General features: G+C 49.6%; 2 protein-coding genes and 2 long non-coding RNA genes across 8 annotated transcripts; 1 reads left to right on the top strand and 3 right to left on the bottom strand.

The window, feature by feature from the left end:
* Positions 1–14,462: 14,462 nt before the first annotated feature.
* Positions 14,463–20,001, bottom strand: LOC133256977 (uncharacterized). The gene is made up of 2 exons (XR_009739358.1): positions 19,716–20,001; positions 14,463–19,010 (listed from the first exon to the last, which is right to left on the bottom strand). It is a non-coding gene; the product is annotated as an uncharacterized LOC133256977 (long non-coding RNA).
* Positions 20,002–20,017: 16 nt separating this feature from the next.
* Positions 20,018–27,508, bottom strand: LOC133256976 (uncharacterized). The gene is made up of 3 exons (XR_009739357.1): positions 27,197–27,508; positions 21,511–21,615; positions 20,018–21,115 (listed from the first exon to the last, which is right to left on the bottom strand). It is a non-coding gene; the product is annotated as an uncharacterized LOC133256976 (long non-coding RNA).
* Positions 27,509–73,748: 46,240 nt separating this feature from the next.
* Positions 73,749–83,437, bottom strand: MCFD2 (multiple coagulation factor deficiency 2, ER cargo receptor complex subunit). Of its 3 annotated transcripts, none has more exons than XM_061432288.1 (4): positions 83,273–83,437; positions 77,698–77,858; positions 76,591–76,750; positions 73,749–75,248 (listed from the first exon to the last, which is right to left on the bottom strand). In XM_061432288.1, the coding sequence occupies exons 1-4, from the start codon at positions 83,420–83,422 to the stop codon at positions 75,120–75,122; spliced, it is 600 nt and encodes a 199-aa protein (XP_061288272.1). In that variant the 5' UTR covers positions 83,423–83,437; the 3' UTR covers positions 73,749–75,119. The 3 variants fall into 3 exon arrangements, with proteins under 3 accessions (XP_061288272.1, XP_061288271.1, XP_061288273.1); XM_061432287.1 differs by having other exon boundaries at positions 83,201–83,437; XM_061432289.1 differs by lacking the exon at positions 77,698–77,858 and having other exon boundaries at positions 83,273–83,369.
* A 35,794-nt stretch (positions 83,438–119,231) lies between these two features.
* On the top strand, positions 119,232–242,578 carry TTC7A (tetratricopeptide repeat domain 7A). Of its 3 annotated transcripts, none has more exons than XM_061432275.1 (20): positions 119,232–119,920; positions 129,959–130,122; positions 138,039–138,207; positions 152,030–152,160; positions 154,377–154,492; positions 168,101–168,179; positions 168,993–169,150; positions 169,758–169,821; positions 179,517–179,654; positions 181,197–181,280; positions 185,449–185,553; positions 194,737–194,854; positions 196,503–196,560; positions 197,702–197,774; positions 200,399–200,559; positions 214,995–215,111; positions 218,412–218,509; positions 222,332–222,466; positions 229,251–229,453; positions 240,388–242,578. In XM_061432275.1, the coding sequence occupies exons 1-20, from the start codon at positions 119,737–119,739 to the stop codon at positions 240,607–240,609; spliced, it is 2,577 nt and encodes an 858-aa protein (XP_061288259.1). In that variant the 5' UTR covers positions 119,232–119,736; the 3' UTR covers positions 240,610–242,578. The 3 variants fall into 3 exon arrangements, with proteins under 3 accessions (XP_061288259.1, XP_061288260.1, XP_061288261.1); XM_061432276.1 differs by lacking the exon at positions 119,232–119,920 and adding an exon at positions 139,696–139,753 and having other exon boundaries at positions 130,031–130,122; XM_061432277.1 differs by lacking the exons at positions 119,232–119,920; positions 129,959–130,122; positions 152,030–152,160; positions 154,377–154,492 and having other exon boundaries at positions 138,118–138,207.
* The last annotated feature ends 1,215 nt before the right edge of the window (positions 242,579–243,793 follow it).

Below are 243,793 nucleotides of genomic sequence, written 5' to 3' on the forward strand. Positions count from 1 at the left end.
CCCATTGTCACCCTCTGACCATGTCTCTGGCCCTCCATGGCCCTCCCCTCCGCATTCATTGCTCCCCTCTGCATGGGCTGTCATCCACTTCGTAGCAATCTCATGAAAATAAAAAAGAAAAAGGAAAGAAAAGGCACCAGTCGGTTTTCTTCAGTGCAATGGAGCCCTTGTGGCCTTTGGATTCGGCTCCAGGGCCACCTCCCTGCTGCAGTTTGCCCTTCCTTCCTCCTGGACAGTCTCTGCTGGGGGACCCTCCTTGTGCACCAGCCAGAGATGCCAGCTCTATTATATCTCCCACTCTTCTACAGGCCAGAGCAGTGACTCGTCAGCCATGACACATGCCCTGAAGGCACAGCCAAGCATGGGGACAGAAGAGGAACCCACAGGGGCCAGGACACGCTTCCAAGTTCCAAGTGGAGTTGGGTGTTCACTATGGACTGAGTGTATGTGCTCCCTTGAAATCCACATGTGGAAGCCCTAATCCCCAGGGCCCCAGTATTTGGAGGTGGGGCTTTGGGGAGGTTAGTAGGTTTGCTGCTGCTGCTGCTAAATCGCTTCAGTCGTATCCGACTCTGTGCGACCCCATAGACGGCAGCCCACCAGGCTCCCCCATCCCTGGGATTCTCCAGGCAAGAACACTGGAGTGGGTTGCCATTTCCTTCTCCAATGCATGAAAGTGAAAAGTGAAAGTGAAGTCGCTCAGTCGTGTCTGACTCTTAGCGAAACCCATGGACTGCAGCCTACCAGGCTCCTCCATCCATGGGATTTTCCAGGCAAGAGTACTGGAGTGGGGTGCATTGCCTTCTCCGGTTAGTAGGTTTAAGTGGAGTCATATGGGTGGGCCCTTACAAGAAGGGGATGGGATTATGCCCTTACAAAAAGAGGAAGAGAGGCCAGAGCTCTTTCTCTCTGCCATGTGAGGATGCAGTGAGAAGGTGGCCATCTGCAAGCCAGGAAGAGAGCCGTCCCCAAGAATGGAACCAGCCAGCATCTGGCTCTTGGACTTCACAGCTTCCAGAACTCTGAGGAATAAATGTCTGTTGCCCCAGTCCCTGGTATTTTGCTATGGCAGCCAGAGCTAAGACACTGCTCTATCCTGTCAAGCCCTCTGTGGGAAAGCAACAGCCCTACCAGAACCAAAGCCACCCCCACCCCCATCACTCTCTACCCTCGCCTCAGCTGTGTGGCCTCTGATTTCTGCCACAGGCGCTCCCTTAGGGATGTGACAAGACCCCTGATCCCAGGCTGGGCCTGCCTGAGGCCTGGCCTCCAACCCAGGAGCCTGGAAACCTCACTGGCTTGACTGCAGTGGGCATGGGAGGCCCATGACTGGCCCCTGGGTCAGCACGGGGTATTGACCCACTCTGCTCCTTGTGTGGGGCAGAGAGAAGGGAACAGACCCTAGGGCAGTGCAGGGCCATTCTCCATCACTCTCTTGCATCCTGGGAGCATCTGTGTGCCTTGTCTGTGCCCTACCAGAGGCTCCTGTTCTCCTGCCTGCCCACATGTCCCCCCTCACCACCCACATCCCCCACCTACACAAGGGCATCACACATGGGCAGCTGCCTGGAGGGTGGAGTGCAAACCCCTCCCATTCCCCATCCAACTGGCCCCATGTCATGATGACAGCAGCTGCTTTTTGAACATTAAACTGTCCAGGAACCTACAGTTTACAGAGGGCTTCCTCCTGCTGCGTTTCACTGATTCCTCACAACAAGGTTCACTCTGTACATAAATTAAAGAGGAGGAAACCAAGGATCCGGGAGTTGAGTGACCCCACACTGGTTACACAGTCAACTAAGGGTTAACTCCTTGCTCCTAGGGCTGGGACTCAACTAGCTAGCCTCCTGACTCAAAGTCACTTTTGGCCAAGACAACTCTGTTAACCCATAGGGACACCTATTACGGCGTCTCTGTTAATCCATAGGGACGCCTGCCTTTGGGCCTTTGTTTGGTCATTTACTTGCTGGAACCGCTCTTACCCGTGCTTTCTGATCATTTAAATCATACTCACCTCTCACAGCTCAGCTCCTGCCCAGCTTCACCTGAAAATCTTCCATTGCCTTCATGGAACAAGACTTGTTGGAGCCCCATGTTGCACTTGTAATCAGCACCATGGAGTTTAATAAGTGTGGAAAGCCTGCTACTTGTCTCTCAACATTCATTTTCCCCTTCTTCAGTAATGGAACCTCTGAATTTTAGCAGGGCACATGGCTGCCTTGATGGAAACCTGTATTTCCCACTTTTCATGTGATTAGACGTAGTCAGATTCTAGCCAGTTTATAAGCAGAGTGTCATTTACAACTTTTAAGAAGTATTCATAAAAGGAGAGATTCCCTTTTTCTTACTTCCTTTCCTATGTCCTGCCAGCTGGAATGTGAACACGATGGCTGGAGCTTAAGCAGCTGTTTTGGGCCATAAGGTGGATGCCATATTTGAGGATGGCAAAGCAACATGACCAAAGGAACCTGAGACGCTGATGATCATGGAGATTTACTACAATCCCTGGGCTGTTTACTTTCACATTTTGTTTATCTGCAGGGTTAGTTAACTTCCATCTTGTTTGTTGATATTCAGTCACTAAGTCATGTCCAACTCTTTGCGACCCTGTGGACTGCAGCCCACCAGGCTTCCCTGTCCTTCACTATCTCCCAGAGTTTGCTCAAACTCAAGTCCATTAAGTTGGTGATGCCATCCAACCATTTCATCCTCTGTCACCCCCTTCTCCTCCTGCCCTCAATCTTTCCCAGTATCAGGGTCTTTCCATTGAGTCAGCTTTTTACATCAGGTGGCCAAAGTATTGGAGTTTCAGCTTCAGCATCAGTCTTTCCAATGAATATTCAGGGTTGATTTCCTTTAGGATTGACTGGTTTGATCTCCTTGCTGCCCAAGGTACTCTCAAGAGTCTTCTCCAACATCACCATTTGAAAGCATTTTGGGTGTTCTATTACTTTAGCCAAACACAATCCTACGTGGTACAAAACTACCACCAACAAGTAAGTTCTTATTGAGCACAGGACAAGATAGGATTTTTTAATAAGATAACATCTCTATATTTATGTAGTTTGGCCATGCTGTGGAGCATGCAGAATATTAGTTCCCAGAACAGGGATTGAACTGATGCTCCCTGCATTGGGAACATGCAGTCTTAACCACTGGACCACCAGGGAATTCCCAAGGCAGGATTTTTTAAAGCTGTTTTTCCGTTTAATTTTCACAACCACCTTAAAGCTGGGTGTACTGGGAGGGACTTGGGGCAGGAGGAGAAGGGGACAACAGAGGATGAGATGGCTGGATGGCATCACTGACTCAATGGACGTGAGTCTGAGTGAACTCCGGGAGTTGGTGATGGACAGGGAGGCCTGGTGTGCTGCGATTCATGGGGTCGCAAAGAGTCGGACAAGACTGAGCAACTGAACTGAACTGAATACTAATTAATTAATCTCTCAAATGAGTTTTGTTCATCCTACATCATCTGTTGGTTCTTACTGCATACCAGACACTGGGCAAGCATTGAGGCTTCAGTATGAGCAAGACAAATGACTTTTCTTCAATGTAATGACAGTCTAGTGGTGGAAACATACAAGTAAATGAAAATAACAAAGCAATGTGATGATGATAATACTGTATGACCATTTTAAGATGTCATCATTTGTAAGACACACTGTACCATCAAAAAAAGTAATACTGCCATTAAACTGAGACAGGTCACCTTAATAATTGTCGCACGTGACATATGAACCAGTCACACCAACCTCCCATGACTTTGAAATTTTTATTAGCTATGTCAAGGATTTCATAACATCCCCAGCTGTAAGTTGCCTTGCTTCAAATGTGACAGGCCATCTTTTCAGATGTCATTAACAAAATATAACATAGATTTATCTATTTGTATCTGCCTTTCCTGTCTCATTAAGCACTTGGTTTTTGGCTTTGGAAGAAGCACAGAATGGTGATTCCTCTGATGATGAATATAGGTTTCATTAATATCAAATTTATGTCCTGCTACTCTGTTACATGTCTTCATATTTAACAACTCTTTGCTCCTTTGCTACAGCTTCATTCTTGAAGGCAGTTTGAATGGCAGTTAAATTCAAGAAATAAAATTTTAAGAATGCACATAACTCTACTGAAGAGTGATAGCCAAATTTATGCTCATGCAAGAAGTGCCAACACCGTGGGACTGCCACCCAAGAAACAGTGATTATAAAATGCTCTTTTTTTGGCCATTTCACACCACTTGAAGGATCTCAGTTCCCCAACCAGGGATTGAACCCAGTGAAAGCCCAGAATCCTAACCACTAGGCAACCAGGGAACTCCCCATAAGATGTTTTTGATTTTAAGTACAGCTCCATCTCAGAGATGCAGGGGGGAAATGTACATCCTCCAGGGGCCAGGGGAGTGAGGAATGGGGAATGACTGCTTAATACATATGGGGTTCCCTTTGGGGTGATGAAGATGTTCTAGAAATAAATCATATGAAGGCTGCACACACAGTGAATGGACTAAATGCCATTGGATTGGTACATTTTTACACAACTAATGTGGTAAGTTTTAGTTATGTGTATTTTTGCTTTCTTTTTAGCCGCGAAGTCCTGTCTGACTCTTTTGTCACCCTATGGACTGTAACCCACCAGACTCCTCTGTCCATGGAATTTCTCCGGCAAGAATACTAGAGTGGGTTGCCATTTCCTTTTCCAGGGGATCTTCCAGACCTAGGTATGGAACCTGCATCTCCTGCATTGGCAGGCGGATTCTTTACTGCTGAGCCACAAGGGAAGCCCCCTGTGTATTTTACCACAATAAAAAAGTATGTATTAGATTTGATGAAAATGGTAGCTTTTTTTTAACTGCATTCCAAGCACTGTTCTAAGGACATTACATCTATAAGCAAATACGATCCCAGCAACAATCCTCTACCACAGTTAATGATAATCACTGACACCGATTGACCACCAGCCATCAGCAACTCAATCAGGGCCTTACAGGCACCAGATCACTTATCCTTCATAGCAACCCTATAAAGTTCAGTCACTTCTGCCATAATGTTTGTTTTGAAAATACGAATCTGTTCCCTGAAGACTGGGATATGAGGGAACAGTGTGAGCGTAATGCAAGTTTCAGTTTTGCTCATGTGTGATTTTGTCCGTGGGAAACACTAGGTCCAGGGTTGGCAACCATGGCCCTCTGGCCAGTGGCCTGTTTTTGTAAATAAAGCTTTATTGGACCCACAACATTCATCTGATTTATGTCTGGTCTATGGCTGCCTCCACACCACAATGGCTGAGTTAGATCATTGCAACAGAGACCATATGGCATTGCAAAGCTGAAAGTATTTATTATCTGGCCTTTTAAGAACAGTTTGCTGAGCCCTATGTTCCGTGACCCCAGAGAACTGCACCCAGCTGAACCAAGCCACAGAGAAAAAGCACACCAGTTCTCCAACAGGAAAGATGGTCAGTAACCAGACAGCTGCAATGCAAGGCCTGAGGGGATACACAAAGGAGGGTCACCAGGACTGAGAGTCACCGGAAAGGCTTCTCCTAGTTGCCGAACCCCCCTAAATGCCAGGCTTAAATTCCAGAGTCAGGAAGGGGTCAGAGGCCCCGTGGCAGGAAAGTCTCCAGAATCCTTTGGATCCTTTGGATCCTTTGGATCTGCCCATCCATAAGCGAATACGATCCCAGCAACAATCCTCTACCACAGCTAATGATAATCACTGACACCGATTGACCACAGACCATCAACAACTCACAGTCAGGGCCTTACAGGCACCAGTTCACTTATCCTTCATAGCAGCCCTGTGAAGTTCAGTCACTTCTGCCATAACGTTTGTTTTGAAAATATGAATCTGTTCCCTAAAGACTGGGATATGAGGGCTGCATTTCCCTGTGGCCTGCCCCTGAATGGAGGGCACTAGCCATCACTCTGGGCCCTGGTTGATGCCCTGACCGAGCCCCTTTCCTTCCCTCCCGCCCTCCCCCCACCACCAGCCTTCCTCAGAGTCGGCTCCACATTCCAGCAGAGAGCAGCCTGTTGGCAGATGAGACCATTTGAATTTGGAGAACAAGAGCATTCCAACATCTCCTGGCTGCCTTGACCCGCAGCCAGGCTCTAATTCCCCCAGACGTGGTAAGCCCCTTTTCTCCATCATTTGTTGCTTCATTTTAGAAACAACAGGAACTGAGACCAAAGAGAAAGATTGCTACTGGAAGGGACGAGAAATGAGTGCGCAAGTCCCTCATGGTCTTCACTTTCTGCTATTCAGCCAAGCTCAGCAAGTGAGAAGCATCCTGAGCAGCAGCGGAGGGTCCGTGGGCTCTGTGGAGGAGGCGTGGCACTTAGGGGACACCCCTCAGAACCACATGACGAAACGCGCAGCAGACGCAGGACCCGAGCTATGGAGTCAGGAGGACCTGGGTCCACGTCTTCCCTCTGCCACCTACTTTGTGATCTTAGGCAAGTCACTTGATCTCTCTGAACCTCAGTTCCCTATCCGTGGGATGAGCACCCAGGGTCTGCTTCCTGGTTCCCGAGGATTAGGTGAGATGACCCTTGCCTGCCAGGGAACCCTGGGAACCACCCTTCCTTTCCTCTCCTGCTTTCAATGGATCTGTTACACTGAGCAGACGTGACTCAGAGCTGAAATTACAAGGCACCTTTATTTTTGCTTTTATTTGATGGGAGAAGTTCTGTCCTGTGACCCTTCTGTTCATTTTTAGATAGTAAAGACTCACAAAATGCAGTTTTAATTATTAATAAGATACTTAGAATGTCCGGTCCCATGAAATTGCCCATGAATTTAATTCCGAATTACAGTTCCCTTCCCTTGGCTATCTGCCAGCCATCTGAATAGGGGACTGGCTTCCTCTTTCTCCTTCTTCTCTATCTCTTTGGCTATTATTTCGGACTTCACTGGAGATGGGCAGGGAGACAAACGAGGAGAGGAAAGGGGCCGGTAGGGCTCCGCAGTTCTGATGGTGTCAGCATTAGTTCTCTGGGCAGCCTCATTAAACAGAGCCTCACAGGAGCCCACGTGAACCCTGTATTTGTTTCCTTGGGCTGCATAACAAATTACTGCAAACCAGGTAGCTTAAAACAATAGGAATTTATTCTCTCACAGTATTGAAGGTTAGAATTCCGAAATCAGGTAACAGCAGCTCCCTTCTAAGGCTCTAGGCAAGAATCCTTCCTTGTTTCTTCCCAGTTTCTGTCAGTCACCAGAACTCCTTGGCTTGTGACAGCAACTCTCCGATCTCTGCCTTCATCAGCTGTGGCCCTCTCCCTTGACCCCTGTGTCCTTGAGTCTCTGTGACTCTCAGATTTAGGGCCTGCCCTACTCCATCATGACTTTGTCTTAAGTTGATTTATCTCCAAAGACCCTGTTTCTAAATATGGTCTCACACACACACAAAAGAAGAAATAAATAATAAAGAAGAAAGAAATCCAGTGTCCCATGGGATACATCCACACATTCTTTCTCCCAGAAGACTCAGCCACTTTAGGTTAACCTCAACTCAGCCCCCTCTCCTTCAGCTCCTTCACTGAGCAGCCCTGGCCCTTCAGGTTTCAGAGGGCAGTCAGGCATCAGTTCCCCTGCCCCAACATGTGGGGATCCCATCCTCACCTCCCCAAGAAGCTCTGACAAAGCCCTCCTATTGGTTGATCTGAGAGGCAGGAACCTTCCAGTCCTTTTCCTTGAAAGAGGAGGAGCATAACGTTCAGTCAACAAATTCTTTTCGCCAAATTCTCCTCGTTCATCTCCAAGAACCTCTCAACCACAAGAAGAACTGTAAGATTTGCAAAGTTTATAAAATATCTCTTTTTAATTTGCATTTTGCTGCGGTGACTCTGGGAACTGATGCCTGTCATCTTCAGAACTCAGCAGACACTTCCATCCTAACATCCCCTCTCACCCCTCTTCAGGATCCAGGAATTGGAGACCAGACAGCCCTTCACAGATGGCCTCTGCGATTGCCAGCCAGGCCTTCTCCAGGAGAGGGCTTTAGGCTTGGCCCCCAGCCAGGGCCTGCCTGCTCTGGGGCCACCCATCCTGTTAGCAGAACCCTAACAGTGTGGAGGAAAAGAAGGCCAGTGCACCTGGCACATTCCACTTCCTCCATCTGTAACCTTATACGGACTATTTGCTTCGTTGACCTGCATTTTCTTCACCGTAAAATAGAGAGAAAAAAAAAAAATAATGCAGCCAGGGTTGAGAACCATCGCTAGCCTCTCAAACCTTGGGAGGTGTGATATGGCTTCGTTGGGTTTTTTGTTTGTTTTTTAAATTACTAAAAGAGAAAGCAACTTTATTTTTAAATGCCAAGCTGCCAGGGTGGGGTGATGGTGTCAAATTTCCACACCACCTTTGCCTGCCTCCAGCCACTGCCTCAACATTCTCGCAGCTGCTCCAGTAAAGCCACGCTCTGGCTCAAAATGTTTCTTTGCCTTTCTGGAAAGTTCTGTTCTCAGGAAACTCCCTCCTGAGGGAGGGCATCTTGCTCTCAGTGCTTTGCTGTGCTGTCCCAGCGTCATGCAGTTTTGCTCAGGTTTCACTATGTAACAAAGAATTTTTCAGAAGGACTGGAGTAGTCCTTCCCTAGGAGGCCACGGCTGCAGCAGAGGACAAGTGGAAAGGGCGCTGGATTTGGGAACCAGGTTCCCCCAACCAAGTTCCGACACTGCCACTAACTAGCTCCTCCTTTTGAGGCTCAACTTCCACTTCTGTGAAATGGGCGTGGCCCCAGGGACAACCCCCCCCCCCGCCCCGCCCCCAAGTCCATCCCCGCTCTGGCCCTCTGAGACATCAGAAGTTGCTTCAAGCTGAATACAGCTGGGCCGGAGTGCAGCCACCTCCGGGCCCTGCTTCCTGGGGCCTCCGCCAAACCCCGGGCTTCCTGCCTGGTGAGCCGCGGGCACAAGGGGCCTTCACAGAGTCTCCGTGTGGTTTTCCTGGGGAGCGGGGTGAGGAGGCGGGAGCCTCGCAGAGCTAACACAAGGCTTCCTCTGTGTCCCAAGCGAGGGAGGGTGGACTGAGCGGCCCAAGGGGACTCTACCTTGCCTCTGGATTTTTCCGTGGACTTTTTCGGTACCTTCTGTTTGATCATCAAAGAACCCTGCAGCAGTGGAGACTAATGAGGACGATTAGTTTCATTTCACATCTGAGGAAGCTGAGGTGCAGTGAGGCGAAGTGATGCGGGAGGATACAGTGCATCAGAGCAGTCAAGAGTATCAGTTGTGCTACCACTTGACCTTTCTAAGCCTCGGTTTTCTCACCCAAGAAAGTAAATACTCTTAAATGCTCTGGCAGGCCTGCCTGTGCTGTGTGGTGTGGGAGGCTTGGGGGTCACCTCCGGGCACAAAGTGGGACCCAGAAGCCAAGTCATTGCGAAGGCAGGACCCAGAGATCTGCGATGGGCCACGTAGTGTTCTAGAACTTTCGCAACTTCATCTCCTATCACCCTCACAACTGCCCTGTCAGTCAGGCACACTTTGCCCTGCTTGGCAGAGAGGGGAGGCTGAGGGTCCACACACACAGCCAGGTGTCAGACTCAGGTTCCTATTCTTGCTTTTCCACTGCCCTGTGCTGCCCCTTTGGAGGAGGGTTTAGCTCAAGAGGCAAGTGCTGATTCTGTGTTGAGTGCTCCCTCCTCCAGACAGATGGCCCCAGGCAGAGGCCCCAGGAAACCAGGGAAGGAAACCCTCGAGTTTGAGAAACTTGTGCTTTGAGATTATCCCCTTTTTTCAGACCAGCAGGAGTTTTTACAGAGAAATTTTACAGGGATTAAACAGCTACATACTTAAAAAAAATTAATTTATTTATTTTAATTGGAGGCTAATTACTGTGCAATATTGTGGTGCTTTTCGCCATAAAGAAAGTAGAAGAGAAACATTCAGCAAACCTCTGGAGGGAGAATGTCTTTTTTAAACCTGGAATCATCGATGAAATCACAAATGAAAGATTAGCAGGTTTGACTACAGAGAAATTACATTTTCTGCATTTAACAAAAAGACTGAAAAGGGGCATATGGGAAGAAGTACTGACAACAAATAGGGGAGATAAAAGATTATTGTCTCTTTTTATTTATTTATACTCTGCCTCCTTCCTAAAAAGTCTTGAGGAGGAAATATTTCAAAAAGAGTACATGCAAAATGATAGTTTAAAAATAAGCACAGGGCTGGACTTCTCTGATGAACCAGTTAAGAATCTGTCATCCAATGCAGGGGACATGAGTCTGATCCCTTAGTTCCCGTAATGGAACTAAGATTCTGTCACGGGGCGACTCAGCCTATATGTTACAACTAAGATCTGATGCAGCCAAGAAAAAATAAAGAAAGGGCCTTATATACAAATACCCAAGGAGCATAAAGAAGCAATTTACATAAAGCAAATTATGACTATAGTAAATGTGTTTATAGAAAAATGTCCAACCCAGCTAATCACCAAAGGAACACAAAGTTACATAGAAAAAAATCTCAACTAACACCCGGTACTCATGCAGAGATAACAATTACGCTTTATAATTCGTAAGGGAAATATGGTGGCAGATGCTCAGAACTATAAACATATTTGTTTTCTTCAACAAAGTAATCTTACTATTGGAGATTTATGCTAAAGATTCTAAAATATGGAAAACAGTACATGAAGGTATTCACTGCAGCATCAAAAACACACTCAAAAGAGCTGAAAATTGAAAATGACCTAAATGTCTTAAAGCAGAGAAGTGCTTAACTAAAGCCTGACCTATCCAATAAAATATAATGCAGCTTTTATCAAAGTTCACAGAGGCTTATGGTAAAAAAAAAAATGCCTACAACAAAATGTTAAGTTTAAAAAGCAGGCTATAGAATCATAGCATTCACAATATATAATTCATGGTATGAGTATTTCTATGTATGCATACAGATATGAGACCAATAGGTCTGCCCTCAACATGTTTCAGGGCTTGGGGCATGGGGTACAAATGGAGACCACATGCCAAATGCCGAAATATTAAACTATTATTTTTAAAATATGTATGCATTTAATAATTTAGTGTAATATTAAATTAAATGTATTAAATTAATAATTAGGCATTTAAATTACAATAAATTAAATATAACAATATTAAAGTGTTACTTATTACATATAAAATTATTAAATAATTCATGCCGACAAATTGTCAAATAGTCTATTTTGTGATAAATTAAGATGCCTGTGGTAATCCCTAAAAGCAACCCTTAAGAAAATAATTCAACAGATAACAGTTTTGAAAACAAAGAAATTAAAATGGTATGCTATAAGAATATTTACACAAAAGAAGGCAGTAAATGAGACACAGGAACAAAACAGACATGAGACATATCAAAAGCAAACAGCAAAATAGTAGATGTAAATTCAATCATATCAATAATTATTATTATGGACTGAAAATTTGTCTCTCCCAAAATTCATATGTTGGAGCCCTAATCCCAATGGGTAAGGTATTTGGAGGTAATTAGGTTTTAAAAAGATCATGAGTATGGGGCTCCCATGATGGGATTCAGTTCAGTTCAGTTCAGTACAGTCGCTCAGTCATGTCCGACTCTTTGCGACCTCATGAATCGCAGCACGCCAGGCCTCCCTGTCCATCACCAACTCCCAGAGTTCACTCACACTCACGTCCATCGAGTCAGTGATGCCATCCAGCCATCTCATCCTCTGTCGTCCCCTTCTCCTCCTGCCCCCAATCCCTCCCGGCATCAGAGTCTTTTCCAATGTGTCAACTCTTCTCATGAGGTGGCCAAAGTACTGGAGTTTCAGCTTTAGCATCATTCCTTCCAAAGAAATCCCAGGGCTGATCTCCTTCAGTAAGGACTGGTTGGCTCTCCTTGCAGTCCAAGGGACTCTCAAGAGTTTTCCAACATCACAGTTCAAAAGCATCAATTCTTCGGTGCTCAGCCTTCTTCACAGTCCAACTTTCACATCCATACATGACCACAGGAAAAACCATAGCCTTGACTAGACAGACCTTTGTTGGCATAGTAATGTCTCTGCTTTTGAATATGCTGTCTAGGTTGGTCATAACTTTCCTTCTAAGAAGTAAGTGTTTTTTAATTTCATGGCTGCAGTCACCATCTGCAGTGATTTTGGAGCCCAGAAAAATAAAAGTCTGATACTGTTTCCACTGTTTCCCCATCTATTTCCCATGAAGTGATGGGACCAGATGCCATGATCTTCATTTTCTGAATGTTGAGCTTTAAGCCAACTTTTTCCCTCTCCACTTTCACTTTCATCAAGAGGCTTTTGAGTTCCTCTTCACTTTCTGCCGTAAGGGTGGTGTCATCTGCATATCTGAGGTTATTGATGTTTCTCCCAGCAATCTTGATTCCAGCTTGTGCTTCTTCCAGTCCAGCGTTTCTCATGATGTACTCTGCATATAAGTTAAATAAACAGGGTGACAATATACAGCCTTGACGTACTCCTTTTCCTATTTGGAACCAGTCTGTTGTTCCATGTCCAGTTCTAACTGTTGCTTCCTGACCTGCATACAGATTTCTCAAGAGGCAGGTCAGGTGGTCTGGTATGCTCATCTCTTTCATAATTTTCCACAGTTTATTGTGATCCACACAGGCAAAGGCTTTGGCATAGTCAATAAAGCAGAAATAGATGTTTTTCTGGAACTCTCTTGTTTTTTTGATGATCCAGCGGATGTTGGCAATTTGATATCTGGTTCCTCTGCCTTTTCTAAAACCAGCTTGAACATCAGGAAGTTCACGGTTCACATATTGCTGAAGCCTGGCTTGGAGAATTTTGAGCATTACTTTACTAGCGTGTGAGATGAGTGCAATTGTGTGGTAGTTTGAGCATTCTTTGGCATTGCCTTTCTTTGGGATTGGAATGAAAACTGACCTTTTCCAGTCCTGTGGCCACTGCTGAGTTTTCCAAATTTGCTGGCCTATTGAGTGCAGCACTTTCACAGCATCATCTTTCGGGATTTGAAACAGCTCAACTGGAATTCCATCACCTCCACTAGCTTTGTTCGTAGTGATGCTTTCTAAGGCTCACTTGACTTCACATTCCAGGATGTCTGGCTCTAGGTCAATGATCACATCATCGTGATTATCTGAGTCATGAAGATCTTTTTTGTACAGTTCTTCTGTGTATTCTTGCCACCTCTTCTTAATATCTTCTGCTTCTGTTAGGTCCATACCATTTCTGTCCTTTATCGAGCCCATCTTTGCATGAAATGTTCCCTTGGTATCTCTAATTTTTTTGAAGAGATCTCTAGTCTTTCCCATTCTGTTGTTTTCCTCTATTTCTTTGCATTGATCGCTGAAGAAGGCTTTCTTATCTCTCCTTGCTATTCTTTGGAACTCTGCATTCAGATGCTTGTATCTTTCCTTTTCTCCTTTGCTTTTCGCTTCTCTTCTTTTCACAACTATTTGTAAGGCCTCCCCAGACAGCCATTTTGCTTTTTTGCATTTCTTTTCCATGGGGATGGTCTTGATCCCTGTCTCCTGTATAATGTCACGAACCTCATTCCATAGTTCATCAGGCACTCTATCAATCAGATCTAGGCCCTTAAATCTATCTCTCACTTCCACTGTATAATCATAAGGGATTTGATTTAGGTCATACCTGAATGGTCTAGTGGTTTTCCCTACTTTCTTCAATTTAAGTGGGATTAGTGTCCTTATAAAAAGAGCAAGAGAGAACAGTCACTCTGCCACATGAGGAGGCAGGAAGAAGGCAGATGCCTACACGCCAAGAAGAGCGCGTTCACCAGGAACTGAATCTGTCAGCACCTGGAGCTTGGACTTCCTAGGCTCCTCAGCTATGAGAAATACCTATGTGTTGTTTAAGCCACCCAGTCTATGGTATTTGGTTATAGAAGCCCGAACTGGGACTTCCCTGGTGGTCGAGTGGTTGAGAATCCACCTTCCAATGCAGGGAACGTAGGCTCAATCCCGGATGGGAAACTAAGATCCCACATGCCTTGGAGCAACAAAGCCAGGCGCTGCAACTAGAGGAGCTCAAGTGCCTCAGTGAAGACCCAGAACAGCCCCCCAAAAAAGAAGCTGGAGCTAGAGACAGATACATTGAATCATAGCAGTGTTATTCATAATAGCTGCAAACTAAAGACGCAGAACAGAGACCCCCCCCAAAAGAAGCCAGAGCTAAGACAATTACATTGAATCATAGCAGTGTTATTCATAATAGCTGCAAACTAAAGACCCAGAACAGAGACCCCTCCAAAAGAAGCCAGAGCTAAGACAATTACATTGAATCATAGCAGTGTTATTCACAATAGCTGCAAACTAAAGACCCAGAACAGACCCCGCCAAAAAAGAAACCAGAGCTAAGACAATTACATTGAATCATAGCAGTGTTATTCATAATAGTTCCAAACTAAAAATAACTCAAATGTTCATCAACTAATGAATAGATAACAATGGAATACTAGTCAGCAACGAAAAAGTAATGAGCTACTGACACAAGTTATAACATGGGTAAACCTCAAAATTTTATGCTAAGTGAAAGAAGCCATACATAAAAGAACACGTATTGTATGATTCCACTTATACCAACATATCCAAACAGGCAAATCTTTTGGCTAGCTGGAACTGGTAGTTTAACAGCAATTAACTGGAAATGGCCCAATAGCTTTCTAGAGGGTGACAGACATGTTCTAACACTAAATTAGATGATGGTTATAGTGATGCACAACTCTGTAAATTTACTAAAAATCACTGGATTGTGAGCTTAAAAATGGTGCAATTTGTGGTATATAAATCATACCTCAATAAAATTATTTTTGTAATATGCTAAAAAATTTTTAACTGTGCTGCAAATGATACCACTGAGAAAATGAAAAGACTACCCACAGAATAAGATAAAATATGCAGAAAGCATATCTCTGATAAAGGGCTTGTATCCAGAATACATAAAGAACTCTTGCAATTTAATAATAAAAAGATAAAAAGCCCAACATAAAAATGGGCAAAGGATCAAAACAGATATTTCTTCAGAGAAGATATGCAAGTAGACGATGAATACATGAAAAGATGCCCAGCATCATTAGGCATTCAGTTCAGTTCAGTTCAGTTCAGTCGCTCAGTCGTGTCCGACTCTTTCCAACCCCATGAATCGCAGCACACCAGGCCTCCCTGTCCATCACCAACTCCTGGAGTTGACTCAAACTCACGTCCATCGAGTCGGTGATGCCATCCAGCCATCTCATCCTCTGTCATCCTCTTCTCCTCTTGCCTCCAATCCCTCCCAGCATCAGAGTCTTTTCCAATGAGTCAACTCTTCTCATGAGGTGGCCAAAGTACTGGAGTTTCAGCTTTAGCATCATTCCTTCCAAAGAAATCCCAGGGCTGATCTCCTTCAGAATGGATTGGTTGCATCTCCTTGCAGTCCAAGGGACTCTCAAGAGTCTTCTCCAACACGGTAAATGCAAATCAAAACCACAAAACCCAATGATATATATACATGGCTGAATGCCTTTGCTGTTCACCTGAAACCATCACAACATTGCTAACCAGCTATACCCCAATACGAAATAAAAAGTTTAAAATAAAAACAAATAAAAGCACAAAACCAGATGAGATACCCACTAGGAAGGGCATAATAAAAAAAATGGATAAATGAGTGTTAGCAAGGGTGTAGAATCCTCAAATATAGCTGGAGGGAATGTAAAATGGTGCAGTCACTCTAGAACGGGGGTCCTCAACCTCCTGACTGTGGATTGGTACAGCTGGAGGTGAGCGGCCGGCAGGCAAGCAAGTGAAGCTTCATCTGCCACTCCCCATCACTCCCCATCGCTTGCATTACTGCCCGAACCATTGGTTGCATTGTCTTCCATGAAACTGGTTCTTGGTGCCAAAAAGGTCAGGGGCCGCTGCTTTAGAAAACAGTTTGTCAGTTCCTCGAATTGTGAACATGAAGTTTCCTTATGTCCCAGAAATTCCATCCAGGATAATGCTCAAGAGAAATGAAAACATATGTCTAATAAAAATATCATAATTACAGTATTTGTTACAGCCCCAAAAAGGAAACGACCCAAATGTCCTTCAATGGCTAAATGAATAAATTAAATGTGCTATACCCATATATTGTATTCATCAATAAAAAACAAGGAAGCACTGATATATGCTGCATCATGGATGAATCTTGAAAGTATTATGCTAAGTGCAAAGAGCTGGTCACCAAGGACGAAATACTGATCAGACAAATCTTTAGAGAGAGAATGTAGCCCTAGTGGTTGCCTAGGACTGGGAGGAAGGGCGTGGTTTGGAGGAAAATGGGGAATGAATACTAATAGGAACGGTGTTTCTATTGAGGGTGACAAAAATGTTCTAAAATTGACTGTGGTGATGGTTACAGAATTTTGTGGACATACTGAAAATTGCTGAATTGTACACTTTAAATGGGTGAACTATATGGCATATGAATTATATCTCAGTAAAGGTGTAAAAGCAAAACAACAGTGTACGCTGCTGTTGCCAATATCACCGCTATGTTCCCAGAATCCTCACATCGTTGTTTTCTTGATGTCTTCTCAGTTCTTCCCAGAATGGCCCTTTGGCCCTTTCTGCAGCCCTCCCATCGTGTATTGGAAGGATCAGTGGGCAGAGGGTCAGTAGACAGGTGCGAGGCCCAGTCCTAGGAGCCTGGCTTGGGTAGCTCGCAGATCCTCTTTGGGGTCCAGTCTCCATGACGTTCCTTTCTGATTTGTTTTCTCATTCATTCAACAGGTATGTTTCACTCATTCATCAGCACAAACGCTGAGAGCTCACTGTGTCCTGGTACAAGTCTAGGTGCCAGGGGTACCGCTGTGACTGGGACAGAATGGCTGCCCTCCTGGAGCAGGTGGGACGAGGAAGTGCAAACAACATTACTGCTCTACGTGCACTGCAGAAAGCATGCGTGGCTGACTCCCTGTGGCTTCCAGGTGGTAAAGAATCCACCTGCCAATGCAGGAGACACCAGTTAGATTCCTGGGTCAGGAAGAACCCCTGGGAGAGGAAATGGCAACCCACTCCAGTATTCTTGCCAGAAAACCCCATGGACCAAGGAGCCTGCTGGGCTACAGTCCATGGGGTCACAAAGATTTGGACACGACTGAGCAACTGAACACTTAGCACTGGCTCCTTGAGGTCAGAAACATGCCCGGCTTTTCCTCCTGCTAAGGCTCATACAGGGAGGCACCTGTAGATCATGAATACACTTGGTACTTAAACTGGATAATTCCTTGAGTAAATCCTTACAAATAATGCTGTGACATTCGATTCCCAAAGGAGTATTCCTGTAGTAGAAGGGAAGAGACCTTAAGTCACCTACTCATTCATTCATTCATACATACATACAAGAGCTTTGAGCATCTTATAGTAGTTAAATCATTTTGTCTGCCAGTGATAGAAACCTAATTTAAACTGTCTTAAGCATAGAAAGGAATTTGTCGGCTAAAATAACTAAAAAGGTACAAGTGTCGCTTGATCCAGGTGTGCACACGGCATCAAGAACACCTCTCAAGCCCGTCTTCCTCTGACGGGCTCCATTCCTGAGTGAGTGCTCCTTTGGTGGAGGTAAAGTGGCTGTAGATTGGCCCAGAATCTCATCTTCCAGTTCAATACTGCATGAACAGTGAGCTCTTCCTCCCCTAATTTCCCTTTCTTAGGCTCCCTCTGCCCTTTCCCTCCAAAGTCCTGCCTGGGCTTCTGTTGAATTGAGTTCAGCCTTGAACTCATCACTGCAGTCAGAGAATGAAATGAGCTAATTCCTAATTCACAGGGCCTGGGCATTTGCCATGGGTGGGAGCAGTCAGCCCTGTTCCAGAAACAGCAGAAACTGGAGAACAGATGCTTCATAAACAAACAAAAATAACCCATGTCCCCACACACTTCGATACCAGGCCCATCAACTACTGTCTTACTTATAATTGTCTTACTTATATTACTGTCTTACTTCTATCTGTCATGCATACAGGACATGAGAGAAAGATGACAGGGGTTTAGAGAAGATGCAGCGGCAATTCAGAAAGTGGGGGATTATCTTCCCATATGGGGAACCAAGGATCACCTCATGGAAGAGGTAGCATGTGAACTTGACTTGGAAGGATGAGTGGAGTTTTTCATATGTATCCATGAGAAGGGGCACTCCAGGCTGGGAGAACTGTGTGACCTAAGGCTTGGGGAAAGTCGGTGATTCAGTGTAGCCAGAACACAGGCCCAGGAAGAGGTGATGTAGCCTCGGAAGGAGGAGGTGGAAACAGGGATCAGATCTTAGGGGCCTCGGGTACCAGGGTAAAGAGCTCAGATGAGAGTCTAGGGAAAACAGGAAACCACTGAAGCCTGTGACCATGGCAGGGATATCACCTGGGACATTAATCTGCTCAGATCCCTTAAAAGAAGGAAAACACAAAGAGCAACCAGTTAAGAGACTGCAGGCATGGTTTAAGCAAAAAGTAAGAGAATCTGAAAATCCCTGGCACCTCCAACCCAGCGTGTCCAAGACAGAAGCAGAAGCCAGCCAGCTTGGCTTCCCCATGCCCCTTCTCTACCCAGGTGTTCTGCCTTAATGAATGGCATCATCATCCCCACGTGTCATCCAGGACTCCCCCCTTCAGTGAACTCATCCACGAAGCCAGTCCATTTTCCCTCCTAAATGTTTCTTGAATGTACTTGTCTTGTTCCTCTGCACCACCTTACTCCTCAGGCCGCCATCATTTGTTGCTTGGATGGCTCCAACGGCCTCTTCACTGACCTCCCAGCCTCCAGCCTTATCCCTTTTCAACTTTTGGTTCAGCAACCAGTCATCGGTTTAAATTACAGCAGCTGGGGGCTCCCTGAGGACCAACCCCCTTCAGGATGTGGTTTCCAGCCTCATGTCTTCTGCACCCCCTAGCCATTCTGAGCTGTATTCGACTCACCCAGTGGAGCTGATCTCGTTCCCCTCTGGACATGCGCAGGCTGCTTCCTCTGCTCTCCCCCACACTAATCTCCCACCTCCTTTGTTCCTGGTGTAGGAGCCGGAGGGCTGTTCCTGGTGGGAATGTGTTTGGGAGGTTGGGAGACAAGAGACAAGAGTGGGTGGAGAGCTGTAAGTTCCCTGTGGAGGACGTGTTCCTTGTCTGCCTGGTCCTTGCCTTCTCCTAGGAAAAGCAGCGCCCGCACCCCTGCGTTTTGTAAACTGCTCCCAACACTCACCGGTGTGGTCCAATGGGAGCTGCCATTTTACATGATCTTGCCTCCCTGTCATAGGGATTCATTGTGAGGTGGGTGACTAACTGACCTGGTCGTGTCCCTCTCCAGAAGTTTTCTAACTGGAGCTATGGGGAAGCGGCCTCTGTCCTTTTCAGCTGCGAGACTGAAAAGCTAGATTGTGGAGCTCCAAGCTGCCAGGTGTCCTGCCTTGTGGCAAAAGGTAACATTCAGAGAGAAATGAAAAAGACAGGCCAAGGGAGCAGTTCTGACCAGGTTCTGGCCACTTTTAAGATCCAGGGTGGTCGTTAACTTGACATCTCATAGAACAGTGCTTCCCAGGCTCTCAGTGGCAGTCAGATTTTTTTTTTTTTGGCCCAATCTTACTGTAAATCATAACTTTGGTTAAACACAATACAAAACTTAACAAAAAAAAATCCTGCACACATTTTTAAAGCCTCAGTTTCTACTGTTATATTCAACTAACATTAATTTGTTGATTTGCTATAAAAATCTGTCAACACCTGATCCCAGTTTCTGCACTCACCTTGTCATGGACTGTATCAAGCAGCCAGTCTGTGGCCCACACTTTGAGGAGCCCTGCTCCAGAGAACACTATCCACCCGTGCTGGCCCCAGCTCTGCATTCCTGCCAGTAGCAAGGGGGAAACAAAGAAGTGTAGGGCAAAAAAAATGTTTTTAAAGGAATGCAGTCCAAGGGGGAGGAGAGGTCAGGGAGGGAAGGACTAGGAGTTTGGAATTAGCAGATGTAAACTAGTATATGGAGAAGGCACTGGCGACCCACTCCAGGGTTCTTGCCTGGAGAATCCCAGGGACGGGGAGCCTGGTGGGCTGCCGTCTATGGGGTCGCACAGAGTCGGACACGACTGACATGACTTAGCAGCAGCAGCAAACTAGTATATATAGGATGGATAAACAACAAAGTCCTACTGTTTAGCACAGGAAACCATATTCTATATCCTGTGATACCCATAATGGAAAAGATATACAAAAGAGTTATGTATGTAAATATACATACATATATATCTTGTACAACAGAATCATTTTGCTATACAGCAGAAATTAACACATTATAAATAAACTGTACTTCAATTAAAAAAAAAAAAGTAATGCCAAAGTTTCACACATCCCTTTCATTCCATTCCACTGGTGAAAAATGTGGTCACACTTAGTGGCAAAGAAGACCAGGAAAGATGGTTCTTAGTTGGGTGGACTTGTGCCGTTACTAAAAAGTTCCATTACTAAAAAGATAAAGGGCATGACGGTTATGGGAGACCACAGCTTCTGCCACACACTCCTAAGAGTCACCAGGAGTCTGCCCTCAGGGGCTGACTCTATGCTTGGGGGTGTGGGAGGCTTGGCTACATAGGGACTGTATTTCAGGTATCTGCCATTCTCTGCAGTGAACTACCCCAAATTTAGTGGCTTAAAATGACAAGCATTTTCCTGGCTCATGATTTTGCTGGTCAACAATGTGGCTGGGTTCATTGGGAGCCCTGCCGGTGGTATTGCCTGGGGTCTCTCACACAGCTGCAGTCATCTGGTGGTCTGATTCGGGCTGGATAGGCTCAGATGTCTTCACACACGCAACTAGCAGTTGTCAATCTTCAGGCTGGGATGCTTTGGTTTTCCATGTGGGCTCTTCAGGAGATGAGCTCAGGCTCGCTCACATCCTCGTTTCCACTCCAACCACAACAGAGAGAGGGAAAACCTCACACAAAGGAGGGTTTCAAGCCTCTGCTTGCATCACATTTGCGAATGGCCCACTGGCCAAAACAGGGCACGTCTCCAAGCTGGGATTCCAGGAGAGGAGAGAGGACATCACTTCTTGATGAGAAGAGCAGTGATGTGACATCACTAAGGAGCATGGGAGGGATGTTTCATCACATCATCACAAAGAGCCTTCCATGGGAACCTCAGCTTCCACCTACAGGAAGAGGAATGTCCACCATTGTTCAGGCTCTTGTCGGGTCCCAAGGGAAAATAATCCCGCCAGTGCCCCAGGGAAAGAGTTCTCTTTTTCAGGCTTCACCCTGCATCTGAAAGGCTGCCAGGAACCAAAGCAGTCCCCAGAAGCAGAAGGTCTTCCTCTGTCTCTCCGCTGAGCTGCAAGGTCTCCCTCATGGCACATCTTCCCCCTCTGTGTCTGTTCCATCCTCCTCTCTGCTAATTGCTTTATTTCTCTTTACTTCTGGCACCTGCTCCCTCACAATTTCTGCTGGCCCCAGGCATCAACCTATGGCACCCTTTCACCTTCTGGCCCAGCTGTTAACCAGCTCAACCTCTCCATGTTTCCCCTGTTCCAATTCCAGAAAGTATCACCTTGATTAGCTGGCTCCCATCCTCAATCTGGACCACACTGAGGTGGGCAAGTCAGCCTATGGATTGGCTGTCTGGAGCTCAGGTGCCCACGTCTCATCCAATCACCTGGGGAAGAGGGGAAGCACTACTGTAGGTCAATCTGTGAATCTGAAAAAAAGATACAGCTGTGTCCTAATCATCAGAACCTGTGAATGTGACTATTTGGGGAAAAAAAGGTCTTTGTATTAATAGATATGGTTGAGATAAAATTATCCTGGATTATTCAAACGGGTCCTAAATTTAAAAACATGTCCTTCCAAGAGATGTGTAGAGAGGAGGCTGTGGGAAGATGGAGGGGGAGGCTGGTATCATGCGGCCACAGCCAAGAAATAGCTGGCAGCACCAGAAGCTAGAGGACCCAAGAACTGTCCCTACGGCACCTGGAGGGAGTGCGGCCCTGATGACACTTTCATTTCAGAACTTGAGCCTCCACAACTAAATGAATTTGTTATTGCAAGCCACCAAGTTTGTGGTAATTTGTTACAGCAGTCTAAGAAACTAATACAAGCATATTGCTCAAAATATAGGTCCCGGGCAGCAGAGCCCCTTGGCAAGACACTTTTCCTGTGCTGACATAAAGGCCACATAAGCATACACCTCATTCCCCGCCTGTCAGGAAGCATTTAACAGGAGGCTTCCTGTGTGCTGTTTTGGATCTGTCAGGAATTCTCTGTTCATTATTAATTCCTGAATATTCGGGAATTAAGAGGAGAGGCAAGCCTCTCCCAGGGGCTGAGGAATCCAGGCATTTCCTTCGTTAGTTTTTCTATACAGTGATAAGTACCCTCTTCCTTCTTATGAACCATATGGTAAAAGTGATTATTTACAACCCTCTCTTTCATGTGGATGACCTCATGTTTCCTTGATAACTTGTAAGTTTTGATTTTATCTCTGCTGAAAATAGCTATCTTGTAAGACAGTATAAATACCTACACAATGTTGAATAAAACACCTTTGCTCCATCAGAGCTTTGGTCCCCGTGTCTTTCTTTCTATTTCTTTCTCTCTCTTTCTCTCTGTCAGGCTATTTCTTTGGAGCACAGAGGCTCTCTGAGTCCACTTTCCTGCCTGGGCTTCTAAGACCCTCTCAAGAAGGCACTGTGCGCCTTCATCCCATCAAGAGGGCGCCTGAGGCCTCCATGAACAGATCAAGCCCTGTGTCAGGGGCTTTACTGGCTTTCTGTGTAAACCAAGGAATGTCAGCCTCTTTCTCTCTCCTTTACTTTCTTATCGATCGACTCTGGACCACCAGGTTCCAGTCCATTAAAGGACCTCAACATCCAACCAGGGAGTGGACCCTTGCACCTTTTTCTTCTAAGACCTGAGACCTGCAAGCCAAGACAACTTGCACCCCAGTGTCCTACTATTCAGCATCAACACAAGATGCTTTCAAGAGGCCTCAAGACTAGAAAGATGTGATATATAACATCTCTTGAGTCTCCTGCATTCACAGACAGTTCTTCACCACTGCACCAACTGGGAAGCCCAACAGAAAACTATTCAGTCATAAAAAAATGAAAGTGAAAGCCATTCAGGCGTGTCCAGCTCTTTGCAACCCGATGGACTATACAGTCCATGAAATCTCCAGGCCAGAATACTGGAGTGAGTAGCCATTCCCTTCTCCAGGGGATCTTCCCAACCAAGGGATCAAACTCAGGTTTTCCGCATTGCAGGCATATTCTTTATCGTCTGAGCCATCAAGGAAGCCCAAGAATACAGGAGTGGGTAGCCTATCCCTTCTCCCCAGGATCTTTCTGACCCAGGAATCGAATTGGGGTCTCCTGAATTGCAGGCAGATTCTTTATCATCTACCACGGAAGCCCACTCAATCATAAGAAAGAATGAAATCTTGCCATTTGTGACAACATGGATGGATCTATAGGGTATTATGCTAAGTGAAATAAATCAGAGAAAGACAAATATCATATGATTTCACTTATATGTGAAATCTGAAAAACAAGCCAAATGAACAAATATAATGAAACAAAAACAGATTCACAGATACAGAGAACAAACAGGTGGTCGCCAAAGGGGAGAAAGAGTAGGGGAATGAGTGAAGTAGAGAGGGAGATTAAGAGGCACAAGCTTCCAATTACAAATAAATGAGTCATGGGGATGAAATATACAACAGGGGGATATAGTCAATGATATTGTAATATCTTTCTATGATGACAGATGGTAACTAGATTTATCATCATGATCATTTTGTTATGTATAGAAATGCTGAATTACTATAATGTGCACCTGGAGTTAACATAGTATTGTAAGTCAACTTTACTTGAATTAAAATTTTTTTCCCTTTCCCTCCAAAAAAAAAAAAAAAAGGTATAAGTTAAGATCAAGATGGAACAGTATTTTAAGAGAATTCATGATAAGGTCATGGAAAGAGTTCCCTTTGGTTGTCTGTCTCCAAAGGACACAGAGTCCTGAGCATCCTTTCAGAGGCGGAGGGAAGAATCCAGGGGAGCAGGAGAGGAGACAGGAAGAGTCATGTCCTAATAATGCCAAGCGCATCATATCTCTGTTCACCCAGATTAACAAATCAGAGCATCACAGAAGGTTAAGGTTTTGCTTTTAGCCAACTCACTTAACAGATGAAGAAGCAGAGGACACAGGAAGGAGTGGCTTCCCCAGGGTCCCCTACAGCTGTTTGCTCTAGACATCCAATCCCCTTCTCTCCCCATGAGTCCAGGACTTCATAATGTGCCCTTGGCAAAGACAACTATTTTTTAACTGCCTTTATTCATGTCTCTACATGTTGTAAAATGCCTCTAGGACTTTTCTATTCTTGTGCCCTTTCCCCGCTTCCCTGGACACAGTGGCTCATGAACACCTTGTCCCTGCCAAGTGCGGCCGAGGAAATAGGAGCGGCCACTTGGCCGAGCGGACAGGAAAGCATGCGCTGAAAGGGTGCTGGTCCTCTAGCCTGGCCAGGACTGCAGCACCTCCACACAACTCCACGTTCCTCGGCCGCCAGCTGAGAGCCCTGGGGTCTACAGTTTCCCACCTTCCTTGCAAGCACAGTTCTCAGTAAGTTCCTGGCAATAGAGTCACTAATACAAGATTTCCTAGACCAAAGACAGGAGAGTCCACCTTCTATGAATTGGCCCGGACAGGCGTGAGGTTGACTGTGGCCTCCAGGCAAGCTCCCGGAAGCTGTCCACAGCACTGCTGCAGGTGGCTTGGGTGATCTCTGCAGACCTGGCACTTCCCAGTTTTATGGGGTCTGACGGCTTCCCTGACCTTCCCTCACCCAGCCCTCTCCCCTAAATCCCAGAATACACAGGTTTTTAAATCCTGACTGGCACAGGTAATGAAGCTATGTAAAATGATGTGTGTGTCGTGTCAGGGTGGGGGGAATCCCTCTGGAATGTAAAAGTTTTCTCCTAGAAAGTGAAATTTGTTTTTTTAATATATAAAGTGACAAAATGGCCCTTAGGTTTGTTTTTGTTAGTTTGGTAGGAGCCTTCTCAGGTGTGTGACCTTGAAACCACTAGATTAACATCAAAACTCTCCTTTGAGACTTCTTCCAGACAGAAGAATCCCTCTGCCTCGCCTTCATCCATCCTGAGATCCAAGAGAATCATGGTCAAAAGGGCCAGCTCCAGGGAGAGTCTTCTTTCCCTCCAGGACTGCTGACACACAGGAAAAAGCCAGAAGCCACGAAGAAGTCTAGAGCATTCTCTTTGAATATGGCCATTCCATTTTATAAGAGCAAGGAGCAAAACAAGTTTACATTACCTGATTTGTATGAACAATCAGAACAGAAGTTAATCAAGTACAAATAATCTTTGAAGACACATTGCAGTTGATATTTTGGGGAAATCATAGTATTTGCTACCTTTTATTGACACTTTTCTATGTACTGCCTGAAGCTGTTTTATAGATTATCCTCTTTAATCTTCCCAACAATGCCATAGTGAGGATAGCATTCTCCCAGGTTCATAGCCTGAGGCTCAAAGCCACCTGACTATTGAGCCATCCTCTTTCCAAGGAGTCATTTGGCTTCTTTTACTACAAAGGAGGAAGGAAGAAATAAGGAGAAAAGAAAAAGGCAACAGGAAGAAGAAATCAGAGAGAGAAAGACAAAGGGAGAAGTGAGGGGGGACATCTGTAAGCAGAAAGTGGGGAGAGGAGAAGGCCCAGGGATTATGTGAAGGTAGAGAAACTCACCTCCTCACCACTTCTACTCAGACCAGGGGTTCAGAATGTTACCCTTGTTCTTGTCTGTACCGATTAGCCAAGCTATTCAACTGCTCCTTATTCTCAGGCTTTCTGAACCTCCAAGGTGAATAGTAAAAGCCACAACAATCCTCTCAATATGATATCTTACTCCAGAGTATAGATTCAATCATGCCGGGCAGCAGCCCCAGCCCCTAGACTAATGGGGAAAGGGTATTAGGTTTGCCCTTGTGCCATGGGGCAGCTGGTGAAGACTGTCTAGGATACTCTCAGTCTCTCCTTCCAGACCCTTCTGTAAGCACCCTCAATCTCACCCTGGCCAAGGTCTCCCTCTCTGTACGTGGAAGGCCAGGCCAGGGCTGGGAAGCCGAAAGCCGGTCCATATCCCCTGAGATCTTAGATTCTCAGAGGTCCCATGAGCCAATCCTTCCATTTTATGAATGAGGAAATGGAGGGCCAGAGAGGTGAGGGCAGAGGCCCGAGGCCACACCATCAGCACACTGCTAAGGGCCCCAACCCTTCCTTCTGGCAGCTGTGCATCTCCCAGGGCCCCAGCGCCCAGAGAAAGCCTCACATGTGATCACAATTACCGTGGGCTTGGCTGGAGCCCAGCCACACCGTGAGCACATCCAGGCCTGGTAGCCGGCCAAGTTTCCATCTCAGTAGAAAAATGAATAGGGTCAAGGGATACATGTTAATCCCAAACACACGAGTGGGAAGGAGTGGGGTGAGGGGGAGAGGCCAGCCAGATTTCTCTGGCAATATCAGTCCACCAATAGCTCCTGAGATCCCCCTTCCCCCTCCACCCCAGGAAGCAGAGCGGCCCCTGGCCAACAGACAAAAAACAGGCTGTGTGCTCGCCCGTTGGGCATTGTGGTTCCAGAGCCATCTTGAGATTGTGGTTATAAACCTGCTGGCTCCTAAGCCCAAGATGGAACTCAGCTGGTGAGACTTGGCCGTGGGCCCCATAGCAGTCACCCCTCCTCCATAGTCTCCTTTCTTGCACTAAGCATTTTCCACAGCCTTTGTGTTTCTATCTTTTCTTCAGCATCACCATCCCCCTGCCATGGATAAGGAAACTGAGGCAAGGACGATGGCCTGAGGCCGGGTAGCCGGAGGAGCTGGGATGGGCCAGTCTGGCCCATAGCCTCCCTCCTGATGCTCCTGAGCTACCTGGGGCAGCCTGGGCTGTGTCTAGGACTCTCATGCTTTTCCCTGCCACCTGCACAGCATGCCCAGCATCTGAAGACTTACTTCATGAGATGTCAGCTTCATCTGCCCCACACCTGCTGCGTGGTCCTGCTGGGGCCCCAAATCCCACCCGAGCTGCCAACTCTTGCCACCTCTCATGGTGACATCTCACATCCCTGAGGCTGCTACACTGTTTCTGCAGCCCTCGAGACAAAAGTTCCTTCTTCCCTCCCAGACTTGAAGCAGTTGTGAGCGGCACACCACTCCCAGCTTACCTCAACTCCCAGAATACCCATCTGCAAGCTGTGCTTGGTTCTGGCTGCAGAGAAGGCAGGGCATTTGAGTTTTTGATGTGTGGTATATGTGCATCTACCCTCTGGGGGGCTTATAACAGGTTCAGTATGTATTAGGAGAGCCACCACTCTCTGCCCTGGGCACAAAAGAGTTAACACTTCGCTGGAACTCTTTTGCTGGAATTTTGTCTGACTCTTTGTGACCCCATGAACTCTAGCCCGCCAGGCTTCTCTCTCCATGGAATTTTCCAGGCAAGAATACTGGAGTGGATTGCCATTTCCTCCCTAGGGGATCTTTTCAACCCAAGGATCTGTATCTCTTGCATCTCCTGCATTGGCAGGTGGATTCTCTACCCCTGTACCACTGGGAAGCCCAGAACTCTACTGATACCCTGTGACATGTTAAAGAAAACCCTGTGCAGAACAGCAGACATCAGTTAAATATCAACTGTCTGGTGGGGAAGAGCTGTGGCCCCCGAAGGGTACATTGGACTTTTTAGATTATTGATGCCTCTGAGGGGGTACTAGTCCCCAGAGAATGAGGTCTGCCCCAGATAAATGTGCTTATTTACACTGATTTCTAGACTGGCCGAGGACAGCTCAGGGCCTGCAGCCAGGCCTATGAGCAAAGGGGCGAGCAGGCTCCAGAGTGCAACTTTTTTGCCGACTGGGGGATTTATGGGCGTCCTGGACGGGCCACGTAGCCTAGTTTTGAGGCCAGCGGCTGGGCCAAGAGGTTGGCCAAGGTTTTCTGAGTCTCTGTAAGCGGTTGGGCTCTTAGGGAATACGCTTCTGATGCTGTGGGGCAGGGGCCAGGGATAGTTACCTGGTCTCCCGTCTCCTCCAGAGGCAAGACCTCAGCAGGGGCATTTCTCCTGATGAGGCAGGGGCGGGAGCCACGAGGGTGGGATAGGGAGATGGAGCAGGGGAAATGAAGAATTATTCTCAAAAGGCCAGCTCTCTCTTCTTTCTGCTTTCCAAAAGCCCCAGTGATCACTTTGTGTTTAAGCCAATCTTGCTTTCTCAAAGAAATGAAGAAAGAAAAAGATGTTTTTTCCAGGTCTGATTATAAGAATCATAAGACTAGAAAGATATGGAGGAAACATCAGTCTCCCTGTTCTGCCTCCACCAGGTACCAAGCAAAGCCCACAGGAAGGCGCTGAACTGTGAATAACTTGCTGGGGGTGCAGGGAGCTCCATCAGCAGCTCCTGGGCCCCCAGTGTCAAGACACCCCATCCCATTCTACTCATACCCCCATTGCTGGAGTTAAAGTCCATTTGTTCCTTTCAACTGTCGAGAACTGGACAATGACTAGGAGACTAGGAGCTGGTGATTTGGGTCCTTCAAGGCTCTGAGAGAAAGCAGGTGGGGGAGGGGGGTCTCTGTCACCCCAGGGCAACTAGTTTTTAAAATCTGTGCATCCCATGAAAGGGCAAACCCCAGATCCAGGGCTGCCCCAGTAGGACCGCTGTCTGAACAGCGCAGCCAGGGGGTCAACATCCTAAACAGATGGAGTCAGTCTTCTGGTCTCGCTCTGCCCAAGAAAAACAGAGTGGGTGTCCCTTGATTTCCTGTTTGAAAATGTGCTGGTTGGGGGGTGGGTAGTCGAGGGACAAAGAAAACATCTCATCTCTCCTTAATCTATCAAAACTATGAATCTCGACTTCCCCAAGGTGAGGTAGAGGTGGGTTTATGGGGTCCAGGGAGTGGGAATCTGGCAGCAGTGGCTGAGCTTGGATGGCTCCTGCAAGGCTGACAAGCTTTGAGCTCTGAAACCAGGCCCCAGGGGACCCCCATCACCTCACAGCAAACCTCTCCTTGCTCCCACAGCTGCTCACAGCCCACGCCACTCAAGATGACACTTTCTAAACACTGGAGGGAAAGATAAGAAGCAGATGGGAGAAGAAGCCTGAGAGCTGGAGAAGACCCCAGGAGGAAAGTAGGCTCCCTGCTAAGAAAGGCGGAGGCACCAGACCCCAGCACAGGGGCCTGGATGGCCAGAATGCAACTCTTACCCTGGCTCTGACAGCACGCTGAGTCTGTCCCACACAGTGGCGGGAGCCAGAGCCCTTGGCCTGGCCAGTACTTCTCTGGTCATAACTTGTGCTCCTGTGAGCAGCCTGAGCACAGGCACTGACCCCATGCCCACCCTGTGCCCCAGGAGCTCGTGCAGAGCTGCCCAGAAAGGGAGATGGGAGAGTTAACTTCCCACCAGCGTGGGTTTACAAAGCACAGCTCCCTCTGTGTCACATTCCGGGACCAGGTCTGGCTCGAGGCCTTGTGGCACTCAGGACACACCTGGAGAGAGAATGACTTGCTGTATTACTCCACCTGGAGGGAACTGGCATTTCAGCTAGGACAAATTCCCCAGGGATGACAATTCAGGGCCAGAAGAGGGATGCCCAGGTGTCCCTTACAGCAGACATACAGGGGCTTGGTTAAGTGCAGGTGGTCTGTGTGGGGGAATCTGGGTGACCTGAGCTCTTGACCCACCTGGGGAGTTTTTAGGAAAGTCATGCAACAGTAACAGCAATAGGAATAATGATGGGTGCTGTGGTGCAGAGGTGAGGGGGCGCTTCTGGTGGGTTCCAGAGAGGAGTTTCAAGGTCACTCTGGTCCCTCCTTGAAGCCTTCAGAATAACTGGAGCACTCCAGCCTGCTGCCTGCAACCAAAGAACCCTGGGAAATGGGCTGTTTGGGGGTGAGGGCTGGCAGCTCGTTGACTCCTTACCCCCTTGAACTCTCACTTCCAATCGCATAGCACACTCTTTAAGGGAGAGTTGCATACCTCACACATCCCATGGGTGATCTTTGGTTCCTCTCCTGCCCAGACAGGGTGAAATAGAGCCTTGGGCTGCTACCCAGCTCAGCTCACTGCTGTCTCAGGGCAGAAACCTTGGGAGGAATCCCAGCTCCAGCCAAGGAAAACAAGAGTCTGGCCTGGCTAAGCCAGGTGGCTTCTTTCTCCCCACCTTCTGTCCCCCGACTGCCACCCTCTGGAGCCAGTGGGCTGTTTGGATAACCCCAGGACCCCTCTCCACACTGGCTGCAGCCAGGTGTTCAGGCAGCATTCCAGAGCCGTGGCCAGGCTGTGGGCCGCCGCCTTTGAAAGAGTGAGACGTGTGAGGCTCTGGCTCCTGGGAGAGAGACCCCTTCAACCGGCCTGCCTTCTGCCTGCTTGGCCTTCCCTGAGCAGGAACCCCTTTTGCGGAGGGGTGATTGTCCTCCAAGGAGGAGTTCACCTCCACCCTCACTCCCGACCAGGAGCAGCACAGAGTTCCCATTCTACAAATGAAGAAACTCTCTGATCTCTCCTGTCATCCCCTCCAAGCCCCTCCACACTCCACCAGGCCTCACCTCATGCTGAAATGCTGACTCGCCTGTTGGGCTCTGTGAAAAAAAGACCTTCCCACCTTTGTGGCTTCTGGTTCCAAAGTTTCACCAACTTTCTGTTCTTCGGATAAAGAACCCCAGGGTCTCACACGGTGTTTCCTTCCCTCTGGAACACTGCTGTTCAATAGAAATAAGATGCAAGCCACAGATGAGAGTTGCATCTGTATTAATATTGTCGAATAGCCACTTTTTTTAAAAAAAGAAAAATACATTCATGTTAATGATACATTTTATTTAACCCAATATATTTATATCAACACAAATGAATATTATCATTTCAACTTTTAATCAACAGAAAAACATTATCGATGTGCCCTTTTACATTCTTTTTCTCATGTTAAGTATATTCGTTTCCTGGGGCAGCTATAAAAAACTACCACAAGCAGGGTGGCTTAACATAATAGAAATTTATTCTCTCACAATTCTGGAGGTTGGAAGTTTAAAATCAAGGGGTCAGTGGGAAGCCCAGTGGTTGACTCCATGCTTCCGCTGTAAGGGGCACAGGAACTAAGATCCTACATGCCGTGCGGTGAGGCAGAGACAAAAATTAAGTAAATAAAATAAAGGTGCAGCAGGGCCACGCTCCCTCTGAAGGCTCCAGGAAGAGTCCTTCCTTATTCCGTGGCTTCTGTTGGTTAGTCCTTGGTATGAGGCTGCCTCCCTTCAGGCCTGCTGCCCTCAACACACTGCCTTCTTTCTTTCTGTGTCTGGATTTTCATGCGGTCTTACAAGGGTACCAGCCACTCAACTTTGGGTCCACTTTAATCCAGTTAAATCTCATTTTAAATTAACCAGTTACATCTGCAAAGATTCTATTTCAATAACGCCACATTTTGAGGTTCCAGGTGGGCATGAACTTTAGGTTGCACCATCCAATCCAGTGCAATGTTGGATTCAACTTTATCTGGCCAGTGAAGTCCATGCCCCCTTCCCCATCTGATTTTTGACTCCTAAGTAGTCACTGTTGTCTATTCTGTTGTCTTTGTCCCTTTGTTTTCACTTTGGTGATGCTTGGGGCAGGACCCCAGGTAAAAAGAAACAGGAAGGGGACTTTCATGGCAGTCCAGTGGTTAAGGCTTCACCTTCCCATGCAGGGGTGCAGGCTCAATCCCAGGTGCGGGGACCCGGGATCCCATGTGCCTCATGGCCAAAAAACCAAAGCATAAAACAAGCAATACTGTAACAAATTCAATAGAGACTTTAAAAATGTTCCACACCAAAAAGAAAGCAAAAAAGATACAGAGATTAATTTTAATTAACTTTAATCCAATATATCCAAAATATTGTCATTTCAACATCTAATATAGAAAATGCTCAAAGAGATATATTCTTTTTCTCATACTAAGTCTTCAAAATCCCATCTGTGTATGACGCTTACAGCACATCTCAAACTAGACAAGTCTCATGTCAAGTGCTCCACAGCCACAGGGGGCTAGTGGACAGGGTGGCTTAAGAAATTATTAAAAAAAAAAAAAAAAAAAGTGAGGCCTATGGTGATGCAGGGGACTCCACTGAGGAGGTCTAGGGGTTCCAGAAGTGGAATTTCCTTGATGGCTTCACCACCTCCAGGATCTCCTGATTATCTTTCATCTGTGTCTCCTGACGAATCTCTAAAGTTAATTCAGAGTTACTGCCAGTCTCTTAAAGCTGCAAATAACCTCTCTCTTTCTCATACACTCACCACACACACACACACACACACACACTCATCCACATATCTTGGGAGGCTTCCAATTGCCTTTTGCTATGCATGGACCTCACAAAAAGTGACTCAACCTTACATAAGAATCTGAGGGGGCCCAGGAATGTGACTCACCGCCTTGAAATTTCCAGTGGGTTACACATGTCTTCTTAGATGATTTTTTTTAATGTATCTTTCAGAGAAGGCAATGGCAACCCACTCCAGTACTCTTGTCTGGAAAATCCCATGGACAGAGGAGCTTGTCAAAATGAAAAAAATTGTTGTGGGAGGCAGATTGGGGTGAGAATCCCACCTGGGGGCAGGAAAGCCTGGTTATGATGGATGGGAGGGTTCTAGGGCTGAGGACAAGGCCCTTTCCGTGTCAGGCCTCAGAAGGTTCTGAGGATAAAGGAGGTCGCTTCCTCTTAGGACCACAGGGCATTTCAAGATACCTTGTGTTACAATCACCTCAAATAGCAAGAATCGGCCTTGGAGTCTCCGGGAAGGACTGATTTGGAAAGATTTCACCAACCTCAGTGTCACTGCTAAAAAAAGCTGCAGAGCACTGCAGGTCACGGATTCCCAGCTCTGGCCATGAAATTCCTATGTCCAATCATACCCCAGACCAACTCAGTCACATTCTGTGGAGATGGGGCCCAGGCATCTGTATTTTCTGTAGGTTTCCAGATGATTGCAACATGTAGCCAATAAGAAGACCCTGCCAATGGGCGGGCCTGAGACCCTTTTACACCTGGTGGATAACTCCAGTCCTTGATGCCTTGTTGTTTAGTTGCTAAGTCATCTCTGACTCTTGCAACCCCATGGACTATAACCTGCCAGGCTCCTCCATGGGAGGAGGGATTTCCTGGGATTTCCCAGGCAAGAATGCTGGAGTGGGTTGCCATTTCCTTCTCTAGGGGATCTTCCCGACCCAGGGATCAAACCCAAGTCTCTTGCGCTGGCAGGTGGATTCTTTACCACTGAGTCACCAGGGAAGCCCCACGAAGCCTTAATGCAGAAGGGGAATTGTTAGTTTACAGTTGGTGGCGGAGTTCCCCAGAGAACGAGTGCTTCTGTTGGCAAGGACCAGGATATGTCCTCGAGTGTGGAACGTGAAGCCCCCAGGGAATGGCCCGCTTGGGCTGAAAGTGTGGATGGGTACTACAGAATTGCATCATGAAAAAGAAATAACAGGAATCTGAGAGTTGGGGCTGGCATCTGGAAGGGAAGGGCACTGCCAAGGAGAACGTTCAGGTATCCAACAGGTATCTGCGTGAAGCAATGGCCAGGAGTCTTAGAAGAGTGTGACAGGGACTTCCCTGGCAGTCTAGTGGCTAGGACTCCACACTTGCACTGCAGGGAGCACAGGTTCCATCCTTGGTGAGGGAACTAAGATCTCACATGCCGTGCAGCACCGCTGCCCCTGCCCCAGAAAAAAAGTACATGACATTCTGTTTAAGGCATTTGTGGGTCATGGCATGAAGTACCTCACTTTCCATCTTCATGCCCTTAGTGAGTGACAGGGCAGAGTATTCCAATGCTGAGGAAACAGGACAGCTGCACCTGGCTGGCTCCCGCCCCCCCACAGACATTCTCAGAGCTGCCGGGAGCACTGTTGGGTCTGCCGCCATACCTGGTATATAAGGCAGGGGCCCGGCAGGAAACAGATGGCGTGCCCAAAACGGATCATGTGAGAGAGTTGAATGAAGGGACTATTTACAGAGGTGTGGGCAGCCTTGTGTGTGTGAAAACAGTGGAGCTGGTACCAGCCCAGCACCATTAACTCTACGAGGCCTGAAGGGACAGGAACAGAACAGGCTGCCTGACGAGAGTTGTGGGCTTCTGTTTGAGGGGCACAGACAGCTCTCAGTGACCCCACAGGGAGGGAGTCAAGGGAAAGACATTATGGGCTGAATTGTGTCCCCCACCCCAAATTCCTGTTGAAGCCCTAACCCGCAGAGTCTCAGAATGTGACTGTACTTGGAGCTAGAGCCTTCACAGCACTGATTAAGTTTAGATGAAGCCATTAGGATGGGCCCTCATCCAAGCTGCCTGGAAACCTTGTGAGAAGTGGAAGTTTGGACAATGTGACACCAGGAACAGGAGTGCAGAGAGGAAAGACGGAGAGAGAAGACAGAGGAAAGACGGAGAGAGAAGACAGCGGAAAGGCAAGCCAAGGAAAGAGGCCTCAGAAGAAACCCAACCCCTGACACCTTGATCTTGCACTTCTAGCCTTCAGAGCTGGCAGAAATATATTTATGTTGTTTAAGCCACTCAGCCCATGGTACTCTGTTATGGCAGTCCTAGCAAAGGAACATAGATGAATGCCCCAACTTTACCCTCCTCCCTCTTTAGGGAGCTCTGGCTGGTGCCCCCCACACATTGGCCAAACCCAACCAAAAGACAGAGGGCATGAGAGCAAGTATGCACAGTCCACATGGGTCAGACCCCAGGGAGGAGAAGGTGGAGCCTGGACCAGGAGCCGCAGACAGAGGATGTCCGTCTATCTGGGAGGGGTGCTGATCCAATTTAATGTATCAAAGGACCAGGCTGGTGTGGTAGGACACAGGACGGTGTGGTGAAAGCAAGCCACCACTCAGACCAAGACTGGAAGAAAATAGAAAAACATGATGGTGTTTGGCAAGATGGTGGCTAATTTTTTTTTCAAAATTTCCTTTACTCATATAGTTAGGTTGTTTTCCAATAAAAACAGACAATCCAGAGGAGATTTTTCAGGAAAAAAAACAGCTTGAACTTAAGAGTCTTTAAAAAAAAAAAAAATCCATTCAGCCAGTCTGTCTTTTGATTGGAACATTTAGTGCAATTACATTTTAGAAAATTATTGATAGGTTTGTACTTATTGGGGCTTCCCTGGTAGCTCAAATGGTAAAGATTCTGGATCCCCTGGAGAAGGAAACAGCAACCCACTCCAGTATTTTTGCCTGGAGAATCTCATGGAAAGAGAAGCCTGGTGGGTTACAGTCCATGGGGTCGCAAAGAACCAACAGGACTGAGTGACTAACATTTTTACTTTTTTTCATGTACTTATTGCCATTTTGATGATTGTTTTCTGGTAGTTTTTGTAGGGTTTTGTTGTTGTTGTTGTTACTTCTTTTATTGCTCTCTTGTTATCTGATGACTATTTTCAGTATTTTGTTGGGATTCCCTCCTCTTTTTGTATGTGTATCTATTACAGGTTGTCTTGTGGTTACCATGAGGTTCATATTAAACAATATATATGTGATTACTTTAAGTTGATGATCTCTTAAGTTCCACCCCATTCTAGAAATCTTACATTTTTCCTCTCCCACCCCTACTTTTAATGTTTTTGATATCATATTTTATATCTTTTATGTGTCCCTTAACCTCTTATTATAGATGATTTTACTACTTTTGTCTTTTAACCTTTCTACTAGCTTTAGAAGTGTTTACTGTATATTTGTTTTCTCCTTTCATAATTTTCCTATTTAAAGTTGTGGATTTTTCTTTTCCACTTAGAAAAACCCCTTTAATATCTCATATAAGGCTGATTTAATGATGCTAAACTCTTGTAGCTTTTGTTTGTCTGTAAGACTCTCTACTGTCCTTCAATGCTGAACAGTCTCATAAATATTTGGCTGGGCAGATAGCTGTTGGTGGGCAGGGATACAGTGGATGAGGGCAGGTAACTCCCTTGAAATATTACAATCACCATTGGAAGTAAGGTGTCCAGGTGTCCTGTGCACGAGAGCACCCTTCTTGCATATGACAAGTGATTCCCTAACCCTGGACTCCATCTCAACATGGGGCAAACCCAGGACACAACTCAGAGAGGAGCTGCCCTAAATGCCCCTCACTTGTGCCCCCAGAGTTCCTGGGGAGCTGCCATTCTAGACTCAGCCTGGTGCCCCCACCTTTGGTCTCTGAGCACCAGGCGTGCCTCCCTACTGGCTTCCAGCTGCCCTCCCCAGCCCTTCTCTCTCTCATGCTGATGCCCTCAGGCCAGTGCTTACCAGCCTGGCCCCTGCCCACCCCTTCCCCTGCTCAGCCTTTGGCCCCACAATCTGAGTTTTCCAGATTAGGAGGTGCAGATTGTTCTCATGGGTTCTCCTCCAGGGACCTCGGGCTGGGCCAGGTGGAGGGGTTCTCAGAATGTATGTGTCTTTCTTACACAGAGCTGACATGTGTTCAGCTATTCCCCAAGCCTCCTTAACTTATCGGAATCAATAAGAGGAAACCAATACCACAGGACCACCTACCTCACCAAGTCAATGTGAGGGCTGCATGACAATCAAGACCGGGGTTCAGAATACATGGCATATAGACGTGTCCAACAATGGGGAGATTACAGCCAGATGCAAAATCTAAAAGAGAATGACACCACAGGGACCAAGCAACCCAGCTACGGGACCCTCCAACCTGGGGAAGAGAACACACTTGGCTTTTTTGGTGAAACAAGAAGTGGTAAAAACCCGTTAGCAGAAAACCTAACTCAAAGCGGCTTAAGCAACCTTACATAACAAGAAATCACAAGGTAGGCTGGCTCCAGCAAGAGTCAATTAGCAGTTCAGTGACATCACCAAGGACCCAGGTTCTTTCCAGCTTTCTGCCTGGCTATTCTTGGTGCTGTTGTCAGCCTTGGGCTGGAAAGTAGATGGTTAGAGTGGTTCCAGGCACAATATCCAGAAGTGTAAGAGAGATGTCTTTGGAGAATGAGAAATCTTCTTCTGAAGCATTCCAAATAGACTTTCTCCTTGTATCTCATTGGCCAGAATTGGGTCACATGTCCAGCCCTCACAGGCAAGAGGAATGGAACCATCGCGATTGGCTTGAACCAATCAGGACCCAACACATAAAACTAAAGATAGGCCCAGCTGGGCTGAGGCATATGGCCGGCTGGGGGAAAGTGGATGCTTGAATTAAGTCAGGTTCTATTACTGAGGAAGATGCTACACTCCAGCTGAGGCCAATTCCAGGAGTTGGCACCTAGCAGGCGCCAAATACTTAGAGTCATTTCCCTTTAAGCATCTTGCCGAAGGGCACAGAGCTATAAGTAGCCTGGCCGGAACTCAAATCCGCAGAGAGTAGAACAAAAGGGCTAAAGATAAGCCGAACTGATTCACAGTTGTCCCCCAGGACAGCCCCTATGAGGAAAAGCCTCCTTCTCTGGAGAACTGGCTATTTCGTCATCCTGCAAGTGAGGGCAACAGTAATGGCTTTGTGGAGCAGGGGTCCCCCTCCATTCCATGATGACCCCATGCATCCCACCTCTGCCAACATCCAGCCAGCCTAGCTCTCACACCACAGCTGCATTTTTCCACCTCTTCTGTACAAAATAACTCCCCAAAGTCTGACAGTTTTTCCTCTGTCTGTGTTTGATTTATGGCTACAATTACAAGCTTTCCTTCACACGGCCCGCATGCCAGCAGAGATCTTCTGCAAGTCAGCAGCGCTGCCATCCCAGCTCCTGGCTCTCATCCCCAGCATAAGTGCTGCAGATGACCCTTCCCTCCATATCCTGAGTCCCAGACCCTACTCCCCACCCCACACCCCACCCCCAGATGCATGGGTTTGGGCTGCATCAGAGTTGGGCAACAAGTTAGGTGATCTTTTTTAACAGAGACCCTGAAAGACAAGAAAGGCTGCTCTCCCCACTCAGCACCCACCTGGCAGGGCTCAGAGAGCATTGTCTGCAGTCAAGGGGGTGGACTACCTCCCTAATGAGATCTGTACCATATGTTGCAGGGGGTTCCCATCCTGAAGAACAAAAAAGCCTCCAGGCCATGTTTGGTTAGTACCCCAGCTTCACTTCTGGCCCTTTTTGATGCCTCTTCCTAAAGTAACCACTCTGGAGTCCAGGTCTCTGGTTCGAATCCTGGCTCTGCTTCGTCAACAAATTACTTACCTCTCTGTACCCCAAGTTCCTTCTGTAAAATGGGAATAAGGATAGTACCTACCCCATAGAGCTATTCTTGGATTAAATAGAATTAGGTTTTGCATGTAGTAAGTGTTCTCTCAATGTTCATTTTTATCATCATCATTATGCATGTCTAGTTTCTAATCCAGAGTGACTCTTGGGTACCACTCACTGAGCATATGCTGCCAGGCACCCTGCAGTTGTGTGGGATCCCAGTCACCTTGGAAGACAGCATCCCCGTCCTGCAGATGCCCAAACCCAGGCCCGAGGAGCTAGGAACTTGTCCAAGTTCTCACAGTCAGAAGTGGGAAAGGGGAGATTGCATCCCAGATCTGGCTGGGTCCACTTTTTCACTCCACCAACTGTCTTGCCACCCTATTTTATCTGAGCAATGGTTTTGGAGGACTTTGGGGCAACTGGAGAAACCTGAGAGGGACGCTGCACAGTGAGGACACAATGCCAACAATCCCAGGGCTCACCAGGCATCCTGGGACTCCTGAGAAAAGAAGGTGGGGTCTATAGAACCCTCACCACCTCCCATGTCTGTGGCTTTTGTTGTCTGGCACCTGATGCTCCACAGGGATTCTGGGGAACTTGGTAGAAGGAGAACAACCTCTGGGTCACTGCAGGGAAGCAGGCTGTGGAGTAAAACTCCAAGCATGTCAGGGCAGGGAGGTGCGGGTGTGGCCCTCAGCCTGGAGAGGAAAAAAGTTCTCTGTGTCCCTTCCCACCACACTTTTGGGCCAACTGGGGGATATAGATGGGGTCTGTAGGCTAGCAGGCGGGGTCACTGAGCAGTAGGGTGTGGCCCCTTGCAGGCCAAGCCAGCGCAGCACCCAGCAGGTGGGGGCTGAGTCCAGAGTCTCCCCACTTGTTACAAGTAGCCGCAGGCAGCAATTCTCCCCCATCCCAAGTCTGCTTCATCCAGACAAGGTGAGCCTGAGTCTGATGCCAGGAAGGCCACCTGGGCCATGCAGCCTACATGTTACAATTGCTGCTTCTGGGCTGGCCTCTGCTTCCCTGACAGCTAGCTGTGGCCTTGCCGGGGTAGGGAGGCCCTTTGGTCCAGGTTCTGGGCCCTGATTCTGAGAGAAGAGGTGGTTCTGCACTGGTTCCTAGGTTTAGGGTCAAGGCTCCAGCCAGCAACAAAGTGCCCTAGAAATGGTGAAGGGCAGGGAAGCCTGGAGCGCTGCGGTCCTTGGGTTGCAAAGCGTCAAACACTACTTAGTGACTGAAAAAATTTGCTTGACCTTTTCCTCTGAGGGCTGGGAGGGGTGGGAGAGATTTGAATCCTTCTGGGTCCTCTGACCTGATATCCATCCTATGGCCACCTCAGTCTCACTGTGACATTGAGAGTGGGTGGTGGCAGCTATACTAGAAAAAGGAAAGAAGAAAGAAAAAGGAAGAAGGTTTATGTCCTTGAGCCTGTGGAGATAGCAGATCGTGTCTTTGGCCCCTGGGAGTTTACACACAAAAAGCCCATACAATTCCTTGACACGTGACTTCCCAACCCCTGGCCCCAGCCGCAAACCCAATGGCATTTTAATTTAGCAAGGGAGACAAGTGCAAGAAAAATGGAGACACTGGGGTGAGAGGCTAGGCTATGGGGACATGGAGAGCAGCGGTGACAGAGAGTTGGCGCGGGCACATGCGTCCCTAGCCCTGTGGCACTAACAAAGCACCTGGCCTTGGATCAGGCCTTTCCTGTCCTGTGACACAAGCTCCTATGACACCAAGGCAGCTCTGACAAACCGCCCTGTGTCACTCAGGAGTCAGAGCAGGTTTCAGGACTTTAGGGTGAGGATGTGACAGCCAAGGCCAAGGTCCAACCTTGGTGGGGGTCTGCGGATCCTCAGGAGCAAGGTTGCAGGTTTGGAGGCAAAGGCTGAACCTGCAGTAATGGGTGACTGTGCAGGGTGGGTGGGGCGGTCGCGGCTCTGGAGGGAAGGCCTCTGGGAACACAGCATTCTCAGGAAACAGCAGTTCCTGTTGTAAATCCTGGCTCGTCGCCTCCAACAGACTTCCTGCCTCTGAGCTGCCTGGCCCTGGTGCTGGCACCTTCCCAGCATAGAGCAGGAGCGAGGACTGGCCCCCGTGAAGACCTTCTGAGTGGGCACTTGCCACAGGACCCCCATCCTGACTCCCTTGGGAATCTGTTCCTGCTGTGCCGGGGTACTCAGGGCTACTCCTGGGGAGGCAGGGTCACAGCCCCCAAACTGGAACTTCAGGGGCTGCATTCTCATCCCAGTTGATGTGCTGGGGAGGGCACACCACTTCTCTGAGCTTCGGTTTCCTTGTTGATAAACAAGAACGCTGGATCTCAGAGCCCCTTTCAACTTCACGGTTCTGTTGTTTTTATTCAGTTGCTCAGTCATGTCCGACTCTTTGTGACCCCATGGACTGCAGCACACCACGCTTCCCTGTCCCTCACCATCTCCTGGAGTTTGCTCACATTCATGTCCACTGAGTCAATGATGCCATCCAACCATCTTGTCCCCCGTCACCCCTTTCTCCTTCTGTTCTAGATTCCTCTTTTGGAACCGGTGGTGCCGCATGAATAACTTGCCATGTATTCCTATGTTGGTTTATGTTTGGGTGTCCTCAAAGCTCCCATGGTAAGAAAGGCAGCCTTTCTGTCTCAGCATGTCACATCTTCTTGGGGGAGAGGCCTCTCTGCCTTGATAACAGGGGCCGAAACTCTTTCTGCCTCTGAATTCTAATTCAACTCAACAAACGCTGGCTGGGCCATGCCATGTGCCTGACTCTGGGCTGGGCATCATTGAGCTCAAGGACCTTCTCTCCAGGAGTTCTTAGTCAAGGAGGGGAGACAGGCAATAAAACCTCCCTGAGATAAGGGTAAGAGAGTGGCTCAGGGAAGGAAAAAAATGGCTCGGTCAGGGAAGTCAGGGAGAGTTTCACAGTGGAGAAGCTTCCTAAACTGGGTCTTGAAGGGTGAACAGGAGTCCAGTAAACTGAAGCACAGGCAGAGGGAATAGAATGTGCAGAGGCACGGGGGTGTGAAGGAGAGCCACAGGCGAGAAGTGCGAGAGATGAAAGGGCTGACAGTAAAGGGGAGAGAAACACCAGGGACGAGGCTGAGGCCGTAGGAGGGCAAAACAAGAAGGCCTAGTGAGCGGGCAGCCTAAGGGAACAGAGCTTCATCCTGAGGGCCATCGGAAGCCATAGAAGGGTTTAGGCAGGTGACGTGAAGATCTGTTTCTCAGACAAAACCTCTATAATGTGGAGAGCAGGGCTTTCCTGATAGCTCAGCTGGTGAAGAATCCACCTGCAATGCAGGAGACCTGGGTTCGATCGATCCCTGGGTTGGGAAGATCCCCTGGAGAAGGTAAAGGTTACCCACTCCGGTATTCTGGCCTAGAGAATTCCATGGACTGTATAGCCCATGGGGTCGCAAAGAGTCGGACACGACTGAGCAACTTTCACTTTTCTTCATGGAGAGCAGATCAGGGGAGACCGTGGATATGAGAGCAAGTGGAGGTGGGAAGGCTACTGGGAGCTATTGCAGGAGCCCAGGAAGAAGCAAGGAGGACTGGACACAGCCTGGTAGGTGTGGAACCAGCAGTCAGCCAGGAGACAGAGGCAGCAGGAGCGGACGCCTGCACAACCGGTTGGGAGAAAGAAGGTCCCCAAGGTACCAGCAACCAGTCAGATGTGCTTCGTGTTATGGGCAGGCATGATTTCTGCATACCCAGAGAAGCTGTTCTCAAAGGAAACACACCTGGGTTCCCCGCCACCTTCTCTGACCACACAGTTCACACCTTGTGCTCTCCTAGGGGGAGAGCCTGTGACCCCAGCCTACCCAACCCAACTTAAAACAGCTTTCTGGGTCTCAAACAGCTTCCTGCCTTCTTCTGTCTCGTGGCCAGGAGTTCTGGTTCCCCTGACAAGGGGCAGAAATTCGAGGAGCTGGGGAGAGATCAAGGGATCCACTCACAGTCCCACCAGTCCAGCAACTGCCAGTCCCAGGGCTCCTCCACACCCGAGCCCTCCCCTTAGACCTGTGCTTCTCAATGGGGACAATTTGTCAAGTCCTGAGACATTTAGGGCTGTAGGGACAGGAGATGCAACTGGCATCTAATGGGTAGAAGGCGGGTATGCTGCTGTACCTCCTGAAATGCACAGGGTGAGCTTTACCACAAAGAATTATCCAGCCTCCAAAGTCAACAGTGCTAAGGCTGAGAAACCCTGCTTCAGATGGGGTGCCAGGGTGCCCCAGCCCACAGAAGCCAGCAGGAGCCCAGATGCTTGAGCAGGGCTCCCAGGAAGGTGTCCCAGTGATAAGGACAATCCCGCCAAGAGCAAAAGCTGGCATCTGTGTTCCCAGGGCCCTGATGCGGCTCAAGGGGCAACCGGCCCCAGGTCCCCCAGGGGTAGAGGCACGGCCAGGCCTGGAACCCACCTCTTGGGCCTCCTCGGCCAAGTCCCAGAAGACCCCCTGAGTCCTCTCTGATGTTCAGTACCTGCCTGAGTTTGAGGGGCTCCTCCCCACCACCAGCACCCCCACTCCAGTGGGCTAGGGGAATTTGTTTTCTTCTTTGGAGCTTACAGCATGTTCAGCTGTCTCTGATACTGTGGGCCACAGGGACCTGAGTGAGCACGGGTCAGGTGCAGCCCAGAGTCCATCTCCACTGGCCAGGTTCAGAGTGTTTTGGCAACTCGCTCAAAACACACACACACACACACACAAGGAAAGCAGGGCTGTCTCCAGGACACGTGTCTGCCCCACTGTGGCTCACTTTTATTTGTTTATAGCCCAAACTGGCCTGCCTTTGCTGTTGGTTTAGTCTAACCCCATCCTAACTTTGACCCCCGACCCCGACCCTGGGGACCCTGAGGCCCCTCTGCCCGGCTGGCTTCTCCGGTCCTGAGCCCGGGATGCAGATCCTAGAGCCCCCAGGGTGCCCGTCCTGAGTCTGGCAGAATCTGCTACACATTAGGCCACTTGAAGAGGATGCCATCAGACCAGCTGGGGTTGGAGAACAGGCCCCAGAGAGCAAGCAGCAGGACCGTCAGGCTTGGAGTCCAGCGGTGCCCCTTCTGCCCTGGGACCTCAGGCAAGTTCCTTCACCTCTCTGTGCCTGCCTTCAAGTCTGTAAAAGGGGATCGGATAGCAGGGCTGTGATGAGAACGCCCAGCTGCAAAGTACTTAGAGTGGGGCCAAGCGCTAGATAACAGGAAGAGCTCTTATGATTAACACGTGCCTTGATGCTCCTCTATGAAGCATGAACACTAGAGTCCTGGCCTTTGGTCCACCGGTGGACGGGGGTCAACATGGGGGTGAAGCCCAGCCCCCTTTCTGACCAGATCCAAGATCAGCCTCCCCCGCTCACCTCCCAGGGCACTGACCAGGTAAGAAAAGGGAGGGGGCAGTTTTTCCAGCAGAGGCTGTTGTATTCCTTCTTCTTTGATGGGTACTACCCTGAGGAAGAGTCAAACAGCTCTTTGCTGTAAATGCACTGTTCATTGGTGGGGGTAGGAGGTGGGGCTGGGACAGTAAAGCCTGGCTCTTATGTCTGGTCCACAGAGAGACTGTGGGCCTCATTTCCGGAGCCTGGATCCCCCTCCCTGTTCTTCAGGCCAACCCCTCTCCGCATGCCAGCCCCACCTCCCCACTCACCACATCCACAGCCCCCAAGACATTTGTGAGCCTCTCTCTGGGCAGAGGGGGAGGGACACCCCCCACCGCCCCCTCTGAGGTTGAGGAGGTCAGACTTCATCCTGCTCCAGGTTTTCATGATCTCTGTTTCTTTTCTGTCTGTCCTTGTCTATTGAAATGTACATGTTTCTACACAAGTTCAGTCTTCTGCCACAGTCCTCATGAGTCAATACACAAGATTTCTACCCTCCATACCGTAACTTTGTTCTATTGCTTCCTACCCTAGGACACAATACTGGGACCCCTTCCATCAACTTCACCCCAGAAGACAAGGTACATTTTCTTCTTCCCAATTCCCAAGCTTCCTCTCCATCCTCTCCCTCCCCTCCCCAACCCCAGCACAACAGTCCCACTGCCTTTTTTTATCATTCCTCACTTCTGCCCTGTGGTTCTGTTTCCTCTCCCAAGCTGGCCCTACAGGAGACTGCCTGTTTCCGGGGTGAAGGAATGGTCCAGTCTTTAGAACACCCTTATAGCTTTGATAAACCTAGACAGCATATTAAAAAGCAGAGACATCACTTTGTTGACAAAGGTTTGTAGCTCTGATTTTTCCAGTAGTCACGTACAGATGGGAGAGTTGGTCCATAAAGAAGGCTGAGTGCTGAAGAATTGATGCTTTCGAACTGTGGTGCTGGAGAAGACTCTTGAGAGTCCCTTGGACTACAAGGAGATCAAACCAGTCAATCCTAAAGAAATCAACCCTGCATATTCACTGGAAGGACCGATGCTGAAGCTGAAGCTCCAGTATTTTGGCCACCTGATATGAAGAACTGACTCACTGGAAAAGACCTGATGCTGAGAAAGGTTGAGAGCAAAAGGAGAAGGGGATGGCAGAGGATGAGATGGTTAGATAGCATCACTGACTCAATAGACATGAGTTTGAGCAAACTTCAAGAGATAGCAGAGGACAAAGGAGCCTAGTGTGCTATACAGTCCATGGGGTGGCAGAGTCGTACACGACTGAGTGACTGAACAGTGATAGCACAGCCTTGACATCTGGCCAACCAATCTGTGACCAATCACCCTCATCAAGAGGCTTTTTAGTTCCTCTTCACTTTCTGCCACTAGAGTAGTGTCATCTGCATATCTGAGGTTGTTGATATTTCTCCTGGCAATCTTGATTCCAACTTGTGCTTCATCCAGCCCAGCATTTCACTTGATGTACTCTGCATAGAAGTTAAATAAGCAGGGTGACAATATATAGCCTTGACGTACTCCTTTCTCAATTTGGAACCAGTCTGTTGTTCCATGTCCAGTTCTAACTGTTGCTTCTTGTCCTGCATACAAGTTTCTCAGGAGGCAGGTAAGGTGGTCTAGTAAACCCATCTCTTTAAGAATTTTTCAGTTTGTTGTGATCTGCACAAAGACGTTAGCATAGGCAACAAATTTATTTTTATTTATTTCTTTGACTGTTCCGGGTCTTGGTTGCAGCCCATGGGATATTAGATCTTTATTGCGGCATGCAAGACCCTTTAGTTGAGGCTTGCAAACTCTTAGCTGCAGCGTGTGGGATATAGTTCCCTGACCAGGGATCGAACCCAGGTCCCCTGCTCTGGGAGCTTGGAGTCTTAGCCACTGGACCACCAGGGAAGTCCCCCTGGTCTTTTAAATGATCTATAATTAATAATATTGCTTTTGTTATTTAGCATTTTCTCATCAAAGGATTCATTTATCCCTTGTAATCATCTGACAAATAAGGCCACGTTTAAGGCCTCTCATGAGTGGCCCCAGTGGGATTAACAGAAACCTTGGATTCCTCTGCCCAATTCAGGTTCCCGTTGCCAATGTTAATTACTTGTTATGAAGGATGGGAACAGGAAGGGGAGAAATTCCATCTTCTTTCTTAGACCAGGGATGCCCTGAAAGCATTGCCTATGGCTGTCTCAAAGGTAAAGCCCCCTTCTCCTCCAATCTGGGACATTCCCAAGCTACTGACCAACGGATCTGAATATCTGGTTGCCCAGAACTGTGGAAGCCTGCTCTAGAATGCAGTGACATCTTCTCTTAACTGAAGCCTGGCCCCCACATGGCAGCCTTTCTGTATACCTCCACCCTATGATGAGAATTTAAAACCGCCCTTCCCTAGGCACACTGCATGGGACCTTTGGCTCCTGGCTGAATGTCTGGCCTCTTGCATTCCCCCACCCTCACTTCATTACCCTAGAACATGGCAGAGCCACAGTGAATGCCTGATAAAAATACTGGCAGCAGAGGAAGGAATCGGCTTCTCTGGCACAGTGTTCTCAGGAGTAGCTGAAGGGAATCAAGCTGCCAGCAGGGATCAGAGCAGCCTCTCCCCTCAGTCTCCAGCCCTGAGCGCAGGGCCAGATGAGGAGGAAGGAGGGGGGAGCCAGAGGGGATTAAAGGTGATGACAGGGGATCAAGGTGGTGGGAGGAAATGACCCCAAAGGTCCAAAGCCCACTCTGACTTTTCAGCGGGGAATTTCTTCTGCTCCCCCCACCATTCCTCACTCCAACCTCACTTTGCACAATCGATGGATTCCTGAGAAGATGCCAGGAAATGATTTTTTGGGGAAATCATACCCTATTCTGAATGCCCAGTGGGGAATGCAGTGTTGAAATACATCTTCCGTAAATCCTTTTGTAATGTAACACCCTCTCCCGTCACCCCTATTGCCCAGAGTTTCTCTTGGATGCTCCCCCACTTCCTACACTAACGAGCCCCCCCGCCTCCAGGATCACCTGGTTTGGAGGTAGAGGCCAGGCTAGGGGGACTGTCCATCTCAGAGGACAGAAAGGACAGCTAATGAGATGTCCGCCCCGTGCCGGCAGGACCTTAGCCCTGCAGTGCTGTGAGTCACAAGCGATGAGTCACCCGGCATTGTTTGTACGGATGAGCCTTGAAGGGATCAGTCAGACTGCGGGGAAGTGGACTTTTCTCGTCTCCCTTTGGGCTCATGGGTTTGTGTGTGTGTGCCTGTGTGTGCATCTGTGTGTGTGCACATGGGGCAGCACGTACACAGAAAATCACTATTTCCTAACACATCTGGGGTAAAAATGACTATCCTTCAGTCACAAGCCTGTGTCTTAAGATAACAGGGTCAAGGCTTTACAACATTAGCTTCTGGAACCATCCCTTAGGGGTGCTGTACGGAACTACTCTCCCAGCTCCCCCAAGCAGGGCTCCCCTTTCTCCTCTGGGTCACCCCCTCCCCTCTTACCAGTCACTGAGCTCCTTAAGGGCAACAGCTGTGGCTCATTCATCTTTGTTCACCTGGCGGAGTGCATTGCATACAATCAATTCAGTTCAGTTGCTCATTGTCCGACTCTTTTCGACCCCATGGACTGCAGTAGACCAGGCCTCCCTGTCCATCACCAACTCCTAGAGCCTACTCAAACTCATGTCCATTGAGTCGCTGATGCCATCCAACCATCTCATCCTCTGTCATCCCCTTCTCCTCCACCTTCTATCTTTACCAGCATCAGGGTCTTTTCAAATGAATCAGTTCTTCACATCAGGTGGCCAAAGTATTGAAGTTTCAGCTTCAGCATCAGTTGCACACAATGGATGCTCCCTGAGTACTTTTAGGCCAATGTCCCAAGGCCAGTGCTGACCTTGTTCCCGGCTGTTCCCTACACAGTTAATGAGCAGAGCCTCTCCTGCCTCTGTGGAAGCCTGAGTTCCCCTTAGCGGACAGGGCTGAGAGCAGTGGGTTTCCACATGCCTCCCCGTCCCAGTTGGGAAAACCAAGACAAGAGGTGTGTGTTTTATGATCCGGGAAGCATTCTAAATAAGACAAATCCTGCAAGCAGAATTTGTTTCTGAATTGATTGGGGTGTGTTTGGCTACTAACACCGCCCCCTAGAGTTGGCCTTGGAGAATTCAGTTTAAGGAATAGCTGCTGCTGCTGCTGCTGCTAAGTAGGGCATCTTAAACCAACGATGACATGGGTCTCTTGGATAACAGGCAGATACTTTACCATCTGAGCCACCAAGGAAGCCCCAAACCAAGGATAAGAGCCTTAGAAATCACCCAAAACATTTTCTATACAAATGTCGGTACAAGTTTTTTACAAATAAGAAATCAAACTGTACATTCACTCTTTTTTTTTTCATTCAACAATATATTGCATTCTTTTGTGTTAGTAAACTTAGACTTAAAACTTCATTCATTACTGATAGTGCTTCCATTGTAAGGACATGTCAGGGTTAGATGCATGTGCTTTGTTGTTTGACAGTTAGCTTATTTGTCACTTTAACACGGAAAAGAAACTAAGAAAGAACACTGTTATACACACGTCTTGAGTGATCATCTCCATCAGATGGTTATTGACAGTAGCGTTGCTAGACTACGGGGTAGGCATTGGGGTTTTCAAGTGTCTTTAGGCATGTCACCTACTTCTCCCCAAGGAAAAACTGTACCAATCAAACCCTCTCTCCAGCAGCCATGAGAGTGTACATTCCCTCAGGCCTCACTGACATTGGGTCCTATGAGCCTGCAAATGATTTTCAAAGAATCAATCAATCATAAGTAAATGTTTGCCTCCTGTGCTTGGAATACGCTTCACAGGCGATGATCCAAACTCCCTGGGGAGGGACTGACATGACTAAACCCCGTGCCAACCATGAGACACATTTGCTGTCATTTAATCCCATGAGGTAGATACTATTGTTCCCATCTTACAGATGAGCAAGTAAGGGTTCAGAGAAGTTGAGTGACTTATCCAAGGTCACACAACTGGGAAATGGACAGAATTAGGCTTTGACCTCAGGTCTGAGAACAAGGCCCATGACCTCTCTCTGGATGGCTCCTGGTGACACAAAATAATTTGGCCTTAATCCACACCTTCCAGCCACACTGTAGCCACATCAGTCTGCTTCAAAGGGTGTCCCCCCTGTGTTAGCATGGCCACTGCTAGATGGTGGAATCAGAAGTGATTTTTTTTTAATTGCTTATCTGTACTTTCTATCACAGCAATGTTTTACTTATTTACTAAAGAAACAGAAGGAAGGTTTAATTTTTTTAAAAAATCACTGGAGAAAAGAGAGTCCCATCCAGCAGTGTTTCCCAATGTTCCTCGAAACACACCACACACACATACACGCTATGATAACCTGTCTGTAGGTAGGAAGGAGCAGAGCATCTCAAAAACATCCATTACCTTCCAAGGCCATGAAGGAAGACTGGGGCCAAGCTCACACACAGTCAATTCTCCTACAACAGGCCACTGGCCCTTGAGGATGTCCCAGAGCTACTGCTGGCCTCTTTCTCCCCCAGGGTCCTGACTTCCCTTGACTCCGGCCAGCTGTCTCTGGCATAGACCCCCAACCAGCCAGCCTCTAGGGAAACTGCTGGAACCAAACGACTCTAGCGGCTGCAGTTAAATGATCAGACCTTCCAAAATAAGCAAAGGAAAGCTGAGGGAGTCAGGACTGCCAGCATCAATGAAGGAGTCAGCTGAGGGCAGCAGAAGGGTGGGGTAGGGTGGGGGTGGAGGCAGAGCCTGGGAACATATCGCTCAGGGGACCCAGGGGGCAACAGGGGTTGGTCTAAGAAAACGGTGGAAACTGGGAGACAGGGTGGAGGGTTGGGGCAGGGACTTCCCCCACTATATCCACATCCATATGCATCTATCAGAATGCATGCTGGTTTGGGATTTCTGCAATATATTTAAAGTTTAGAGGACATATAGTATACTTTGGATGGATGGAAGGGTCAATGATTGGGTGGATGGATGGAGAACTGGCTAAACAAAACAAAGAATGCATACATTGATGGATAACTAATAAATAGGCTTGGTTCCTTTGGAGGTCAATAATACCAAGATGAATCAAGAGTTGTAAAAATGCTCTCATTGAGTCCCTAATCCCAATTCTCGTGAATTCACTAAGGAAATAATTCAGAGCAGAAAATTTCTCTGGCCCCAAAAGGCTGTAGTAGCATTGCTTCTAACACAGCAACACCAGAATGGCCTAAATGAGAGACGATCTGGGGCTAATGAGTAAATTACAGTAGAATGTTGTATTGTGCAGTCATTCAAATGATAACCAGAATGACAGTGTTAAATAAGGAAACCTTATTTCTGAAATAATATTAGGTAATAAAAGGAATTTAAAATGTGTAAGTCTGTAGAACTCTGTTACAAATTGGTGGAAAGGTATTTAATGGAAAGAACATTATAGGCTCCAACATTGGAAGATCCATGTTAAGGCCCACTTGCATCTCAGACATGGTGCTTCATACCTTTAGCCTCACTTCCCACAACCCTGAAGTGGCGATGATGCACACATCATTTCCTTGTTGGGAGGCCTGCATTAGCGATTACATGAGGGTGCTTTGTAAGCTCTACAGTACAAGTGACACACTAGTCACTTTCTGGATTGAAATTAGAAGGAAGAGAAACAAATACAGTGATGGGGTTAGAACTGGTATTCAGAGACATGCAAATTAAAACAAAAATACAATATTTCACCTACATCAGATTAGCCAAACAAAGAAACAAAAAGCACACACAGAATGTCCTCAAGTCTCAAGTAAATTGAACCTGAACCCCAGCTTGGGCTACCCACCTTGACCAGGCAGTGCTGGGTCATAGAAGTACAAAGTGGAACCATGGAGGGGCAACCAAAGACAGAGGGCTCGCTCCCTGGAAAAAAAAAACCAGTCAGTTCAGATTCACTGAGCTCGGCATACCTGCAGGGTCTCGCTGCCTTCATGGATTTAGAGTGATAGCAAATACGTACATAGTGCTTGCACTGGCCCAGTAACTTTACAAGTGCTTTCTTATGTGTTAATTAATCTTTGTAACAGTCCACTGGGGGCTTTCGTGGTGGCTCAGTGGTAAAGAATTCACCTGAGAGCGCAGGAGATGCAGGTTTGATCCCTGGGTTGGAAAGATCCTGGAGGAGGAAATGGCAACCCACTCCAGTATCCTTGCCTGGAAAATCCCATGGACAGAGGAGCCCAGCAGGCTATAGTCCATAGGGTCACAAAGAGTTGGATACCGCTTAGAGACTAAATAACAACAGCCTATTGAAACAGGTACTATTATCCACATTTTGGGGGAGTTTAGCTGGGCCCAAGACCACCCACTGGTGACCAGGAAAACCAGGATTAGGAACCCTCGCCACCTCTCACATACTCTCCCCAACAGGCCTACTTCAATCTCCTGAGATCACCAGCCTAACAGCTGAAGCCATAAGGCAGGCAACTCTGGCTCCACTGCACCACTCTGGCCGGAGGACAAACCAGCTGGTCAGTCAGCAGTTGGCCATTTTTCGCGGAGAGTAGGTACCTTTGGTGCACTGGAGCAGAGGACCGAGCCTGGAGGAAGCCCAGATCGTCACACCCCGTCCGTCCTCTTCCCAGGTACCCTGTGTCTCCACCACCAGTCCTTGGATTTCTCAGTGCAGTACCCTGACCCTGGGGAGGGAGCTCCCGATGCCAGGTTTTCTCCCTCCTACCGACGGGATGGACATGAGTTAGAGCAAGCTCCGGGAGTTGGTGAAGGACAGGGAGGCCTGGCATGCTTCAGTTCACGGGGTCGCGAAGAGTCTGACACAACTGAGCGGCTGAACTGAGACTGCACTCCCAGGAGAAGCCTCCAGGGGGCGCCCTCATCCCCCAAGTCCAGAGGGCCTAGGGTGCAGAGTCAGCGCTGGGCACCAAGCCTGGGGTGATGGTTGGAACACAGGAACTAGCTCTGTAACCTAGAGAAATAGCTTGGCTGCTCCTAGCCTGTCTACTCATGTGTCAGGAGGAAGAATGATAGCTATTTTGTTCCCGGGTCTACTTACCACATCGGGTTGCAGGGGCGGAGTAATGGAGGCCCTTGTGCCTGCCACTGGGTTTTCCCTTGTGGCTCAGCTGGTAAAGAACCCGCCTGCAATGAGAGAGACCTGGGTTCGATCCCTGGGTTGGGAAGATCCTCTGGAGAAGGGAACAGCTGCCCAGTCAGTATTCTGGCCTGGGGAATCCATGGACTGTATAGTCCATGGGGTGGCAAAGAGTCGCAAGGGACCGAGCGACTTTGACTTTCTTTCTCTTTTCAGCCTGCAGCTAGGCGGCTCCCGTCTCAGGGAGGAGCCCTGCATCTGGGCCCTAGGCAGAGAAGAGGACAGGGCTTCTTGTCAGGGAAAGGGAACGGGCCTAAAGTCCCCCCAACAGGCTGATCGCTGGCCTGGACTCCAGCTGTTTGGAATTCAGTTCACAGGTATTTCTCAGCTCCCGCTGCAAGTAAACCGGTGTTGGTGTGTTTGGGGCCCTGTGGGGAGAGGGAGGGAAGAGGCAAATGGAAGCAGCATTCAGGTGGCTTAAATGAACCATCGCCCGCTAGGCACCAGGGTTTCGTGTTCACTGCCTCCTTTAACCCTCACAGTCACCCCCGAGAAATAAACACGCTCACCTCCTTCTTACAGAGGAGGAAGCAGGAGCCGTTGCAGATTTCCCCGCCTCGACCCCCACCCCGCACGCCCCCTCCGCAGGACAGTCTGAGTGAACTGAGGGACTGGACACCGGAAAAGAAGCTCTCCAGGGGCTCTCCAGGGGCTCAGGTCCCGGCTGAGTCACCTGCCTGGACGTCCGTTTCATATGGCCTCTCTGTTACTCACTAACCGAGAACATGACTTAATTCCCCATGGGCGATCCCACCAGGCACATAAAGAAATGCGTGATGACTGTGACACAGAAGCTAAAAGCCTCAATTACCCTTCGTGACAGGAACATGGGACTTTTTTATGAAGAGAGAAATTTTTGCCTCGTAAATTGCACGTGTGAGGGGTCAGCCCGCGCTGCTGGTGACCCTGTTACATCCTTCACAGCCAGAGGCAGCCTCACAGATGGCAGGGATCACCCCAGCCTCACCCCTGCTTATTAAGCCCCAGATTAGTGGTTTGAGAGAGCCCTGAGGGGTCAGAGCGGGGGCCGGGGTTAGGCCAGGAGAGGCAGCCAGAATGTAGGAATATTCCCGGCTCTCATCCTGGCTCTGCTTACGGGTATCAGTTGTAGCGGGTGGGCAAAGGAGAGGATCTTTAAAAGGCTTTCTTGACACTCCCACCCCCAGAAATTCTGATGTAATGGGTCCAGCGTGGAGCCTGGGTACTGGGAGCTTTAATAGTGGCTCAGGTAATTCTGAAGTACAGCCAAATGGAGAGCTAAATAGACCTTACTCCACCCTGCCAAGTGATGAATTGAACAGAAAGTTATTAGCAAGTGCGGGCTGGTGCTGGGGGCGGGGGCGGGGGGACCAGGAATAAAACACAGTTTCTTTACATGGAGCCCTATTTCTGACTCCCCATATCTCATGGGCAACAAGGACCCTGTGAGGAGGCCTGGGTGCAGGATGTGGTCCCTTGGGGAGAAGCAAGCCCAAGCTTGAGGTGAGCCCAGAAGATGATCTGATCTGTTTGGGAGCTCCCACCAATGCACACAGCCACTGCTCCCCTCCCAAAGCTGTCATTCCCATGGGCGTTCACCCCTTCATCTCTGCTGTCTTGCTCCCCTGACCTTCACCAGGTGTCCTGAATGCCCCACACCCAGCTGCCTGAGGATCCCCTTTCACTCCACTTACAAACGTTTGCTGACTGCCTCGGGCTCCTACTGAGCACCAGGACTACCAGAGGCAGTGGCCTGGTGGAAACAGGGACATGGAGGGCTACTTCAAGGACATAGGGATTCTTATCCCCAACAGCTGGAATCCGTCCATTTGATGCGCTACCGCAGGGGGCGCAAGCGGAGGTTCAGAAGATTCTCTAACAACTTGTGGTTCTCCGCAGGGAGGTTCCCTAGCTTTCCACTTACTCTTATGTATTAAAAAAAAAAAAAAAAAGCCCCGTCTTCTATTGTAAAAAGCCAGTTCACTTGAATATCAAAGCCCCAAACTCTCACCCAGTTTTGCTCTCTCCCCTTCCCTTAGCCCAGAGGTGGCTTGGGGGTCTCGGGGTTCGTGCTGACATTATGGCGGAGACTCTGTGTGCTGTTTAGGGGCTTTCCAGGGCGGGGGTGGAGTTCCTTGGACTGGACAATATCTCCTCCCAAAGTTGAAACAACAGCAGAAGCCCTGTCTAACAAGGCTGTGTACTTGCCCGATATTAAAACTTCTGTGTGTTGTTGATTTATTTTTTTACTTTTTAAAATTTGTTTCTTTTTTAATTGAAGTGTAGTTGATTTACAATGTTGTATTAATTTCTGCTACAGAGCAAAGTGATTCAGTTATACATATAAATATATATACATTTTTCCATTGTGGTTTATTGAAGCTATTGTTTGTTTTTTAATGAAGACAGTTAAGAATATGAATTTTCTTAATTTTGTACATTATCATTGATTGCTCCCCCACTCTTCAATAATAAATAAAAGTATTATATGTCCATTGCACAGTTTCTACCCAGAAAAGCACTCATTCATTCATTCAACAAATATTTAGCCATTGGCTCCCATATCACTAAAATAGCTTTTGCCACTGTGGACACATCAAGAAATATATTAGCATGGATCCTGCATTCAGAGAACTGACTGTTCACCCAGAACTCAGAAACTAATAATTATGATGCAGCCTGCTGCAGAAAGATAAAAAACACATCACCCTTCATCTCAAAGACCAGAGATTTCCAGAGTTCACATCTCATTTTGTGACTTTCTAGTACCGATATTATTATTGTTACACTCAACACTACATTGAGAATATTTCCCCCGTATCAACAAATATTTTCTACAAAGTGATTTTAGTATTTCAAGATGTGAAGGAATCATGAACATCTTACTCATGGAATCTTTAAAGCTGAAAATCTTTATTCTGTGGGTGTGTGAAGTGGGTTAAAAATCAGGAAATGGTTAGAAGAGTGAATTGTAGAGGCATTTCCTTCCTAATGGCACACACATTTTGGGAAAGGAAGGGAAGAAAAGTTAAAACACTGTGTTGGCCAAGCACATCACATGCGAGATTTAGCCCCAGCCCCTAAGAAGCCACTCCCTTCGTTGAGCCACAGATGAGGGCTCAGAGACCCAGCGGGCTGTGTGCCTGGGGGGTGGGCCTGGGGGGACATGATCAGACCAGCTGATGGTCACTGTCATGTCACACCATGTCTACAGGGTTCTGCCTTCTCCCTCTGGATTCCTGAATTTTGTTAACAACTGCTTCTATCTTCTCAGCAAAGCCCAAGGTTGAGGCAACAAATGTTGCAAGCAAACTTTTTCCCTTTCTAAGGGAAGACATTGTGCTCCTTGGAGCCGCAGGGCTGGGCCCTTGAACACCTTCAGAACATGAAGGCTTAACTTGGCTGAAATTCCCTTTCCTCAACCGTAGCCAAACTGCTGCTGAATTTCAACTTTATTTAAACTTTGGAAAGGTCTGGTGCATGTCTTTAGTTGGGAGAGGTTTTTTCCTGCCTTTTAATCAGCTCATAAGTCAATAAGCAGCTCAGGCCATAAAGTTCATACTTGCAGAAACCAAAGACTAAATCGCCATCCGAATTCACACCCAGGGCGGACAGCCTCAGCTTTCAAGAATTTAGTGTTTGTCTTGGAGAAAACCAAGAGCCTGACTGCAACCAAGGGAAAAAGAAAGGCTGCCTCAGCCCCAAGCTCGGCTTCCCCTGCAAACACCGGAGGGAAGGTAATAGTAGAACCACAGCATGGTTGAGAAACTGTCCAGGGGAACATCTGAGCAGATTTGTTCGTTTGAAAGTTCTGAGATGGTCTGGTCTTGCATTGATCACCCCTCCATATGTTTGAGGAACTGAATTCACTAAATCATCTGCTCTTTGTGACTCTGCTTGGTCATCGTTCCCAAGTGAGAGCCCTTGCGGGTGTTTGAAGCTTTCCAACTAAATTTTAAGCTTTGGGCAGGAAACTTGTGGGGCTTGGGAGTTTAGTTTGTTTTCACCACCACCCACCTACCTGCTCACCCACGACTCTTTTTCACACAGGCTCTGTTGTGATGAGATGGGGAAGAAACAAAGTACATCAAAAGTTGTGGTTCCTGCTTCACTTACTGGCTGACACGGAATAAGTCACTTCTCTGGGGCTTGATTTCCTCATCTGAAGAGTGAGGGGAGCAGTGTCTGCCCTGGGAGGTTGTGCCACATTAAATACAGGTGATTAAACTGTAAAAGGTCATATAAAGTTGCTTACTATTTATCCTTACTGTTGGGCTTCCCTGGTAGTTCTGACAGTAAAGAATCTGCCTGCAATGTGGGAGACCCAGGTTTGATCCCTGGGTCAGGAAGACTCCCCTGGAGAAGGGAATGGCAATCCACTCCAGTATTCTTGCCTGGAGAATTTCATGAACAGAGGAGCCTGGCGGGCTACAATCCATGGGGTCACAAAGAGTCAGACACAACTGAATGATAACACACACACATCCTTGCTGTTAAATGCTAGTTACCCACGTGGAGATTTAAACTGTCTCATGAAGGACGTTCATTTCATTTCATTCTCTCCTTACTATTGGGTTGGCTAAAAAGTGTGTTCAGGTTTTTCTGTAACATCTTGCAGAAAAACCCAAATGAACTTTTTGGCTGACCCAATATGTGTCCAACACGCTTCTGGGGGAGAGCAGAGGGCAATTACTAATAGCTCCAGAAAGAATAAAGCTGCTAGGCCAGAGTGGAAACGATGCTCAGTTGTGGATGTGTCTGTTGGTGAAAATAATGTCTGATGCTGTAAAGAACAATATTGCATAGGAACCTGGAGATAGCAGAAGACAAGGGAAGCTTGGTATGCTGCAGTTCATGGGATCACAAAGAGTTGGACGTGACTTAGTGACTGAAGAGCCACGATATGTTCCCAAGGAGAAAACATTATAGGAAACTTCTGGAGCAAAAGAATAAACTGCAAATTGATGGAGCCTGGCCCTGGGCTTGATGCTTTCTCATGAACTCATTTATTCCCTCCACAACCCCATGAGGTGAGAAATATAATTATCCCCATTCGGATGGAAAGACAGACTCACTCAGAGTGGTTTTCCATTACCTCCTTACTGAAGGTCACCCAGCTTAGAAGTTACAAAGTGTGCTGGTAAACTGACTCTCTGAAGGGGAAAAAACGTCTGGTGTATTGGCCCATTGCTCTGGGTTAAGTGCTTCCTCCTTGGCTGTATTCACACTAACTGGCAGTCGCCTGGCACTTGCCTGGCAGTCGAGTGGCAGCGTCAGCACACTCCTGGATGAGCAGCATCTGGAAGCAAACTCGGGTTTCTTGGCGAAGATCCTTTCCTGGGCCCAGAGCTCAGACCCTCTCCTCCTGCAAAGAATCATCTGGCACTAGGGAGGGACCAGGACTGGCTAAGCCACCTGGTGCTCCACCCCACATCTACCCAACCAGATCCCCCCAGGGCAGGACCTGAGGGCTTCATTCTAAACACGGACTTGTACGTGCACTGGAGTCTGGGTACTGCCCAGCCCTCGTCCGCCAAGAAGGTGATGAGTCCAGTCACCCAAAGGCCCCTCCCACTCCTGTCCCCCAAAGGCAGCCGGGGAGCTGACACATCGGAAGAGAGAAAAAGACAGCAACCTGTGTCACCTGTGGCTCAGACAGTAAAGAATCTGCCTGCAACCTATGGACGCCTTATCTTTGACAAAGGAGGCAAGAATATACAATGGAGAAAAGACAATCTCTTTAACAAGTGGTGCTGGGAAAACTGGTCAACCACTTGTAAAAGAATGAAACTAGAACACTTTCTAATACCATACACAAAATAAACTCAAAATGGATTAAAGATCTAAATGTAAGACCAGAAACTATAAAACTCCTAGAGGAAAACATAGGCAAAACACTCTCTGACGTAAATCATAGCAGGATCCTCTATGACCCACCTCCCAGAGTAATGGAAATAAAAGCAAAAATAAACTAATGGGACCTAATTAAACTTAAAAGCTTCTGCGCAACAAAGGAAACTATAAGCAAGGTGAAAAGACAGCCTTCAGAATGGGAGAAAATAAGAGCAAATGAAGCAACTGACAAAGAATTAATCTCAAAAATACACAAGCAACTCCTGCAGCTCAATTCCAGAAAAATAAGCAGCCCAATCAAAAAATGGGCCAAAGAACTAAACAGACATTTCTCCAAAGAAGACAGATAGATGGCTAACAAACACATGAAAAGATGCTCAACATCACTCATTATCAGAGAAATGCAAATCAAAACCACAATGAGGTACCATTTCATGCCAGTCAGAATGGCTGTGATCCAAAAGTCTACAAACAATAAATGCTGGAGAGGGTGTGGAGAAAAGGGAACCCTCTTACACTGTCGGTGGGAATGCAAACTAGTACAGCCACTCTGGAGAACAGTGTGGAGACGCCTTAAAAAACTGGAAATAGAACTGTCATATAACCCAGCAATCCCACTGCTGGGCATACACATGGAGGAAACCAGAACTGAAAGAGACACGTGTACCCCAATATTCATCGCAGCGCTGTTTCCAATAGCCAGGACATGGAAGCAACCTAAATGTCCATCCAATGGATGAATGGATGAGACAGCTGTGGTACATATACACAATGGAGTATTACTCAGCCATTAAAAAGAATGCATTTGAATTAGTTCTAAAGAGGTGGATGAAACTGGAGCCTATTATACAGAGCAAAGTAAGTCAGAAATAAAAACACCAATACAGTATATTAACACATATACATGGAATTTAGAAAGATGATAACAATGACCCTATATGTGAGACAGTGAAAGAGACACAGATGTAAAGAACAGACTTTTGGACTCTGTGGGAGAAGGTGAGGGTGGAATGATTTGAGAGAATAGCATTGAAACATGTATGTTATCATATGTGAAATAGATCGCCAGTCCAGGTTAGATGCATGAGACAGGGTGCTCAGGGTTGGTGTATGGGATGACCCTGAGGGATGGGATGGGGAGGGAGGTGGGAGGGAGGTTCAGGATGGGGAACACATGTACACCCATGGCTGATTCATGTGAATGTATGGCACAAACCACCACAATATTATAAAGTAATTCAGTTCAGTTCAGTTCAGTTGCTCAGTCGTGTCCAACTCTTTGCGACCCCATGGTCGCCAGGCCTCCCTGTCCATCACCAACTCCCGGAGTTCACTCAAACTCATGTCCATCGAGTTGGTGATGCCATCTGGCCATCTCATCCTCTGTTGTCCCCTTCTCCTCCTTCCCCCAATCCCTCCCAGCATCAGAGTCTTTTCCAATGGGTCAACTCTTCGCATGAGGTGGCCAAAGTACTGGAGTTTCAGCTTTAGCATCAGTCCTTCCAAATAACACCCAGGACTGATCTCCTTTAGAATGGACTGGTTGGATCTCCTTGCAGTCCAAGGGACTCTCAAGAGTCTTCTCCAACACCACAGTTCAAAAGCATCAATTCTTCGGCACTCAGCTTTATTCACAGTCCAACTCTTACATCCATACATGACTACTGGAAAAACCGTAGCCTTGACTAGATGGACCTTTGTTGGCAAAGTAATGTCTCTGCTTTTGAATATGCTATCTAGGTTGGTCATAACTTTCTTTCCAAGGAGTAAGCATCTTTTAATTTCACGGCTGCAATCACCATCTGCAGTGATTTTGGAGCCCCCCAAAATAGTAATTAGCCTTCAATTAAAAAAAAAAAAAAGAATATGCCTGCAATGCAGGAGACCTGGGTTTGATCCCTGGGTTGGGAAGATCCCCACTCCAGTATTCTTGTCTGGAGAATTCCATGGACAGAGGAGCCTGGTGGGCTGCAGCCTATGGGACTGCAAAGAATTGAGCACAACTGAGTGACTAAAACTTTTATTTCTGTGTCACCTGTACTGAGATTCTGGTTCTGGGTGTCCATTAGGGGCTGGATCATGGTGGTGAGCTGGTGGCTCTGTCTCTATGATTATTGCTGTTTTTCACCAACTCTAAGATGTAGTCACACCATTATTTCATTTTAATTTACCAACAAAGAAAGTAGCATAGCTTAACGTATTGTAGTAGCACGGTGTGTGTGTGCTCAGTTGTGTCTGACTCTTTGCAACCCCATGAACTGGAGCCCACCAGACTCCTCTGTCCATGGAATTTTCCAGGCAAGAATACTGAAGTGGGTTGCCATTCCCTTCTCCAGGAGATCTCCCCAACCTAGTGTTGAACTGGAGTCTTTTGTGTCTCCTGCATCGGCAGGTGGATTCTTTACCCTTGCGACACCTGGGGAAAAGTGTCACCAAATTCAAAGATGTGAACATACAAAAAAGTACATTTTAGAATCCAGGCAGTATATGTGGGTGTATACACATTTGTAGGGTCTCACTCTATGTTCTCAGAGATCCATCAGGTTTGGTTGACTGCATCCATGCCTAGGAGCACATTGATCTATACTATTTATCCATCAGTTATCAATGAATGCTACAGGCACTGACACAGTTTCCACAACAAGCCTATGAGACGGGCACTAGATCACCCACACCTTCAGAGGACTGAGGCTCTGAGAGGCCACCCAACCCCAGAATCCTAACCCCATTCAATCCTGGCTCTTGAGAGATGTTGAAAAACGCTCTCTGAATTGATGTGTAGAGCCCTGTTCCTCCAGGCTTGACCACAGATAAACCAGTTTGAATTCTCTATGGTGCTTGTGTTGCTAAAGGATGAATAACACTTCTAAAAGCAAAGTTTTCTCACCCCTGTAGGGCTTTCGGCTTTCTTAGACTTCTTGAAGAGAAGTGTGGCTTTGGAGACGTTTGAGGAGCTTGCTGGAATCAAAGCTTAGGGATTAAGGCTAGGATGTCAACTCCAGTGTGTAGGGCCATGACGGAGCTCCCACATGCCCATCTCTCCCTCAGGGCTTGGCTCTTTCAACCTACCTCATTTTCCAAATCCAAGTTGTTGTTCAGTCACTAAGTCGTGTCCTACTCTTTGCGACCCCATGGACTACAGCACACCAGGCACTCCAGGCCTCCCTTTCCCAGGTCAATCCGCATCAATTCCCATGCCTCCCCACCCCCGTCCCCACACTGTGGTAACCTCTTGGTGGCCTTGCTCGCCTAGAGAGCAATATTGATGGGAGTCAGGGGGGAAATCCCTTTTCTCTGTGGCCAAACTGCTATAGGGTAGAGATTTTTCAGAAGGCATTTGTGTTAGGAAAAGAAATCCCAGTAACACAAAGGTTGATTACACCTGGACTTCATACACTGCTTTGGCTTCCCTTGTGGCTCAGTTGGTAAAGAATTCGCCTGCAATGAGGGAGACCTGGGTTCGATCCATGGGTTAGGAAGATCCCCTGGAAAAGGGATAGGTTCCCACTTCAGTATTCTGGCCTGGAGAATTCCATGGACTGTATAGCCCATGGGGTCACAAAGAGTCGGACACGACTGGGCGACTTTCACTTTCACTTTGGCCCACTGAGAGTTCACTGAGTCCACAGTAGCACTGCTGCCTCTACCCATCCAGGTCTTCACTTCCATTGTTTGGGGAAAGGCTAATAATGCCTTTCCCCAAAGTAGTTCAATGTGAGCAATTTTTCAAGGTCATATTCATTTTTGAATGGTTTGTTGTTGTCATTTTGTGTGTGTGTGTGCTGGAAGAAGGGTTCTGGCGGCCGTTTGATGCAGGCGGGTTTGAAGAGGAGTCAGCTTTTCCTTTTGCCCTTGTAAATAATCGTGCGGAAGGGAAGGCACCTCCAATTAAAAAGACCCTGGGGTTTGGCTCTGCCCGCACAGGAATACACGGAGGTATCTGATGTCAGCCAGCCTGGCTCTTAAATTTGAAGATTAAAAGGCTTTTGTTCCACCTTGAAGCAAACAAAGCTGCCGACCCTACAAGGAAATGTTCTGTTTTCCTGTCAAGTTCAGTGACCCAAACACCATCTGCTGTTTAAGATTTCTCACCAAACCCAATTCACGTGTGAAGAATTCACACATGGCATGTGTGATTCAGGGTTAGCCTGAGGTCTACTTCTTACTAAGATAATCAATTATATGTTCTTTAATGTTTTTATTTATTTAATTAAATAATGGCAATGTGACAGAGTCCTTTGTATAGAGAACATTTCATATAGACCATCATCCTTTAATCCCATCCTGATTACTGACTTCGTGTCTGCATGCCACCTTTGAGACTTTGTCCACATACGTATTTTAGCTTTGCTGCATTCAGAGTCTGTTGTAATTTATATTTTCCAAGTGGAGTGAACAGCTCAGTGAGAGCAGTACTGCTCAGACCAGCACCAGTTCCCACTGCAACTCTAAACCATCCTCCCAAGGACCACAGCTACTTTTTCCTTTCATTCTCAGGATGTGACCATACATCTGTGACAGGGACAGTGTACCCTGTAAATGAAGCATAGCTGTAAGTCTAACACACAGTAGGTGCCCAGAAAATGCTGGGAGGAGCTGAATTCTCCATTCAGACCAGTCAGATCATTTTGCACTGAACTTAGACTGTCTACCTACTTACCCACAGTCTTCCACTTTTCCCCACTGCCTTGCCACTGGAGGAGCAAAATAATGCAGAGATGACTCTGTCTGGGAAATCCGCATGGGTTGGGGAAGGGACTTGGATTTTCCAAAAGAGAAATAGAACGGACTCAAAAAATAAATAGCCCTTGGATAGGATATGAAGTCTGGGAAAGGAGATTCTGTGGGATGCTGCTGCCATCTAGTGGTGCAAATGCAAATGACAAATTTTATATCAGACCTGAGGGGATCCATAAAAACAACCTGCCTGCAATGCAGGAGACCTAGAATCCATCCCTGGGTTTGGAAGGTCCCCTGGAGGAGGACATGGCGACCCACTCCAGTATTCTTGTCTGGAGAATCTCCATGGACAGAGGAGCCTGGCGGTCCATGGGGTTGCAAAGAGTCAGACAAGACTGAGCGACTAAGCACAGCACAGATAACAAAAATCTCAGAATCTTAAGATACAGACATTCAACAAGTCATCACAGGCAGAGTCAACACATGCTGATTAAGTGGTCCTTCCTGGCCTAGCCTCTGCTGTGCATTCAAGTCTGGGTGGCGGTCCAGCAGGTAAGAGAAGACAGACTCAGGTCCACTGAATATAGGACCCTGCCAAGACAACACCAATTAGGAGAGGAGCAGACCTGGGTGGGGGGAAGGCAGGTAGAGGAGTGATGGGGCTTGGAATCTTACTGTAATACACATCTATTTTGCATTTAAAAATACATTATTTCTAAGGTTATAAATAATTTATTACGTGTTACAGACTAGATATTCTCTAGGGCAAGGGTTCTAAACCTCAGGCCCACCAACTGTCGTCCCTAGATATTCTTCAGAGGTTCCATGAACTTGGGCAGGGAAAAAAGGACATCTTTATTTTCAGGAAACTTAAGCTGGAATTTAGCATTTTCTTCAATTATGAATTAGGCATCAAACGTGGTGGTATTAGCAGAAACGGTGACTTCATCATTCACAGAAAGTTTTTAAATATTTTCCTATCATTTGTAGTCATTGCAAATGTCTCAAATGACTTACTTATCATGACTTTGAAATTGCAGTGATTGTTGTAAGTGCTGGTAGATGTTACTGATGTGAATTAAGAAGCATTTATATTATTAAATGGCTCACCTCTTAAAATGTTTTGGAACCTGTATTTCAATGTAATTGACTTCTTTGAAATCTTTTGTCTTTTACACATTTGAAGACGTTATTCTGTAAAGGGACCCATGGTGCACAAGAGGTCAAGGCGTGCTGTTCTAGAGGCTCAGGCGCGGGACTGGTGACCACGGGCTGGACTAGTCAGAGCAGGGATGAAGGTCTTCTTTGCACTTCATTAAAAGGGGCCTCACAGAGAGGTTTCAATACAAGCCTTTCCTGCAGAAGCAGAGCCAGGCTTTGCTAAAATGTAAATATGGGAGGGTCTCTATGATTTCTTCTGTGTCCAGTCCATCAAATGGTCCCTTTGGAAAGAATTTGAGACGATAACTTGATCCTAAAGGAAGAATGGTTTAAATCATTTTCATTTTGGGAGCATTTTCATTATATGTGACTTAAAGCCTCTATGAAAACAGAGGATTGACTGACTAGTGATGGAACTGGATTGGTATGGCAGACTGGGTCAGCCTGCTCTTGAGTTACCTTGTTCCCAAGGCCTTGTCTGTGTGCATTGGCAAGATTCTCTTGGTCATAAACAATATAGAAACCAAGTTGGCCAGAGTTAGAAAAAAAGGCAATTCAGTGGAGGCCATTGGAATCCAAGTGAGAATGGAACCGCCCTTCTCAGAGCTCAGCCCTCCTCGCAAGAGGTGTCTGGGGACCGTCTCTCTAGAGCAGTTTCTCCAATTTAAATGAGCATATGAATCACGGGATCTGTTAAAGAGCAGATTCCAACTCAGTTGATCTGGGATGGGCATTTATAAACACCCCCACCCTGGGTGATGCTGCTGGTCCGTGGACCACACATTGAGTAGCAAGGGTCCCACACACCTGCCTCCACCACCGCGCCCGCCTGCTGATTGTCCCTCGGTCCAAAACATCAAATCCCCGGAATAGAAAAGGCATTGGCCTGAATTGAGCGGGTATCCAGGCCTATCTCTGAAACTATGGTCAGTATAGCCTTACAGCATGGGTATGTCCGCCTTCAAGGAGGGGAGGAATGAGCTATTGGCTGGAGGTCCCGCCCTGAGGCAGAGGGAAGTCTTGTAGCCCTATGACTTCACTGTCTGCTCCTTGCCTGCTCCATCTACACCATCTTCTTCCCACCCAGTGACTTTCTCCAACAACCCAAGGACAGTTTAATGAGGTTGTTGTTCATGGGCTCCCATAGCCCACAAGAATGGGTACTTTCAAAACCCTCAACCCTTCAGATATGGTCACTCTACTCCCAAAATCACACCCCACAGAGCTCATAGAATTTAGCTTATGAATGCCAGAGTCCGCCCTGTGGATGGCCACCTAGTATTTCCCACGCTGCAATTCCCCCGTATCTCTGGAGCTCAAGGTCTCTCCCTGAAATCTAGATGTGGACACCCGCTGGGTCTCTCCTCTCAGGCTCACCCGCCACATCCACACCTGCCCCCATTCCAGTCCTCTTTGGCTATATCCACAGCCAGGGGCAAGGGACACTCAACCTCTTCTGCCCTGTAGGACTCCAGCCCTCAGGCAAGCCCCACGTACTTCCCTCCACAGAGACTCAGTGACTTCCTCACCTTCCTCTCCCCTCCCTGGGCCTCTTAGCCTTGGCAGGAGTGATGTGTGTGTCCTTCCCCAGCCACCCAGCGGGAAGCAATTAGAAATTCATGGACCCAAAATGCCCAGCGCAATGTTTCTGGCAGAGCAAATCGAATTCTCTGAAAGCCTCTGAAAGAAGGCTCTAATTGTGAGGACTGCCAGTACAGCCCCCGGGGCACTAACACCGAGCAACGGGCCTCTTCTAACCCTGGCTCAGAGGGCCCACATTTTAAATTGCCACGGTGGGGTTGAAAAGACTACATTTTTCAACACTTTTTTTTTTACCTTTTTTTTGAGTCTATTTTCTATTTTCCTTCCTGCTGTTCTGTTTCCTTCCTTTATTGTTGCCTTTGTGTTCAAAGAACTCCCTGTAGCCATTCTTTTAGAGTAGATCTGCTGGTGAAAAAGTCCCTTTATTTTCCGTTGTCTGAGAATATCTTGGTTTCCCTGCGAGGATATTCTCGCTAGATACAGGATTCTGGATTGAGGGATCTTTTTTGATGCTTAAAAACTGTGCCAGTTCCTTCTGGTTTCCATGGTTTCTGATGAGAACGGGCTGTTATTCAAGTTGTTTTTCCCTTATAGGTAAGGTTTTGTTTCTGTCCCCATACCTTTGAGATTTTTTTCTTTGCCTTTAGATCTCAGAAGTTTGACTGTGATAAGTCTCAGTATAGATTTCTTTGCACTTACTATTCTCTTTGGGGGTTTTCGCACTCTGGGAAATTTCATTAGCCAGACAGTAGGTTGACCAGCAATTTTTAAAATTTTCATTTTATGTTGGAATATAGTCGATTGGGCTTCCCAGGGGGGCATTAGTGGTAAAGAATCTGCCTGCCAATGCAGGAGACACAAGAGATGTGAGTTCGATCCCTGCATCGGGACGATCCCCTGGAGTAGAGAGTGGCAAACCACTCCAGCATTCTTTTCTAGGAAACTCTATGGACAGAGAAGCCTGGCGGGCTACAGTCCATGGGGCTGCAAAGAGTCAGACAGGACTTAGCAACTGAGCAGTGCTCTCTGTTATACAGTAGGTTCTTGTTGGTTATCTATATTAAATACAGCATTGTGGACATGTCAATCCTAAACTCCCAATCTATCCCTGCCCGCATCCTCCCCAGCACCCCCCAACCCGGTAACCATAAGTTTGTTTGCTAAGTCTGTTTTGGTTTTATAAACACGTTCACTTGTGTCAATTTTTAAAATCATCTTATTTATGTATTATCGGCTGTGCTGGGTCTCCACTGCCCTGCAGGGTTTTCAGACGGCGTCGGCTCCTGGCCCCCTCGGGCGACACCGACAGGGTCGCAGCGGCCGTGGTCGGCGCAGAAGGCGCGCGACGGGCCGAGTGGGACCCTCCGAGAGCGCCGCGCCCTGTGGTCCTGCACGTTCCCAGATCCTGGCTTTCAGGTCGCCCCCCCTTCCACCCCCACCGTCGTCTCCTGCTCCAGTGGAGCAGGGACTACTCTCCAGCTGCAGCGCGTGGGCTTCTCATTGTGGTGGCTTCTCTTGTTGCAGGTCGTGGGGTCTAGGCACTCGGGCTTCAGTAGTTGTGACTCCTGGGTTCTAGAGCACAGGCTCAATAGTTATGGCACACAGGCTTAGCTGCTCCATGGCACGTGAGATCTTCCTGGACTAGGGATCAAACTCCTGTCTCCTGCATCGGCAGGCAGACTCTTTATCATTGAACCACCAGGGAAGACCCCATTTGTGTCTTTGTCTTTTTTTGGATTCCATGTATAAGCAATATCATATGATATTTGTCTTTCTCTGTCTGACTTCACTTAGTATGATCATCTCCAAGTCCATTCATGTCGCTGCAAATGGCATTATTTCATTCTTTTCGATGGCTGAATAATAATTCCATTTTATATGTGCACCACGTCTTCTTTATCCATTCATCTATCCATTCTTCTTTGTTACTTCTATTTCTTTGCAGAGACTTGTTTTTTTGTGTGCTTGTTTGTGATTGTTGAACTATTCTTTTTATCACAACTGGTTTAAAATCTTCATCAGATAGTTCTAACCCATCTAATTCTCTAACAGTTTATACTGATATCTAACAGAGAGCATCTGTTACTTCAGTATCAGCATCTTTTTTCCTTCAGTTGGATGTCTTCCTGGTTCTTAGCATGATGAAGGATTTTTCAATTGACACCTGGACATTTTCTGGTTATGTAATGAGACTGGATCTTATTTAAACCTCATTATCTGGTTTTCTATGACATCAGTCTAGCAGGGAGCAGGTAGGGTTCTGTCTTATCACTAACAATCGGAGGGAGAAGCCCAGAATCTCCACTAGTCCCGTGTTGATAAGCAAAGCCAGGAACCCCTCACTGCTGCCGGGTGGGATGGGAGCTTGGGAACTGTGTGGTCCCCACTGACACTGCAGTGCAGGTGACCTGTTATCACCGTCTTTTTGTCTTTTTCGTGTGCGCTCAGTTGTGTCCAATCCTTTGCGCCCTGCGGACTGTAGCCTGCCAGGTTCCTCTGGAGTAGGTTGCCATTTTCTTCTCCAAGGGATCTTCCCCACTCAGGGATTGAGCCCGCATCTTCTGTGTCTCCCGCTTTGGCAGGTGGATTCGTTTACCACTGAGCCCCCTGGGAAGCCCTTGTCACTGCGCAGTGGTGAAATCCTAACCCTCTGTTGGGCCTCCTCTGATCCATCCAGCAGGAAGTGGGAGTGAACCCAGGTGGAGGTAGAATTTCAGGCCTCGGTACTGCCTAGCAGGTAGGAGGAATGAAAGTCTGAGCGCTTGGCCTCCTCGGGCAGGAAGGAGGAGGGGCCCCTCATCATAGCCTGGCAAGGGAGAAAGTCTGGGCCTCGCTCGGCCTCTGCTGGACGGGCCAGTTTTCCCCAGTGTCTGGCAGGAGCAGAGCAGTCATTGTCTGAATGTTTTCTGCCTTGTTAGGCTGCTCTTGTCTTCATCCTTGGCTAGAGACAGCAGGTTTTCAAGGGGGCCTTTTTTGTCTGTGCCTTTTGGCATTTCCGGATTGCTGGCTTCATTAGCTCCAGGTCTGGGATACATGAGGTTAAAAAAATGAAAACAGATAAGGGAACTCACCACCATATTGTTGCTCAGGCCCCAGGGCCCCTGGCCAGCCTGTCTTCTCTCCACCTTCAGAGTCTTCCTATGTCTGTTTTGTGTATAACGTCCCAGGGTTTTGTTGTGCTTAGAGGAACAGGGAGAAGCATGTCTGCTTGCTCTTCCCAGAAGCAAAAGTCCTGTAGTTTTTTTTTTAACATCCCAAAAGTTCAGATATAATGTTCATGGTTTCTGCAACGAATTCCCTGTTGAAATGCTAGTTATTTGGTTCAGTCCTTGATAAAATGGATTCCCTCTTGTGGTAGAAATGTGATTTAGCTTTTGTTTTATTGGAGATGCTACTCAAGAATATTTTTCTGTTCACCTCAGCACCTTCTAGGGAAACATGGTCAGTGACAAAAAGCCTTTTTCAGGGTGGGTGGTAGGGCAGGGTGAGGTAAATAAAGAAAAGCCTCTTTTTTCTTTTTTTCTTCTCCAGGAGGTACTCAACCCTAGATAGTGGAACAGAGAGGTTACATAGTAAACACACAATAAATATCCAATAAGTAAATGAACAAATGGTATCATTTGCATATAGCATTGGTGTAGATTGTACTATTTTGAGCAAAATGTAAGAAGCACTGATGTTTGGTCACTCTATACTTAGGGAAACTTGTTGGGATATACTATGGGTCTAGCTAAAGGAAATGGGCTCTTTATATACAATAGAGATGAGTATTAATTAGTCTGACTTTTCTGGACCACAATTTAGCAGTGCCTATCAAGACTTAAAATTATTCAGCCCTCGGTAACTCTATTTCCTCAAGAAATAATAGTAAAGATAGACACGGTTTTAGGCACAAAGAGAGAAATCACAATGAAAATTTAACACCAATGATAAGAACATTCTCACATGTTATCTAGTTCCTCAGTGGACAAATGGATCGACATCATGGTCTATCTGTTCAACAGAATAACCTGCAGCTGTTGAAAATGAAGTTTACAAGGACTACATCAGAGGACAGGAACATGTCTTTGATAAAAACACACACAAATTGTATATATACCATGATTAAAACAATGTTAAAAAAAAAAACAGAAAAAAAAGACTATGTGGAAATACATCATTATATATAATATAACTCTGTTGAATGAGTCCGTTTTTTTCCTTTCTTTACTACTCTGGATTTTCATATTATGATGATGATGATGCTCTTCACTCACACTGAAGAGGCCTTATTTAGGCTCTTATTTTAAATTTTTATTTATTTACTTTTATTTTTGTTTTATTATTTATTAATTTTTATTTGATTATATTTATTTTTGGCTGTGCTGGGGCTTCACTGCTGCAAGGGCTTTTCTCTAGTTGTGGCAATCGGAGGCTATTCTCTAGTTGCGGTGCATGGGCTTCTCATTGTGGTGGCTTCTCTAGAGCACACAGGGGCTCTAGAGCACAAGCTCAGTGGTTGTGGCACACGGGCTTAGCTCCTCCACGGCATGTGGGATCTTTCCTAATCAGGGATCGATCCCATGTCTCCTGCTTTGGCAGGCATATTCTTTACCACTGAGCCACCATGGAAGCCCTCATATTATTACTTTTTTAACGACTTTATTTATTTATTTTTGGCTCTACTGGGTCTTTGTTGCTGCTCGGGCTTTCCCCCCGTGGCGATTAGTGGCTACTCTAGTTGCGGTGCTTGGCTTTCTCATTGTGGTGGCTTCTCTTGTTTTAGAGCACGGGCTCTAGGGTGCACGGGCTTCAGAAGCTGTGGCACTTGGGCCCAGTACTTGCGGCTCCCAGGCTCTGGAGCACAGGCTCAATAGCTGTGGTGCCCAGGCTTAGTTGCCCTGTGGCACGTGAGATCTTCCTGGATCAGGGATCGAACCTATGTCTTCTGCATTGGCAGGTGGATTCTTTACCACTGAGCCACCAGGGAAGCCCTTCATATTATTTTTAATAAAAATGTAGTATATTCTTCAAATGAAATCCCAGCATTTTGTTCCTATAGCACCAAGAGGGAGAGAGTAAGCTGTGGTTGTGTACATAGTCAAGCACAAAGTAGGAAAATAAAGCTGACACATTAATACATTTTAAAACACATTATTGTGAACATCAATTACATTTGACATGCAAACACCCCTGAGTTCCCCAGCTGCAGGCTCTTCCTCTCAGAGCATCCCATGGACTCTCCCCACCCGATTTTTGTCCTCAATTCAATTCTCTGGTGCCCTCCAAGTCCTGACCATGGACTGGAGTGTTGTCAACCTTCCTGTAAGCCCTCTGTCTCGTTTCTCTAGTCTTTCTCTTGTGTGTGCTTGACATATTTCCATTCTCTCCTCCCGGCTGTGGGACTCAGTTATTTACTTCGGTAGGCAGATCTTTCCTCTTTTTCAGGCCACTGCTCCCAGGGGCCTCTGTCAGTCTCCCAGCAGCAAGGCAAACACTTGTGGTACTTAGAGAACGCCTCAGACTGGAGGAAGTCACCCCACTGAAGATCCAGATGTTGAGAAGGGTAAATTGATTCAAAGAGCCCTACTGTGTGCCCTCGTACAGCTGCAGACATTTTTCCTAAATGGTGTCAGACTGGACCATGTTCGACCATGATTATTTACTCCTGAGAAGTGAGTGTGAGTGATTCCAGGCAGTCTGGGTCCGAGCTGGATGAGGAGAGACTGACAGAAAGAGAACAGCACACGGCTTCCCCTCATGCTGATGATGGAGGCCCAGGTGGGAACAGGCAGGAAGCTGGGCCTTCAAGTATAGTATTTATCTGTCTCAGCAGCCCCTGAGGCCGGGCCCTGGATGGTGAGGAGTGAGGAGATTTCCTTGAAAGAATGGACTATTTCACTACTAACCATCCTAGGGCAGGACACGCTGAGCTTCCCACCTCCCTTTTCTAAAAATTGTACCCTGATTTACTTTGCAGAAATGCCTCCTCATCACCATCAGTCATTTTATGCTACTGGGGCTCCAGACCCTCCCCAGAAATGCAGCTATAGCCGAGGCCTGAGCCCATCAGTCTGTGTGGCATGGCCTTGGCCTCAGTGATGGGTTCAGGGCTCAGAATATTAATAGTTCTGACTGACACAAAGTGCTCCCTCTCTGCAGGCTCCGTTCTTAGGCTTTTGCAAATGTTATCTGTGTTTCCTCAGTCACTCCACATGACAGCCTCGTGAGGTGAATCTCATTCCTATTGTAAGATGAGGAAACTGAGGTACAGAGGCACTAAGTAACAAGCCCAAGTGACACAGCTCTGCTCAGTTCAGTCACTCATTCATGTCCGACTCTTTGCGACCCCATGGACCACAGGACACCAGGCCTCCCTGTCCATCACCAACTCCTGGAGTTTACTCAAATTCATGTTCATTGAGTCAGTGATGCCACCCAACCATCTCATCCTCTGCCATCCCCTTCTCCTCCTGCCTTCAATCTTTCCCAGCATCAAGGTCTTTTCAAATGAGCCAGTTCTTCACATCAGGTGGCCAAAGTATTGGAGTTTCAGCTTCAACATCAGTCCTTCCAATGAACACTCAGGACTGATCTCCTTTAGAATGGACTGATTGGATCTCTTTGCAGTCCAAGGGACTCTCGTCTTCTCCAACACCACAGTTCAAAAGCATCAGTTCTTCAGCACTCAGCTTTCTTCACATTCCAACTCTCACATCCATACATGACTACTGGAAAAACCATCGCCTTGACTAGATGGACCTTTGTTGGCAAAGTAATGTCTCTGCTTTTGAATATGCTATCTAGGTTGGTCATAACTTTCCTTCCAAGGAGTAAGTGTCTTTTAATTTCATGGCTGCAATCACCATCTGCAGTGATTTTGGAGTCCAGAAAAATAAAGTCAGCCACTGTTTGTTTCCCCATCCATTTGCCATGAAGTGATGGGACCAGTCCATCCTAAAGGAGATCAGACCTGGGTGTTCATTGGAGGAACTGATGCTGAAGCTGAAACTCCAAAACTTTGTCCACCTTATGCGAAGAGTTGACTCATTGGAAAAGACCCTGATGCTAGGAGGGATTGGGGGCAGGAGGAGAAGAGGACGACAGAGGATGAGATGGCTGGATGGCATCACTGACTCGATGGACGTGACTCTGAGTGAACTCCGGGAGTTGGTGATGGACAGGGAGGCCTGGCGTGCTGCGATTCATGGGTCACTAAGAGTTGGACACGACTGAGCAACTGAACTGAACTGAAGGGGGATTAACTGAGGACCAGTGAAATCACTGGGAGGCCAGGTGAGTAGAAAACTCCTTTGGTCTGATTTCTATTTCCACGCTTTTGTGTCCTTCACCATTGCATTCAGTATGACCCTTCATTTCTTCCCTGAGAATTCATTCACTCACTCACTCACTCATTCATTCAGCACTTTGATTGAGGAATCTAATCAGCAGAGAAGAGAGAGTTTCCTGGTCTAGTGGTTAGGATTCAGTGCTTTCACTGCTGTGGCCCAGGTCCAGTCTCTGGTTGGGAAACAGACCCCACAAGCTGCACAGTGGGCCAAAATCTTTTAAAAATTAAAAAATTCCGGTTAAAAAAAAAAAGCAGCAGAAAAGACATTTGATGCCCGCCCCTAAGGAGCCATCCACTTCTTCCCAGCCTCTCGAGACCCTACTCTTCAGTGAGACGGGGCCCAGATACTTCGGCCAGGCTAAGGAACAGGGAGGGGACTGACCATGTGTGGCTCATACCCTGTGCCGGCCATCTGCTTGATGTTTTATATATATTTTCTCTCACTTTGTTAATACTTTTAACCACTCTGTGGGTAAATTTCACTATGTTTTTAGATGAGAAATTTAGAGAACTTTAAGAGCATAGCAGGCCTGGGGTTTCAACTCAGCTCTGCCTGAGTTCAAAGCTTGTGGTGTTATAAGGTGGCCTCTCAGGTGTATTTGTCTCCATTTTAGAGATAAAGAAATTAAGGAGCAGAGATGTTCCTTACACAATCTGAAAAACCGAGGCGGGCTGAGACAGCCAACACCTCACGTAGGGGAAAGGAGATAAAGGGGCCATGATGGGGAAGTGTGGGCCAGGCAGTGGCGTGGGGGTGGGGGGGTGGGGGGACGGTGCTATAAGGAAAGCCAGGCTAACCATAAAGGCCAGTGTGGAATAATTTCAAAGTGCAGCCCACTGGGAAGGAGGGAAGAGGTGTCTGTCTGGTCTGTTTAACTGGGTGACTCTACCTTGCAGGAATCTGTCTCTTCGTCTCCAGCTGCCTCACTTCCTAGCTGCCAACAATACAAGGTTCTTTCAACCGTGGGTCTGCTCACTAGATCCATCCAGAAGGGCAGCTTTGGATGAAGTGGGGCAAGACCCAGGGGTCTCGGGCAGGGGATGGGAGTCAGGGAGGCAATGGTAACTTCTTCCTTTGCTCTCCTTTCAACTGGCAGAACAGTGTCATTTCCAAAAATCCAGGGGCGACTATGCTTCCTGCTTGGTCCAAGGGTGCTTACAATAATGCTATCTAATTTAAATTTTCCAGCTAAGAAAAAACAGTCAGTGAGACTCAAGGAGAAAACATTGTATTTTCCTAGACAATGCCGTCATAATCTGAACTGGGCCAGAGAAGGACAGTCCAAAAAGTGTTTTCATGCAGAAGGAAAAAATGCCTACAGAAGGACAGTTACTGTGAATCCTAGACCTACCCCTGCAGAAAGGAACAAGGTAGTGCCAGGGAGGGTCCCAGCCCACGGGATGGGTCCCACCTGTAAACGTGGGCATTAAACCAACCAATCCTTTGGGTGGTAGGAGAAGAAGCCTATGTGCACAAAATCAACTGCCCTTGCATTTCATCAGTTTTATTGGTCATATATCCAGAATTCATTATATAAATCTTTCAAAATTACCAGTTATTACAAGAATAGTTTACAATTCAGCTCTGATTGCACAAATACTTGACACAGGAAACCATTTTTACAAATACTTATTTTTCTTATAAGAATACTTTAGTACAGAAAATAAGTCTATATATCTTACAGCAAATTTTATGCAGTTTTTTTTTAACCCATTCAACCATCATTTCAGGTTTCCTATCACAGCATATCCATCACATTCCATAAGCCAACTTATAATCTGCAGCCACTTCTGATTTTCAGTTACAATTGAGATTCACACTTTTAAGAGTTTTTAGGCTTCTTTTTCTGCTGATCTGAAAGAATTCACGTATTCAGGCAGAAGAGGTAATTTAAACAACATTCCTTCTAGATCTCATGTGTATCAGGTTAATCACCTGCTTGGTGAAGAATCTTTCCACTTTTCACTTAGGCTAGACTGGCTGGTAGCTCACCTCTGCTGTATCAAGCAGAAGGGATAAAGTCCTTACATTCTTAAGAGTTTCTAAACTGCAAAAACAAAACCCTAGAAACAAGAGTTAAATACAAATACCTAGAAAGCTAAAATGTTTGCTAATGAGAAGTAGAGAACACTTTTAGAATTGAGGTCTCTCCTTGGTTGAAGAAGACATAAAAGATAGTGTAAGGATGTGGCAGTAGTATTATGAAATATTGAAAAACTGAAAAAGGTGAATCACTTAGGTCAGTGGTGTGGTGTTCCCAAAGTCCCAGGAGATACAGAATCTTAGACTCTGGCTAGCTCAACTATTTGACATTCTTCTGATCTGTGGCTTTGAATAGCCTAATAAATACTCCCTTGACCAGAACAAGTAATCACTTAGGCCAGGGGAACTTTACAGAATACTGACCACGTTCCTCTGAAGAGACAGGACAGCCCCAGGGGAAACATTTGGCATTCATTTCATTCCTTCAGTTACTGAAAAGTGTGTCCAGTTAGCAAAAGCTTGTCTTACTTTTCAGGTAGCATGAATTAAAACCAAGAGCCTAGCAGCATTCTCCATCCAAGTTCCTGAGTGCTCAGCTGTGATCATCCAATATCCTTAAAAGGATTTTTTTTATCAAGCCCTTGTCCAATAAGATATTTAAGAGTACTTGGGGACTACAGTAGGTCCCATTCCTCTGCTTTTTTATTTCTCTTGATTTCTCTTTCTCACCCCAGTGTAACAAGTTGCTACAGGTTTTTACCAAAATACCAAAGCGGTATTTTGGAAATGAGTTATTTTGCATTACGGAAAGTGTCCGATCACATTATAATGGGTCAGATTTGCATTTAACTGGGAGATGGCCACATCGGGTCTACTGCAGGGATTTTGCAAATTCGGCATAGTCGATGTATCCATCATTGTTCTTGTCATCGTCTCTCAAAACACCATCTATTAAGTTGATCAGCTCATCTTCGTTCATTGGTGCCTGCTCACTTCCCTCCTACAAGGTACAAATCACACCAAGATGAGCTGCATCTTTTACTGAAAGCGCCTGGTTAATGTCCAAAATAAAATGTCCATAGACTCCTTCAAATGTAGTACTTCTACTTCTTGGAAATCCACAAGCCACATGTTAGATCCAGAGTCAATTCACAACAACCCAATTAAAAAATGATATTTGGCAGTTAAAAGGACGATGCAATCAAAGTAGGCCCTTGCTGATTTGTTTTAAAAAATACTTTTCATTCTTTTTTCATTACCAAAGTCATACATGTTCATTGTAGAAAGCTGGGTCTGGCTTAGAGAACTCAGAGTCTCACAGATTCCAGGACCCACAAATCTATCCTAAAGAAAAGCTCACAGCCCAGGCCCTCCCACAGGTCAGCTCTGCTAAAGTGGTGAGAGCCCACACTAGACATCTCAGGGTCAGGACAAGAGGAAGAAGGCATTGCCGACCAGCAGACCCCATTACAGTCTCTGAGGTGAAGGCACTTCTGCTCCAGAAGCAGGTGTGGCAGGGCTCACGCTGCCAAGGGCTGAGCTAATGCTGCTCCTATCTGTGGCCAATCCGTCTTCTGTCACCTCTCCCATGTCCCGACCCTTTCCTCTCCTGCCCACCACCATCCTCGCCTGCCAGGGCAGCTGGACCTCGATTCCTCTCCCAAAGCCAGTCTTTGCTAGCATCCATCAGTCTGCCTCCCACAGCAAACACTGCATTAGTCATGCTTGCCTCCTGTGCAAAGCCGCTGGTGCTCCCTGCTACCTTCAGAGCAAACACAGCCCGGCTCGGCTGGCAGCCGGTGTGAGCACACGCCCCTCCCCAACTTTGCCTCTCCTCCTCTCTTGAGATTACAGTGTGGTCAAGTGGAACAGACATTAGATCTGGAGGCATAAGATCTGAGTTTCAGTTTCCTCACCTCTCAAATTAGAGATAATAACAAGGACATGACCATCATACTGTATTACCCAAACCCTTATCATCAAATCCCTTGATCCCTTGGACCAGACAGGCCATTCTTCCCAAATGATATAACCTCTCCCCAGTTCCGCCTTTTGAATGTGGTCTGCCTTTCAGCTAGTTCTCAGACCCTGGCACATGGTGGAAATGCCAGTGGCACTTGCTAAAGATCCAAGGCAGGCTCTGGGGCTTCTGCCTCGGCTGGTCACCCTTTGTGAGAAGGCCCTCTGAACAGGAAAAAAGGCAGAGCAGAAGGTGAGCAGAAAGAGGAGAAGCAGTAACAGTGCTGCACAAGGACAGGGGAAGCCATCAGGAGCAGGGGCTGAGTCACCAGAGGGAGGCCCCTCCAAGATGCTGCCCCCCCCGGGGCCACTGCCCGACCTACCTCCTTGTGAACGTGAGTGATGGCCGTGGAGAGTTCTAGGCCGTCAAGCAGATTATTGCCATCATAATCATGCATTTTGAAATAATGGAGCTGCAGCTCTTGTGGGGACATCTCCGCCTCTGGTTTGTTGATGACACCTTCGAGATGCTCCATGATATGCCTAAAGACCAACAGTGAAGCTCAGACCACTTGGCAGCGATGCTGGGCTGGGATCCTGCTGAAATCTTAAAGACTCTGAAAAGTTCAAGATCTTCAAGTACACCCATCACAGAAAAACTAACAGAAACAGTGGCAGACCACTCTCCAAGAAGATAGACATAGGCAAGGCCATGAAAGGAGTAGGGAAAAATCAGTTCATCTGTTACGCTGGCAAGATTATGGGTGCTTTTTCCTTTTTATTATTAGAATATGGTTATAACATTTGGGGGGGTGTGTGCATGTTCAGTCGTATTCGACTCTTTGCGACCCCTTGGACTGTAGCCCGTCAGGCTCCTCTGTCCATGGAATTTTCTGGCAAGAATATTAAAGTGGGCTGCCATTTCCTACTCCAGGGGATCTTCCAGACCTTGGGACTAAACTCATGTCTCTTAGGTCTTCTTCAATGGCAGGCAGGTTCTTTACCTAACATTGTTGGGGGAGCTATTAATTTTTTTTTTTTTCTTAAAGCAATTTAAGGATAATAGAGCAGGAACTGTAGGCAGGAATGTGTGAGGCTAACTGGCCCAGGGTAAAAGTTCCAACAAATGATGCAATGTTTGAACATGCCAAGAAAAAAGAAAAAGATCTTGTCATAAGCAAGAAACCTTAGCTCTATTTTGGACTCTGCCACTACTGCTGGTGTCTGTGTCTGTCTGCCTGTCTGTGCTGAGAGAGAGACAGAATGAACTCAGGAAAGCCATTCATCCTTTTTGAGTCTCATCTGTGATCTGATGGCAAAAGAAGAACACCTGGACTTACAGGCGGCTACAAGGAATAAACACCATGCTTGGAAAAATGTCAAGGGGTTGTACAAATAGTAGAAGGCAAAGGGGACAGCGTGTGCCCTTGCAGCTGGCTGCAGCTGCAGACGGGGAGGCCCCTGGACCACAGCCCTGGCTGAATACGTACTCTTGGTCATGCACTGTGTTCTTATCCAGGCCCATGCTGCCGTGATGGGAGGAGCTGGCCCCGGGCTCCTCGGCCCTGGCACCCGGGGCACAAAAGGCCCAGAGCAAGCCACACAGGAAGGGGATTCTGAGCAGTCGCAGAGATCTCATGGTCACCGGTACCTGGGAGGTGGGGAACAAGAAGGTGAAGACAAGAACACCAGAACTGAGGTTCTTTCAAGACTTGACACAGCACACTCCTGGGAACTGGGTGAAGGAGCAGGGCTGGGGAAGAGAGCTGGCCAGCTCTGCCACCAGACTGCAGGATGACCTCGGGCTCTCCAAGTCCCCATCACTCAAATGGGCTGGCAGGTCCATGACCTTTCCTGAAGCCCCTTCAGAATGCCAAGCAGCTCAATGAGAGTTTACCGGGATCTGGAGAGCACTCCTGCCTACGAGCAGCTTACAGTCTGGTGAGAGAAATTCTTCCTGCCAAGAGCACTAATCAAGGCAGAAAGTGAGGTGTACTAAAGAAAGAGGAAACCCTCTGAGAGTTCAGAGGACGAAGTGTCCTTCGGGCTAGAGAAAGCCAGAGGTTAACAGACATGGGGACATTTCAGCAGGTCCAGATAGAGGGGTGTGCAGTGGGCGTGCAGGAACTGAAGGACGAATGGACGGTGTGAGTAGAAGGGTAGGTGCAGTCAAGGGGGAGAGAAACTCCAAGTGGGTGAGAGGGACTTGAGCTTAGAGGGTATGAAGTGGATGGAACAGTGGGCAACAGGCTGCAGAGGCTGACCAGGCCATGCTGGAGGCAGCTCTGCATGCTAGGCCAAGAGGCTGACATTGCCTGGGGATGGATGGGAGCCACTGAGGGAGATGAGAGCAGAGATGGTTTCAGAACGGCTCATCTGGCAGTGCAATGGGGAAGGTATTAGGCAGAGTGAGACCAGAGATAGGGGTTGAGGGAAACAGTGGGTAGGTTAGATCAAGGCCCACGGCAGTGGGCATTATCCCCTGCCTCGTCCACCTCCCAGGGCTGTGAGGGAGGCAAGCAATTGAGCCACAAGAAAGAGCACCAGGGAGGAGAGCTCCATAGGGATTAGGTTCCATCTAGTACTTCCGGGGTTTGGCTGGACTTGGAGTCCTGGTCAACAAGGAGAAACAGCTGGCTACACAGCAAGCTCCCCGAGGACAGGAGTGCCTTGTTCCCACCTGTACCCCACCAACACTCAGGCCGCCCTGCTGCTGCTGCTAAGTCGCTTCAGTCATGTCCAACTCTGTGCGACCCCATAGACGGCAGCCCACCAGGCTCCCCCGTCCCTGGGATTCTCCAGGCAAGAACACTGGAGTGGGTTGCCATTTCCTTCTCCTGCTATTCAGCTGAAAGTCCTGATCCTTCCAGGGCTTATAGACTGACCTCTATAAAAAAAAGAAGTTGAAGGACAGCCAAGAGACCTCTACTCAGAGGTGTTCTGGCCCCTTTCACCTACCCCAAGAGGCTCTGGAGGGCAGGACCCTAGGAAAAAGCCATCCCCACAATGTTTAGGAAAATTTCCCAGACCCGCTTTGCTGGATATCAGCAGTATACCCTCCCTTAAGGAGACAATGGTCCCTGGGATATATAACTTCTAGGTGTAAAAAGAAGCATTGAGTCTTGCAAATGAATAGGGACATCAAAATGCAATTGTCATATTTCATAACAGAAAAAGATGTTCAATATACACCAAGTGAAAAAGAGCAGGCTACAAAAGTCTGTAAAGAATAATTCATTTTGGGGAAATTCCCTGGTGGTCCAGTGGTTAAGACTCGGTGCTTTCACTGCTGTGGCTCTGAGTTCAGTCCCTGGTTGGGGAACTAAGATCCCACAAGCCACGTGGTACAGCCAAAAAAAAAAAAAAATTCACTTTTGTAAAAAACAAAACAATGTATGTATATTTCTCATACACAGAACAAAGACTAAAAACTACTAAGAGAGATTACTTTCTGAATTATGAGATTAGGAGTGACTTTTATTTTTCTTCTCTTTACTTTTCCATTGCTTCTAAAATTTTTACTAAAAACATGTGTTTTCTTTACAAATATATATTTAATGCAATTCATCCCATAATTTTGTTCCAGTTCTATATGGATGGAATAAAAAGGGGGATTCTGGTTGAGTCTCATCTCTAGAAAATAATTCAGGAACAGCCAGAAACTACATCCCAATTTTACCAAATAGAAGTGTCCAGACACTGATGAGGCCACTGTCCTTCTACCTGGTACCTGAAAACAAGGTATCAGGTTACTCTCCGCAAAGACTGCCCCAACCAGAGAAGAATAGCTTGTTCTGACAACACACTGCAGAGTTCTGGGACAGGAGGGACCAGAGGGGTAAGCCTTTAAGATTCATAATGCATTAGATGTCTCTTTCTCCAGCAAGCCTTATTCAATTCCAAGTCTGGCTTAGACGCTCTTCCCATATGCTCCTAAGTGCTTCCCTTCAGGAGGGTCCTGTCTGTTGCTGACAACAGCTGTGCATGCACCTGTGAACGCGTCTGAGGACCTCTCAGTATCCTCTGTTGGACTGGGCTCTGTGAGGCTGGGGGCTGGATTCCCGTTCGCAGCACTGGGCACAGTTCCTGCACAGAGGCTGGAGGTTCTCAGCCTTCGTGCCATGGTCCTTGGGAGCTGGGGAGTTATCATCCTCACCCATACACTGCCAGGTCTGATGTCAACATAACTGAGGATGAAATTCGGTTCGGGCGCTATCTATCAGATAGTAGAGCTCAGTGATCAACAGACCCCTGGCACCATCTCCTAGAACCATGTGGTTGGATACTTAGTATATCAGGAATGGGTGGGGTGAGGGGGAGAGGTTCTATTGGAATAAGGCCAAAAAGCAACCAAGTGCTTGGTAATATAGTAACTTTGAGTCCAAATTATCCCCTCTTCAAAGGAGACCAGATAAAGGCCAAGAACCATACATTTGGGGCTCACCCCATTCTGGCTTGCTGTGCCAGGTTTCCAACCTTGAGACCACAACAAAAGCCAAATCTGCAAACACAGAAGAGAAACTCCCCCTAGCAAGTGCTACAAAAAGAACAGGGAATCTGACTGCCACCTGACAAACCATACTGCTCACACTGAAAAGGAAATATTAGCAGCCCCTTCCGCCGAAAGAACAAGTTGCATCACCCACACTCCAACTATTTAGCTCAAGGCCATAAGCAAAGAGCTTGGCAGATAAGCCCCAGGAGTTCCTGGGTTCACTGGCCTTTCAGAAAGTGTAAAGGCTAAAATCCAGAGGAGGAGAGATTTCTGAATTTGAGACATCCTTCACAGGCGTTCTGGGGAGAAGCGCTAGACCACTGACGGCGGCCGGCTCCCACCAGGCCTTGACTGTAACAGGGCTTTCCTCCTGGCTCCAGCAGCCTCTCCCAGTCCTAGGGCGTTTGTTCGCATTCGCTCCACCTGTCCATCTGCCCTCTTCCTTCCAGGCCCAGTTCAAATGTCATCTCTGTGCTCTCTCAGCCAAAGCCAGCTGTTCCCTCCTCTGACCTCAGTCTGCGGTCTCTCACACTCACTTGGCCTTAACATATGGTCACATACTGTTCTCCTTTTATTTTTCTCTTTCCCTCTCTCTATGAAGACGGGGAAGCTATTTTCTCTGTCTCTCCTTTACTCCTTTAGTGAATTTGTAACAAAATACTGAGCTCACCTGGAACAGCATGCCTTCACTCTGTATCAGGGCCCTGGGCCCTGGAACTCAGGTGTGTTGTTTCCTATCACAGAGGATCTGACCTAAGCTAGAAACATAACTTCCCTTGGGAGTCCTCCCAGCAGTGGTTTGGCCTGGCCCACTCTCATTGTGTCCTTAGTCTTATCAGCACCAAAAAGTTTGGAGTCAGCCTTCCTCCCATCAGTTGTAGGCAACTTTTCTCTCATGCTACCGCCCTCAGTTAAGAATCAAACTCAAAGTAGCCACACATCCTGTACCCTGAGTTGATGCCAAAGAAAAACTCTGACTGGTACTTCCCCATTTAAAACTGCCATGGTCCTGGACTGAAAGTAAGGAAAGAACCAAGTTCCTAGAAAAAGAAACCTCTACATGGGCTGGGCGTTGACAACTGATTCTGGAGAAGCAGGCAGTTAATAACTTGATCTATTTGTTCATTTGGGAGGGAGCTAGCATGCTTCATTTATACATTTAACTAAACTGTTTCCTGGGTTTCCCTGATGGCTCAGCAGTAAAGAATCTGCCTGCAATGCAGGAGATGTGGGGTTCAACCCCTGGCTTGGGAAGATCCCTGGAGAAGGAAATGGCAACCCACTCCAGTATTCTTGCCTGGGAAATCCCATGGACAGAGAAGCCTGGCAGGCTACAGTTCATGGGATTGCAAAAGAGTTGGATGTGACTAAACTACAACAACAACTTCGCTAAACAGCTTGGTGCTGCACAAGGTTCTGAGGACAGGTATGTCTGAGAATAGGATAATCTGTGTGACAAGAACCAGACAGGCTCCTGTCACACAGATTACAGCCCAGTGGAAAAGACCAGTAAATGGATAGCTGTAGGGCATGGCAATAGCCGGAACCCCTACCTGGGTTAATATATGAAGGATGATTTTTTTTTTTTTCAATTAAAGAATAGCACTTCAGGTAGAGCGAACTTACTGTAACAAACACCTAAGCCTAGAAGGAACGTGGTCCAATCTGGGTACTAAAAAGGGTTCAACATGGTTGAAGACAGTATAGTGGAGACGGATGAGTTAGTAAAGTAAAGAAGACCGGTCACCAAGGGCATTGAAAGCGATGTTCAAGAGCTTGTAAGAGCAATAGGGATCCACAGAAGGAAGACCAGGGGATGGGGGCAGGGTTCTGGTGACCGTGATCAGATTTCGGTTTTAAGGCCATCACTCTGGCTTGCCAACATATAACAAAGCACAGAGGACGGAGAAGGGGCACAGGGGAGAGATGATGGTGGCCTGAACTTGCTAGAGCAGAGGAACTGGGCGTGGAGAAGTCGGCGTATCCAAGGGAGATTTGTGATGGATTCGATGTGGATGGGTAAAGCGTGCAGGAGCTGAGAATGACGTGCAAGACTCTGCTTGGGCATCTGGATGGATGGCGGTGCCATGCCCACACAAGGGATACAAGAGAGGAATACAGGCTTCCCCGCCTCCCTGTTTCCCTGGCATAGCCTGGCCAAGCTCGGCCCCCGTCAGTGTTTACTGTCTCTCCCAGAGAGAGACGGGGTACCAGGGGCAGACGGACAGCAACGACTCGGCCCGCGCGCAGGTCCACCGCAGGTCCTCCAAGAGCGCGGAGATCGACCCCGGCCGGCCCATCAGGCTTTAAAGCCCCTACGGCATATGCCCCGGGAGGGAGGCTCTGCTCCTAGTCGGCCAGCTTCCCGGGGAGGCTCGGGGTCCGAGCCCCCACCCAGGCCGCGCTTGCCGTCCAAACCTAGCCAGAAGCCCTGAGAGCCCCCGAAGGAACGCCAGGATCCCGCCCCTCTGCAGACTCCTGAATGCCGCCCCACGGACCTCCTCCTCCAAGGTCGGGTCACAGGGATCACAGGCCGCAGCCGGATCGCGGGAGGCCCCCGGTTCACTCACCCTCGCTGCCACCAGCTGCCACCAGTTTTTCCCCAGACGCGAAGCCCTCCAACATGAGCCTCGCCAGCTCCCGTCTTCAGTACGTTTGTCCTCCGCTCCGCCCCCGGCCTGGCCCGCTGTGCGCACGCGCGTCCCTTTCTGCCCGCCCATTGGCGCCGCGGGCCCCGCCTCTGACCAGTGCGGGATCCGGGCCGCTGGGGTGATTCCACGTGTAACGGCCTCAGGCCCAGGAAGGACTGGGCGGAGGCATTTCTTCTGTCTACCTTCTATAGGGCGACACTCGGTTGGATCCTGGGTTGGACCACCTGAATCCCCAAGACCGTAGGGGCTAGGCAAGCCCGGAAGCCCCCAGGATTGTAGTAGAACGAGGACTTTGGATGGCGGATGCAACTGGCCCGCAAACTGGCTTTCAGCTCCACCACCAGCTCCACCTCTACAGGTTCCTGGGTTTCTCTGACTGCAAGTTAGGAAAAAATATAATAGCGTGAAGAAAAAAATTGTTGCCTGCCATTCCAGTTCTGTCAGGATCAAGCCATTAGCCCCTGCAGTTGCTCACCAACCGTGGGCCCTGGGACCAATTTTAGGATGGAGAAAAACAGGAAACGTAATATACTTCGGGTATACTTAGATAGATTAAGATAAATCTCTAAGGAAAAAATTCAGATAACCCTAGGAAATACAGAACTGCTGTGGGCTCAGCCAGGGATTGAAGATGATGCAGGGACTTAGTTGAGAGAATCATGTTGGGAGTCTGCAAACTGGGAGAATCAAGCACCCAGGCTTCCTATCTTTTTATGGGTTGGCAGAATGAAGAAAGAAACATGGATGGTGAACATATTGTCTAGCATCAAGTACCACTTTCTAGTTTTAATAGCTCAGAAAATTATTTCCACCCTTCTCTGACCATTGTGACAGGAGAGCAGGCTCTTAGTTGCTCAGTCATGTCCATCTCTGTGACCCCATGGACTGTAGCCAGCCAGGCTCCTCTGCCCATGCGATTCTCCAGACAAGAATACTGGAGTAGGTTGCCATTCCCTTCTCCAGGGTGTCTTCCTGACCCAGAGATTGAACCCAGGTTTCCCACTTTAGAAGCAGATTCTTTACCATCTGAGGATAGAGGACACCCTATTAATCCCAGACTCCTCCTCCTTTCCTTACTCTGAAGTTTGAGTTAGTTTGATCTAGTTCATTTTTCAGCTCTCCCTCTGCTCTCCATCCATTCGTCCATCTGATGGTTTACTCATTCATTCAGTAACACTTCTTGAGTACCTCCTAGGTACTAGGCTCTGTGCTAGGAGTTAACCCAAGAAATGAATACAAACAAGAAATGGTCTCCTTCAACAAGTTCAGTGTCTGATAGATGGATAAAGCATTTCTCATTCTATTTATCCAACACTTCCACTTTTTCTGTGGATCTTATCCTGTGTCATCTCTCTCTTGAATCACCAATCACTCCCCCTCTAATAGACCATCCCCAGGATCATTTCATCTTGCTGTGGTTTCTTGTCCACTGCATTACTGAAACTGCAGTCTGCATGCAAATTCAGTGGTGCCTTTTCCTTTTCTTTGTTTTTACTCTCCATCTCAGTACTATTTCTCACAGTCACTCATTCCTACTTTGAAACACCTTCTTTTGTTTTTTGATGCCATGTACTTGGTCCTCCTCCTGTCTCACTGGCTGTTCTTTCTTGGGTTCTTTTCACTGACTTCTCACCTACTTCTCAACCTATAAATATCGGGGTGCTTAGGGTTCTATCCTTAGTCCCCTTCTTTGTCGACCTATCCACTCTGCTTATGTGATTTCATCTAATCATGTGGTCTTAGGTGCCATTTACAAGCAGATGACTCCAAAAAAAAGACTTCAAACAGTGACCTCAGCCTATAAGTCCTGACTCCTCAAAATAACTGCCTACTTGCCATCTCCACAGAAGTGTCTAACTAGGATCCCAAACTTAACTTGGCCCACTGAAATATTTTCACCCCCAAACATGTACCTCTCTGTTTTTCCCAGTTTAGCAAATGTCACTGCCATCCATTTAGTTATTCAAGCCAGATTCTAGGAGCTACATTCCCCCTTGCCCCCAGCTTTACTGAGGTATAACTAACACCCAGGAAACCATCATCCGCTACTTAAACTACTGTGAGAACTTCCTTATTGACCTCCCTTGCCCCATTTTAGTCCATGAGACATTTGTTTAAGCCATTTATAGAGGAGTGTTCTAGAACTTGTAGCTGAACCCATTCCTAACAGGCAAATAACTTGTTACTAGAAGTAGAACACAAAAACCAATAATAAAATGTGGGATTGGCTAACTGAAGTAATAAGGTAGCCAGTGGTGAAGCCTCTCTATTCCATATTGGAAAGTTGGTGACCAACATGTTAAGTAGTAAAGAGTTGAACTGCTGTCACTTGCTAGACAGCTGTCACTTGGAAAAAACCCACACGCTAACCAAAGTTGTATTATTGGAAATCTCAGGAACAATCCAGAACACTTGAGAGCGTTGCCTTTTTTTCTTCCTTTTTAAAGTAGCTTTCAGCAAAGTCCTTCAAGAGAGTGGCAAATCCAGATTAGAACGGATTTGAAAGCAGAGGTTAAAGAAAATAAGGCCTTGGTGAGAGAGGAGGACTTGATGAGGTACAGCTCACAGCCTAAAGTAGCTGAGTCGCACAATTTGGAGCCTTGCTGGGTTGAAATAAACAATTTTCTTTGAATATCCAAGTTGAAGTCAGAACAAATGGAGACAGGGAAGAGGCAGCTTTATCAGGAGATAAGATAGAGGCCCACGGGAGCAAAGATGGACCACAGGTGGGGGCCACAGGTGGCTTCTCTACCTGCTTTGTTTTGAATCACCTCCACTGCGACTGAGCACACAGGCCAGCTCCTGTAAGACTTAAGTATTCCTGTACTTGGTCTTGCTTGTTTTCCAAAAAGAAACATTTGAGGTATACCCAAGGAACTAACAAAAGAGAACAGAGGTGAGAATCAGACCTCATTTTATCTTTTTATATTGCTTTCATTTTTAAAAAGTCAAATATACTACCTATTGGGGGGAGTGGAATATAGTCTTTCATTAGAAAACCATTTGAAGACTCTTTAGATAAGTTATGTGATTGTGATTACTCATGCATAAACTTGACCAGAAGCCTAACAAATGATGGATGGAGTCATATATCCCTAAAATCTTCAGCCTGGTCAACAGTGGTCGTCCCTGTTAACAAGGGAGGGGCTGCCAGATCCCCTACAAGAACCTGATACGTGGTCACGGAAGACACCCCTTGTTTCTGTCCAGCAGGACTGGACGGGATGTGGCTTACTGACTGGGGTATAATCTTATGTTTTTTATTCTCTTTTTTTCTGGAAAGAAAGGAGTTTTATTATTTCTTCACATTGTGCATTGACTGTGTTTCCCTGTATTTTGATTTGGTTTTCTTCTTTAGAGCTTATTGATGCATGGTTGTTCAGAAAAAAACACACTCCTGTTTTCCTTTACTCACACACACAATACTTCTGACAGCAGACGTGTGGGGTGTTCTCCCCACACTAAGCAATTTTCTGCAACACCAGCTGAGTGTTCTACAATGCAATTCAATTATGACACTAACTGAAGTTAGTACAGTGCCCACAGGTAAAGGACTCAGCTGCATAAGACTGCTGCCCACTTCCAATTCCAAGCTCAGTAAGTAGGTCCCCAGGTTAACCATGACTTCTGTTGGACTCGGCTACAAATTGAACGTTCCCATGACTCCCGCCTGAGATTTTATCATCTGCTAGAACAGCTCACAGAACTCAGGGGAACATTTACTTGCATTTCCCAGTTTATTTTATAGTACAGGTTACCACAAAAGGTACAGATGAACAGTTAGATGAAGAAATGTATAGAGTGAGGTCTGGAAAGGCACGAAGCACTGGAGCCCCGTCTCTTTGGAGTTGCAGTACCCCACCCTGCAGACATGTGGATATACTCACCAACCCAGAAGCTGTTCAAACCCTGTACCACTGAGATTTTTATGAAGGCTTCCCCATACAGGCATAATCAATGATTAACTCAATCTCCAGTCCTTTCCCTTTCTTGGAGGTTAGTGAGTGGAACTAAAAGCTCTACCTGTCTAATTATGGTCTTTTGGTGATCAGACCCATCCTGAAGCCATCCAGGGGCCCACCAAGGGTCACCACATTAGAACAAAGGACACTCCAATCACCAAGGAAATTCCAAGGGATTTAAAAATCATCATGAACCAGGGTCAAAGGCCAAATATTAGAACAAAGATGCTCCTAGTGCTCCTGTCACTTATGAAATTACAATGGAATTACAGCTCTGTGCCAGGAACCAAGGGTATGTTTTTTTTCTATTATTTCACAATAGTACACACAAAAGTACACATACTGAAAAACATACAGCTGAATAAACTTTCAGGAATTGAATGCCCCCATATAACCAGCACCCAGATCAAGAAGCAGAACATTACCAGCATCCTAGGAGACCTACCTGTGCTCCTGTCCAAGCACCACCCTCTCCTGAAAGGCAATTGGTATCCTGGCTTTTGCTAACACCACAGAGTGGCTTTTACTTGTTTTTGTTTTTTCTATAAATGGAACCCACAGTACATACTCTTTTGTCTCTGGCTTCTTTTACACTGCATTGTTTTGAGATCTGTACATAGTGTGTGCATCTAGAACATTCACCCTCATTTCTGTATGCTGCTCCCTTTTCCCTTCTATCATCAGTGGACATCTGGGTGGTTTCCAGTTTCAGGTGGTTATAAATTATGCTGCTTCAAACTTTGTACAACACATGTTTTCTTGCACACCTGCTCATGTCTGTGTCAGGTATTCACCCGGCTCAGAGTGAATGCAGGTGTTCAGTTGTATGAGATAGTGCCAAAAATCTTTCAAAGTGGCTGCGTCAATCTAGACCAGCAAGAGGATAAGGTGTTCTATTGGTCCCCGTTCTCTCCAGTACTTGGTACATCCCATCTTTCTCATTTTAGCAGGCAATGAACTTGTCTTGGCTTAAATCATCCAACCATGAGAAGCCACACCTGAACCTCAAAGAGGGTCCTACAGAGTACACAGAGAACCTGGACTCTATGTGGTAGGCAGGAGCTGGCTGAGACTCCTGCCTAGGATTATCTCCTGTATGGAGTGAGTGCCCCACCCCCCACCCCCCAGGTTAAATATGTATGTGGGAAAGTGAGGGTGTGCGTAGGTTTTAAGTAACCCAAGAGATACACCAGGCCAACACTGGTTAGAGTGGGTGGTAGCCCAGTTTCCATTTTCAACACCCTTCTCTCTTGTCTATCTCTACAATAAAGGCTAAAATACATTAAACACTCACTTCCCCATCTTTTTTTGCAGTTAGATGACCAGGGAACACAGTTCTTGGCAATGAGACATAAGGGGAACTTGGGAAATCTTTTGCTTTTCTAATAAAAGAGACAAATGCAGACCTCTCCCCTTCCTCCAGTTGTGAATGGGGATGTACAGCCTCAACCATGGAGGGAAGTGGGAGAGGATTTAGAAAGACTACCCCAGTGCTGTGGGGCCACTGAACCAACACCAGCAGCTGCTTACTTCCAGATATCCTCTTATGAGCAGAGGACTCCTATTTGTTTAAGCCGCTCTAAGACAGTTATTTGCAGTCCAAAGCATTCCCAAGTGACACAGAGGCCAAGCAAGATGTGGACTCAGATGGGAATTGGATTTGTCTATGTGAGGTCACTGCAGGCTCAGAGACCAGTTTATGTGGAATTCTGGACAGCAGCCGATGTACAGTGGGTGGTGAGTGCCTGGCAGGTAAGACTGCGTACAGCAAGTGTGGGCAAGCCTTTTAAGTTTGCCTGTGAGGGAAAGGAAAGTAACTGGAGGACACAGGATCCAGAAGGGTTGTCTTTAAGGTGGAGGACCTTGTGCATGTCGAAATCATTTTGAGAAGGAGCCCAGCAAAGACAATATTGAAAACAGCAGAGTGGAAAAAACTGAAAGAATAAGGTTATTGAGGAGGCAGGAGAGAATGGATATAAAGCTCAGATGAGTGTGAGCCTGAAATTTGGGCATGCCGAATTGCTTTTGTTGTCCAACTCTTGGCGACCTCATGGACTGTAGCCCACCAGGCTCCTCTGTCCATTGGATTCTCCAGGCAAGAATACTGGAATGAGTTGCCATTTCTTCCTCCAGGGGATCTTCCTAACCCAGGGATTGAACCTGCATGCATTGCAGGCAGATTCTTGACTGCTTGAGCCACCAGGGAAGCCCACTAGTTCTGGGAGTGCTGTGACTGGGGGAAGGGCAGGCAGCTGGGTCAAAGTTTGAAATCATTATTGTGAAACTGGGACAGCAAGCTGCCTAGAAGAGATAGAAGACTTTCCTGCCTGACTTGAAAGCTCAGTTGGAGTTAGGGATCATTCATTTAGAATGGTAGTCTGCCTAATTATTTAATTACATACAATGGTTAATGTACACTGTGTGAATTTTAATAAAAATTTTTTTTTGCATTTAAGTTACACATGGATGTAGCTAGAAAAAAAATTAGAACAGAAAGTTGTCTGATAAAAAACCAAGTTCCTCTCTCTCAATCACCACATCTTCCCATCTTGCATGCTGCTGTTTGTGACCACACCAGGGTTGAGTGGGGGGCTGGACTGGAGAAGAGTAAGCGGGATAAGGAAGTTCTTACTTAATGGGCACAGTAAGTCAGCTCTTCCTCCCTCCCTCCATCTGATTGATGTTTAATGCTGAGTGCTTTCTTGTGGCTCCCCTGGTGGACCCTTCACTGAAGGTCCCCGGACAAGAGGACAGCACTCTCTTTTGGAAGACTTGGGTTTCTCTGGTGGCAGATGGTAAGGAATCTGCTACAATGCAGGAGACCTGGGTTCAATCCCTGAAGAAAGGAATGGCTGGCTACCCACTCCAGTATTCTTGCCTGGAGCATTCCATGGACAAAGGAGCCTGGTGGGTTACAGTGCATAGAGTCACAGAGTCGGACATGAATGAGTGACTAGGATTTTCACTTCCACTTTTTTTCTGGCCCTGTCTCAAAATCTTGTTTTCCCTGGTAGTCCAACAGGCACTATTTTGGGCAGAATCCCTTTAAAAATGTTCCCAATCTAGTTCAAGAGCTCATGACTTAGGTTGGGTTTGAGAGGAGACCAGGGTAGAGTCCCCACTTTCCCTTGGGTATTTTCCAGGAGACAACAATCCCCAGGGGGCCCAGTATGGAACCTGAACAATGGAGAAGCGATACTGAGAGTGATGTCTAGAAAGATGGGCCTGAGAGCATCCTCAAGCCCTCAGTCCCTTGAGCCCCAGCATGGTTCAGCCAAGGGAGGCAAGAATTCCAAAGTCCTCCAAGAAGGCTAGTGTGAGAGCAAAACACACGAAATGAGACCTGGTCACTGTTGTTGTTCAGCTGCTTAGTCATGTCTGACTCTCTGTGAGCCCATGGACTGCAGCATGCCAGGCTTCCCTGTCCTTCACCAACTCCTGGAGCTTGCTCAAACTCATGTTCATCAGGTCGGTGATGCCATCCAACCATCTCATCCTCTGTCATCCCCTTCTTCTACTGCCTTCAGTCTTCCCCAGCATCAGGGTCTTTTCTAATGAGTTGGCTCTTTGCACCAGGTGGCTAAAGTATTGGAGCTTCAGCTTCAGCATCAGTCCTTCCAATGAATATTCAGGACTGATTTCCTTTAGGATTGACTGGTTTGATCTCCTTGTAGTCTAAGGAACTCTCAAGTGTCTTCTCCAACACCACAGCTCAAAACTATCAATTCTTTGGTGCTCAGCCTTCTTTATGGTCCAATTCTCACATCCATACATGACTCCTGGAAAAACCACAGCTTTGACTAGACGGACCTTTGTTGGTAAAGTAATGTCTCTGCTTTTGAATACGCTTTCTAGGTTTATCATAGCTCTTCTTCCAAGGAGCAAGCGTCTTTTTATTTCATGGCTACAGTCACCATCTGCAGTGATTTTGGAGACCAAGAAAATAAAGTCTGTCACTATTTCCATTGTTTCCCCATGTATTGGCCATGAAGTGATGGAACCGGATGCCATGATCTTAGTTTTATGAATGTTGAGTTTTATGTCAGCTTTTTCACTCTCCTCTTTCACCTTCATCAAGAGGCTCTTCAGTTCCTCTTCCCTTTCTGCCATAAGAGTGGTGTCATCTGCATATCTGAGGTTATTGATATTTCTCCCAGCAATCTTGATTCCAGCTTGTGCTTCATCCAGACTGGCATTTTGCATGATGTACTCTGAATATAAATTAAATAAGCAGGGTGACAAGCAGCCTTGACATACTCCTTTCCCAATTTGGAACCAGTCCATGGTCCCATGTCCAGTTCTAACTGTTGCTTCTTGACCTGCATACAGGTTTCTCAGGAGGCATGTAAGGTGGTCTGGTATTCCCATCTCTTTAAGAATTTTCCACAATTCTAAGAATTTTCCTCATCCCCTGACCTGGTCACTGGGATGAGGAAAATACAAATAGACACATCTGACAGTGAGCGGCCATGGCAGGATTTTGGACATTAGTGGCACATACAGAAAACAGGGGCCTCTCCTGTCCTGGGCCTATTTGCTTCCAGAGTTACTCTTCACTCTTCCCCTCTTGTGTTCTGCATCACAAGGGGACTGACCACAGTGCGTTGGTGATTTTTTAAACTAATTTAAAAAATTCTCCATTTGTTCATAATGACCCACTCCTGTTCGTGCAGGGCATGAGTACTAGAGGGTACATACAGCTCTTCTAAGGGTGTCTGGGCACAGGTAGTTGCAGAGATTATTTTCCAGCCTGCCTGTTTTCCTATGCACTCCACTAAAATCGGCCTGCTTAACAAGGACCTGCCTTGGAACATCATGCCATTTGTCCCTCTCACAATCATGTTCCCTCCCCACTTTAAACTATGGAATCCCATGCTGAATCTTACTAAGACGCACTGTCCCAGGGTAGAAAAACCTCAAGATAACCACAGAGGGGGAAATCTAAAATACTGATGTCAGTAAAATCCGCTTAATCAAGACAGTGAGGTGGGGCTTTTCTCCATCTCTTACTCAATATTTCTGAAAAGGCAAAGCATGCTGCTAAAAGTTGGAATTCTGGCTTCTGTTGGGGGATGTTCTTTTTCAGATATACTATAAACTGGGGTGTTGGGAATGATACCTATCTGTATTTAATGGCCTCACTTCTTCCATCCCTGACTGTTATCAAAGAACACATAACTCCTGATGAAAATTCCCAGGACTATTGATTTCTGAAACTTCTAAATATATATACTTTCCTCGTAATAAGTCAAATGCATTAGCATTTTTTAGCATCCGTTCTGTCTCCCTCTTCTCCCCACCATCATATTATTCTTGTTTGGAATTTTTGATGTTAGTTATTTTGGATAAACATTGTCTCTTTTAGTCTTAGCTTTAAAAGAGTTTTTTTAAACAGCAATAAATGTATCAAAATATTTGATCACCCTGACATCCCATATATCTTGAAGGTTCTCCTGGATTTGTTTTTCTTACATGAACACTTCTTTTAAAGGTGTTTTGATTGTGGATTTTTGTGTGTTAAACTTCGGAGGCTCTGTATGCTTGAAAACGTTCTTAATACTCTCTCTCACTGAAATGAGAATTTGGCTGTACTGTATAAAACTTCAGATTCAGAGCTCTTTTCTTTCAGTTTCTAAAGAAAGAAATAAATACATTATCATAAGAAAAGCTATACAATCATCTAAAAAGATGGGGTGGGGAAGGACGGTGTTTGCCAGAAGTTAAAATACATTCATAATAAAAATGTTCTCCAAACTAAGAACAGAAAAGTTGTTTCTCAACCTTGATAAAGGGCATGTATTAAAAACCCACAGTTAATGTTCATGTAGTAGAAGACTGAATACGTTTTCCCTAACATCAGGAACAAAGCAAGGATGTCCACCTTCAACACTTCTATTGACCATTATGGTAGAGCTTCAAGTCACTGCAAAAAAAAAATATACAAAAGCCACAGAGATTGGAAAGCAAAAAGGAAAATGGTCTTTACTCACAGTTAACATAATCGTGAGAAGGCAATGGCACCCCACTCCAGTACTCTTGCCTGGAGAATCCCATGGACGGAGGAGCCTCATGGGCTGCAGTCCATGGGGTCACTAAGAATCGGACACGACTGAGCGACTTCACTTTCACTTTTCACTTTCATGCATCAGAGAAGGAAATGGCAACCCACTCCAGTGTTCTTGGCTGGAGAATCCCAGGGATGGGACAGCCTGGTGGGTGCCATCTATAGGGTCGCACAGAGTTGGACACAACTAAAGCGACTTAGCAGCAGCAACATAATCGTGCACACAGAAAATCCTTCTAAAGAATCTACAAAAGAGCTACTAGAACTCTTAAATAAGTTTAGCAAGGCCACAGGCTATAGGTCAATATAAAATATCAATGATATTTTTACATATCAGCAATGAACATATGGAAAGTTTAAAAAATATCATTACAGGAGACTTTCCTGATGGTCCAGAGTCTAAGACTCTGCACTCCCAATGCAGGAGGCTCAGGTTTGATCCCTGGTTAGGGAACTAGATCCCGTATGCTGCAGCTAAGGCCTGGCATAGCCAAATAAATAAATATTTTACAAAAACACTCAAAACATTACAATAGCACCCCAAAACACAAAATACTTAGGGATAAGTCTAATTATTTTAAACATGCTTTAAAAAAATTATTAATTTTTAATTGGAAGATAATTGCTTTACAATATTGTGTCAGTTTCTGTCAAACGTCAACATCAGTCAGCCATAGGTATACATAAGTTCCCTTGCTCTTGAACCTCCCTCCCACCTCCCACCTCTTAAACATACTTTTTTAACAGTCTTGAAACTGAGGGCAGTCATCAGTTAGAATCCTTGAACTATAACTTGCTTAATAATAACTTGCAACCCACCTTCACTAATCAAGCTTGCTTTAATTGTTCTTGCAAATTGCATACCCACCAAGATTCTCCATAGCTTGGACAATAAATCACAAGATTTCTCTAACCACGCTTTAGAGAAAAATCTCTGACATATGGGTCGCTATACTAATGGTTGCTTAAGTTGTTTTTCAGGAACATGGGGATAGTCTTGCCCAATTCAAACTGGTCAAGATGACTGACCATTCAGCCGTGCGAGTTTCCAATAGATGTCAGAGGGACAAAAACCCCACCCTTAGGACATGCTAATGCTGCCATTTTCTGAGCATGTGTCCCATGAAGAAGCATGTAATGCAAATAACCTGCACACAACACTGATTACTTCCACCTTTTTCTTATCTTCAACCCCCTTTCCCCATGCCTCAGACCACCCTGCTTCTTTATCCCATAAATATCCCAAGCCTCTCATCTTTACAGAGGTGGATCTGAGACTTGTTCTCCCATCTCGCTTGGCTGTCTCATGAAAAAACTCTTTCTCTGCTGCAAACTTGCACCTCTCAGTGCTTGGCTTGTTGCGGAATGGGGCACATGGACTTCATTTGGTAATAATCTGGTAATTCTATTATCTAAAGTTATTGTGGCCTAGTCCTGCTTCTGTGTTTATTTTTTTGACCCTGTGAAAGCATAAAAAGTGAAGTCACTCAGTCATGTCTGACTCTTTGCGACCCCGTGGACTGTAGCCCACCAGGCTCCTCTGTCCATGGGATTCTCCAGGCAAGAATACTGGAGTGGGTTGCCATTTCCTTCTTCAGGGGATCTTCCCTACCCAGGGATCGAACATGGGTCTCCTGCATTGCAGGCAGATGCTTTACCTTCTGAGCCACCAGGGAAGCCCTAACTTATGAAAGCATAACTCAGAGACATTTAGTTATCTGCGTGCCAAATGATATACTTACTTGTTTTAAGGAGGACAGTCACTAGGCTGTTGTCAACAAAAAGGGCTTTATGAGATAAGAAAAAACTAAAGACACTCTAGGCACAGTAAGTTTTTGCATTCTTTCGGTTTGACATTTGGGTGCTGCTGGTACTGCTGCTGCTAAGTCACTTCAGTCATGTCTGACTCTGTGTGACCCCATAGATGGCAGCCCACCAGGCTCCCCCGTCCCTGGGATTCTCCAGGCAAGAACACTAGAGTGGGTTGCCATTTCCTTCTCCAATGCATGAAAGTGAAAAGTGAAAGTGAAGTCGCTCAGTCGTGTCCGACCCTCAGCAACCCCATGGACTGCAGCCTTCCAGGCTCCTCCGTCCATGGGATTTTCCAGGCAAAAGTACTGGAGTGGGGTGCCATTGTCTTCTCCGGACATTTGGGTAGGGGGAGGCTAATTGATTAGCTGTCATCTAGCAGAGCCTAGTCTGTGAAGTGTGCTCTTGAACAGGCTGGTTAGGATAAATAAAGAAACAATTTTAGCCCCTGTCAGATTCCTATGATGACTTGGAGATTTTAACTGTGGGAATATTCATGCCAGGCTGAGGCTACTGTATTAGGCAAGGTCCATGTCACTTTCCTCCTCAGAATTTCTCAACTCTCAGTCATGGTGATTATTTCCTCCTGCATTTTGCAATTTTAGGTAATGGGCTCATCTGATCACAATAAACCGTATGCAGGTCAGGAAGCAACAGTTAGAACTGGACATGGAACAACAGACTGGTTCCAAATAGGAAAAGGAGTACGTCAAGGCTGTATATTGTCACCCTGCTTATTTAACTTCTATGCAGAGTACATCATGAGAAACGCTGGACTGGAAGAAGCACAAGCTGGAATCAAGATTGCCGGGAGAAATATCAATAACCTCAGATATGCAGATGACACCATCCTTATGGCGGAAAGGGAAGAGGAACTAAAAAGCCTCTTGATGAAAGTGAAAGAGGAGAGTGAAAAAGTTGGCTTAAAGCTCAACATTCAGAAAATGAAGATCAAGGCATCTGGTCCCATCACTTCATGGGAAGTAGATGGGGAAACAGTGGAAACAGTGTCAGACTTTATTTTTCTGGGCTCCAAAATCACTGCAGATGGTGATTGCAGCCATGAAATTAAAAGAAGGTTACTCCTTGGAAGGAAAGTTATGACCAACCTAGATAGCATATTGAAAAGCAGAGACATTACTAAGCCAACAAAGGTCCGTCTTGTCAAGGCTATGGTTTTTCCAGTGGTCATGTATGGATGTGAGAGTTGGACTGTGAAGAAGGCTGAGCGCCGAAGAATTGATGGTTTTAAACTGTGGTGTTGGAGAAAACTCTTGAGAGTCCCTTGGACTGCAAGGAGATCCAACCTAGTCCATTCTGAAGGAGATCAGCACTGGGATTTCTTTGGAAGGAATGATGCTAAAGCTGAAACTCCAGTACTTTGGCCACCTCATGCGAAGAGTTGACTCATTGGAAAAGACTCTGATGCTGGGAGGGATTGGGGGCAGGAGGAGAAAGGGACGACAGAGGATGAGATGGCTGGATGGCATCACTGACTTGATGGACATGAGTCTGAGTGAATTCCGGGAGTTGGTGATGGACAGGGAGGCCTGGCGTGCTGCGATTCATGGGGTCGCAGAGAGTCGGACACGACTGAGCGACTGAACTGAACTGAACTGTCTATAGCAATCCTGTATAGTTCACTGGAGCATATATTCCTTTCAAAGAGATTTTATATTTGCTTTTCTCTGCTTGGTATCCACTTTTAAGTTAATTTTTCAACTTGTAGGCCCCTGCTTTCTATAGGGAGTACAAAATTGAAACCTAGAACTGAGTAAAGGCAGACTATCATTTTAAATTCTCAGTTCAGTTCAGTTTTCGCTCAGTCATGTCCAACTCTTTGCGACCCCCATGAATTGCAACATGCCAGGCCTCCCTGTCCATCACCAACTCCTGAAGCCTACCCAAACTCCTGTCCATTGAGTCGGCGATTCCATCCAACCATCTCATCCTCTGTCATCCCCTTCTTCTACCCTCAATCTTTCCCAGCATCAGGGTCTTTTCAAATGAGTCAGCTCTTCGCATCAGGTGGCCAAAGTATTAGAGTTTCAGCTTCAACATCAGTCCTTCCAATGAACACCCAGGACTGATCTCCTTTAGGATGGACTGGTTGGATCTCCTTGCAGTCCAACGGACTCTCAAGAGTCTTCTCCAACACCACAGTTCAAAAGCATCAATTTTTCAGCACTCAGTTTTCTTTATAGTCCAACTCTCACATCCATACATGACCACTGGACAAACCATTGCCTTGACTAGATGGACCTTTGTTGGCAGAGTAATGTCTCTGCTTTTTAATATGCTGTTTAGGTTGGTCATAACTTTCCTTCCAAGGAGTAACCTTCTTTTAATTTCATGGCTGCAATCACCATCTGTAGTGATTTTGGAGCCCCCCAAAAATAAAATCAGCCACTGTTTCCACTGTTTCCCCATCTATTTCCCATGAAATGATGGGACCAGATGCCATGATCTTCGTTTTCTGAATGTTGAGCTTTAAGCCAATGTTTTCACTCTCCTCTTTCACTTTCATCAAGAGGGTCTTTAGTTCTTCTTCACTTTCCACCATAAGAGTGGTGTCATCTGCATATCTGAGGTTATTGATATCTCTCCCCGCAATCTTGACTCCAGCTTGTGCTTCTTCCAGCCCAGCATTTCTCATGATGTACTCTGCATAGAAGTTAAATAAGCAGGGTGACAATATACAGCCTTGACGTACTCCTTTTCCTATTTGGAACCAGTCTGTTGTTCTATGTCCAGTTCTAACTGTTGCTTCCTGACCTGAGTACAGGCTTCTCAAGAGGCAGGTCAGGCGGTTAAATTCTCAAGGGAAGGTGTTTGTTTTTTTTTTTTTAAAAACCAAATAAAGAGGTTATAACAGGACATTCTCTATTTCCTCATGCATTTCTGCAGTTTCATTTCTGGTACATACTTTCACCACAGGTATAGCCCTTCAGAGTTCTAACTTTACATGAAGGCATCAGGTCTACCTCTTTATTCTTGTTAATCCTAGGTCTTTCTCCCATTGCTCTGCATCCATTAAAACTCAAAGTCCAGTAACCCCCCAGGGAAGCCTCTGCCTCAGCTCATCCAAAATTCCTGCATCCCCCCTCCCCCCACAATTTAACTCCCTCTTAATCTTGGGACCATCAAGAATGTTCCCTACTTTCTTGTGAGCTTAGCTATCCAATTAACAGAAAGCTTAATTTATTTTACAAGCATCTTAACATGTTTTGGAAGAAACAGAACTGAATACATTTATGGAACATATTCACATTCATGAAGAAAAATATATTCTAGAATAATTGAATATAAATGTTTTAAATTAGAATATGTGACAGTAATATTTTAAAGAGTATCCTGAATAACAAATACTCCTTGTGGTATTCATAAAAAAACCTTAGTATTCATTGGGTATTTTCAAGAGTGCTTTTACATTTTTGATAAATCACACATTGACAAATTGGGAGTAGCTTGGACATTGAACTAACTGATCCTTCCATGAACTGACCTTTTGGGATCTGAGCTGCTTCCATTTAGCTTTCAGTACTTCTTTTAAAGTACAGGTTAGTTCAGTACACTGCTTTTTTTTTTTTTTTTGGTAAAATGTTGACACATGCCTTCTCAGAATAAATTAACTTGACTATATCAACTGACTTACTTGGTGGATAAAGGTAATTCATAAACCAGTTCCTATGCTGATTTTTCTTTTGCCTTCCCTCCCAGATTCCCACTGTTATGATTTAATCTCCTCTAAGCAACATTAGGGCTTCCTAGGTTGCTCTGTGGGTAAAGAATCCACTTGCAATGCAGGAGACCCAGGTTTGATCCCTGGGTCGGGAAGATCCCCTAGAGGAGGATGGCAACCCACTTAAGTATCCTTGCCTGGAGAATCTCCTGGACAGAGGAGAGTGGCAGGCTACAGTCCATGGGGTCAAAAAGAGTAGGAAGTGACTGAGCACGTACACAAGCAACATTAATGATTATTTTCTCCACCCAAAATCTCACACAGTTTTAATAACAATAAATGAAGGGATGGATGAGCGAATGAATCAATTAATCCATTTTTTTTCTATCTACTTACTGTTTTTTCTCTTCCAGTTTTATTGAGATATAATTGACATAGAGCACTGTAGAAGTTTAAGGTGTACAGCATATTAGACTTATATACACCATGAAATGATTCTCACAATAACGTTAGAGCATACATCTTCTCATAGAGATGCAAAATTAAAGAAATTTTAAAAATGCTTTTTTCTTGTGATGAGAACTCTTAACAACTTGTCACATACACAGCAGTTGTATATCACACTGTACATTACATGCCCAGTGCTTATTTATCTTATAACTGGAAGTTTGTAGCTTTTGATAAGCCTTCTAAATTTTACTTTTTACAGTGACACTTGTTGACCTATACCTGAAATTCTGATTATTATAAATATACTGAAGAATGTAATGATAGAAATAGGGAAAAGAAGGAAGAGGCAAGATAAACATTTTAAAATGTTTTAAACTGAGTATTATACTTCTTTTTAAAAAATACATTGCAGGAATTGAATATTGAAAGCAAAAAGAGCTAAACTGTAGGACACAGACAATATTAAAACTGACTTCAGAGATGAATGAAAGGGAATTATAAAACCCAGGTTGGAAGGGAAGGCTTCATGGAACAGGTGCAAATTGAGGTGAAGAACCTGGGTATTGAGTCAGGAAACAAGGATTCTTACAAGCCATTAGGTAAACAAACCCAATAAACTAAAGGTTATAGCCTGACTAGTCACATTATAAAAGTCCTTTCATATAGAGGGCATTTTCTACGATGATCATTTCTGCCTTTCTAATAATATTTAATTTTACAAAATTCTAATTGATTTGTTACTTTCCAGCATCGAAGTTACTGCATGAACAAAGGTAGTTCATCATTTTGAAGAGTTTTCCCAGGCATAGCATTTACTCCAGGAATTAGCTCAAACCCTCTGCTTAGTTATCAACTGGTTCATTATTCTTTGTAAGTAATTAAAATAAGTGTTCTCAGGATCAACAGTACACTCAGACCACCCTTGACACGGATAAAAGGAATGTGCTAAAGCTAAACGGACTTCTTCGTTGGTTGTTGTTATTGTTGTTATTTAGTTGCCTAGTTGTGTCCAATTCTTTGGGACCCCATGGACTGCAGCATGCCAGGCCACTCTGCTCCTGTCCCTTTATTGGTTGGGGCAGGGGGATATTAATTAACGGTATTTTATTTTCATAAAGTAGATAATCGCAGACTTTCATTTGATCACTAGCTCCTCTTTCCCTCTAGACATCCCTTAAAGTCCTAGGCTGTGGCTCTGCACATAGACCTCAGAATCAGGGTCCCAAACAATGGCTGAGAGGAGGTTTGGCAAGGGCTCTGGTGGTGTCTTTGAACTTGAACAAGGCCCTTGGCCCAGGTCATGGTCATCCACGTGGTCCTCCTTTGGCCCTGGCCCGGGCAGGAAGGGCCTCCCTCGGCTGTGAGGCCACTGAGGAAAGGACTTCTTTTGACAGAACATTCTTTTCAGAAAAGGGTAAAGGTATGAATCTTTCTGACCATTCTAGAAGAATGTCAGGTTTTACGGGCTGCCTTGCATCCAAAGAACCATACAGAAAGTTTATATGAACCTGTCTGTATTGATTGATGGCTTACTGTCTGGAGGTAGAGTGAGTGAAGAGGAGGTGAAAGCAGGTCCATTTTACATGCCATCCTTTGGGTTTACTACCAGAATTGCCAAGAGGATTTTAATAAACTTTCTCCCATCCAGTCTTAAGGAGAGAGTTCATTGTAAAATGCTACGGTGTACTGTCTTATATTTTGTGGAAGGTCTTTATAAACTTGTCCCATATCTGCTCAGAATGTCTCAAGAATGCTCACATACCTTTATCTTTTTAAGCAAAATCTTTCCTCTGGTGTTCTGAGTGGCTTGGGGAGGCCAACCCAGAGTCTCCCAGAGGTATCAATTATGTACACCTGCGACCTGTGTGATGGATGGAGACAGTTCAGTTTAGTTCACTCAGTCATGTCTGTTTCTTTGTGACCCCATGGACTGCAGCATGCCAGGCTTCTCTGTCCATCACCAACTCCCGGAGCTTGCTCAAACTCATGTTCATCTAGTAGGTGATGCCATCCAACCATCTCATCCTCTGTCATCCCCTTTTCCTCCAGCCTTCAGTCTTCCCTAGCATCAGGGTCTTTCCTAATGAGTTGGCTCTTTGAATCAGGTGGCCAAAGTATTGGAGCTTCAGCTTCAGCATCAGTCCTTCCAATGAATATTCAGGACTGATTTCTTTTAGGATTGACTGGTTTGATCTCCTTGCAGTCTAAGGGACTCTTGAGTCTTCTCCAGTACCACAATTCAAAAGCATCAATTCTCCAGTGCTCAGCTCTCTTTATGGAGAAGGCAATGGCAAACCACTCCAGTAATCTTGCCTGGAAAATCCCATGGGCAGAGGAGCCTGGTAGGCTGCAGTCCATGGGGTCACGAAGAGTCGGACACAACTGAGTGATTTCACTTTCACTTTTCACTTTCATGCATTGGAGAAGGAAATGGCAACCCACTCCAGTGTTCTTGCCTGGAGAATCCCAGGGACAGTGGAGCCTGGTGGGCTGCCGTCCATGGGGTTGCACAGAGTGGGACATGACTGAAGCAATTTAGCAGCAGCAGCAGCAACAGCTCTTTTTATGGTCCAACTCTGACATCCAATACATGACTACTGGAAAAACCATAGCTTTGACTAGATGGACCTTTGTTGACAAAGTAATGTCTCTGCTTTTTAATATGCTGTCTAGTTCAGTCATAGCTCTTCTTCCAAGAACAAGCGTCTTTTAATTTCATGGCTACAGTCACCATCTGCAGTGATTTTGGAGAAGAAAATTAAGTCTGTCACTGTTTCCATTGTTTCCCCATGTATTTGCCATGAGGTGATGGGACTGGATGCCATGATCTTAGTTTTTTGAATGTTGAGTTCTAAGCCAGCTTTTTCATACTCCTCTTTCACTTTGATCAAGAGGCTCTTTAGTTCTTCCTGACTTTCTGCCATAAGGGTGGTGTCATCTGCATATCTGAGGTTATTGATATTTCTCCCTGTAAACTTGATTCCAGCTTGTGCTTCATCCAGCCCAGGATTTAGCATCATGTACTCTTCATATAAATTAAATAAGCAGGGTGACAATATACAGCCTTGACATACTCCTTTCCCAATTTAGAACCAGTCCATTGTTCCATGTCCATTTCTAACTTTTGTTTCTTGACCTGCATACAGGTTTCTCAGGAGGCATGTAAGGTGGTCTGGTATTCCCATTTCTTTAAGAATTTTCCACAGTTTGTTGTGATCCACACAGTCAAAGTCTTTGGCATAGTCAATAAAGCAGAATTAGATGTTTTTTTCTGGAATTCTCTTGCTTTTTCTATGATCAAATGGATGTTGGCAATTTGATTTCTGGTTCCTCTGGCTTTTCTAAATCCAGCTTGAACATCTGGAAGTTCTCAATTCACATACTGTTGAAGCCTAGCTTGGAGAATTTTGAGCGTTACTTTGCTAGTGTGTGAAATGAGTGCATTTGTGCGGTACTTTGAACATTCTTTGGCATTGCCTTTCTTTGGGATTGGAATGAAAACTGACCTTTTCCAGTCCTGTGGCCACTGCTGAGTTTTCCAAATTTGCTGGCACTGAGCAGACGACCCACAAACTGGAGAACAATTATACCAAAGAAGTTCTCGCACTGTTACAAAAGTTCTAGGACCCACAATAGGTTTCCCAACCAGGGGATCCAGCAAAGGGACTGAGAAGCCCCAAGGAATTTGACTTTGGAGGCCAGTGGGATTTGATTACAGAACTTCCACAGGACTGGGGTAACTTGGAGGGCACAAACAAAACCTTGTCCACAGCAGGACCCAGGAGAAAGGAGCACTGACCCCACAAGAGACTGAGTCAGACTTGCCTGTGAGTGTCCTGGAGTCTCTGGCGGAGGCGTGGGTTGACGGTGGCCTGCCATGGGGTCAGGGCAGTGAATATAACAGTGCCGGCATAAACCCTCCTGAAGGAGGTTGCCCCTACCATAGTTTGGCCTCAGGCCAAACAACAGGGAGGGAATACAACCCCACCCATCAACAGAAAATTGGATCCCACATTCAGTCCCTCCCATCAGGAAGCTTTCACAAGCCTCTTATCGTTATCCATCAGAAAGCAGGCAGAATGAAAACCACAATCACAGAAAACTAGCCAAACTGGATCACGTGGACCACAGCCTTGTCTAACTCAATGAAACTATGAGCCATGCAGTGTAGGGCCACCCAAGACGGATGGGTCATGGTGGAGAGCTCTGACAAAGCGTGGTCCACTGGAGAAGGGAATGGCAAACCACTTCATTCTTCTTTGAGAACCCCCTGAACAGTATGAAAAGGCAAAAGGATGGGGACACATCTATGGAAATACTAGGGATATACAAGGAAGTGTGGTCTGGAGCAGAGCTGAAATCACTGCAGTCTTCCAGCAGCCTGGAGGGCAGAGGATTCTGGCTCTCAAAGTCCGGAAGGATGGCTGCAGCTCCAAGGCTGGAGCCCCAGAGGCAGGAGGTGGCCAGCAGCGCCTCCTGGGAGAGTTGCCTGGGTTACAGGGAATAGCTTCTCTACTCAGAATATCTTCTCCCTGCAGATTCAGCTGGGCTTGGACTTGCCCAGGGCTCAATTCATTATCTCCTTATATTTACAACTTTCCACAGTTTACAGGCAAATTCTTTCTGAGTTTCTTAGCTGAAATCCTTGGGAAAAAGAATCTAGTTGAGGCCATCTTTTTGTGCCAAGTCATCATTACAGCTGATTGGTCCATGGGTGATCTGGCTTCCCTTGAAGCAAGAGTCTCCACTTTGGTCTTGGGGTTACTCATATCTAAACAGACAATGTTCCTTGCCATGGAATGACCTGCTGAGGCACATTTTGGGGCTATGAATGAGTGGGGCAGATTCTCATAGAAGGGAGGAGGGTGACTGATCAAGCCTGAAGCAGCCTGGATGGTAGTCTCTCAAAAGTCCTCTGGGGAAGTATCTCCTTCAGCCTTTATTCCTGTCAGGGCCCACATACATGCCAGGACCTGTGGAAGAAACAGGCGTCTCACAGCCCACTCTAAAACCCACTTGTTTTAGTTTGGATCCTTTCAAAACTGAGCCTGGAGCAAAACTTACTAAGATGTTATTGGGAGATCAAAACAAACACTTAGGCGAAGAAAGCATACTGCCCTAATAACTAGCAAGTGTCATATCCTAATGCAAAATTTCCTCAACCTTACTACAAATCAAAGAAAGGCTTTGTCAACTACAAATTGGCACTTACCAAGAGCATTGCCAATGACTGAACAACAAGGCATTAGCCATCTGCCTCTACTGAGATTGAACCCCATGCTGCTATAGCTGGTGACCTTCAACAACCCCTGAGGAAGTTCAGGATGGAGAGAGGCACTATGCTCCAGGGAATCTGGTGGGTTAGATAGTTGGATGTTTTTAGGAACAGATTTTATGATCTCAATCCTTGCATCTCCTCATATCTAGAGAAGCACTAAACCCCTTCATGGTGACATCAGACCCTCATGACTAACAGAAAACCTTTTGTAAATTGAGTGCTTCATGGTATTGAACTCCTCCTTCACCCCAACTTTATATACTGACTTTCCCCCACTGCCACTTTGGAGCAGGCTCTCAGAGCTATCTGAGATGCTGCCTCCTGGGCTGCAGTCCTCATTTTGCCCCAAATAAAACTTAACTCACAACTCTCAAGTTGTACATCTTTTTTAGTCGACAGCTTAATTCTTAATTTTGGCCTCTTACACTGGCAAAAATGTAAATATCCATTGTTAGGAGGGTACAGAAAAAGTGTATGAGAGGGTATACTCTCGTACACAATGGAAATGCTCACTCAAAGCCCTAAAAAGGTGTGGAAAATGAAGTATTTCCTGCTATATCAGTGGGCAAGAAATGTCATAGCTATCACAATTCCAGCCCTCCAAATGTGAATTTCTGAGCCATGCCAACAAGAGGAACTCCCTACAAGAGGAACTTAAGGATGTTACAGTCATCAGTGGTTATAGCTCTCTGGTGTGACCTAAGGGAATTCATGAAGAGAAGAATATATCTGTAAAAATGCAGGGTACTGGTCCTAGATAGGCGAGATGCAGGTGAAAGGAATGACTTCAATATCCCAGATTATTGCATCTTCCCATACAGGCAAGGACCCTAAATTTCTTAACCTGATACCTAGTTTTCCTTACTTAACAATAACCTTTGATGTTCAGGCTGCCTGCCCGCTTTGTTGCAAACTTGTATATAGCCTGACTCCCTCTCCTGCCTCTGGGAAGCAGTTCCTCAGGGCTACTGAGATGCTGTCTCCCAGGAAGTCCTAAACACTCCCACCAAATAAAGCATTTCTTGGCTTTCAGGTTGTGACTAATTTTTTAGTCGACAGGTGCATATGGTCCAACTCATTTTTTTCATTTGTAGTGGTGTGGGTGTGTTAGTCGCTCAGTCGTGTCCGACTCTTTGTGACCCCACGAACTGTAGCCCGTCAGGCTCCTCTATCCATGGGATTCTCCAGGCAAGAATACTAGAGTGGATTGCCATTCCCTTCTCCAGAGGATCTTCCTGACCCAAGGATTGAACCCAGGTCACCTGCATTGCAGGCAGATTCTTTACCATCTGAGCTACAGGGAAGATCTCATTTGTAGTAGGGATTTGAAAATTTACCTAATACTCCCTTAGTGTGAAACACAAATGCAGCCCTTTGGTTTTATATAACTGATCTCATTTCCTCTAAAGCAACTATCTTGGTGGAAAGTGAGAGAAAACTAAATTTGTCCACTCCACTAAATCACAGTTTAATTAAATAATGTAACCTGTCCATTTAGACCCTCAGTCTATCCAGGTAACTTCTCAGTATCTCAGCTTTTCTCTCTTCTCCTATTCTACTCCAAGATAGTTTTAGGTATATAGGAGATGGGAGGGCCTACATATCCTTATGGTGGTAGGGAAAAGGCTCTTCGGAGTTCATGTATGTTACAATCCCATTTTAGTTATTAACAAAAAGGGCAAGTGTGTTAAAGAAAAAAAAGTCTGGAAAGGTATACTGAAAAGTCCTATCTTTGAATTGTCTCTGGGAGGTGGGATTGCCCTGGGCCACTACACTCTTTTACATTTATGCATTAGTTCAATTTTATAAGAAGCATGCATTAATTTTATAATCAGAAAAAAAGAATAATGATGTTTTAATTCCAGTAAAAGCAAAGAAGTACAACAAAGGATGTTAAGTTGGAAATTTTTATTGATGTGCTAAGATATGATAGTTACTGATTGTTAAAATAAAGTGTGAAAAGTGAAAGTGAAAGTGAAGTTGCTCAGTCCTGTTCTACTCTTTAGGACCCCATGGACTGTAGCCTACCAGGCTCCTCCGTCCATGGAATTTTCCAGGCAAGAATACTGGAGTGGGTTGCCATTTCCTTCTCCAGGAGATCTTCCCGACCCAGGGACTGAACCCGGGTCTCCTGCATTGTAGGCAGACGCTTTACCATCTGAGCCACCAGGGAAGATGTTAGTAAGGTGTGAGTGGTCCACAAAAATGCAGATCTTCAAAGGAAATTTTCAAAATCTGGTTACCTGTCTCTTGATCTCTCACCTAGGGAATCCTTCACTCAGAGAGAAAATAAGAAGAGTCAGAAGGGAAGGTTTCAGGGGGGAGGTTTTGGGGTAGGATTTCTTTGGGAAAATCTAAGGAGTCACCTACTCCCTCGCCTCAAGTCTAGTGAGAGAGGTCTCAAGGGGACTGACCACTGTGGGAGTTTGACATGGCCTCTGTCACAGGGCACATACTCTGGTCAGGTCCTGGCTAGCTCTGGAAAGTTAAGCAGCCTTGGCAAAAAGTGGATCTGGGCATGAACTGCTCTACATTCTGAGTGCAGATCAAAGGAGATTAGAATCCTGGGGACCAGATGAGGAAGAGGGAGAGGCAAGGTCCACCCCCGGTGAAGCCTGACCAAGAGGGTGACCTATGAGGAAAAAAGAAACTTAGTGCTTAGGGACCAGGAGGCAGATGCTAAGGCATAGGCTGTGGGAAGTAGAGGAACAGGAGGAGAGGGAGCTGGGTCTGAGAAACCCAGCATGGGAGTCTCCCAGGACCCCATGAAAGCCCCTAGGAGTCAGGTTTAAACATCTGCCAGGGACCTATGGATCCCTAGGTGTAGAACCTATGAAGCCCTTCTACCAGCAACCTTCCTATCCCCCTTCCCTCTGTTCCTTTTCCCACTTCAACCTTAAAGGTCAGAAGCAGCAGCAAGATGAGGAGGAAGAGAGTAAGAAAGAGAAGAAACTGAACACAGCCCTCCCTGAGGCTGCAGACTACCCACCTGCCATTGGCCCTAGCTTTGGGGAAGTGAGAGAGAAATCTTATCTTTGAATGAGGATTTAAATACTAAGTAATAAGTCTTCATTTGTGACCCTTGGACTTTTAACTAAGGGTGCTCAGAAAAATTTATAAGCTTGACAGGATTTTTACACATGGCCAGGAAAAGACCATCCTAAACCCTCACAAAAGCCATGGAAGGAAGGGATGGACTTGGAGGCTCTTACGCTAAGTGAACTAAGACAGAGAAAGACGAATACTGTATGACATCACTTATATGTGAAAGTACAAAATACAACAAACTGGTAAATCAAAGAAGCAGCAGACTTACAGATACAGAGAAGAAACTAGTGGTTACCAGTGGGGAGAGGGAAGGAGGGAGGAGCAAGACAGAGGTAGGGGATTAAGAGGTATAAACTTCTATGTATTATGTATAACAAGCTACAAGGATATATAGTGCAATATTTTATATATTATAATTTTATTTCCAATATTTTATAATAACCATAAAGGGAACATAACCTTAAAAAACTGTGAGTCACTATGTTTTATACCTGAAACATAAAATATTATATATCAACTATACCTCAATTTTTTAAAAGGCAATGGAAGACAAAAATAAAGTAGCTTTGATGAATACAACCCACAAGTTCTGTTTGTTCAGCATACTGGTTATAAAAGATTCTTTTCTTAGAAACCACTCTGCCTTGAGTTCCTAGATATACTGAAACAGTGCCATTCAGATGTCAGCAAGAGCCCCTCATTCTTTGGAGGTCTGGGTAATTCCATAGCTTGGAAACATTTGAGCTTGTCCAATAATTTCTCTTCATTCCTAGAATTTACTCACCTGAGGTGCCTCTTATTTCTTTGTCTGTTTTGCCTTCTGCTCTTTTATCAGCCTGGATGCAGAAATAGCATCTCTTAGCATTCCCTCTGTAGAAGAATCTCCTCACACAAAGAGTTGTTGTGAGTAGTGGAGACTTAACTGAAGTTTTTCCATCTCTTCAAAGGGGAAGTATTTGATGGTCAAGGAGGTTTCTTTAGGTAAAGTTCAGTTGAGTTCCACAACATTTATGGAGTGACTGCTGTTACCAGGTACTGTGATAAGCGCTGGATACACAGAGTAAGTGATAGTCTCTATCCTCAAGATACTTGGAGTCTAGCTGGAGAGAGAATGTAAGAAACACAGCAAATGCCAGGCGAGCCCATGTTGCCATGGCAACACAGTGGGAGAGGGGAGTACACAGTCTGATTGAGGATGGGGGGAGTCCAGGAAGATTTCCCTCTGTGATAAAACAGAAGAGTAACACAGTAGCAGATTGGAAAGAGAATCAAATAAAAATTTGAGAACAGAGAAATATAATAGGTGTTTAAAAAGTCAAGGGTTGGGTTTAACCACAGTTTGGATACATGAGAAGAAAGAATCAATGAATCAGAAAACTTGGTAGAGGAAAGTACCTAGGATGAAGAAGAGACAACAAGGCAGAAAACACAAAAGCAAACACAAGAGACACACAATACAGAGAGAAGGTCTTATTTATATCTAGTTGGTATAAGTCTACTTGGAGCTGAGAATGAGCAGGGACAATTTTGAAGATAATTTAGAATTTTCCAGAACTGATGAAAGATATCAAGCTCAGAATCAAGAAAAGCAAAAAACCCCAAGAAAAGTTAGTAAAAGAAATCTATTCTTGGCACATTAAATCTTCAAAAAACAAAACAAAAAATTAAAGATAAGCAGAGGAGAAAAAAAGATTATTTCCAAAGAAGCAACAGTTAGAGAGGTTGCTCAACAGCAACAATGGAAACCAGAGAACAATGAACTGCCTTCTAAGTGCTAAAAGAAAACCGCTAGTCCAAAATTCTACATCCAGCTAAAAGGTCCTTTAAGAATAAACATGAGCAGACATTTTTAGACAAATAAAAACTGAGTGCTTTACCCACTAGCAGAAATACTGTATTAACTTTCTACTTTTGCATAACAAGTTACTATAACCTTAGCAGCTTAAAACAACATCCACTTATTATCTCACAGTTTTGTTGATGAGAAGTCCAGGCAAGGATCAAATAGGTTCTCTACTCAAAATATCACATGGCTGAAATCAAAGTGTTGGCCAAGGCTAGGGTCTCATCTGAGGTTCAAGGTATTCTACCCGGACCATGTAGTTGAAAGCAGAAAGGAGGTCTAAAAAAAGCCTAAGATTTGAAAGTATACAAATCATATTTTCTGATACAATGCAATTACACTAGGAAAAAATTCAAAAAGCTCTATATTTATTTGGATATTAAGAAGTGTTTTTAAATAACACATAGGTTAAATGAGGTATCACAAAGAAAATTAGAATAATATTCATGGGTACAGCTGATAAAGGGAAATTTATAGTCTTAAATGCATATATTAGAAAATAACAAAGGTTAAAATTAATGAGCTAAGATTCTATTTCAAAAAGTTATTTTCTAGTCTAGAAAATAAAATATTGGATTGTACTATTACTCCCAAAGATTTACTGCCTATCTCTGGGCATTGGCATCAAGTTTAGCTGTATTTTCTGCACCAGTCAATGAAATGTTTACAGAAGTGTGATATGTCACACCTAGGCAGAAGTTTTCCATACAGTTTACCATACTGTCTCTCTTCCCTATGTCCTAAGGGTTGTCAATGCTCTAGACAGTGACTGTTCTGATAGCTTGAGTCACACAGCGAAAACAATGTGGAAAAGAATCCAGCCAATCTGGATGGAACAGGCAGCATGAACGAGAAATAAACTATGTTGGTTGAAAGTCCTGAGATTTTTGAGTGATTGTTTATTAATGCAGCCTGGCTTCCCTGGTGGCTAAAGAATGATGGTAAAGGACACTTGGGTTTGATCCTCGGGTTGGGGAGATCCCCCTGGAGAAGGAAATGGCAACTCATTCCAGTATTCTTGCCTCAGAAATCCCACAGACAGAAGAGCCTGGCAGGTTACAGTCCGTGGGGTTGCAAAAGTGTTGGACATGACTTAGTGACTATACAACAACGGCTGGTGGGTAGGGCTAGCTTCTCGCCCCAGGATGGCAGCACCTGGGCAGGGAATCAGGACAAGGCAGGCTGGGAGGAAGCACGGACCACCCCTCTTGGGAGGGGACCACCACTGCAGTCCTACGGGATGACACAAAATCTACCAAAAAGAAGCAGGAGTCACCTGGGAGACCAGGGAACAGAACGGCTGGGGATGACGGGAAAGAGGTATGTGCATGGAGGGAGGTGCTGGGATCTAGATCATGAAGTGGGTGGGTGGGGACGGGAGACACCCAGAGCCCTCATCTCCCAGGCACGGGAAAACTTTAGATTTCTAGGATTCTAAAAATAACGTAACAGAGGGGAGGGGGAATTACATGAAAGTAGTCAAAAAGTATAAGTTTTCAGTTATAATATAAATAAGTACTAGGGATGTAATGTAATGGCGGACTACAGTCCTCGGGGTCCCAAAAGAGTCGGACACGACTGAGCGACTCAGCAACAGCAAGGGATGTAATGTACAACATGATACAGACAGTTAACACTGCTGTATGCTACATATGAAAGTTGTTGAGAGGAAACCCTAAGAATTATGAAAAGGAAAAAATATTTTTTTCTTTTTCTTTTATATCTCTATGAGATGATGGATGTTCATTAAACTTTGATGTATATAAGTCAAATCATGATGCTATATGCTTTAACTTTATACAGTGTTGTATTTCAGTTATATCTCAATAAAACTGGAAAACAGAATTAAAAAAACATAATTACTAAGTGCCTAACATGCACACATACAAGAATTCATGGTTTTGAAACTTGCCTTTCTATGGTCTCTTTCCCTTACCTAATGATCACCCCTTAGATTTTATGGCAGCTATAAAGGGAAAGACTGACCATGCAAGTCAGCCTCTGGCAGAATTCATGTCAACATTCTAGAAGGGCTGGTTGGGCTGGCCAATTCACAGCACTGATAATTAAGACACGAGTTACATTACGGACTAGAAACGCTATGAGCCAATAATTATGGTAATATGTAAAAGTTGGATTCTGTATATGAGGATTTGGGCTACAACTACAGAAAATTGGGAAGGCAGTTGTCGTTCTGTTCTACATCACATACCCTGAGATCTGGGTGGATGAAGGGACTGTTGACTCAAATTCAGTATTTTTAGGGTTCCTGTTGGGAACCCCAGATGGTAAATACAATAGTATGAAAGAAGAGGCTGGAGTAACAGATGGGAGGACATCTCCTCCCCAGGCCATCTTTCCCTCTAGATGACCTAATGACTCATGGGCACTGTGACAGCCAGTATAAATAGCAATGGATTTTATGCGGGCTTCAAGGGGATGTTGGAATAATCACACAAAACACATCTTTGAGTCAGTGCATAGAAAGAACTAAACATTCTGACAGCTTACTGTTGACACTGACTTGACTTTTCTGTTGCAGGAAACTCTTGCCCGGGATAATAAAAGTTGTAAATATCATTTTTTTTTTTTTTTTGCAGACATTTCAAGAAGAAAAACATATAAAGGAACTTTGCAATTTTTTAAATAGTTTGTATCCAATCACTCTCTAAGACTGAAATCCATGCCTCAAAACCCTCCCGTTGCCCTGCTCAATAATCGTCAACTATTGCATCATGATTCTTGCCAATTCCCAATCAAGCCCCCTCACTAGAAGAGCTGCCTTCAAGTAGACCCCAACACTTCATAAATCCCAACTCTGCCTCCTCATTCTAGATGCTGCTATGCTTCTGCAGAGCTGTGTTCTCCCTTCCTGTGATGAGAACAAATTTGGCTTTGCATTATCACAGAGCTCTTTTGAGGGTACTTTCAGGGAGCCACCATTCAACTATCAAAGCCCACCAAGATCGAATGGAGACTCCCTTCACCACTGGAGCAAAAAACCCTTGATTCAAAAACAATGTGCTCCTCTCAGGCCCTCAAGCCCCTCAGGTGCCTTCCAGACATCACTAGTGAGGGATGTAAGGCTTGCCCTGCGCCCGAGTTCCGATTTCTTAAGTCTCTTTTTTATTGAGCTCCCCAAGTGCTGAGTCTATTTTGTCTCCTATCAATTAGGAACCCTTTTTAGGAATCCTTTGATTACCAGACCATATGTAAAAGTTTTTTTCTCCTCGGTGGATATCTACCTTATCACTAATCAGCCAACTATTTGTCTATATCCACCCTGGTCATTTATTGTAAACTAAAAGAATAAAGTTTATGTTGAAGAAGACAAGTGTGGGTCCCAATAAGTCCATCCCTAAGCCAGCCCAGGGAAAAATTTTGTCTCAGGACACTGATCAACACCTTATGAGAACTTTCTTCAGACTCGTTTTGTCTGTGAGTTTGGATCAACAGAGCTCTCCACACATCCTTCACCTGCTGAGAGCTGTAAATTCATCAGCGCTGCAACTGGATAAGGTCGAGCTGTGAGGTCGAGGGCCCCAAGCTACAGGATGCGCAAGCAACTCTCCACTGACATTCCCAGGCTGTCATGGGGGTTCGCTTAGTGTAAACCTCAGTCCATGTCCTCCTTGGGCCCAACTTCCGCTTCTTACTGGTATTTATGCTATTGCCCAAATTTGTGCACTTATCTTTCTAAGTAGCATCATGTCACCAAGGATGCTTCAGAATTACAGTGACCACTACAAGAACTCTGGACGTGAACAAAGTTATCCACTTGATAAGTGTCTTTGAAGGAAAAGGGAACACAGTTGAAACATCCAATGGTCTTTTTTTTTTATTAGGAAGAATCCAAAAAAAATTGGATTCTAAAATCACCTCCTTAATAGATTCCTTGGCCAAAGCAAAAGAAAAATCTGAACAACTTAAAATCATCTGTCTTTTAGATCTCCCACAAATCACAACTCAAACACACTATTCCTCTTCCTCTATCCTACATTCTTCCACCTCCTACTGCCCCATCTCTCCCTCTGACCCACTCTTCTTCCCTCCTAGCCCACCAGATACCCCAAACCTGTGTGCATGTGTGCTAAGTCACTTCAGTTGCATCCAATTCTTCATGACCTATGGACTGTAGGACCTATGAATCTGTCCATGGGATTCTCTAGGCAAGACTTCTGGAGTGGGTTGCCATGCCCTCCTTCAGGGGATTTTTCTGACCCAGGGATCAAACCTACATTATGTTGCCTGCATTGGCAGGTGGGTTCTTTACCACTAGCACTGCCATGGAAGTCCAACCCTATCCTTACTTATCTCTTCAAGGTAAACCTTCTTCAGCACAGAGAAAACTGTTAATAGTGAATTTTAAGCTCTGGTTCCATTCTTAGCTGAAAGCCATTGTCAAAGACTTTCCAAGGCCTAGACAAGATAAGGAGAACAGTGAAGAGAAATTCAGATTAGTTTGAGGTACATATAATCCAGGGTGACCAGATATATACCAATTAGTTCATATGTTGCAAAAAGTTCAGTGAAAAGGTCAGAACCTCCAATGATGACTTAAAAGACTGTGACTTGAACAGGAAACGGAAGGGACTTAGAAACACCACAGATGTGGGTCAAGGTCTTTTGGAAACTATTCTCTGTCTTTTCTGTGAATTCAGTTCTTCAAGCCAAAAAAAGAGAAGTCTGATGGAGACTTTAGGGATAGGTTCTTTAAAACATAGTGGCAGGGTTCAGTAGTAAATCTTGAAGCAGATGGGACCCTGGCTCCCCCTCTCATCTTTTTGTAAATTGCCTCAAAGCAGAAATAGGGGATTTAATACGCAAGCAAAAAGTAGGGTGGGAAATAGGCCCATGCCAGATCGCCAAAACCTTGGAAGAGCTCTATTTAAAAGAGCCCTAGAACTAACAGACTAAAGGGAAAAGAAATAAAAAAAATTATCAGTGAAGGTGTTCAGTTTCCCATTCTACCTGCAAACCCAAAAGGAAACACTTGTCTAGAAACTAAAAGACAATCTTACAATTTTGACTGATATCATCACAATAACAGCAATCTTAAATCTGAGCACTATTATATAGATCTTCCTCAACTTATAAAGAGGTTATATTCCAATAAACCCATCGTAAGTTGAAAATATCATTAAGTCAAAAATGCATTTTGTAAACCTTCCATTATAGCCTTGCTGCCCTTAAACATGCTCAGAATTTACACTAGACTATGGTTTGGCAAAATTATCTAACACAAAGCCTATTTTATAATAAAGTATTGAGTATCTTTTATAACTTACTGAATACTGAAAATGAAAAACAGAATGGTTGTCCAGGTATAGAGTGGTTGTAAGGGTATTGGTTGTGTCCCCTTGTGATTACGTGGCTGCTGGGAGCTGCCACTTGCTGCCTGCCCAGCATCACTAGTGAGGATCTTACTGCATTTTGCTAGACTGGTAAAAAGATCAAAATTCAAAATTTGAAGTATGGATTCCACCAAATGAATATCACTTTCCTACCGTCTTAAAGGTGGAAGAAGTTGCATCATCATAAGCCAGGGACCTGCTGGAACAACCCTCTCCTTGGATTCAACAAACTATGTGGTCAGGAATCTATCTGATAATTCTCACACCTTCCCTAGGCCCCAGCACTTAACCATCACCCTGTACTTTTAACCAAGGAATGTTCTTTTCTCCTTTGTGACATTATACTCATTAACTTAACAGCAAGGGATTTACTGTGTGAATGGAATTGCCACATTAAATGCTCTCTTGATGGCCTCTTCCTTTCAGTCCCCGAGGACCTCCCTGTTCATAATGAGGTCCTGGCTAATGTGAATATTGATTTACCAGTACTTTTGGTGGTAAATCAAACATAGACTGCAGTTCTCTTGTGGGCAAATAATTCCACTTACATTCTACTGGAACTAAATGCATGGTGTTCAGTTCAGATTGACCCACCTAAACCTCTATGCAAATTTGCCCAACAGCCTTTAAAACAAGGCACTAAGGAAGGAATAAAACTAATAATCAAAGGCCACAAAGAGAAAGGTGTTTTCATACTTCATCCCAGTCTTTGTAACACTCCTATTTCCCCAGTCAAAAAACCCAGTGGGCAAGAGCATAGATTCACTTATTAATAGTTCCCTGGGGCCATAAATATTAATGTCACTCTCCACTTCCCTTTAGGAGCAAACTCAAATACTGTTTCATCCTCAAGGTCTGAGGAGACTGGGCATGTGTTGCACAACTGTGGAACGCTGTTGTGCTTTCCTTGGTGTGCCTTTAAGTTAAAAGTGAATACCTATCTTCTCCAAGTAAAATCAACATACCTGGACTGGTATGCCTCAGCTTCTGAGGTGCCCTCCTACTTTTCACAAATCCTCAACCAGGACCTCTGGAGCTTTAATTCGCCCTGTGATCCTATTCTTAGCCGATATGCAGATAATCTTTCTTGTTCCAAAGATGAGGCTGGCTCTGAGGCTGATGCATCTGTTTACTCTTTTAGCTCGGAGAGGGCATATGGGTTCCAGAGAGACATTAACAATTTGTTAAAGGACAGTGCACAACCTAAGATAGGATTTATCCCATGAAGTAAATCTCTTACTCCAGACAATCAGCTGTGCAAAAGCTTCCCAGCCAACTAAGAGATAATTATGAGGATTCTTGAGATGAATCCTCATAACGGCATCACCAACTCAATGGACATGAGTTTGAGTGAGCTCTGGAAGTTGGTGATGGACAGGGAAGCCTGGCATGCTGCAGTCCATGGGGTTGCAGAGTTGGACACGACTGAGTGACTGAATTGAACTGAGTCTCACTGGCCACTGTGGGCTGTGTGTTTCCAAGTTTTCTTATGCTCCCACACCATTATTTGACTTACCCAAGTTCCTGGTAACCAAGTCTTTTCTCTGAGAACAAACATAAACTAATTTTTTTAGTTCGAGTGAACTGTTCAAAACCCTCTTACTTTGGGCCTAGTGTGTGTTAGTCTCTCAGTTGTGTCCAACTCTCTGTGGGTAGCTATTCGCTTCTCTAGGTGAATCTTCCCAACCCAGGGATCAAACCCGGGTCCCTGGCACTGCAGGCAGAATCTTTACCATCCGTGCTATAAGGGAAGCCCAACTGTAAGTCAGTAAGCGATCTCACCGAGACCTTAACTTCATGAGAATAAACACCAGTAGCTTAGCTTCTCTGATGATCCAGTGGCAAGAACTTCCCACTTTGTTCAGGGGCAGCAGCTAAAGGAACAGTCTCCCACTGGCTTGGCTTTAAGAGTCTCCTTTAAACCAGATCGTCCCCTGTGGGGTACCATCTTTGTTGCTCCCTGAAAATACACATTCCTCATTAAGTCGATTTACCTCCTGCGAACTTCCTTTCCTTCTCTGAGATGCTGCACAGATTGTCTAGGCAGTACTCTCCCTCTCTGGGAAGCAATGAACTCAGCTTCCTTCACCTGATCAGCAAGTTATTTTGGCAGCATTTCTGAGCTGGCAATGACAGCATTCTTTATCAGAATGTGTCTTAAGCTCTCATCTGGGAGATCCCAGATTATTAAAAATTAATTAAAAACAACCTCTACACTTGTATTTGCCACTGATTTTGTCAAACATTACTGATTGGATCATGGTTGTTCTTTGTTCTTGTTCCTACAGCCTCTTACTCCCATGAAAGACAGTGGTGACTAGTGGGCTGGGGTCTTGACTTTTCTGGAAAACAGCTCTAAGGGGGTCTAGCATGTGTTCGTGTTCGTTTTCAACATCCTGCTATGTTCCTCCTGCCAGTGCCCCAGGTCCACACAAATATCGGTGCTCCTGTCAAAGAACATGTTAGTTGCTTAGTCGTGTCTGACCCCATGGACTGCAGCCTGCCAGACACCTCTGTCCATGGGATTCTCCAGGCAAGAATACTGGAGTGGGTTGCCATGCCCTCCTCCAGGGGAATCTTCCCGACCTAGGGACTGAACCCAGGTCTCCTGCATCAAAGACAGATTCTTTACCATCTGAGCTACCAAGAAAGCCCAAATAACAGTTTGACCCCAACAGGATCTGAACACGCAATCAACAGGCAGCAATACTGCCTCAGATAGTTCCCTGGAGTCCAGCAACCTGGGGGCAGGCTTAGCAAAGGATTGGAGAGAGAAGAGGGAGGAGAGGTTTTCCTTATTTTGTTAGGATTCCTCTTATCAGCTCTGCTTTTCTTTGGCTGCCTTAGGGCTGACTCTGGGGAATGCCAGACTGGGGCAAATCACAGGGTGTCCTCAGGCCGCCTCCATCCAAAGGACACACACAGCTCTCTCCAAGTGACATCCGGTTCTGGTGACCAGCAAGGGCAGCCAAAGGGTAACCAAAAGGAGTCTGTGTAAACTGAGTAAACTGCCAAAGCCACCCCCATCTCCCTTCATCTATCTCCTTGTCTCTAGGAGCTCAGGTCAGACCCTAGGGCAGCAGCCAAGGTGAGGAATTCTGCCTCCCAAGCAAGGAATGGAGCTGCATTTGGAACCTGGAGAAGAGGACATCTAGGGCTTCCCTGGTGGCTCAGATGGTGAAGAAACTGCCTGCAGTACAGGAGACCTGGGTTCAATCCCTGGGTCGGGAAGATCCCCCGGAGAAGGGAATGGCTACCTACCCCAGTATTCTTGCGTGGAATTCCATGGACAGAGCAGTCTGGTGGGCTACAGTCCATGGGGTCTCAAAGAGTCGGACAGGACGGACCCACTAACACTGAAGAGGATTACGGCGGGGGCGGGGGCGCAGGGAGGCTGCCTTCAACAGACGCCCCCTTGTGGCTGCAGAGACAAAGGCCCAGCAGCCTGAGCTCCACTTCACAAAAGCTTCCCGTAGGTTACAGTTGTCCAGAAGCACGAAGTAGTGAGTCTCCTGACACTGAAGGTGGTCAAGCTCACTCCCAGGGTTACGTATCAGGCAGGGGCTGCGGAAGAAGGTGTGCACCTTCTAGCTCTTAGGGGTCTATACTCAAAAGCTTGCTCTAACTCTCCGGTCTTCTGGAATCTTCGGTCTGTACCATGCACTGTCACTTAAATAACCCTGTTTTGTCGCTTTGGTCTTGCGTGATGGCCTCCATCCCCACCCTGGGCTGTACCCGGAAGCGGGGCCACCATAAACGGGTCTCAAAGGGTTGTAGGTCTGCCTCCCCCGCCTGCCTTGTAATCCTTTGAACTTCTTAGTACCCACAGCACAGGGCTAAGTCCTGCTAAGAGCTCGGTACAGCTTTGATCAAAGTAGTCTTTATACACTAGAATTAAGAAATAAGTAAATACCAAGTTGGAGAAACGGCTTAAAACGTCTAAGAAATCAAGGGCAACAGGATTCTGCAGAGGAAAAAAGGCCTGCCAGCTGGGGTGGGGAGAGACAGGTTGGAAAGAGGAACTCCACTCTGAGGCAAGAACGTACAAATCTTTCGCAGGGGAGGCATCCCGAGAGTCGCGGGCCTCGGAACGAGCGGGTTCTCCAGAGCGCCCCGGGGTTGGCGCGCAAGACTCGCGCGGCCCAGCAGGGCGGGAACCGGGCGACAGCCGGTGGCTTCCCGGGGAGGCTCCTTCTCCGAGTTGGGAGCTACCGGCCGGCGGGCCTCTCCCCGGATTTGTGACGTGCCGGGGCAGCGGTGGTGACGGGGCCACCACACAAAGCAGGGTCGTCGGGGCGGGGGTCTCCCAGGCCAAGAGCCCCAATGGGATGGGGAGGGGGTGGGGAGCGAGGCGCCCCCGGGCGCCGGGGCTCCGCGCGGTATTAAAGTGAGCGCCGAGTCTGCAGTGGCGGCGGCGGCGCGGGGGTGGCGCCGGTGCGGCCGCGAGCGCCTAGCGCGCGCCTGGCTGCTGTGGCCGCGTTGGCGGCCCGCGCGCCTGGCTCGCCGAGGCCGCGCCACGCCCCCACGGGGGTGGAGCTGCGGCCGGGGGCGGGTCCGCTGCTGGCGGCGCCCGGGCCCGGGGCGGGGGTTGTGGCAGCAGCTGCAGCAGCGGCGGCGGCAACGGCGCCAGGAGCTGTTGCTGCAGAGGCGGAGGCTGCTCCTGGACGCGTCCGACTCGCGCAGCCGGAGTCCCAGCCCGGAGGTGCCGGGCGGTGCGCTGGGTGCTGCGGCTGCTGCCCGCCCTCCGCTGCCAGGGCCCCCGCTGCCACCCGGGCCCCGGCCGCAGCTCGCGCCCCCGTCAACCCCGCCCGCGTGTGTGCCCCAGCCGGGACGCCGCCCCCGGCCGGGTCTCCACTTCTCGGCCGCACCTCCCATGACTGCGCCCGCTCGAAGATGGCTGCGAAGGGCGCGTACGGCTCCCACCTGAAGATGGAGAGCGAGCTGGAGCGCTGCCGCGCCGAGGGCCACTGGGACCGCATGCCCGAGCTGGTTCGGCAGATGCAGGCGCTAGTCGTGCTGGGCGGCGGAGGCGGCCGGCGAGGCAGCCCGAGCGCCGGGTTCACCTCTCTGGACACCGGTGAGTAAGGGAAGGGGCCGGTTCACGAGCGCGGAGCGCGCGAAAGGCGCCGCCTCCTCCAGGAAGCGGGCCCCGACTGCCTGGGGCGGGAGGTGGCTGCTTTCGGTATTACTCGTCCTGCGTTGCTGATGTTAGGAACAGCCAGGGTACTTAGGAAGATTCTTCTGCCCCAGGAGAAACACGTGCAAGGTGTTTTGGGGAAGAGAAACGGGTTTTGCTGTCTGCCGTTTCCGATCTTGTGGGCTACTCCGACTTCTGTGAAATGGTGGTACCAACACATATCAGCTCAGGGCGTGGGCTGGACCCCTGCGCCACCCCTCCAACCCCCATTCCGGTTCCTAAACTCTGTCAGGTGAAGACTATCTGTCTCTCTTTGCCCTCCCCTTCTTCCCCCGTCAAATTGACAGCGGAGCTCTGTGCACAGCCAGTACGGTTGCGGGCTTGACGAGCGCCAAGGTGGAGTGGTGAAGTGGGAAAGAGGGCTGGTTAAGCCTTAGTTTCCTCTTCTATGTTCTGCTTCAGGACGCCTCTAGTCCTGCAGTCGGTGACTTTAGCAGTAGGGCTGGTTTGGCTGGGCTGGGCTCTTGTGCCGAGGCGGGAAAGCAGCCTGATGTGGCGGTGGGGAGCACCCCGCCCCAGTCTCCAACCTCAAATTCTGTTCCTCGTACCTTCAGCTCAGCCCGGCGAGCCCTGCCTAAGCCCTCTCTGTGCTAAACCAACTTTAGAGCCTTTGTGGAAGGAGGCAGGCAGTAAATCAATACAGATATAAAGTTTTAAGGACTGCCCAGCCCGTGGAAGGCTCTGTAAGGAGACAGAATGATAATATCAGTAATAAGTAACTTGCTCACTCACTGTGTGCCAGTGTCTAAGCCCTGTAATCAACTCGTTAATTTCTCCAACAACCCCATGAAGCAGGTACTCTTGTTTGCCTTTTTCAGACAAGGAAACTGAGGCACAGATTACTTAAGCAACTTATCATCCAGCCAATAAGTGGTGGAACCAGGTTTTGAACCCAGGTTTCTTTTTTTTATATATATAATTTATTTATTGGCTGTGCAGGGTTTTCGCTGCTGCCTGTGGGTTTTCTCTAGCTGTGGAGAGCTGGGGCTGCTCTCTAGTTGGAATACACCGGCTTATTGCAGTGGCTTCGCTGGTCGTGGAGGAGGCTCTGGGCACAAGGGCTTCAGTAGTTGCAGCTCCTGGGCTCTAGAGCACTGGCTCAGTAGCTGTGGTTCATCGGTTTTGTTGCTCTGCGGCGTGTGGAATCTTCCCGGACCAGGCATGGAACCTGTGTCCCCTGCATTGGCAGGTGGATTCTTATCCACTGTGCTGCCAGGGAAGTTCCTGAACCCAGATTTCTGAGTACATCCTTTTAACTACTTGCACCATTACCTCTCAAGGATGTATTACACAAAAACTGAGCTTGAAGACCTGACGAAAATGGATGGGAAGCAGAGGGGTGATCAGAGGGCAATTGTGTGCGAGATTGTGGAACTCAGAGACAGGGGAGGTTTCAGGAAACAGCAGAACCGATGCTGGCCTCTAATTGGTGTTGGGAAAGGCAGAGTATTGTTTCCTGGTGAGGAGGAAGGATGGATGGACACCGAGGGAGCTAGATGCCAGGGATGGACAGTTGGTCTGAGACTCTCAGGTAGGTCTGAATGTGGCAGTGAGTTGCATTGGCCAGAGCTAAAGATGCATGTGGGAGAAACTGATGGGAAGGATTGATAAATTTTAGGTTCCGTCTCTCCCCTGTGTGGGGTGATGTGGTAGGGTGGGGCTGGTGAGGGTGGAAGGGAAACTGACCCATGCCAGGGCATTGGGGCCTGGACAGTGCGTGGGAATCTGAGTGAGGTTGGCAGCACCTCAGAGAAACATGCTGGGCCCACGAAACGAACCAGGGCCTCCTGGAGGCTCCACAGGGCTGTGCTTCCTAAGCTGGTCTTCAGACATCTCAAGGAGGTTGACTAATTAAGTCATTGGTATTGCAGGACAAAAGAGTTTGGGGAATCCCCAAAGCTAAGACATTAGGCTTAATAGATTCAATATGGTTAAACTGATGTTTTAAAACTGTAGGACTTCTCAGAGCCTTTCATGTGCTCACCTGTCGGTGATATTCAAGCCCAGGTTAGAGTATAAACACACATTTCTCAAACTTACTTTGACCATATGCTGTGAAGCATTATTGGGAAGCACTGGCATGGCATAGTTATAAATGGTATGTGTAGTTATAAAGTGCTTCTTCTATTTGAACAATCTTTTTTTGTAAACAGCCCAGTGGGGAAGGCAGGAATGATTGTCCCCACTTGAGACACCAAGGCCCAGAAAGGTCACATAATGAGTAGTATGTGGCAGAGAATGTGTACCCAAACATGAGTCTCACCCACCAAGTCTACCAGGGACAGTGTGAAGCCTGGCTGGGCTTCACGGTGAGTACTGGCCAGCCCAAAGAGGGAGGCTGCGGGCACTGGGGTCTTTACTGCCAATTTTGAGGTTTGGTTCTATAAGTTATTTTCTCCCACTGTTAAATCTAGATACACTTATTCCAAAATGCACACACGCACATGTACACACAGACACACACAAGGAAGGAAAACAAGTGATTTCCAAAGCCCACGTGTAGGGCATTTTTGGATTGTCTGCTACTTTGGTTGTTTCTCCACTGAGTTCCTTATCACTGGAAGGACTGGCAGCCTATTTTTTTGAGGTGGTGTTGGCACTGACCACCCCCCACTGCAACCCAAGGGGGAGATTCTTAAAAGTCCCACCTGGTCGATTAGATTGTTACAGTCAAGGACCAGAAGCGTCAACATAATGACATAATTTGGGAGAAGGGAGGAAGCTGAACCCCGGCTGAACCCTGCTTTACAGACTGAGGCCCCACTGTATCTGTGGGGTTTCCTCCAGAAGCAAAGAATAGCTCCCAGGGCCTGGGTTTCACTCCAGGCAGCAGGAGGGGAAGACCCAGCTGGAGGGGGGGGGCCTCTTTCTGGTCAGAGATGAAGGAGTGAAGGATCAGGAAATGCTCCCCCAAAGGGGGCCCTTATACCCCTCCTTTCTTGTTTGGGGAGATTGCTCCCCACCACCTGCCCAGGGGGAAAGGGGTTGTTACTGTTTGTGCATTTTCTTTCAAACATATCCGGTTTAGATTTGGTCAGGATGCAGCAGGGGAACCCCAGAGTGTGGCTAACTGTAATGGGGTTTGTTCATGTAGAAACAAAGGATCCCATCCAAGTGGTTAAAAAAAAGAAAAAAAACCTTTATTATGAAAAATTTTTTAAACATCAAAAAAGTAGAAAAATGAATCTCATGTATCCATCAACCAGTGTCAGTAATCACAAACCCATGAATAGTCTTGTTTGAGCTATACCCTGGCCCATTTATCCCCCACATTGTGATTTCAGTATTTATTTATTAAACAAGAACTCTTTTGAAAAATAAAACTCCCATATTATTATTGCAGCCCCCCTTCATCTAATGCTTAACTTTACAGTTCATTTGCTAGAATCAGGATCCAAATAAGGCCACACATTGCATTTGGTTAATGGATTGATCTAAGACACTTTATTATGAAAATTTCAAACATACAAATTTGAAAGAATTTTGCAGTAGACACCTATATTGTCGCCGCCTAAATTCTGATATTCTTTTACTATACTGTCTTTAATCACTTCTGCCACACTGTCCATTCAGCTCAAGTCTCTTAATCTGTAGTTATCCCCCTTTTAAATTAGTGATTAAAAAACCTGGCGATTGTTCTGAGCTTTTTTTTTCAGCTGAAGCCAGAGGGAGTGTGTTTGAGGCAGGTGGCCTGTCACGAGTTTTGCCCTCTTCCTCCTCTTGCTGTGGTTGGAAGGTCCCACCCTTTGCAGTTCTGTGAAGTGAGCAGTTGCAGAGACCAATGTGTCCCCTTTTGACCAGGAGGGAAGGGGCTGATCTGAGCACCTGGCCCGCTGGCTGGACCCAGCTTTCCTGACTGAACTGAGAAGTGAAGAGAAGGGCGCTGTGCCCTGAAAGTATGGGTTCTGGGGAGGAGGGTGGTATCCTTAAAGTGGGTCCCTATGACCTGTTACCCATTGAGAGGCCTGGAGAGGGGCAAGAATGGAAAGGAAGTTGGCCCCAGAGGCCTCCAAAACAAGGTGGGAAGACTGGGGGGCCACTAAGTAGGGGCTTCCTTTGCGCCTCTGCTAAGGCAGAGGGCTAGGCTGGGCCGCCAGAATCAAGAGCCAGGCTGTCAGAGTCTGTGGCACTGTCTGTGAGAAAGGCCTTTCTAATGCCCTGGGAAGGGAGAAGCTGGAACACTTAACCCGACCCAGGATAGGGAGTAAATGTCAGACACTAAAATGATAAAGAGCAATTTGTTTTACCTTTGGAGAAGGATAGGAAAGCCTCGATCTACCTCTGTCCTTATTTAACAACTGAAAACCTAGAATAGTCTTCAGTTCCATAGACTGACCACTTGAGGACAGTGGGATGGAAAATGTGGAGCAGGGAGGAGAGTTGGACAAGGAAGAAAAGAAAGTAAATTCCCAACATCCACTTTGAGTGTCTGCTAAGTGGAAAAACAGAGACTGAGTGGGGAGTGAAGAGGGAGGGCAAAGGGTTCTGGAGAAGGCCCCGGAGTGTTAATTTACAAAATAGTCTGTAACTCACAAATGTGTAACGGTGAGAACTGTTCTTATTCCTGACCTTGGAATTAGCTTTTAACCTACTGTCTACAGCTCCTTAGACTGTTCTTCATTTCCAGACTATCAGAGGCTCTGCTCTGCATGGGATGTGGGGAAGACACACTGTTCTTTGGTTGCATTACGTTATGGTGGGTTGTGACCATAACAGTATTGCATCTCCATTGTCACCTATAAAATGAGTATAATTTCTACCTTTCAGAGTTGTGCAGATTAAATGATACTAAATGATAAAGTACCTGATCCTCAGTACGTGCGTGCGTGCTTAGTTGTGTCTGACTCTTTGCGACCCCATGGACTGTAACCCATCAGGCTCCTCTGTCCATGGAATTTTCCAGGCAAGAATACTGGAGTGGGTTGCCATGCCCTCCTCCAGGGGATGTTCCTGACTACGGATCGAACCCGCATCTCCTGGATTGAACCCGCATCTCCTGCATCTCCTTCACTGGCATTCTTTACTGCTGAGCCACCAGGTATTCAGTGAGCCCTCAGCAAACATCAGCCCTCCTTTGGCAGTAAAAGGCACTCTTGTGTTTTAGAGTAGTGCTTCTCAAGCTATCTGTGGTGAAGGCTCAGTTTTATGTTCTGGATTTTGGGTTTTGTGTGTTTTTTTAGATTCTCAATCTATTGTGCTCTGATACTTTCTTAAAATACATAAACTGATACCCACTCACCCCCAGTTTTTTAGTATTTGATTCAGCAATTGTTCTGTCACATGATTATCAGTGTTTCTAAACATACGTTATAAATTTCTGCACTCACCTGCAGGACTGGGTCACAAACATGCACAGACCTGCCCCAGCCCATGGACCACATTTTGAGCAGAATGTGTTCCGAGGACAGTTCCGTTATTTTGAAGAGAGGTAATCACTGCAGACTCATCTCACATGCTAGTAAAGTAATGCTCAAAATTCTCCAAGCCAGGCTTCAGCAATACATGAACCGTGAACTTCCTAATGTTCAAGCTGGTTTTAAAAAAGGCAGAGGAACCAGAGGTCAAATTGCCAACATCTGCTGGATCATGGAAAAAGCAAGAGAGTTCCAGAAAAACATCCATTTCTGCTTTATTGACTATGCCAAAGCCTTTGACTGTGGGGATCACAAGAAACTGGAAAATTGTGAAAGAGATGGGAATACCAGACCACCTGACCTGCCTCTTGAGAAATCTGTATGCAGGTCAGGAAGCAACAGTTAGAACTGGACATGGAACAACAGACTGGTTCCAAATAGGAAAAGGAGTACGTCAAGGCTGTATATTATCACCCTGCTTATTTAACTTATATGTAGAGTACATCATGAGAAACACTGGACTGGAAGAAGCACTAGGTGGAATCAAGATTGCCAGGAGAAATATCAGTAACCTCAGATATGCAGATGACACCGCCCTTATGGCAGAAAGTGAAGAGGAACTCAAAAGCCTCTTGATGAAGGTGAAAGTGGAGAGTGAAAAAGTTGGCTTAAAGCTCAACATTCAGAAAACGAAGATCATGGCATCTGGTCCCATCACTTCATGGGAAATAGATGGAGAAACAGTGGAAACAGTGTCAGACTTTATTTTTTTTGGCTCCAAAATCACTGCAGATGGTGACTGCAGCCATGAAATTAAAAGACGCTTACTCCTTGGAAGGAAAGTTATGACGAACCTAGATAGCATATTAAAAAGCAGAGACATTACTTTGCCAACAAAGGTCCGTCTAGTCAAGGCTATGGTTTGTCCTGTGGTTATGCATGGATGTGAGAGTTGGACTGTGAAGAAGGCTGAGCACCAAAGAATTGATGCTTTTGAACTGTGGTGTTGGAGAAGACTCTTGAGAGTCCCTTGGACTGCAAGGAGAGCCAACCAGTCCATTCTGAAGGAGATTAGCCCTGGGATTTCTTTGGAGGGAATGATGCTGAAGCCGACACTCCAGTACTTTGGCCACCTCATGCAAAGAGTTGACTCATTGGAAAAGACTCTGATGCTGGGAGGGATTGGGGGCAGGAGGAGAAGGGGACGACAGAGGATGAGATGGCTGGATGACATCACTGACTCGATGGACATGAGTCTGAGTGAACTCCGGGAGTTGGTGATGGACAGGGAGGCCTGGCGTGCTGCGATTCATGGGGTCGCAAAGAGTCGGACACGACTGAGTGACTGAACTGAACTGAATCACTGCAGATGGTGATTGCAGCCATGAAATTAAAAGACGCTTACTCCTTGGAAGGAAAGTTATGACCAACCTAGATAGCATATTAAAAAGCAGAGACATTACTTTGCCAACAAAGGTCCGTCTAGTCAAGGCTATGGTTTTTCCAGTAGTCATGTATGGATGTGAGAGTTGGACTGTGAAGAAAGCTGAGAGCCGAAGAATTGATGGTTTTGAACTGTGGTGTTGGAGAAGACTCTTGAGAGTCCCTTAGACTGCAAGGAGAGCCAACCAGTCCATTCTGAAGGAGATCAGTCCTGGGTGTTCTTTGGAAGGGATGATGCTAAAGCTGAAACTCCAGTACTTTGGCCACCTCATGCGAAGAGTTGTCTCATTGGAAAAGACTCTGATGCTGGGAGGGATTGGGGGCAGGAGGAGAAGAGAATGAGATGGCTGGATGGCATCACCGACTCGATGGACGTGAGTTTGAGTGAACTCCTGGAGCTGGTGATGGACAGGGAGGCCTGGCGTGCTGCGATTCGTGGGGTCGCAAAGAGTCGGACACGACTGAGCAACTGAAATGAACTGATGGGCCCTGGAGAGTATTTCAAGATTGAGGTTTGCCTGGAAGGAATTGGTTTCTTGTGGCATGAAAGGAAAGGAGCCAGGGAGCTCAAGGGAGCTCTGGGCTGGGCAGTTGAGTGGCTGAGGTGGGATTGGTGGTCCAGCGGCTGGGCTGCAGACCTGGGGGGCGGGGTGGAGGGGGCGGAAGCTGTGTGCGCAGGCGCACCTGGCCGCAGAGGGGCGGGACCAGCGCAGGAGGCGGAGCCTGGGGAGGGTTTCGGTTCCCAGGGAAGTGGGTGTATGCTCAGTCCGTCAGTCTTCTCCAGGTCTTTGCGACCCCATGGACTGTATAGCCCTCCAGGCTCCTGTGTCCATGTAATTCTCCAGGCAAGAACGCTGGGGTGGGTTGCTGTTTCCTCCCTGGGAAGCAGCCAGTTCCTAACTCTGCCTCAAGTTTTACACATTAGAAGGGGACAGCAACTTGCCCGGTGGCCGACAGCTCAGAAAAGCTGCTTAGGCACCTACTTCTAAGCAGCTCACTTCCCTTCCTGCCTGAAGATTTTGGAAACGTAGGATATTTCCCTTTATTCTTGAGTTGATTTAAATTTTATTTTTGACTGGATAATATATTCACATGGGTCAGTCTTCCAAAGGTAACCAAAAGAGTGAAAAGCCTCCCTCCATTTCTGCCCCTTCCCCATAAAGCAGCAGAGTTAGCAGATGTTTATGTCATTCTTTTGTGTGTTTTCATGCATAAATGCACAGTGGCCCACTGTGTGTGCTCCACTTTCTGATCAGTGTATCTTGAAGTTCATTTCATGACAACCCATACAGAACTTCCTAATTTCTTTATATGGTAGTACGGCGTCCCTTTTAATGAATGTATCATGCTTTATTTAATCAGACTCCTCTTTATGGACATAAAAGTTGTCTCTAGTTTTCTGCTATTATAAACAACATTGCAGGAATGGCCTTATATGTCAGTTGTTTTACACATGTTTGAGGATGTCTGTAGCCATGGGATTGCTGAGTCAATGGAATGTGCAAGGAATAATTTTATCATATGTCACCAAATTGTACTTTATAGCGGTTCCACCAACTTTTGCCCCACCAGCAATGGATGATAGTTTGAGCCATCATTTTTGCCCATTTCATCCAAATGTTAATTTTAGAAACCATGAGGTCAGTAGCAAAGAATGGGCTTGTAGGCTATGGCGTACTCAGAGGGCACACACCCTGTTATAGTTTTCTTGGATCTGGACTTCCCGGGTACTCCCTGTAGGGCATCTCCCTTACAGAGAAAGACTCTTACTCAGGGACAGGCAATTGTATACCCATGGCTTTGAGTTGTGAGCAAATTGCAGTGGTCCTGAGAGTAAGGAGTGAGTGGCGTTCTGAGTAGGTCTGAGAATGCCATCCTGGCAGCAGGAAGAGCTCTAGAGGAAGTGGGACTGAGCTCACCTTCCTGGAGGCATTTTGGATCCGCATGGAAGTCCCGAAGCCCCATGGCTTCCCCGTGGGGGAGTGGAAAAGATCTGTTTTGCTCAGCAGCTAATATTTATTGGGTGCCTGTATTCAGTGGTCCTTGCTCTGTTCGAGGGGACTGGGCCATGAGCCAGTCACACCGAGCACAGCCACCTGAGGCTATCCCTAAATCACCGTCAACCTCAAACCCTGCACCCTGAGCACCCGGATCCCACTTCACCCAGGTTGCCCCTGCTGTAAGTAGCAGGAATGTGGTGGCCCCAAGACTGGAGTTTTCAGTGCCGTTGGGGGGATGGCAAATTAAACCAAGCAGTATAAAATCACTAGCCAAGTAGTGAGGTCTATAGATGAGCTAACGTATGTGAGAGAACTCCAGAAAGTGCCAAGGATTGAAGATGTTCAAGGATTTGCCTTGCTACACCGGTAAATCTGCTTCCTGCCTTAACTCCGCTTGGCTGTTAGATTATCCCAGTCCCGTGCCATATTCAGCCACTTCAGGTGTCTCCGACTCTTTGTGACACCATGGACTGTAACCCACCAGGCTCCTCTGTCCATGGGATTTTTCAGTCAAGAATACTGGAGTGGGTTGCTATGCCCGCCTCCAGGGGATCTTCCTGACCCAGTGATACAACCCACATCTCCTACATCTCCTGCATTGCAGGAGGATTCCTTACTGCTGAGCCCCAGAGGAAGCCCAGGTTATCCCAGGGTCATGTTCAAATACCGTAAAAACAGAAAACCAATTCTGGTTACATGGAAGTTAGGAGCACTAAACTCCTAAAATGTGTAAGCCACCATGCTTATTTTTCCTCTTCAGTTGTTTGGGAAACGTTCCTTCTTGGCGTGAGAACTTATCACTGTGGAGCACAGATATGGTTTTGTCATTTTAAATTCTGAAATCCCGGAATTTGTTCCAAGTCCTGGGAACTCCACCTCAACCGCTACACTGCAGAAATTAAACCAAAGCGGGCAGTTTGTGCTGTGACCGTGGTAGAATGTCTGTGTTTTCTCTTCAAAGGCTGGTTAAAGTTTGTGGAATCTGTGTCTTTATTTTCTTAGACCTGGACCATTCATGTGCCTGGGGCGGGAGTGCTTGGGAGCGTACAGTCTTCACACTCGCCCTGTTGAGGGGACTGCTGCCCTCACTTACCAACTCTGACTCCTGCCCTGCTTTCCAGATGACTTGGGGAAATTGCTCCTGGCCGAGGCCCTCCTAGAGCAGTGTTTGAAGGGGAACCACGCCACAATAAAAGACTCCATCCCTCTGCTGGAGAAGAATGAGCCGAAGATGAATGAAGCCAGAAACCACCTGAGCAGCATCCTTAACCACGGGAAGCTGCCGGTAAGCGGTTCTGCCCTCTACCCAGCAAGCCTGGGGCTGCCTCTCCTCTCTCCTCCCTCCTGTCTGCTGTCCAGCCTTGCTGGGGTCATTTGGTTGCTGGAGAAGCATGAATCTCTTAAGGGTCAACCTTGCGCCATTCAGTACAGTAGCCACTAGCCACAGGGCTCATCCAAATTGAGACGTGCTGTGAGTGTAAAACACACACTGAATTTTGAAGACAGTACAAAACGCGGAATATAAAAGATCATTAATTCTTTATGTTGATTACATATTCAGATGATAATATTTTGAATGTGTTACATAAAACATTATTAAAATTAATTTCACCTCTTTTACCTTTTTTAATGTGACTAAAATTTCTACTAGAAAAACCTAAATTACACTTGTGGCCCAAGTTGTATGTTTCTATTACACAGTGTTTGGTTGACCTAGTTTGTCCCTGATCATTTGGCCTCTTCCAGGGTCTCAGGGAAATAAAACCTAGTAAGCCTACTATCTAGTTGGAAACAGGCAAATATGCTGTTGTCTAGCAATGGAAGCACTCTATAACATGGCAGTCCAGTTTGAGTCCACGTGCATTTATTGAGCATCTACTGAATGCAAGGCATTGAAGAGTGATATAGAGGGAGGTACAGTCTCAGCTTTCTTTAGGCCTTTACTGCTCAAAGCATGGTCCACCCACCTGCAGTGTGGGTATTATCTGGGAGCTGTTAAGAATGCAAAATCTGGGACGTCTCTGGTGATCCAGTGGCTGACTCTGCACCCCCAATGCAGGGGCCCAAGTTTGATCCCTGGTCGGGGAACTAGATCCCACATGCCACAACTAAGAGTTTGCATGCTGAAATTAAAGATTCCGCATGCTGCAATGAAGATCCAAAATAATCACATAAACAAACATAAATATAAGGGAAAAAATACAAAATCCGATTCAGAATCTGCATTTAAGAAAGCTCCCTCGGTGATTCTCATGCACTTTCTTTAAGTTTGAGACTGTTCTCAATTCCAGTGTATACTGAGTTGTAATAGAAGTATTGGTATGTCATTAGAGACCCAAAGAGGAAGTAATTTTTCAAGAGATATTCCAAAGTAGTATATTTCCTGACTTAAATATTTACCTCAGGGAGGCTGCAGGGCTACTGAGAAGATAGTCCTATTAAACACTTGTCCAAGGTGGACTGTGATGCATGCCACTGGAGTAGCTTATGAGGGGAGGCAAGTCTTAGGGGGACAGTCCCTGTGGTGAGCTGGGGCAGTCAGACTCAGGCTGATGGCAGTTCTGAAATTGGACCCATTTAGGGGCTGGACCTTAAAAGGGGTCAGGATATGGACTTACACAGATAGAACAGTGCATTCTAAGCTACGGAAGCAATGTATGATCCAAAAGTTCCTCTTAGAAGGGTTTCCTTAAAGTATGTCAATTAGCAGGAGCATCAGGGGATGGCTTTAATTAGGTATAAAGGGACATCGTGACCAGAGAGTTGGGAGTGAAATACCAGGCCAGGAAGTGGGTGTGTTTTTGGTAAGCTGTGTGGGGAGACTGTCCTGGGAGTTTAAGGTTACTGCCTTCAGACTCCTTGACAGGGATTATTGTAGTCCTGGGAGGTTTTGTGCTGGATTAAAATAGCTGCTTGACCCTGAGCCTGTCCCCTGATCTTCCAGGCCTTCTAGTTTCTCATCTGCCCATCAAAATGGCTGAACTTGACTGGTAGGTCTCAAGTTTTTCCCATCAAGACCCTTTAAATTTTTTTCTTTCCGGTAGACTTTTTAATTATATATTAAAAAGAATTTTTTTTTAATAAAAATGACTCGGGCTTATTGGAAAAAAAGGTTCACTAAAATAAAAAACTAGTTTGAATAATAATAAGTCCTTGTTTCCACTCCAACCCCCGTGCTCACTCCCATCCCGAGCTGAGCTCTGGTCATCACTTGCTGTGAGTTCCATATGCCTTCTCTATGTTAACAATCACATGTACACATGTATGGAGCTTTCTTTTCTTCTTAGCGTTATAAGGTTCTTGTCAAGTTGCTCTTTTGCACCAAAAACTCACTTGATGCTATCTCCGTGCCAATATCTCATTCTTTGTATTTGCCGAATGGTATCCACATGTATTATTGTGAAAGCTGCTTTATCTACCATATCAAATTTATTCAATACAGATTTTACCATGCTAATAACCAGAGACAAAGATAGGCGCTGCTAACATTGAGAAATTCACTGTTATATGGACCAAGGCTAAAAACTCCATGTTAATCAGGCAAAATAAAATATTAAAAGTAGTTTGTGGGATTCTCTATCTTACCCCAAAGGCAAAGGTGTGACTGGGGTGTGATATTTCTTGGCAGCAGATGAAATCTCAGGTGGCTTCCCATGCATTCTGAGGCGTTCTCCTGGGGTGAGGAGGAGACGTGGGTCCCGGAGCACCTCCTCAGGGTAGTTTGGAAACTTCTGCCCTCAGTCACCTCCAAGATCCTGTACAGCTTCGTGCTTTGGAGGCTGGTGAAAATGAGCCATTTGTCTTGACTTCGGTGTCCAGTGAGTGCCAGGTTTTGCCCCATCTCACTGGTGCCTCACAGTAACCTTCTGCAGTGGTATTTACTGTTATTCCCATTTTCCAGATGAGGAAACTGAGACCTAGGAGAGGTGAGTCACTTCGCCAAGGACCACAGCGTAGTTCTTGAACACAGCCTGTCTGACCCTGCTCCCACATTCCCATGTTCTCTGCCGTTTCTCAGTGTTGTGTACTGAGTGCTGGAGTAGAAATTAAATAATGACTGAGAAACTGGGACCAGGAGCTGACTGTGGCTCAGATCATGAACTCCTTATTACCAAATTCAGACTTAAATTGAAGAAAGTAGGGAAAACCACTAGACCATTCAGGTATGACTTAAATCTCTTATGATTATACAGTGGAAGTGAGAAATAGATTTAAGGGCCTAGATCTGGTAGATAGAGTGCCTGATGAACTATGGACCGAGGTTCATGACATTGTACAGGAGACAGGGATCAAGACCATCCCCATGGAAAAGAATGCAAAAAAGCAAAATGGCTGTCTGGGGAGGCCTTACAAATAGCTGTGAAAAGAAGAGAAGCGAAAAGCAAAGGAGAAAAGGAAAAATATAAGCATCTGAATGCAGAGTTCCAAAGAATAGCAAAAAGAGATAAGAAAGCCTTCCTCAGCGATTAGTGCAAAGAAATAGAGGAAAACAACAGAATGGGAGAATGGGAAAGACTAGAGATCTCTTCAAGAAAATTAGAGATACCAAGGGAAGGTTTCATGCAAAGATGGGCTCGATAAAGGACAGAAATGGTATGGACCTAACAGAAGCAGAAGATATCAAGAAGAGGTGGCAAGAATACACAGAAGAACTGTACAAAAAAGATCTTCACAACCCAGATAATCACGATGATGTGATCACTCACCTAGAGCCAGACATCCTGGAATGTGAAGTCAAGTGGGCCTTAGAAAGCATCACTACGAACAAAGCTAGTGGAGGTGATGGAATTCCAGTTGTGCTGTTTCAAATCCTGAAAGATGGTGCTGTGAAAGTGCTGCACTCAATAGGCCAGCAAATTTGGAAAACTCAGCAGTGGCCACAGGACTGGAGAAGGTCAGTTTTCATTCCAATCCCAAAGAAAGGCAATGCCAAAGAATGCTCAAACTACCACACAATTGCACTCATCTCACACGCTAGTAAAGTAATGCTCAAAATTCTCCAAGCCAGGCTTCAGCAATATGTGAACCGTGAACTTCCTGATGTTCAAGCTGGTTTTAGAAAAGGCAGAAGAACCAGAGATCAAATTGCCAACATCCGCTGGATCATGGAAAAAGCAAGAGAGTTCCAGAAAAACATCCATTTCTGCTTTATTGACTATGCCAAAGCCTTTGACTGTGTGGATCACAAGAAACTGGAAAATTGTGAAAGAGATGGGAATACCAGACCACCTGACCTGCCTCTTGAGAAATGTGTATGCAGGTCAGGAAGCAACAGTTAGAACTGGACATGGAACAACAGACTGGTTCCAAATAGGAAAAGGAGTACGTCAAGGCTGTATGTTGTCACCCTACTTATTTAACTTATATGCAGAGGACATCATGAGAAACGCTGGACTGGAAGAAGCACAAGCTGGAATCAAGATTGCCAGGAGAAATATCAATAACCTCAGATATGCAGATGACACCACCCTTATGGCAGAAAGTGAAGAGAAAGCCTCTTGATGAAAGTGAAAGTGGAGAGTGAAAAAGTTGGCTTAAAGCTCAACATTCAGAAAACGAAGATCATGGCATCTGGTCCCATCACTTCATGGGAAATAGATGGAGAAACAGTGGAAACAGTGTCAGACTTTATTTTTTTTTTGGCTCCAAAATCACTGCAGATGGTGATTGCAGCCATGAAATTAAAAGACGCTTACTCCTTGGAAGGAAAGTTATGACCAACCTAGATAGCATATTCAAAAGCAGAGACATTACTTTGCCAACAAAGGTCCATCTAGTCAAGGCTGTGGTTTTTCCTGTGGTTATGTATGGATGTGAGAGTTGGACTGTGAAGGCTGAGTGCCGAAGAATTGATGCTTTTGAACTGTGGTGTTGGAGAAGACTCTTGAGAGTCCCTTGGACTGCAAGGAGATCCAACCAGTCCATTCTGAAGGAGATCAGCCCTGGGATTTCTTTGGAAGGAATGATGCTAAAGCTGAAACTCCAGTATTTTGGCCACTTCACGCAAAGAGTTGACTCATTGGAAAAGACTCTGATGCTGGGAGGGATTGGGGGCAGGAGGAGAAGGGGACAACAGAGGATGAGATGGCTGGATGGCATCACTGACTCAATGAACATGAGTCTGAGTGAACTCCGGGAGTTGGTGATGGACAGGGAGGCCTGGCGTGCTGCTATTCATGGTGTCACAGAGTCGGACAGGACTGGGCGACTGAACTGAACTGAACTGAGAAACTGGGACTAATGTGGGTGGCTATGTTGCGGCTCCTGCTGTTAGAGATCTCATTTGGCATCTGTGAAGTATTTCCTCACCTCTTCTTCTTACCTGAGTGTACACATGAGGTCACTCTTCCCTGTTTATTGACAGACAGTGAGGCACAAAAAGGCTCGGTGACAGCCCTGATCTGTCCAGTCGAAGGACTGTCCCCCAGACCCAGTGGCTTCTTGCAGAGCATCCTTCCACGGGGCTGAGGCTCTGTGGTTCCCACACTGTTGAATTGACAAGCCAGGTTCAAATTCAAAGGCATGGGTCCCAAAGAGCATAGCCAACTTTTAATTCTGCCAGGAAAGGACATTCACAAAGCCCCCAAGCACAACAGCAGAACCATTCCATTTTCTGTTACTATCGGTGCATAAAAGAACAAACATCTTAACATCAAAACACAAGACAGATATGCTTAAGAATTATGCCCTTCTTAATTCTTAAGAATTAAAGGCAGCTTTTTAACTAGCATGACTTTAACTTTATAAAACATTCACCGCATCGTCCTTAATTTTCCACCAGCTTGGGGGAAGCTCTGTTGTAAACTGTTATTGGTTCACCAGGAACCACTCCAAGCTACACCGTGTCATCTCGCCCTGAAGCATGTCCTGAGCTTAGCTGCCCTTTTCCTTCTTTACAGGAGAACAGAATAATAATAATAATTACTCATGGCCTGTGTTTATGTAGCTCCTTTCTAGAGAGAAGTTCAAAGCTCTTTTCTGGACTTCGTCTGCTTATGCTCTTGGCTTCGCTGTGACGGGAGGTGATGGGTGGCTGTTATTATCTTGCCCTCAGCAATGGGGAAATCCAGGACAGAGCAGGGAGGAAATGCGCCTCCAGAAGGTGTGTGATCTGTGGCCCTGACCCAGGGCAGAGGTGACCTATTGGGGGAGACTAGCAAATCCCCTTGAAAAATTCAGCCTTTGAGCAGGTCTGTAGTTAGCAGGTCAGGCATGCAGGGAGCCCAGTGGGTCTGCTTGGTGGAGACATTGTGGGAGGTCAGCAGAAGGGAGCTCTCTGGTAGCCAGGGAGGCTTCTAGGAGGAGATGGGCCTGAGCAAGGCCCTGAAGAAGAGTGGAGGATCTGCATAGACTGAGGGGAAGGGAAGACTGTTACAGATGGGGCTTGTGTGAGCAGCAGCAACGGAAGAACGTGTATTGGACCAGTGAGGGAGGGGATTGGGGCTTTGCCGTGTTCCACTTCCCTCTGTTGGCTTCTGAGAAGGCAGTAGGTGGTGAGGAGTGGTGGGTGCTTCCCCTGGGGCCGTGAGTACCCGAGACTCTGATCTCCCTACAGGGGGTCAAGGGCAACACCTTCCTGTTGGTGACAGAGGCCGGGAGTGGGGACCAGGACTGCATCTCCCCGGAGCTTCGTGGACAGAACTGGTGCTCTGTGGGGGGGGGGGGGGGGTGCCCAGAGCCTGGCCAAAGGGGTGGTGGGCTGGCTGAGCACAGACATGGAGACGGAGGGCTACCAACAATGGCCTCAGAAGGTGGAAGATTTTAGAATAGTCTGGGCCCACGTCCAAGGCCAGGACTCTCAAGCAGGGCTGACCAGACCTGCTCGGGTCCTGAGGGAGTTCCCAGGAGTGCTCATATGGGGCGGAGATCTGAGTGTAAGCAGTACTTGATCAAGTAGGGGAAAGAAAACAGGCTTGTGTGCAGGCACTGGATTCTGATAAGATAAGGGCGGTGGCCTCACAGGCCTTCACTCTCCTGTCTTCTGGCCACGTTTGTGGCTGTGGCCGTCTCCCTGCAGGGGTCCTGCTGCTGTGGGTGAGGGTTTCAGCTTCAGGCCCCTCACCTGCAGGACTCTTTCCAAGACCTTTCACCTGGTTAAATATACATATATGCATCTATCTATCTATCTGTGTAGATGGGGCTTTCCAGGTAGCACTTGTGGTGAAGAACCCACCTGCCAGTGCAGGAGATGTAAAAGATGCAGGTTCGATCCCTGGGTTGGGAAGACCCCCTGGAGGAGGGCATGGCAATCCACTCCAGTATTCTTGCCTGGAGAATCCCCATGGACAGAGGAGCCTGGAGGGCTACACTTCATAGGGTCACAAAGAGTCAGACACGACTGAAGTGACTTAGCACGCACACATATATATATAGAGAGAGGACCCACAATTATATAAGCTTTAGGCCCCCTGGACTGCAAGGAGATCCAACCAGTCTATTCTAAAGGAGATTGGCCCTGGGATTTCTTTGGAAGGAATGATGCTAAAGCTGAAACTCCAGTACTTTGGCCACCTCATGCGAAGAGTTGACTCATTGGAAAAGACTCTGATGCTGGGAGGGATTGGGGGCAGGAGGAGAAGGGGACGACAGAGGATGAGATGGCTGGATGGGATCACCGACTCGATGGACATGAGTTTGAGTGAACTCCGGGAGTTGGCAATGGACAGGGAGGCCTGGCGTGCTGCGATTCATGGGGTCGCAGAGAGTCGGACACAACTGAGTGACTGAACTGAACTGAACTAGGCCCCACGAAACTTGACTGGGTCTCTGACTCCCTGCTTGTATTAAAAGCAAGTGCCTGAACTGAGTGCCAGTGCCTGCCTTGGGTGAAGCTTTTGGGGCTTCTGGGAGCTTCAGGAGAAAGGAATCAGGGCCCAGTCTGTAAGCCACTTGCAGTCTAGTTGGCAGCATAAGACACACACACACACACGCACACACACACACACAACACTTTTAGGGACTCGTGTGAAGATATCACCAAGAGCCACAGTGTAGGCCAGGGACCACAGGTGTGCAGAGAGGGGAGCTGTCCACGTGTACTTGAGGGGTGGGAAGGCTTCCTGGAAGAGGAGAGGTGTTCTGAGCAGGGTCTTAGGCAAACCATTATGGCTCAGAGCGGGGAGTGTTCATCCCTGGGTACCTGGTGGGGTGGGCCAGGGGCTTTGCGGCAGGAACCCGTTGATGTGGGCCTTGTCCTTTCAGCCGCAGTATCTGTGTGAGGCCATGCTGATCCTGGGCAAGCTGCATTACGTGGAAGGCTCCTATCGAGATGCCATCAGCATGTACGCGCGGGCCGGCATTGATGACATGTCCATGGAGAACAAGCCCCTGTATCAGATGCGGCTGCTGGCAGAGGCCTTTGTCATTAAAGGTAGGTGTGGGCGCCAGCCGGGGCTCCCCTTCACTGTGCCCAGGTCATTACACTCTGACCCCCACGTCCCTGAAGCACTGACCGGCCAGGTGGTTGCCAGGGTAACCAGCCACACCGCTGGCTGACTGCAGGTATGGGCTGAATGTCAGGTTAGAAGGCTTGGGTAACCCGCCCTCACTCTGTTGACAGATAGGAACCCAACTGTGTGCCCTTGGGCATATAGCTCTTCACCTTTCTTGGCCTCAGTTGAATTTTCTATAAGACAGGGTCGTAATAACCTGCTCTCACAGGGTTACCATGAATAAGAGGAATCAGTTGTGTAACCAGGTTGGGAAAGGCTTAAGAAATGTGCCACCTGTCGTCAGGCTGGCACCAGTATTGATGTTGGCTACAGGTCAAGTGCTTGATGGCAGAGAAACCTGGAATTGCTCAGATATCTGCTGCTCTCCTGCTGTGAGTGGCCCAGGGGGGTGGTGCTGGGATCCTGTGATGGGCCGGTCAGAGCCACCTCCCAGGGTGAGTAGTGTTCTGGTGGGGAGCTAGGCACATGGGCTTAGTAATGTAGGACTTTCATGATGGGGGTTGTGGATTCTCACGTGGGGAAAGAGTGCCCTTGACCTGAGCTTGTAGGCGTTACATGGTAGTGAAAGCCCTGCCCCAGACTTTGCACTGCAAGCTCCTTCTTCGCTGGACCCTTGAACCCTGGGATCATAGAGCCTGGGCAGTGGCTCTTGGTGGCAGTGAGGGTCGCAGGAACCTGTCCGTCCAGACTGTTACCAGGATTCTTGGATGGTCAGTCTTTTTATTCCAGCACAAACCAACCCCCAGAGTCTAGAAACACATGTGGCCCTGTGGGGATTTGGTGCCTGGTAGTGGCAGAGTATTTGTCACCTTCTTTTCTATTGTAGACGGGGACATTCTGCCATCTTATATACAGGGAAACTGAGGCCTAGAGAGGGAAGGTACCTCGCCTAGAGTTACCCAGAGATCTGTGGTGGAACCAGGATTGGAACCTCCACCTCCTGTGATGTTGGCTTTGGACTATGATTCCCCACTCCCAGTCTTCTGTCTCCTTTGGGTCCCAGAGGACTGACTAGTCTGAGCAGGGCATGGCCTCCTTTAAGAGCTGTTCATCCACCCCTGAGTCCCTGGGTCCCTTTCACCATTGAGAGACTGTTAATGCCCTCCTGGGAAATTGCTGAGATTTTCACCCAAGACAGACCAGTACCAGGCTGTGAGAAGCAGGTGCCCATCTCGGATGGTCCAGTGTGGGGTCTTCTCCCATTGCTGTCTTGTCCCTTTCTCTGCACCCCTGGCACAGGCTGGGGGGGTCTTGGGGGGTTGATCTTCATTTGGCATTTGAAAACCACCTCTGCCACCAACTCCCCAAACCTAACACCCTTCCGCAGGGCTCCTTTCCGGCACTTTTTCCTGTAGACCTGGCTCGGTACCTACTGCTCCCTGTCTCCTGCTTTCTACTCTTTCCAGCACGCCTCCAGCTTCTTGGGGGAACACAGGCCCGGTGGTCAGAGGTGCTGCAGGGGAGGTAAGGAGCCGGGTGTCCCCGGCGTGGGCTGCTCGATCATCTGGCTGTGCTGGCTCCCAGCCCCCACTGACTGCACGTGGCCTTGTGCTTGCCTGCCTCCTCTCTGCCTGCCCCCTCTGTGCTGTTGCGGTGCCTGTACCCTGCTGCTTGGCATGCTGAGGTTCACCTGACCCTGTGTGTGCTTGAGATTGCACGTGGCCTCCAGAGTGTGCATGGTGTTGGTTCTCCTGGGTCTAGGGGATCCAGCAGGGTTCCGCAGCAGAGAGTAGGGGGTGGGGACGGCTCATCATTGGTCCTGACTCCATTTGTGAGCATGGGGCTTGTGTTAGTCTGCCAGGCTGCCAGAGCAAAATGTCATTGACTCATGCTCAGTCATGTCTGACCCTTTTGCGACCCCATAGACTGTATCCCACCAAGCTCCTCTGTCCATGGGCTTTTCTAGGGAAGAATGACTGGAGTGGGTTCCTCCTCCTGGGGATCTTCCTGACGCAGGGATCGAGCTATTGTTTCTTGAGTCTCCTGCATTGCAGGCAGATTCTTTACCACTGAGCCACCTGGGAAGCCCCAACAAAATGTCATAGACTGGGTGGCTTAAATAATAGGAATTTATCACAGTTCTGGAGGCTGTGAGGTCCAAGATCCGTGTACCAGCAGCGTTGGTGTCTGGTAGGGGCTCACTCCTTGGATGGCGGGTGGCTGCCTTCTCGATGTGTCCTCACGTGACCTCTCCTCCCTGTGGGCTCCTGGAGAGATCTCTTCACCTTCTTATAAAACCTCTAATCCCATCATCAAGCCCCCACTCTCATGACCTCATCTAACCCTAGTTACCTCCCAAAGACACCATCTCCAGATACCATCCAATTTCGGTTAGAGCTCCAATGGATGAACTTGGGGGCCCACAAACATTCAGTCTGTAAGTAGAATGGTGGCAGCAGCATGCCTCAGAGTTCAACAAACAACAGTATTTATTTATTAAACCCTCACTCCACGGCAGGTATGCCCTCCTTCAGTCTACACAGTAACCCGCTGAGTAGGTGTTCTCTTCATTCGTATGTTCTAGACCAGGAGTTACAAGCAAAGAGGAGAAGGGACCCTTGTGGATGTCCCTGGAATTGGCAGAATCAGGATTTGAACCCAGGCAGCCAGAGCTCATAAACACTCTGTGATGGTGCTGCTCAGAGTCCTAGACTGGAAGGAATCACGGAAATGATGTAGGTCAGTTCTCAGGTAACAGATGAAAAAGGCTGGCGGAAGTTAAACAACTGACCTGGACATCAGTTCGCTTGTGTGTGAACCAGAACGCCCTCCCTCCAGGCTGCTCTTTTCAGCCTTTGTCGGCAGATGTTGGGTGGCCTCCTTCGAAAGCCTGACATACCTGCTCCCCAGTACCCTGCCTGACCAAGCCATTACAGCTGAGCTTCTGTACCGTCTTGCATTGGAGTCTGCTCTGTGGTTCCACCTGGTCCCTTCCTGTGGGGCAGGGAGTTGGGTTCTGCAGCCCACCTGGCTGGAGGGAAGGGGGTGAGGCCGTGTGTCGTAGTGGGAGGGGCCTGAGCGCCCTGCCTGGAGGCTCAGTGGAACTGTAAGTGTGGGTTTCTCAAGAGCAGGCTCTGGGTCTCTTCACTCATGAGAGACATAAAAACACACTCAACTCACCTGCTTTCCCCTTCAAAGCAGAGGGACTTGGCAGTGTGTCCTCTGGGAGGTCACTCACCAGGACTTGACCTTGCTCTGAAGTTGGGGAGACATGGATGAGAACAGAAGATTCTTTCTGATTCTCAGGGAGAGCTTCAGACATCGTCCCAGGAGCTCGAGAGAGGGGAGCAGTTGAAGCAGTTGTGGGTTTCTCTTGCTTGAAGTGAAGAAACCTTATGTGCACATGCATGTATATTGCATGGAGTGGGGACAGGAAGATATATGACCCTCCAACCCCTCTAAGGGAAAAAAGTATTGTCTATGTCAAATTTGATCAGAAACAATATGAAAACTACAAACTTTTCACTAAGATAGAAAAATAAAACAGCTTCACTTCCCTGTCTGAATGAACTGTTCCCCAACATCACACCTGGGATCAGACTGACCTGATCCTGCCAGAAGCAGAGGACTGGATTTTAGGGCCTCACATGGGCCCCCGGGACAAGGCTGGGCTCTGTCAAAGCCTCTGGCTTTAAGGAAGGACTGCCTCTCCCCAGGGCCTCCAGCTCCTTCTGGCTGCCGGGTTGATGGGTCTGCCACACAGAAATAGGCCTATCTTGTGGCCAGCTGCTCCCAAGTCCCGGGCTGGCCCCGGATGGAGCTGAGGGCCCTGTCCCTGCCTATCGCAGTCCCCCAATTGGTCCCTCATCCCCCCAGTCTTCCAAGCTCCTCTGGTTATCTGACTTTGTGGTATACCCAGAAACGTGAGGTGTGGGCCCTCGCGCTCTGGACCCTGAGAGTATGATGGGGGCAGATCGCGGAGCGGGGGCAGGATTATCACATGCACCACCCAAATTGGAAGTGTAGACTCAGGCCCCACACCAGATGTACTGAATCAGAATCTGCATTTTTAACAGCATCCCCAGGTGATGTGTATACACCTTACAGTTTGAGAAACAATGTCCTGGAACTCTCTTTTAATAAACATTCGTTGGCTGGTGGATTGACCTTTAGTTCATCTCTAGAATGAAAGGGAGTTTTTATGCTCACTCTTTGGATGCAGAAACTGAGGCTTGTCCACAATTGTGCAGCCTGTGAGTAGCAGAGCTTGGACTGGTGGCCAGTGGTTGTCTTCCAAGCTCCCATGGCTGACTAATATTCCATCATATTAATATGTATGTTCTGCGTCTTCCTTATCCATTCATCTGTGATGGGCATTTAGGTTGTCTCCATGTCTTGGCTATTGTGAACAGTGCTGCAGTGAACACAGAGGTGCATGAATAGATACCTCCTTTTGATACTGTTCTGATTGGTTTGGGGGAAACATCTTCCATTTACTTTGCATTAAAGACAATCTAGGATAATTTGGTGTCAAGGCCCTTCTCAGAAGACCTGTCCTTAGTACTGCCCATCTTTGCAGAGCCCTGCTGGTTTGATTCTGTGTGCTTGTGGCTGTCAGCCTGTCTTCCTACGAAACTTGAAGCCCCTTGAGGATAGAGGGTCATTTCTTCAACACTCCCAGTCTTCTCTCCCTCTTCTCCCTTCCCTTCCTGGACCACATGTTTCTGATAAATGAGGTCACTCCTGGTGCTCAACATGATCTAGAAAGTTCTGTCCCTTCACCTTTTCTTGGGCCACTGTCCTCGCCAACCAACCCCATTTTTGTTCCTCTACGTGTAGGTAGCGCCAACACTTCCTTCCAGACACAGTTCAGGTGCCTCCTCCACCAGGAGATCCCCCTGATTGTAGCTGCAGAATACAGCATTCTCTCCCTCTGTCAAGCTCATTTGGACCTTGGCCCAGTCTCCCCAGTTAGAGGTCAGTTTGCTTCTCCTGCCAGGGGTCTGGTGTCTTGTCATTGTACCCCTGGCCCAGCTCCCACTGGAGAGAGTAAAATTTGCCAGCAGTTGATCCAGCAAGTGCCTGGTGGGGGTGCCATGATGGACAACTCGGGTCCCTCCTCTCAGAGGAGTGGCAGGTAGGTGAGCAAAGCCCACTGCTGGTGTGCTGTGCCCGGGGAGAAGCAGCTGCTCTGGAGGAGGCCCGCAGCTTGCAGTGGCCATCCCAGCGCTGATGAGTCATAAGCCACCTAGTGCCACTCTTTCCGGCCCCGCCTGTGCATCAGCAGGCTGTAGTGTCCGTGAAGTCCACCATTTGGGAAAAGCAGGAAATGGGAACACCCAGTGGTGGCTGGTCTGTAGCTTACTCCCATGGCCTGCTGGGCAGGATGCCAGACTTGCTGCCTGGCCATGGTGTCCTGGCCACATGGCTGCCCCCAGTTCTGTGGGCTGCTCTGCCTTAACATCTTGGCGGGGGTGGGAGGGTCAGTCTTTGAATCCTCTTGGGGGCTATAGCTCCTCAGCTGCCCATCTCCAAGTAGGAGAATCACTGATGTCCAGGGAGAACTTGTTTGATCCACTCTGTTCCAGAGAGGGAAGTGAGTGAGACCTAGCAAGTTGTGGGGCCTTCCCAGGTGAGCTGGCAGGTGAGGCTGAACTTTAGGATGGATCAGCTGCAGATGGATGGAAGAGGTGCCTTCCAGGTAAAGGAAAAATCCAGAGGGAGGCCCTGGGGAAATGGAAGTGATGTATTTGGAGTAGGGTATAGTTATACCTTTCTGGAACTAAGAGGGTATGCTGGAGGGACTGGGAAATAAGGGGCCATCAAGAGCCGGCAGGAAGGCTTGTGGTATCCGTTTTGCTGGTGTTCCAGAACTTTGGCCCTAGGTGGCCATACCATGAGGTGTGGCACAGCCTGTTTCCCGTAAAATTGGGCTCATCTGTTGGCCAGCACGCTGTCTGGGTCCATCTGGAGTAGTCTAGGCAAGGCCATTGTGGATCCACATAACAAACTGTCGTCTTTTCTGTTGATCTGAGTTCTAAGGGTATCCCCAGTTCTCACGGACATGCATGATGCTTCAAGGCCTGTTCTTCTGACATCTTGAGCCTTACCCAGTTCAGCCCCGAAAGCCCCAGTGCCGCTGTCCACCTCTCAGCAGTTCTTTGGCAAAGAGCTCCCTTCTCTCCTCCAACCTGTGTTGCTTCCTGTTCTCTGGCCCTTGCTCAGTGTGGTAATGACCCCCCATTTCTGCGGCCATGTGTCCTGCCCTGAGCCCTACAGACGTAGTCATTGCTACCTAGTTTGGGGCTTGTGGGCCCCTTGAAAGCCAGAGGTGCCTTGTGCTTTAGCCAAGCCAGTCCCTTTGCCTCTTGCCCGCAGCCCAGCACCAGGGAGGCTACCCTGGGAGATATATCTGCTGGCCGACCAATGAAAGGATGGCCTGGCCGTGGAGGGAGAGGGCCCTGGTTCACCCAGAATACTGCAGTATGATGCTAAATTGTGAAAGTGCTGTGAAAATTTAAAAGTAAAAATGTAAGAAACATTAAGTAGCTGTGAGAAATTATCTTTTCCTCACCCCTCAAGATTTTTTTTCTGTTCATTCAGTCTCTGAAACCGCCAGCTCTTCTACTGTCTCCTGGGACTTTATGGCTTTATTTGTGTGTGTGTGTGTGTGTGTAAGCTCAAGCTTATGCACACGTGTCCTTTTTAAAAAAATTAACCATTTATGCGTGCATGCTCAATCACTCAGTAGGGTTCCAAAGACTGTAGCCTGCTAGGCTTCTCAAACCATGGGATTTTTTTCCAGGCAAGAATACAATTTTATGGGTTTAGTAAAACTGAAAAAAATGAAAGAACACCAGGCAGCTCCTAGGGCAGGATATGGTGGGATATTTGGTTTGGGGGGTTTTTTTAGTCCTGGTATGGCAGGAATTAGCTGTTTATTTTGGCTTCCTTCTCAAAGGGGCGTGGGCCATCTGCCTTGTGGGAAAGCAGGTCAGCCCTGGCCCCAGACTGTGAGCCCTGGAGTGAGAGGCTGGCCTGCAGATGGAGAGGAATGAGCAGTCTGGGCATCTTGCAAGGGGCTGGTGTGTTCATTGTGTGCTCACCAAGCCTTTACCGAGGTCCTGCCTGGGTGGAGAGATACAGAACAGGACAGGAAAAAAAAAAAAAAAAAGAACAGGACAGGAAGGTGGGCGGACTCACAGAAGGGAGACCGTGGAGCTGGAAGTGAAGGAGTTGGTGTGGTCTCCCTGCATCGTCTCCTCGTGGCCCGTTCCTCCATCGTTGGAGGCCACCCCCGAGAGTAGTTGGTGGGGGTGTGAAATTGGACAGGACACTGAGGGGTGCATTTGAGAAACCAGCACTGACACTATGGCCCAGCTGTGCCAGGGTAGACAGCTGTCATTCAGCCGTTAGATACACATGTGAAAGGCAGGCCCCCATGGATGGCCAGAAGCCTGAGATTTGGGAACCCCTGGTGGGTCATCGAGGGTAAGTAAGGAAAGACGTGTGGAATCTGGGCTGAGAGGACAGATGGTGTTGAAGCCGGAAGACATGGGTCTGGCTGGCACTTAGAGTGGAGGTGTTGGAGGGAATCTCTTCTCCCTGAGTTAGATTTCCCATTTGTCATTCTTGGGAAGGGCTAAACCCCTACCTAAGAGATGATTTTGAGCATTACTTGAAATGTTTTCTGAGAGCACAAGCTCTGTTTTTCAGTATATCATCAAATTTAATGTTCACAGCCAACCTATGAGGTGGACACTGTTAGCGATCTTATTTTGTGCTTGGGGAAACTGAGACTTACATCTCTGCAAATATTTTGGGGTATATTCTTCCAGTCTTTTTTTCCTGTAGGTTTATATGTTTTAAAGAGAAATAAGTTCATACATTCATGTATTTTTTAACTTGTTTTTTGAAGTTAATATTTTATGAACTAGTTTCTAGTATGTGTGTACATTAAAGTAGCATCATAGCATTTCATTGCAAGAATCTATTGCAGTTTAGCAAACTTATCTCCTGTTATTGAACCTGTAGGTTAAGCCTCTCTCTCTCTTTTTTTTTTGCCATTATAACAGTGCTGTACTGGATATATTTAAAGCTAAATTTTTAATTTTTTTGCATACATTATTTTTTAAGGATAAATTTCTAGAAGTAGAGTGAAGTCAAAGTATATGCACTTTTCAGAGACTTTGATACAAGTCAAATTGTCTGCTCTTCTTTTCTTAAATTTTTTCAATTGGTAAAATATAAAATTTAGCATCTTAACCATTAAAAATCTTTCAGCTGCAGTAAAATACACATAAAATTTATTATCTGAACCATTTTTAAGTGTACAGTTCAGTAGTGTTAAGTACATTCATGATGTTGTGCAACCAATCCCCAGAACACTTTATCTTGCAAAATTGAAGCTCTGTGTCCAGTAAACAGTTTTCCGTTCCCCTCCCCCAGCCCCTTGCAGTCCCCATTCTACTTTCCGTCTCTGATTTGACTACTCTAGGTCCCTCGTAGAAGTGGAATCATACAGACTCTGTCTTCTGTGACTGGCTTATTTCACTTAGCATGATATCCTTAAGGTTCATCTGTGTTGTTGCATATGGCAGGATTTCCTTTTTTTAAGGCTGAATAATATCCCACTGTATATATATCTTACATTTTCTTTATCTATCCATCAATAGACACTTGGGTTGCCTCTGTCTTTTTGCTATTGTGAATACTGTTGCTATGATCATACGTGCACACATATCTCTTCTAGACCTTTTTTTCAATTCTTTTGTGTGTATACCCAGAAGTAAAGTTGCTGGATCATATGGTAATTCTGTTTTTAATCTTTTGGGGAATGACCAAGCTGTACCATTTTGTATTCCCACAGTTGTCCGCTTTTGAGTGTGATTTATAAGGGTTCTTCCCAACCTGGCCTTGCGGCTTCCTCTCTTAGGGCTGAAGCAGTCACTTGCATGTCTTCCTCTCTCCCATCCTCCACCTCCATAGGGTGTACCCTTCTTGCGTGCCCTGTACTCTTTGACCAGCTGGGTAGGCAGGAGGGAGGGCTCCACATATCTGGAAAGTTCCACTATAGAGGGAGCATCGCGTTCTCCATCTCTACGTCCAGAACCCCAGGCTCCAAGGGCGGGGCTTCTTGGAAGAACTGCTGTCCAGGATGGGATGAGTCACTCAGACTGATGAGGCCAGGGCCAGTCTGTGTGTTGAGCCCAGGGCTGTGCCAGGGTCAGTTTGCCTTCAAACGGAAAGTTTGGAGTTCTTGAAAAAGCAAGAGTTCTTGAAAGAGGAACTCCCCTCTCTCATAGGACAGGGTGTTTTCACAGAAAGACCCCTCTGCTAGTGGAAATTCAGGAGGTGGTACCCAATGCTTGCTGGTAGCCCCTGGCTTCTTGACACTTGACAGGGCTGGGATCCACTGGGATCCTTTGGGGGCAGGCTCAGGAGCAGCCTGTCTCCGCCTTGGACCTCGTATGGTCTCACACACAGGGCAGAGGGTGAAGAAACTCGAGGCCTGGAGTCCCTGGTATATTTCCCATTAGATATTCATAGACAGGAAAATGGACTTTCATATGAATCAAAGAGCAAATATAAGACAAAGAAGCCTTTTTTTACGGATAGAACTCAGTGATTGGACTGTGACTCTCACTAGGAGGAGCCATTGCTAGTTCCAGGAAGCTTTTTGGTCTTCTGTATGTTGGAAATTATTTCATACACCACCACATCAATGACTATATCCCCTCTAATTTGATCTTCATTAGTTCCCTAGTCATAATTGCTTCCTTTAAAAGAGGAATATTTTTATTGTTTTTAGATATATTTTTATACAGTTCCTAGGTCTTGAGTGTGTAATTTGATGAATTTGGCAAATGTAGATACCCATGTAACCAACAGCCCAGTAAAGACAAAGAACATTTCTATCACCCCAGAAAATTCCCTCAGGTCCTTTACCTATTGATCCCTTCCCCAACCCCACCCCAGGCAATGATTGCTTAGTTTCTATTAATACAGGTAATAATTTTGCTCTTGTTTAGAATGACATATAACTGAAATCATACAGCCTGTACTTTTTGATATCAGGCTTCTTCTGCACAATTATAAGTTCTGAGAGATTCATCTGTGTTGTTTATTTCTGAGTAGTATTCCATTGTATAAATATGCTACGGTTTGTTTATAAATTCAGCATGAACTGTTTTTTAGAGAGGAAGAAACTTCACCAGGCTCTGCACTCTGCCTGAGTGAACGTGCACATTCCTCTATGCATCCTTCCACTCACTGAACACCAGGTCTTGCTTTCGCTGGGTGCAAAGATCAACCAGAAATGGGCAGAGAGGAAGGGCACACTCAGAGGAGACGCAGCTAAAACGTTCTGCTGGTTTTGGAGTCGAGAGACTTCCGAAGCCTTCAGGGAAGAGGTGGTTTCGCTGTGAGCTTCTAAGGAGGATGGGTTTAGAATTCTCTCCTAGAGGAGAGGCCCCTGCTAGGAGCTGAAGGAACGGATGAAGCTTGGGGAAGGTGGCAGCCCCACAGACAGATGCTTTGTTGCGGCCAGCCCAGCAGGGTCTTGGAACTGGCAGCCTGAACCTGCCAGGCAGCTGGCATCACCCATCCCAGTTCTGGGCCCAGAGGTAGGGCAGTAGGGAACCCAACCAGTGGCATATCTCTGGCCCGGGCTGGGGAGGGCGGGCACAGGACGAGTGAAAGCAGACCCTCTCTGTGTCTTCTGGAGTTGGCTGTGCCCTCCAGCCATCTGCGCTTGGCTTCCAGGCCAGGCCCTGAACATTTCTGTGTCCCGCCATCCTTCGGGGGCATTGGCCATGGTCTCAAGAGGAGAGGCTGGGCCAGCACTAGCAGTGATGCAGGGGACCTGCCTTCTTCCGCCTTCTTGTTGCGTCTCCTCCAGCTCACCCTCTGTTCCTCCTCCCCCTTCAGTCCTCTCCTGGTCATGAGTCATTTGGCAAGAGGCATGTTGACACTTGGTGACCTGGGTAACTGAATCTTTGTGTTGAGCAAGGGCCTTCACGGCCTGTGCCCAACATTTCCCAGACTGAGGCACCCTAACCTTTGAACCAGTTCACACCCCATCCTGGCAGAGGGCAAGGTCACTGAATCCATATGGGTTGACATCTCGCCAAGAAAAGCAGTGATTCCTTACCTTCTGTTTGTAGAGTACTCTACTTTGTCAGACTTGATCGGGCTTGTCGTTTGTTCAGCCAGCCAGTGCTTGCATCGTGCCTACTGTGCGCCAGGTTGTAGAAAGGGGAGCGTGATGAGGTCTATGCCTTTAAGGAGCCTACAGTCTGGCTGAGCAAACATGTGCACAAATAAATAAGTATAAAAAATAGTGGGGCTGAAATATGTAAAGTGTAGACCAGGAGAGATGGTTGGTTATGCCAGGGTGTATCAGGAGGGGCTCCACAGAGGAGGTGGCACTCAGTGGGGCAGAAGGTGAGCTGTAATTTTGGGTGGACTTTGGGGGGTCCTTACATTCCAGGCAAGAGGAGCAGTCTGAGCCGTAGTCAGCTCAGGCTTAGAACAAAGCACCACAGACTGGCTGGCTTATACCCCACAGACACTTGTTTCTCATAGTCCTAGAGGCTGGAAGTCTGAAATCAAGATCAGGTTCTGGTGAGGCCCCTCTTCCAGATTGTTTGTTATTGTTTTTAGTTGCTAAGTTGTGTCTGGCTCTTTGAGACCCCTGATTGTAGCCTGCCAAGCTCCTCTGTCCATGGGATTCTCCAGGCAAGATCACTGGGGTAGGTTGCCATTCTCTTCACCAGGGGATCTTTGTGACCCAGGCATCAAACCTGTGTCTCCTGCATTGGCAGGTGGGTTCTTTACTGCTGAACTAGATTGCAGGCTGCCAACATCTTGCTGTGTGCTCACATGATGGAACAGATGAGGGAGCTCTCTGGGGTCTCTACAGACACTAATCCCTATCACGAGGGCTCCAGCCTCAGGATTTAATCACTTCCCCAAGGCCAGCCTCCTCATATCATCACCTTGGGCTTTAGGTTTTCAACATGTAACTTTCAAGGGGATACAAACATTTAATCTATAATGTGTGGTGAGAGACAAGGCTGGGGAGTTGACAGGGATGAACCTTGGAGGGTGTGGTACAGAGAGTCAGGAGTTTGGACCTTATACTATAGCAGCAGGGACCCTTGGAGGGGTTGTAAGCAGAAGAGTTTTGGAAGGATCACCCTGGGAGCCATGAGCAGGATGGATGAGAGCCTGGAGGCAGAACTGTGAGCTGCACGTGACAGGAAGGCAATTTATCTCTTTATCTACTCAAGAGATAAAGCCCGAAATAAGGAAATAAGAGAGGGGAAGGGGAGAGGAGGTTTGAAATGTTAAAATGGTCATCAGTTGGATGTTAGGGCCAAAGGCAGAGAGATGAGGATTCTCTTCTTATCCCTTCCTTCCGTCAGTTCATCTTGAACACTACTACATGTCACATACTGTGTGGGCACAAAGATGAGAAAGATCTGAGTTCTGCTCACTGAGAACCACCATCTAGGACAGCACTCTCCAGTCAGGACTGTGAGTTGCACATGTCAGGAGTACAATTTAAGCAGACTTTGACCCCTCCCCTGCCTTGAGGGAGAAGTCGGGGAAGTGATTTATTGGTGCATACATTGGAAGGTTTCAGGGTGTAGTTCTTCAGGTTCAAACTCTTTAGGAATCTGCCCTTTACCATCATGTCTCATCTCTGCTCTGTGTAGACTTCATTTTTTTTTTTTAATGACTAAGCGTTCAGTCAATCTTTTTCCTGTCTTAAAACAACAACAGATATAAATATAGTTGTTTTCCTTCACAGCTTTCTCTTCCTGCTTTCTTATAATTCTGGGATTTTTGTTTTTGTTTTGACTTTAGAGTTATGTTTTCTTATATTTAAATTTTGGTAAGAAGACACATATGTATAAAATACACCATCTTAACCGTTTTCAAGTGTAGCATCACATTAATGACATTCACATTATGTAGCTTCGTTTTAAGGTCAGCTTTCCCTAACAATTCCAGTCTGACCTCTTAGCAGCTTAACAAGCCCAGTGGAAGGGGTGAGAATTCTGGGATCGGGTCCTCTTGGCCCCACCTGGCCAAGTGCACACCCTAGCCAATCACTGTGGGCTTGATGATAAGTCAGCCTGGATCACATGCCTGCCCTGGAGGTGAGATAGGGGCTGAGGCTGCGGGATGGACACTCAAAGGGAAAGTGAGGTGCTGCTGCTGAAAGAATGGGAAGTGAATGCCAGGGACACAAAAACAGATTCTCCTGCAGGCACATAGGACCTGAGTGTGTAACGTAGGCAGGGTAGAGATTGGTTGGTTCCTCAAGAGGTCTGCGTGTAAGTGCTGTGTAATCAAGCATCTATCATGTGCAAGGACTGTGGCACTGTGACAGTCCAAAGAGACTCATTTGCTCAAGTTGAACTACTGGGGGAGAGAAGAGTTGGATGTAAATAACCGCTCCAGGATGTAGACGTAGTGAGTGCCTGGGGAGGGGTCAGGATTGCTTCGTGGAGTGCTGCCTGGAAGGCCAGGCAGGAGTTGGGCATGCGGGTACCACCAGTGTGGTTCCCCATATGGGGCACGGGTGCCTGCCGTCTGCCCACTGCTTGATGCCAGCCGCTGCTAATGCCATTCTTGCTTTAGGCCCTCCCCCGCTTCCCTGGACCTCTGCCTCCCACTGGCTGCTCCAGAGTCTCAGATGAGACCACCCTGGGCGCCTGAGAGGGGGCTGGAGTTGGGTGCCCCCACCTTCAAGCAGGGCAGGTCCGAAGTGCGCCCCTCCTCCTGCAGGCCTCTCCCTGGAACGCCTGCCCAACTCCATTGCTTCCCGCCCCCGCCTGACCGAGAGGGAGGAGGAAGTGATCACCTGTTTTGAGAGAGCCTCCTGGATCGCTCAGGTGTTCCTGCAGGAACTGGAGAAGGTAAGCTGGAAATGACAACCCCGTCGTCATCACTGCCCTCTGCTGAGCATGTGTATCTGTGCACCACCCAGCCCTCCAGTCTCGCCAACTAACCCCATAGGTTATGCTTGTGCAAATTAGAAAAGAGGGCCCTGCACCCATCCTTAAGGTGCTCTGGAAACTCCTTATAGTACCCTGATCCTGTTAGCATGAGACTCTTTACTGCCAGAAAACAGTTTTACTAAATAGAAGAGTCCACACTGTCTATGGGGAGCCGGCAAACTCCTTGATGAGCTCAGCTCATGTGACCAAGTTTGACAGCCCTGTTTGAGACAGCCCTCACAACAGCTCTATGAAGTAGGTATTATATGCATCCCTGTTTAATAGATGATTCTTAGGTTAGTCTGTTTGCCCACTCCTCTCCCCTTGGAGGGCTTTCCCGGGTGGCTCAGTGGTAAAGAATCCATCTGCCAACTGCAGGAGACACAGATTCGATCCTGGGTCAGGAGGATCCCCTGGAGAAGGAAATGACAACCCACTCCAGTATTCTTGCCTGGGAAATACCCCCATAGACAGAGGAGCCTGGCGGGCTACAGTCCATGGGGTCTCAAAGAGTTGAACATGACTTAGTGACTGATCACCACCACCCATTCCCCTTGGAAGGGCGCAGTCAGGCCAGTCCTTGTAGACACTCTTCTCAACTCTCAGGTGCCCTGGGAGTCCCTTACTGGCTCCCCTGGTGGGAAAGAGGCCCATTCTTAAAGCTGCAGAAACAGGACTCGAGTGTATTCCCTGGCACAGGTCCATGTGGAGACTTGAGTTGACCTCTGCCAAGGTCACATGCAGTGTTTTGGAAGCTCTTCACATTGGAATTACATATGGTTTGAAGGAAGCATTCAGGAAAAAGAGAAAGTCACCCATTCAGTAGAAGCCTGGCCTTTGGACTCATTAAAGGGGATGATGCAGGCGATGAGCTGTAATGGTCTTCAGGGCTGGAATCAGCACCCCAGGGACTCTGGGCTCACAGATGGGCCTCGATAACTGGTTATGTGGGTCCAGGGAGGGCAGGCCGTAGAACCCTGTGCATTCTCGGCAAGACTGGGTGTGCCTTCTAAGACCCAGCCCCAACCTCTGAGGAACTAAGAATCCTTCTTAAACCTACGTCAGTTTTTTAAAAATAAGGTGGATGGCTCGTTAGTTTTTTTCCCCTTGGATCAGAGAGGGAGGTGGCATAGTGAAGGCAGGCCCTCCCAGAGCTGAGCTTAAGTGACAGCTCAGTTAATAATATAGTTGTTCCTCAGCTTCCCCAGAGACCTGGGGTCAGCCATCCAGCTGTTCTGAGGTATGTGACAGGGCCAGTGCAGTGCCTGGCGTTTGGTAGGCACTTGAGTGCTTGTTGAATGAATGTACCAATAAATACAGAGCCCGGAATGTGTAGCTGGCCAGACTTGAGTCTGAGATCATGGCTCAAGCCAGCTTTGTGTTCTCAGGCACTTTCTGAGCCTCAGTTTCCTCTGAAGTGCAAATAAAACCAGCATTGAAAGGCTGTTATGGGCATCTGGTATTTGCATGCAGAGAATGGTTTAGACTTATTTTATTTATTTATTTTTTCTGAAGGGTAGTGTTTTATTTGAAAGACAGCATGGACTTCATACATATCCCTTATCAATGCCTTTAAAACCAAACAACTTTAAAATTTAGCAAGTTTCTCCAAGTACAAAAATACACGTTTATTACATATGGTAGTAAAATTTGTCAAGATACACAAAATCAAAGCATTTTAGATAAAGCATTGGTCTAATATATTATAGATTGACAGAGTATAATAAAAATGACATGTAGTCTGTCTTCAAATCATACAATATAATACTTAGTGGGTAGGAAACTATCCACTCAGTTTAAAGCATAGAAGATGCTGAGGTTCTTCCGTAACCATTGCTAGTCTCTGTGTTCCCTTAGATACTCCTGTAACATTTCATGTGAATAGTTAATATTGCTGGAAAGTATTATATTGTAGACTTATTTTATTTTATTTATTTTTTTTTTTTTTTTGTAGACTTATTTTAAATGGAAGCAGGTCAGGTTGCGTTTGGTCTGAATACTGAGCTATGTGTCCCTGAGGTGCCTGGGGGCTTGGGAAGTGCTGGAGCCGCTGCCCCCGCCTGGCCTGAGCCTGGCCCCAGCCCCTCAGCCTTGGAACCTGCAGACAGCAGCTGTCTCTGTGTCCCCCTTGCTAGGTCACAAGTAACACCACATCCCGGCACCTGAAAGGCTCGCACCCAGTCGACTACGAGCTCACCTACTTCCTGGAAGCCGCCCTCCAGAGCGCTTATGTGACGAACTTGAAGAAGGGGTAGGTCGCCGGCAGACGAGCAGGATCTGGTCATTTCTTCCCGTCCTGGAAGCTGCTCACATTGGTCTCGCTGAATCAGGTCCCCCTTGTCTCTTGGGGATGTGTGTGTGGACTCCCTGGAGAGGACAACGGGGGGTTGGCCTGTTCCTGTCTTGTCAGATGAGCGTGCCCAGGAGCTTGGGACCGGGGCTGAGCTTCAGGAAGCTGCTGAAGCAGTGAAGCCTGCACGTGTTGCAGGATGGTTGTCTTTAGAAGCGGAGGTTCTGGGAGCCTGACGGGGTATGGGAAGAGTGAAGGGCAGTGAGCCAGGCGGTCTGGCGGTGGTTGCTGTCGCCTGAAGTGTCATCTGGTCGTTTCGCTTCTCTGAGCCTCATTCTCTCCAAAATATAATGGAAAAGGCAATTCCTGCTTGTTCTATCTTTCAGGGGGCTGTGAGATGCCAGGGGAGATGTGAAAGTAAAGGCTTGGCATTGTTTTGGGGGTGCAACTGCCTGCATATGAGGTGGCAAGAAGCTCGTTCTCCTGTGTGTTGACTGGAGAGCCCTGGTATGCACAAACATGGGCCGAGAACCCCTTTCTTAGTCTTTTGCTCCTTGGGGTTAAGAAGCACGCCCTCCTTGTGAAGAGCCTGGTGGATGTTCCCACCTGCTGGGGCCGGGGCTGGGGTGTAGGTGCCAGGCCCAGCGTGGTGTTTCACAGGGTGCATTGCGTGGTGGTGGAGATGGAAGAAGAGGCAACCCAACCTGGGAGGGTGTGTTGCTGGCGGTGTTGGGTCTTTGGCGGTTCTACAGGGCTCAAGGCCTCCACCAGGCCGGAGACTGGCAGGCAGGGGCCTGGGCTTCCTGTGCCCCGAGTTCCTTAGCATCATTACCGCCTTCTGCAGACACTGGAGGGGCTGTGAGGACGTCCAGGCAAGCAGGGGGACTGAGGGAGTGGGGACTCGTGTGCTCGATGGAGGTGGTCACTGTGCAGGCTGGGCGAACACCTCGCCTTTCTCAGGCCTCCCAGGCGGAGGTGGGCCTGCCACACAGGTGAGGAAACAGGGTCGGGATCAGCTTTCTTTGCTCTGACTGGCTCGAGTCCTCTGAAGCCCCTGGGTCATTTTTGGTGTGATTCATTTTGTTAAATTCCACTCTATTCATTCTTTTAACATTTTTGGAATAGAAGACTCTTACACAGGAAACCAAATTAAAAAGGTACAGGAGACAATAAGTTTTCCTTCCATCTCCACCCCCTGCCTCCTGGTTCCTCTGTAGGCAGTGTTCCTAGGCTCTTGTGTCATTCCAAGATAGTTAGCAGCGTTCCTAAGTGATTATATGCATGTAGTATTTTCTTCCTTTTTAAAAAACATATTCTCCCATTTGCCTTTTTGCATTTAAAATGTATCTCTTGGAGATTGTTCCACATCAGAGCTGCCTTTTCTTCACATTGCTGCATAGTATTTGCAGTGCCCTGTAGTTCAGATGTCCTACTTCAGATGTCCTCAGTTTACTGAGAACTGGTTTACTCAGTTCCCGACTGAGGAACAAATAGGTCACTTCCAGACTTGGGCTCTTTTCAGCATATTCCAGAGTCCAGAACAGAACCACACCGGTGCATTATTTCAGTGGGAACCTACAGGGTAAATTCTAACAGAGGGACTTTCTGGATTAAAAGGTATGCGCATTGGTCATTTCACTAGAGATGGCCAGCTTAGACCTCACGTGTGTGTTAGTCGCTCAGTCGTGTCCGACTCTGCGACCCCATGGGCTGTAGCCCGCCAGGCTCCTCTGTCCCTGGTATTCTCCAGGCAAGAATACTGGAGTGGATTGCCATTCCATTCTCCAGAGGAACTTCCCAACCCAGGGCTCAAACCCTGGTCTCCTGCCTTGCAGGCAGGTTCTTTACCGTTTGAGCTACAGGGAAGTCCTGCTTGAGCTACAGAGATGGCCGGCTCGGACCTCGTAGGGGTTTCCATTCCTGTGCCACCAAGATGTGTGGGAGAGGCTGCTCTGTAAGCTCTCACAGCGCAGTGCAAGCTTTTTTAAGAAAAGTTTTATTGAAATATAGTTGATTTACAGAGTTGTGTTAGCTTCAGGTATACAGCCAAGTGCTTCAGTTGTACATATATGTACATGTATTTGTCTATATTCTTTTCCTTTACAGGTTAATACAAAATATTGATTATAGTTTCCTGTGCTATACAGTAGGTCTTTATTGGTTATCTGTTTTTTATATAGTAGTATGTGTATTTTAATCCCAAATACCTAATTTTTACCCCTCCCTTCCCCAAAATGAACAATTTATTGATCACTCCTTCCTTCCTAGTTTATATAAGTAATATGTTTATGGTGGAAAATTTGAAAAATACTGAAAAATATAAAATAGACAAATTAAAAACCACATATTCAATCTTCATATCAGAAACTGGCAGATTATGACCTTTTGACCAGTCACCTGCTTTTGTAAAGTTGTTTTTAAAACACAGCTCTCCCATTGGTTTAGATAGCTTTTAGATCTATGGCTGCGTTAGAGCAACTACAGAGTTATATGACTCCAAGCCTAAGATATTTACAGTCTGACTCTGTACAGAAGAAAATTTTCCAGCTCCCATACTCCAGATAATCACTATTAATATTTGATATATGTCTTTTCACATTTTCCTATGTATAGATATACAGGTGTATTTTTTTCTTTTTTTTTAAACAGCAACAAAACAGTATCATAATTTATAGTACACTGCTTTCTGGCCTGCATTTTCCACTCAGGGCTTGGTTGCAAGCCTCTTTTCTGCCCTTGCTCATCGCTTTTCCCTATGAAGTTGCTCCCTGTGGGGTCAGGGGAAGATGACCAGGCCCACCTTGCAGGTGGGCTTAGGACTTGGTGGGCTACGTGGCTGGAACGGTCATCCTTGAGCTGGGCTTTGAGGGAAGGGAGATTCCCAGGGACAGGAGGAATCTGGGTGGGGCAGAAGATAGTATGGGGCTGAGGATTCTAGATGGGGAACTTGGGACGCTCCAAGGCAAATACACCTGGGAAACAGTGAGGTAAAGACTTCCCAAACCCTGTAGGAACTCCAAGGAGCTTGAATGCAGCTGGTAAATTTTCAGGAGGCGGCAACGGCATGTAAAGTTTTCAGCTTGGTTTGACACGGAGCCCTTGTTTGGGGTGGGACTCTTAGGGGGATCAGCCGGCTGGGGGCATGGTTTCTGGCCCAGGTAGCTTTTCCATCCAGCAGGCATTCCAGTCCCATCAGAGCCACATCCCATTTGGGGTGTTGGAAGCTCTGAGCTTCAGCGCTTAATACCTGGAAGAGAAGGAAGCAGAGTCCTTGCCCAGAATGCGGAGCAGGCCGTGGCGAGGCCACTCCCCGGAGGCAGAGGTGGCTGAGATGGCCGGAGGTGGGCCCGGGCCTGGGGAGAGGTGGTCCTGCCCCAGCTGGACCCCAGCCTGGAGACCTGTGCCCCTTCCTTTCTCCCTATCCCGCCCTCCTGATAGAGGCAGTGGGTTGCCCCACAAGTCCTGTCCTCCAAATGGTAAGAAAAGGGAAACGGTCCCGGCCAGGGACACAGGCTCCCTCCTTGCTCTTCCCTCATACGCGAACACCCAGCCCAGCACCCTATTTGTCGCAGCTGCTTAGAAAGTCATTATCATTTATTTGTATTATTTCTTAGAAGCACTCCACAGCTAGATGGGCAGCTGCCTCAAGCTTTAAATTTACACTTACAAAGAAAAAACTCTCAAGTGCTAGGCCAGGGAGGTGGTGGTGTCCCCATTTGGGATGCAAGGATCAGGAGGCCCAGAGAGCCGAGGCAATTTTCTTCCCAAGGGTGGTACTGGCCTGGGTGCCCCTGGGTGCCTCACACCAACCAGGCCAGGGAGGTGGGGCCATTGGGTGGCACCCTGTCTACTCTAGCTCCATCCACCATCTGCTATTTTGTTCTTATTTGATTACTGAACCTCAGTTTCAGTGAGATGGTGACCTGGCAGGCTGGTTCCTGTTTTTACTGCTCAGGCAGCTGCCACCTGGCTGCTTCCCTTTAGCAGGAGACTGTTGTCACCCTGATTTTGCAAATAAAGTTTTATTGGCACATAGCTACACCCATTATTTGCATATTGTCTCACCCACAGAACTGAGTAGTTGGGCTTGAGACTGGATGGCTAGTCCTAAAATATTTATTCCCTGGCCCTTTACAGAAAAGAGTTTGCTGACACCTGCTCTCTGCTTAAGAACTCCTTCCTGTCAGGGCCTCTCGCAGGAGAAGAGGTACTCTTTTTCTGTAGGGGAGCCCTGTGGAGCAGAGGAGTAGATTTTGGGGGGAGGGGACAGTTCTTTTTGACGGCATTGCATGGCTTGTGGGAGCTTAATTTCCCGACCAGGGATGGTACCTGGGCCGCAGCAGTGAAAGCGCCAAGCCCTAACCACTGGACTGCCAGTGAGTTCCCCAGGTGGTTCAGATTTTAGCGTTCTGTGCCCTTCATTCATTCATAAGGAATACTCCTTTTGCTAATACATGCCACGCACTAAGTGCTGAATTTGTGCATTGCTTGCTTGTGTACTTTGTCTTTCCAGCACTCCTCTGAGGTAAGTACTGTCATTCACATCCCCACTTGACAGATGGGAAACTGAGGCACAGAGAACACAAGTGACTTGTCCGGAGCAGAGCTAGGACTGCGTATGCTGGTCTTGCCTCACACCATTAACCACCAGGCTGCACTGCCCACAGCAGATACCAGGTTAAGACCCCATGGCCACCCCCCGAGGTGCTCACAGCCTGCCACATGTTCCTGCGAGTATGCCCCTGCTTGGTGTGTGTGGTCTCAGCTTCTGGTTTGAAGAGTCGGTGGTCATCAGAGCAGGGCTGAGGAATGGGGAGGCACTCAGTGACCCTGAGTGAGTTCTTCCCCTGCCCCCACCCTCACCTCTAACAGGGGGTCTCTGTCTTGCATCCCAGGGTGTGAGGGTCCAAGAGGAGAGTGGGAATGAAAAGACACTGGCGTATGGAATTCAGAGCACTGTTAACTCCCTCTCCATTGAGGTCCCCTTCCTTTCACCCCTCAGGGCTGCCTGCTCCCTTCCCCATACCGGTTTTTCTGCTGGTGTGACGAGGTCAAGGTGAGCATCTTGGACAGCCAGGAGGGAAGGAGAGAGCCAGCAGTTGTCAAGCACATGCTGTGTGCCAAGCTGGACCATGTGCTCTGTGAAGGAGGTCATGTGACCCCCGGGGCCAGGGCTCAAATGAGCTTGAGTCAGTTGCTTGACATCACTCCCTGGGGTTCCAGCTTCAGATTTGAGTGGCCTGGAAACCCACGCCACTTAAGGTTTCAGGGGTGTCAGGGGGCAGCCATGGCACCTGTGGGGTGTGTGGGAGAAGGACAGGGTCCTGATGATCCTTGCTGTGCTGAGTCAGGGCTCCGCTTCCTTCTCTGGGACCCTGAGTCACATTCTTAGAGAGTGGCTCCTCTTCCGGAACCAGGCCTGCTCCTCCCTAGAGTAGGCCTGCTTCCTGCCCTGTCTTTGTTCCGCACACTCAGGCTGTGTGCGTCTGTGTGTGTGTGTGTGCGTGCGCGCACCCCTTGTGGGCAGAGGCATTAACCAACCATCACCCCTCCGGGAAAGCCCACGTCATTTTGGTTCGTTTTCTGTGCCTGTCACTTTGTTCCCCTGTCTTTGTCCTCTATCTCCTGAAGCACAAATTTTGGTCCTTAAAGCCAGGATGCCAACTCCCCCAACCCCTGCTCCACCCTGCCTCCCACATATAGACAAATAGAGATTGAATCATCATTTGTTTCCCAGCGAACAGCCCGAACATTTGAAAGCCTGAGTGTGAGGAGCAGTTCTCAGGATGTTGGCAGCAGCTCGGTCCTTCCCTCTCTGTTTCCTATGAACTCATCCAGCCCAGAGGTGACCCTGGAATGTGACAAAGATAAAGTAGTCCCGGGTGCCTGGGTGGGCTTTGAATAATGTCTTTACACCTTTCTTCTTGATAGTCGCCAATATTTGTTGAATACTTACTGCATGTCAGGCAGAATGCTGATGCCTTTACATGTAATCCTATAAAGTTGGAACTAGTAATATCCCCATTTTCCTGAAGGAGAGTTTAAGGAACTTGCCCAAAGTCACAAGGCCAACAGTTGGTGTTGCCTTCAAACCTGGTGCTGAACTGTCTGTCCCACCCCACAGCCTGACCGCACTTGAGAACCACTGTCTTAGCTCAAGGTGCAAGAGGCAGGGTTGGGGGGAGACTGGGATGCAGATACCTGACACCCCCGTCACCGTCTCTGGAGCAGCCCTGGAGAGTCTTTTAAAGGGCTCCAGAGCCGTTTCCTGGTGGTTAAATTTCACTCCCATTGTCTGGGCTCTTGGGGTGTTTGGGAAGAGTTGGGGAAAGGTGGCTAAGATGGAAAAGCCCTGAGGAGAGCCCAGCAGCTCATCTCCCAGCTTGCTGCTGAGAGCCCTGAGTGTCGCCCCCAGCCGCCCGGGCCGGACGAGGACCCTCCTTACAGAGCCCGCGTCTGAGCGGGAGCTGTAGGAGCCGTGTGTGGACGGTGGACAGTGCCCTGTGCTGGAGGAAAAGAAGGCAGGGAGCTGGGCGCCGCCTGGGACAGGGTAGACTCTAGGGAGACACTGTGTTCTGACAGGCTGGGCGGAGTGGAGTCCCTGGGGCTCCGGCACTGTTGGGTGTTAGAGGACATTTGTTAGGGCCTAAAGAACAGGGGGAGGTGGTGGTATCTGCTTCTCAGACTCTGGGCTGGAATCTGAGAGCCGGAGCTCATTCCCATGTGGGCATGGTGTGGACCCAGGCTCCAGAGGGTCAGAGGAGACCCTGCTGAGAACGGGGTGCTCAGCCCCAGGGGCCAGATGACCACGAGTAGTGCTGGCTCCCAGGGCCCAACTTGTTGAGGATTGAGGATTGATTCCTCCAGTTGAGGATCTGAAATAACTTAAAGGGTGTGGCGTTCTCCACTGTGCAGTGTCAGTGGTGTTTGCTTGGCCTCCAGACAGTGCTTCTCCTTTAACCCTGAGCTTCACTGAGGCCTGGGCCTCCCTCATGCTGCCCGCTTACTCATTCAGTGTCTGAGGGACATTCATTTTTTCCAAGGGCCTTGCCCTATTGATCCAGCAGTTAATTTCCCCAGCTGACTCCTGCCCCTTGCTCTGTGACTGATGGCAGAGTTCCTAATTGACCTGGGACTGAAAGTGCTGGCCCGAAAGTCCCGAGTTAGAAGGCCCCTCCCCAAGGGCAGGGACCTGGGGTACCTGGGTTCCACTTCCCCCTCACTGCCACCAGAGGGCAGCCGTGGACTCTGGTTGGAGCCTCGCCCCAGGCAGTTCTGCGGATGCCGACTGCCAGGAGGAGGCATCTCTCAGTTGGGGGTTGGTGAGCCCAAGGTCTTGGCTGTGGGGGAGGCTTGGTTCTCCTTTGCATGAAGCAGTTCCAGGAGTGAAGCAGCAGCGGGTAGCTGAGGGTGGTGCAATGCCAGGGACACTGTTGATGACCCTGACCTCACTAGAACTGGGTCTCTGAGCATCTCCCAAGAAAAGAATGTGAGCTGACTTGTCTCCTTCCCCCACAGTGGGCAAGGGGCCATTTCTCCTCAGAGTGTTTTTTTTTTTTTCCCTTCTTTCTCCCTAGATGTACAGAGCCCATTCTTGGCTCAGGTCTGGCAGCCAGTTTGGGTTATGTGGGTTGAACCAGGTGGGCTGAATGTTTTGTGCGTGCTTTTTAAAAAGTTTTCTATTTTTTTTTTTAAATCAATAAAGCAATATATGTTCTTTGTACCAAAACCAAACAATAGAGAAGGGAATGAGAAGGGAATGTGTGTTTTCTAAGGGAGTTGCAGGGCTTGGCAGGCTGTGAAGCCTTGTGAAAACACCCTCCCTTTTACTGTGTGTGTGTGTGTGTAGGTACCTTAGAAAACCCAGCCTGCTATTAAGTATAACCCAGTGAAGGATGTGTCCAATCAGCAGTAATTTAGTATTCTCATCAGCCACCCAGTATCTGCAGTGCTGGGGGAGGGCAGGAGACAGATGGCTCAAGGGGGCATCCAGGGAGCAGAGTCACCCAACGGCAAAACCCAGGAGAGCCTCCTGGTGGTCACGGAAGAGACCTCTTTAGGCAAAGGGAGAACTTGGAGGCCCATCAGAGAAGGCACATCCTTCCAGCCTCTCTCAATGCACAGTCTTTACTTATTGTCCTTACCACCACCCATCCCCGACCTTGCTAGAACGGTCCCCTTGCTTGGATGTCCTCAGGGCCCTGCACGGAAGTGTCACAGTCTTTTTCTGGGGTTGAGAGTGAAGAGGAGAGCTTTAGTTTTTGAAAATGATGATGTGGTTCTGTGGCAGGAAGGAGTAGCTTGATAACCATTTGAACTTCACCTGACCCTGTCTTCTGGTTCAGTTCTCCAGCTGTTGAGACCTGGCTGTGCATTTCTGGGTCTTTGACCAGAAACATCTCATACACGATTAGCAGTGCCAGCCCTGAAACAGAGACTTCTGGCCGGGGCCATGCATACCAGAGCCTGTTTAGGTTCCATTCAGTGGTAATTCCATGTATTTTCTCATTCCCTGTTTCTCATTCTCTCCCTCAAGAAAATTTGTTGAGCACCCTACTGTATGCAAAATATTTTGCTAAGCTCTTGAATAAATCAGGGGCATGGCTAAATTTATAGACCATGAGCTCCTTACGTGCAAGCCCATAAATGAGCTATTCATTTATCATCAGTCTCTTAATTCATTCCCCCTGTACTAGTTGGATGCCTGTTGAGAACAGGTAGTTGGTGTTCAGTATCCAGATCAGTTCTGTCACTCAGCTGTGTCCGACTCTTTGCAACCCCATGGACTGCAGCGCTCCAGGCTTCCCTGTCCATCACCAGCTCCCGGAGCTTGCTCAAACTCATGTCCATTGAGTCGGACAATATCCAGGTACTTGGTATGCCGTGAGCCCTTTGAAAAGACTTAGTCGAGGGAGTCCTGGAGGTCAGATAGCCAGGAAAGGGAAGTGTAATTGTGCCAAGTCAGAACACCGTTGTCTTTCTGGAGGGTCTGGTTAGCTAGAAGGGAGTGAAATCTGAATCCCTTGGTGCCTGCAGGGAGCCCACCTTTTCCATTGCGTGAGTGATGGCCTGAAAAGGCAGGCGTCTTCAGGGCTTTAATTTTCCCCTTGGAGAATGGATGGATTTATTCCACAATAATTTCTTGAGTGCCTCCTGTGTTCCAAGCATTGAGCTGGTACCCAGAAATATGAAGCTTCCCTCACCAACCTCATTAGAAGTTGCAAAGACTGAATGAGATAAAGTGCTTTCCAAAATCCTCCCCACTGCTTGCTGTTGACCAGGGGCCCTGGGGAGCTTGCCACCTCCTTGCATGGCCCACCTGCAGGCCACTCTAAGACAGGTTGTTTCCGTTGACCCATGACTGCACACACATCTCTTTCTCTCTGCTCCTGACCAGCCAGGGTTTGCTTGAGTTGGAATCCATGGCCTCCTGGCTTGTCTGCATGCAGCCTGATTCTGGGCCAGGGTTTGTTGGAGGCTCCTGATTGGATATTGTTTAAAGTGGCAGCTTTGCTCAGAAAGGTCAATGTGAGAGATTGGAACAAAGAGATCTTTCAAACTGGCCTCTCACGGGGTTCAGAAAAGTCCCAGTTCTACCTGGCATCATCAGTTTAGACCTGCGACAGGATTATTCAGGCTGGTGGGAGAGACCCCAGCTTGTTTCCCATTTCCTGGAGGGGTGAGCTGAGGGAGAGGGGCATTCCTGACATTTCAGAACAGATCAGCATTGGCCAGGAGCCTGGGTCTCTCCCTGTCTAGCTCCGGCCACCAGAACCTTTGTCGGTTTTTCTCTTTATCTGCATTCAATAAAAATTGGAACTTACCCAAAAGATGCCTAAGGGTGATTACTTTGCTAAAAAATTCTTGGAAGCTTATTTAGATGCCCAGTTCCCTTACAGATTTGAAAACAATAAAAATATACAACTTTGGGAGCACAAGATCTTGTTAAAATACAGTGCTCATTCCTAAATTGTGTGTGTATTGGGAGAAACAGGATCCCTGGGAGTCTGCATTTCTCCCAAATCCCCAGGCAATGCCAGTCCTGCTGACCTGGGAGTACTTTCTGAGTGTTGATGATATAGAAACTACAGGCAGAGAGAGGACAGTCCTTGCCTTGCAGTGGGAAGAAGGGATCATAGTCCTTGTTGGCTCTGGCCTCCTGGCAGCAGCCTTGGCGAGGCTGCCAGGGAGGAGGCTGGCAGGTAGCCCACACAGTGGAAAATCACCCACAGGTCCGGGGCACTCCTGGCTTCTTCTGGGCCAAAGGGGCCCCGGGCAGCCCCAGGGTCCAGCCTTCCTCAGCCTGTGGCCCAGCTGCTCCAGCAGAGCTCTCCCACAGCTGAGTTCCCAGAGCCAGCCGTTTCCTGTCTTCTGAGAATTCATGCATCTTTTCTCACTCTTCTAATAGTGGTGGCCGTGTGGTTTTCCTCTCAGCTGCCCCTGCTGTCCACCTCTGGGTCCTTCTCCAAGGCAGAGTCCTCAGTGGGCTTGAAGGGCTTCTGCTGCAGACTCTTGCTTTCGGGCTTGGGGCTCCCAGCCTGTCCCTGGGTGTGGTCTGCCTATCAGGGAGTCCTGTTCTTATGTCCCCTGTGGGCGGGGCTGATGGAAGGAGAAAGATGGACACAAAACTGGAGCAGCCCCTTGGGTACTTCCTCCCCCTCTACTCATTAGCTTCTGAACTTCCGTGCAAAATAATGTGGCAAATTAAAACATAAGTAATGTGACCTTTAGGACCCAGATTAGAAAGGAAAATAGGGAAGATAGCTAATACTCAGTAAGTCTATACCACATGCCTGCTGTCCTCAGGGCTTCACATATATTCATCTTCCTGACAGCACTGGGAGCAAATGAGGAATCCTCCTGCAGACAGGGAGACTAGAAGTCAGATTGGCTACCTCACTTTCCTAAGATTGCAGATTTAGGATCTGGCTGCAAAGCCAGGGTTTCCATGTCAGGTTGTTCCTCCTGGAACCTGATTGCTTAGCATAGGAGAACTGGAAGGCATTGAGGAATCGACTAAATCAGTGGTTCCCAAACTTGAATGTCATTGGGACCCTCTTGGAGTTTGATAGAACATGGATTGCTGGACTCCACAGCAGAATTTCTGACCCAGCAGGTCTGGAGTAGGGATCCTCAGAATTTGCATTTCTAACAAGTTCCCCTGATGCTAATGCCGCTGGTCCCACCTTAATACCTCTAGTGGCACACAAATGGCTGTAAGTGATACACGGACTAAGGTTTTTAAAGAACTTCTGAAAAAAAAAAAGTACTTCTGTATGTAATATTTGTTAGCAAAAAAGAAATGCGAAACCTGAAGCCAAACAACTTGTACACCAAATCCATGATTTCAGGTATGTTTGATGAAGGTGGGATGTCTACTGAAGTAAAAAGAAAGAAGATATAAAGAAAAGTATTGCACAAAGCAGTAACACTAATGGTGTACAGCTAGTAGCCAAAAGTGTAGATGCGGCATGTAGATGATAGGAGTCTGGGAGATGCTGTTTGAAACTGAAGGTGTGACTTCATAGAGGAGGGGACTGCGCACAGCCCACAGAGGTGAACTCTGCCTTCAGTAGCAGCCCCCAGACAAGAAGTCTCTAAGGAGCCTGTGGTGCCCTGTGCTTCATGCCCTTGCTGGCTCTTCAGAAGCTCTGGACAGACTAGGGAAGATTGCTGTGATTCTTATTCTATCTCCCAGGTCTTAGTCTCCATTGTCAATCTTACAAACGGGGATCAAAATTTATAATGTTGCTTGCTTGCTTGTCAGAAACCAGAGGTTTCCAGAAGGCAAGGAATTGAGCTTCTGTCCTTTTATGGCTCCAAGCTCAAAGTCCCCAGGAATCTGTTTCATGCATAAAAGCTGCAGGAGGGACTCATGTGACTTCCCGAGTGGTCACCTTTGGCTTTTTATCCTCTTTCATTTCTAAATTTGCTTCCCTGGCAGCTACTGATTTTCCTTGTGATCTAGAGAACCCCCCAGAACAAGTGAGGGCATTTGCTGAGCACATGCTGTATGCCCAGGCTGAGCTTCAGGAACAAGACAGGAACCCTGCCCTCAGGGGGTGCAAAGTGCGAAAGGGGGTCAGCCTGTAAATGGGAAATGACCGCAGTGCCATGCTTGCTTCGAAAGAGGACTTAACACGAGGCAAGAGCTACACAGTCAGGAGGGCCTGGGAAGGCTGCAAGGAGGAGGTGATATCGAAAGTGATGTGTAAAGACACAGGTGTTTTTTTTAAGGATGTGTAGGGGAAGGGGGAGAAGGCAGTGGCAACCCATTCTTGCCTGGAGAATCCCGGGGACGGCGGAGCCTGGTGGGCTGCCGTCTATGGGGTCGCACAGAGTCGGACACGACTGAAGTGACTTAGCAGCAGTAGCAGGGGAAGGGCTCTTAAAGGCAGTGAGGGAAGCCTGTGCCAAGACTTAACATAGGGAAAGTTGTTCAGAAAGGACTCAAGTGGTGAGAGATGCCATGGGAGAGAGGCAAGGAGCAGGCCTGACAGCCCTGTGAGGGCCTCAACTGGATTCTGTAAGCCTGGGGGGACCAACGAAAAGCAAACGTGGAGGGAAACAAGATGTCTCCTGCGTGTCAGGTGGAGTCCTCAAGGGACAGTGGCAGCAGTTTTTCACATTCAGGTCACACCCATCAGTGGGTTGCATAATCTGCTTAGTGGGCTGCTGCGAGCATTTTTCAAAAGGGGAAGTCGCAGGAAATGTAAAATAGAACATATCAGAGTGGATTGCCGTGCATGTAGTAGAGAAAGATATTGGATCAAGAAACGTACTTCAGTTCTATGTAAGCAGTGTGTGCATATATATAGGGTTGCAATGTCAGACATATTTCTTACTGTGGATCACACTTTAAAAAGCTTAAGGCTCAGAGGCCTGACTGGAGTGGGCGAGACCAGCTGTTGCTGTCATCTAGGCCTCAGGTGATGTAAGGACTAAGAGGAGGGGATGGATTCCAGTGTAGACCAGAGGTGGTGGGTGAAGATGGAGAATTTGAGGCTGACCTCAAGTCTGAAAGTTTGACACTAGCCCAGAGTACTTGGGCCAGAATGATATCTTTGAAATAACCCGATCCTTTTTTTTTTTTAATTGAGGGTAATTTCTTTACAATTGTGCATAAACCACTTGTTGTGTTGGCTTCTGCCATACATCGACATGAATCAGCCATAGGTATACCTATGTCCCTTCCCTCTTGAACTTCCCTCCTTCCTCCCACCCCCCCCCCCCAGGTTGTCACAGAGCAGCTGGTTGAGCTCCCTGCATCATATAACAAATTCCCTCTGGCTCTCTGAAAGACCCAATCTTGGTCCCTTTCTGATGGTGAACTGGAGGCCTGGGTTTCTGGAGGGCTGTAGGAAAGAGGAAGCCTTTGTATTCTTTGATCAGTGAAGTCCTGGGCCCCTAGGATCCTGGTGTTACAGTTCTGACCTTTCTTACCAAGTACTGGATGTTGTCGAATAACATTCAAATGGGCAGGCTCCTCCTAGCATCCTCAGGTTTGATGAGGATGTCTTTGTGGGAACTAGGCTGGTAACGACCCTGCTTCTGCTGTCTTCCCACTAGGAACATCGTGAAAGGCATGAAAGAGCTCCGGGAGGTGCTACGCACTGTGGAGACCAAAGCAACTCAGAACTTCAAAGTGGTAATGGAGGAGCCCCAGGGCTGGGTGCTGGCTCTGGCTGGTTTATTCAGGGGTTGATTTCAGCAGGAGGCTGCAGAAGTCCTAGCAGGCAACCCCTGAATCAGGGATGACCATATGTCGCGTGCACGTGTGCGTGTGTATCCTCCCCTGTCATGCTCACGGCAGACATTGCTAGTCAACCGCAGCATTCTTTTCCTCCAAGCCTGGGACACGCCCTCAGCATCCTTCTCATCACAGCACTGTGCATAGCCCCTCACATTAGATCAGTGCTGAAGCCTCCTGACATCCCTTCCTAGCACGGTGGTGTGCTACTTCTCAGGCTTTTGTTTCTGATCTTAATAAAGAACTTTGGCTCGCTTTCCTGCCCCACTTCAGGCCTGCCCTCTTAGGCTTTTATGCACCCCGAATCAGAGCCACAGCTGCTTCTCACTCTACACTTCTCTGTCAAATATCAGGAAGGTGTCTGGTGGAGAAAGCTGCTTGTACTAGGGGGCCTTACTCTGTGCAAGGGCCTGTGAACACTCAGAGCCATGCTGGGCTCCGTGGGGCCAGAAGGAGGAGGAAATGTACCTCTTGTCTAGAGAAGAAAGAGGACAAAAGATGAAGTGGGAGCCATCAAAGGCCAACGGAAGGGGTGGGGGCAGCTCAGTGCTAGAGGCACAGAGAAGGGAGGGGGCTCCTTGGGGGTGGAGTGGTGGGCCTCCTGGAGGGGCAGCACGTGGCCAGCAGGCAGATGTGGCCGGGCCGTGGGTGGAGGGCCCAGCAGGGCAGAGCCAGCGTGCGCCTGCATCTGAGTCCTGCCCTCTCTGCCAGATGGCCGCCAAGCACCTGGCAGGGGTCCTGCTGCACTCCCTGAGTGAGGAGTGCTACTGGAACCCCCTGTCTCAGCCTCTGCCTGAGTTCATGAGCAAGGAGGAGAATTCCTTCATCACGCAGGCCCTGCGGAAACCTCACCTCTACGAAGGAGACAAGTAAGCCCTGTCTGCTCAGGGGACCACTCCAAACTCAGGCCACCGTCCCTGGGGTCGGGTTCCCAAGGTGGCCCCTCTCTCTGCTCCACGCTCTCCTGCACTTTCCGCCCAGCTCCCTGCCAGGCAGGCTCCTTAGAACAGGCAGGAGCCGAGTAGATTAGAGAAGGCAGGGCTCACGGTGGGTGTAGGGGTCCTGTATGGCTTCCAAAGGCCAAACAATTATTCGAGGAGTTCCTGCTTTCATGCACTATCTGTCTCGTTTGTGCCAGTAATTGGAGGTGGGGTCTGTGAGCTTTTTTCCCACTCTTCTCTGCAGCTTGCCCCAGCCACTCACTGCAGGCAGCGCTGGGGGCTGGAAGGGGCATCCCCACCCCCACCCCAAGAGCACTGCAGTGCTTCCCACCCTCACCCACCACAGCCTTTCAGGTCCGTGACTCTGGGGCACGATAAAGAACTGCAGGTGGAATCCGGTGCCTGTGAATTATGCAGGGGAAGGTCACCTTACGAGGGCTGGTGCCGACGCCGGGGCAGAAGGGCCAGTGGGGCAGGCCAGCGTGCTGCTTGGTGAGGGCCACCCTGCAGCCAGACTGCCTTCTTTGTCCTCCAGCCTCTACTGCCCGAAGGATAACATTGAGGAAGCCCTGCTGCTGCTCCTCATCAGCGAGTCCATGGTGAGTGCCAAGGCTCTACCCGGGCCTCCAGCCTCCGCCCTGTGGGGGAAAGCTGCGGGGCTCAGGCTTAGAACACCAGGTCCTGACTGAGATCAGCCCCCCGTGGATGTCACTGCAGCAGGCTTTGCTTGCCCCCCAGGGGGTGTGGCTTGCTTATGAGCTTTAGGTGTGGTGTACAAGGCTGCCTGCGGGGGCCTGGGTCCTGTCCTCCAGTGACCAGGGACTAAGCTGACAAGTTCCTACCTCCTCCTTCTGGAATTAAATGATATCATCAGCTTGTCAACAGAATGTTGCATGAACAGCTGGGAGCTGGGTCTGTGGTGATGGAGGGGAGTGGAAGGAACGTGTAATTCTCATGGCACAAGGCCTAGATTCAGGTTCCAGCCCTGCCACTCAGTTGCTGATGGCCCTTGGGCAGATCACCTAAGCTCTGTGAGCCTCAGCTCCTCACCTCTAAAGTGACAGTAACTCACAGGGGTGAGATGCCTGTACAAGTATGTATTCATACACTCGTGCCAGTCCTTTTTTAATCTTTATTGAATTTGTTTTAATATTGCTTCTGTTTTACATCTTGGTTTCTTTGGTCACAAGGTATGTGGGACCTGGGCTCCCCAACTAGGGATCAAACCCTCACCCCCTGCATTGGAAGGCAAAGTCTTAACCACTGGACTTCCAGGGAAGTCCCATGCCACTCTTAATTCAGAGTATCATCTACTTTGTGCCAGGCCCCTTCTGGATGCCAGAAAAACAGCAGCAGACAAAATGGAGAAAACTCCCTGCCCTCATGGAGCTTACATTCTAGTGAGGGAGGTGGGCAGTGAACAAATAACTCTTCAACTATCCAGGGTTTCAGGGCCTGAGTGCTGTGCAGAAATAAGGCGGAGGGGGTAAGGCGTGAAATACTCTCTAGATTTTTTCATAAGACCGCTTGTCCTGCCCCAGGCAGACACACATGCACACGTGTGCATTCATACACGCACGCCTGTGCCACGGAGGCTCAGTGAGGGGAAGAGATGTGTTGGGTAGTCCAGGAGGTGGTGAGATGAAGGATGTGGCCTGATGGAGGGGCCCCTCAGAGCTTATGAGCTGGGGACCCCTGGGTTGAGAACTAGGTTTCTAAAAATGATGCATCTGAGAGCAGTGACTGAAAGTGGAGTTTAAGAAACCAGGTCCCCCAAACAGCCAGAAACAAATGTCTCTTTGGACACCTGGACCTGTGTGATGCCAGGGTTTGTTTAGAGAACTCTGGTCAGTGGGTTGTCTCCAGCTGAGCAGGTCCTTCCTACAAGTAGATGGGGGGTAGGGGGGTGGGGGGTTGGGGTCACTGGATTTGGGGAGAAAGAGTGTATCTTTCCCCAGCCAGGTGGGGTCCATTCAGATCCAAGAGTGCCCAGGAAGGGGTGCGGATATTTGGATCCCAAGAGCAAAGTGGCCAGGATGTGGTCCTGAAAGATTTGCAGGGCGTGTGCTTGAGTAGGGGCATCTAGCTGGTTAGCCCAATGTGGGCGTAGCGGTACCAAGGCCAGATCTGGTTCTCATGGGAGAACAGTGCGCTTCTCACAGACTGAACCCCAGTTTATAATTATGGACCCTCAGCCGTAGACCAGCATCCCCTCCCTGCCCCCTACACACACCTCGGCCATCTCAGCACCTACACCATCAGGTAAGACTGCAGGGGAGTCACCTGCCTTGGGAAACACAGGCCATCATTTTCACTTTCCTGTGCTGAGGGTTGCAGTGTTGTCTGCAGGTGGGACATCAGAAGGTGAAACTGGGAACATTTCTTGAGTCCTTTCTCTGCCAGTTTCCAAGCTGATCACCTCTTCTAGTAGGCACTGTGTTGAGCCATGTGAAAAGTAAGTTTCATATTGTTTAATCTAATATTACTATGTTCCCATCTTACAGATAGGAAAAGTAAGGTCCAGGACAGATGTGTGTCTTGGTCAAGGTCATTTGTTGTTCACTTGTTAAGTCATGTCCGACTCTTTGGGACCCCCATGGAGTGTAGCATACCAGGCTCCTCTGTCCTTCACTATCTCCCAGAGTTTGCTCAAATTCATGTCCACTGAGTAGGTGATGCTATCAAACCATCTCATCCTCTGCCACCCCCTTCTCCTTTGCCTTCAATCTTTCCCAGCATCAGGGTCTTTTCCAAAGGGTCAGTTCTTCGCATCAGGTGGCCAGAGAATCAAAGCTTCAGCTTTAGCATCAATCCTTCCAGTGAATATTCAGGGTTGATGTCCTTTAGGATTGACTGGTTTGATCTCCTTGCAATCCAAGGGACTCTCAAGAGTCTTCTGTAGCACCACAATTTGAAAGCATGAATTCTTTGGTGGTCAGCCTTCTTTGTGGTCCAACTCTCACATCCATATGTGACTGCTAGAAAAACCACAGCTTTGGTCAAGGTCACATACTATAATCCTCGCAGCCATGATTCAAATCACGTCTGTGATTCACTGACTTGGTTTTCTCATCTGTAAAAGGGCCAGGGGGATAACTTTGATAATCAAGTGAGACAGGGCTTGGGAAGGGCTTTGTAAACAGGGCCTTGGCTGTCTGTATGAGAATGGTCAGCGTTTATCTCCCTGGCAGGGACAGAGGCTGGACTCTGTCTCTGCAGAGGATTTCCTATGGCCGTTGCTTGATCTGGGTGCCCAGAACCAGAATCTAGATGCCTTTCCATTAAAGCGATTCCCCCCAAACACTCCAAGTAGAAAACGGCCTTTTATTAAAATGTGACCCACGCTTGGAGCCGAGGTGGTTTCCCTCCCAGCAGTTCTTTCCCTTTTGAGGGAGGGTATGTGGCTCACTGGCCTGCACAGGCGACGTGGTGGGGATGTGGTGGGAATTCCCTGAGGCATGCGCAGCAGAAGACGTGCTCTATGGCTGGGAGGAGGCACTCTTCATGGCTGGGAGGAGGCACTCTTCGAGGCTGGCTGGTTGGTTTCCTCCTCCTCACACCCAGCCTGTCACACATCTAGAAGTTTCAGACATCTGGAAGAGGGTGTTGGCGATGGAAGTAGTTTGATGTCTCATCTGAGGGTTTTCCACCTGGGGATCAGGATCTGACCACTGTGGCTCCAAGTGGTTTCTCAGAGTGACCAGACTGCCCCTGACTTCTCACCTGCCCTAGATGTACCCCCTCCTTCCCCACAGGTCACATTCTCCATCAGTTGTGGGCACCCCTGCCATGTTCCTGCTCTGACCCCTTAACTGACCACCTGAGGCTCAGCCTGACCTCCATGTACCAGCAGGATTTTCCTCATCTCCCTTTAATGCTGGCTGGGTTTGGCTGGAGGTGGTCAGGAGAAACTTCTAAAGAAGATGGCTGCCTTGCCGGCTCCTTGGGTTATCCCAATCCCTACAGGACTCACTAGGCTACGGCAACAGCTATTCCAGCAAAACCAGCCCAAGAGGCAGAGTCATCACAGCTCTCCACCTCCAGGTCCCCGGTGCAGCTGCTTCAGGAAAGGGTGTTTGCAGGTTTCCTCGGCCCCTGTTTTGTGATCTGGAACTCACAGGAGTATTCTGTCTGAGTGCAGGGCTGGTAACATAGGTATGGTTTTTGTGGCAGGCTGAGTGCGATCAGAATGAATAGGGGAGCCCTTGTCTTGCAAGAGATAAATAGGAACCGTACAAATGCTATCATAGAAATGCATAGGACATGAGTTACAACTGGCTAAAGGAGACTTGTGTTTTGTACTCAGATTTGAATTTGGGGGGCCAAAAGGGCATTTAAAAATGCCTACCCACCTACCCATCCATCCACCCACCCACCCTCCATCCATCCAGTCTTGTCTGAGCAGTGATGATGTGGCATGCGTGCTCAGCACTGGTGACAGAATGATGACAAGTTAAACCACAGCCCTTGTCCCAGATGTCCTCCTACCTAGTGGAACATGCATCTAGGGACCCGGAGGAGGGCCTGGCCCCCCAGTCAGAAGGAATTAGCTCAGTCTGCTGAACCTCAAATGCATATTCTGGTTTTTGAAAAACCATGTGTCAAAATCAGCCTGATTTTCTCACTGGATAACCAGAGGGACTCTGTCATTTCTAAAATCTTGATCTCAGGCATGAAAATGTGTTATAGCAAACTCAAGCCCCTGTTTCTTTCAGCTGGGGGAGAAGTGGCTGCTGCTGTCAGGCTCCTGGGAACTGAAAGAACACAAGGCTTGGGTTAAGAGAGGGTGGGTGGGTGGATAAGTCTCTGGGGCCTGGGATCCTGAGGTCAACAAACTAACTGCCACTCATGCCCAAAGGCAGGCAGCCAGCCATTTGAATCTTGAGTTGGCCATTCACAACCTTTATAGCCTGGACAGGTTCTTACCTCCTTGATTCTCTTGTTTTCTCATCTGTAAAATGGGACCAATAAGATCTCTTTCTCCACTGGGTGGATGAAGTACAAAAATGAACACCAAGATGCCCGGTACATTGTGGGTGGCCAACATGTTTTTGTTTTATCCTTATAGATACCTGGTTCTGACTCAGTAATTTTAGAAAACATTTAGGTTCAGTTCTGGTTGGATGATAAACCGGTTTGAGGATACAGTTTTGTTGTTGTTGTTTTTTAAAAAGTGCTTCCCGGACTTGATTCCATTTGGAACTCCGCAGATGAGCACAGATTGTTCCAGCTTCTGGCACCTGGTTTTCTCGGACATGAGGCCCTGTGTGCTGCAGGCTGTGAGGGGAAAGGGCTTGTTAACCACTGCCAGCTCAGAATGCTCGAGGCAGTGGAGATGGGAGAGCCTCGCACCCTCGCTGGCAGGAAAGCTTCTGCTGCAGAAGCAGGGGGCTGAGAGGGGCCTGGCCAGGATCCTGTGTAGATGATACGTGGCACAGAACATGTTATTTCTCGGTTCTGTGGGCTGGCGGCTCTCGAGCCAGTGGTAACGATGTCTGCTGGTGGGGGGCACAGCAGGAGCAGAATGTGACTGTGTCCTCCAGGGAGGGAGACTCCTTTCTAGGGGGATGGCTGTGGGGGGTGAGCAGCAGGCCCGGAGGCGGGGTCCATGGCCAGCCGAGAGGCTGTCGCTGAGAACGGGGCTGATGTGGTCCAGGGAGCTTGTTCTCTGCTGAGAAGCAGCCCCTGAGACCTGAGTGAGAAGCCCAGCCTCATGTTTTGCTTTGGTGCTTCCCAAGCAGAGCCACCCCAGGGCCTCTGCTGGTGTGGGCGGGGCTGGCGGATTCTTCCTAAGAGATACCTGGAGGCAGGGGACGACTTGGGGTAAAGTCAGAATGTCTGGGTTCTAATCTGGGTCCTCAACCCCCTATCTGTATGCCTTGAGTATTCTTCTTGGTCCCTCTGGACCTCCGTTTTCTCATCTGATAAAAAGGACAATAGAATAGGGGATGGTCATTGTCAGCATTATGTGATAATACTCACAAAGGACTCTACAAGTTAGTTCCCTTTCCCTTTACCCTGCTTGTGTCCAGGATCAGAGGAGAAATGGGGCTGTCAGGGCTGTCTGTGGTCAGGGCTGTCTGTGGCCCTGCGGCCAACAGAGGTTGGGGACCAGGGCTGGCCAAGAAGCCCATAGGGCCGCAGGTACTTAGGGCAGTAGAAGCTTGTCCTAGACTGGCTGTCGGAGGTGCAGCCTTAACTCCTGGAGACCGCGCACAAGTTAGCAAAGTTCCTCGCACAAGTTCCCATCTGTAAAGGGAACACCGGCAGTTTCATCCCGCCCTTCCATGGGGTTAGTATGAGATCATGGCAGTGATAATTCAGCTTCTAAAATGCGTGGCACCCACACGAGGGGTGGCCGTTTGAGCAAGGACCATCCTGTCTGAGGTGTCACGCCGCTGGTCCGTCTGGGGCAGAAGACATGCCCTTGTGGGTGTTTTCTTAAGGCGTGATTTTGCTTCATGGGTACATATCCAAAGGCCACAGTGGGTCACACTGGATGATGGAGGGGTGGGAAGAGCATGTTTCTTTGACTTTTCCTCTTCTGACCTGCTTGGTCTGGGGAGACTGCCCCTTGGAAGGACAGCAGAGCAGAGGGTCCAAGGCTAGGAGCTGGCACAGGTGATGAGCCCTGCCTGGGATTAAGTGCATGAAGTAAACAGGAGCAGGGCACCCCCCGAAGTGGAGGAGCCTGAGGTTTTGCAGGGGAAAACAGAATAGCCTGTCATTATCCCAGACTAGTAAGGAGTGGGGTGATGAGAAGAACATTTAGTTTCCATACAGTTCATGACTGTCACTGCATCTGACGTGCAGGACGTCCTTGTGAGGACATTTAAATGGTGGAAGGGAAGTATGTGAGGGGGCCAAGGGTGAGGCAGGCAGCTGATGGAGCTGGGCGCAGAGTTGTGGCCTGAAGGAGGGAGCTCAGTGGAGGAGGAGGGAGCTCAGTGGAGGAGAAGGGAGCAGGGCAGCTAGGGCACCCTGGGTGGGGACTCAAGACCCCAGAAGGTCTGAGGCCCTGTGCACCGAGGCCTGCTCTGGTCCCTGAGCTGCATGTGAATTCACCCTGTCACCAGCGCCCCCACCCCCGCCCCGAACTGTGGCTTCCTTTTTTCTTTTCTGGTTCTCCCCCACCCCACCCTGTTGTCATGGTTACATATACATGCTACCCAGCTGCCCTGCAAACCCGGGAGTGTTTCACCGCAGCCCTGCCCCAAAACCATAGCAACTGCTTGCAAACTTCTGCTTTTGGGTTTCCTTTGGGTAACCACACTTCCCTCTTGGTACAGGTGCCAAGTCCTGAGGACCCCTGGGAAGATGCCTTTCCTACTGTCTCCGTGTTGGGGTGGGAGGGAGTCCTCAGACAGGGGAGATGCTGTGTGGTTCCCTTATCCATTCCTGTCCTTCTAACCTAAGGCTTGCCCAGAGCTTAGGAGTCCACTCCTTCCTCCTACCAACCACACACATTCAGAGACACTGTTCTCTTAAAGGTCAGGGTCTAGGGCAACAGGAGGAAGTTTCCACATGAGGGCCAGAATCTTTCTGTTTCAGATGTCACTTGAGAGTGCTGTGTGCAGGCTTGTGCTGGGGCTGGCAGGCTAGAGATGAGCAAGATGCATTCCTGCCCTGAGAACTAATGAGCAAGGGGAGCATGTGGGGCCCGGGTGTGTGCCTAGGGTTGGGAGAGGATGTGAGGTGGGCAACCTCACCTGGTAAGACAAGTCAGGGAGAGCAGCAGAAGGAAGGGGTCCCCAAATTGAGAACACAGATGGGCCTTGGTGAGGGGAGGGAGCTGCAGGGAAGGACCTGGGAGCTAGTGGAGAGAAGCTGGCCAGCGGCATAGGGCTCCTTCGCAGCCACAGAAAGGAGTGGGGGTCTGGCAGGGTGCTCCTGGAGGACAGGCCAACCAAAGCTTACTGCTTACTGTCCCCTACAATAGACTGGGTCCTTTTCCACAGCCCCTCCCTGAGAGCAGGGACTGTGTCTCCCCGCCTCTCAGCTCCAAACCTCCGGGCCCCATCCCACCATAGAGGCAGCCCCCACCCTGGGTGGCCAAGAGCTGGGGAGTTGCTGGAGGTGGAGGAGTGGGCAGGTCCATGGCTGGGCACAGAGTGGGTTTTGTGTTCCTTGGTGAAATAGCTGCTGCCAAGGCTGTCCTTAGAATCTCTTCTCTTCCTGTTAGTGCCTGTGTGGGTGGATTTCACTGGGAAGGAGGGGGATTTCTTTGGCACTTTCCCTCTCCACTTAACCCTTTGGCATCTGAGCGGCTCTTGTTTACCAGGCTGGCACTGGGACTCAACCTTTCTGGGGATCTTCTTCCATCCGCAGCACCCTCTCCTGGGGCAGTCTGTGCCCATCAGGGTAGTGGACAGCCCTGGCCTGTTGTGCCCAGAGGAGCAGCCCCATCAAGGCCATTGGGCTGCCTTACTGAAAAGCCCCCACGAGTGAGTCACGTCCTTGGGTCTTACAGGCATTTTGGCTTCTAGAAGCCTCTGGGAATGCACGTCAAGCCTGCACGGTGGGACATGTCCAGAACCTATAATCCAAATACCGTTGAGCTTTTGCCTCTGTAGCCATCACCCTTGGGAGCCCCAACCCCTGCCCTGGCGGAGGCAATAGTAGTCTTACATGGAAGGAAGTTGTGAGGACCACCTATGGACACATTGTTTGAACCTGACCAACAGGATCTGGGTTTTAAGGGTCAGGAGGAGGTCTTTTTAATCCTGTCAAAGAGGTCAAGTCCCTGGGTCTGAGGTCCTTTGTGGGGTAGTAGAGGAGAGTGAGTCTCGACTCATGAAAGGGGGTTCAGCCCTTTCTACAGAGGGAGGGGGTGCTGGGAAGGGACCCCTTTGGTGGAGAGGAGGCAAGAGGAGGGAGGACGCTGGGAGCAGCCAGTGGGAGCGTCTGCCCAGAACCCAGCTTTGCTTCTGCTCAGACACAGCCCTCAGAGAGAGAGAGAGAGAGAGAGAGAGAGAGAGAGAGAGAGAATGTGTGTGTGTGTGTGTGATTGGAGGAGACACAGGGGGACCAGAGCATTCCTAGCCTTCCCCCAACCCTGTCAGGATCCCCATGACCCCTGTTTAGCTTCTCCTGAGTGCTGTCCCCAGAATGTGAATGTACAAGAATGGGTGGGACCACAGGCCACAGAACAAGTGGGTCGCCAGTTCCTGATGGGGGGATTTCTAGCTTGGGTTTACAGAGCTCCTCCTTTAAATTGTGCAGACTCGCCCACTCCTAAAGCACGTTTTCTCTTGCCCCTCCCCTCCCAGAGCAGTCCCTGGCAACTCTGAGCTACTGGACTCCTGGGTGCCGGATGCCAAGCACAGAGACCTTGGGTTGTGGGGAAGTTTCTGAGGACAGAGGAGAGTTCCATAGTGAGAAGTCAGGGACAGGGTCTGGGCCGGACATGGGGATGATGGGAAGGAGGTATAGGGGTCCTTATCGGAGGAACTTGGGGGCACCTTCAGAGGAAAAGGGCGCGGAGCGGCCACCGCCCAAACTCTAGTCCTGTGAGTCAAGCCGCAGAGCCGCCCCCAATCTTGTCAGTTCCCAGTGTTATCTGAGGGTTGTCCTGTGAGTGGATGATTACACACACAAGGACTGTCCCAGAGGACAGCTGGCCTGTCCTCTCAGCAATGCCAGTGTCCTGGAGACAGAGGAGGGCCACGGGACTCCTAACAGTGAAAGGAGGCACAAGAGACTTGGTGCCCACTTGCAGAGCATGATCCTGGGTTGGATCCTGGCATGACGGCTCTTCCATGAAGGCATCGGTGGGACGGGAGGCAAGATCTGAATATGAGCTGCTCGTAGAAGATAGAGGGGACAGTGTTCCATCTCCTGAATTTGGCATTTCTGTTGTGGTTATAGAAAGAGTGTCCTATTTAGGGATGAAAGTTCAAGTTGCTCTAACTGGCTACCATAACTACTGCTGCTGCTGCTACTACTGTTACTAGAGAGTCAAAGCCACTGTGATCCACATTACCAAGTTGGGTTTACTGCTCTTGTATTACTGTTCTTGCAACTTTTCTGTAGGTTGGACAGCTTGCAGAATAAAACACTGAATAAAATCAGGAGCAGGGACTCAGGACTGCTCCATCACCCCAGCCTGGGCTACAGGTAGAGGGTTTGCTTGCTGTCGTGGTGGTGGGGAAAGGCTCTGGCTGGCTCTAGGAGTGTGGCCTGGGTCAGCAGCGAAAGGGTGAAGGTCACTGGGCCTCAGAGGCAGGGGCCCTGTGAAGACAGGCACCTGTTTATTCTCTGTCCTCACTCTTTTCTAAACCGTGTCTCCCCACAGGCCACTCGGGATGTGGTGCTGAGCCGGGCACCGGAGCAGGAGGAGGACCGGGCCGTGAGCCTGCAGAATGCGGCGGCCATCTATGACCTGCTGAGCATCACGCTGGGCAGGCGGGGCCAGTATGTCATGCTCTCCGAGGTACAACCCCCTCCTCATCCCTCCCCTGCCGCCACCAAGAGGTCCGGCTCTGTTCTTAGGAGACCCAGCGCAGAGAGGGGCTGCCCTTCACTGGCAGAGTGTATCTGTTTTTTCAAATGTTGTCATGTGTTTTTTCCTTTGAAAGAGCACGTGGTGTTATATAGCGAAGCCCAAGAGGATAATTATCCACCCCTCCGTTTCCCCTGGAGGTGATGCTGGTTTTCTGTGACTGCCTCTTCTGGAGGGGTTCTGAGCTGAGAGTGGTTGGGAGCCTGGATCCCCCTCCCACCCCCTCTAGAATGGGCACCCCCGTTGTATTGGGCAGACCCTACTGGGGCAGCACTCCATGGGCTGGACCCAGGGGATGGTCCCGCTCCAGGATGTGAGGACCAGGGGCACAGAGCTGCCCGTCCCTCCTGCTCTCCCCCGGCACCCAGGGTGAATGGCATGTGCACATATTTGAGCTTTCAGATCCAAGCTGAGATCAAGGGTGGCTCTAGGGCCCTGGGCTTAGGTGGCCCTCTCAGCAGCAGATTCTCTGTCCACATGTTTGGGAGAGCTCCCGAGAGGAGGGGCAGTGACACCTGCCGAGCCCTTGCTTACACCAAGGCATCACGGGAGGCGCTTCCAGAAGATACCATCTTTAGTATCAGGAGATAAGTGGTCTCTTAAGTTCGCCAGTGAGGAGGGCGAGGCCTGGTCAGGTGGTTCTGCCCGGGTGCAAGGGAGTGTGTTGAGTCAGCATGGGAGACCCAGGCCACTGAGCTCTGCAGGTGCCTGTGTGTGGCCCTGTGCCCCTCACCTCTGTCCCCGGCCCGCCTGACTGGGGCCATACGGTACATCCTGGCCTCATGTGCTGGCTCTGCCTCTGTCGCCGGGAACCACTCCTGTTGGTTACTGTCAGGTCTCACGGACAGCCCCTGACTTGGGGTGGCCCCGATAAGAGGGCCAGGGAGCAGATGGTTTTTCTTGATGGTTGTCGCGAAGAGCAGAAGGAAGCCTGTGCATTCGGGCATCATTCTGTACACGGGCTTCAGAGTCAGTAAGTTTGTTGCTTACTGGCCCTGCAACTCTGGCAAATCAATCAAGTCTCAGCTTCTTCATCTGTGCAATGGGGGTAATTAGAGAAGCTGCCTCAGTGAATTGTTGGGAAGAGTAAATGTGTTTGTCCATGTAGAAAGCTGAGGATGGTGCCAGGCATAATAGTGAGAATTGTCAACTATTATTTTTATTGGATGTTCACATTTTGAAAGCGCTGTCACAAATCTCATTTCATGCGCTTTTTACTGTCGCCCTGATGTGGTGTTCACATGATACGGTGGAGGGAACCCAGGGCCAGAGAGGGTGAGAAGCTTGTGCAAGGACACGCAGCATGCGATGGTAGAGACAGGCTGCCCCTGGAGTCCTCTGCAGGAACCAGGTGTGAGCTCTGGCTGCCTCCAGCGCAAGTGGCTGGAGCAGTGATTCCCCTGGAACGGTGTGGGTGGGCCAGGGCAGAGAGGACCCCTGAAGGGAAAGTGTTGACCGACTCCCTCTTCGCAGTGCCTGGAGCGAGCCATGAAGTTTGCATTTGGAGAATTTCACCTCTGGTACCAGGTGGCCCTGTCCATGGTGGCCTGCGGGAAGGTAAGGCCCAGGGCAGGCTGGGGGCTGCACACTCCCCCTCAGAGGGGGCTGGGGGCTCCGCTCTCCACTAGTCCCTCGCAGAGGCTGGCAAAGGGTGGGGCAATGATTCAGAAATATTGTCCCGCAGCGGATGGTAATCTCCAGGGAATGAGGGGCACGAAGGGTGGCCCACAGACCCCAGGGTGAACCTGATGTCTTATCTGGGAGTTACGACGGGGCCAGGTGTATAGGTGTGAATCTGTGGATGGTTTTCTCTGAGTATGTGTGCACACGCGGGGCGTTGCAGCATTTCTGCCTGCGAGCTGGTTGGTGTGATTGCCTGAGACAGGCATGGACGTGGGTTCCCAGCGAGGGGAACGGTGTTCTGTTGGGGGCTGCATCTCTTCTCGTCTGGGAGTGTGGCAGCAGGAAGGACCTTCTTGCAAATCCAGAACTTCCCTAGGAGGGAGGGGTTGAAGGGTAGAGCAGAGCACCCCCCTTCTCCCAAGGAAGTGTTTTGGGTGCTCTGCGAGGTGGATGTGCTGGGGTGGTCAGGAGGAGTCCTGCCTGGAGCAGGGCTGACCTTATCCAGGTCTCCAGAACTGTGTTTGCCCTCCACCACCCTCTCCCCAAGCCCTGTCCCTGCACCCACTGGTTTTCCCTCCCATGAGAATCACACTTACATAAGCCTCTATTCTCAGCAGTGACATGAAAGGAAAACCTTTCCGGAGCTGGGTGCTGAGGGTGTTGGGGCTGAGGATGCTACGAATGCAGGAAGTAAGGAGGCTTGAGCTCACAGATCGTTCCAAGAGCTATAAACACCCAGAGCCCAGTTGTGGGGCTGAGGGAATTCCTCCCCCGCCACCCCCAAGCCATTTGTGCCACCTGCTCTTCTAGCCCTGCAGTCGTCTCCAAGGAGGGTCCTCCTGGGCTTGCCAGCACCCTCCCCGCCACCCCACCCCACCCCCCGAAAGGAGGCTATGCTCACCAGGTTCTGGTGGGGATGGGGGAAGAGCAAGTGCCTCTTCTGACAGGTGGGAAGGGGCTGGAGAAGTACAGCCAAGAATCAAGCAGGAGCCTTCTCTGCACCCTTGTTACCTTGCCAAGTGTTTTTCTTCCCAGCCTCTTCCCCTTCCCTCATCATCTTGGCCACCTCACAGGGCATCCTGTAAGTCATGACATGATGTACCCTGGCTGTGTGCTCAGCAGGGTCTTGTTGAGGGTCAGAGGGAGCTCAGAACACAGATGGGTTGAGGCCAAGGGGAGGAAGAAGGGGGCTGGGGCTTGTATGGAGCCTGGGTAGGTAGCTGATGATGACATTTGACAGCTTCTTTCTGCCTCGAGGAAACAGAGAAAGAGCCTCTAGTCTGAGTATGGTCCGGGAGGAGAGGCCCAGGGCTAGGTCTCCACCCTTCTGTAGGTCGTGGACCACTTTGAGATGCTGAGGAAAGCTGGGGACCCCTCCTCAGAAGAATGCACTGCTCTCAGATGTTAGCTTTAATTTCTGGGGATGCTCCTGGAAGGCCCCCGTTTCAGGAGAAAGTGTCACACCAACCTGGGAATTACGAGGTCTTCAACCCCCTTACTGAAAAGAGCCAGGCTCAGAGAGGTTCAGACGCAGCCTGGCACACCGCAGAATCTGGGGAGCTGGTGTCATGGCCTGGCTCCTTCCCAGAACAGGAAGGTAGACACAAGAATGGGCTTACAGGCAGGAGGTTGGAGTGATCAGTGAGTGCCTCGTGCGTGAGGCCCCACAGGCTGTGTCACACCTACACCTGGGTTAGTGCAGCAGGAGATTGGTCTGGATGCAGGCTCTCCATCCCCGCCCCTCAGGAGCCCTGCACACCAGCTCAGCCTGCCTGGTTGGCCCATGCAGCCCTGGGAAGAATAGCCAGACCTTGTCCTTTGCCAGGAGCCTAAGGTGGGAATCCAGGTTCTGTCCCTGCAGTTGTGTGCAGAAGGTGAGGCCAAGCGGATATGAGTATATCCGGCACCTCCACCTGCAGGAAGAGAGGACAAGTTCCCTGGCATGATTTAGGTCGCTTCTTCTCTTGGTCTCCTCAGTGGCTGTGTTGCTAGGTAACCAGCATGACAAAAAAAGAAAAAAAAAAAAAAGAGCCAGCAGCTCTGACTGAGGAGTCCTCAGATGGCTCCTTAAATAGCAGTGTTTCCTGGTCCAGGTCGGGGTGGGACATGGAGGGTCAGGGTTAGAGAAGTCTGGGTTTCAGGGATGCTGAGGTCAGCAGCCAGGGAAAGGGAAAGGGCTTGCTTCGGGGTGGGGCAGAGGGGGCCACAGCGAGGGGCTGGGAGCAGCCTCCAGAGAGAGGGTTTTGGGAGAGGGGGGTGGCCTGGCACCTCCTGCCAGCCCTTCGCTGGCCTCTCTCGCCACAGCCCACACCGAGAATCCCCCTGCCCCACAGGCCCCCAGCCTCCCAGCTGGTCGTATGCTAACACTCTCTTGGTCTCTTACCCTCTTCTTTCCTGAGAGAGCAGTGGTGCGGGGCTTTGTCCTCTCCACCCAGCCTTTCTGTGGGTCTCTTGCCCCTCCCAGCAGGGACCCCACAACTCCCAGTGCCACGCTTGACACGGAGCAGGCCCGAGGCTGAGACACCTGAAATCAGCCTAATAAGCCTGAGCCCAGAGCCCAGGGAAGTCTGTCACATCTGGGCTGAGAAAAGCTCTCCTTTCTCTGCGGGGAAAGGAAAGGCAGGTAGAGAAAGGCGGGGTCCCAGGGTGGACACAGACCAGTGGGGCCCCAGGTCTGTGTCCACTAGTCTCTGTACTGTGCTGTGGACAGGGAGCCTTCACAGAGTCCCCATGTCCTCACGGGGCCTCTGAAGTAGCCAGGGAGGATGAAGCTAACTAATGGTGGCGAGCTGGGCCAACAGTAGGGCCCAGCTTGTGGGAATTGTAGTTACACACATGTGCACACATGCGTGCACATGCGTGTGTAGGAGGGAGACGGAAGCCTCCTCGCTGGCCAAGGTAGGCAGGATAGGACAGTGGTTAAAGTCAAACTCTTCAAACCCCAGCTCAGCCATTTATAGTCAGTGTGGCTTCAAACACACCACTTCTCTGCATTTCAGTTTCCTCATCTGTAAATAGGGACAGAGTGAAACAGGAGGGAAGGGGGCAGGGACAGCCTTTAGGATGTGATGAAATAGTTGGAATAATCCTCCCACTCATTAGCCTATAGTTACCCAGCCCATAAAAACTGACTGTGCCATATTTCAAGGGCGCTCTCTCTTCTGGCCCACACTCTGTGGAGTGTGTTTCTCCCTAAATAAATCCACTTCTTACCTATCACTTTGTTTCTGTCACTGAATTCTTTCTGTGATGAGACATCAAGAACCTGAGCTGCATTAGGTCCTGAGAACCAGGTGTGTGATCTCAGTTAAAAGACCATAGGTTCAAGCCCCAATCTGAGTTACATGGTTTCAATAGCAACCTACCTCATAGGAGAGTTGTGAAAAATAAATGACTTCATATTTATAAAGCACTTAGAACAGAGGTCAGCAGACTTTCTGTAAAGGGTCAGAGAGTAAACATTTTTTACTTTGTAGATCAAACAGTCTTTGTGGGAACTATTCCACTCTGCCTTTGCATCATGAGAGCATTTGTAGGCAATACTCGTCTGAATGGGTGTGGCCAAGTTCTAATAAAACTTTATTTACAGAAGCAGGCAGAGGGCCACATTCGGCCTGTGGGCTGGGCTTTACTGACCACACTTGGCCATCCTCAGCATGTCTGTGGCCCCGTCTCCATGGCTTCTTTCCTGACAGCCTTTTTGCTCCCGCCAGTCTCCATGTGGGTGTGTCTTCCTCTTATCACCTGTAAAACCTTATCACCTCTCAGAGATTTGAGAGAGTTTCCTTCTACCTCTAAAATTCCTGTGGTTCACATGTGAATTCCTTTTGAAGAGTTTCCCTATTTTTTCTCCTTAGCTCTTGTTACATCACCTCTGGCAAGGGTCACAGCCTCTATTTTCCAGATGAGGAAACAGCCCCGGGGGGACTTGCCTGCCACCACCGCCTGGGGTCCTTCCAGTGGGCCTCTTCCTGGCTTGGGAGGAAAGGGGTGCAGGGCAGGGGCTGGCCGTTTGGGAGATGCCCCCACTGAAGGCATGAAACACCCAGTCTGCTGCAACCCAGGGCTATGAGTGACCATGTTGCCGCCCTTTCTCCTGCAGTCATCCTATGCCGTGTCTCTGCTGCGGGAGTGCGTGAAGCTTCGGCCCTCGGACCCCACCGTGCCCCTGATGGCCGCCAAGGTCTGCATCGGGTCCCTGCATTGGGTGAGTGATTCCGGTCACAGGGCCCAGGTCCTGGCAGCTTCCTACAGGAGGGTGGCAGCAGGTGGGTGCGTCTTGCTGTGTGTGGAAGGGGTGGGGGAGTGGAGAATGGCTTCTGAAAACTCCAGCCTTCATCCCCCAACTCAGGATGGTGTCAGGTTTGTGCTTTAGCCTTGACTTTCTCCAGGGAGCCAAATGTGGAGTCAGAAGACAGGGTGCCCCCCACCTGCCCAGCACAGGGGAAATGAGCAGGACCTTGGAGTTAACCTGGGCTAGCCCACCGTTCAGAGTCGGAACCAGCTCTGTGCTGGATGGGAGGGTGGTCTCTCTGTCAGCCACCTCCTTCCCTCTGGACTCCAGCACCCAGTCCCTGCCTTGTGCTCAGCTGCCTGCTTACCACTCTCTGCTGAGGCGGCTGAACTACAGACAAGCTCAGCGTTCGCCCTCTCCCCACAGCAACTTTCCCTCTAGGAGGTCAGCAGGGGGAGTGGGGAAGGAGCCCTGGCCCAGGAACCCAGAGCGCCAGGCCTCGCCTGCTGCTCCCCTCATCCTGGCTCCCTGGCTGCTGCTCTCGGCCTGGGGGATCTTGCAGCGGTGCCTCTGCCCAGCTGTCTGCTCTCGCTGGAAGCTCCTTTGCCCACGTTCCTGGCTTCCCACATCAGCCTCCTACGTCCAGGCCGTCCTGTTTCCACCCTCTTCAGCAACTAGAACAGTGCAGCGTCTCTCCCACGTGTTGGCTTTCAGCCCCACCTACATCTCTCTTCAAGCTCAATAAGCCTAGTTCCTTCATTGGCCCAGTGTCTCCCAAAGAGGGAGCTTCTTCCATACATGTCCCTCCCATTCCTGATGTCCTGACACCCCTGCCTGCCCTTGTTGTCGGGTGCCCAGCTTGTTCCAGAGCAACAGGGGCTAGGTTCCAGGTGCCTCTGGTAGGTGCTTCAGAATTAGCAGCCTCTCCAACCCCTCCATCTCTGGGGAGGGAGATTTTGCGTTCTAACCCTTCCCACTAAGTATGCTGAGGACCCTCTCAGAGGGCCTCCGCCTCCCCACCCAGTGGGCCTGACCCTGGCTCTGCTGCAGGGACTGGCTCCCTCGGATTGGGGGTGGGGGCGGGGAGCAGCACCTTTCCCTCTGTTCCCTGGTCCTCGGGTCCCCGTGTATGACGTGTGAGTATGGCCCTGCCTTGGCCCCACCCGACTGTGGGAGATGGGGGAGGAGAAAGCATGGCTTTTGGCCCCAGGCTTTATGACGTCCTGTAAGACTGATCTGTAATAGGCTCTCAGCATTTGGAGGAGGCAGCGTGATGAGGGGGGTAAGAGTTTCACTGTCGTGTGGTATAAATGACGAAAGTCAGGAGAGGGCTGGACAGGTCAAGGAGGCCTCCAGGAGGAGAGGGCCTTGGATGGGGCTCAGAGGTGGTCCCTTCCATCCCAGCTTGCTTTCCTCGGCTTCATGGTTACTGGGGAAGTTGCCTGTCCCCCCAGTGTTTTGCGGGAGACTGTTGGCATCGTCCACCCTAGAGGACAAGGTCCCCTCTGGGTGGCATGTGGGTACCAGCAGAGTGAGGACCCAGGCTGAGCACAGCAGTGGCGGGTGGTCATGTGAGCCAGAGGATGCAGAGCGTGGGCTCGCTGACCCCTAGCTCACAGCCCTGTGTGTTCCCAAGGCTCCAGAGAGGGGCCTCAAGTGCATCCCTGGTATGAAGCCCAAATACCCACCTCGCCAAGGGTGGGTGGGGAGGGCATCTGTGCTCCCAGGGGCTGCCGGCTCTGAGACGGCTGTGGGTCCACCCAGGCAGTGCCGCCCTTGCCAGGAAGCCCTAAATTTAGGTCTTCCCACCGCGGAGGAGCTGTTTCCCTTAGCAGTATAATGACAGTAATTATGTGCATTCAGATTACATGGTAATAAAATTAGGATCCAATCAGTCCAAATTGAAATCAGATGAGTTGGGAGCAAAGTAATCAATGACAACATAAATAGAAAAGCCCAAAAGGAAACCTCAGCATGCGGACTTGACATCCGAAATGGGGAGAAGAGTGAGTGAGCCATTTAACCTTGGCTGAAAAACATATTTGGGTTTGGGGGCCGGTTTGAACTAGAGTTTAAATCAGGTCCAGGCTAGAGCGTGGTCCTGCTGTAGGGCTGGGGTGGGCTCCTGGCAGCCTTCCTTGCTCTGGAACCTCATTTCTCGTACCTTCCCTAAAGCCCCATTTATACCTGCCTTGGACACTTAGCATGATGCATTGCGTTTCCTGTTGCATATGTTTCTTGAAGGCAGGAACTCTCTCTCCTCTTTCTTGAAACTGCAGCCCAGAGTTCATGCCGGGTGCTGATTGGATGGATCCTACTTGGCAAGGAGTTCTGCCTTGTATGGTACTTGCCTTTCCATCTAAACAGGAAGCTTCTTCACATATTGTGTCTCATATCCTCAGCCCTTTGCTCCCACAAAGAACCCTGCACATAGTAGGTTTTCAGAAATATAGATTGACTTTGGCTCCAGCCGGCCGGGAGGGACAGGTGTGGGAAATCTACATTTGGTTCACGGGTCTGCCTGCTTGCTCCCTGGGTTGGTGCTGGGCCGAGAGCAGGCTGTGGGTGGCCAGGGGCAGCCTGTTCTCCTAGGAGACCACGGGAAGGGTGGCCCACGCTCTCTGTCCTCAAGGCTATGAGCAGGAAGAAAGGGTCTGACAGGCAGGCAGAGGGGCGCTGGTGCGGGTGGCAAGCACAGATCCTGAAAGGCGTCTGACGCCACCTCCGTCTCCTTCCTTCATGTCTCTTCTGACTCACGTCAGCCCCCAGCAGGCCCAGCCAAGCCCCATGAGCAGGGGATGGAGATCTGGGGGTGGACAGTTTGGCCCAGGTTGCAGGAAGGGAGGCTGAAACTGGGACTTGGAAAAATGAGTTGTGCTGGGTGAAAGCAGACTAGGTGGCCATGTGCCCAGAGGTGGGGCACCTGTTACCTTCATGTCCTGTCCTTATGCCTAGGGCTAATGTCCCTATGCCCAGAGCCAGTGTGGGATGCTCCGGGCTGGGTCTGAGAGCAAGATTGCCCAAGTGAGAGTGGGTGAGGAGGGGCCTGGGCAGAGGGACCTGTGATGTCCCAGGGTTGAGAGCACTGGTCCCGCCGTTTATTCTGAGTGGAGGAGGGTGTCGTGTCCAGGCTCTGACCTGGTGACAGCGGTGGGGCAGCCTCCTGCCTCAACATGGCAGTGTCTTGCCAGGGTCCCAGCCAGTTATTCGAGGCATGAGAAAGAGGAGCTGTAAATATTTTTTCATATCCCTGCAAACAAAATTAGTTCAAATTCATTTAATTAAAAAGATTAAAACCTTTCTAGGCGGCTAGGGGGTGTGTGTGTGTGTGTCACATGTGGAAGGAGAGGAGGTTGTGGAACTGAAAAGCAAGCCATGCTTGTTTTTTAAAAAGTCTGTGGTGCTGTCCCTCAGCCTCTTCCCCTAAGGGGGTGGATGGGGTAGTGGAAAGAGTGCAGGCTTTGGAGGCTGAGAGGATAGGGTTCAAATTCCTGGCCTCCCACTTAGTAGCTGTGTGACTCTGGGTAAGTAATTTGCCCTCTCTGTGCCTTATCAGTAACCTGGAGATAGTTGCATCCACCATTACAGGATGGCTGTGACCCCCAGGGCTGAGCAGTGTCCCTGCTTAGCACGTGGGAGGTGCCTGGTCAATGGTAACCATCCCTGTGATGGCCCCTTTGAAATAGCAGCCTCTCAGAAAGGATGCGCCTTTGTGGTGTTGCCTTTGTTTTTTGAGATTCAGAAAGATGGATTAAGTGTTTTGGAGTCCAGAAAGAATGCCAGCTGTCCTGCCTTGAGCTTGTGGAGATACGAAGAGTACCTGTTACTTCCAGGAAGAAAAAATGTGTTTGGGGGAGAGCAAATAACAATAGGTCCTGGACCCTGTGGGAAGCAACTTAGGACAAACGGGAGGTGCTGTTTAAACAGAGCTTTGCAGGCTCAGAAGTGACCTTTCTCTGGCTCCCTGGGCAGGAGGAAGGGGTACAACCAGCCTGGTGCCTTCGAGATGAACCAGGCAGCCCGAGCAGGAGCAGAGTGTACAAGCCAGGAGCCTGGCTGTGCGGGGACCAAATTAGGAGAATTGGAGATAGTCAGGAACTTGGAAAAGCACGGGAACACTTCCTTACTTACAGAAAGCAAAAGCAAAGGATCAAAATGCTGCATCCTTTCTTACATCCTTTTCCCCAAAGGGTCACAGAGGAGAAAAATGAAGACCCACAGAGGGCAGCCATGAATTGAGCAGCTCTCAAAGACCTAGATATAGACTCAGAAGACCTGGGTTGAAAACTAAGAAAATGTTCTCCCATTTACTAGCGGGGTGACCTCAGATGGGTCCCCTAAGTGCCCTGTACCTCTCAACCTCAGCTGTGAAAAACCCTTCTGTCAGCTGGCCACCGTGCTGTGACGCTCTGGTGGGCACCCAGCTGCTCTGGAATTGCAAGGGAGGATGGGGGGATCTCCTCCTGGGTGTCGTGGCAGAGTTACAGCTAAAAGGGGTGTTAAAAAGCTGTGCAGGGGGACTTCCCTGGTGGTTCAGTGGTTAAGAATCTGCCTGCCAATGCAGGGGACAGGAGTTTGATCCCTGGTCCGGGAAGATCCCACGTGCCACAGCTATTGAGACAGCGCTCTAGAACCTGTGTTCCACAGAGGAGCCACCACAATGAGAAGCCCTCTTGAAGCAATAAAGACTCCGTGGAGCCAAAAACAAATAAATATTAAAAAAAAAAAAGCAGTGCAGGAGAATGGTTGAAAGCTTTGAAAACCCCTCACCCTAGAAGTATTTTCATGAATAAGGAGGGCGCAGTGCTGTAACCTGAGCAGATCTTACTGAAGCAGGGGCCACAACTCTAGAGCCATTAGCTGTCCACTGTGGAGGCCGCAGGAGGAGGCATGTGGGGATTGGGAAGGGCAAGTGCGGTATCACATGGCTGGGTGGTTGTAGATGGGCAGGCTCTGGGCAGCTCAGTCAGCAATTTGCTTTTCACATCACAGATTGAGACCTACTACTTGATTACGAAATAGAACCCTTTTATAAAGGGAATAGAGAATAGCACAGAAAATATCTGAGTGTATTATCCACAGTAGAAGTGAGTACTGTGACACAGCTAGGTGGGTGGTTACTGGTGTGTGTATCGCGGACCGTGGCGGGGGAGGGGTCAGAGAGGTGGGCCCACCTGGCACAGCTGACTGCAAGGAGACCCTGGTGTCCTTGTGTAGAATCACTCCTTTTCTGTGATTAAGGGTCACGCCAGAGACGGAAGGCAGGCAGTGGTGTCTCCTCTCTGAGTTCCAGGAAAGTCTTTGATGCCACTTCCTAACTTGTCAGTGGGTCCATGTAGCTGTAGGGAACACGAACTCTACCCAGATGGCACCTGCCACCTGTATTAGACTGAGACTTAAAAAAATTCTGGAAAATTAAGCTAATTATAGATCTAATATCACAGCTAATAGTGATAGTAGATTAGGTTTCTTCAAGCATTGCTCTGAGCGTTTGTCCTGTCTTTATTTCATCATTCAGTCCTCCCCACAATCCTGTGAGATCCAAACCTGTTATCCCCATGTTACAGAAGAAGGAACTGGGTCACAGCAGAGTGAAGCAACTTGCCCAAGGTCATACAGTAAATAGCCAAGCCAGGATTTGAGTTCAGGAAGCCTGGCCCTAATGCTTGTGTTCTTGGCTGCTAGGCTGTCCTGATCTTTGCATGGAAAACTTGCTCAGGGGCTTGGAGTGATTCTGGATTTAAGTGGGTTTATCACACTTAAGGGTTTCCCTGATAGCTCAGTTGGTAAGGAATCTGCCTGTAATGCAGGAGACCTTCATTCAGTTCCTGGGTCAGGAAGATCTGCTGGAGAAGGGAAAGGCTACCCACTCCAGTATTCTGGCCTGGAGAATTCCATGGACTGTATAGTCCATGGGGTCGCAAAGAGTCGGACACAACTGAGCAACTTTCACTTTCACTTTACTTCATCACACTTAAAGACAAAGGTGGGAAAACCATATTCTCAAGAGTTTTAGGATTCCCATTCCTGTCTTAGATGAAAGGGAATTGTGCATTATGTATTTATATTTTATATTTAAAATACATATATATTTGAGGATTTTGTTGATTTTTAATGTGATAGCATTTTCCCCTTTGGCTGGCTAAAGTACCCATGAATAAATATATTAATACTGTATATTATATTTAATAAAACTAATATAATTTTTTTCATTCATAATCATCACTTTGACTCCACATGCAAAAAACTTTTGTGGTAGGTAATAGAGATCAAAAGTGCTGTCGGCCACATGAAAAAGTGGTACACTGAAGCCTTGTGGGTTTGATTTGAGACAAATGCTGACACCACGCTCAGAGACCATTTTAAACTGTGTGGGCAGGGCTGGCAAGTACTGGCCAAGGATGGCTACTAACCTGGAGTCAGAGTGGACCACAAGTTGGAAAACCTAAGGATGCATGTTGTCACTTTTTGAAACTAAAGGCTGGTGAGCCCTGTTAATCCAGAATATGATATACATGAATTGCAGAGTAACTTTTCCCTGTATGCCAGTAATCGCTGAGCTTCATTCCTGGCACCCTCTCTGCGTGGGTTGCAGGAGATAGAAGTTGGCATTTGCCTAGGAGAAGGACATGGCCATGAGAAGAGTGTATATACATGGAGTGCAGGAGGTTTCTGAGTTCTATTTATAATTCGTATGCAGGAGGCCTGGGTTTGATCCCTGGGTTGGGAAGATCCCCTGGAGACGGGAAAGGCTACCCACTCCAGTATTCTGGCCTGGAGAATTCCATGGACTATATAGTCTGTGGGATCGCAAAGAGCTGGACACGGTTAAGCGACTTTCACTTTCACTTGGTGATTTATAAAAAAGCTCGCTCCCATTTGAATGGGGCATAGCAATGCCTGAAGACAGTGGAAGACAGACCACACCAGCATTGCGCATATTTCAGAGGAGGCAAGATGCCGTTTGCTCACTTGCCCTTCCCTTGGTGCTTCCTGTCCCCTCTGCCAGGAGGCCTCCTAGGACAGCCCCGGCCAGGCAGTTTCCCCCTCTTGGATCTTCCGTGGCCCCAGGCCAGCACCACACAATGGAGCCTTAATTAAGAGCCACCCTGTCCCATGGGGTCCTCCCCCGTTAGAGAGTCCATGTGTGCTTCATCCAAGCATCCTGTGCCTGTGACGCTGTGCTGCCCCAGCCAAGCGCAGCGTAGAGCCGAGTGCTGCAGAAGCCCCCGTGGAGGTTTGTAGGGAGGAGCAGTTAGGGGTTGGCAAGGGGTTGGCCCCAGCTCCTCATTTTGCAGATGAGGACCTCTGGGGCACAGAAAGGAGAGGAGGTGACTTGCCCGAGGTCCCATATCTATCAGGGGCCCCCTCACTCAAGGGGGGCTTGAGTGAGTGATAGTTGCTCAGTCATCTGACTCTGCAACCCCATGGACTGTAGCCCACCAGCCTCCTCTGTCCATGGGATTCTCCAAGCAAGAAGACTGGCGTGGGTTGCCATTCCCTTCTCCAAGGATGTTGGGGTCTTGCCCAGTGCTCAGCCTGGCTCTGACTTCAGGCCCCGCAGCTCTCCTGCATCCTGCTGGGCCACGTGCTCCAGGAGGCAAAACTCTGCATCCACTGCCCTCAGTCCTCCCGGCAACCAAGGCTGGGCAGCAGGCAGCCATGGGGTCTGCTAAGCTGCCTGCCTCTCCTGAACCCCGAGACCTCAGGCCTGAGGGTGATGTAGGCCTAGCTCTCAGCTTCCGTGTCCTTCCAGTGACCAGTCTGCCAACCTGGAGGCGGTCCACTGCCCAGGTCAGTGGCTTGAGCTCGACCACATGGGGGCTGGAGAGCTGCCCTTGTCAGCGTTTGTCGTGGCTCTGGCCGGGCTACTGGGAGTCAGCCCCCCCCCCCCCCCCAACCCCCACCATCGCTCTCTGGGCTCTCAGCTCACCCACTCTACCTCTCTTGTACTTTGGGAGTTTTTAACTCCTCTGTTCTGTGGGTTCTCTGCTCCGCCAGCCTTTTCTTGCACATAGCTCCCCACAGCTGTGCCCTCAAGGTGGACTCAGCCCAGCTCGCCTCCCCACAGCTAATGACCTCTCTCTCAGGCTCCTCTAATACTCCAGGGAAGGAGAGCCTACCAGTGCCCCCAGCTATGGCCTGCAGTCAGATGACAAGATGCACAGAGCTGTCCCTCTCCTGCCGAGGGGGGTGGCCCTGGGCAGGGACAGGCACACTGGCTGGGGTGTCAGAACCCAGCTTAACTTTGTGGGCCCCTCTGGGTGGTGGAGGGGAGTCTCCTACAAGGGACCCCGACCTCTGGGTGGCAGTGGGGCTGTGGGTATGAATCCCTTGCTGAGGGTGGTACCAATCATTCTTGGTGACACTGCCATACCAGCCACGTGGGCAGATGACATTCCAGGGTTGGGCGAAGGGAAGGGGCCTCTGGGAGGCCTGTGAGCGGGCACAACTGAGGCCCCCAGCTGTCCCCTGCCTGCTGTGTGGGTGCCCCAGAGGGCTCGTGAGGGCCGCCTGTGTGCTCCTCTGTTCGCGTCACGTGTGGTGTGTGAGATGTGTGTACACGTGACCTGCGCCAGTTGGTCCCTTTCCAACTGAAACAGTCCCTCCTGCTCCCAGGACAAAAACAACCCCAGGCCTTTTTCCCCTGAAAAGTTAGAGCGCCTGGTGTCGGGTAGCAAGCTCACAGCCGGAGAAGGCGTGGCGGCCTGCCTGCTCTGCAGGGTGGGTTATCCCAGGGCCTGGTCCCCAAGCCCGGCCTGTACCCCGCCCCAACCCCTGCCTGCTTCCGGCTCCCCTGTCTCTGCTGATGAGCAGGGCAGTGACAGCCATGGGGGCCACGTGAAGAAACAGGCTGCCACAGACTGTCCAGGATCTCAGAGCAGCTGTGGGGAGCTGGGGTCTCTGGAGCAAGGCAGACTTTCCCTGTGAAAGGTAGCATCCCATGACCTGGAACACAGGCCCCTGGATGAGGGAAAAGGTCCAGATTGTCACAGGTGGAGGAAACAGCTATCCTTCCGTTCAGTGGCTGGGTGGCCTCTGAAAGGCGCCTGGGCCTCTCTGGTCAGGTATGAGGAATTGCAGTTCCAAGGGTCCCAGGCTGGGTGCCTGTGAGTAGCTGCCCTCCCCAGTGACCTTTGCCTCCCCTCTTTGCAGCTGGAAGAGGCAGAGCGCTTTGCCATGATGGTGATCCACCTTGGGGAGGAAGCCGGGGAGTTCCTGTCCAAGGGCTACCTGGCACTGGGTCTCACTTACAGCCTGCAGGCCACCGACGGTGAGTGTCGGGGCCCGGGAACCTCCACTCGGGGTGACTCGGGCCTCCTAATGGCCTCTCAGGCCTCTTGTCCCGTCAGTGTCCACCCCCAACACACTTCCATTGACTCTTCTAGAATAGGTGTGCAGACGTACATAAAAACACACATGTGCAGACGCAGACACTCACACACTGATGTGCACGAGTGTGTGTGCACACACACACATCCCAGTTCATTTCTGCTTTTGCTGCAACTTTGCCAGCCTCAGGTATGCCGTCTTCATGAACCTGGTTCTTTCTCCTTTCAAGGCGCAGCCCCAATTGATCTCTGCCCCGGAACTCCTGGGGCGTTTGTGCCACCAGCCCTGAGCCCCCAGTGTCTTCGTTCTGGTTCACCTTTACCCGCAGCACCACTGCCATCTTTTGGGGTCTTTTAAATCCCCCCGGTGCATGGCACAGAGCTGGGTACACAGCAAGCATTTACTAAATACGTGACCTGAGCTTGGTGCCTAGGCTCCCCTCCTGCCGCCTGGAGCCTGCATTCCCTCCCCAGCCCCACCATCTCCACCTCCTTCTGTATCCTTGCAGCCTGAGGGAAAAGGAGCGATAGGTCCCCACCCAGGCCAAACCCAGAATAGTCATCAGCCCCCCACACTCCCCAAATGCCATCTCCTGGAAGTGGGCTTCAGATGCCCACACAGCGAGAGGTAGGAACAGCTGGTACTTGCACAAGGGAGGGAGGAGGAAGGGTAAGATCCTGGTGCAGTGCCAGCTCTTTGTTCTTGAGTGACAGTGGTCACTTCGAGGTGTCAGTGAGGCTCTGATAGGGAACCCTGGGGTCCCCACACCCTGGTCAAGTGAGGGAGTCATCAGTCCCTTGGTCAGAGTCCAGAGACCCTCCATGTGCCTTTAATCCTCTAGAAGCAGGGCTGCTCTATGAGCTTGGGACCCCTGACATGTATCCCTGCCTGGTGCTGCCAGCAGCATCCTGACATACTCTGACTAGAGCCTGTGACAGTCATTTTAAAGCTTCTCAGGGGGTTCAGTGTGTAGCTGAGGCTTCAGATGCGTATCCTACTGCATTTAAAGCCGATTTAATTTACCAGGGAGGTAAATTGGGTTAAAGCAAGAAGCCTCATGGTCAAAGTGCAATAGAGGTTTCTGGGGTGTGCCGGCGGAAGAGGAGGTCGTTTCCAGTGGGTACAGACACTGTCGGGTGGTAAGATGTTCTGGAGATGGATGGTAGTGATGGTTGCAAGACATGGTGAATGTACTTAATGCCACTGAATTGTCCACTTGAAATTTGTTAAAATGGTTAGAAAAGAAGGAGCCTCCTGAGTAAGGAAGCCTAGGGAGGCACATGCCAGGACAGAGGTGTAACTTTTCTCCAGAAGCTCGGGCCTTTGGAAGGATCAGGATGGCCCATGCGGCAAGGAAGGCAAAGGGGTAGAAGGACCTGTTGTGCCAAGAAGTGTGCATGCCAGGAGGCTGGGGCCAGGGGACATCTGCACCCCTTCCCCCGGTAACCAGGGCACCAGTCCGGAGCATTTGCCAGACAGGGTCCCGGTGGGGCCTCTCCCCACAGAGCTCCATGTCCCGGGTGGGGCAGGGGTGGGTTGGCTCCCTCCAGCAGCCCCTCACGGCTCTGTTTCTGTCCTATGTCCTGCAGCGACTCTGAAATCCAAGCAAGATGAACTACACCGGAAAGCACTGCAGACGCTGGAGAGGTAAGGACACCGAAGGGCAGCATTGTGTGAGGCGGCTTGTTCTCCTCTCTCAGGGGACCTTCTGGTGTGACAGAGCAGAGTTTTCTGTCTCCATTTTGTTGACCAGCAAACTGAGGCTCTGAGAGTTCACGCAGGAAGCAGGGACAGGCCTTTGCGGTTGGGTGGTCTGGTTGAGCATTTCTGCACTGGTGGAGCTGCCCCCAGGCTCAGCTCTCCTGCTTCTGAGTTCAGGGGACATGAGAGAAAGCAGGAAAGCACCTTGCACAGTAATCTACAAGTAGCAGGGGCTCACAAAGGGGATCTGCCTCCTCCCAGACCCTCCCCAACCTAAGAGCTGTGAGGCTCCCTCCCCCAGCCCTCAGAGAGCTTTCCTTAGACGCCAGAGTCTGGGAGGGAGTTAGGTTTGGGGGTGGTGGGGGAGAGGCAGAGAACCCTTCCCCCAGGCCCCTCCTGTGAGTTCCTCTCCACCACAGCCTGGCCCTACCTGAGCATTCCTCTCCCTCCTTCCTCTGGCCATTGTAGGGCTCTTCCCTCTGAGCCCTGCTCCCTCTGAGCATAGATGGCAGGGGCTGGGTCAGGGCCTGCCCCAGACTTCTTGTGCCAGCTTCCTAGGAACATCCAGCTCCCCTCTGGGGCAGGTTGTTCTCAAACCCAGGGAGGAAGGAGAGTCCCATTCTGGCCAACTCCCTCTGAGCCCCAGGATCAGGGGATAGTTCCTTCCTTCCCCCACCGGCTCTTCACTCCCAAGGCTTCCAACCCAGAGAGGCCATCCAGCCCCTTCATCCTCCAGAGGTCTTCACTGTCCCACGTGGAGGGCAGGCTGCAGGCTCTGTACAGGGCCCATCCAGGCCAACAACTGCCCGGAGGAGAGGGGCTTCCCTCACCTCCTAGTCTCGCCCTCCCAGGTACCCCCCACTTCAGCCAGAGCCAACCCTCTTGGCAGTCACCACCCTGGCCTGGGGTGCCCCTGGGCTTTCCGCCCCAGCTGTCATCTCCCACGGGGCACCCTCCAAGGTGGGGCTGGGCAGAATTTCCAGCATTTGGCCCTGCTAAAAGTGCCCAGCACAGGGCTGGCTGTGACCCTCATCATGCTGGTTGGCGACCCTTGATGGCTGATTCACTGCTCCCCTTCCCAATACAGAGCCCAGCAGCTGGCGCCTGGCGACCCCCAGGTCATCCTGTATGTCTCCCTGCAGCTGGCCCTCGTCCGCCAGGTGAGTCCTAACACCCAGGTCTCTGGGGGTGCTGATCTCCTCCTGGCCCTGCTGCTTTTATCAGCTGTGCAACCCTTTGCAAGTGACTTGATCTCTCTGAGCCTCTATTCTTATCTATTAATGAAAGTGCCTTCATACTCCACCTCAGAGGGCCCAGGCAAGGATTAAGTCAGTTACTGTGGTAAAGCCCCTGACCTCTGGTGGGCACACAGGAAGGGCTTGTTCTCTGCCCTCACTCCCCCTGCAACACGTCCGTCTCCTGAGGAGTTGACAGGAGACCTGAGTAAACATTTGTGTCCTCACCTTCACTGAGCTTTCCCCAGGGGCCTAGGGGAGCAGAGAGATTGTCATGTGGAGCTGCTTCTGTGTGACACAGAGCTTCCCCTGACCGTGTGGACTCCACCACCAGGCTTGGCCTCTGGGGCCTCCTATCCGCTGACCACCTCGATCCCCAAGGCTCTCTAGGCCCACCTGCCTTCTCTGAGCTGAGCTGTTGGTGCCGAAAGGTCTGCTGAGGGACTTGAGTGAGGTCAGGCAATTACCCACCCAGCTGGTTGCCTGTCAGAAAAAAGTGAAGGTTCCCATCCCCCAGGCCCCTCAGAGTCTCTGCTCTCACATGGGCCCCTCAGGCTGGTGCTCTGTGTGAAGCAGGGCCTCTCGGTGGCCTTTCTCTGGTGAGTGTGGACACTGGGCCACTCAGGGACTGCAGACAAGCCAGCAGGACCGGGGCTGGGCTCTAGCCTGGCAGAGAGGAGTCCGCAGAGCCCTCTGGGTGGTGGCTGCTCGCGGTCGGGTGATGGGCAGCCCGGCTGGCAAGAGCGCTGCTGTCTTTCCACGGGCGCGGGCCAGCCCTGCAGCTGACGACGAGGGTGCCGTTGACCCCATCTGACACCTGAGGCGCTGCGGCTCTGCTGAGCTCAGGAGCTAGGAGCTGGCCACGCCTGCACAGTTCAGCTTCAGAGCCCACTCTGACCTAGTTAAAGCAGCCCTGTGTGGCTCTAAGAATCCTGTTCCCCTGTCCCATTTGGAAGCGGGCACTTGGAGCCTTGTCCACCAGCCTGGTGGTTGGTTTTACGGGCCCGTGTCAACTTCCGGCCCCTGATCCTCTCTTCAGGGAGCCGTCTTTCCAGCCCCCATGCCACTTGCCCCCGGTTCCCGACTCCCAGGTCCTAGAGTAGGCACTCTGCACCATTGTCTCCAGAAACATCAATCCCCTCTGGTGCTCCCTGGAGCATGAACACAAAGATGTCCAAGACCAGTTTATTTTTAGCCCTCAGTTGGAGAACCAGTACTTTCCTTGCCAGTCCAGTTCCTGATAAAACCTTCCGTGATGCATTTTTTAGTATCTTTAATTATTCAGTCACCTCTGATGAATGGCGTCTGTCCTCCGGGAGAGATGGCTGGGCCAGGCCAGTGGAGCCTGGTACCCCATGTCCTTGGGGCCCCCAGATCTTGGTAACCTCAGGGGGTTGAGGGTCTCTGAATGGACTCTAAGCTAGTCCTGCCTGCCTTGGTCTCTGAGGCCCTCTGCACCATCCTTTCCAAAGCATGTCTAGGTGCTCAAACAGTGAAGGCTGCGGGTTTGGACACCCAGCCCAGGATCATGCTGCTGGAGCAGCCTTGGGGTGGGGGGCATGGGCAAGCTGAGCCAGCAGTCACACTGACCTTAGCTTCCTCCTTTACTTTCCATGACCTTTCCACAGAAGGAAGTCCCCCAAGGGAGAACTCTGGGCCTGGCAGTAGTGCAGAGACCAGGCAGGGGTCAGGCACACCAGGGACCAGAGCCCCCAGCTGACCTGTGTACTGTAGACCCCTCCAGGAGCATTGGAGATGTAGGTCTGAGGTTTGGTCAAGAGCAAAATTTTGGAAAAAGACTCTGACGTTCCTGGGAGGATGAGGCCCTGGTTGTCTCGAATAGCTGACAACCGCTAAGCCTGAGTGCCTGAGCAAACATGTCTCTCTGGACTGGAAGGAAGACTCTTAACCTGTTCATTAGCTGCCTGGGCTTTGGGGGCTTGAAGAGGGAAATTCACATTTTCTAACGTGTTCCATGCCCAGCAGGACGTTTTTCCTACGTTGTCTCGCCCTCTCGGCCAGTGTCGTAGGTAGGACTGTTATCCTCATTTTGCAGCGTAAGAACTGCAGCTCAGAGAGGCCAAGTCCCCTGCCCCGGCGCCAGCTGGGAAGTGGCAGAGTTGGAATTCACATCCCGTCTGACCCCAGGCCTAAGCTCTTGCCACTGTGAGCCCCTGAGCAGGAGGCAGCATGTATCTGTCAGCCCCAATCACTGCGAGAACGGGTTCAGAGGAGAGATCTGTAGCCAGGGTCTGGGTAGCCTCTCACAGTCCCCCTCCTCCGGTTTGGTTGGGGCTTTCCGGCCAGTCCTTCATGATCCATTGTGGACATGCCCCTCTTTGCTGTGAGACGGCACTGACTTGGAACAGCAGACCCTTCTTGCCATGGTGTTCGAGGGTGTGTTTTCTCATCAGAGTTCCTGCCTGCCCCACAGTGCCTGCGGTCTCACTTGGGTCTGCTGCGCCTCGTGGGCTGGCACCTGGCCCCTGAGTCCGGGGAGCAGTGTGGGCCTTGGGGAAGGTCGCTAAGCCGGCAGTTTTCTCCGGCAGATCTCCAGTGCCATGGAGCAGCTGCAGGAGGCCCTGAAAGTGTGCAAGGACGACGCCAATGCCCTCCACCTGCTGGCGCTCCTCTTCTCCGCCCAGAAACACTACCAGCACGCCCTGGACGTTATCAACATGGCCATCACGGAGTACCCTGAGAACTTCAAGTGAGTTCCCCGTGGACGCTGCTGGGCTGGGAGGCTGGTCATGCACACGCTGAGAGTCAAGATGGGATGAGCTCATGGGCTCGGAGCCTGGCTCTGGCGTTTTGTTTGGTGCCAGGAGGCACCGTGTGTGGAGGGGGAAGCTCTCGGTGGTAACTGCAGGCTCCACGGGGGGCTGTGTGGACCACCAAGGAGCCTGTGCTCTAAGATAACATGCCCGAGGTGCTTCCATCCCACCCTGCACTCTACATTTGAGCATCATGGGGACACTAACTTGTGTGACTTAACCATAACCCTGGCATAGCCAGCCAAGGATGGTTTCTAACAGTGGCTGGGCTGATAGAGGCCATGTGAGCTGGCCCCTACCTCCAGGAAGGCCACAGGCTGTCGGGGTGAAGATTTATATCCCCACAGAGTGGTCCTGGCCTCTCCCTCTATTCTCGGCTCCTCCACAGCTCCTGCTTGCCACATTACCCAGATGCCTGTCTCTAGGGAGCAGGGTTCATGCTGCACATGGCCCCAGTGGTGGTGGGTGGGGCAGGACTAGACCCTCTTGCCCCCGCCTATACACAGGGGACCTGCTGCCATCCAACCAGGACCCTGGGGAACAAGAGCCTCACTGACTGGCTGAGGCAGGAGGGTGCATTGCCCCTTAGGAGGAAATGAGGAAGAGGTCATCTTTAGATTTCTGCCCTCCTTCCCTGGGACAGGTGACATAGGGTGCTAATAAACCCTGTCTCTCTGAATCCCCTGATCCCAGAATGAGGGGCCCTTAGCACCCCCACTCCCACTGTGCTCGGGGTTTGAAAGAGAACCCTTTAGAACCAGCCAAAGGCTGTTGTCTTTAGATAGCAGAAAGGAGTGTGGTCCTGGTGCCCTGAGAGGTGACTCACGCTGGCAGTAAAAACAGTTCCACAAAGAATTAGAGAAATCGGTAGGTGCCACAGCCGAGATCAGGGCTTCCCTGGTGGCTCAGAGGTTAAAGTGTCTGCCTGCGATGTGGGAGACCTGGGTTCAATCCCTGGGTCGGGAAGATCCCCTGGAGAAGGAAATGGCAACCCACTCCAGTATTCTTGCCTGGAGAATCCCATGGACGGAGGAGCTTGGTGGGCTACAGTCCACGGGTTGCAAAGAGTTGGACACGACTGAGCGACTTCACTTTTACAGCCAAGATCAGTGATCGCGGGAGCTGCAGGCGGCCCGGCCCACGTGGGGAGCCAAGCACTTGTCTGTTTACCTGTAGTCCAGCAGAGGCAGGACTGACCCTTTGCACCAGGGAGTCAGGCCTCCTTCAGAAGATGCCACGGTGGCTTTGCCTGTGGACTTTGTTGGGAGTGGCCTCCTCCTCATCAAGTCTTATGAACACAAAGGACCGGCTATGTGGAGCTGGCCTTGCACCATCTCGGCTCACACCTGACCAGGGGCAGCTGGGACCCACCTGGGCCAGAACAGCGGGGTCAGGAGTCACGATGCTGTGGGCGGGGTGGGGGTATTAGTCTGGAGTAGGGTCAGTGGAGTCCAGGTAGGTCCCAGCTGCCCCGGTCAGGTGTGAGCCGAGATGGTGCGAGGCCAGCTCCACATAGCCCGTCCTTTGTGTTCACAAGACAGCCCTGGCTCTTGGCCTCCCTTCTATATTTGAGAGATTATTAAAATTGAAATTAGTTCACTTTAAAAGGCAAGTCGCCTAGGGCATGCACCACGTAGATAGAACCGGTGTGTGGACAAGGTGTAGTTACCTAATCCCAAATACAGTACAGCAAGAACTACTGTTTAGAAGTTTATTTTTTACTTTTATAAAAATACAGGAAGGACAAAGGTCTTCCTCATCTAGTACCAGTTACCCTGGCTTTTTCCCAAGCTCAAGACTATCTGGCAGGGTCAGACCCATGGTCTGCTGCCAGCCGTGTGTGTGCATATGTGTGTGTGCGAGCGTGCCTCTGTGTGTTTTATTGTCAGTGAGGCTTCGGTGGAAGGGTTAGAACAGTAAAAGGGGTAGAATCCTTATCCAGCCCCTGGCTCAGAGTGTGTGTCACAGAAGAAACCAGAGGCTGGGCCAGGTGTCAGACGTTGTCCTTTATCCGAGTGGAATCTTCCATGCATTAACAGATGGAGACTGAGCAGATGGGCGCAGAGCTGCCCTGTGGAAGCCGCAGAAGGGGCTGCACACACTGCTCCCTTGGGCGCCCTGACCCAGTGCAGGAGCTTCCCATGCCAGTGCCACCCATCTGACTGCGTGTGTCTCTTCCTAACTCCTGGGCTGAATGCTCTCTGCTGGCAGAATCCCCTCCCTGGCCTGATGTGGGGATGCCAGCGCCACCTTTTGAAGTCGGCTTGAAACTAGCTGTGTGTGATCAGAGGCCCACCTCGCTTGTTTCACGCCCTGGGAGGTGTCTCCTGCCACCCCCCATCCTCTTCCTCCTCACCGCGCCCCCCACCTGCTCCTGGTTCTTGGGCTGAGTGCGAACCGTCTCTTTAGTCCCCCAAGTGTACTTTCCACCACCCCCTTCTTCTTCCCTCTCACCTCACTCAGGTGCGGACTCTTTCACCAGGAAATGCTTCAGTCACTCAGTGTCTTGGAGAAGTGGGGGCAGGGATGGGGCCTTGCTGTGAGGCTGGTGACTTCCCCCAGAGCCCTGTGGGTGGCCTTCTGGGCCCCCAGTAATACCTGGACCCGAGCTGTGACATTTGCGCCTGTGTGCCTGCATCGGGAGAATAGAAGCCAAAAAAGTGGGAGCCCCGGGAGATGGTGCTGGTGGTCAGCGTGTAGGGTGGCTGCCGCTCGGTGTCAGCCGGGTCCCCGCTTCTGCAGGCAGGAGCCTTCAGCGTGGGGCAGCCTCTGCCGTGGGAGCAGAGCCCCTCTATCCAAACACCGCAGGGCCGTTACAGGGGCCTCAGGCGCTCTCAGGGGCTGGAAGCGCGAGGGGACACCTCTGACGTCCCAGCCCGAGGAAGTCCCATTCCCAGAGCACGTTTGGGGTTCGTGTTCCTGTCACCACAGAGAAGCCTTGCTGTGGAGTGTTTGGGGCCCAGAGCGTCCCATCCCCCGTGGTGCTTCCATCTGTGAACCCGCCCATCCACGGAGAGAGAAGGTTCTTATCTCTGAGCCACCATGTGCCCCTCACATTCATGACCATGGGGAGCTCCCCTTTGAACTGGGCCACCCTAAAAGGCTACAAAACTAACTGAATAAAATACAAGGGGCTTCTGGCTTCCAGAACTGTGAGACAGTATATTTCTGTTGTCTTAAGCCAAAAAGAAAAGGGAGTGGGGGTGAGGAGGGAGGGACTGTGGGGTATGAGGGGGAGGGTAGCCACCCACCACAGCACTGTGGAGTGACCTAGGGTGTGACTGTGGGTCTTGGCAAATAATTCAGTGCTTTTCCCCACGGATGAGACCCATGGACTAGCAGGAAATGTCACTGCGCCCATTACGGTCAGGGATCACTGAAGAATGTCACTGCCCTTCAGCTGAAACCGTAGCCTGCTCTTCCAGCTGCTCCCTGCATTGGGAACAAGCTGTGTGTGGCTCCAGCTGTTGCCACCGCAGTTAATTAAGCCCCTAATCCAATATATATCAATGCAGCTAAACAAAAAAATCTGCCCCAGATGATGGGGTAGATGCCCGGACCTCAGCATCGTCAATAAGGTCTGTTCTGTGGGCACTCAAAGGCACCAGGTCTGAGCCTTTCTGCCACCCAGCGCCTTGCCAGTTCCAGTGGCTGAGACCTTGCTCTTCCTTTGTGCAGAGTGAAGGAGAGGCTGGCAGGCCTGTGTCGGGTGGAAGAGGCCTGGCACAGGGCGATGCTGCGGAGTGGAATAGACCCTTTCCTCTTGGCTTGTCCTCACGTGGGAGCCGCAGCAGGTCCCTGGCTGTCACTTAGCTATGCTCCCTCCAGCAGCTTGCTCCTACTCCCCATGTCCCCTCCTCCTCAGCTGCTGAAAGACTGACATCTCTCCTGCCTCCCTCTGCTTCCAGGGTCTATTGTGAGATTCAGACAAGAGAAGATCTCACAGTCAGTTTACAGCCGGGTCAAGGGCAGCAGTGGGGGAAGGGGAAATGGTCCACAGCATAATGCTGCGCTGGGGGGCTCAAGGAGGGCAGCACACGTGGTGGGTCAGGGGAGGGCGTCCTGCACAGGAGGGTCAGTGGAAGCTGAGAAGAGGTGTGCCGGCTCCCTAGCAGCCACCAGGAGGTCACCATTTCCAGGACTCAAGACTCCTGGAGAAAATCCCAGCCTTTGTGGAGCTGACTTCAAATTCAGGGATTAGAAAACATAGCAAAGGGGATCTTTATTTCCGTGCTATGAGGTGACCTTTAGTTAATGGAGCTTGAGTTTAAAAAGGCAGAAACGTGATGAGGCAGTGGCTGACGGCCCTGCAGGGACAGCGTGAACCTGGCGTGACGAGAACCAGACACCCGAGCAGCTTCCTGAAATGCTGAGGGCTTTCCACTAAGCCCTGGACACATGTGCTGGCCAGGCTGCCCCTGGCCAGTGTGCAGGGGGCCTCAAGGGGGCAGCAGGCTCCCTATTTGGACCTGGGTTCCAAGCCAGGCTGGGCCTTGGAATTCGAGAGGTTTCCCCATAGCAAGCTCAGCGATGTCTTAGCTGTTTCCTTCTCCCTTCCTGGGCTTGGGAGGCTCAGCTAGGAGAGTCAAAGGAACAGGCCACTGATAAGCTTGTTCCAGAAGCCATGGGCTCCACAGGGTGCTGGTTTTAGGTAACAGATTCCTTGCGCTTTAGTCAGGCTGCTTGTAGGGAAGGTCGCCATAGTAACCAAACAACATTCCTGGGCTAATGATGGGAGCTTTCCAATAACCAGCCTGTCAGTCATTGCTCCCACCCCAGGCCTGGCAGCCTGCCACACTGGTTTTGAAAGCCCAGGCTATTGGGCTGGCAGGAGGGGAGCAAACTGGGTTTGCCCTTCCCCTCCCCTCTTACCACCTCTCTTAAGAGTTTCTGCCCAGCCCAGGTTCTGCGGGCCTTGGAAGGTCCTAGGGGAAGGGTTGTCTGGAGCCCTAGGGAGCTTTCCCCAGAGCAGGAGCTATATGGATCTCTCAACAAGCCAGAGCTCGGCTTGCCACTTGTAAACAAATGGAACCAGTCACAGCATTTCCCCCAGGAAACCGGGGCTGTTTTGGAAAATGTTTGAGCTGATAACTAGGCGTTAGCTGGGGCCAGACGGTGACTGAATCCCGCTAAGGCCAACGTAGGCCTCAAGGGCACCCTTCTGATCTCTACCTGGCCCGCCTCACCTTTGTTACAGGTTGCATGTGATAAACTTTGAGTTGTATATTCCACCAAGCGGAAGGGATCAGAGTCCTGGGGCTTCCATTAATGTCTTTGACTTAAACCCACTGTGTTTATTGGGTGATTCTTATTGGGGACTTGGAGTGGATCAAAAGGATGCCTGAAATACCAGCACGCCAGTGAGGGGCTGGAATCAAAGGTATGAGCACAAGCATAGTTTCTCACTTCGCCAGGTTCATTAAACATTCTTGGCTGCCACAGGCCCCGATGAGGGTTAGCAGCCTTGGGGTGAACTTGCAAGGCCATGTGGTGGAGGGAAGTGTTAAGCCAGGCGTAATCGCTGGCACCGGCTCGCTCTTCCCCAAAGGTCAGTTCCTCTTCGGCTCAGCCAGTCTGACATTCAGCATTTCCCTGCGCTGATGGCTCTGGGGAGCCTCCTAGGACCTCACTGCATGTGACACTGCAGTCACCGAGTCTTCCTTCTCCCTGCAGTCCTCTGCTCACACTCCAACTAGAATGACCTCGGTTATTTTGTTTGGGGAAGAAGAAAGGAAGGAAGGAAGGAAGACAGATTTTTCCAGAAGGAATTCTTTGTTTTAAAGTGGTTTTTAGCTCTTTGCTTCCTGAGTCTCACTGCTGTCAACATTTGCTGGAGGCAGGTGCTGTGGCTGGGCCCTTGGTTTTCAAGCGGGAGTGGCCTGGCCTCTGCAGGTGGGAGAGGGCCCAGGAGGCACATTGATACCCTTGAAGTAGGGCTGCCCTCTGCAGTGGGTAGTCTTCAGGTCCCCAGATCATCTCACTGGGCAGCAATTATAGAACAAGGTGTTTGCTTCCTGGTTTCTTACATTGGGCTGGGAGCCAACTTTTGTTCCAATTAAGGATCCTTCTGGAAGTTCTTCCACCCCAGAGTGGTTGTGGAATGGCTTCTGTGCGGTTTGTGTTCATATCTTTCATGATCAAGAATGTGTCTTTGGGGAGTCCCCTGAAGGTAACTGAAACTGGTCTCCCGGAGCTGAGGGAAGCCAGGCCTGAAGGCCCACTGGGTCAGCAATCAGTCAGCTCAGGTTAGGCCTCAGGTGCCCTGGGTGGAGGCGGCTGTTCCGCGGGTGGGGCAGAACTTTTGAAACAGAGGTGCTCGCTCCTGGAGGTGAAAGCTTGCGGGGCTGTTGATTTTAAAGGATTTGAAAGCTTCAAAGTCAGATAGAGTGGCTGTCTCCAGCCTTTTTGGCACCAGGGACTAGTTTCGTGGAAGACACTTTTTCTACAGATTGTGGTGTGGTGGGGATGGTTTCAGGATGATGTGAGTACATTACATTTAGTGTGCACTTTATTTCTATTATTATATTAGCGTCACCTCAGAGCATCAGTTATTAGATCTTGGAGGTTGGGGACCCCTGAGGAAGAGGATCAGTGTGAACCATAAAAGATTAGGGGACATGAGTCAATGTAATCCTCCAGAACCAAGGGAAAATGACTGGTTTTTAGGGCCAAGAAAAGTTACCGTAAGTGTCCCTCTCCCTTATCAGGGAGGTCTCCTGTTAGAGCTTTAAAATAATGTCCTGAAGAGCAAGTGTGTGAGCTGAATCAGTTAATCGCTCTGGTGGAGTCTCTCCCAGATGCGGGGCATTTAGAGGACTCTGAGACCTGTGTCCTTCAGCACTGCCCTGGCCGGGGTAAGAGCCAGATGATCACAGCCCCAGTGGAGGTGAGGGAGTGGCTGGCTCCGACACACTGGCTGCTCCTCCCCTTCCCCCTGCCCCGATCCAGGGCTGGGAGTGGGCCGTGGAGCCCCACCTCCAGGCCTTTGATCCTGCCCCTGCTGGCCCAGCCCCAGGGGGTGCCCTCCTTCCCTTGCCGCCGTGCTTCCAGATTCTGCCCAGCCTCAGGGACTCCCCTTGGGCTCCACTTTGCCTTGTAGCTCCTGCACTCAGAGCTGACCCACTCATTGAGTATCTGATTCCCTTCTGCTTCCTTTGGTCTGTTGCTCGAGCTTCCCTGAGCATGTGGAAGCACCTTGGGGACAGAGGACAGACGATGGCCTGTCTTCTGTCTCCTCTTCCTCTCTGTAGGGAACTGACAGCTGGGCATCCAGCACATACATAGACCCCCTGATGGGCAGACTGTAGGAGTTGTTTTTGCTCTTTTGGAAGGATGGAGGAAAGGAAGGGAGGGAGGCAGGGAACGCATGGGGATGTTGGCTTCTTACAGCCCTCAGAGTGCTCTCACATCCCCTTACCCTGTTTTGTCATTGTCTTGGTTTGATTTGTTGAGTTTTCGGTCTTACCCTCCTAGTCTAAAGAAACTAACTGGAGAGTTAGCTGGTCTCTCCAGGTCAGATAGCTGATGAGTGGCAAAGCAGGGACTAGAACCCCAGCCAGCTGATTCGCTGAACAACCCTGACCAGCCAGCTGATTCACTGAACAACCCTGCTGTGCTTGAACCCCAAGCACTTCAATAATAATAAAATAGCAACACACCCCGTGCTTGGCTGTGTGCCAGGCACTGCTCTGCGCACCTTCCACGCATTCACTCACTTTCCTCGCTACCTGGGAGGTGTAGAAACTGTTGTTAACTCCCATTTTCCAGATGAAGAAAGAGAGGCAGAGAGCGCAAACGTAAGTGGTTGTGCATAACCGGGGCTGGGTAAGTAGTGAGGAAGGGGTGAACCCTTTAGGAAGGCGAGGCTTTGCGTATGCCTTCTTTTCTCCTAAAGCCCCGAGGGGGTAGCGATACTGTTGTCCCATTTTACAGATTTGAAACTGGAGCTCTGAGAAGCTGAAATGACTGGCCGGGGGTCCCAGGGCTAGAGGAAGGGAAGCTGGGATTTGAACTTGGGTCTTCAGACTCAGGCCCCGTTTTCTGGGAAGAGACCCACTTCCCACCGAAGCCCACGCTGTGTGCAGGCTCTGGCCTCCTGGCTGAGGAGTTAAGACTTTCCAAAGGTGTGTCTGTGGTGACTCAGAGAATAGCCTGCTTTTTCCACTCAATTATGTGTTTTCTATAAAAATAGAACTCTTCATTAAAACAACGCAGCGTGGCCGTCAGCTGGAATTACTAATTACTGTCCTTTAAAGAGATAATGCCCCCTTTCGTGCCTTCCCCATACCTGCCACTACCCTCTCCCGTCACAGAGGACTCCCATGGGGGCAGGAGCCAGAGGCCGGGGCCGGGGAGACACACGTGGGCAGCGGGACTGGGAAGAGGGGAGAGTTTCCACAGGTGCTCTGCAACTTGGTTTCCTTGGCTCTTGGTCCTGGGGACCCTACAGCCTTCCAGGCCTCAGTGAGTCCTTGTGACTCAGCTTTCTTCTGTTATCCAATGATTTGTTGAGTGACGTCAGGTGAGCCACTGGGCATATAAAGATGAGGAAGATGTGGTCCCTGCTGGAGCGCGGAGCCCCGTAGGAAAGACCAGTAATGATGGAGGGGTCTCAGGATGACGGCTGACCTTTCTTGAGGAGTCACCATGCAGCAGGGCCGGCTGCCTTCACGGTTTCTGTTGCCTGTAGTCCTGCCAGCAGCCCTCCATGATGGTGCTGTTAACCGCCCTTGCTTTACCAACAGCTGGTCAAGTTCAGAGAGGCCGAGGCACCTGCCTGGAAGCAGCAGGTCCTGGCAGTGGACCCACGTCGTCTGAGGCCAGAGGGCATGCTTCAGTACGATGTCCTCCTGTGTGCTGGGCAGTAAGTCAGGGGCCAGAGCGACTCCCTCAGGTACACAGCAGTTACCATGTCCAAGTCTTGCTTACTGCACATGCTGAGTATATTTTACAGGGAAGTTCTTTCAAGGAAGACGAAAGTAAAAACGTGGACCTGTTGTGCTTGCTGCCCACACAGCCCATGTCCTTCCCTGCAGCCAGCTCAGTTCTGCCAGCGTCCACCCTGCCACTGGGGGTGGGATGCTGGGGTGAGCAGCAGGGAGGGAGCGCAGAGGAAGATGACTGGAGACCCTGGGTGAGGGGGACGGACAGGATGAACTCTGACCCCAGGACAGTGCTTGTTGGCTTAGCCAGAGCCATTGTCACAAAAATATCCCCCACTTACAGAATAATGTTTTGTTTCTAAGAAAAGTTTTTGGAAAGGCTCATGCTCACCCAGTTCTGAGGAGGACCACCCTAAGATAGTTCTTCTTCATAGCAGTGGAAAGAAATGATTCGTCTTGGCCTCAGGTGGGAAGAGCTCCAAGTCTTGATCCTCTTGACAAATAATTAGAAGGCTGATCCTGGCCCAGGAGTGCAGGCCAGGCAGAGGGCCTGGGAAGAGAGGCGGTGCTAGGCCCACCCCTGCTTTCCCCCGGGAACCTCCATCGTCAGCCCCTGGCCAGAGGGACCAGAAAGACTTACAAAGGCCGTGACCTGTGGCCACACCCAGAGACGCTGACCTCACTGGTCTCTGTCGTCCCCACCGGAGGAGGGCTGGCCCAGATGCAGACAGGCAGACTGACTCTGCAGGGCTGAGACTGGTCATGGTTCAACAGGGACTGGCTCTGTTTGGGTCCGATGAGTACCTGTCTTTGACCCCAGGTGCTGACCTGTGCAGGTGACCCGGAAGGGGGCCGGCAGGGACTGCCATGACTCTGGTGTTCGTCAGGAGGATGTGAGTGCTTAGAGGGTGGGCCGCAGCTGCGCTGGTCTCCCGGCTAGGAACAGGGCACTCATGCCTCAGCCTTTGGGCTGTGCAGAGTACAAGCACCTGGAACTCTCCTGCAGCCCTGCGGTGGCGTCTACACTGCCCCTTGCTCCTTCCCCTTCCCCAGAGCACACTCACTTTCATATGTGCCTTCAGATGCCTTGGCGGCGTGGCAAAGGCATTCGGCCTTAAAAGACCTCACTGTTTATTCTACATCTTAAAAAACAGGAAAGGGCTTGCAGTGGGGGTCACAGCCGAGGTTGTTTTGCTCTGCCTGGATTGGTGCGGCACTGTCCATCCCTTCTCATCCGTTTCCTTTCTTATGCCCATCTTTCATCCCCCGTGCCTTGCTGAACAAGCCGTGAAGGTCTGAGGCTTTCTGAGAGCCTTGGAAGGCACCTGGCCTGAAGGCTGATTTTCAGGGCCTTTCAGACCTGCAAGTATAAAGGAATCCCTTCCCAGAGCCTCGGGCAGGCCTGTGCTTGAGGAGTTAGTGCAGCTGTGGGCTTCTCAGCTGCTGCTCTGGGTCATCACAGTTCATCCTGCAGGAGTCTCTGGGGCAGACGGGACAAGAGACTTCACTCCTCTGTCACAGGTTTGGAACCTGTGACCTGCCAGCTGGGTGGCAGTGCAAAGCTGGGACTTTGGCTCGGGTTTCTCGCTCCTGGGCCAGTGTCTGTGCACTGAGCGACGTCACAGGGCAGGGTCAGGACAGCAGCGGGGCCATTCCCTGGATTGGCTCGTGTCGGGGCATTGGAGGGCTGCTGGACTCCAGTATCCCAGCCTTCCTGCCTCAGAGACTCTCCTCTGTTGTACTTTTGGCTCTGCCTGGGGACCCTTCTCTGGGATGAAGAGCCAGATGGAGTCACGTGGAGCCAGATGCCTTTCTGTCACGTCCCGAGCTCCCCATTCCTCCCCAGGCCCTGGGACATTTTGCTTCTGGACAGCTTAAAATGGAATTGGCTGGCACTCTGCCTGTTGGCTGTGTGAGTCCAGCCCTCGCTGCAGTTCTGAGGCATCCGCGAGCAGATTCCCCACCTGCCTCCTAGCTGGGAGCCGGCAGCGGGAAGCGGTGCCTTCAGAAGTCGACTCCGATTTACCATGGACCACGAGACCCAAAATGTGGCTGGAGGGTTGTAACAACACACACACATCCTCATAGTATTAAGCTGAACGGACACCGTGTGCTCAGCTCTGTGCCAGGCACCAGGGAAGCGAGGAGGATGCTGACATGGAGGGAGGCAGGGTCTTGCCCTGCGGGCACTCGTCATCCAGGCAGGGACACACAGCAAGACCCAGGACAAGACAGATGGTAGTTTTACCATCTCTACGTACGGCTGGCTGCTGAGTGTTCTCTAGAGTATCTGAGTTTGTAAATGCTTGATGTTAGTGTTTCTTCACTGTTAAAAGCATAAGCCTATGTGGAAAAACAGAAAACGTGTACACACACACACACACACACACACACACACACGTATAAATGAGAGAGAGTGATTTAAATGCTAACTGAAGGTTGTCCTAAGCAGAGAAGGGCAGGGGTGATCACACTTCTCGGAGGACTAGAACTTTGGATTAAAATGTGTTTGTTTTTTTTTTAAGTCTCAGAATTGTTTCTTCAGATGACATGTTAGACTCATTCAGTGTATAAAAAGGTATGCCAGGGGCTGGGCTGATTGAAGGGAGTGGGGAGCCAGGGCTTGCCCCCTCTCTTCCTAGCCCCCACTGCCAGCAGCCTCCCCACGGCTCCACCCAGGAAGCATAGAGTCCTGATGAGGCTGTGGCCCCACCATCCATAGTGGCGCGCCAGGCCCTGCCAGCCTCCTTGTACCGTTGCTTGAAGAACTGGGCCTCCCATCCTGGCAGATGGGAGGGGGAGAGCCCTTTGCTCCAGCAGGACCAGTAGTTGGTTGTCCTAGAAGAGCGACAAGGAGTGGGGTGGTTTGCTGATCCCTGTTACCAGGTGGAGAGCGTTCGGCGGTGCCCACTGTGTGTGGATGCCCATGTGCCCACGATGTAGTAAAAACCCCTGGGGGTGAGGCCCCCATGGGGACACACAGAAGGTCAGAGGGTGACACCTGGTTAGGACCTGGCCACGTGTCAGCGGAAGGGGGAGCCCTAGCAGGGCGACAGCGTGAAACAAAGCATGGATGAGCCGGGGAGCCTGCCCTGTGGTCCAGGGTGCCTCTAATACCCTGTGAGCACCACATGGGTGCCCAGGGTCACGGGATGGAAGGTGGCACACAGAGGCATTCTGATTGATGTCACGGTCGGCGCAGGGCTTCCTGTCAAGGAGGATGGTCCTGGTGGCGCTGCACTGTGAGACCAGGGAAATCTCGGGAGCTGACCCAGGCCTCCAGGGATCTGGGACTGAGGGATCCAGCCAGAGGAGGGCTGTCAGAGCGCTTGCCCCAGCCCAGAAAGGATGTGGTTGGGTTGAGAAATTACACCCTGGGTTGCTCATGCTAATGGAATGTCAGCAGCCGTGAGGAGAAGAGCCTGTGTTGGTAGAAGTCACTGTAACACCAGCTCAGCTTTCGGCCACTTCTGTTCCGGGCACATGGTGTGGCTGGATCCACCCCACGGACCCCTGCTGGCTCTCAGGGACACAGCCAGAGAGCAGGAGGGGGACGGGCCCTGGTGGGGAGGGGCATGCTGCAGAGAAGGCCAGTCGGGAGATCTGGGAGCAGAGGAGTGCTTCGGGACTGGTCTGCCCAAGGGACTGTCCAGGGAACCAGCTCCCAGTCACCCTGCCATGGGGACTCTGCTGTTCTGGGTATCCCTCCCCATGGAGAGCTTTCACTTGCACCAACACCTGTTCTAGCCACAGCCCACCACAGTCCCCCTCCTTCCCCCAACTCTCAGCCACATCCTACCCCACGTTTTCATCAAACACCAGTCCCAGAAAGACCCCCTTCATCTGTGCTTTTCCTTGTTCTGAGTCGGACCCAGAACACCAGCCCTGGAGTCTGTGAGCAGTTTGTCATTTTTAGCGCTAATCGTAACCCGGAAGGCCAAAATTGTGTCTTCATGTTCCTAAAGCAGAGGCTCCTAATACTTGTGGGGTGTTGGACCTTTCAAGAATCTGGAAAAAGGGACTGGGGATGGCAGGACCAGTGTCCCCAGCACCTACCACCAGGGTACTGAGACCACGGATTTGCCCAGAAGCAGTGTCGTGAATCAGAGAAGGCAATGGCACCCCACTCCAGTACTCTTGCCTGGCACATCCCATGGATGGAGGAGCCTGGTGGGCTGCAGTCCATGGCGTCGCTAGGAGTCAGACACGACTGAGTGACTTCACTTTCACTTTTCACTTTCATGCATTGGAGAAGGAAATGGCAACCCACTCCAGTGTTCTTGCCTGGAGAATCCCAGGGATGGGGGAGCCTGGTGGGCTGCCGTCTCTGGGGTTGCACAGAGTCGGACACGACTGAAGCTACTTAGCAGCAGCAGCAGCAGCGTCGTGAATGAAGGAGGCTCACCACTCACCACCTGAGGAGAACCAGGAGTCACAGCCTTGTTTGGGCCTCAGTGGCTCAGCCAAGTTCTCCACAGGCTGCCAGGCAGCTGGTGTGCGTCAGTGTAGCTGGCAGTACCCGTGGTGAAAAGACTGCAGTATTTCCATACATGTTGGTAAATAGCCACTGCCTTGGCCCTCATCAGGACCCTGGACTCCCCAACAACTGGGGTGGTCATGCTGAGCCAGCGCTCTGATGGTCTCTACTGTTGTCTTGGGCAGAGCGGGGCAGCTGTCCACCCCTGCTGTGGACCTGCCTTCTGGTAGGACCAGCCCTTCCTTCTCTTCCCAGCCTCTCTCAGGGCCACATCCCCACTGTTCCCACTGTTCTTACCCTAGAGGACTTCAGGTTTGGGGGGGGTTGAAAGAGATTCTGTTGTTCCTAAACGGTGACTGAATAAGACTTCATGTCACTTTCATCTTATTGAATATATGAGGAGAACTGGCAATGTTAGGCTATTCAGTGAAGATAAAGGAAAACCTGATCATCCTCAGGTGTTCAGGGTCAGGATACAGTCTGCATTCAAGCACCTGTTGCATGCTGGTGAGGAGGGAAAGCAGAACCCTGCCCTTTTGTGACCTTTTCACCCGTTCCTTGCTTAGCCTCATTCCTTGAGTCAGTTTCCTTCTGGGTCTGTCTCTGATATAAGGCCTGGAGAGTGTGTAAGTAAAAAGATAGCCATGTGTTCGGTGAGGGGGATGCTGCAGAGTTGAGGGTGTGGAGGGAGACCGCTACCACGGCAGACAGTGCTTGAGAGGTGGGCGGGATGGTACACGATCGGGATAAGCAAGAGCCGCAGGGATGCTGACGAACGCAGAGGAGTGCTCTGTGCTTTGGCAGAGAGGATGGGGAGCTAGGCAGAGAGAGAGCACATGATCCAGGGACACGGCCACCGCCGTGCGTGTGGGCACGGTGCCTCCTGAGTGCTGGGGAGGTGGGCTGATGGGGCTGCTCCGGTGGGGCAGAATCCCCTGGGGTTCCACCCTGGGAGGAAAGCCAGGGGAAGGGGGCCCCTCAGGTGTTCTCACTGCTCTTCTTCCTCCCACAGCCTGATGTTCACCAAGGTGAAGCTGGAGCAGGTCCTGAAAGGCCCAGAGGAAGCCCTAGTGACCTGTAGACAGATGCTGCAGCTGTGGCAGACCCTGTACAGCTTCTCCCAGCTGGGGTGAGTGGCGGGTCCCTCCAGACGGAGTTGGGAGGTGGTGGTTGCCAGAGCAACAGTCTACAGCTGAGTGGCCATGATGCCTGATGGGTGAGAGGGTGCTGAGGATGTTTGAATGAGGGCATGGGACTTACTGCTCCTGGGGCCTTTTATGGCCTGCCCTAATTTTAATCTTTTGACAATCCTCTGTGAAGGACAGAAAAAGGCTCTTTAGGAAACTAAAGTTCAGGGGGATAAGAAGGAAGAGAAATCATTATTAAGCACCTCCCCCATCAGCTGGTTTTATCTTATCCACTGTCATAGTTTATCCTCACCCCAGGGTTCTTAACCTGAGACCCAGAGACCTTATATAATGTATCAGAGCCACTCTCCTATGAGTGGTAGTGGTTGGGCTTAAACCTGAGTCTCCTGAACCCCAGCCTGTGGAGCTTGTCACTTCTTTCCTGGTTCCATCTGGAAGCTGGGAGAAGAGGAGGAGGAAGCTGAGTTCCTGAAGGGCCCCCACTCACCTACCATCTCCACACATCCCATCTCCTGCTCCAGTCCCCAGCTCTGAGATTCTCGACCAGAGCAGGGCACTCTTGTCCAGGCTGAATCTGCAGAACGTCTTTGCTGAAACCTGCCAAGACACTCGGGCTCAGCTTGTGCAGCCCAAAGCAGAAATGGGCTTCATTTCTGCTCCACTCCCCTTGTCTGGCTGTGTCATCTCCCTACCGCCTCAGGGGACCCCCCTCTGGTGGGCACTTGTCCTTTCACTGGGACTCTGGGAACCTAGCAACCTCTTATAATCCCCAAAACAATGTCTCTAAAGTTGGAATTTACAGAGGAGGCCCCAGGATAATCTGACCGAATAAAATCCTTGGGCAGGGTGGGGTCAGCCCTCTCTTTGCAGGCTTTGGGCCTGGAAGATTCCAGGGCAGAGCGGGGTGGTGGGTGGAAGCTGCCAGCAGGCAGCTCTGGAGTGAGGGACTTTGCAGAAAGGAAATGGGGAACCACCTGGAAGCTGGGTGCTGTAGAGTGAGGGCCAGACTCTGGTGTGTGGGGGGCCCGCCTTTGGATGTCCCTCGTCCTGCCACTCACCAGCTGTGACAGGCAGGCAGGTGCGTGGCCTGGCTCCACTTGCAGAGAAGAATTGCCCCAGAGCTGGCAGAGCGCTCCTCTCAGCCGGATGGCTGGCTGCCTGCTCATCTAGGCGATCACGGTCCTCTGAGCTGCAGCCTTGTCTCCACGTGTAGGGCTTAGCCTGTGGCTCCCCTCCAGGAGCAGCAGAGCTGTGGAGCTGTCGGGTTTGCCTTGGGGTCTTTTCAAGCCACCACCTTCACCCTCACTTCGGGGGGGACCCCCCCCCCACTCAGGGTAGAGCAGGGCTCAGCCTGGCCAGCTAGTTGGAGGCAAACTGTTGGAAGCAGAGAGTAAAATCCAGTCCCCTCCTGGCTTTCCCAAGGATAGGGAGTGTTCTTTCTGAACCTGAAGCCACAGAGCAAAAACTTGTCACATCTGGACTGGGGCAGTCCAGGATCAAGGCCAGAATCCACAGCCTGAAGGTCTGGGCCACCCCGCCCTGCCAGCCCCACCTCCCATTCTGCACCTTGGCTGTCTTCCTCTGCTCTGCCCGGCCCGGCCCACACGGCCCCTTGGGGAGCCCCCTGTGCCTGGCCTCTGGTGCCCCAGTGCAACACTCTCCATCCGGGTCTTTGTTAAATGCTTAGCGTGGACTGTCTCCTCTTGTCCGGGTGTCGGGTTCTTCAGGGTAGGGGCCTAGGACCAGGTGGCAGGAGGTCCCCGAGCTGAGCCGTTTCTGGAGCCCCTAGAAGAGCCCCCTTGGGAGCAGCGGCTGTGTCTGTGCATTTACTCTAGGCCACTGTGGGAGGGGCCCCAGTCCACATCCTCATTTCATCCTCACGACAGCCTTGTGATGTTGACATTCTCATGCTCATTAACTCCACACAATAACCATTTCAAGAAAAGAGAAGTAAGATCTAGAAAGGTTAAGTAGCTTTGGCAAGGGTCACACAGCTAAGGAGGGGCAGCCCCCAGCTTTCCCCCAGGGTCTCTGGCTCTTTCACACTCTTTCAGGGGCAGGAGCATCTGTGCCTCCCCGAGAAGGAGAGGTGGGCATGCAGGGTGGGAGCCAGCCCTTTCCCACTGTGCTTTTTTGGATGGTTTCCTCTAACGCCGACAAAGATGGCTGTGCACCCAGAGGCCCGAGCTCAGTGTGAACCGGCATTAAGACAGAAGGATGCCCTGGTGTTCTTTCTGGGTCCACTCTGAAGGGAGGAGGCCTCTGGGCCCACTTCCTCCTCTCCTGCCCTTTCGGCCTCAGTCCTCTGAGACTCCGCAGTCAGCAGGTTAAGGTCACAGGGTGCTGTTGGGGGCTGTGCGCCCGAAGATGGGCATAACCTTTCCGAGCTGGCGGCTCCCCCACACCCCACTCTTTAGAAAAGAGGAGCCTCCCTAGCTGTGTGGGAGCTGCAGGGACCTGGGGGACTGGGGGAGGTGTGATAAGATGGCCACGCTGTTTATCTGCCACCGAAGGGCCCCCTCCGGCTCCTCCAGGGCCACTCTGGCAGTCCAGGGTAAGGGACCCTGAGGCAGGGAGTGGCTTCTGGGCCTTCCATGCCTGGAGGGCAGGCTGAGGGGGCGGGCTGGTCCGCAAAAACCAGGCTTTCCATGGAAGCCAGTTCATGGCGTCTGCTCTGTACCTGACTCTCTGCTGGACGCCGAGAGGACACAAAAGGTAAAAGAGGATTAGATGGACGGGAGGGTTTCTCGTCCTCAGCGTGTGTGTGTGTGTGTGTGTGTGTGTGTGTGTGTGTGCACGCGCACTGGGATCCACAGTGACAAAGAGCAGATGAGCAGTTCGAAGCCTCTAGAGGGAGGCGGGGACCTTGGACTGGGTTCTAAAGGCAGTGGGGGGTTGGGTGGATCTCAAGAACTGCAGGAATGGCCTTGGTGGCAACAGCATGAGTAAGCATGTAGCTCTAGAAACAAAATGTGGTCACGGTAGGGACTAGTGAGGAGGCTGATAGCCTTGCAGGCGCACAACCTGTGGACGAGGAAGGGAGCGGGCAGGAGGCAATCAGGAGAAATACCATGTCACTTCAGCTCTGGGATGAACCAGATTCTAGAATCCTGAGCCTGAGCTGTATCTGGCCTGCTGCTCATCTCTGTCCTTCCCAGTGATCTTTAGCTCCGTTCTCAGGTCTGAACTCTCAGCCCCAGAGCCTACCTGGCGTAAGGCTTCCCTCATTCTCCCTGCCAGCCCTCCACCTCACTGGGGCCTGGCCCTCCCTTGCCTTCCAGGGGCCTGGAAAAAGATGGCAGCCTTGGCGAGGGCCTCACGCTGAAGAAACAGAGTGGCATGCACTTGACTCTGCCTGATGCCCATGATGCAGACTCTGGTAAGAACGTACCCCGTGGGCAGCTGTCCACATAAGCCCACAGCTCCCTGTCCCAGCCTGAGCATTTGCCCGGCCTGGTGGAATCCATCCTGCCTCTGGCTGGCTGCTGCCCAAGCTCCTGTGCTAAGGAACTGCCCTCGGGCCTCTTTACGGCCCAGAGTGGCAAGACAGCTGCTGGCCCAGGGGCAGGAAGTAGGCAGATGGTGTAGGTAAGAGAGGGACCCCATCCTCTGTGTGGGCGTGGGGAAGACGGGTGGAGAGAGGACTGTGTGGAGCACGGAGACCGTCTCCCCTTAGGCTGAAGCTCAAGGCCAAGGGGACTTCCCTGGTGGTCCAGTGACTAAGCTCCATGCTCCCGATGCAGGGGCCTGGGTTCAGTCCCTAGTCGGGGAATTAGATCCCACATGCCGCAACTAAGACTTCCCGCAATGAAGATCCTGCACGGCCAAAGAAATGTGTTTTTTAAAAAAGCTCAAGGCCAAGGTCTGCCATGATAATGTCTTCAACAGATCAAGTCAAGTAGAAAGGAAGGGCTGAGCTTCTGTTTCAGCCTAAATCTGACTATAGTTTCCTGGAAAAATTCATCCTGACATCCATGGCTTGTGAAATTCAAACCAGTTTAGAATCTGCAAACTTAACATATTTTTACCCAGGACCTGATTAAAGCAAATACCTTCCTCAAAAACACAAGCAAAATTAGTCACGGGAATGAACGTGTGAGGGAGTTGTATTTGGTGTCATTGCTCATCTTTTCCACTCCTGTGGCTGGGAACCAACTTGCGCCTTTGTTGTCGAGAGATGAAGCTGATTCCCGAAGCCACACCCAGCACCTGATTTGAGCTGAGGAGCGATGGGCTGGACGTAGAGCTGCTGACTCCAAGGAGGCAACGGTGCCAGGGAGTGTAGCGCCTTGGCAATTAGAGAGGGGAGAACTCTGGACAAAGTTATTAGGACTCTATGAACACTTGCCTTATAAACTGAAGTCATCTGTGGTTTTGCCCCAAGGTCTCCTGAGTTTATTGGAGCCTTTACTACCTCTGAGAGAGAGAGAAAAAAAAAAAGAGCTTGCATTTCACCTTCTCGTAAACTGTAAATGTCAACAGCTTGTATATCCTGAACAGGGACCCAGTGTTACTCAGGACTGCCACGGGGAGAAGTGTTCCAGAGGGCACACGGTCTGGCCCAAGCTGCTACCCAAGAATCCTTCATAGCCCAACCTCCGATGGGACTTTTCTATAAAGAAATAATAGGCACTTGTGAAAGAAAGTGAAAATATAAAAAGGAGAAAGGAAAATTCATCCATCATTCCACCATGCGTGCGTGCTAAGTCACTTCAGTTGTGTCCGACTCTTTGCGACCCTATGGACAGTATCCCACCAAGCTCCTCTGTCCATGGGATTCTCCAGGCAAGAACAGTGGAGTGGGTTGCCATGCCCTCCTCCAGGGTACTTCTCTATAAAGAAATAATAGGCGCTTGTGAAAACAGAAAGTAAAAATATGAAAAGGAGAAAGGAAAAGTCATCCATCATTTCACCACTCAAACCTTAATAAGTGGCCTTTCAGACTTTCGGAAACATTCCTGTATTTTGTTTCTCATAAAACTGTGCTCTCTTTTGCAGTCTGCTGCTTTTTTCAGTTCAGTTCAGTTCAGTTGCTCAGTCGTGTCCGACTCTTTGCGACCCCATGAATCACAGCATGCCAGGCCTCCCTGTCCATCCCCAACTCCCGGAGTTCACTCAAACTCACGTCCATCGAGTCCATGATGCCATCCAGCCATCTCATCCTCTGTTGTCCCCTTCTCCTCCTGACCCCAATCCCTCCCAGCATCAGAGTCTTTTCCAATGAGTCAACTCTTCGCATGAGGTGGCCAAAGTATTGGCATTTCAGCTTCAGCATCAGTCTTTCCAAAGAAATCCCAGGGCTGATCTCCTTTAGAATGGACTGGTTGGATCTCCTTGCAGTCCAGGGGACTCTCAAGAGTCTTCTCCAATACCACAGTTCAAAAGCATCAATTCTTCGGCGCTCAGCCTTTTTCACAGTCCAACTTTCACATCCATACATGACCACTGGAAAAACCATAGCCTTGACTAGACAGACCTTTGTTGGCAAAGTAATGTCTCTGCTTTGGAATATGCTATCTAGGTTGGTCATAACTTTCCTTCCAAGGAGTGTCTTTTAATTTCATGGCTGCAATCACCATCTGCAGTGATCTTGGAGCCCCAAAAATAAAGTCTGACACTGTTTCCACTGTTTCCCCATCTATTTCCCATGAAGTGATGGGACTGGATGCCATGATCTTCGTTTTCTGAATGTTGAGCTTTAAGCCAACTTTTTCACTCTCCACTTTCACTTTCATCAAGAGGCTTTTGAGTTCCTCTTCACTTTCTGCCATAAGGGTGGTGTCATCTGTGTATCTGAGGTTATTGATATTTCTCCCAGCAATCTTGATTCCAGCTTGTGCTTCTTCCAGCCCAGCCTTTTTCATGATGTACTCTGCATATAAGTTAAATAAGCAGGGTGACAATATACAGCCTTGACGTACTCCTTTTCCTATTTGGAACCAGTTTGTTGTTCCATGTCCAGTTCTAATTGTTGCTTCCTGACCTGAATACAGGTTTCTCAAGAGGCAGGTCAGGTGGTCTGGTATTCCCATCTCTTTCAGAATTTTCCACAGTTTATTGTGATCCACACAGTCAAAGGCTTTGGCATAGTCAATAAAGCAGAATTACATGTTTTTCTGGAACTCTCTTGCTTTTTCCATGATCCAGTGGATGTTGGCAATTTGATCTCTGGTTCCTCTGCCTTTTCTAAAACCAGCTTGAACATCTGGAAGTTCGCGGTTCACGTACTGCTGAAGCCTGGCTTGGAGAATTTTGAGTATTACTTTACTAGCATGTGAGATGAGTGCAATTGTGCGGTAGTTTGAGTATTCTTTGGCATTGCCTTTCTTTGGGGTTGGAATGCACTGACCTTTTCCAGTCCTGTGGCCACTGCTGAATTTTCCAGATTTGCTGGCATATTGAGTGCAGCACTTTCACAGCATCATCTTTCAGGATTTGAAATAGTTCAACTGGAATTCCATCACCTCCACTAGCTTTGTTTGTAGTGATGCTTTCTAAGGCCCACTTGACTTCACATACCAGGATGTCTGGCTCTAGGTGAGTGATCACACCATTGTGATTATCTGGGTTGTGAAGATCTTTTTTGTACAGTTCTTCTGTGTATTCTTGCCACCTCTTCTTAATATCTTCTGCTTCTGTTAGGTCCATACCATTTCTGTCGTTTATTGAGCCCATCTTTGCATGAAATGTTCCCTTGGTATCTCTGATTTTCTTGAAGAGATCTCTAGTCTTTCGCATTCTGTCGTTTTCCTCTATTTCTTTACCAAACGGCATAATGTCACCATCTTTCTGCATCAGTACCCATAGTTACGCATTGCTATTTTTAATGACTGCATTGTCCAGTATGGTTATACTCTCACTTATTTTTAATCAGTCCCCACTGATGGACATCGAGATCGTTTCTGTCTTCAGTGTCCTGGGCGGTGGTAGAATGCCCACCATTGCCGACATTCACAGTGTTCTTCTTTAGGGATTGACTCCTAGAAGTGGGCTTACTGCCTCAGTGCCCCTCAGTAACCCACCTCCTCTCTCATGCATGGGTGAGGCATTGGATGGGCCCCTCCTAGTGGGTGTGTGCACTGTTCTGCAGCTGCAGGGCCAGGCCACCCTGCTGTGACTCGGTGTGCCCTGCCGCTCCTGCAGGGCTATGCAGCCACTGCCACCAGGCCTGCAGCTCAGCCTTTCCTGTCTCGCTCTACAGGCTCTCGGCGGGCATCATCCATTGCTGCCTCGCGGCTGGAGGAGGCCATGTCAGAGCTGACCGTGCCCAGCTCGGTCCTGAAGCAGGGCCCCATGCAGCTGTGGACCACGCTGGAACAGATCTGGCTCCAGGCTGGTGAGTGCTCCCACCCAGGACCCCTCTGGCTCCTGCGGGTCTGCCCTGGCAGCCCAGGTGGGAAAGCTGTGTCTTGAAGAAAACCTGTTAGGACTCAGACCCCCAAGAACTCTTGGGAGAGCTAGAACAGAAGTGAGGTGTGCTGGCCCCAAGAAAGCAAGACCTGGTGGCCGAGTTCTTTGAAAGTAGAGGGCTGGGAACTCTAGGATCGCCATTCAGGTAATGATCTCTCTTGATAGCTAGTGGGCACCGTTGCCACCCCGGAGTTGGAGGGTCTGTGAGTGTTGAGGAGGCAGGAGGTTCAGAGTCCCACAGCTCATTTACTGTCCTGATCTGAAATGAGCTAGTGTGTGTCGAGCAGTTAGCACATACATAGTAGGTGCTTGGCAAAGTTTAAATTGCGACCCTATGGACTGTAGCCCGCCAGGCTCCTCTGTCCATAGGATTCTCCAGGCAAGAATACTGGAGTGGGTGTGAGAGGGGGATTAGAATGGAACGAGAGAACCAAGGTGGGGTGTGCCTGAATGAGAGAAAATGGTAGCAGCAGCAAAAGGAAAAGGAAGGTGATAGGGTGAGTGGAATCCAACATGACCCCTTGACCCAGGCATGAAGCGCCTCACCTGCTACTGATTACCCTCCTGCTGCCCCTCCCCCGCCCCACCTCTCCGCACGCCCCCCCCCGCCCCCCCCCAACCCCGGGCAGTGTCGATAAGATAACCCCGAGGACAGAGAGAAGAGACGAAGGAGACACTCCCTTCCTGGGACCTGCGGATTCTGCAAGTCAGAGTTAGAATGTGCTTGTTGATTGAGGATCTACAGTTCCCCACTGGTAGCTTCCACATATGGACACATTAGTATGCAGGACGCCCCCACTCTCCCCTCCACAGGATCTAAATCTGGGGGAAAAAATTGGACAAAGATTCATAAAAAGACTAGACCGGGAAGCATGTTAATAATGCAGATACTGCCCCAGTTAGCACATCAGGCTCCCTTGGGATGCTAGGGATGCGGGGGCTGTGCTCCAGCGTCACTTGTTGCATCTGAAGTAGGAAGAACTTTGAAAAATCCGGAGGGATAAAAAGCTAGGCTTCCTCTGAGGCAAAGATGCCCTGTCATCTTCTAAGACGTGGAGCTCTAACAGCTCCCGATGGGCATACTGGGGCCCCACCACCACAGGGGCCTGGGGCAGAAAGCTTCACCCTCCCCGGGGGTTTCACCAGCTTCAAGGAATATATTGGCAGTGCATTGATGAGTGGTCGCATTTGGGAGGTGCATGCTACCTGCTTTGGAACTCCTAAGGCCTTTTGTGTTAATGGTCTGTCTTGTTGACTCATCTTAGCAGATAACAACCTTTCTGCATTTTACAAGGCTGCTTGCATCTCTGAGAAATGCTGCTTTCTGCTAGGGTGGCAGTATGTTCTGGTAACTCCAAGTAAGGTTAAAGGCCTTCCTGAAGCCTATAATTAGACTTGGGAATTTTGGTATAAGCCAACATTCTTCATTAATTTGCACATTAGCTTTTCTTCTCTGGAATTATCTTAGACATTTGGCCCACGGAGAACTCTGAGAACAAAATCCAAGTGCTTGAATTGTGGTGCAAAGTGAGGGTTGGGCTGTGTGGCATTAGGAGACAAGCTTGGGGTGTGTGACCCATGCAGAATAGCAGTGGCTTCTATAAGGTACACACTTCTCTTTCCTTCTGTAACAATTCAGAGATGGCAGCCTTGACTAGGATGACAGCTCTGCTCTCCTGGTCCGGGGACCCAGATTCCTTCCGTTTTGTTGGCTTTGCTTTTACTGCGGTGTTGCTCTTGTCCTTGTGATCCAAGGTGGCTCTCCACCACATTCACATTCCAAGGCTTAACTAGGAAGGGTGGGAGAAGGGGACACCCCGTCCCTGGAGGGACATGTCCTAGAATTTGCATACGTCACCTCCCCTCATGATCCACTGGCCAGAACTTAGTCACATGACCACATCTACCTGCAAAGGACTCTGGGAGATGCCATTATTCTGGGTATACATGTGCCCCATCAAAAATCAGGGGATCTGTCATTATAGAAGAAAGGAGGAGAGACTGGTGGGTAGCTGCCACAGGCAAAAAGGGAAGCAAGAAGGTAGCCTAGGTCTTCCATTCTGAGCGTGGGAGGATTCTGGAGAATCCTCACTGCATGAGCCCCCTCCCCTCCCGTGGCCATCATCATCCCCAGCAAGCATGTGCTGAGCACCCCTTGAATGAAGGACTGCCAGGAGCAGATCACCCTAAGCCTCCACACCCCCACCTGACCCAAGCTACAAGTATTGTCATCAGCAACCCCCATGACCACCCCCACCCACCCAGCCTAAAGATTCCTCCAGCTGCACCAGATTTCCAGGAAGAGAAGACTATCGCCCTTTATCATTTTGGAATGAGCTAATCTCCCAGTTTGGTTCAAGATTAATTGCATCCCAGTCTGTCTTGGCAGTAAGCTCCATCATTAACCCGCACTTAGGTTGGGAAATGTATCCCTCATCTCCCAACTGTCCTCCTGCCCCACCCCCACCCCCCCAACCTCTTCAAGACTCCTTCCCATTCCAGTCTGAAGTGAGAAGCCTCACAGAGGGTTTCTGCCTGAGAGATGAGTTTCAAAAATGCCTCCTCTTTGGCAGTGGATTTGTGTGAAAATGGGGGAATCACCCAGCCCCATAGATGCTCCAGGATCCTGAGTGTCGGGAGGTGCCTTCCAGAAGGGCAGGAAGACCTACCTTCCTCTCTGCAGCTCACGTCTCTGGGAGCTAAGAGCATGCTAGAGAGGGCTGTGGGTGCAGGGAGAGTCCCCTTGCCCTGGGGGTCCAAGGGCTCGCGGGCAGCTGTGGGCGTTCCCCGTATCCGGGGAAAATTGGCCTGAGTCTCAGCTTCCAGATGGCAGATCCACACCATCTGGGCGCTGGTGCCCTGGCTCTTTAGATGGCCTCGAAAGTGGGTGCTGCCCCTGCTGTTGGCCAGGCAGACTGGGGACCTGGGTGGGGCCGTAGGGCAGTGTTCACAGTGGAGACAGAAGCTGCATCTGACCCTTGGTCCAACAGGCTCCCCCGACTCTCGTGTTTCCATTTCCTCCTCATTTCTTCCCTTCTCTCCCTCCAGTCTCCCTTCTCCCTCTGGCCTTATATGCCCCCTTCCCGCGTCCTCTCTTCCTGTGCTCCTTCTTGTCCTTCTTCCCTCCTCTCTGTCAGTCAACCCCTCCTCCTGAGTTCGTGAGGAGAGCTCCCAGGACAGGAAGTCGGGCACGCAGGACCACAGGGCCTTGACACCGTGTGGCCTGAGTCAATGCGTCACGCACCCTGGGTCCCAGGCTAACCCAAAAAGTCCCTTCAGACCTTCGGATTCTCTGTTACTCTTACTCTCTCTCCTCCCCTGCCCTCCCCGACCCTTCCTTCTCCTTTATTCTGGGCACCCATATAGGGAAATGCTTATTTCCTTTAAGGGACAACTTTTGGAGACACCGCCCGCCGGCACTTGGAGCTCAAGGTGGATTCTTTTTAGGGTCTAACGTTATCTCCTGCCCTGGAAGGGCTCTGCCCTTTTAGCCCGGGTGGCCCCCCTTCCTTTCTGGGGTTTCCGGGCTGGGGGGCCTCTAGGAAGCCGTCTCACCTGGGGAGGTGCCTCCAAGGCCTCAGGCCTGGCCCTGGGCCCTCTGGGCCCTCTTTCACCCTGCTCCTCAGGACCAGCCGAGGAAAGCCCTCCTCCCAGCACAGAGGGCTCGGAACTGGCAGGAACGACCGGGAGACTGGAGCCAGCTCTGGGTGCAGGGTTAGATCAGGATGCCTCAGAAAAAAATAATAAAAGGGACTGTTGCAAAGCTCCAGGGAACAGATGTTTTCCATTTGGAGCCTGCTGAGAGAAAGCAGAGAGGGGGGTGCGGGTGGGGAGAGATGGAGGGAAGAAGAAAAGCCGAAACACACAGACAGGAGAGGAGGTCAGGGCCAGGGTAGGAAGAGAGGAAGCCGAGAGAAGTGGAGACCAGGAGGGAGGGGGAGAGAGAAGGGACCAAGGGGATCAGAGAGGAGCCTCTGACACTGAGGGGGCTGCGAGGACCGTGCTGGAGGGATGACCTCGACTATGAGAATCCAAGGAAAATCCAGTGGTAGTGGGTGCTTATCCAGCCCTGGCCAGGGGAGACTGGGCTGGCTGTGGACACCCTGGGGCCCTGGTCACCAGGCTGGGAGGTAGAGGATTGGGCAGTGGGCGGGCACTGTGCCATAGGGCTCCTTCTGCAGCCGAGGCTGGCTGGCTGGGGAGCACCATGTTTGGTAAAACAGCTGCCCAGGGAGGCTGAGTTTAGACAAAAGGGGTACATTTGCGGCCCTCCGACCTGAGGGTCTGTGTGCAGGGCAGTGGGCCTGCTGGGGGCCGTCTGGCCCTCGCCTCTGGCTCTGTCCTGTGGCATCTGGTCTCCTGCCTGACTGGTGATGAAGTCCATCAGAGCAGAGCAGCCCTACCTATTTTTCAGGGCATGTCCTCCGTTGTGTGGCTGGGACGAAGCCCAGGGCCCCGAGGAAGGAGGGGGCTGGGGATCCTCGTAACGAAATCTGTTGATGTGCAGGCACTGTGAAGAGATCCCAAGGGAGGGACAGGGCCAGCCTCCAGAGACGAGGCTCAGGAGTCAGGGCAGCAAGATGTAAACAGCTTAATGAGCCGGGCCAGGACCAGGCGGGCAGGTGGGCCAGGCCCGAGGAGGGCTGCGGGGACAAGGTCCAGGGGAGGAGAGAGCCCAGCTCTCTTCTGAGCTCAGCTCCTGGCGGTGGACACAGCAGCCCAGGGGCTGGTGCGGGACAGGCCTCCCTACCCCCACCGCTCACACTTCCTCCCTTCCTTTTCCCCTGTGGCCCCGGAAAAACCTGCCCAGCCCTCCAGACCCAGCCCAGCGTGGCCTCCCTTCTCCTCTCTGCCAGGCCAAGTGCCCCTGTGCCTTCAGGCCCCAGCTCAGATGCCACCTCCCCCAGGAAGACTCCCCTGATCAAAGCAGCCCAGCTGGCCCAAACCTATCTGAGTGCCCCAAACACTCAGCCATGGCACTTGTCACTCCACTGCCCTGGTCACTCCAGTGGTTTGGTGGCTCAGCTGCTCCCCTTCCCCCACCTCTCTTTCTCCTTCTCGTGGGAGGGCCAGGCACACGGTCGGTCCTTAGCAGCCGGATGCTGGACGCAGGTATGAAGGCAGCCGGTGGAGAGGCCAGGCGGCGGCTCCGGTTCAGGCCGTCTCTGAGGACAGGAGCCTGTGCTGTTCTCTCACCTTATTATGCCAGCCTGGCTCCTCTGAGTTAATTCTCTGATTCTCCCACATTCCATCTCCAGTAAAGGCAAAGAGTACCCCGCTCAGAAAGACTTCTGCACTGTTCAAGCTGCTTTGATTATCCAGTGGATCTTAGGCTGCATTCACGCTGGGTGCCCCGGTGCTGTGTGCACAGTCAAGGCTGTTATTAGGCCTCCTCCTGCTTCTTGTTAGAAAAAGAAGGTGGGCTGCCTGGGCCTGGGTTTTCCACCTCTTTCTGGTAGCTTCCTTTGGAAGGTCTGTTATCCACCCCCGACCCCCAGACCTCATCTGAACCAGTGTGACCTCAGCTCTCGGCCGTTGCTGGGAATAGCTGTTGGCAGAGTCACCAGCCAGGCTCTGCTTGCCCTTCTGTGTCCCCTCCCATCTGTGTGGGGCACCAGCCCCCGAGGGGGGCACCCGAGCCCAGGCTGCCATGGGAGGCGGGCTGAGTGGGCTGCAAGGCAACCCCAGGGCACTGCGTTTCTAAAAGCAACTGCAGTGGGTGTGTGCCTGTGCAGCGTGGGTTTGAAATGTGCGTTTGTGTGGGCTGGGCCAGGGTTGGAGAAACTGCCCCGTTTTCTATTGCTCTGGAGCCAGAAGGCACACTGGTTGTGGGGAGATCTTCCCTGCCAGTAGGCTGAAAGACATCGTTTCTCTGTGGGATGGAAAGTCCTGAATCTGGAGGGAGGCCGGGAGCTGCACCTTCTACCAAGGGGCTGGGGTGAGGTCCTCCCTCTATCAGCCTGGGGCGCGGGAGAGAACCTGCCTCCCTCCCAGACCTATGAGAAGATGCTTGCCTGGCCCAGGGTCCACAGTCAACTCTCAGTATGTACTAGTGGCTTTCTAGCTTCTCTGAGTCCCAGCCTTGCCCCTTCGCAGGCACCCTCGGGACTTCCTTCCAGTCCCATCTTTGGCAGCAGCATGTAGCTCTCCTCGTCCTGATGACGCAGGCAGAGTTAGCTCTTCAGTCCATTGGCATCCCTGGGGAGCCACCTCATCTGCCCCCCACCCTGTCCCCAGACACATGGGGAGCAGATGAACAAGTGATGAACAGGACCCGAGCAAAGACTTAGCTGCAGGGGACCCCACTCATGCCCCCACTGCCAGGCTCTGATGTCAGACAGCCCAGTGTGAACCCTGGCTCCATCGCTCTCTCTCCCTGTGGCCTTAGGAGAGTTCCTCGGCCTCTCTGTGCCCGTTTCCTCCTCCCCGAAGTGGGTAACAGAAGTGATGGTTCTGTAGGGTTTTGGGCGTGTCGGCAGAGTTGGTCTCCGTGCAGCACATGGCATGAACCTGCCGCAAGGTGAGCACTCAGAAACCACTGCCTGGTGCTACGGCCGTGCCCCAGAGTGAGCCCATCCTGTGCTGTTCCAGGGGGCTGGTGCCATCACCCAAGCCCGGCTCCTGAACTCCGGGGGCGGACGGTCAGATGTGGGAGGGGGCCACCGCCTCTGACTTCTCCCGCCGCCTCACCTGCCCTTCTGGTTTCACAGCCGAGCTGTTCATGGAGCAGCAGCACCTCAAGGAAGCAGACTTCTGCATCCAGGAGGCAGCGGGCCTCTTTCCCACCTCGCATTCGGTGCTCTACATGCGGGGCCGGCTGGCCGAGATGAAGGGCAGTTTGGAGGAGGCCAAGCAGCTGTACAAGGAGGCACTCACGGTGAACCCTGACGGTGTGCGTATCATGCACAGCCTGGTAAGTCAGCCCCGCACCTCCTCAGATGGCTTCAGAGCCCCCCTCCCTTCCTCACCCCCTCCCCTGCCTGCAGTGCCCTGGTATCTGTGGGAGATGGCTTCCTCCTTGCCCTGTTGGGAGAATAGAGACCATATGGCAGGCCACTCCCTTGCAATCCCCTGCCTGAGTGGATGAAAACATCTGGGAGGGTTGGCTGATTCTTTGTGACTTCCTCTTGGTGTGTTTCTGTAAGGCCATCTAGCCCCAAGGGTTTGCACTGTAGGTACTCATCAGGTCCTTGCCCTGCAGATTCTAGACAGATACCAAAATGCCCTCATCCCCAGGCCCTGCCTGATCACGGGGCTGCCTCCCCCATTTGAGAGGAGCTCCGTGCCTCCTTGTGGGATTCAGGCAGTGTCTTGGGGTGGACTGTTGTGTCAGGCCTGACTCAGCACACATGCAGAATGGCCTCGGGGTGCTAAGAGGGGCCAACGGCCCCTAACCTTAGGACATGCAGGCCAGGGTGTGGGTGTCCGGGGTTCAGTGCCTCTCCTGTGGGAAGGCTCGGCAGTTGGGAGTAGGAGGTTGGTTTTTTTGCCCTGGCTTTGCTGTTCTTTTCCTGGGTGATCAAGGGCAAGTCAGCCCCTTCTCAGTTCAATTCAGTCGCTCAGTCGTGTCCGACTCTTTGCAACCCCATGGACTGCAGCACAACAGGTTTCCCTATCCTTCACCAATTCCCAGAGCTTGCTCAAACTCATGTCCATCAAGTCAGTGATGCCATCCAACCATCTCATCCTCTATCGTCCCCTTCTCCTCCCGCCTTCAATGTTTCCCAGCATCAGGGTCTTTCCCAATGAGTCAGTTCTTTGCATCAGGTGACCAAAGTACTGGAGTTTTGGCTTCAGCATCAATCCTTCCAATGAATATTCAGGACTGATTTCCTTTAGGATTGACTGATTTGATCTCCTTGCAGTCTAAGGGACTCTCAAGAGTCTTCTCTAACACCACAGTTCAAAAGCATCAATTCTTTGGCGCTCAGCTTTCTTTATAGTCCAACTCTCACATCCATACACGACTACTGGAAAAACCATAGTTTTGACTAGATGACCTTTGTTGGCAAAGCCCCTCCTCAGGACCCCAGTTTTACTTACCTGTGCAGTGGGGACTCTCTGGTCCAGGGAATGTCTCTGACAGGTGGTCGAGTAGAACCTAGGGAGGACTCTTTCCTTGCCATCCTTACCTGCTTTCAAAGAGCAGGTATCAGGATAAATGTAATGACCTAAAAGTGGTCAGGCCTGCAGGTACAGTGATTTCTGAAGTATAATTTAGGAGCCCATAGTTACAGCACATTCGGGGTCTGGATTCCACCTAGAGGCCCTGCTTTAAGAACTCTCTGCGGAGCACAGCCGTGAAGGTGTCACTGATGTCTGCCCCATGGACAACACGGTAGCCCCAGGGGAATGGGTCCAGATGGCTGAAGGGTTATCACTGCCACAAGGGGTCTGCTTTTTTCCTGAGTAAAATGGTTTAACTCTTGGCATAGTCCAAGGACAGACTCGTGAATCATCTGGTGAGGATGCTGCCCAGAGAATGTAAATATCCCATGGAGGAGGAGCTGGACCAGCTCATCTTTATAAGTTCCTTGCTAACCCCAAGAGTCCTTGAAAGCAGGGATTCCCATCTCAGCCTGATCTCTTGATTCCTAGCTCAGGCCCATGTAGCAACATCTCAGCCTGGTCCAGGTTCCCTCCACCTGGCGCTGTATTGCCTTCCAGTCTGCTCAGCAAATGTTTGTTTCTTGCAAAGCACATTGTCCTTCCCCCTGCACTTCAGACATTAGCTTCTCTGATAGATGCCTCCCCCAAGGTCACATCCAGAAACTTGATTAAGGAGCCAGAGGATTCAGGCGCTGTCATTCGGCCTGCAGCCAGGCAGACAGCTGCCTGCCCCTACGGTCACAGATACGAGCCTACTGTCTCAGCCCTCCCGGAAAACCCAGCCAAATCCAGTAACAAGAACAATTTTGAAGCAGCAGTGTACCATTTTTCATTTATGCTTATTATTGTTTGTAGCTATTTTCCTGAAATTGAGGCAGTTTCCAAGGGTGGGTTTCCATGGTAACCAAGTAGCTGTCCAGAGTGGCTCCCTACAGATGTTTCTGAAATGGCCCCTTTTCTCTTCCCGGGGTGCCTTGCTGATTTGATGCAATCTGAGAAAGGACTGCCCACTGTGAAGTTACAGGCAACCAGAGGGGCATCGGCTGCAGCGTAGGCAGCTTATCCCCTTTCCACACGTTGTGTTCCTGCCAGCATCCCACACATATGCGTAAAGAATAGCAAATTTCAAGCCTGGGGAAGATTTACTAAGCACTCTTTTCCTAAAGACACATGAACGCTTTGGTGTATTGGTCTCCAGCATTCCCTGATCTCAGTGTCGTCCTTGTCCTGTCCTGAGACTCAGAACATCTGGGATCTAATCCTAGCTCGGGCCCTAATTCACCTGAGTGATTTAGGAAAAGACACACTTGGCTTCCACGATCCTAATGTCTCCTTTTATAAATGAATAATGAGCTTCATCATTCCTAGACCAGCGGTGTTATAATCAAATGAGCTGATACGTGAGAAAGCACTTCTGAAAGTCTGCAGTGCAGTACCAGAGAAGGCAGAACACAGCACACCCACCACACTCTCTAGTCCCTTGCCCAAAACAGGCATCACTAATCGGTCACAGTGCTTTTTCCCACTGAGCACAGATGGGATCTTGGGATCCTTTTCACCATGGTACTGCATAATGGGAGTCACTCCCCGTCTGTGTCAGCTTGGCACTTACGTAAGGGCCGAGAGGGGACTTCCTAGGAAGCAGGGATGCTGAGGGAAGGCGCGGGGCCCAGCAGTGACTGAGGAGTCATCAAGTCCCTGAGAACCTCCCAAGAGGGGGCTCCTTTGAGGTGACCTGACCTTAGTGATAGGCGGGTCACTCGCCCCGGCCACCCACCGCCTCACTCTGCCTACCCTCCGCTTGGCTGAGCTGGGAGAATGGATGCTTCAGTGCAGAGCCTGTCTCACTCCAAGTGCAGCTTGAAAGTTTCAGCCAGAAGCGGACAGCCATGACTGTATCCCTGCCGCCTGTATTTGTGGGTGGCGCCCCACCCTCTTCTCTATCAGGGACAGGTTCTGGGGGTGTGGGATTTCCTGGCCCCTCTCCTGCCAGGCTGCCCTGCTCCTCATTGGCCCTTGTTCTTGGTAATGCTTCTTTCTTGGGACAGAGCTCCAGCTCCTGCTGCCCCATCTCCCCAGAACCCTTTCCTCTTCAGGCACCCCAACCACAGGAGGAAACAGCCCTGCATGAGCTTCGGCTCCTGTGATGTAATTCCCAGAGATGTGATTTCTGAAGCAGTCCTGGCCTCGCGACCTGGCCTGTTCTCTCTCCAGATGCCCCTGGAAAGCCGGGAAGACAGTGTTTCTTTTTCTCTTTTTAATCTTTTCTTTTGTACTGGGATATAGCCATTAGCAAGGTGGTGAGTTTCGGGTGAACAGTGAAGGGACTCAGCCACACGTACGCACGTATCCATTCTCCCCCAAACCCCACTTCCATCCAGGCTGTCGCAGAACATTGAGCAGAGCTCCATGTGCTATACAGGAGGTCCTTGTTGGTTATCCATTATAAATATAGTGGATATATTTGTTTACAAATAGAGCTCCCTAACTATCCCTTCCCCCAGTCCTCTCCCCAAGCCCCATAATCATAAATCCTAAGTTAGTTCTCTAGCTCTGACTCTGTTTCTGCTTTATAAGTTCATTTGTATCATTTCTTTTTGGATTCCACATATCAGGGATGGGGGAGACAGTGTTTCGTCATCCACTGTCCTCTATGAGAGCGGCTGATGAATTATTCCCCTGCCTTCCCAGGTGGCTCAGTGGCAAAGAATCCGCCTGCCATGCCGGAGCCGCAAGTTCAGTCCCTGAGTCGGGAAGATCCCCGGGAGAAGGAAATGGCAACCCACTCCAGTGTTCTTTTCAGGATAATCCCATGGACAGAGGATCCTGCAATCCACAGGGTCAAAGAGTTGGACGTGACTGAGCATGCATGCACACATGCATTCTCTCCCTGTGGCTCCCAACGTGGCTGTCTTTAAGTGGACTTGGGGATCAAGAGCATGGCCATGACCCCAGAGAGCTTCTTGCCTCCCTCTCTCTAGGCTGGGGTGTGCCACTTCACGACTTAAGTCCTCAGAAGCTCCCCGCCATCATCCCTCTGAGATTCCCCAAGGCAGGGCCTGAGTTAGCAAGCACCAGGGCTCTGCCCCACCCAAACCTGAGGTTCTGGGTTGGGCCTTTTGCAGGTGCTCCAGAAATCCAACCAGAAGGCTCTGCTCTCTGAGGTCAGAGAGGTAAACTCCACCTGCACAGAGCTCCTCCCAGCCCCCCAGGGTCCCGTCCCCAAGCCTGGATGGTGAGTGCCTGCGAGTCTCCTTGTGACCCCACGGACTGCAGGATGCTAGGCTTCCCTGTCCTTCACCATTTTCCCGGAGCTTCCTCAAACTCACGTCCATTGAATCAGTGATGCCATCCAACCAACTCGTCCTCTGTCGTCCCCTCTCCCTCTGTACACATATTCTATCCTGATTCACTACAAACTCACTTTTTGAAAAGCCAAGCCATTTTTGCCAAACTTAAAGTGTTAGTTGCTCAGTTGTTGTGTCTGACTCTTTGCAATTCCGTGGACTGTAGCCTGCCAGGCTCCTCTGTTCTTGGGATTCTCCAGGTCAATATGGGAGTGGCTTGCCATTTCTTTCTCCAGGGGATCTTCCCAACCCAGGGACTGAACCCGGGTCTCCTCCATCTCTGCCTTGCAAGCAGATTTTTTACCGCTGAGCACCTGGGAAGCCCCAGTCCTGGAGGGTAGGACCACACAGAGGCTCAGCCCTGCCAGCCCCTGGGTTGTGGGGGCACTTGGAGATTACATCTTCTTGCTAGCTCAGTTTTTCTTCTATCAAATGGGGATAATAATGTGACCTCCAGGGGATAGTCTTAGTGTTCAGATGATGAAAGGACAAGTCAACATTGGGCATATTTTTGGTGCCATTCACAAGGCAGGCCAGGTGGCCTGAGCCCCACCTTTGACTGGGCTGTTTGACATCACTGCCATGGCGGTTGTTCTTTTTGCTTTTGAGCTGCATGAACTGTTTGTGTGCTTTGGAGATTGATCCCTTGTTGGTTACATCATTTGCAAATATTTTCTCCCAGTCTGTAGGTTATCTTTTTGTTTTGTTTATGGTTTCCTATGCTGTTATGAAAGCTTTTACCTTTTCCTTTTTCATTTTGAAGTGTGGTTCCCAGGCCAAGTTCAGATGCTCTTGGTTTGCAGAGGGGAGAGGATGCCCAGAGTCAAGTCTCCGACACTCATTGTAGCCAAGTTGCTCTGTTCTCTCAGAGCACAGTGAGTGACTCTGGCCAAGGCACAGAGGTGCAGGATGTCAGCCCCAGCTGCCCTGTGGATGGGACGAGTATGCACAAGGCGAGGCCAGGCTGACCTCGGCTGAGAGCAAGGGCAGCTGGCCCAGTGGGCTAGAGTCTGTGTTGAGAGACGAGGGGGACTTGAGACCCCCTCTTGCGGGTGAGGCTCTGTAGCTAAAGGGGTGGCTGGGCCCTCAGGCTGCTGGAGAGGAAGAACTGGGAAGGCCAGGCTCTGGAGAAGCCCTGCGCTTGGGCCCACAGTCTTGTTAGGCTGGGTTGATGGATGAAGTAGACAGTACCATAGCACAGCAGGGCCTCTGGTTCCAGGCCCCATGCCTGCTCTAGGCTTCTCCCTCCCGGCTGGCTTCCTAAGCTGTGGCAGGGGCTGAGAGCATCCAGGCAGCCCGAGGAATGGGAGGACCCAGAAGTCTTGTGCGTGTGTGTGGCTGCACACACAGCCCCTCATCAGCGGAGTCTGAGCCTCCCCCCAGCTCCAGCGGGCAGGAATATTACTTCTGTTTGACAGGAAAATTCAGTAGGAATGTCTTGCTGGCTATTTGACCCCCTGGTGCAGTAGTTTTCTTGTGAGTTTTCTTCCTGGCCCCTCCCCAGGCTGCCTGAGGTCTGCAGTCCCTGATGGGGAAGTGGAGGGGAAGGGAGGAGGGGATGGGGGGTGCAGGGTGTGTCCCTGCAGCCTGGGCCCCCTGCCCAGCCCCCCATGCCCATGCTGGCGCAGCCAGCACACAGCCTGAACCCTCGCCCCAGGCTCATGAAGGTGGAGGCATGTCCTCTTGCCTGCACCCCAGGACTTTGTAGGCAACCTTAGGTCCATGTGTGGACTTCTGAAGCCCATGCCAACCCTGATGAGGAAGTGGACAGGAAGCCTTCTGTCCATGCCACAGGCTCAGCACAGAGCCATGGGTAGGCATTGTTGGCTTACTTTAACCCCAGAATCAGTGGTCAGGGGAAAGATTTACACATCTGGAGGGTTCAGCAGGGCTCAGCCCCTTCCCTTTGTACAGAGGCCAACATACCCCAAAACAGGCTGTCACTAGCCCCTCAAGCTCCACCTTCTGCTCAGAGGGCAGCGTCTGCCATCACTGTCCATCAGTGTTCTCGTCTGGAACCCAAAGTCCGGAGGCCTCGCTGCAGTCTCCTGACCTGGCCCTGCAGGCCCGGCTGTGCTCCGGAGTGGGCAGAGCCCCCAGCCAGCCCAGGCTGAAACCAACCCCAAAAGGTCCAGCCCCCTGCCTTGGACCTGGGACGGGCAAGGGCCCCCCTGCCCAGGTCGCGACTTGCCCTCTCACCAAGCTGGTGCTTGTCCTTGAGCCTGGCTGTGGCCTCTGCAGACAGGCAGCACCAGGAAAGCCTCACTGTGGAGCCCCAGGAGGGAGGGAGGGACAGGTGTGAAGAGCACAGCACCCCACCCCCCCCTCCGCCACACACAGCTGGGCTCTGAGGGAGTCTGGGGGCTCTCTCTCTCAGCAGGGGTCTCTTCCTTTGAGAGCCATGGGGAGCTCATCAGCCAGGCCTCGGGTGGGTCTAGAAGGAGTCGTGCCCTTCCCCACAACAGGGAGGTAGGTGGGCCTCCTGTGGCCCTGGAGCTGCCCAGCTCCAGGCGGGGCGTGGCCATGCGTGGGCTAGGTTCTCAGCCAGGGCAGATTCCTCATTCCCAGTCTGGTTGGGCAGGTTGCGGCTGACACACCTGGAAGAATTTGGAGAGCAGGAGAGGGCCTGGGCTTGGCTGGAACGCAGGCCTCCCTGAGGGGCGTGCCAGCACCCCCTCGCCCCCACTTCAACCCTGGGATGACAGGAGGAGTCTTCCTGGAGCTGCCTCAGAGCTGGCCCTGCCCGGGGCTCCTTCCTGCAGCCCCAGGGTCCCCAAGCAGGGGGCTCCAGGGACCAGGAGGCTCCAGCAGCCTCCAGCTGATGCCCGGCTTCCCAGCTGGAAAGGCTGTGACAGAATCCCAGGAATGTGCCTTGAGCTCAGAAAGAAAATTCCCAAAATAACTTCTATAAATACTTGAGGGGAGGGGTGGGGAGGGAGCCCTAGGCCTGGCCTGCAGCTGGCCTAGCCCCGGGGCTGCTTCCCAGGACCACCTCCCCCACACAGCCAGGCCTTCCCGCTGCCTGCCCCCACTCGGGGGACAGGCACTGCGTTAACAGGGTGACAGCGTGCAGTGGCAGTTCTGACAAAGGCGGGCAGGACCCTCCCTCCCCCTCATCCCCACCCCAGGCTGCAGCTCCTGCCCCCGCCCTGTGCCCTGTACTTCGGCAGGGAACCTGTATTCCTAACAGCGAGGGGCCCCTCAGAGTCACCGTGCACTCCTGAGACCAGACACCCCAGCCTGTGTGGCCCTAAGCAGGTCACTAAGTACATAAAGGCCTCCAGTGCGCCTGCTTTTGCATCCTCCTGCCAACACTCTTTTGAGCTGCGGTCCTGTGGGAAATCACAGAGCAGGGCAGGAGCCAGGAACACTGTCTCTTTCAGTCTAAGAGGGGTGGGTCAGGGGTGGCATTCAAGAGCCCACAGTAAGGAGCATGGTGTCAAGGTGGTGGTGTGAGCAGAGGGCGCCATTCTTGGGGAAGACTTCCTGGAGGAGCAGCAGGTAGATGAGATGTGGCCAGAGGCCCCCTCCTCCCTGAGATCCAGGGAGGGAGGGAAGAGGAAATGGATGATCTCAGGAATTTCTGGAGACTCCCCACCCCCCACCCCACCCCCGCCCCATAGCCCTGCCCCTCCCTGAGCTCCGTTACAGGCGCGATGCTCCACCACATTCAGCAACTTGCACTTTGTTCTAATCCCTGTGTGGGCACGGCTGTGGCATTTGCCAGGTCAGGCGTCAGGCTGAGAGTCACGCAGGGGTCTGATCTTCCCCTCTCAGCGCAGGATGGGGCAGAGTCAAGAAGGGTATCTGGATGGAATTGAAATACCGGTTCTGTGTTCCCACCACCTCCCTGGAGACCTGGGGATGCGGGTGCCGAGAGGGTGACTGACGGCGGGCCCTGGGCACAGTCCCGGGCTCAGGGCAGAGCAGGTGAGACCGCGCACCCTCGTGGAGTGGGGCCCGCCCAGTTGTCAGGCAGCAAACAGCGCTGAGTTGCTACCAAACATGAACCCGACGGGCTGGTGTCTCGGGCAGGTGGCAGCAGATCTTGTTACAGGCCCTGGGCCTCGGGGCCCAGCCTGACCCGGTGTCTCCTTTCAGGCTCTCAGGTCAGCACCCCAGGGTGGGGGAGGTGGTTCAACCCCACCCCAGCCTGAGCCAGTATCTCCTTTCAGGCTCTCAGGTCAGCACCCCAGGGTAGGGGGAAGTGATTCAACCCCACCCCAGCCCACAGTCTCCTCCAGGGGGAGCCTGGCCCTCCAGAGAAATCCCCTCTCTGCACCTTCCATGCCACCGCCCGGCCCAGGCCCCTCTGTTCATCCTGGGGACACTTCCATTTGCTGTTGGCCCACCATGCAGCCCACTCACGATTTCACAATTCATTCTTGCAGAATCCTCACAATAGCCTGCGAGGTAGGACTGCTCTATCTGCTGGTTTCCAGACCAGGAAACAGCAGCTCAGAGAAAATGGGCCACTCGCCTGTGGTCACAGCCCCCGTCAGTGGCAGGGCTCGATTCTGACCCAGCCAGGTCCTCTGGCTCTGAGCCCTGGGTGCCCCCCTACACAGAGGAGCCGGCCCCAACCTCCTGAACCACGAGTAAAACCAACACACGACACCCCACGCAGCCCTTCCCAGACACCTGCACATTTGTTGAGATCAGGGGTTTTCAAAATCATTTTTCACTAGAGAGCCCTCTTTTGAGACAGGAATCTCACATGGAAGCTGGACATAGCAAACGTGTGTGTAAACGCCACTGCGGCCCCACCCCCGCCCTGGGCGGCCCACTGGCCTTCCCCATCTGTCCTCTGTCGCTTGGCCGTACACAGCACTCCCAGGGCTCTAACCTTCCATTTTTGGTGCTTAATTTTGGTGTCTGGCAGCCTGTCGTCTTGCCTTCCTGCCCTCCTCCCTGTGGGCCCTGTTCCATCATGCACAGCTCGGGGTCCAGATCCCGAGGCCATGCAGTCAGAGCAGCTTGGCCCGGAGCCCTGCTGGACACGCTGAGCACTGCTCTCTGATCTTGGGCAGCCCTGAGTCAGCACTGCTCTCATCTGTCCAAATCCAAGGGCTCTGCTAAGGCTCCATCCTGTGCCTGGTTCTCCCATCCTCCCCCATCCCTGTGGTCCCCTGGGGACAGCATTGCCCTGGGTTGAAGTGCTCCCCTTCCTTCTGGCCCCCTGGATACCTGACCTCCAGCCATCGCCTCTGACAGGCTTTTCTGAGGGCTTCCTGAGCACCATCTTTCACTCTTGCCTAATTGGTTGTATTCCAAGCCCTCGGAGGACTTTATGAAATCAGGCATGTGCATCTTCCCCAGTGGGTCTCCATAGCAACAGAGGGCCTAACTCTGGGGAGTGCAGCGAGGAGGAAAATGTTCCAGCTAAAAATGTACGTGGCCGTCAGTGGGCGGGCACCTGAAGGGGGGTTCCAGGCACACAGAAGGCAGCTCTTGGTCCCCGGCTGTCCAGGAAGTCAGTGTTCGGGCTTTACCTCACAACTTTGAACGAAAGGCTGGCCCCTGTGCTGCTCCCCCTGTGCCACCTTTGAGGGCTGGGACACAGGTTGGTGGGATGGTGCAGAGCAGTCTTTCTGAGACGAGGCTGAAAGGGGCCCCTGGCCCCTGCTCACCACCCTGTTCCCCACCTCCCACACCCTTCCCGGTGTGGGTGGATGTAGAGGGGACAGTGTGCCAGTTTCACTTGTGCTTGAAGCCAATCAGCAGGGCCAAGCTCCCTAGGCAGCCCTGACCCCTTCTCAGAGGCCCTCCTTTCACCCAGCATCTGTCCCTGATCCCCAGCCGTCTGCGGCCCTCACCTGCCAGGCCAGGCAGGGATGGGCTTGGGTCCCAGGAAGACAGGCCCCTGATGCAGGCACAGGACCCGTCCATCCACCACAGGCTTGAGGATCTCACAAGCCTTGGTCTCACGTGTCCCCGGGGAGAAGGCAGCGCCACGGTGTAGCCTGGGGTCTCAGGGTAACAGACCCATGGACTGAGTGCTCACACATGCCAACGATGTTCAAGTGATTTGCCTACATGTGGTGTCAACCTCACAGCAACCCCAGAAGTGGGCACACTGGTCTTTCCCATTTACTGATAAGGGTGACCTGCTCAGGAGCCCTCAGCTGTAAAGGGGAGACTCAAAGCCAGGCCTGCTGACCTTAAAGGGCATCCCCTGGGACCAGGAGGGGACAGAGCTGCCCCAGGGGGTGACCTGGGAGGCTGGGCTGGGACTGACACAGGGAGGGTTTGCATAGGTCAGGGGCCCTTGATAGTACCCAAGCCTGAAATGCAGGGTTCCCTATAGCTTGTTGTCCTTACCCTGACAGCCAGGATGCTTGCCCCTCCGCCAGCACAGCCTCATTCACCGCACCCTGTGCTTGCTCCCCAGGGTCTCATGCTGAGTCGGCTGGGCCATAAGAGCCTGGCCCAGAAGGTGCTACGGGACGCCGTGGAGAGGCAGAGCACGTACCACGAGGCGTGGCAAGGCCTGGGCGAGGTGCTGGAAGCCCAGGGCCAGAGCGAGGCCGCTGTCGACTGCTTTCTCACCGCCCTCGAGCTGGAAGCCAGCAGCCCGGTGCTGCCCTTCTCCATCATCCCCAGAGAGCTCTGACACTGCCCACAGCCACGGGGATGGAGGGAGCGGCCTGGTGGGCGGCAGGCAGGCAAAGGCGAGGAGTAGGGAGCATGGTCAGGGGAGGTCCAGGGCCTCAGGGAAATACACCTCTAGGGAACACATCTGCCGGCTGCAACCCTGGTTCTCCTCGCCTCCTCTCCCTCCAGGGCCAGTGAGGACTGAGAGCTGCTCCTCTGGAGCAGGGTGGACCAGATTTGCATCAGAAACAAATCCCTTGTTCGTTGGGACTTGGACATCGTGGTGTCTGTGAGCAAGGAAGTAGCTGGCAGGCCGCATCAACAGGGGGCCGCTCCCCAGGGTACCTGTGTATCGTTTAGCTGAACAGTCGGGGTCTGAGGCTTGCATACCCCCTGCACCTGTCTGGAAGCCCCTGTACTGTACCTGCCTTCAACATCCCTAACCCTGGGTTTCCCAGCTTTGCACAAGCTCTAGTCTCAAACCTCAGCTCTCTGCTCCCAAACACCAAAGATGAGCCCCACAAGTTGCCCTTTGGCTGGGCCGAGAGAGTTCTGGGTTCCTTCCTCATCGCCTTGGGAGACCGTCTGCTTGAACCTAAGTGACTGAGAGGCATGGTGACTGGACCGGTTCCCTTAGCTAGTTGGGGAGCCTCCCAGCTGTACATCCCCGCCCTCCAGGCCCCTGTGCCTGAGGGCGCTCCCTGGCCCTGGTCTCACACCCCTCTCAGGTCACCTCCAGAGTGGTCCTGGCTATAGGCTTTGCTGCCAAGTGGGAAGAGGAGAGGCCTCTGGGGCCTTTCCCAGGTTTAAGTTAGCGGGCGGTGCCTGGCCTGGCCCTTTGTCTGATGAGGCTGTTGGGCCCCCTTATGCTCGCCCCCCGCTGTTGCCAAGTGCCTTTAAGGCCTCTGGTGTCTGGCCAGGGGAACTGGGTTCCGGCCCTAACTAACCTTCCATTTCTGCCCACCCCATCTCTCTGGAAGCATGCCTTGGCTGCCTCCTTAGGCCCTGGGCTGTAGCCCCAAAGGTACACATGTGGCTGCTGGACTCAGCCCTTCCTGAATCCTTGCATCAGCACCTCATTCCTGCACGCCTTACCTTTCTGGGCAATGGGTGCAACATAGATGCCTCTGGGGGTTATGATGTGGAGACTGGCCTTAGTACCTTTCACTAACCACAGCCCATTCTTGGCTGACTCAAACTCTGCCCTGGCCATTTGGTTTCCCCTGCCTGGGGCCAAAAAGGAAGGAGACTAGAGACCCCAGGAGGAGCCAGCCCCTCCTCTCTAGTCGGGCTGGCCTCTGTGTACATGACACCCTTGTCTACAGGGGTCCTAGGGGTGGGGCTGGGGGAGGGTCTTCCCTGCTGCACAGTGCTCTTGGAATTCTCCCCAGGAAGTCAGCCTCCACAGGCCCATCAGGGAATTCCTTATCTGCACCTTGAGTTTAGTTTTTAAAGCTCCATCTGGTACGTTCCTCACCTGTAGGTGTGTGGAAATGTTGGGCCAGGTCTGTTCCTCGGAGGGGAGGGGCTGTTGGAGGACACCCCCTCCCCAGCCTCCCGGCCCGGGCTCAGCATTGCACACCCCCCAGGTGCCACCAGGGCCAGCCTGTACCTCCTTGCCTTCCCGTGCCAGGCCAGGGGACACTGTAACGACACCAGGTCCTTCTCCCACCTGGGTGAAGGAGCTCTGTGTGTGTACGTATGTGTATAAATATATATATATATATATATATGAGATAGAGATCTATTTTTATTCTGAAATTCTGATGGGAAAAAATTCAACAAGAAAAAGCAGATGCTACTGGTTCACATCGGGATGCCCAGAGAGGTGGGTAGTGAGTCCGTGGTAATGCAAAAGGCAAAGCAACACCTGCGTTTTGACTTGAAGCATCGTTCCTGATGGGAGGCCTCAGACGGCCGGGCAAGCTGCTGACAGCTCAAAGGTCTTGAATAAAGAGACCCATGAAGGGAAGGCTGGTTTGTGTGAAGCAGTGTGTTCGTGTTCATTTATCTACCAGTTATCCCTGGCCTTGAGCGAGCCCTGGAGAGGAGGCCAGGGTGGAGCTGCACAGGTGGGGAGGGGGGGAAAGGGAGGGGCCCACTGAGGAGGTTGTGATGGGGGCCTCGGGGAGGTACTAAGGACTGCGGAGGGTGGGAGAAGGCAGCAGGGTCCTGGCAGGGCTGGCTGGAGTGGGCCTTGTTCTGGCCTGCCACCTGCCCCTCATGTGGGCTGGGAGAAGCCAGGGCTGGATGTGCCACCTGAACAGGAGAGACTGCCCTGAGGGCACGGCCAGGAGCATCTTTAGCACCTGGGGGAGCGCCCAGGGGAGGCAGGGGTGTGTGGTTAGGGTCCAAGCCACACCCAGATCAGCCACCTGCTCCGAGAGGTCCAGACAGGTTCTCTAATAGATGTTACACTGCATGTGATACATTACGCCTGTTATAAAATGTGCATCAAAGGATGACAACAGTTTACACAGGAGCCCTGCTTTCTTAGTGCGCCCCACGGGAGTATCTGGTAAGACACCCAAGGCTGCACCCATCCACCCTAAGGCTTCCCCCTGGCTCTCGGGGCTGGCCTAGACAAAGCTGCCCACTCAGCACCCTGGCCTCCTCCACTCCAACCCTCAGCCCTGTGATTGGGTCACGGCTTTGCTATTCTGGTGAGGAAGGGCCGTTCCAGGAGCTGCTGGGTGCTCAGCTTCGATTTCCCTCTGGTACTTTTTAGGAAACACCTTTAGTCTTTAGTGATTTAACAATTAGTATCAAATTGCTTGTCTCACAGCCTCACCCCCAGCTCAGGCCCCCTGGGTGAGAACTAAAAGCCTGCTACAGGCCACAGAGGGGGCTTCCCTGGTGGCTCAGACCGTGAAGAATCCGCCGGCAACGTGGGCAACCCAGGTTCAATCCCTGGGTCGGGAAGATCCCCTGGAGAAGGGAATGGCTGTCTACTCCACTATTCTTGCCCAGAGAATTCTATGGACAGAGGAGCCTAGTGGGCTACAGTCCATGGCCTCACAAAGAGTCGGACATGACTAAGCAACTAACTTAGGACTGGAAACTAAGGACTGGAAAAGGTCAGTTTTCATTCCAATCCCAAAGAAAGGCAATGCCAAAGAATGCTCAAACTACCACACAATTGCACTCATCTCACATGCTAGTAAAGTAATGCTCAAAATTCCCCAAGCCAGGGTTCAGCAATA

This window comes from Bos javanicus, chromosome 11 (genome assembly GCF_032452875.1).
Source record: "Bos javanicus breed banteng chromosome 11, ARS-OSU_banteng_1.0, whole genome shotgun sequence".
Taxonomy (NCBI): domain Eukaryota; kingdom Metazoa; phylum Chordata; class Mammalia; order Artiodactyla; family Bovidae; genus Bos; species Bos javanicus.

Bases quoted from the DNA above. Each gene is read 5' to 3' on its own strand.
- TTC7A (XM_061432275.1), top strand. From the start codon at position 119,737: ATGGCTGCGAAGGGCGCGTACGGCTCCCACCTGAAGATGGAGAGCGAG. The intron at 152,161-154,376 runs GTAAGCTGGAAA...CCCCCTTGCTAG, and splicing joins TCCTGCAGGAACTGGAGAAG to GTCACAAGTAACACCACATC. The intron at 181,281-185,448 runs GTAAGGCCCAGG...TTTCTCCTGCAG, and splicing joins CCATGGTGGCCTGCGGGAAG to TCATCCTATGCCGTGTCTCT.
- MCFD2 (XM_061432287.1), bottom strand. From the start codon at position 83,422: ATGGGCGGGCAGAAAGGGACGCGCGTGCGCACAGCGGGCCAGGCCGGG. The intron at 76,751-77,697 runs GTACGTATTCAG...GTTGGTCTTTAG, and splicing joins AACACAGTGCATGACCAAGA to GCATATCATGGAGCATCTCG. The intron at 75,249-76,590 runs GTAGGTCGGGCA...TGTACCTTGTAG, and splicing joins TCACTCACGTTCACAAGGAG to GAGGGAAGTGAGCAGGCACC.